Here is a 288,358-nt window from a genome sequence, read left to right as displayed (position 1 = left end):
GCCGGATGCATGTCTTTTCGCCGATGTTCATTTCCTTCCGCTTTCTCTGTGTCAGCGTTCTAAACTCTGGTGGTTTTATGAGGACTATGGTTAACTGCTCCTCAGATCTCTGCAGAGTAAATCCAGACAGCTAGCTAGACTATCTGTCCAATCTGAGTTTTCTCTTGCAGAACTATTTTGCAGTGGCTCCTTTCGGAGCTTAGTACCGCCCAAGAGGATTGTGATTGGTTTAAAGAAATGCCAATAAACCAGAGTACGTTTTTTTTCTCCCATCCCGGAATGCTGTGTGGACTAGCCAGACCTTCGGGTCCGGCAAAGCGAGACTATCCTTGTAAGGAAATAATGCGCAAAGATATTGAATTTAAAAATACCTGGATTATGTTTTTTTGTTGTTGAAGGAACATAGACTGATGACATCATTTTACCATCATTCAAGACACACAAATGACCTCACTAATTTCCTGAAAAGAAAAAAATGCATCAATGCATGGATTTATCTTTTTAATCTAACAATATTTTCTTATTTAAATGTTAAATGTTAAATGTTACCCCTTGCAGTGACTTTGAATTAACCAGACAGTGAGGTGGCTTTAACATAGACTAAAAGCATATTTGGCATAATGATTAAATGGCTATGACTTTCCTTAACATACGAGTAGATCAATATGATGATATAGGCCTTCCACTCTAATGACTTTAAACCTGGTGGTCATAGGAATGCCCAACCATCTGGCCACAGTAATGGACTACACTGATATATCACACATGCTGCAAATACATATACAGTACAGTGTTTCCAATGGGATCCAATGTGTATAGAATGGGATTTAATTGGATAGTGAGTTAACCTGAGTTTAGACACTCATCTCACTAATCAGATTCAGATTTTGTATGAAAAGACAGTGACAAGCTATTCTTTTCTACAATTCTTTTTTTATTCTGACTTGGCAGAACAAGGCTCCCCTTTCCTGATTAGACTTTGGGTGTTGTAATGCAACCTTTCCTGAAGAATGTAATGACCTCACACATCATACAGATGTTCTCAATCAATATTTGTTGATGTCAAAGCCCATTGGTTTGCTAATTACATTTGCATAAACATTTCACCATTTTATATTTACTATGCTAAATTGGTTTTCATACAGTTTACGTACGGTGGCCCTCAAGTGCTCACACATGTTTGGTGTAAATACTGTTTGGCCTAAGTAACAATGCATACACATACATCCACAGCCAATCACATGCTGTAAGAGTGCTTATCATGACCACACACGCATATGCAAACAAAATATCAGAGCCCGCACTAAACAGCTTGCATTCCCCACCAATGACTTGCTCAGAGAAACAAACATTTATGTGCCTTCATAGCAGGCCAACCCTGTTTGTTTGGTGGACACCCTGGCCTGATGTAAACAAGCTATTACACTTTGTTTAATGAAAGGTATGATTTGGACATTTTAAGAGGGTTGTTCTGCTTGTAGTCCTGTGTAGCCGCAATTTAGTACTTCTAAATGGCTGTGGTTTGGCTGGCTGTCACCGGGAGAGCCACATAATTAAGTAATTGTTGAACCTGGCAGGAAAGGACTTGATGCAATGAATGCGCTCTCTGGCGGCCAGTACATTCAGACTTTCTTTTTATAAAGCCTTTATGAATGTCTCAAGCTGTTTGGTTTTGGGTCAACATTTGTAGAGATAATTGATATGTTTTATAAGGGAATTATTAGTTAAATTTCAACAGATCTCAAAGATTTGATATAAAGCGGGGTGTCCGACAAGGTTGCCCCATTTGCCTTTTTTATTTATTGTTGTCCATGAATATTGATAAGATTCACATTGTATCTCAACATACCAATATACTTTCATCTTAACAGAGATGAAGACCAGCAAGCATGAGACAGTATGGATGGTTATTATTAATACCATGTCAATTCATTTTATTATAAATACGGTAGTTAACTAGTCTCACATTGCCAGACCTAATTCCTAACTCCACAGCGCTGCAGGGGAGGGTCTGGCTAGTCCACACAGCATTCCTAGATGGGAAAAAAATGTGCTCTGAATTACTGGCATTTCTTTAAACCAATCACAATCGTCTTGGGCGGTGCTAAGCGCGGGACGCAGCCACGTTGCCTCTGCTAAATAGTCTCAGGAAGGAACTGTTTTGGTGGAACATGTGTACGTTCAAAGGTTGTTTTAGTCGTTTAACAGAAAACTCAGATTGGACAGATAGTCTAGCTAGCTGTCTGGATTTACCCTGCAGACATCTGAGGAGCAGTTAACCATAGTCCTCAGAAATCCACCGTAGTTTAGAACGCCAACACAAAGAAAGAGGAAGGTTTAAAAATTCTATTAAAATTAAAAATCAATTCCATAATATTTACAATGCTAACCATATTAGTTTAGGGTGTTTAGCTGGCTAGGAATTGCTGATTATTAATGAAAAGAAAGAGATGTAATTGCAATATGTCCAATAGTTGGAGAAGCTAAAAATTAAATAATAATAATAAAAAAATCTAGTTGAGTTAATTTATACAAATTCAAAACCACAAGTTAGTGTCAGAGGTCTTTCAGATTCTCACAGCACGGCTTCTATTTTGAGACCTTCAATTTAGATAAATTGAAAAAACTGTTCTAAATTGAGAGCCAGAGGCATTCCAGCTGCATTAATTAATGATGGCTGCATTTCTCTCAGGTGTGTTGCTTCCAGGGCCCTAATGTTGTCCATGCTGTAGTCTTCCTGGGATTCTTACATGGAAGAGAGCCATTACTACATTAATATTGGCAGAACATTAACATTCATATTGTTGTGCTATTCCTGCTGTAACATGTTTTGCAGTCTTTCTGAATGTATTCAGTACAGGCCCGGATTGAGAATTCCTGGATTGAGTTTATTGGTTGCTTGGTTTTTTGTTGTTGTGTTCAGTCATGGCACTGGGTTGAAATCATAGTTGAATATCATGGATGGTGTCCCTAGGCTGTCTGCACTTGCAGCTCACTCTTTTTGTGTATTTATTTTTTTCCTGCAGTCCACCGTTAATTTTTTAATTGACAAAATGCATAATACAAAGAATCAGGTAAACAATAGCACGTAAACATCAAGACTAATTCTTAAAAATATGTATAAAAACGAAATAATACAAATATATAAAATATAAAAGAAAAAAAAGAGGTACAAGTAAACATAAAATCACATTTAGTCAGAGGTTTCAGGGGGAAAAAAAGCTCTACTGTTTCCACAAGTTGAATACTTATGTTTTTTTTTTTTCATGCATGCCACTACAGCTTGCAGTCTGGGTAATAATGACGTATTTACAGTTCGGCACCTTACTAAAAAACAAGAAACATGCGTCACCTCGTACACTTCAGTCAGCGGTGCTTCTAGAAAGTGACAGGGCCAGGTGTGCTAAACTGAGCAACTTTTTCATTTAAACCAGCTCGCAGTTTGAGAGTGAAACTCCAAATGAAGACGATGAGACGGGTAAGCTAAGCTAGTTAAGAGCAGTGCAGGATGCTAGAAACATAATACAACGCTGCGAACAACTGTTCATGTTTATGAATCAAACTTGATCTTGTAGCTCTGCAGCAGTCAGCAGCAGCTACTAGTCCAGTTTGCTGCTAACAGTGACAATGAAAAACCAGTACCAAGCAGCAGCTATGAGCTCAGAACTCCAGAGTGGGCAGGTAGTATTGCTCATTGATTAAATATTATAAGAATATATATATATATATATATATATATATATATATATATATATATATAAAGAGTATAGTGTAGATCTGCTCTATATGAAAAATGCCCTGAGATAATTAATGATGCCAGATAATTCTGGAACTGACTTGACTTGATCAGAAAGCTTTGTAAAAAGGGGAGATCTGTGCTGTGAATTATGACATTTTATAAAATGTGATTTAGTGTCAGAGGCAGAGCCAGTAGTGTGCATTGTGTGTGAACAAGCAAACATGATCGGATTAGTTACAATATAATCACTTTCTATCCCCAAATGTTACTAGACCCATTATGCCTTTTATTCTCGAAAGTAGGATAGTAAATATACAAAGCTCATGACTGAAAGGGAATAGAAAGTTATAATAGATTATTCAATTCAATTTTATTTTCATTGACACACTGTGCAGGCACATATGTAATTGTGTCATTGCTTTCCAACAAGCAGTGCACACCCACAGTAGAGTAAACGGAAGCACATTATTAACATTATCAACATTATTTACAGGCTCAGAATTATTGTGAATGATATTATAAACATATGCATATTCTGTAAATGTACCTGTGCAAATGGCATAGTATATATTGAAGTGCAGTAACAGGAGGAGGAAGGAGCAGAGGGGCGGGATCTAAGTAAAAGGTGTTAAGGTGTCATCAGAAAGTGCAGTACATTTTATTGTATTCTTTGTTTCGTTTTATATTTATATGATTTTTTTAAATTTCATTTCAAGATCTGAGCTAGGGCTGAACGATTTTGGAGAAACATGTAATTGTGATTTTTCTGCCAGATATTGCGATCATGATTCGATTTGCGATTTATTTATTTTTTTAAAGTTTAGCTAAAGTTCAATATTTCCTGTGTAACAGATAACATGTCATAGAGCATTATAACATGAGACACCATCAAAACTGCTCTACAATCTTATGCAGGGTTGAGAAAATGAACTTTTAATATGCATGGAACATTAAACAGTCAAACACAAAAGCTAAAGTTATAATAATAATAATAAAAACTATTCCAATAAAAAGTATCAGTACTTTCCTCTAAACTGAAATGTCTGATTTGACTCAGTTCAACAGCAGCATCTACATATTACACCTTTTACGTCATGTTAAATAAAGTCATTAAAAAATCCACTGAAAATAGAGCATTTCTATTAACAATCTGTGATATGCAACATTATTCCAGCATTTATCTTGTAAAAACAGTAAATATAATAATAAAAAGAGGAATACAACATTTTGTGAACTAACTAATTATTCATATTTGATCTTCACGATTAGCTATGCATCCTTTTAAATCTTGACTTCCATTTGAAAACGATTCATCGTTCAGCCTTACCATGAACACTTATTTGCACAGAAAATAGGTTTTGATACTGTTGAACATCATTGTGTTGTAAAGAATACTGTTGATAACTGTTCTAATACATATACATTAGGAAGCAACACTTACTGTGTTTGCACTGAATTGGAAATTATATTTCACAAAATATTCACTGAATTACAAGGCTGTAGAGAACAGTGCGCTATACCAGATATACAAAGATTTTAATTATTTAATTATAATATAATTATTCTAATATAGTCAATTGTGATGTAAAGTGGACCGGTCTAAGGCATGAAACTCCGGGGCTGTAAATGAGTCCCACTCCGGCCTTGGCTCAGTATGTGCTTATGTGCTTTTTATATACAGTAACAGAAACAACAGTTGTGTTCTGTAACGTACAGCTGAATCAGATGCATGCTGCACTATCTTTACATGCTGTCATAACTGACCAAGGTTATTACCTCGTGATGTTCAGGCATTGCATACGGTTACTGTACGTTACAAGTGTTGTGATGTCAAGATAACATGCCTAAAATAACATGTCGCTCAAACACAACGTCCTCTGCTTATTATACTATATTAAGACATTATTTGCGCAGGTGACCTGTGATGACAGGACACGTGGCTCCCAGGAGATTTGTGACACGAGTGGTGTTCGTGTGGTATGAGTCTCCTACAAGTCTGCTTTCATTTGTGTATACTCTTCATTTTTATACGTGTAAGCCTTTGTCATTCATCATCTTACACATACCTTTACTAAGCTTGCAACATCTCATGCTCTCGTCTCGTAACTGCTTTGTATTCTTTGGGTCTTAATATGACAACAGTTCAGGGTCTGTTTAAAGTAATAAAAGTGAATTTAATCAATTCCAGGTCGTGGCAAGGTTGTTAGTCTGGAAAAGTATGAATAGTTTGTTGCTTGTTTAAACTTTACCAGACCTTATGCATAGTTTATGTAGTTTATGTAGTTTTAAGTCTGCTCTGTTTTGGCACATGTTGGAAGACCTAGAGAAATAGATGATCGATTGGTCTGTTTGCCGTAGCAGTGCTCCTGCTTGGTCTTTGGCCCTGTGAGCCCTCTCACCCTTGGCGGAGGCTTTGGAAGCTGCACTAGCCCTCCGTGTGCTCACCACTCGGATTAATGGCTGTTTTGGCAACATATGAGCTCATGGGTAATTGGCCGAGGTGATGTTTCCTGTTGAATGCTACCTGGATCTTTTGTGGTCGTCTTCATGGTTGGTCGCTTCCCCTGCCACTAACACTGGTAATTGAGCAGCACTTTTGTGACACTGCTTGTGAACCGTGAGGAGGAAGTTACATGTTTCCTCAAAGTGTCATTGGAGAGAATGACGTGACATGGAGAATAGTTTTTTCCCCGAGGCATGTTGGATATTTTTTATGTTAGCTACTGTGTTTGTTTGCCTTTGATGACGACCTTGCTTTTGAACCTTTGTCTTTCAGTTAAACTGTAAAGGCCATGGACCAACCTATTGTAATTGCTCAGCCCTAGCACAGCAGTATGATTCACGTGTCATCAGTGTGGCACCCTTTCCCAGGGCTGTAGTAGCCTACTGACTCCGGACGCTTTTCTGTTGTCTCGGACTCGTGTATATTCCAAATATTCTTGTTGGTCTCGACCGAGTTCAACACTATATGCTTCTTTTCTAAAGTAACTTCCCCCTTCAAATCAAAACCAATGATGAAGCGTGCTCGTTCAGAAAACAGGTACTAGTTTATCCAAAATCCATCTAGAACGAACATTGAGGTTGGTCACATGGTATACGCCTGGCTGCATCATATACAGTAGGCTACCTCAATCATCAGGTATCAATCTGTTTCATTTTGGCCACAGACACAATGTCAGAGAGCACTTTGTTCTATGAATTCTTCAGGACAAGTAATAAGTTCAGGAATGGGAACATTTCCATTTCGTAATTTAAGTAAATAATCTGGCCTAATTTAATCCTGTAGTGTTGTAACTCTGCACTTGCTATTTGATTATTACAAATAATAAAGTACAAGAAAGCATTCATGGTTCTTCACTGATGCGAAACAGTAAAAACAGCTGATCCAGTGATCTTAAAATAGCAGATATATCGTCTCTCACATCACATAAATTATGAACAGGTAAGTGAGTGGTCTGGAAGGGGATTCTATATTTTCTGTCTCGATATTGACCGTCTCTCATTTGGAGTTGTTCTTGAATTGAAACTCTTTGGACTCGGTCTTGACTCGGTCTCCACTAGTCCTGGTCTTGGACTCGACAAAGGTGGACTTGACTACAGCCCTGCCCTTTCCTCCCCTTCAGCCTCACTAGCCCTCTGTTTCCCAAGCCCCTACATTTTCACGACAATCTCCAGGCATTGTCATTCCTCAGCTGTCCAGCAGATGCCCTTAGAGTTTCCTGCCCTCACCTGCTCCTCCCTGCACACCTGACCCTCACTCCATCATTAAGTCCTAAAGTAGGAAAATGTATAAAATTGAAATGAAAGCACAAATTGCTTGAAATGAAAATGTCTTGTGAAAAAAGTCACATTTTAGTTTTATAAAACTTATCGAAATTATCGTCATGGGAAAAATACATCGATAACACCTTCAGAATTTCGATGTCGATACATTTTCAATTACTCGTCCAGCCCTACCTTAAAGCATAAAATGCAGCCGGGAAGGCAGGATTTCTTTGACTGTTTGATCTGCCTTGTAGTTGCCAAAATGTAACCTTAACTGAACCTTGACCATAGCAAAGTCCACCTGCTCTGCTTTCAGTGTCTGCATCTGCTGATGAAGACTAGATGCATTTTAAAGCCGTGTAAAAAGCTAGTAAGTGGACCTTAAGTTAATTGTTTTTTCGTTGTTGTCTAAAACTAGTGTTTTGAAGATCCAGAATGAATTTTAGTGGACCACTATGGAAATTAGCCTTGGGACATTGATGCGTTTTTATGCTCTGTGATTTTTAATCCGAGCTATGTAATGACTTCTGTGCAGTGTTATATGTGTTTTTTTTAAATCAAACAAACACAGGACTTTCACCCAGGAGGCCGGGCTCAGGTTACCTTCCCCCCAAACACGCCCCTAAACAAGGACACGCATACATACATACAGATTCGTCTCGCTTTATTAGATAGATGTTTAAAACCACGAGGGTTGACCCGAAATGAGGACAGAAAATGCTCCTGTAGGTCGCATTAGAAGTTAGGAATAAACGGCGATATGGTCGTATGGTTTGGTCTCATTGCCCAACATAGATCACACATTTGCCTATATGAGTCATTCTTTGCCAAATGAGTATTAGTGCTATAACTATATAAATTACATCTGCTGTTGGAAAGAATCATAAATCAGACCATTTTATGAAACCATTTTTGTTTTGCAAACAAACAAAACCTGTGGAAGTGGCCCTTTGTTGAACCTAACTACTGACCAGGGGTCAGGTACAAAATGATCTGTGACCCTCATTAAGAGCTCGGCCCACTTTACACAGGTTTGACCGTCTTTCTCAGGCTCTCTTATTTCATTCCTTATGCAACTGTCTGTATCACTTTTCTATAATGTATATAAAAATAAAACACCATGAATTCCTTTGTGGATAGATTGTCAGAAAGCGTGCATCTTTATCACTCAAGTCTTTGCAAAAGCTCCATGAAAAAGTTGATAATACATCCACTAGGACTAAAGACAATCAGCACACTGAAAGGAAGAGGAATAGTGAAATGAGTGCATACACAACACACATCAGCGTATGCATAATAGAAACTAACAGAACCCACAAAGCCCTGGGCAAAAGTAGCAGAATAAGATTGTTCAGTTGTAATGGGAGGCTTGTGATGTTTGGGTACACGGTGTGCCTGTAATAACAGTCCAAGTGGGAAGAGGTCTTGGGTTCTCCTGGTTTGAATCCTCCCAGTGTAACTCTGCCTTAAGAGCCTGCATACGTAGATCAAAATAACAGGGCTAAAAAGGAGAAAGAATGGGCACTGGTCTGGATCAATGGACATGGACGAGGCTGGGAATTCATCCACTGGCTTACAGCCGTGGTGTTTGTATCCTGAAGCAGATGTAGATGTAAGGGGTAAGGGTGTGTGTCATATCAAAAACACTCAATCAGTCTTGTTCAAATAGATTCACTGCTCTTTCCTGCGAGTGTTAGAATAATTTTGTTTTCATGCTTATGGTTACAAAAGATGCTCTCAATACTTCAGTCTAAAGAGATAATGAAAATTGAGGTTATTGCTGTTGTTGTTGGCTGTTACAGAGAACTTGATGCTGTCATTAGAGTAGCTGAGAGGAATGGCATGACTTCACGTCAGCGTAATTTCCTTGGAAAGGTTTTGTAGTCCTCTTATCACATGGGAAAGTATTATGTTTATAGGATCTATTAAACCATGCAGGCCGGCCGTGTTTCTTCAGTAATTCAGCAACTTAATTAAGTACTATACATCATGAAATACAGATTATTATTGTGCCATCCAATCAGGGTGGTTGGATATGAAACCAGAATACAGATGATCTTAATTCATCTCTGTCTCAGATTTATATCTGCTGACCTCTTTGTTCATTCTTCCAAGATACATAAAGGAATATGCATGCTGAGAGTGTGTGAGTGTCTTAAGTCCATGTTTTTGTGTTTGCTTGTGCAAGATAGTAAAATCAGATGGTCTGCAAAGCCCTCAAGCAATGAAGTGCACGCCTCTGCAAGCAAGCTGGATTGGAGCTAGCAGGCCCTTTGTTTCCTCTCTTTAATTGTGTGATATCACTCTGCACCAGCTTCAAAAACTGGATCCACATGGTTGCGTAATAAGCTCAGGCGTTTGGCTCTAAGGTTTAGAAATCAAGTCTTCTTCAATTAACTGGAACATGGCCATTTCCCTGTTGTACCCTCTTCCAGATCCCACTGGGATTGGCAGAGCTGTTGGCGCTCTGTGGGATCCATATTAACTGTGTGAACATTTTTGTCGTGCTCTGCTGTTTGTATTGGCTGCCTGATTACATGTGTGTTTACTTGGCAGTTTGTTGCCCCGCCAAGCATCATGATCGGCAGGGATATTTGGAGCTATTTAGGGGTTGTGCTTCATCGCTTTGATGCGCTGTCAATCAAAGGCAGAAACTAAACACATAAAGCTGTTCCACCACTCCTGATGCACAACAGTGGTGATGATGATGATGATGATGATGATGATGATGATGATGATGATGATGATGATGATGATGATGATGATGATGGTGGTGGTGGTTATAGGTCAATCAGCATTTTGTACATAAACAAATATATTTTATGTTTATCATTAAATACACTCAGTGGTCCATCAACTGCTCTAGCATCAATTCCACCTTTACCAAGTTTATAAAGGTCAGTTTTTGTTTCCGTTGTTGGAAATGTGTAGACGTGTTTATCATTCAGGTCAGAGTTAAAGTTATATGAGAGGTGTTTCCTGTAAGTCCTTCCTAATTAACATACACGAAGGGGACAAAATATCAGAAACACCTCTCAGTATAATGCAGTCCAGTACAGCACCACCACCACCTACAATGTGACCTCAATGCCAAACATGTAAATATTAATAACACCTCACAGACATTATGATAAAAGTCGACTTCGTGGCTCAACAGTTATATGGGTTGTATTAGACAGTTTACCTAATAAAGTTGATCTTGTTTAGCATTATCATTCTATCTCTCTGTGCCAGGGGGCGGTGTCCAGGCTGGGGCTGGGAACAGAACGGCCAGGTGAAACCAGTCAACAGGTAGGACTTCTATCAGCTCACATTTGTTTAAAGGAATACTTCAACCCAAAGGATCATGTGTGTACCAGTTAGTCACCCTGGGTTACCTTGACTTCTTGAAGAAAATGGACAGATTGTGTCAACTTTCAATGTGTACAAACACTCTTTGATGGTACATCACTTTTTAACATGAAAGCCATATTTCCACTGTTTACCTCTGGACTAGTTAACAGCATTCCATAATTTATTTACAAAATAAAGGTAACTATTACAGTTACTGGGTAAACATGTGTAATTAATGAGTTACCTATGAAAATGTTCATTACATTGGGGGTTACATTTGAATATTTTTTTTGTTTCCTTTGCCGTTTAAAGCCGTTTAAAGTTTGATGCAACTGTGATGCTTTTGATTGGTTCTCCTGTTTGAATTTACTGACAGTTAAATTGCCTCTCAATCTATCTGAGAGTTGTCACTATGGCTACGGATAAAAATGCATTCCAGTGCTGGTAATATTAAAAACATTTAAAACAAAAATCTGAGAAGGGTTTGAACATAACCGTGCAATGCAAAGAATGTTTGCCAGGAGTCAAAATGCTACCGACGTCGAAAATGTCGATGTCCAACCTCAGGAAACATCTGCAGGTATGTGACTTAAGTTAGCTTACAGTAACTGCTAGCAGTTCACGTTAGATAAAGTAGGGAAGACAGTGTTTCCCACAGATTAGAAAGCAATTTGGCGTAGGGCAGCACTGGTTGAAGCCTGAAAATATTATAAATAAATTAATAACATAACTAATTACACTGGTCGGACTGTTCAGCTCTGTTTCAGACTGATACCTCTGTTTCAAGCCGGTCCTCATCCTCAACACGTGCCTTTTTCAGTCGCGGAAAATACTTTTTAATACTCATCTGGATTGAAGCAGCAAACATTTAGTGTAAGAGTAAAAAACATTATTCATAATACGTTTATTTGATTCACAGCTGCTACATATAGTGTTTTGACCTCGACAACCCAACTGCATTTTATTGCAAACTTGCTAGTTAACTTTCTAATGCAGGCGCAATCACTTCTTTGCTAAGAGTCAGGTCAGGACTCCAACATTAACACACTGACAACATTGTATTCAGAATATAAAATATTTTTATAGCACTTTTTAATGTGTGATTGTGTAAAGGTGTTCACGAGATACCAACCTTTCGGGAACTTGTGAATTTCGCCAGCCGTCTTCTCTCATTTTCATGGAGACAAACGCTGTGTGCACGGGGGGGAGGGGCTGTGTGTGTGTAGCCTATGTGAGAGAGACGCGAGTGACAGAGAGATGGAGGAGAGCAGGGAAAGGAAATGCAGCTGAACGAATACGCTGCGTTTTCTAAATAGCGTTAAAAAAATGTTTTTAATGAAACGCAATATGCGGCGGCTGGTGTTGCTTGTGTGGCGCACCGCCACAAATTAGTCTATGTTTGGGAAACACTGGAAGACATGCCTACCTTCCATGTGACATCCCGGGCTTCTAATGTGTGTTGCCATTCATGAAAAAGAAAAGTAATTAAAAAGTAATTCAATCTATTAAGTTACATTACTTTGATAAAGTAATTGTAATAGTTACACTACTATTACATTTTAAATAGGGTAACTTGTAATCCGTAACCTATTACCTTTCCAAAGTAACCTTCCCAACACTGGCGACTGGTGAGACGGAGGATTTCCACAGAAATCGCTTCACAGACTGTTTCTATAATAAGCTGTATTGCTCAAACTGGATCTCCCCGATCATATCCTATTGTCTCACCCCATACCAACGCCGCCCCTAAAATTGTATGTTTTTTATTTTTCAATACGATAGGCCAGGAACCAGCTCGGTGCATCTCCCCACTGCTTTCAATGACTTGCAAGATGTTGTGAAGTATCCTGGCATCCAGGCCATCAAACAAGTTTTGCTTTGCTCATTATTGTCCGACAGGGGCAAGAATTAGTAGATGATTTATAATTCTCCTCTTTGTTCAGACATCAACCTGACGCTTTACAATTGTTGTGGAAAATGTATTGTTAACCTCCAAAATGAGTTGATAAAAACACAATGATTTGAAGGTGTTTGCAACACCTTGTTTTATTAGGTGTTAGCAGGATCATGTCATCAGCGTAATGTTTGCTGAGTCATCCAAGATGTATCAGATGGAGCTGAATCCATTGCTTTCCATGCATGAATGTCACTGTAAAACTGGGAGACATGACTACTTGTATAGTTTATTTATTTCAACAAAACATGTCTTTTAAAAGCTCGACATACACATTACATAATAAACACATAAAACAATGTCTTACATACCGTTAAACTTCATTAAAAGACCATAGACCTCTCTCCATCTCTCTCTGTAGAGCGTGCAAGAGGCAGGACATGACGCAGATTACACCGCGTCACGGAGCTGTTCCCAATCTGTTCATAAACAACCGAGTCTCTCGCCGTTCCCTGAATCTGTCTGAAGATCTCGGCGCCAGCCTTACCGACAGAAATTCCTAAATCTCTGCGTCTTTCCAGTTAGACATTTTTGTTGCCATCTTCGTATAAATCCCCCTTCTTCTTCTTCCCCCTTGGTTGTTTGCTTTCTTCTGGTTTGGAGCCAGCCGCATGATAGAAATGTCATCAACACGCCCACTTGCTCGCTGTGAACTCTCCTGCTCAAGTTTAATTTATACTCGCGTGAGACACCGTGGTGCGGTCCTCTGTAGATGTCGCCAGAGCTACGAGCAGTCACACGGACGTTTATGCTCAACGCATTGTTCGTTGCGATATTATCCAAAACACCAGGGGAAAAGTAGAGAAGAAGTAGAGAGTGGAAGTAGAGGAAAGCAGTCTGCCTGGCAACAGCAGTAAACACATTCATGGTAAACACGATGTACCACCAAACATTACATTTATCTACTCTAATTATTAACGACTGTCGTTTATCTCCAAGTGGAAATGACTCTTCCCATGAGACATTTTTTAGCTTTTGACAGACGATCTTTCATGTTTTCTACACTCTTGTAGAGGCGAAGCTGCTCCGCCAGTCTTCCCAGTTGACCATGTTGAACTGAAAGTGCAGTGCGCCCTGAGTTACAAAAATTCAGAGGTGCAAGACCGTGCGCGGCAAAAACTTGCGGAGCCTTCGCACTGAACATGAAAGACATAATGAGGTCATTTTCTTGCTTGCATACCTCGCGCCGGGAACACCACGGCGACTATAAACCAACCTTGAATCAGACATTACACAGACTTCGTACAGAGGAGTTGAACGTCTAGAGTCATTGAGGGAGCAGTGGTCCACAGACAGCCCCTGTTGTGATGCTTGTTTTTATTTTCACAATCGAACATCTTTTTTTTTTTACACTTCGGATACATATTTGAATTAAAAATATTTGTTGACAGCCCTAGTCAAATGTACATGAGCTGAGACTAATAACGATCAGCTTTCAGTTTTTACAATGCTCTTATTTTACACTTAGATCTTTTTAAAAGACCCGACTCTCACTGGAAACAACTTTATTACCCAGAGATGATCTTGCATTCCCACAGTGACCACTGACGATACCAGAGCTGATAGTTTTTACATTCTGTCCCATGTGAAATATAATATAGACACGTATAACATCTCAGAATAGTGATTTTATTTTTAGTCTGCAGGGATTTCAACATTAATGAAATACTCATGAAAGTACATATTCACCCACTAAAAGTTTCCTCCCAAAATACCATGGTACATCTCTCTGTAGCAATTTTGGAGGCCTACTGTGTGCGTTACCTGCACAATGTCGTGCCTCTTGTCTGTGTGAGAAGAGGAGTTCATGTCTGTAACATTAATTACAGTTTCCAAATGGCCTTGTGTGTCAGGAGACCTGTAGTCAATATCCTTGACGTTCCACATCAGGGATTGCTCCTGTGCCACAGGAAATTCCGCCAGATGCATTTATTTTTGCCGATTTCCATTTCCTTCTGCTTTCTTTTTTTTGTTGGAATTTTATTTAACAATTTGTTGGTTTAAAGAAATGCCAATAAACCAAAGCACATTTTTTTCCCAACCCGGAAAGCTATGTGGACTAGCCAGACCTTCCTCCGCTCCGCAGCGTGTGGATGATCTGGCAAAGCGAGACTAGGAAACCTGCAACATTGAATTTCCCTCTGGTTTCTGTCTATGTATTTTATGTTAGTGTTTGTTCAATTCATATTCCTGGAAAGAAGCCTCATAGATCAGCAGTATGTACATGGTACATTGATGCTTTCAGTTTAGAGGCAGCTCAGATATCATGGCAGCATCGTTTCATGACCTCAGAACAGTTAATGCATTTTACTGACAGCAGACGACTCCGTTTACAACTTCCTGTGGGTCAAAGGTGACCACAGAGGTCCAACAGGGCTATGTATCGAACCATACAGCTAGATCGGGAGAGATTCTTTCAAATAACACATTTTGAAAAACGGCCAGTGCATTTCATGAGATCACAGGGGATTATCATATCTCTGCTTTCTTTAATTCCCGTGATTGGGTGAATTGCTTGACCTATGATGGAGGGATGACGGTGCTGTCAGTGTGCACAGCGGGAGCAGAGAGTGGTAGCTGATGGCTTCACACTGTGATTTAGGAATCATTTCAGGTAAAATGTGCCTATATAACTCCATATATAAAAGGGTTTCTTTCACATACAGATTACATGATGTCCATACAGTAGCAACATTCTTTTCTATTTCTTATTTATTAATACTCAAAACGAAAACCATCTCTGTCCAACTATCTTTCCATAGCATGGCAAAGTGTGCACAGCCTTACATTGCTGTAGAGATTGAAGAAACGTTTTATGTGTTTCATTGAGCTGTATCATTTTGGATGAGAGGAATATAATAAATGGGAGTGATTGGGGATTTCTCTATATTTAACAGTTAACACACAGCCCATTCCAAAATATAGCTGTGGAACATTCTTGTTCAGTGAAACATACATACACAAGACTTTGTGTCGGATTAGTTTAACAGAACAAGCTGAGTGCCAGTCAAGATCTCAAGTGAGTCACAGGGTCAAGCCTGACTTTGTGACCCATGCATTATGTCAAAGAAAAAGACAAGATACAAGACGTAGCTAGTCATAAACGAGCTGAGTAATGAAGTTCAGATGGGAGGATAAATCCCCGCTTCTCGTACCGCCTCTAGGCTGTGGGAGAAAACCGAGACGGGAGGCTGAGGGTAGAACAAAGTGTTTCGTTTGATGCCCGTAAATTCCCTGCTGAAAGAAAAAGTCATGCAGAAGAGCGAGGCTGTGCGGGAAGATAAGACGCTGTACTGGCAGCTGATCCCCTCAGCATGCAATGTGTTAATGTTGTTGTTTTATCCAGTAAAAGTAAAACTGTTTTCAGGCAATGTAACCTGAGCCCCAGAAACATCAATAATACAGTTAGTTAAATCATTAAATGCTGAGTTAAAAGAAGTGTGACACCACAAATAACTTAAAAACGTTGACAGCAATTTGAGTTAACTACTTAACTTATGTTGTCTGATCATCTTTTACTGCTTTCACTTTTGTTTCGGGGCTCCACAGTTAGCAGTTACAGACACAGGAGGAACTAGCTGAACACAGGTATTAGCTGTGGGCTCACTGCAGGCTACGTTTTACCCATTCACTCTTTACCCATAAATCCTTGCATTGGGGTGCTGCTCCTGGTGGCTGATTGGGATTACTTTCTCACTCTCAGGTGACTCAGGGTTCCATGGCCACTCGGAAAACACAACCCAAAAAAAGTTGTGCATCACACTGGAAGGCCAACCTGTGACAGTTTCTCCATGTTATCTGCCTGCAGAAGCTTTCTCACTTGTAACACACTCTCCAGCGTGTGTTTTTGATTACTTTAAGCCAAGATAGCTGAGAGCAGTACAGGATCTGAGGTCCTGTCCCGGGACTCCACCTCTGACCTCTGGTCTCTTGGTGTTGACCTGCAGCCTAAAGTTCCCCGACACTGCACAGAACATTTTAAAGGGGATTCCCTGTGTCAGCGACCTCCTGCTGCTATTTTGGGGATAATCTATGTTCATTTGTCAACTTTCCTCTTTAAAGTGACAGGCTCTAAAGTCCAGATAATGCAGCTGAGAGTGGGGCTGTGTCATAAAATGGACTATTTGGCACAAAATCTGTCAATTCCTCTGAGAGTTTTTTTCTTCTTGTGTGTCTCGGGGATGATCTTGGAGCATCAGCGGGTGAACCACTGCCCACCCACGGAGGCCTTTCTTGTGGGGAGAAGCCGGAGCGTTGTCTCCTCTCTGGATCTCTGAGCTGTCCCCCTGTAAACAGCCTCCCTGTAGCCGGGCCAGGCAGACCAGCAAACTGGATTACTCCAGCTGACAAAGCCATTCACTTCTGAAGAATGCAAATTTAGATTGTGAACGCTCCCTTTGCTTTATCACATTGGACAAACAGTGTTGAGTTATTGGGAGGATTATGAATAACTTTTTTCTTCAGTGGAAAAAGGGAGATGTGGCCAAGACGGAGTCATCAGAGGTCCCTAAAATAGAGTGCAGTCTGAGAAGAAGGCAGAGAAAGGTGAACGCCGCTGGCTGCTGTGCTTCAGTTAAGCCCATTCTGCTTCAGTGCCCCAAAAACCTGATTCATTTCAGTGGAATCCTCCCTGTTCTCTGGTGGATACAGCCTGTTTGGGTTTTCAGAGATGCTTCAGCTTTGTAAGTTGTGAAGCATTATTGTTTTCTTTTAATAAATGGCCTTTTATGTGGTGTTTAATGTAAATGTTTTTGTTGAAGCGTGCCCGTGTGCGTGTGATTACTTTGCCGATAATGGCTAGCATGGCCTCTTTTTGTTTACAGCTCTCATTGGCTCCTCACTCCCACACTGTTCATGTGATTTGCTTATTCCTCTTCTCTCTCATGCCGTCTGAGTCAGCAAGGCATCTCCACGTGCACGAGCACATGTCAGGGCTGCGTCAAAGCACTGGACACATAGTAGTAGCCTCCGTTCCCTTGTGTATTTATTATTTGCTAAAGATAGCTGAGCATTTGCATTGGCGATGTAAATAAAGATACTCAGGGCTGTTTCATTTATTCTGCCCAAATCTCCACAGACAGTTCAGCATGGTTCCCATGACAGGGTCACAACAGTGCGCTTGGTGGCTCAGCCAGCCCCTTTTATTTTATTTTAGGCCAGAGGCTCATGGGAAAGCTATTTGGAGACCTTTTCCTGTCGGCCTCAGAAAACAGTGCCAGTGGTGTTAACAGGTGAATGTGAGCAGAAGGCCTACAGCTGCGTATACGCTCTGGTTTGGTTGGTTTCTGTGTCGGCGCATATGGCTCTCTGTAGGGATGCTCAAACTTACGTTACACACAGTCTCCATCAGCAGCACACACTGATCTCACTACCAGTCTCTAATGAAGGCTTTGTACACTGTAGTGTAATAGTGTAATAATGGTCAATAAATTATTTACTGATGCCTCTTAGAGCAGTTATAAGCCCTTCATCCTTGTTCGTTTTCAAAGTTTTTCAGAAATATGTGCTGCCATTCAAAATAATAAAATTGTTTCAAAACAGTGTAGTGACTAAACATTGGCATATACCAGTCTGTGATAATCCATCAACATATATTCATCTGATCTTCACTATAGGGAAAATAATTCATAATCTCTTTTTATTTTACTCCAACATGAGGTATAATTTCATGTACAGTAAATTAGGTTATTATTGATCATATATTCCAATAAATAAGTGTAGAACTAGTGGTAATGAGTTGGAATGAAGTTGGCTAGAAGGTGTAAAATAGAATTGAGTGCTAGTTCAATTTATTAACATTTAAAGTGCAGACTAGAGGGATTATGAAACATTCAGTAATGGATTATTGGTACTAAATAGAAAGAATGAACATGAACTTGCAAAAACTGTTTGATGAAAAAGAGAAGAAAAAGTGATTCCCCCAACACCCTGCTTTTTTTAAACTTAATTTCCAAAAATAGTTTACAGATATTCAGTCATTGCAATAAGTAAACAAATAAGATACAAAAATATATACAAATAATATAATATTAAAGTAAAAATAAAAGTAATAGTCAAAACAGAGGGAAATAAAAGATACAAAAGAGACAGACTTTCAAAAATCGTTAATAATATAGACAGCAGGAGCACTTAAACAAAGAAATTTGAGTAGACATCAGATATTAAGATAGCTTTCTGATACCAGCTTAAGAGACTCAAAGTACATGTCAAATTCAACCTCCAACACCTGCTTTTCGATGATGTTCACGTCGCGTAATTACGTCACTTCATAATGTTCCCATGGCAACAGGGGAAAATGGCTGCTCTTGTGTGAAGTAAACGCAACATTTTTTCAACTTTCTGCTAAGATATATGTGACTTTTTTGCAACAAAAATGCGGGGATTATGAAATCATGCAAGCACCTCATATTTTGCACGGAAATCTGCAATTTATGCGGCGAAAATGCGGCATATTTGAAAAAATGCAGCCTGAAAAAATGCGGGTCTGCGGAGCTCCTACTCCTACTATGGCTCCTAGCTCCAGCTAGCTGCAGCCAGAGCCATATCACTCTGGCTGCAGCTAGCCGACCAGCTAGCTGCAGCTAGCTTTGGACTGCTTGCTAGCTGCTGCCCATCGCATCGAAATATCCACCGGTCAACAGCGAATATAATCACAGATAAGAAGATGGCTAGATGTTACATTATGTGTGGTTACTACTGATCATATACACTCCGTGATTTACTGCATGGATTAACGTGTGATGAACGTGAATGACTGCACTTCCCAGAGCTGGGATGTGTTCAGGCATCCATTAGAAAGTTGCATTGGCTCAGCCAGTGAACAACGGTACGTGGGTAGCCACAACCGACCATGTCCTCTAAAACCATAGACTACGTGTTATATAAATCTTTACTTAAGTAAGGAATAGATGTTAATACAAAATAAACCCTAGATTGATGTCTTATCTTTGCCATTATGAGGTCCTCCCCCCGCCGTTAGCGTTGCATCGCGTCCCTGTAACCCAGCCAGCTACAAAGAACTGGTAAGCATCCAGACTTTTAAAAGGTTTGAGATCAGCACCAGTGTATGGGAATACCCCGTTTACCACATAGTGGTACAGATTGTGTGGACTGAAGTCGGACAGACTCGGCGATTTAATGAGGTCCGTGAAAACGGAGGGAGGAAGAAAGTAAGGGTGGGTAAGGGTACTTCTCCAAATACCGCTCTTTGTGAGCACCTACAGTAGATGCCCTACCTTGACCAATAACGGCACGACAACTTGTTCAATAGAAGAAGCCATAAAGAAGAAGATAGTAGTAGTATTATTACACTTTATTTTGTGTTATTTATTTGAAACTAATGAAACTTTCCGCTCGTCTACTACACTGTTTAGCTTGTGCTTCCAGTGATTCTGCCGTCCGTCATGGCGTCGTCACATGGTCGTGGTCACGTGTTTGCAAAGGGTGAATACTATCAATTAATCAATGAATCAAACTTTATTTATATATAGCACTTTTCATACATAAAAATGTAGCACAAAGTGCTTCATACAACTTCATACAGATACATAAGATAACTAGAATAAAAACAACTATTAAAATTAATTATAAAACTAACTAAAACAAACTACATATAAAATAGACAAGTAGATCAAACTTGTTCAATAAAAGGCATGGCTAAAAAGCTAAGTTTTAAGTTTGCCCTTAAAATATCAACACTCTCGGCAACCATCGTATGGACTTTTGGGACTATTAAAAGACCACTGCCACAAGACCCAAGGGCTCGAGGGGGTTCATAAGGTAAAAGAAAATCTGATAAATGGCTAAGACCGTTAAGAGCTTTTTTTAAACCAATAAAAGGACCTTAAAATCAATTCTGAAACGCACAGGTAGCCAGTGCAGAACCTTTAAAATCGGTGTAATGTGTGCCCTCTTTCTGGTCTTCGTCAGCACCCGTGCAGTTGAGTTTTGTAATAATTGTAATTGAGCAATACTTTTCTTCAGAAGACCAGAAAGTCAGGCATTACAATAGTAACATAGTACTATGTGACATACATTATGTTTAAAACCAAGACAATAATAATACTGTGGGTACATAAGAATTATCCATTAATAAAGTATTAAAACAACACCACACTGTCAAAATACTTCATTGCAAACATAAACCCTGCATTTCAAATACAAAGTATGTAAGTATAATCAGGACAATATACTTAAAGTATTAAACGTTCTCATGCAGTAAAAATTATACTCAGTTTTGTATTGCAACTATTGATTATCATGGATTCATCTGCTGATTATTTTCTCCTCTAATCAATTGGTTGTTTAGTAGTCACAGTTTCCCAGAGTGCACATTAAACATGAAAAATTATTACTTTAGAAAGGAAAAGCACCATCTGTGAAGCTGGACCAGGAAATGTTTTTACATGAAAAACAACTTAAACCATCAAAATAGTTAATTTTCTGTCAATCGCCTAATTGATTGACCTACGAATTGTCTCAGTGGTAGAAAGCTCTATATGGTATATGCAATTTATAACAAATAATATTCTATAAGCACACATTTGATTTATAAATGAACTAGTAACTAAAGCTGTCAGACGAATGAATGAGCAGAATATGTCTGTACTGTCAGAGAGAGAAGGCAGAGACAGATCCTAACCAGGTACAGGCTCAGAGAGCACAAACTGGCAACCCAAACAGGAAGACAACCAAGAGAAAACCCAACACTTTCTCCTACAATGTAAAACATTCAATGAAACAAGGAACATTTATTATAAGTTCAACGCTGTTAAATACTCCTGGGAGAAGCAGACACAAACTTTCATGGTAATAAAGCCCTGAGAGAGAGAGAGAGAGAGAGAGAGAGAGAGAGAGAGAGAGAGAGAGAGAGAGAGAGAGAGAGAGTTTCCCACAGTGCTCCCTGAGCAACATTTTTGTTGTGATCTGTGGTCAGTGAAGGCCACACTGTGAGCAGCTCTCCCTCCTCTTCCTCACATAGCCTCGAGGAACTGATGCTGTTGATATTTGTCACTTTCTCAGGATGATGGAGTCATTTCATTTCATTATGTTTTCGGGTTATAAACATGCTGTCCATTTTGCCATGTTCATGTTCTATATATGCCGTCTGCAGCCTTTGGTTCTGTGGGAATTATCAGATAACGCACTCATATTATGAATAAGTACCTATTCTAGATGTGGTTGCCATGGGAACAGGTGCACTTGGCATGCATGTTGAGTTTGTATACCGCACAGCCCCATGATGGATGCAGTTAGACATTAAATCAAGCCTGTTTGTTTTTTATTATCTGAGGGAACTAAATGTCACTGCTGCAGTACTGTTGTATTATGCCAGTGTTCACACACTCCCTTCTTCAATTTAAAAGATAAAAAGAATACACCATAAAGTCGTTTATATAGGGCAGCAGCACACATAATGTCTAAATGTCCATGTGTTCTGGTTTATGTTGGACAAACTAAAAGAGCTTTCAAGATTCAGATATGTCACACAAAACATGGATTATGGTATTAGCCTCATTAAAGGCAGGGTTGCTAATGTTGAAAATCTAGTAAGATTTTAAAAGTAGCATCTCCTCGAGACTCTGTCTAACCCCTCCCCCTGCCCTCATGGCTCCGCCCACACACAGACATGCACGAGCACTGCGCGTCAGAGCAGATCGGAGAAAGGAGTTTTACCTCCTGTCTCATTCAGCGGTTAGCAAACAGATATTTCTACTGTGCAATGCAGGGACGACACATTGACCTCAGGCTCGTACACCGGAGGGGTTGAGTACGTGCATCGGGGCAAGGAGGCATTTTATTGGCTCTTTCCAAGTGGACCGCGAGGCCGTGATTGGTGGGTGTTTTTACAGGATTACAGCAGCTACAGATGACGGATCTTTTTCACTCCTTTTTCAGAGCCCATAAGTTATTTATAGCTGTCGGGGTGAAAAGACCATTTCAAACAACATATAAAAAAGTTGGTATTGGAAATAGATACCAACAATGCCTTTAAAGCTCTGGGGAATATGAAAGTCCACCCTCTCCGAAAGGTGGAGACCTGATCAACTCACTGCTCTGCAGAAAGCCATATTGCGTTCATGCTTTAACACAGCTGAGCCCTTTGGCCTAAATGAAGAACTGGATTTGTCCTGTTTCCTTGTATAACCTGTGATCAGAGGTGTGTAAAATGAGTTACAGTACATTTACTCTGTTACTTGTACTCACGTAACTTTTTTGAAAAAATGTAACTTCTCAGAGTTGGGAGGAGGCCTCGGGGAAGACCCAGGACTAGGTGGAGGGATTATATCTCCAACCTGGCCTGGGAACGCCTCGGGATCCCCCAGTCGGAGCTGGTTAATGTGGCTCGGGAAAGGGAAGTTTGGGGTCCCCTGCTGGAGCTGCTGCCCCTGCGACCCGACCCCAGATAAACGTACGAAGATGGATGGATGTTAAATTGTCAGAGTAGTCTTAATGCAGCCTACTTTTTACTCCTGAGTAGATTTTTTGAGAAAAATTCTCACATCTACTTTGTTACATTTGGGTGCATTCATTGTGCTTATGCATTTATGATCCGTTAAGAGGCAGGCAGTCAGTTGGTCCCTGCCGCAGCCTCGCCTCCATACGATGCATGGCTGACCTTCAGCAGTAGTGGCGTTAACGTTTTAGCGCAGCTTAAATTCACAGATGAATTAAAAGCGGCAGGCTCCGTTTGTGAACGCTGATCTGAAGTCAGTAGCATGCTGACACTGAGCTGACAGAGAGCAGTGGGTGTGTCTGTTGTGGTCATGCTAAAAGGTTTAATAACATATAAACCCAGGTTAATATCATGCTTCTAAACTACCACTACTCCTAATGTAAATACTGAAGCTAACAGGGAGCGTTTAACTGATCCTCCTCACTGGTGGAGTCTTATGGAGAGAAACAGAAAAACAGAGAAACTGCTTTTATTTCATGTGGAAGGACTGATCTAATGTCTCAGCCACAGACAGACATCCTCGAGTCAGAGTGAAGAAGTGAACACACCTGTATTTAACGATGAAACATCACAGCATTATCTCCTGATCGGCCATCTGATATGAGACATGTTGAGAGAGACCAGCGACTGAGTGAGCCACTCTGATCTGATTGTCTTCATGTGATTGATTAAGAGATTTCACAGTTGATCTGTGTCTGTCTGTGACTCAGGACATCTACACTGGAATGAATGAAAGTTTAATAAGGACAATGTTACATGCTGACACTCTTTCTATATACTTTTTGACATAACCAACACAGTCGATCATTTAAATGCACACGATTTGCTGATTTATTTGCCAAATTATAATATAATGTAGGAGACATCAAGCTATGTTGTGCTTGACGCATTGGTGTACTTAATAGAGTATAATATTAATGTAATAGTGTGATCACACTGGAGAGATACAGACTGGCAGTCTGGTAGCTTATCTAATCAGCTAAGTAAATACAGGTATATGCTCGCTGCTGTACCTTTACCTGAGGAAAACCACCTGCGCTTTAATGATTCCAGTCAAATCAAATTAAAGACAGTAGTGCGTTTTTTATAAATTTTTTATTTATTAAATTACTCGCTACCCAGGTCAGTAAATAGTTTTGTACTCAAGTAGTTGTTTTGATGACTGCTTTTACTTCTACTTGAGTACTTGTTGTTGCAAAGTAATTTCTTTTTTTGCTCCATCATCTTGGTGTGAGCTACAAAGTCACCTTAGTCTAGAATATTTTATTAGCATGGAAGATTTTAAAAATAGGATAAAGGACTTCCTGACCACTGAATCAGATTTTCTTAATGTTTAATGTAATTTTTCTGTTTTGTATGAAGTCTGGTGTTTGCTGTTTGTTACTGTATGTTGAGACTTTGATGCTGCTGCCTTGGCCAGGACGATGTATTCTGTACCCTCGTCTCTGCTGGAGCAGTTAAAGCTTCAATAAAGAAGCAAGGTAAATGGGTTTAAGTGTGCAGGGGAGCATTATGCAAGACTATATATTTTCATATTTTTTTCAATGTTCATTGACTTGCTTAAAATGCGCCATCAGGTCAATAGTGTGATGAGGGGTCACTTTGTGTTTACTGTGACCTTATGTAACTATGTGAGCTATGCCTCTGATGTCAAAATGTTGCCTTTCATTAACCTCTGTTTGAGACACAGTCTGTCGCGCTGAGCAGAACTAGCGTGGCATGGGTTGCATGTCATTTCTGCCGTCATGCCAGGCCGACATGGCATTTTGGCCGAATCTCCTCCCTCTGGTCCTCCACTCCCCCAGGACCTCTCGAGAACATTGGCCCAGCTTGTTTCCCATCTGCTGGGCCACAAACAGAACCAAACAAAATATGTTGTATAGTGCTGCCAAAGTCCCATCACGTAACGTCAGTCCTACTACAGCTGTGTGTCCATCAGGCAGGCCTGTGGTCACTGTCCCAGAATCTACAGGGGCTTTCCCTGCAGTCTGGACAGCTATTTCTATCCACTGTCCTCCACCCCCACACCAGCAGCCCCTGGGAGCCCCTTATTTTGGCATCAGCCCAGAAGCATTTTGTTTAGCTTTTTTTATATAATCAATTCTGGCCTTCACATAAGCAAGATAATTGGATGAGCCCGAGACTTCAAGAGCCAAGTAAACAGACAGTGTGAAAGTTGACGAGGAGCTGCTGGACATCATGTTGGATTTCGAGGGCCGATACTCACAGAAGAGATTTGTGGGTCCCCGGCCTGTCAGCCTCTCAGACCTCATGACACAATCACTGTCTGTTGAGGCAGAAAGCATGGGATTTCCCATACATACATCAGCAGCAGATCTGATAAGGGAATAGTAATGTCCCTTATCAACTGTAGAGTGTCTCAATATGTTTCCCTCCTTTCCAGATTTGTGTGAAATGTCTCAGTGAAGCCTGTGATCTATGAAATATTTTTTCTCTTATGCAATTATTTTAGAAGTCTTTGTTGCTATTTTAGGTCTTGGCTCAGCTGAATGTTGCAGTCTACCGACACCAGAACCTCAGATTGTGACATATATCCAAATTAAAGTCACTATGGGGAACATTATTGCCATTCAACAATTCGTAGCACAAATCATAGTATTATGTCATTACGCTTTGCAAATCAGTGAATCAGTTTCTGACCACAGGCCAGACCACAGCTGCTGCTTCCAGTCCACACCCCCCCACACACACACACACACACACACACACAGAGGACAAGAAAAAAATGGACAAAGTGTCACAGCCAGGGAAGGGAGTGAGGAAAAGGCAGAAATAAGAAGTGAAGTCAGAGTGAAAGTCCAAGGCAATGACCAGGAGACAGAGCCAGAGGGTCAGATTTGGATGGAGAAGAAGACATAAAATCCAGCAGCAGTGGAGGTATTTTGAGTGTAGGAACACAGTGTGAATCTCCCCTCTGTCTCTCGCCCTCCCAGGGGTTTGACGAAGGGAGAGGAATCTGGGATACTGTGTTCCCAGCCCAGGATCCGGGGCAGGAAACCTCCCCTGCATTTCCTGGCGTCCTGGCTGCTCAGTCCGTCTGGTGTTGGCCCACCTCAAACCTTGCCCCTGCAGACCTCAGGCCTAAAGACCTCAGCATGGCTTGTCTTTGACCTCGAGCCATATTGTTGCTCTACAAATGTGAGGGTGAGATGAGGAGGAGAATAAATGAGGCCGGTTAGATGTCGTTAAAGCTGCGAGAGGAAGAATGCAAACAAACACCAGAATTTGAAGTAGAGTGAGACCTCCTCCTGCAGCTCTCTCCACGGTTGCCACGTTGCCGGTTTGAATTTTCTGCCCTGCATAGCAGTAGACTATTATGGAGGACAACAGAGTTAAAGGCAGGGTTGATAACTTTTTCCAATATACACTTTTTTAAATATATTATTTGAAATGGTTTTTACAACCCAACATCAATAAATAACTTTTGGGGTCTGAAAAAGGAGCGAAAAGGATCCGTCATGTGTAGCTGCTGTAATCGTCCCGTGGACGAGCCTGAGCTCAGTGTACGTTGTTGCAGCCAGAGTTACTGCGAGTCTACTGGAGAATGGAGGAGAAAGCTCAGCAAAAGATGCCACTGCTGCGGTTACTTGCAACCGCCTGCTCTGCTAAAAATACAAAAAGGGCTGCAGATACAGAGAGGACAAACTAGAGTAACTATTGGCATTCTGAGCTTTTCAGCGATGGCGACAGCTGAGGTAGTTGAAAGACATGAAAAGTGACGCCATGGTTGCCATCTTTCTGTTGGATTTAAGATTTGGAATTTCAGTTTTAGAAATGAACATTTGCTAAGGCCTGTCTCCTTAGCAACTGTTGCTATACTGGTCATACTTTCCGTCCTACAAATGTTTGATCAGCTGTAGATAGTGAGCGCTAACTCCCAGAGCTAGTTAGTGTCCCTGGCTGACTTTTTGTTTCATACAGGAGATGTGCTTACTAAACATGCTTGACCAAGCAACAGAAACATGTGAGATTTATGCTTTATTAATAGTATTTTCAAATAATATTTTTTACTTTTACAATAGGGTGACCAGACGTCCCCAGTTTCCTGGGACAGTCCCCGGTTTCAGTGACCTGTCCCCGGCTGGAGCTGTCCCCGGAAATGTCCCTGATTTTCACTGTGACTGACAGACCCGAAATTGGAATGAAAGAAAGAAAACATTGACCAAACGTATAGACGCGCACCCTTCACACGCATGCTCAAGACAGCCAGAGCAAGCCAGAGCAAGCTCAACTTCGGTAACGTTAGAAAGATATTCACAGATTCGAACTTCCGGGATCAATTACTCTACAGCGAAATGTTATTAAATCATAAACGACACATCTTTCCTACCGTAGCAAGGTAAACAACGAGCTACAAACTCATTTTCATCAAAACAAGCCGTCCTCCAACCTGGAGAAATAACATTGGTCTCTACGAGCAGCTGCCGGTGAGACGGCAGACGTCTACAAACAAGGCTACAATACCGAAAAAAGATACAACAATATTTATTAATTTAATGATTAAATAAGGTAGTGTCTCCAAATTTACCTCAATTATAACGTGTCTCCTGCTAGTTGTACTACAGCACGTACTTTAAAAAAATAAGCATATTCCTAATTTTGGGGAATATCTTTTGCCAAAAACATTTAATATTTTAATAATTAAATGGAGTCATGTCTCTAAACTTACCTCACATATAATTAGTCTTCTGCTGGTTATACTACAGCACTTACTTTTCAAAAATAGGCATATGCCTAATTTGGGGGAATATGTTTTGCCAAACAAAATGTAATATACGTATGTCATAGTTACAGAGAGTCCAGTCTCCAAAACTACTCCACACATAGAACCGCCCCTGCTGGTTGTCTGAATTTCTTTTCAAAGTGCACCAGATTGATGTATTTAAACGTTAAAATAGAAAACATTTTCTTACAGGGGAGCATGCCCATGGACACCCCTAGGGGGGCTTGTGCCCCAGTGCAGCTCTAGATCTAGTGACGCCCCTGGGGCAGTGTCCCCGTTTTTAGTTTACAAAGATAAAAACATTACCTGTTTTGTAGGTATTTACGCTTCTGAGCTGAAAATGTCCCCGGACTTTGTCTCAGAAATCTGGTCACCTTATTTTACAAGATGAAGGCTAACTGATGAGTCTGGAAAATGTGTCTTAGGTGAACTTAGCTAAATCTTACAAGAGCACCAAAGAGCCAACAACATGAACCTAAACTCGGATATAGTGAATATAGGTAGTTAACTAATAATATGCTACCTCTTGGCCTTGGAAGTAAAGGTACACTTCTTTGCCCTATGGTGTACCTTTACTGCTGTATAGGATATTAAGCTTGTTAACCAGGCAACATTTGCAGCTGACAATAGAGCAGACAAACAGACTGACATTGTGATCCTGACATTTTTGCTCTTGTTTTTGTAAAGAAAAAACACAACCGTGCCCCATACACACTGTTTTGTGTGGGGGTGGAGTTTAGTCAACCCCAGATGTCTCTATGGTCCTGACCTATTCTCCACTTTGGCTTTACAAAGTGTAGGCCTACCTCATGAATTTTTAATCATGCCTAGTTTTGTGTTTTAATAGTATTAACATATGTGTTCTGACTGCCTCAATTGGAGTCTGTTAAAATTTAACTCAGTGGCTAATAGATGTCAACTGGTGAAGTATCAGTTCAAAACATTCCCTCTGTCCCACTGTCAGTCTGTAAAGGATGTTAGGAATGCGTAGTGACCAAAATATGTCAAAGGTTGTGGATAATGGGGACTGGGGGTGTAATATGTGATTTCACACCCCCACTTTCACTTGTAGTGGCCTTCTTCTCAGACCGATACGCAGATAGAGCAGATGGGTGGGAGGGGGAGACTGGAAATTTAGGTCAGTACATATATAGTATAGAGTGGTTATAGTCCTGATACAGTGTACACAAAATAAAAATATCCTACTTTTTTAAAGGCCCTGGACACCCACACAGGTGTTTTCAGTTATTGTGGCTGATTAGACCTCTTCCCAGGACTGTGTTGGTGTGGTTAGTCTAATTGATTGACATCTTCTAGAGTCTCTTGTTAGCTTTGTTTCTCCTGTTAGGGCAGGACAAATGAAAACTTTATCATTTTTATTGGTAGATGAAATTTGTGACCTAAGAAAATTCCCATCAAAGCTCTGGCCCACCTTCAACCCGAGCAGAGGTCTAATCAGCCAGAATAACTGAAATCACCTGTGTGTGTGTGTGTGTGTGTGTGTGTGTGTGTGTGTGGGTTCAGAGGCTTTAAATCAGCCAATGTTACATAATTTTACTGAAGACCTATAGACTTACATTTCCTTCTCAGGCTGCTGTTCAGTGCAGCAGTTTTAGCTTCATCCGAAGAGAGTGCTTGCTTACTCATGATTAAGAGTAGAGATGCACTGATTACAATTTTCTAGGCTGATTCCGATTTCAGATTTTTCATTGGGTTTGACCTGCCGATTTACCGATTTTAGCCGATTCCGATAAAAAAAATTTCTAACCACTTTACAGCACACACAAATATTTATTTTCTATCTTTTCTTTAATAGAACATTTTACATTTTGCATAGAACATAGACATTTTTTTTTTTTGCTCCTGGTGTGGGAAATTCACACACATCTAAAGTGCAATGTTTTGGCAATGAACCATTTCCTTCTTTTAACATCCAATATCCAACAAAAAAAATGTGATATATTTAGCAAACTAAACTTCTGTATGAAAACAGGGAAAACAGGTAATGGCAATAAAATAATATATAAATAACAAATACAAATAAAATAAATATAGCCTTGCAGTATAAAGATATTTCTCAAAACACACACACAGGCCTATTGCAATCACTTGTACATCAATGGCAAGTTTTTCTTCGCAAACACAAGCATTTCTGCTTTGTCACCAGATAGTCTGTTTCTTCTCTCATCTGCCACATGTGCAGCCAGGCTAAACAAGTGCTCACTGTTTGAACGTCAACAGTAACGTTACCTGAAAACAGTGTGTAGTTCCTTTTTTAGCAAGTTTTCTTTATTTGTCATTGTGCATTGGGCTTTACTGCTAACGTTAGCTTCCAACAGTTATCTCTGAATAATCCAGGAAATAGACGGTACCCTGGGTGCCGTTACCTGAAACAGATGATTTAATGTCACCGCTCATTTTACACACAGTTTAGCAACAAAACTAAACGCTGATGGAAGATTACTACGTTTTTAGTGTTGGTTTTGAGCAGTATGCATCCCTACTAACCTGGAAAGCATTTTAAACAGTAACATTAATACAGAGTGTCGGGGGAATACAACGTCTCCTGCAGCGGGGCGTCAGAGGCAGAGGGACCGCAACGTTGACTAACGTTAGCTTCTTGTCTCATCTGGGGTCTGATAAACAGTAAATTTATCACATTCAGTGTGCCCAATGCTATTTCCCAATAAACTGTAGCTGTCAGCCTCAGAGGGGAGAGAGAGCGGCTGACCGTTCGCCTGAGATCAGTAGAGCAGACAGCTCTGCAGAGCCGTGTATAATTACAACTTTATGACATTTCATAAACAGCTGATGGAGCGGCGGTGCGCCGCTGCTACATGCATATAGCGGAAACCCTGCATGTGCACGTGTGATGCTGATGTTGCGCGATGTTAATCATGCGCCGCCCGAGTGCATTTGACCGGCGCCGAAAATCAGCCAATTCCGGTCACCAGCCGGCCAATCAGTGCATCTCTACACCTCTATCTCTATCATTACACCAAAAAGATACCCTTAATTTAATTTGGGCTACAATTGTGCTGGGTTTCTGTGTGTGCATGGTATTCATGGGAATATTTATCTTTGATCTAAGGCCAGAACAAAAAGTGTAATGACATTTATTGTCATGGTATAGATGCTTTCACTGTAGCTTTGGAGCTCCTTATCAGACCTGTTTGTAGCTACTATATGTGCAGCAAATGAGTGCTCCAAACTAAATGACTACATTTTGTCAGGGCCTTCCAAAACTATTACACCGCTACAAAAGGGATCTATCGACCTGTTTCCTGATCTGTCACCATCTTCAGATTTGGTCAGGTTTAGGCACATCTTGTTAGGAAAATGGCAATGTGAGCAAGAGGGATGTACTAGCACTGGGTCAGGGAAGGTAGAATATGCAGCAGAGCAGGGTGGCAGCCTCCAAAGTTCGAAGCAGGCCACCGCAAGAAAGAAAATACCCGATGTACATGGCATGCAACTTGGAGGAGAGGTCCAGCTGAAGGAGGTAGAGAATCTTTGAGGGCAAACGAGGGATTAAAGTGGACAGCTCTGGACGGGGCTGCGGAGCGTGTGCGCCATAATTGAATTTCACGCATGCTGCCTTCTTCTGAAGTTGTGTAGCAAAGCAATCATTTGAAAAGAAAGCTATTAGTCAAGCCCTTTGCTAATCTCAGAGCTGTGCCATAGGAAATCTGGGATTACCCAGGCAGCAGACTTCGGTGTACTCCGTCAAAACACAAGTGTCACGATGAGCCGCAGGAATGGAGGGACGGCAACAGTCTATTATGGGCTTATCACTGTGGATCTTTGAACTCCATTTTCTCCTCTTTCATACCTCTCCTGCTTTTGGTTAGGGTTCATTTTAAACATTATCAGTCTTACTGGTCACTTTTTTTTTGACTGGCATTGGAAAAAAAGGAGAGAAAAAAACTTTTCCATAAAACGAATGTTACGAATGTAACTATGGTTCTATGAATCCTGGATGACCACCAAAGGCAGTGCTTAACTTTGAATATTTTCAGTCTTGCGCATGGGCAGGTCGGGTATTTATATCATGTGACCTCGGGATGAGACCGGCTAATGTATTAAGGTCTGGTGTCATCCACAAGCTCATTCCTACAGAATGAACGCGGTTCGCGAGATTCCGAGTGACTAAGAACTCTGGCGGTCTCAACGATTTACAGAACCTTTAGTTGCATTTGTAGCTTTCATTCTGTTTCATCCTTACTGACCGCCAGAGGCAGTGCTTAACACTAGATGACTTATATCAAGTTGAGTCACGAGGAATCCTGAGTACCCAGCTCATAAGGATGTGGCAGAGGACCTCTGGCGAAGAACCACGCCTAATGGATGGGGGGTAGAAACATTCACGCTGTAATATCTTGAGAATGTGCTCAGGGACTCGCATTAGGCCACGGCACATGTCCTCCAAGGGCACCCCTCTCTATAACATGGAGACACTCCTGGTAGAGTGGCATTTCACCCCAGATATCAGATCGCCTCATATGTGGCAATGATATTCATTGTTACTTAATGTAACTGATTTTTAAACATGTAATGTAAGTAACTGGCAAACAATGCTACTACTAATACTACTACTACTACTTTTTAAAGAGCACATGTTAATAACAAATTTGCACATACTGCCTATTTATGCCGCTTTTATGCTGTTACTGTCATTCTCTACAGTATGATGTCTTTTTGTTGTCACTGTCTGTCTGTTCGACTGTCCGTGTTTCTCTCTGTTGACACTGTACATATTGTCTGTCTGGTTCTCCATCTAGTCATCTGTTTTAACTCTAACTCTGATTTAAATATGTTTTTATGGCTGTCTGTGATTATACGTCAGGGTTTTTCCTTGCTCAGAATTGGCTTTCGGGGGAACACATAAAGCAGGGAGGGGGTCCCCCAGTAAATTTTGTGGGTAAAAGACTTACTTCTTACATTCTGATACATTTTTAGGCACCAATTTATGGTAAAAACGGCTATATTTATGGCAAGGAAATCACAAAATTCTGGTGGCAGGTAACAATTCAAAATACAAAATATAATGGAATATTATTATATTCAGTAGTTCAGTAGTCCGGCTTTCACATCTGGGACATGGGCCGGATACAACAACTCTTGAACCCAAAGTCCAGTTGTTAAATTAGCATGAACAGGGCTTTATGGTAACTTTTTTTTCGCCAAGGGGCACATTTTGCTCCCAAGTTGAAAAATGTAGGATTGACTTAAATAGGCTAATGCTTTTACTAATACATTTTACAATAAAACAATCATGTTATGGATACAAAACGTTGTGAAGTGTAATGTTTTCTACATTCTATTGATCAGAAATGATCAGTGATGTTGAATATAGCCTACAGTGTAATGGACCACCACAGTTCAGGGATACATGTGAACCGCGGATTAATTGCAGAGTTTAACCTACATAGTGTAAAACTAAACACTACGTTCTACCTACTTAGAGCGGTCACCTGACAATCGGAAGGTTGGTAGTTCAATCCCTGGCCCTGCAGTTCCATGTCGAAGTGTCCTTGGGAAAGACACTGAACCCAGAGTTGCCCCCGATTGTGTAAATGTGTGTGAGTGTTTATCTGATGAGCAGGTGGCACCTTGTAGTGTGTGAATGTGTGTGAATGGTGAATGGTTCCTGTACTATGTAAAAGGGCTTTGAGTAGTCGTTAAGACTAGAAAAGTGCTATATAAAAACAGCCCATTTATATTTACGTGAATGGGGCACAACAGAAAGACGGAGCAGAGCGAAGCTGCTTGTTCAGGGTTTTTTTCATGTGTAAAGGCCTACACTTCGCATCAGGCGTTAAAACCAACTGTACCAAAACACTGAATTAGACTAGTATTTAACGCGACAACGTGATGTTTTTAACCGGTATTGAAACTGTCTCTATTTAATACTGATGCCGTCAGACAGCCGCGTGGACAGACAGCAGTTGGAGCTCCAGCGAAGCTTTACGCCCGTCAGCAGTGGCTTCTCGCTGCGCAGCCGGTCCCCCAGAGCAGCATGATCACCGGGAGGATTCACTAACATTTGTTTTAACTCCCAGCTGGACAGCCCAGCATTGTAGGTAAGGTCACTTGCCCGAGTCTTGTAGTAGAAACTCACAAGTAAACTAGTGTTGTTTCATATATGATACGGACTTTGAGATCTTTCTGTTGCCTTAGTTTGTGTTCTTATGTGACATTCCTCCAACAAAAGTAAGAGCCTTCAGCGTTGACTAACCTATATAATATTGGTTGGAAGCTTGAAACTTGTCTCATGATTTCATGTGTTTCATGAGTCAGTTGAACGAATACTCATCTTATGTCTTTGTTTTTAACGTCCAGGAACCTGAGGCCATTTTTACGATTCCTTTTCCGTCAAACATCAACCCTGTTGTCTATAGTCAATCAATGTACATCATTTTTTTCAGGAAAAACTGGGCTATTAGAATATTTGAGCTGTAGTGAGGTCAATTGAAAGTAAAAAAAGGTTGTATGACCTTAAAAACAAATAAATAAATAAAACGGAAAATGAATCTCACAGATATTTATTGATATCACACACAGAACAATAAAAGCTAAGGCAATCTCCTGTCTAAATCAGCTTGGGTGTCAAACTGTGAAGAAATAAACATTATAACTTATATAGCTGACAAAATATATAAAATTTTTCAAAAAAAGTCCAGACACTTTTGCCAATAATCAAAATAATAATGTTCAAATGTATTGATATCACACACACAGCAAGCATTTGTGTTGTCTAAAACAGTTATCCTATATATTTGGAGTCATCCAGTGCAAAAATAAACATAATGAACATTATAACTCATATAAATGACAAACTATTTACATTTCTTCAAAAAAAGGCCCAAATGTATCCCAAATATCTAAACAGTGACGCCATTCTTCTCTGTAGAACGGTCATAGACCGTAGTTATCTCTCTTTTTCACTTTACTCTTTGTTCTCGCTCCTATTTCCTGGAGTGAACTCTCTTTTCGACTATATACTCTTTGTGTGATAGACCTGCCTTCCCATTGGTTGAAAAACGTCAAAACAGTCTTGCAAAGCATCATGGGAGATTTATACTAGACTGTTGCAGCCGGTAGCACATAGCTAGCTAGCGGCAGAAATTACGGAAAATTGATAAATTACGGACATCGAGTGGATAAATCTTGGATGTAAGCGTTTGGATTTATTGCTGAACAACTCCGAAAAGAGGCACAAGTTCCAGGCTTGTTAGCTTCTAGCTGGAAAAAACGGTAAGAAGATCGATAAAAGTTTCATTAAATAATCTAAATATTAATCGGAGGTGCCGTGTAACGTCGTGGACGATGCCGTAGGGCTCTGAGGGTCGCTCAGCTAATCTGGACTTCATGAAACAGCTTCATCAAAGTAAGCAGTAGTTATATTTCCTTTCTGTAGAAGTAAAAAAAACTGATTGTTGTTGGACGGCTATATATATTACCATGTCACGAAAAATGATGTAGCAGATCTGGGTTGGGAAATACAACCAAAGTGTGTCTGATCACATGTTCTAGATGAAGTAGATAGTGGGAATTGATATTGACTTTTAATCTTGTGCTGAGAACTTAATGGTTGCTCCAGAGCAAACAGCCACAAAGCTCAGTAATCTTTAACATTATTGTTGGTATCAATGTAATCATTTGTTTATCAGGGTTTGTTTTTGAAGTTCGTTTCTAAAACAATAACTTTTTTTATTGGTTTCTAAAACCAGAAAAGTTGATTGACAGGTATATGGGAGCAGGAAAGAAAGACCAGGACGGAGCAATTATTCAGCTATTTACAGATGTTCTTTCATCAGGCAACTTCTTCAGTTTTCTTTCTGATTTCCAAACAGTATGCGCTCACTGCGTACTGACTGACATGTGCACTGAACCAGCCTCTCTGTTAGGATTGTACATTTATTTGGAGCTCTCATGAAGTGGAGCTATGCTGTTTATTTGTTGATGCAGAATGAGAGAAAACAAACGTTGTAGCGGCACATTAATCAAAGACACAACTGTTGCTTTTCACTTCCATTGTCCCAGAACCCGCAGCAGCACACATCACATTGTTCCATGGCAGCTTTGGACATGGTTTTATTTTAACATACTTACTGGCATTTTTGGATCAGCTGAGGACCTACAGTACAGTAGGGGAATGGTAGACATTTGAACCTCGATGTATGTTATAGATCATTCTCACCGTGACTGTGAAAATAGAAAGGGTGAGAACAGTCAAAATGTCTAGTTTAAAAAACTATAAAGTTTTGCTTTTGAGTTTGCCCAAATTAGAATTTTCACTTTTATTAACTCACGTCAAGTTGTGGTTGGGGTAGTCTCGCTTTGCCAGGCCCTCCTCCATAGCACGCTGAAGGAGGGTCTGGCTACTTCACATAGCATTCGGGGATGGGAGGAATACGTGCTCTGGTTTAATGGCATTTCTTCAATCCAATCAGAATTGTCGTAAGTCGGTGCCAAACTCCACACGGAGCCGCTGCAAAATAGTTGTGCGAGAGAAAACTCTAATTGGACAGATAGTCTAGCTAGCTGTCTGGATTTACCCTGCAGAGATCTGAGGAGCAGTTAACCATAGTCCTCAGAAATCCACCAGAGTTTAGAATTCTAACATAAAGAAAGAGGAAGGAAAGAGACAATACATGCATCCGGCTTTTAGTTAATGTTACTAAAATCTATTCTTTGTACAAATTTTTAAATTTACAGTTTTAATGTAGGCTAGGTTCCAGTCATGCTTTTTCTAATCATGATGCCAAATTACATTTATATACTACTATTTGTTTTGTTGTGTTTTCTTTGACACTGGAGATGGGGTTGGCCTCTGGAGTCCTGCGTGGTTAGGGTTAGGCAACATAACACTTTGGTTAATGTTGTTGTTTTAGTCAATAAAGTGAACACAGAATATCTTAATGTGCTCATTCCTCAGTATTTAACCAAGACCACCATCTTGCCGGAACCCTTACCAAGGGTGCCTAAACATAACCATGACACATGTTAACCATGGTTTAATGATACTACATGTGGATACTGTAGAAAATCTAATGAAATTATTTGTCAGTGAAAATATGAATTCATTACAAATGTTTCCTCATTGTGGTGACAAAACACTGAATTCAGGTGGCATGACATCTTTTTGTTTAAAAAAAATATATCAAATCAAGTTCATTAATATAGCACATTTAAAAAGTTTTGAAAGTCACATTGAGATGAAGGTAAAAGAAGGGTTGACTTTTGAGATTTGAAAGTGTAATGTCTGCTATAAACAACTTAAAGGGATACTTCATTGGTTAGCATTAAGCTTTGTATCAGTAGAAACCCAGTAGTATTTTCGAATGACCGTGCTTCCCTCCCTCATGTCCCCCTGAGATGATAGAGCTCTGTATTGTGTGTCTTGAAAAAAGCATCTGATGACGCAAAAATTGTCATTTAGTGTCATCGGAGGCATTTTTGGCCCGAGGCTATGGACTACAGCCATAGTACAGCCAGCTAGTTCCGCATGTTTTCAACCCGCCCATAGGGGGTGGGACATCACTCCCAGAATTTCAAAATAGTGTCAGCCATGTTAAAGCTAAGCTAACAGGCTATTGCTCTATGGAGAAAGCTGAGTAATTAATTCATACTTTAGTAGGCTAACCACGATGGCGGAAGGTAGTTTTGAAGATGATATGGCCGAAGTGGATTTTGAAGATCTGGTGCGCCTATCCGATGCTCGTGGCTACCTGTACGAGCCGCAATACAGCGAGGAACAGTTGCGGATGATGAAGGAACAAGAGGCGGACGGAGCAGCTGCTGCAGTAGAATGTAAAATGTTTGTCTGGCAAAGACTTTTTCAGCAGCAACCTTGCAATTATGTACATTCAAACTACCGCACGTGTGGACACTTTATTACAGACGGAATACTCGACACACTACGCGAGCTTCGCCTGCTAGCAGACCGCTAGGGGACATCGAAAGCGCCGTGCGAGAAAGCAGAAACGCGGAACGAGGGCAGGAGTTCGAGCTAGGTGGAAAGCTAATGCTAGCCGGCCACCTGTCCCATCCAACCTGCTTGCAAGTGTCCACTCATTAGACAACAGACTGGACTACATCCAACTTCAACGAAACTCGCAACACAAGTTCAGAGACTGCTGTGTTTTTGTTTTTGTGGAAACATGGCTGAACAACAGTGTACCAGACTCCGCTATCCAGCTACCAGGCCAGCTAGCCTTCCGAGCAGATAGAGATGCTGCTCTGTAGGGTAAGACTAGTGGAGGTGGGCTGATGCAGAAATGCGGTGCTTGTATCCAACTACTGCTCACCGCTGGTGGAGTTTGTGACTGTTGAATGCTGACCATTCTATATTCCACGCAAATTCACAGCTGTGTTTATACTCGGTGTTTACATCCCACCAAGCGCTAATGCTACCAATGCGTTACCTGAACTTTACGGAGCTATCAGTGAACTATTTATTGTTGCTGGTGATTTCAACCACACAAATCTCAAGAAAGTTCTTATATTCTACCTTCACCTTACGGTGAATAGTAATTGCACTTTATGTATAGTCTATAATGTGTGTGCACTAAATGTAGCCTGTCTCATATGTCGTTTTTATATAATGTCGTCTTTTATAAATTGTCATTTTTATATTTTTTTAAAAACAAGCCGAATTTATTGAGTTAGAACTAGTTTATTCTTTTCATCTTTTATTTCGCTTGTCTGACGGCTCCAACATTAGCTTAGCCCACCACAGATCCTGCAGGTAACTGGTTCCAACCAGCCTACTGCTCAGTAGATAAAGTATAAAAGTAATATTAACGGTAACATGTTCTTCTTCTATCCGTAAACAAACGGACTTGTTCTTGCGCGAAGCATATCACTCCACCCAAGTACTATATTCTTCCACCTGAGAATATAGTTCCGGGTTTGTTTACGGTTAGAAGATGGCTGTGTCTCTGTTACGTTTTTTTGTACACGCTGGACTCTGCAAATCACAACATGTAAATAGGAACATGTTGGCGTTATTTTGTCACTTATTCGGAGCAGTAGGATTACTGGAACCATTCACCTGCCTGTTCTGTGATGGGCTGATGCCGCTGGAGCCGTCAGACAGCTTTACAGCACGCACTGAGATGAGAAGGGTATGTATCGACTTGTCTAACTCTGGGGGTTACGGTGAATAAGCTAAATTCCCAATAAGTCGGCGTGTTCCTTTAAATGTGTAACAGTGTATATGGTTGAAATGAAAAAAATAAAACCCACTTGACTTGACTTGACTGCACTCTGTAACCAGTAGGCGTGGCTTGGGAGTGGCTTCGTAGGGAAGCGAAGCAAGTGCATTCTGGGAGTTGTTGTCTTTCATCCACATGAGCCAAAAACACATTTTCTGTCATTTCTCGTTCTAGAAGGCACCAATTTCTAAAGAAATTTCACATTTCTACTACATAAATGATCCAATTTAAATGCATATTCATCTTTCCAGCAGTGAAATATCCCTTTAAGTAGAGACGTTAACAGAACTACACAGATAAATATTCTTACTCACTTTTGTGGAATCAAAACATGACCTTACAGTAGGTTGTTGTTACGTCATTATTCCCTTTCAATGCTAATAATTTATGTTTCTTACAGGTCAAGGAAGCTCAGAAACTTTCTAGCCAAATGTATTCAAAAAGGGATCTTTTAAAACTGCAGAGATCAAAGAGGCGAACACTAAAGTTTTGGATGATGACTTGAATGTGTTTTATAAGTGCTGCCGAGACATTTAGTACTTTACTCAGCCCCATCAGACCTTTTTCTTTGGAGAAAAGAGCTCTCTGTGAAAAATAAGGTGACAACGGGCTGTTTGTGTTGAGCGCTGTGAAGATGGATGAGCGAGTCTTCAAACATCACAGACACAAATATCTCCTTTGATTTCAACGTGTTGTTGACTGATTTTGTTGTCTCTGTGTTTACCTTTCTGAATTCATGTGAACACTTTGAGACCCGTGACATTTCTTCTCTCTGGCTGGCCCGCATCGGACGACTCTCAACACTAGTTCTCATCACAACATTCCTCCATGTACATCTATGTCCATGTTGTTCTTTATAATTTTGGCTTCAGACGGGGACAGCAGAGCCAGATACTCCAGCTTTACTTAGAGTAATGAAGTTGTTGAAACGCTGTGTTCCAGGCGGGGGCTTTGAAATATTGTGCAGCCTTACATGCACATCTGTAGGCTACATAATTTTTTTTGTCTATTTATGTTGCTGTAAAAGTGTAGTATAACAGTATTTGTAGTATTCATTCTGAGACTTCATAGACAGTTTGAAGTGGTGTGGCTATGAAAATGTGTCAGCCCTCTTTGACAGGACTCTCCCAGCAGATCAAGAAGCAGCAGGTCAGACCTGTTTGCTAATTAGCAGCCAATTAGAAAGCTGAGGTTTCAGCGTGACACCCCAGTGTTTGTTTCCTGCTGGTGGGGGTGCAGCACCGATATGACCCCGCAACATGAATCCACGGTTATGCTACGGATCACTGCTCACTGGCCCTGCAAACACAGAGGGCCTTCACATGACACACACACACACACACACACACACACACACACACACACACACACACACACACACACACACACACACACAAACAGAAGTACTTAGTGTGGCTTCAATGAGATAAATCCCGGAGGAATGCTTAGATTTAAATAAGACTGGTGTCCTATGATCTCCAGGCAATATTTTAATAAGTTTTTCTTTTGTCATATTTGTAAGTAACAGCGATTATAACATAATCAGATTATAATATAATCGTCAAAGTCATAACCTCTTTTTAACCCTTCATTTTTCATACTTCTGAACTTCAACAGAATTACAGAGTGCATAAGTATTAAAGGACGTGAGTAATACAAAATCTATAAAGATTAAAAACTGATTCTCAGCATGGTGTTCAGATTACAAGCAGCAAGACTTCTGAAGGCACACTGAACAGGCCACAGCTGTTCACAGCAGTAGTATCAGGAGGTAGAGTGGCTCATCCTTTAAACACAAGGTTGGTCGTTCGATCCCTGGCTCCTCATGTCTCCATGTCCAAGTGTCCTTGAGCAAGACACTCAACCCCGAGTTGATTGGCAGGCAGCGCCTTGCATGGCAGCTCCGCCACTATTGGTGTGTGAATGAGTGAATGTGAGGCAAACTGTAAAGCGCTTTGTAAGGTAGAAAGGTGCTATAGATGCATTTTATTAAATATGCATACACATGAATGTATATCACAACACATCTGGTTGGGTTTAGTGACTTTACAGTGAGCTTTACATACTTTGAATGTATCCACATTCAATTTAACATTACATAAAAATATTACTACTTTTTTCTCATATGATATAATATCAGGACCATCAGTGGGAGAGTATATCTAGTATATCACAACATATACTGTACAGTGTGGCTGTCAAACTACAGCTTATTAACTTTAGCTATTATATAGGTTTAAAGTGGGTCTCCACCATGGGTGTATAACCAGAGCTGGATCCAGCGTTGGAGGCGGAGCCCCGTTCATTCTGAGAGTTGCTCAGCGTACATGAAGCCTTCATGGAGCCAAAGATGACCCAGATGATCTGGATACTTCCTGTTTAGCACTCTGCTAACTTGAATGGGGATTAAATTATGTAGTCGTGCAGTTCTCCTAGACTTTCCAAATGTTATTGGACTGAATGGATCAAACTCTGACAGTGAAACGAGTCATTTAGCAAAAGAAATTATTCACTGATTTACATTTGTCTCTTTCTCCATGTAAGTCTTTGGGAAAAAAGTATTTTTGGGCGAGGGGGCATCACGTGATGGGCCGGAAGTTGTAGTTCCACTGTTTTGCCGCTATGATTAATTTGCTTCAAAGCCTGAGGGCCTGGTCTCCACCCACATCAGTTTATGAGTGTTGGGGAGTATAACTGCATGTGAAAAAGGTGTATGTAAATATTGTAGACCTTCAGTGTCTCCACAGCTAGCTGTGTGACGTTTGATGAATGTCCTCAAGTGATGTCACTTGAGTCAACGTCGGTTGAAGACTACAAGTTTGAAATTTAAAGAAATGTGAAGTGAATTTATCAGACCCCTGCAGCCCGCTGCTCATCTCTGCTGCCTTCATTAGCCGCTACTAGCATAGCATGCCAGAATCTCTGACTGAACTGTTTGTGGTTGAGTTGCATTGTGGGTAATGTAGGTACCAGGTTTAGGGAAAACAATGTGTGGATCCTTACTTCCTGTGTATTACTGTGATGTGTCCCTGGAGACCAAGTCCATCTTATGTGTTATAGCTCGTTATATGATGATTTAAGCGCTGTATGTTTCAGTCAAATGAGTGCTGGTTGGCTTTTATTATCATAATAAGATTGAGTAAAGTTTTAGGGAGGTTACCTTTTGTGGCAGATTTTAGAACGCCACATCTCATCCCAATTCCGTACGCCCAGATAACAGCTTTTCACAGCTTCATCTGATCGCTCTTGTCTCGTATTTTCTCCCTCCCTTTCTTCTCATCTTCTCCCTTGTCTTACTCCCCTTCCATCCCAGGCCAAACTCCTACCACCTCGGGGATACGAGGGCTTATTTGGGTGCTGCTTCCCAAGCGGGCCCATCAAATTCCGCTGGCGCTGGCTTTGCTTTTCTTGGAAATACAACAGAAATCACAAAGGAGAATAGGGAAGGAGATAAGATGTTACACGCGTCAGAAACCTTCTTTTATTTTCCAAATAGCAGGAGCTCATTAAACATGTGACCGCGCGTCAGGCCCTCCTTGGTTTTTATGGCATTCTTTGATGAAATCAGGTCTTTCTTCACACTCTGCAACTCCAGTGATCAGAAATGTCTAATTTCTCCTATGTTCTGTGACGCTGTCCTCATCAGGACGGTATCTCTGATCTCAGCTATCTGCAGCCTTTTGGCCAGATAGTGGGACTCCGCGTAAAACTAAAGAGGAAAGAAGCACATATTTTTCAGTTTGCGAATCTTTAAGCCTTGCCAATTAGACACAACACAATCACCATATTAGTCCTCACATATTTGCACTCATCACAAATAGATATTTTTCAAGCTCTCTGTCCAAAGTACAGCTATTCATTATATTATACAATTGAAACAGCATGCTTTAATTTAGATGACATCATTAATTCCTACTGCACTTATCAGCATTAGATCTCTCTAAACACTCAGAGATGCAGAATTATTTCCTCTTGAATAAATATAACAAAGTGATGCCGTCTTTGAGCTTTGTGTTTTCTACTATTTGGATATGTGAAGGCATGCACTAAATACTCAACTCATACACACCAAACACCACGTCGCTGACTGAAGACATTGTCTCCATGGGTCTCCTACAGTCCGTGCTTTTATAAAACAGTGAAAGTGCACAGGCTACATTGATCTGGAGCCACAGGAATGGAAAAATCCCTCTTGGCTGTCTGTTTCCAGTGTTTTGAAGCTGATGTGACACCTATTAAACAAGAACAGCATTTAGCGTGTGTGTGTGTGTGTGTGTGTGTGTGTGTGTGTGTGTGTGTGTGTGTGTGTGTGTGTGTGTGTGTGTGTGTGTGTGTGTGTGTGTGTGTGTGTGACAAGGCCAGCACAGGCTCAGATCTCAGAGAAGCAGACCAATCAATTCTGTTTTTTAACCATTTGGAGATATACATCTATTCATAACTAGCTACTACTGTAACTGGTTATACTCACATGAATTGAACCCTGGATGCTGCTTGAGGAAAACGACAGGGAGGAAGAAGTATTTTGAAGCCAAAAAAGCCCAAGCCTTTGTAATGTTTTTCCTGCCTTTATCCATTCTGCACTTACTGAGCATATTTAATCTGGTTTCTTTTCTGCATTGAATGGCTGAACTCCTTTTTATTTTAGCTGTCAAATATCACAGTCCTACTGCTGGGTTGCCCAGCGATCACATCAGTAGTATTTGCACTAGCTCTTGAAATTAAAGGATCTGTTTTATTACAACTTATTTTCATAGCTTGTCCGTCATTTCATTGCTGAGCTCTGGGAACTCGAAATAATACGAGTTGTCAGAAGAAACTCCAGTTTAGCCAAACTGTGGAAGAGAGAAAACAAATGTGAGCGATTATCCAAACTGTCCAATGTGAACTATTAACTTTCCTGGTTCGATCTTTGACCTTTTAAACTTTTAAACTTAAGAATCATAACAAAAAACTGCAAAAATAGAACCCAAGTTTCACATAACTAGAATCTTTGAAATGAAATCTGTGTCTGTGTGTCTTTCAGTACCCTAATGAGGGAACGTGTCCTTCTATTTGATATCGTAAAGCAAACTTTTGTGCTGTAGTCTCACACATTTCCAAACCTCAAGCCAACACAAGAGGAATACTTGTACTTGTAATACTGGGGTCTCAATCTTCTTGTATCAATGCTAAAGTTTTGGCGATACATTAGCATGAAGCTATTAAGAGACATCGTAACCGTGATCTCTGTCCTCGTTGTAAGCATGACATATGTCAGAGTTTACCATCTGGGAGTAAAACAACCATTGAATGAACAGTTTGCAGGAAATGAGATTGTGTTCTGAGAGTCTTGTAACAGCAGTGAGGTAATGATGAGGCACTGAAGCAGGCGGCAAATATGTTGGCTGCCACTCATAATTACTGTCGCCCCGGCGCTACACTTTCCTCCACCACTTTTTTCTCAGTGCATTTCTCGACTAAATGTATTTCAGAGGAGCGTTACATCATCGGCCAGTGCCTCGAGGAATGTGCACGACACGCGCTTCATGTTGTACAAGTGATTGAATGAAAGCTCCAAGGTCACAGTGACGTTTCATATTAGTGCAGCTAAATGGATTCTGAAATGGTCTCGAAAGAGAGAAACCCATTCTCATAAAACATGGTTGTCATACGGGTGTCACTAAGAAATTCACATTTAGTGAAGTGTCTAAGACTACAGACTACAGTTGACATGATGTTTACATTCTGTCTGGGATTTCAAGGCTTTCCTCTCGTTCCATGCTCAGAGCTAGTGTATGAGTTATCGGACAGAATCCGCAAAAACAAGCGGAGGTGTAGGAGGACATCTTTAATGTTAAGCTCTAGTGTGTGTGTGTGTGTGTGTGTGTGTGTGTGTGTGTGTGTGTGTGTCGCTCATACAGTACACTCCTGGGTTGTGTAATCAAAAACTCACTCATGAAACACCTGAAATATGAAGTCAGATGCTATTTTCATTTCTCCATTTTCCTTCAACAACAAAGCTGCTGCGATCGTTACCTAGAATGCTTTGTGACTCCCAAGCACCTAGTGTAATGTAAATATTGCTCCTGAGGAATGTGGCTTCCTAGAAGTGACATCATGGAGACACATTGTTATAACTGTAGCTATATGTGCGATGAGTGAAGAGAACAGATCGATGGTGTGCTATCTCCTCTCTAATCAGACCGAGCATCACTTCGTGCGTGCCTGTGTTCGGTCACAGAGTGCATGTGGAGCATTTTCGTCTATTTCACCCCCAAACACAAACAAAACATCCATCTCGTTTACTTCAAATGAAGTCTCATGAACACATGAACACAAACACTTTATTTGAATACCAAAATTATCATTTATTATCATTCCTGGGGGAATACAAATGTTGACATGTTTTGGCTAGTCGTGCACTCTCTTAAAATCCCAGTTGAAAGAAACAAAAAGTGAAGCTGGAAGGTGGAGGTTAACTCAGGTCTTTCAAGTCACTCTTTATATATGCTGGGACAAATAACTCAATGCTGTATGTCAATTTTAAATGGATATTGTAGTCATAATCAAGTCTTTACATGAGGCATGTCCTTTGTCATTAAGTGTCATGTCATCATTGCTACCAAACACAGACACTGAAAACAGTATATTAATAGGGAGTGACATTATATTTGTGTTTCACGTGTTCAGCCTATTTATTTAAAATCTAAAGTGCTGTAAATTTTACATGAAAGAGTCACATAAAAATATATATTTCCTCTCACTTAGCTTTAGTTGTATGTGGTCGGGCAGATAGTTTTGAGATTCCTGCAGTGTAACATTCAACACAATGCAGCTGGCTGGAGCTTCTGCTTGTGATGCTCCAACCCTAACCCCGAGTGATGGAGAGGTTTTCTGGAAGGAGATGTTTCTAATTCATTTGTAATGTTTGAAATTTAAAATAAAATAAAATAAAATCTGAACTGTCAGGAAACCAATACATTTGGAAGCCACTGTTACCTGGAGGGAGAGAAGAAACAAGGCAGTAGGGGTCTGCAAAAAAATCGATTCACATTCATGAATCGATTCAAGCTCTACAGATTCAAAATAGATTCATAGAATTTCAAAAATCGATTCATAGAATTTCAAAAATCGATTCATAGAATTTCAAAAATCAATTCATATTCTTTCTTTTGTTTTGTAATGGCGTGTATACTATTGTCCTGAAATGAGTTTAGCTCGCCATTCCAATAGATTATGCTGCGTCGAGTTCACACTGATGCCTGGGCACTCTCTTGTAGTTTAGTCGGTGCAAACAATGGCAAACCTCACAGAAAGAATTATCTTTTTTATTTAAGTTTTATTTTATACTAAAATGTATTTGAAAGCTGGCCAAAGCTCGGCACTTCGCAGTTTTTAGTTGCAGACATTTTTTTATTTTTGTATGAAGACATATAAAGTAATATCAAATTACATTTAATTTGTATGTCTACCGTAATCACATGGGAAAAGTAACTACATTTGCATACTGTGAATTGTTTTTTTTAATCGAAAATCGTTTTTGAATCAAAAATTGATTTTTGAATCTAGTCTTGAGCCTAAAAACTTATATTGAATCCAATCGTGACATTTTCTGAATCGTGCACCGCTACAAGGCTTCTTCTAGTGATAGATGAATTATGAGATGTCTTCAGATTGCTTGCATACTCACTTTCTGTCATATAAATGTGAGATGCTGAAACCAGCAAATTTTGTTGGCTTGGTAATTGTATAAAACACTGAATCAATCATCAATATTGTTGGCAATTCATTACCTTAGTTTGAGAGTGATAAAAGTTCATGTGTGTTGGCAGTGTGGGTCAGTTCACCAGCATAATCACTACAGCTGGGAGCGTTTCAAATGAATATTGCTGTGTACAAAGTGAAGGCCTTTATCAACTCAGTTTTTAGTTTCAGAAAAAAAGGTGCTGTACTTGCTAAAACTAAACTTCCAGGGGAAAGACTGGATCCTACATTATCTTCTCATCGGCTGGTTTTCATCCGTTTAGTTCTATTCATAACGGATACACAGCGATGTCACTGCGGCACTCTGTCATTCAGCTAGAAGACAATGTGAATGAGATCAGAGCTTTTTCTTTTATAACACAGACCTGACAGAAATTGCATCTTGTTTCCCAGCTGGGATAAGGCCCACTCTACACGGCGAGGTAACAAAGGCGAGGTAAACACGCAGTAGCCTCTTAGCTTGCAGCCTGACAAACAGCGGGAGTATTAATGGTCAACACAGGTTTTTTGAGACGGGACACTGAAGGAAGCTGGAGAATGCATGGAAATGCTTGAATGGAAAGTGGCAGAGTGGATTCCAGGGAGGTCTGCGGCTGTTTTGCTGCTGATGGGTATGGTGCGTTAAAGCTTGTCACACAAAGCCCAGCAGAAGTACACTCTCTGTAAACTTTCCGGGAGCTTTTTAAACACAGAGAGTGCCAGCCTACCTAACCAGAAACGGAGCGGGAGGCACAGCCAAAATGTCACAGTCTCACACACACACACACACACACACACACACACACACACACACACACACACACACACGCTCCACACACACTCCTAGTACGCTTCCTTTGTATTTATATTACCTTATGTATTTAGATTACATGGCTGCTTTGTATTGAGCAAGTTAAACACACAGGCCATCCTTCACCATGCCAGCAGGGAGCCTGGAGCAGCAGAGGCTCAGTGATGTCACAGAGGTTATTGCAGGAGCTCCGTGAACGTCACTAACTCACTAACAAGCATCGTCACATGGCAAATCAAAAGATAAATCCATCATCAAAGCTGCTTGTTGCAGTTTTGGTTCTATAGATACGTGCACCACTTCTCCATCCGTCCTTCTCTACAGCCACACGGAACAGGAAAGGACCAAACTAGAGCTGTAACAATTCCAAATGTTACAATACAATTGTCTCAGAAATAATTGCGATTAACAATATAATTGTCTCTTTAAGTCAAATTATAAAAGATTTATTAATGTATTTCTTTTATAAACAAATTAAAGTTTTGAATGACTTCCAGGATACATCTTTTGGTTACATCACTGTCATGTGACCTAGATAATGTAGTAACACAGGTACACAGCCTATGAAGTAAACAACACGTCTTTATTATCATAAAACATTGTTTCTAACTGCATCTCCCTCCTTGTCATTTGTGTTGCTATGACAACTAAAATAATGATACAAATATATAGTCCGACAGATATATAATTACAATTTGGCATATGTAAACAAAATCAACAACTACCAGTCATACGCCTTAAGATCTCAGCTAATGTTAGCGATTAATATTGGTTAAACAAAGAAACCGCGATTATGTAAAATAAATTGACAATTAGACAATTATGTAAACTGTTACAGGCCTAGACCAACATGCTCAGTTCAGTCTACATGCTTTCATCTACATAGATCCAATCACTGGGTGATAAAACTTCACTAAGGCAGTCAACACATTGATGTGATGAACATGAACAACCATAAATAAACAATATATCAATAAATAGGGGATAATGCCATCACAATTCCCCCAAGCCCAAAGAGACGTCTTCATATTGCTCGTTTTATCTGACCAACAGTCCAACATCCAAAGACATTTTATTATTTTATTATGATACATGACATAAAAAAATAAAAACATGTGAGGAGCTGGGACCAGCCAATATAATTACTGAAATGGTTATTGAAATAGTTTTTCTTTGATCGACTAATGGTTGCAGCTCTGATGCATGATGGTCCCCTCAGCCTCTCTCGTCCCGCTGCGCGCCTCCAGTAGTTCTGAATAGTTTTATATCACAGGCAATAATGGTGTGATGCTTCACTTTAGTGTTCTGTTGCCCCCCGCCCCCCATACACCAGTGTCAGGTGAAAATGAAATAAGGTCCAGACAGCAGACCACCAGATAAACATTTTATTGAGTTTCCGGGTGATAACTCTGTTACCTTGAAAATTATCACAGTTTGGCCAAGAAACGTAAATTCTTCTTCCTGCAAAAGCCCCAAAGCTCTTTAATTTGGAGCTCGGTGTTCCTGTGAGTTGGATCAGTTTGGGCTCAGTTCAGACCAGGTCATGGTCACATCTCCTCCTTGCTTCTATTTTTCATCTTTTTATCTTTCATTGTCTCTCAGTTTGAGAAAGACAAAGTTCAGGATTCATTTTAAGGTTTTCGTTCTGACTTCTAGAGCCCTGCATGATCCGCCTCCTGTGTCCATCTCTGTCCTGCTCCGTCCTCATGTCCCCAGGAGGACACTCAGGTCTTCTGAGCAGGATAACGGTTGTCCCTCGCGCTCAACTAAAGTCGCCACTTTAAACCTTTTGTTGTTTAAAGTGGCGGTTTTCCGCCTCTGTGGAACACACTTCCTGTTGTTCTACGATCGGTGGTCTCTGACGTTTATAAAAAGCAGCTGAAGTCTTAAACTGGCCTCTGTCTCATGTTTTTAATTCTGTTTGTTTTTTAGTTTTATTTTACAGTTTTTTTTTATTCTTTATGTAGTTTTTTATGTTTTTGGGTCTTATTTTTATTGGACGTCCAGAATGAGGCCGGCTGTGCGCAGGGCCGTGCACTTCACTGTGACATTGCAAACACAGACCCGTGCATGTCTGCCCTGGTGTCTTGCTGTGTGTACGTGTGGACGTTCCAATATTGATATTGGGTATATTTAGACCTTTGACCTCCTGTGCAGCTCCGCTGGGTGCTGTGACCTAATGCTGAAGTCGTATTTCCAAGTCCACCACGTGCCGCTCGCTGCCTTTGAAGTATTTGGTGAGTTCTGAGGACCGGGCCAGATTGGAAGATGATGGATTCATAGAAAGCATGTTTATCATAACACTATGGACACATCTGGTGAACTGTAAAATATTAACGGATCCTCTTCTCTGGAATATCTTAATCTCTCTTGGCATGTGCAAGCAGACAAGACAGGACACACGCCTCTGCTGCTGCTGCTGCACACATTCCAGTTCATTTTTGTTGTATGTGTGCGTAAGTGGGTCTGAGACATCTTCCACTGTTTTCACTGTGAAACGTGTTGATGAAACGCCCGTGGCTCAATTCCTCATGTGATTGATGTGGATAAAGGCCGTCAAGCTAAACAGTTTGAAGGAGGGGAATACTAGAAGCCCAGCTGCACTGACCAGAGTAGAAACATGTCGGCGTGACTGCCGCTCCTCACTTACCCTCTCATACTAATCACTCAGTTCACACACTACTGCAGCAGCAGCCGCTTGACAGAAGTTTGGAATTTTGGAAGAGACACACTACGCTAGATTTCTTAAGTAAAAATAAACACAAATTATCAGTCTGAATCTTAAAGTAGTTCTGCAACAAAGACAGACATATACATCACCAAAGTGAGCCCCTGCAGATATGCTGTATTTGCACAAATGTGTTTCTGGAATCTGATTTGGACAATTCTCCCCATAAAGAGACAACATGAAGAAATCAAACAAACTTTAAAGATAAATGCAAAAACTTCCATCCAAGCAATAGACAACATTCAGCCCAAATCCAAAGCACTAAGGCTTGAAGAGTGGACTCACTGATGCTGGGACTCTGCTTTATGTTTCGGTCATTATACCAATAGTTAGTAGTAGTTACATACTACTGTCTGACAGTTGGAGTTACCAGAGTTCAAAGCTGAACAGAACTATCTCTGTTTTTGCTTATTTGTCTGTTTTTGTTTTCCTCGAGACCGCAGAGGGTGGGGGTTGGGAGAGGGGTTTTGTTCTTGTTCACTTGTGTTTGTCTGTTCTGTATGTTCAAAATGAGAAGTTGTTCTCAATTGACTTACCTGGATAAATAAAAGTTAAATAAAATAAAAAAAATATAAAAATAATAAAAACATTCATCTAAAAAAAAAAAAGAAGCTGAACAGAACTGCTGTAAGCATCAGAATGTAAAATGGTATTGTTAGTTAACCCTGCAGAGTCTTTTCTACAACGATCTGTCACATTTGTTGTCTTTAAATATCAGACTGAGTCCAATCAGCTGTAAATGGTGTTCAATGAACAGTTGACTTAATAATGCGCTGTTATTCTGAGTCTTAGTCCGAGCCTTCCTGACACAGGCCACACACTCAGCTGACTACTGTAAGTCTCAGTTTAAGGTGCGTTTGTCAGACAACTCATGATACTTTGGATTTTCATATTTGACTGTGAAGACAAACAGATAGCAACATATAAACAGGAATGGCATTTCTAAGCATTTATTTTATCTCTAAATGTCCTTTTGTACTACTATTGTATTAACTGTTACTCTGTTTGGTGAAGGCACATAAAGATTTAAGACCTACTGTTTTCAATTGTCCTAAATGTATGTAACTAAACTGGTATAGCAATAAAGCACTGTAGTTCTTGCCTAAGACTCATCATGTTTTGTTTTAGTGATTTTCACCAATAGAAAGCAGCAGTTGAATATGATTATCAGCTGGATTGTCTGATTCCACTGTAAGAAGGTACACGTTACGTCCTGCTCAGATACAACCCAACAATACTAATTACTTTACAGACTTTCAGTGTATTAAAAAAAATATTAATTCTTTACCTGTTTTAAACATTCCAATTAAACAGATACATTTGCTGATAAAAACAAAAGAGAAACAATGAGCCCTATATGTGCCCCATACATATATAAAAGGAGCTGTGACATCACACCAAACTACCAATATTGTTTTATGTTGCGTGTCTTTCACAATGTGTGGCAGAAACAGTTATTGTAGCCTGTCCTTGTTTATTTGAAACACCTGACCTTTGAACTTTCTCCAACGCTCTCTCTGCCATAAGTTACAGCGCTCTGTGTATGCATCAACTGTCACCCGCTGCTTTTAGGGGCCTTCTAGACTAAACCACGTTGGTCATAAAATAGGTAAAAGTAACTAAAAATGTTGGGCTTGTTTAATGCAGTTTCAAATGAATAAACGTAATAATCCCATGTCCTACAATAAATCCAAGAATGAGCTGGGGCTGAAAAGGTGCAGTGATAGCGTGCACCATTTATCTTCATGCCTTATTATTTTGTTTATATTCTTGCTGATTTAGATTTTTTTTTTTTCTTCCTTGTTTTTTGTGTACTTTTCCTGATTATTCCTTCAGTTATTACCTACTTGAACTTTTAAGTCTGCACAGCACTATAACACTGTCATTGTTTATAAATCCCATAAATGGGGGTGAAAAAAGGCCACTGGGCTTTTTTGGATAGATCTTCAAAAGCCAGCAGGCTGTGTGTTTACAGGCTGGGACAGGGCTGGGCTCAGGGATGTGGAGCCTGCAGTCTTTTACAACGTTGTCTTGTCTGTCACTTGACAGTTGACTGCCGAACAGCTTTCCCCCCGCTTAGCAAACAGTCCTGTTATATTTTCCATTCGAAGAATCCTCGAGGTCACCAGTGCGCCTGACTGTTGGCTGAAGCCAGATGGGGGTTTTCCTATAAACAAGTGTACAGGCTGTATTTATACAGACTGTGGCACCTGACGCCATAACACTCATGACACTCTGTTTAGTGGCCAAAGTTGCCATAAGTCACTTTAGAGAATTAAGTAAATATTTTCATTATGGCCGTGCCATTGTTTATTATAGAATGGCAAAAGTTCTAAATCTCGCCAAATCCTCTGTTAAAAAATCATTTAATAACAACTTGTCTAAAGTGAAGCGCCATGTACATAGAGCTGATTCCATTTCATTATTCGCAAGTCGATTTAGTTTCAAACAAATCCAGAAACACCAGCTGTTTGAGCAGCAGTGTGAGGAAAGGCTCAGGTTGGAGCACAGCATTACACAAACCATAGACTGCATTCACACAAGGATAAAAGCATACCTCTGGCCTGTTGAGCGGCACATTGTCTCATTCAAATACAGTATGTCACCCATCACAGATACATTCCACTCTTCTAAGTATTATCATGCTGCTGGATTAAAGCAGCATGAGACAAGAGGATGCACTGCACAGTATTGGATGCTGAAATCATTGGAGATTACCATTTGGCCTGATGATAGTGTGAGGAAGAGTTCAGTCTTGGAGAAAAGCCTTTACGATAAAAGCATTCCAGTAAAGAGTGTTGGTCAGTTTGGTGGAAGTCATAAACAAGTGGACCTGTAGCTAAGCTGGAAACAGCCAATTATGGTGCTCCCATCAACATGTACAAAACACAGAAGGAAGGATCATAATGAGCTCAGCCGGAGGATCCCCCATATTGATTGCAACATAAATTCACAATCATCAGTTGGAAATCCTGGACTTACCCCAACGTAAATATCACAGGCCATGAAAGCCTCCCGTAAGTTTGGCTGGGCTTCAGCTCGGCTGGTGGTCGCCAACAAGCACCGGAGAGTGTAAGACAAGCATGGAAGAGACAAAAGGAGAGAAAACATACCAGATGTGACCGCTCAAATGAATAATTCATCAATGAAAGATGAACAGGACTGATCAAGAGATTCAGTTAAGGCTAAATGTGTGAATCTCTGGCTTGAAATAGAAAAACCTCAAAATAGAAAGCATTATAATTCATCATGACATACTGCAATCTGTATTTTTTCGTCCAAGTTAAATTAAACAAATGCTCAATTACTGTAAAGCTGCTAATGAATGCCTCAAGAAATTTGTTGGTGCATAAGTATACTATAGTAGGAAGGAGACTAGTAGTTAACAACAACCCACCTTTGGTGCTTATATAATGTGAAAGTAGTTCCTGCATATTTTTCCTTAATATGTCATTGTCAAATGAATGCAATGAGAAAACATTGGTGCTTTATGGCGCCAAAATTCCTTTTTGTCTTGTTTTAGACTCAGCAGCACTTACAGTCCAGCTGAACTTCTGTGGTGCACTGGAGCACTATAGCCACTGATACTCATACTGTTTGTTCCCCACTTTTCATAAAGACCCCATACTGTTGGTATCATTAGAAATTTAAGACATCTGTCCCTTTACAATAATAAACTTTGGGGATTCACTGTCCTGTTAAGTTTGCATTTCATGTGCCACTTCACAAACATTTGATGGTGGAGCACCCAGAGGAAACCCATGCAAACTCCACACAGAACGACCTGGATTCGAACCCAGAATTTTTCTGCTGTGAGGCCACAGTGCTAACCATTGGGCCACCGTGCTGTGAGGAGTAAGTTATTGAGTTCTCAAATCAGAGATGGGACTACATAATAGTTGACAATGCCCAAAGTTGGCCGCCCACACTGATAAAGTTGGAAGGTAGAAGTGGCTCTAAATACTATAATACCTATGAGCGTTGACCACCAAAACACTTCACCATGTGTGCTAAATTCTTCCCAAATTGCCTCAAAATCCAAAAGTGAATTCATTTAAGCTGCAGATTCTGTTTTCAGGTTTCTCCACAGCTTAGTCTTTAGCTTCAGCTTGCCGTTATCACGGAACAGAATTTGATTTATTTTTTTTTTTTCATTTTAAAGAACAATAGAACAGACAAACACACTTGAACAAGAACAACCATCCTATCCAACCCCCACCCTCCGTGGTCTCGAGGAAAAGAAAGCAAAAACAAACAAACAAACAAACAATTAAACAAAAACAGAAATCACACCTTGCCTAGTCGCCCTCCGCTACTTCTTGTGATCCTGAGGTTATTAGGACTGATACTGTGCTGCTGCACCTTTCCATAGGTCTATAGTAGATGATTTGGCTTTGGTAATCCTTGCTGTAGAAAGCTCAAGCATAACTATGTCCAGAAAATACGCCAACCACTGTTTTATACAAAGCGAGTGGGGGGGGGCAGCGTTGAGCTATCACTTTCTTTTGTCTCCCAAGCAGAAGTAATTTAGAGTCGTCATTAAGTAACAAAACAATCGGGTCAGTAGGAATTCAACATCCTATCACATCAGATATTATTGATGTTGTTTTATTCCAAAACTCATGCACCTGTTCACACTCCCAGACCATGTGCAGGAAAGTTCCAGTTTGTTCAGGTTGACAGAACATGCAATAGGGAGTAGGAATGGCTTTAGAGACGTATCTCTTCTGAGGTGTCCAATATGTCCTATGACATATGTTGAAGTGGATCTGCTGGTGATTTGGGTTCTTGGAACAGTGGGAAATGTTGTCCCAAACTGTCTCCCAATTAATTACGTTCCCCTCCAGGCTCAGCTCTCGCTCCCATTTGTTTACTATTGGGAGTTCTCCTACGAATGCTTGCATCAATTTAGCATAAATCCTGGACACTAAACCTCTCGCAGGAAAATCAGCAAGCCATTTAATGATTGGGTGGGTCTCAAGACTGTTCCCCCATGGTACTCCATAACATTTTAGGGCTGACCTTAAGCAAAGATAAAGGAAAAAGGATGGATCTCAAAGCTAGTTTTCAGGTCCTCAAAACTCAACATACCTTCCCCATTAAATAACTTGTCTAGAGTATAAATACCTCTGTCACTCCACTGGTTACAAATAAAAAGGTTTGTTACCAGACATTAAGTGCATGTTGTTCCAAATTGGGGTGCTCAGATGCCACTTATTGGTGTAGTGTAATTGCTCCTCCACCGGTTTAAAGTTGGTCAATGTGTTGGTGATAATAGGGCCATAGGCTAGCATACACTTTTTTGGACACACACCTGCAAAGCTGAGGTCTTGCAGTCTTTGTCTTCCAGTGAGGTTTTGCTCTATTTCTCTATTTCTCTTACGTTGCAAGGTAGAGTATTTTAGCCTAGGTTGTTTACTATTCCAAATATACTGCCGGATTACGGTGTCAAGTTTCTTCCAGAAATTTATTGGCGGTGGTAAGGGGATCATTGTACTTAAGAAGTTTACACAAGGGACTATGTTCATTTTAACAACAGCAATCCTGGACCGTAGCAATGCCGGCAGTGCAGACCAATTAGTCAGATCCCTTTGAACACTACTTAATATAGTGTCATAATTGTCCTGGACAACTCGCTGTAGCAATGTGTAAATGGTGATGCCCAAATATGTAATTTTGCTTTGGGTTGGTATTGTATCACTAATAGCTGATGTCACAAGTTTGTTGTTCAACAGGAGCAGATTGGATTTATTCCAATTGATTTTATAGCCGGAGATTGAGTCAAATTCATTAAAGATCTTAAGGATTTTTGGAATAGAGTCCTCACGGTCAGATATGTACAGTAAAATATCATCTGCAAATAACAATATTTAGTTGTTATTGGATTTAATCTGGACATTACATATTTTATTTTGCCTTATGGCTTGGGCTAACGGTTCAAGAGGGATTGCAAATAGCATGGGAGAGAGCAGGCATCCCTGTCACGAGCCCTGCGCGATGGGGAATGGCTGTGAATGCAGGCCATTGGTTGAGATTATGGCCGTGGGATTCGCATATAAAGTACGTACCATGTCCGTGAATTTGGCTCCCAAACCAAGCCTCTCCATTACTTGCCACAAGTAGTTCCATTCTAGGCGGTCAAAAGCCTTTTCCGCTTCCAGTGATAAAATCGCTGCCGTTGTTGGGAGGTTTTTGGCTTCTTCTATTACATGGAGTCATCTGCGTATATTGTCTGCAGCTTGACGCTTTGGTATAAACCCTGATTGGTCAGGGTGGACTAGCATTGCTATGAAGCGTTCTAGGCATAGTGCCAAGACTTTGGAATAAAGCTTAATATCAGTCTCAATGAGGCTGATGGGCCTGTAATTCGAGCACTCCGTCGGATCTTTGCCCTTTTTGTGTATGACCGAAATTAGTGCAGTGTTGGTTTGTTGATGAAAGGTGCCCCTCTCTATGGCCGAGGTTAAAGTTTGCAAAATGATAGGTCCTAGTGTGTCAAAGTACTGTAGTAAGAGTTCTGATGGAATTCCATCCAACCCCGGTGTTTTCCCTTTCTTAGCTGTTTTTAATGCTGATTTGAGTTATAGGTTGACCCAGTTCTTCTGCCTCCTCTGGGTCAAGAAGAGGCAGGTTTATTAGGAACTCTATTAGGAACTTTTGGCACTGCGCCGGATCTGGATTGCAGGAGGATTCATACAGCTTTGAATAAAAGGATTGGAAAGTGGCAGTGATAAACTTTAGGATTCGTTGAGATACCTCGGTCCGTGCGGATGCTGTTGATAGTGGCTCTGGACTCGCTTTGTTTTAATTTCAGAGCTAGCAATTTGCTTGGTTTACAACCATTAAAATAGTAATTTTGCCTCACTGTGTGCAATATGAATTCAGCTCTCCTTTTTAGCTCTGCTCGATTTGTGACTAAAAGAGTATATGTAGATTTAGAAGAACAAGTCTTAAGAGATTGCTCTAACGATTTACTGATCACGATCAGTGCATTGTGGTCAGACAGGATTGCTGGTTCCATTGCTATTGTGTGGAACATTGCCTTAAGTTCATTAGAGCACAAAAAATAAGTGGGTGAGATGACGTGTGGAAAAAAAGGTATAATCCTTGCTAGCATTCTCCATATATCTGTAAAATCGTGGGATTCCACAACTGCATTAAACATGTCTGATATGTGTTTTTGGGCTTTCGTGTGGTTGACCCCTGAATTCTAGTACCGCATTCATGTCTCCCTCTATAATTAATGAGTATTCATTGAGAGAAAGCAATTCATTGGTCAGGTGCGGGAAAAAGCCTTCATCATATGTAGCCAGTGCATATACTGAGACAAAGGGTATTTTCCTACTCCTTATCGTAGTACATATATATGATATCCTGCCTGAAGAGTCTTTACTACTTTTGTAAGTGTGCATCTCCATGACGGCAAAACAATGAAGCCCTTGGTTTTGGTGTTGCACTAGATGCAGCAGCAACTCTGAAATATTTATTTTGTAGACGATTTACATCTCTTTTACGTAAATGTGATTTTTGAATAAGCGCCACGTCTATGTTCTTCCTTCTTAAATAGTCCAGGAATTTAGCTCGTTTGATCGGCCCATTTAGCCCCCTGATGTTAACAGAAAGGATTAAAAGTACAGCCATTTTCAAAATGTACGCGTATATATGTCTCAAGTAACCTATTCATTGATAAATTTGTAGCAAAGGGTGAGCTGTTAGATCTAAGCACAGTGTGGTGAAAACACATAAAATAAAATAAATCCCTTAGCCCTCCGAGACCGCAGACCCAGGGTGCGATCTACGGGGGAGCTAGGGGGAGCTCGGCTCCCCTTAATAAGACATGGGCTCCCCTGAAAACGTGATTTGTGAAATTTTGGGGGGTCTATAAAAATATTGACAATTTGTCATTTTGACGTGCAATTTCAGTTTTGTGTAATGTGATCATCGTGGATTATTATGTGTAAAACTGCAAAAATATCATTCATGCATGTCGGCAATTTGAACCTAATTCACTTCAATAAAGATAACTATACATGCTTTCTTGTTAGAGCATCAGCCAAGTGCGCGGGCGTGCGGCGCAAATTCAACTCATGTTTACTAGTACATGTTAACTCAAAGATTCGCAGAAAAAATATAAACGTTGGAGGCCATTAATCGGCGCGCAAAATCCTTGAAATCCATTCTGCAGTAAGCATATGGCAAAAGAAAACAAGGCAGTTTAATTAATTTTGGTTTTACTAAGAAATTGTGTAGCGATGACGTTAATGGCACGACTAATTCACCTGCTGCAAGCCCTGTTAGCACACCTCCCCCCGGGGTGACAACGCAAGAAGCTGAAGAAATAATGTCCTCTCTGGCTGAAGATGATCCTAACCCCTCTTGCTCCTCTCTCTCCCGTTAAATTGGAACAGGCAGCAGTGGAACAGCAGCTTGGGGTGCGTCGCTAAGGTCTAATTGAACGAAGGAATTATGGTAGGCTATTCTTCGGTAGCCTGAGTAACTTTAACCGTTGTTCATGTGAAATCTCAAAAACTGCCTGATGCTTTGTTTATAGACTATTTGTGGCTGGTTGTTTGCTATTTCACCTATCTACTCCTGTCAATAAAGTATGAAGGGTAAAATTTAAATCATGTAGTGCATACACTAGCTGTTATGTATCTTTGTAAGTCATTTCCCCCCCCCCGCGAGGAAAAAAAAGTGGGCTCCCCCGAAGGCCACGGTATAGTTCGAACACTGCGCAGACCCCCTTCCCTCTCTGTAGGATACGTGGCCGCATCAAACGCAGCTCAAACAAAAACTCCAGCTCACAACTGCCCCTCCTGTCTAAAGTCACAGGTCAACTGAAACAGGTCTAATGCTTTCCTATGTTAAACATGAATAATGTTACAAAAACCTTTGAAACTAATTCCCAACCATCTATTAAGTTCTGAAATAAACTGTATGAAATCAAATCAGCCATGTAGGAGTAATAGACATAGATTATAAAATGTAGTCAGATGCTCCTTATAACTCTGCTCCCAAGCTCATACATTATAATTTTGAGCAGCTAGTACGCTCTGAAATAGACTATGTGGGAAACAAACCATGTAAGAGTAGATTATAGATTATAAGATAAGTGTTTATCGTGTTCTTAGGCTGTGTAAAGTAAGCAGTCCATGTCCGTCATGCTTTCAGCCTCATCAACTATCCCTCCAAAGTCACTTTACTAAACTTACACGCAGTGTCCTCGGTTAAACTTGCACAGTTTTCCAGGTACGCTAATCCACAGTCCTCGGGTCCGTCCGCTCAGCTTCCCGCACCAGAGGCAGCACGCCGCCCTCCGGGCCCGATAACAGCTCCCGGTCTGGTCGCAAAGCGCTCAGCGTGAGCGTCACGTCTCCTTCCTTCATCTCCAAATCTCGACAGAACTTGTCCGCCTCCTTGGGTGCAGTGAATGCGAGTGTTCTCCCTCCGTGGTTTACTCTCAAAGTTACCGGATAAATAAGAAAGTGCTTATTCTGCACTTCTGGCGCCGTTGTACGGTGAAAGCGCTGTAGTCAGGCTTAAAGTGCAGCATTGCGTTGGAATCACAAATCGGACCTTCCTGTTGTACTTTCCTCGCCCCCTAAATAATTGCTTGGCGGTCCTGATATCTTAGACACCTGAGAATCAGCGTGCGTGTTGCTGTCCCCTTGCCGTAGATTCTATGTGCTCTGTCAATTTCGATGGTAGCCCTGTTCTGTAGGGATGGAATCCACTTTGGCAACTGTTTTTGCAAAAATCCAATTGGGACATCTTTTTCGCTACCTTCTTTCAGCCCAATGACTCGGATGTTATTTCTTCTCGACCTATCTTCCAGTTCAGCCGACTTCAACTCAAATTTCCTCTGGTCATCAATGCAGGCTTTCTCATCTGTCCGCTGTCTTTCTGCGCCTCGTCTAGTCGCTGAAATAGATATCTTAGTTCCCGGCCTCTTCAGCTCTGTCCTGATGTGTTGAAGCGAGGTGTCAATTTCTGCCAACGCTTCCTTCACCGCGATGCGCACCACTGATTGAAGCCTGCTTTGTTGCTTTTCCAGGACCCTGGCCATGGCCTCCTCCATACGTACTATGTCTGCGTTAGCATCCGAAACCTCGCTAGCCGACGCCATATTAGCAGAGTTGGCAGAATTCTCTGCTCGGGTAAACGGCAGCAGGGTCTGCGTTTTCGCTCCTCCAGGCATTCCACTAAGTTACCGTGGTAACAAATCAAAGGATTGGTGTTGAATGAAAAAGAATAGACCTGGTTTTTAATAAAAATACAGAGATGGGGCGGAGAGCTCAGCCTCGAGCAGCCATGCAGTTCGTCGGTCACGTGATCTCCCCACGGAACAGAATTTGAAGCTTAGTGATTAGATGTTTCCCTTGCACTTTTTGTATACAGAGGCTTGTACCTTCAGCTTTTAATTAAAGTACCAAATATTTTTTTACACACACATTAGTTATTAAAGATTAATTTTAATTTAACTTTAACTTTAAGGGTTTTAACACTAAATCATGTATTAGGCCTCTAGCCCTGTCAAACTTTGGTTTTGGTTTCGAGGCCACAATTCAAAGTCAAAAGGGTTTTTAAAGGGGATAGTGTAAGCCCTGGCATTCTGCACCATTGTAACGAAAATCAGACTTATCTTTGATTAGGATTTATCCTTTAATGCCCACATAAATTAAATCTCAAGAACTGCCTTTTTTCACCTGCGTAACATCGCAAAAATTGGGCACATCCTGTCTCAAAACGATGCAAAAAAACTAGTCCATGCATCTGTTACTTTGAGGCTGGACTATTGTAATTTCTTATTATCATGTTACTCCAATAAGTCCCTTAAGACTCTCCAGTTGATCCAGAATGCTGCAGCGCGTGTACTTACAAGAAAAGAGATTATATTTCTCCTGTATTAGCTTCTCTGTAAAATACAGAATACATTTTAAGTCCTTCTCTTGACCTACAAAGGTCTTAATGGTCAGACACCATCATATCTTAAAGAGCTCATTGTACCTTATTGCCCCACTAGAGCACTGCACTCCCAGAATGCACGTTACTTGTGGTTCCTACAGTTTGTAAAAGTAGAATGGGAGCCAGAGCCTTTAGCTCTCAGGCTCCTCTCCTGTGGAACGAGCTCCCAGTCTGGGTTCGGGGGGGCAGACACCATCACCACATTTAAGAACTCTCCTCTTTGATAAAGATTATAGTTAGGGCTGGCTCAGGTTTGCCTCGGACCAGCCCTTAGTTATGCTGCCATAGTTTTAGACTGCCAGGGGACTTCCTATGACACACTGAGCTCTTCACTCCTCCTGTCTCTCTCCATCTTTGTGCATTCATGTCCTATTAATGCATGTTACTAACTTAGCTTGTTCCCAGGAGTTCTTGTGTGTCGCCTCGCAAATTTCCTTGGATTGTGGTGGCACTTGGATGGTGGATGCGCCTTCTGTCGTATTCCTTCTTGATGTTCACTGCTACTATAATTATTAGTCATAGTTCTTCTATCATTACTGCTATTATTGCTACTCTTTGTCATTATATTCCATTATGCCCACTGCTATAATTAGTATAGTCATATTTCTATTATTATTATTATTATTATTATTATTATTATTATTATAGGTTATTATTATTAGTTATTATTGTGGTTGCTGTGCATCCCTTTTCTGTCTGAGGTTTCTGCCTTTTAAAAGGTTGTTATTCCTTGCCGCTGTCCCACCAAATGCTTGATCTTGGGGAGTGTAGTCTAGACTTGCTCCATCTGGAAAGTGTCCTGAAATAACTTCTGTTATGATTTGACACTAGAAATAAAATTGAATTGAATAGAAACATTACATATGATACATATTTTGCTACATCACTGACACAATCTACAACATGGCGTCTTTAAGTGTGACATCACACAAGCACGTTCAGTGAGCAATAACTTAAACAGTGCCAGGTAATAAAGATTAACATCCCAGCATTCAGAGGATATAGGAGGGGTAGTAAACATCCCGAGGCGAGTGGCTGTCTACCTTTCCAGTCACTCCTTAATCTGGGAGTCATTAGGGAGAAGGGCAGATAACACAACAAGCATTCGGCCCGGCCGAGGCAATCAATAAGAGGACAACTGTTAAGTGGAACTTCCTATCAGCTCATCTCGATGGAGCTCCAAGTGCCACGTGTCTTGGCTCTTATTATGTTGACACAGAGATAAAGGCCACCATTTGTTCACCACTGGCTCAGATAGCATCAGACTATAACCTGGTTCTTTTGAAGACAGCCATGTTTTCTTTTTCTCTTTCTTTCATCCACACTTCCACACATCCCTTCAAGCCTTTCAGTAAATGGGCATTTTTCTTCAGCGAATCTTGTGTCGTAAAACCAGCAGATTCACTGATAGCTTATCATAGTTCATGAGCTAATATGAAACATAATCATTGATGTCCTCTCTTTGTCTTTGAGGCAGGGTTTCTAACCTAACCCCAGTGGGGGTTGTCACTGTTGTATAAATTGCCAGCGAAGGCCCTATCTGTGTCTGGGTGGGCTTTTAAGCCAGGCCCATCAGTTAAGGCTTCATTAAAGTGGTTCCTCCTGATGCTCTACAGTGGAGTCCCCTCTATCCTTTTAACAGACCAGGGTTTACTGTAACTGTTGTCTTGTTTCTGAGGTAAATGCACGGCTTTGTTATTGTTTGCCCCGGCTGAAGTTTATGTACAGTAGAGCGTGCAACCCTTCTTTATTCCCTCAACCACACTACATGTAATCTGTGTGTCAAGATATGGTCTGAGCAGATGTTGTTTCCTGGAAGAGGCAACAGGAATCCCAGAAAACTGAGAGGGCATCCTTATCTGACTATTTTTATTAATTGTTTTACAACATTCCACATAAATAAGTGACTTCAAATTCATGTCGTGACGACTCTCACGACATGAAGCAGGTGGACAGAATACTGGCCTATGGGAAGGAAAACTTTGTCCTAAACACCGATAAGACCAAGGAACTCATTCTGGATTTCCGGAAGAAAGCTCCCCCCTTACAAACCCTGGAAATTAAAGGTGCTGTGGTGGAGCGTGTTCACAACTTCAAGTTCCTGGGCCTGCACATCACCAACACTCTCAGCTGGTCAGAGAACACCATGGCCAATGTGAAAAAGGCTCAGCAGAGGCTGTACTTTATCAGGTCCCTGAAAAAAGCCGGCCTGAGTCAGCTGCTCACCCAGGCCTACAGGAGGCTGGTAGAAAGTGTAAGGGCATTACTGTGTGGTATGGTAACACCAGAGTGAAGGAGAAGAAGGCCCTCCAGAGGATTATTAAAACAGCAATGAGGATCATAGGGACACAGCTCCCCTCCATAGACACCCTGTACACATATCGCTGCAGGAACAAAATCAAATCCATTCTCCAGGATCCACATCACCCCAGTCACTCTCTGTTTAGGTGGAGAAGCTCTGGTTTTGTGCTGAGACACCATCGACCAGAGAGCATAAGAGCGAATAGAAAGCACTTTCAAAACAGTTTCTACCCAGCAGCCATCAGACTGCTGGCTAAGGACATTCTATCTGGTTTGAAGTACCCTGTCCCACCTTAGACTCAGACTCTGACACATTGAGACCACACGTGCACACACACGTGCGCGCACACACGCACACCTACCTCATCTTTCTGTGCAATCATCATGGGCAAAAGTTTGCACTTTGCACTTCTGTATTTATTGTACTTATTGTTATTTTTTAGTATGTGGACTTTTTTATCTGCTGTGTCTTTTTTTTAATTATGAGTGTTTTTTTACTGACTGAGTGATCCGCACAATTATTCCAATGCGCCTGTACGTTGTACTTGAGCAAATGGCAAAAATAAACACTTTGAATTGAACAGACATAGCAAGGGGAGGTGGGGGGTGGGGGTCTGGTTTTAGGATGTGGGAATGATTGAGCCCACGATAATTTTATTGATGCAACTTTGCACATTTGTATTATTGTAAATTAGGTGTGAAAACAGGCGAAAAATAGCACTTGTGCCACAACCTGATGCAATGCATCTCTCCTTGTTCTTATACAAGGTTAATGTTTAATTGTGCATTGTTCCTGTTTACATAAAACTACATTCCATATTACATTACATTCTATTAAAATTGACTTAGTTATTTGTTTTTGTGCTTAAAGGCAATTCCCCAATTGCTCCCTCAAACACAAAACCAGGACCAAAGGACCCTCTGACCCCCTCATATATGTTATGTGTATATATGTTGAAATGGATCTTGGTGGCTTTCAAAATATACCGGACTGAAAGGTTCAGGGTGTGATCATTCCATTTCATTTACTTTGCATCCGGAGTGTCCTGGGATCAGCTCGTTTCTATCTTCTAAATACACATTAAGTATAAATCTATGCTGTTTCATCCCAACATGCTATTTTTCTTGTTCCTGTAGTAAAACTGTAGCCTTGACAATAACCCAACCCACTGAAGGCGCTTTTTTAAAAACTTGCTATTTTTAATAAACCGTTCCATACATTTATGAGCGTTTTATTGTCCTGTAAGTATATGAGCGGTTCTCCAAACAGATCTTATTAAAGAAAACAGTAATGTATGTTTGCGGTGCCCTATGGTACAGGCCTCAGGAGATGATGTAGTGTAGGGAGCGTAGACAGGCTGCACAGAAGACTTGGCTTGTCTGGGATCTGAGTTAGAGGCTCATTTTTCACATCGACACCTTGTGGGGGCTCTCTAAGCTACTGAATCCACAGAGTAGATGTGTTTAATATTTGCTCAGGAGCTAGGAAGGTCTGCTCTTTGTAAATTGTGTAAATTGATATGTTGGCAGCAGCGGCTGATGGAGGGATGCATCTGTGTGGCTGAAAGTGGGCTTAAAGCGCTGTAAACAAACAGACACGCACTCTGCCGTCTGCCTGGGCTCATATGGACCTCTGGAAAGAAACAATACAAAATCTGTATTCTGCAAACACTAACATGGCTGCACTCCAGCTCCCTGCACCACCGAGGATTGCTCAAATGCAAACATTCAAATAGCTGTTTGCTGTGTCTTTCATGCTTTTTCAAACTCAGTTAATGTTGGCTCTCAAACAGCTGACTGCGGTAGTAGTCAGAGTCAAGTGCTCCAATTATGCGCTCTCATTGGCTCTTGTTCTCTTTCACAGGTGGTTGAGTGACCGAAAGATATCTCTGCGGGAGTGGGTTGTGCTGGCTGGGCTACACAGGGCCAGTGGACGAAGAGAAGGAACCACGCACTGAAGAAGCAGCAGCTGTCGACAGAGGGCCAGAGCGGTAGGCTTCTCTTTTTAGATCCAAGCCCGATCAAATGATCCTGTTCACTCTCACAGGGTCCATATGATTATCCTGGAGACCAGCCCTGCAATTCTTAGAGCAAAGTAAGACAACCCCACCATTAGCTCTCATATGATTGACTAAGTGTTGATCATATGAATGCAGGGTTTTTCCTGACTCAGAATGGGCCTTTGGAGTGTGAACGCACAACAGCGAGCATGAGCTGTTCTCGTACAGTAAAGGCAATAAGTCTGTTACCTTATTTGAGAGAAATCTATGCATGTGCCTGTTATTTCTGACAATTTGATAATGCACATTATGCTTGAGTAAAGGAAACCCCAAATAATAAAACTGCTTAAAAAAATAATAATCATAATCTAAATACCACCATTAAAATCACAGAAAGAGTCCGGTACAGCCAGACTCTGGACAGTAAAACTGAGATCAGCGCTGCTATTAAAGTTTATGTTCTGTTTCTTCAACTGTTGTTTGGAAAATTGCTCTTTGGGGGGGACCCTGGATGATATTGACAGTTTGAACCCCAGTAGTTCATTTAAAGATCATTAGGCTTCTTCCTGTGAGCGAGCACAGTCTAGGGTCTGTAATGGTGTGACACTTTAAACAGTATAACAATGTTCCAAACACAATCTGATGTTAGCTGTGGGCTTCATGTTTCCAGACACTGTCAATCAAATCTGATTAAACCACACCCACACTACCCTGAGTTTTGGGCTGACATTCTTCTAAAAATACAGATGTTTTTTTCTGAGCTGTAACTTTGATTGCAGCTTATTTAATGGTGAATATTTAAACGACCCATATTTACTTGTATTGTTTGGCGTGGCCTTCTAGTGGCAGTAGTAATTATGACTGAGGAGCAAAGCAGGAAGTCATGTAACTTTACTGTATTAGGACCCAGAAAGTCCGTTAAGGTGAGGGTGGGAGGGTTCAAACAAGCACAGGACTTTTTATGTCCTGTTTGAAAAGAAAAAGGAATTGGTGCGTTTTTTTTCTGTTCTGTGTCACATGCGTAACCTGAGGAGAAGTAACCTAACAAATATACTGATTTTAACCCAAACCAGTATCTTTTTTTAAACCTAAGTAGTTTTGGTGTCTAAACCTATCCAAACTGGGACCGTTTCACAACTTTACCACGACCGTTACCTTCTCTGGTTTAGATAGGAGGACAGAAAACTCTCTGGGCCGTATTTCCTGCCACCCCTACTACTTTACTTCATGAAACGTTCTTGTGGGTTGTATTAGAGGGAAGGAATAAACCACCTACATGGTCATTTGGAGGACTGGTTGGTATTTAATGTTACGGAATAGATAGGATTTTTAAAAAAGTTTTCAGGGGCATTAAAGCATTTTAAAAATGCAAGAAGACTCAGAAACAATCTGTCATAAAGCAGAATAAAGTGTAAAGATTACAATTTTCATTTTAATCTAAAACTTTTATAGTTTACCTATAATTTATGAAATGGACTTAAGCAATTTTTTTTCAAGCCAACTTGATACAATTGTGCCAAAGTTGTCTTTTCTGTTTCCAATACTCACAACAATTTGAAACTTTTGTTGCAGTCTGTTTTTTTTTGTACTATCTCAAACAACGTTTGGATTGGCTCTTTAACGAAAGAACTGAATGTGCTGCTGCGCAGTGCCATGAACAGTGTTCAGGAAGATCCCCTTAGTGTGGAGCCACTGCTGAACAGAGACATAAAGCAACAGTTGATCCTGTAGTCAACACAATGTGCAATGTGTCTTTGGACATTTTACCCTTTTTTGGATGAGTATGCCATCCGACTGTGATGATGTCTCAGTCTGACTTTGCCTCTCAGGACTCATTTAGGTGTAGAAAAGAGTTTAACAGTCATGATCCTGCTGACTGTGAATAAGCTTTAGGCAGAAGGATTGTTGTTGTCTTGGACATTCGGTTTCAGGGACACTAATGGTAGCCTTCCAATGATTAAGGAAGTTGTCTATATCTATTCAAAAAGCTGGGAGTAACACACAGACAAGCTCACCTCAATTTTATCAGCATCATTGTTGTTTCAAAACTTCAGAAAGCAAAATCACTTGTAGCATATTATTTCAGCCCACATACAAGCAGCAGGTAAAGAAGTGTGCACGTCACACATCTGTGCCAAGGAAGTCCCCGGGCCAGATAAAACACGGTTGTTTGAACATTTTATTGAATCCATCTGATGACTAATCCATTCTGAAATATCTCAGCCCAAATCAACCTAGCTTAAATGCCACTGGCCTAACAGGGCTGAAGGTGAAAGTATCCGAGGAATCCTGTGATTTAAATCGCTATTTTAAGACTGATGTATCCCTGCAGACGCGCAGGATAGCCAGAGCAGCACAACATTTCCCTCTGCGCTCCTAGACCCTACAGAGTTTTCCATGATGTCATGTGTGGCGCGGGAGTGAGAGTAATTGCAGAGGCAGATGAACATAAACTGGAATCTCCTCAGATTCAGCCATTGATTCAATCACCTTATTCTTCAAATCAGCCAAAAACAAAACGAGTGCGGAGGCCAGACTGTGGCTCCTCATGTTCCTGCCAAAGACTCCAAACACAAATGAAAGATAAGAATGTTACTGACATCATTTACTGCTGATGGATACAGCCGAAATGCACTGAGGACAGCTCATTAAGTCAGCAGACTGACTGGCTGTTACTGGATATAAGGTCAATATTAATATTAAGGTTTAGGTAGTCTATATCCACGACTAGGGTTGAGTACCGTTCACACTTTTATCTGTACCAATGCCGGTACCTCAAATTTGGTTCTGGTACCCAACGGTATCTTTTTTTGGTACTTTCCCTCTGTAATAAGAAAAAAATAATTTCAGTTGTAAATATAATTACAAACCTATTCATGCAATTAACATTTAGTTATTTCTTTAGAACATTTTACACTGAAAACTAAATAAACAAAAATAAAACCCTTCCCTCTCCGGTCCCATACCTGTCCCTACAACGTATTAAATCAAATAAATATTCATTATTCTTGTATTTGTATATTATTCTATTTTTCTTTATTCTTTATTCTATGTTTTATTTTCATGACCGTTTTTAATTGCTCTTATGTTTTATGTAAAGCACTGTGAATTGCCTTGTTGCTGAAATGTGCTGTAGAAATAAAGTTACCTTACAACCTCAGCCTGTCAGTCAGTCACCAGGGCATAGAAACCACTGCTGTGCCTGCTTGTCTCAGAGGAAGTGTAACCGCACCGCGACCGCTTTCACCTTTCCATTAATATCATAACGCTGTCTGTGTAATGTTTTGAAAAGTGTAACCACACTTGCACCTGCTTTACCGGCATTGCCGTGACTCACTGTGACTTCAACAAAACTGCTGAGCCGACCTAGTTTGCTCCATCCACGTGTGTGTGCGTATGTGTCGGAGCTCCATTCTCTGTCAACATGCAGAGAGGACAGATAAGTTTGCTCTCAGGTGCCAAAATTTGGCACCGTTTGATTTAGCGTGAATCGGTCCACGGTAGAACCAATGTAATTCGGTCGGTACCCAAAAAACTACAGAGTTCGGTACCCAACCTTATCCACAACGTTCTAATTCTAGGATTGCTCCGGTGCTGCTGAAAATTCCGCCAGATGTCCTTCTTTTCGGATGGATGTCCGTCCCCTTCCTCTTTCTTTTTTTGTTGGAATTTTAAACGTACACATGTTCCACCAAAACAAGTTCCTTCCCGAGACTATTTTGCAGAGGCACCGTTGCTCCGTCCAGCGCTTAGCACCGACCAAGACGATTGTGATTGGTTTAAAGAAATGCCAATAAACCAGAGCATGTTTTTCTCCCATACAGGAATGCTGTGTGGACTAGCCAGACCATGCTCCGCAATGTTGTTGAGGAAGGTCTGACAATGTGAGACTAAGGTGTAGGTTTGAAATGAAAAACCTGATTCATAAATGATATATATCGTACACCTTTAGCTTTTAAAAATATAAACACAAGCAACTGTAAGATAAGATAAGATATTTTTTATTGTCCCTGAAGGGATATTTGTTTTGGACTACAGAAAATACAGAAAATAAGCATCTCTCAACACATACTCTCATGCAACACAAAACATGCTCTCATATACATTAGACAGGTACCTATATAGTATTGACTGGGTAAACCCAGCCCCATCTGCTGGTGATTTGATTTCGCCCTGCAGCTCAGGCTGGAAACCTGTAAATTTTTCTATTCTGCTTCCGTTACAAATTTGCGGGGACTAATCACAAACTGGCTTATCCACCTATTATATCCGCTATTGGCGGGTTTAACACGATAACGATAGAAAAGCGACGGCAAGCAGCTTTTTGTTTACATTCAACATGGCGAAGCGCAGCAACCTGTTGATGCCGCTGTCGCTGCTGTTTTAAAATGTCACCCGGATCGCTGGTCTGATTGGTTGAAGGACTATCCAATTGCGTACAGAGTCATTTCAACTATGCCCATTTCTCACGCCTCTTGTGCAGTAGAAAATACAGAGCAGACTCCCCAGACTAATGTTCAACGTTAAAAGATTGAGCTTGGTCTGGTGATAGCCAGACTATATATAGTAAGCACATTAACTCCTCCTTTCAGTGGCAGTTTTTAATTGAGCAACCCCGTCGGCTGTTGTAGCACAGCCTTTGCACAACTAACATATTGCCCAACCCCAATAGCCTATGTATTGCACAAATGACAATGGACAACCCAAATAGCCTACGTATTGCACAAATTTCCACATAACCTATGCAGTACACAATGACATATTGAACAATCCAACAGCCCATGAATTGCACCACTAACATATTGCATAACCCCAATAACCTACTTATTGCATGATGACATAGTGCACAACCCAGCCGGCCTACATGTTAGTGTTGATAAGCTTAATGGACATAGGCACAAATCAGTGTTTATATCGGTTTAGAAAGTTATTGGGGTTTGGGGCCTGCTTAAATCTAATGTTTCACTTATTTTAAAAAGCAAAGCCCTCCCCAGTGTTATTAATATTTCCTTTGTCCCCTGCCCTTGGGGGGCTCCAAAGAGTTTCAGGCTCGGCTCTTTGTCAGGAGTAAATTTTGAGAGCTGGTATCTTATCACAGGGAGGTTTTCTCTCGGTCAATTGTCCTTAGTTCAGGTGTTGTGTTTCTGTAGTGTTGATATACTTTTGTAAGACGTATAAATGGCAATACATCTCCTGGCTATATTCCTAGAGCAGGAGTGTCAAACTCAGTTTCACTACGGGCCACACTGGAAAACGAAAATCACACCAAGAGCCATATATGTTTAGTTTATTGACATAAAATATCTTTGACTGTTATTGCATGTCTCATATAGTCTTCTCACTTACAGTTTGGTTGACATAAAACCCTAAAAAAGTGAACAAAAATGTTTCAACAGGTCGGAAAAGGTGACAGAAACGTCTGAAAAAGTGACAGAAGTGTCTGAAAAAGTGACCAAAACTTCGGGAAAAGCAACAAAAACTTAGGTGGGCCAAAATTGATTGTGAACCTAAATTGATATGCAGGCCGGATCAAAATCTGCGAGGGGCCTTGAGTTTGAAACATGTGTCCTAGAGCTTTATAAGAGTCCAAATGATGGCATCAGTAACTCTCCTCATAGGAACTAACTCTAACTCATAGGAATATTTGTCTTCAGAGCTTGTCATACAAAAAGGCAACCCTATCTATTTTGTCTTCCATTAACTTATTAATTTCATTCCTTCTTTTATTTAATAGCACATAAAGAAAGAACTACCGGAGCAATATTAATAATTACAGAATATGCAAAGGAGGCCAGAAGCCTAAAAGGCTTTTTAAGGGTCTCCCCACGTTTTTGCACTCTTTAGATCGTCCAGATGAAATGATTATGATGGGTGACTTTAACAGCAAATGGCTATGTGGTTCATCTCTCAAACCTATTCAGCAGTACAACCGTACTTGTACGTTGATAACTGTATAATCAAAAAATCCACCAAAACTCCTACTACTCCTATGATGGTTAAGGGTGTCTGTCTTGTAGCTGAGTCAGCAGCTGTGTCTGTGTCTGTTTGAATGTTTTGCTTCATCTACTGTGTTTTCTGTATATTTGTGTTAGGCTCACCTTGAAAACAAGGCTGTTTTTTCTCCAGAGGTTCATGCTTTTAATAAATGTCTCTATTTCGCATTCAAGGCGTTACTAGTGTAACAGCCTGCTCCCTTTTGGAAAAGGCAGTATTCCTCAAAATCTTGTTTTTCATCTTTGCTTTCATACATCAGTGATCATGTAAATGAAAATTATTCTTTTGTTTGCCATCATAAGACCAGGCAGGAATGGAGAGGCAAGGAAAGAAATGAAACATATTTATTCTTTTATCCTTCATTTAAAATCATCCTAAGGTTCACTGATTGATCACTTTGTCCCTGAACTAGGTCTGTGAATGCCGAACAAGTCGCAGTAAACATGCAATCAGACTTCACTGGCCTCACATCACACACATGTTGATTGGGTAGCTGAAGGTGTCCCAGCACCACTGTAACTCTCCACTGGGTTTAACATCAAAACAGAGGTTTACCTGATACAGATCTGGGCAACGCTCTTTTCATTTAGTAAAATAAGAGTGGAGGAGAGGTCCGAGTGGGTAAGAACGTTGTTTGGCAGCTCAGGACTCTCTAACACCTGCAGTAAAACAACTCTCATTGCTCCAGTCTGGCTTTTCGTGCAGCACCTCGTGGATTCCACACTGATTTGATGGTGGCCGGCGTTGTGGAGATTACTCTCATCTGGAGGAGATTAGCCAGTGATGCTGATAGACATGATCAGCCCAGCACTCGATCATCTCATGCAGTTTAACATCGGCTCTGCACAACTTGCTTGTTGATGTAGCGCTGTGCCCGTAAACTGGCTGATTTTCATCAGAGGAAATGAACTTAGCTCTTTGATTATGGACAATTATCCATTGCACTATGCATTGCACAACAGCTTTAACCCCATGCCTGTGGTTACAATATGAACTTGGTTCAGGAGAAAAAAAAGATTTTAAATGAATGTAATGAACAGATATTACTGTAGACATGATAAGAGTGGCTTGCTCTGTGAACACAGAGAGACACACATGTTTACCTAAGGCTTTTCTGCAGACCGGCCAGGCCTTCTATCTTAGCCACCATCAGCATAAAACCTCACCGCCATAACAAAAACCAGCGTTTTAGTTTTTTAGCAACAGGTGGAATGTGTGCCGACCTTTCCTGCTGTTGTTTTTAGCTCCTAATTCATCCGTGAAATTACTCACATGTTCATTCATCATCCGAGCGAAGCCGAGAGCAACAGGCCCCGAGACCAGAATCAGTTGATGGATAGAACATTATTACCTCAGTCCACACGCGCAGTAAACACATTTATTATTTATCAAACCAGTCTGTGTGACGTGATGAAAAACCAAATGGGAGAGCATGAAGTAAATACTTGTATTCAATATGAAGGTTAAAAATAAATACAAACCCAGGGTCTGTTTGTAGTGCCGACCCAAGTTTGTAATTGGTTTCATATTTAGTTATGCTACAGTAAAACTTATTGAAAGGTATACCAGGGTTCTGTGAGCTCAGACACATAAATAAATCTGTTACCTTTGTTGCAAAATGCTGCGTTCCTCCTCATGCCAAGTGCTCTGTTGACTGGACATTGATCGCTGATTCTTTTTTTTTTTTGTTGGTTGTAAGCTTTGAAATATTCGCCTGCCTGGGCCAAGTGCTGTTCAACTATCTGGAATGTACAGTTAAAATTGCTTTGCAGCTAATATAAATACAGGCCACGGCTGTTGTAGTGCAGAGAGATGGCAGGCCCTTGTGTGGAGTGCAGGCAACTCTTAGTCATAGGCTCTTCCAGTGAAGTAAAAGGTGGCCATGTTAGCGTTTATGTTGATGAACGTGTAAGTGAGCGTGTGTGTTCTGCTGCTGCCCTCAGCCACTGACAACTCATTTAGAAGATGAGGTCACCATGGAGAAGACATTGCTGTGTCTCAGTGATCCTCCAAGACACTCATACCCCTCTGAGAGTATTTTTCAGAGAGGTCCATGTAAAAAGATAATTATTAAATAAATAATCAGACGAATAAATAGTGTAAAATTTAGAAATAGAACCAACAATTCAGTTCTATTCATACACTTGAAAAAATAAATTAATAAAACTTGACACATTATTTAGAAACACCCTTTTTCAAAAGTCTGTTTTATTTCATAATGTCACTTTCCATAACAGCAGTGTTGTTTTTTGGTTGTTATTTTTTTTTGTGTTTATTTGTATAGGGACCAGTATGTAGAATGGACTTATGCCACCCACCACAGCATTTATAGCCTAAGCTAATTTGTAATGCACGTCCCTAGATGGACCCCTTTTAAATATAATAACTCAACCCTTGCAAAAAGACAGTAAAGAACACAAGTTCATCAATAGATACATACCTTAAAATGCAAAAACTCACAAGGAAATACAGACAAAACAATACACAACACAAGCTGAAGAAGAAGTTTAAAATTATTCCAGTCAGGATCATTTTTAGGTTCAATAGGAAACAAATTCCACATATTGATCCCCCGAACAGAAAAGGCTGTTTGTCCTAATGATGATTTACGTAAGGACATCTTACAGTTCCCGTTGGATGTTCCACGCGATACAGAACCCAAAGCTCTGTGAGGAACCACTAGGTCACAGAGCACCTGGGGAGCCTGGCTATGTATGCACAAGTTTAAGATTTGCACATTTAATAAAATTATAAAAATGTAACATATTTAATTTCTTGTTAGTAGTCACATGCCACCCTCCCTGGCTTTAAGCAGCTATAATCTGTACCTTTATATTAACATTGGGTCACATTAATTGCACACAGGAACTGTAGGGGGCGGAGTTTCCTCCTAAATTGTGAAACTCTTGGTTGCAGCTTTAATTAATTAAAAAGTTATATTGGTTCTGCAACAGCTCTGTAAGCAGTCTGCAACACTTGCAAACAAACCGTAATAATTGCTTAAAGCATTTAAACAAACTTTGGTGTCGGAGTTTGTAACATTCCAAAATGTAATTTTGACTAAAAGATTTTTTTGTACCGTAAATGCATATCGTGTTCCAAATATCAGCTATCTGTTTCATGAACTACGGTATTGGTATCGTCCCTGAAAACCCAGTATGGGTCAATCCCTGCACTCCTCCGGATGAAAAGCTTTCTCTTTCTGCGGTTGGTTTTCTGAGATGTTGCTGTGTGTTCGAACCCTCAAGAGCCGTAGTTTTCACTCTGAAGATTTTGAAAAGTCAGATGGTCTCTGTGCTCGCTCTAAACAACAGGACCTAGCTGACAACGCTGACTTTGATGCTGACAAGTAATCCAAGCTAACAACCCAGGCTAGCTAGTTAGCAGGCTTTAGCATTTGTAGCCTTGTTCAGATGGAAAAGCGGTCTGTGTACTGTACAATAAAAAACATGTATGAAAATCAGAATGATGAAGTGACAGTTCATAATAATGATAATGAGTTGAACTTTAATAAGATGATGAATTATTTCACAAATTACTGGTGCAGTTGTATATTGCAGGCGATTGATGAAACCCATCGGGGCTCCATATTTAGGCAGCAGGATAAAGGGCATTGTATAATCTCATTGGTTGACTCACATTTGGACAGTTTTTGGGAGGGGAAATAGATGTTATTATGATTTCTTAGCTTTTATTATTATGAAAAGGATTTTCAGATTTGAAACTACTGTCTACTGGAAAGAAAAACTCAGCTGGGCGGCTATTAAACTTTCCATGATTGTCGCTAATATGCTCAGTGGATATGAGCAAGGACAAATGCAATATAGAGGGAATTAAAGGGCTTACTTCAGAAGCTTCCATTCAAAGTTTTCATTATTCGTTAGAGTCTTCACGAAGGCACGCAATTAAAGGAGTGCCCTGTTTCATCCGTCACCACAGATACCAGCCATATTTATTATAAAAGCTTTAAAAGCCTCCCTGGAGTTAATGTGGATACAGAAACACACACACACACACACACACACACACACACATACACACCAACGGGGACAGGAAAAAGAAAGCCTATACAGTTTATCATATGCACTATATATTTTCAGACGTATCAGTAATCAGTGCTCTACCACATGATATAGGACTCTTAAGTTAAGAACAACACTGACTGTGATCTAATCTATGGTCCTCTGTAATAATTCATTCATCAGCTGTTAGTCAGAGAGATTGAGACTGTCTAGTAATCTCTATCTCTCCAAACTCCGGAAAAGATTAGGTCATTGCATCCACCGTGCTATTTTTAGAGCCCTTTAACAGTGGCATATTAAACAAAACGCTTAGAAATTCAATTAAGAAACCACTCGCCCACAATGACCTGAAAATAACCCAGAGTTATTCTAAAACAAAGGCTCTGCCGACCAGCCGCTGTGCCGCCTCACATGTGGTTTGGAAACAGGAGTGCTTAAAACCACAGATTCTTAGGGGCTGCGGAGATTAATGAAGAGTTTCTTTTTCCAGGTGTTGTATTGTGGATACAAGAGCTTTGGGCGGTGAATTTTTACCAAGGGGAGAAATCCTCACAGTAGAAATGAAAACAGTAACACAATATACAGCTCTGATCCAGCTCATGGCTCAGATGCGAGGGCAGAAGCGCATTCCAGACCTGAGAGAAAAGAAGCGAGAACAGACGGCTCTGGATCATTCTCTGATATCGATCACATGTATAGCATTTATGTGAATGGGGGCTCTGCTACTTTTTTGTTGTATGTTTTATGGGTTTTCACAGCCCCCTTTCCCCCCTCAAACCTTTTAATAACACTGTCTGACACCCTGACATAAATATCAATAAAAGAGACATCTTAGTCCATGCTAACTTTTTTTTAGATATTGTCCTGTCATCATGAGCACTTCCCTAGGCTGTTAGTTATTTACTGTTGCTTTTATTGGCACGGCTTAAAGCTGCCACATGGGCTGTTGATTTTTATGTAAAATGATTCTTAGTGACAAAGTGGAGCTGCAACAGTGAAAAGTCCCTACAAATCAATTTGTTGTATTGGCATCAGTTTGATTAGACTAATAATTAAAAGACTGAAATACAATCTAAACACATTTGAGTTACTGCTGCATCATGCCAAGATGGTCTTAGTTTGCCAATATCTTTTGTAGAAAGTAGAGGTGTGGACTAGTCTAAAGTGAGTCAAAACCAAGTCATGTGACTTGAGTTGATAAAAGCAAAAAAAAAAAGACTTGCAACTCGACTTTGACCTTAAAGTGATGGTTCGGAGTAATTTCACCCTAGGGTCCTTTGCACCATGACCTCGAGCCAAACAACCCCCCCAGAAGCTTTTTTCAGCTGGGTCTAACATTGGACAAGTTAGCGTGAATAGCTTAGTGCAGGCGCTAATGGATCCACGTTTGTATCTCGTAAATGACCCCACTAATAATGCCCGAAATGATACCAAACTTCTACACTAGTACAAATAGGTTATGCATTCATAAAACGATGGATTGGAAAGTTTGTAAGTACACCAGAAGTTTATGTAAATAACACCTGTTGGCTTCTGCTCTCTGCTGCTGCTGCTACTGGCAGTAAGAGTGCTTACGTCTACAAATTACAACACCGAAAAGAGATACAACAAAAATATTTATTAATTTAATGATTAAATAAGGTAATGTCTCCAAACTTACCTCAATTATAACTTGTCTCCTGCTAGTTATACTGCAGCACTTACTTAAAAAAAAAAATAATTAAAAAATATTTTGTTGTATCTCTTTTCGGTGTTGTAATTTGTAGAAGTCCCTAAGCACTCTTACTGCCCGGTAGCAGTAGCAGCAGCAGCAGAGAGCAGAAGCCAACAGGCAAGTGTTATTTACATAAACTTCTGGTGTACTCACAAACTTTTCAATCCATCGTTTTATGAATGCATAACCTATTTGTACTACTGTAGAAGTTTGGAATCATTTCGGGCATTATTAGTGGGGTCATTTACGAGATACAAATGTGGATCCATTAGCGCCTGCACTAAGCTATTCAGCTGATAAAGCTAACTCTCCCAATGTTCGACCCAGGTGAAAAAAGCTTCTGGGGGGTTGTTTGGCTCGAGGTCATGGTGCAAAGGACCCTATGGTGAAATTACTGCGAACCATCACTTTAACTACACTTAGACTTTAGCCTTTTGACTTAGAATGACTCCATCCCAAAGATTAATGTTTAAGTTATAAACAAGTGGGAAGCAAATCAACTTTAAAAAAAAGGGGGGGAAATATCAAAGGATATACAGTACATTGAATAAATCAGAATATCATATCAATCAATCAATCAATCAATCATAGTATGATATTAATGAATAAAATACATTGATTTAATAGTTGTGAATCAGGATCTCGAGTGTTGTGATAAAATAGCTTATTAAAAATAAAGTGTATGTTAGAAGGCTAAAAGTTGTTGGTCTAATCTTTCTTAGTCTGGCTTACCAGATGTACAGTGCAGGTATAAAGCCTGACATCGGGCAAGTAAGGCATTATTATGAGGGGCCATCAGGGACATTATTCACAATTACCTCACACACATACAAGTGAAATGCTCTCACACACTACTGAAACACTCCCATTTCCGCTACTGACATGTTCTCATTTACATTACTGAAATGCTAGGATTTCACTTTCAATAGTGTGTATGAGAGTGTTTCAATAGTGTGTGTGAGAGCATTTCAATAGTGTGTGAGATCATTTCAGTAGTGTATATGAGAGTGTTTAAAATGATATAAAAAAATGCTTAACGCTCATAAAATAATTATATAGCTTTACTCAAAATAAAAGCCAGAATACCAGAAGATAGGTCTTTAAAGCTACATTGTGAAAGAATTACTCCCATCTAGCGTTGAGATCATTTATCGCAATCAACTCTCTCTCGCCACACAGTATTGCAACTACGGTAGCCTTCACGCTTCAAAAAGCAAAGGTGTACAAAAGGCCGTCTATCAGCCGTCATTGTTGGAGTTCATGCGTTCTCTTAATACATCCATGAGTTCATGTCGGAGAGTGGCGCGGACACCACAAGCGGGCACACGCGCCACCCGACAGAAAAGAGAGAGAAAGAAAAGGAGACTGCAGCGGTCCGGAGGATAATTAACTAGTTGGGATTTGGTGTGTGCCTCCAAAGCAGCTCCAATGTTCACTCTTTTTCCAGTCTCTTGCTCTTTTCAATATCCGTTTTCTTTTTCTGGGCGAAGAAGAAAAAAAATGTGATTTTGAATACCTGTGGTCCTCCAGGTTTCCTTCTTCAAACTTGCCGGGCCGGGAAGCGACGATACCCGTTAGCTGTGGGTCAAAAACGCAAAAGGCGGAGCAGTATAGCCTGTATGTCCCTTACTGTCTAACGTATTTCAAGATGGCGCATCATTATGGAGCGCCTACCCCAGTTCATGCAAGCGCAAATGTAAAATTCCAAGCTAATAGGAATACTTGAAATTGATGGTGGTCAATATTCACGAAAAAGGACAAGTTTGTGAAGGGCAATACAGATTTTGATAATGAACAACTACAAACGTTACACACTGGGGCTTTAATTTCTTTTTAAAAATACAGAGAGAGCTTACCATTCTAATATACAAATGCAGTGAGTTCCACAGTTTAGAGGCATAAAAACAAAAGGCACTCACAGCTATGATTTTATTGGAAGATATCTTGTCACTTACAAAACAATAACATTGTCCTATCCCTTTCATAAAGGAACAGTAGAACACTGTGTGCAGTGCACTGATGCCACATCTGTGTTGACATCCAAACGTTCACCTCTCAGTACCATTTGCAGCTGCTTAAGTGCAAAAATGCAATTACAGATCATGAGAATATCCCTTTAAGCTTGTGTGCGCTTTTCAAATACAAACATAACCCAAATAACACACAAGAATTTGGATCAGCCCAGTGCAATAGGTCCTGCTTGTAATAACTGTGTTCCTATCAAGGTACACAATAGCAGCAGAGGAGGTTTGCATGCAAGGTGAAATCATTCTCAGCTCTGTTCCACCTTGCTCTCTCAACCATCCTTATGTGTTGTGAATAATAAAAAAGAAGAATTCATTTTACGGTTTTACTAGTCAGCAACCCAGGTATGCATTAGTCAAAATAAGGGGAAAGTTAGAACCATATGTTAATTTGAATGGGAGGCACCTGGTTGTGATTAGGGCCATGCTGCAGATGAGAGAAACACACAATGGGCTTTAGTCAGGACAGGACAACACTGGCTCAAATCAGAATAAAAAGATTTCTAAAATCTAAAGCATTGTTTTTTTTAGGCTGCTGGACCGGCTTACTGAGGACACATAGCTGTGTTTATGAGCAGATCAGTATGGTGATGGACAGGGCAGAATCTCCAAAGACCAAATCATCCATAAATTATAATGTAATTTTGTTTAACTAGGTCCCTCTCAGTATGCGGGCTTGTTTGAGCACACAGTTCTTTTCTTCTCTCATAGAGGCCTCGGCAGAGCTTACGAGACAGCGTTTTTGAGGTGTTATTCATTTCACATCGGAGGTCTTTGTAAAAGCCAAACCTTGAACAGGTGTTGGAAATAAAATACAAAACATCAGCTTTTTGTTAAGATTTTTGTTTTGCAGATCTAGAGAAGTGGTTCTCCCAATAGCACTGGGACATTTAACTCATAACATCCCGATGCATACACATAAAATGCTCATAAACGTTCTATACCTCCTTTGTCACTATCAAAATAATTTTTTTTAGCTCCACACATACCGGTAGACACACTGCATGCTATCAAGTGGATTAATATTTTTTGGTGTCTAAATATATTTAGCATCTGATTACTGTAAGCCTCACAGCTAAGCAAGTGGGCATTTCTGCGTGTGTAGGTGCGACGCTGTCCGTAGCACTGAAACAGAGCGATTGACAGACAGACAGACAGACAGACAAAGAGAGAGGGAGACAGACAGACAGACAGAATACTTCACGGTTTCTTGGTTTTTGATAAGTAATGAGAACAGCAAAATCCTCCACAGGCTTCAGTGCATACAGCAGCTGTCAACCCAAATGTGATGGAAAACATGTAGAAACCAGTGCGACCTGTGAGAAACTCTGAAGTCACATAGACTGTGTGTGTGTGTGTGTGTGTGTGTGTGTGTGTGTGTGTGTGTGTGTGTGTGTGTGTGTGTGTGTGTGTGTGTGTGTGTGTGTGTGTGCGTGTGTGTGTGCGTGTGTGTGATGAAATAAAGTGTGTTTTACAGTGAATGGTTGGCACTGTAGATCTCACTGATATCATTATTGGTCATCTTGTCTTGGTGGTTCTGATTGTGGTCACTTGTGTCTTGACTTAGCTAGTCATAGCTTTGGAGCATGTGGAAAGTTTTAGCAACAGTAGGATAACATAACATATAGATTGACATTGTAACTACACTGTCTGCCAGTATACGATTCATTGGTTTTCATATTGCTTTGGCAGTACCGGCAAAAGTTACCACCAGGTGGCTTACTCCACCAGCCACCAATGATATAACTGTAGTGATGGAAACACATTGGACCAAAAGATAATTCCAGCTCACCATGAGATAGTGTGCTTTATTTCACAGTGTTGTGATTGATAAGCCTCTTTGTTCTAGATATGCTCTATATTAAAGTGTGGAACAGAGAAAGTGTTACCTCCAAATGTCTCCTAAATGCTGCCTATCCCAAAGGCCAAGTATAACATGGCGTCGAGGGTCTTCAGCGGACATCCCAGAAGCTACGGGAATCAGCTTTAGCAAAAACAACAGAATACCAACTTTTATATTGAAATCACGCTAGCTGCCAATTGTATGGAGATGCTATCAGGATCAAAGTATGTGTTCATTACAGATGCACTTCAATTAATGCTCAGGACAGCCATCTAGTCTGATCATTCTCTGTTTATGTACATTGTCCATTTTCAATACACCTTGGAAATTTCATTAAAATGAAGAAGAGCTACACCAGATATCTAGCTTTTGATCTACTGTTTGCTTTGGTTTGATGTAGACGGCTGTCGAATGATACGAAGCATTGTGCTAGTTGGCTTTACAGTGAAAGTAGGAAGAAGGGGAGAGTGGGGTGAAATGAGTCAATTTTATTTTAAATCAGTTCAATTAATATTATGATTATTATTACGAATAAGTTAATTCAGAAAAATAAATATGTACTTTTATCAAACTATATCTACTTTGTCTATTTATAGAATCTTGAGGACATTTTCAAATGTTAGTCTTTTTAAGTAGAGCCTTGGTCTTATTTCCATCAACAATGTTGTCCACTCATTTGTCAGATGTTTGTGTCTTCTGTCTGTCTATATTATATATTTTTACACCTTTTTGACAAATTGGTTGTGTGCACTCAACCCTATCGCCCGACAACAACATTGATGTCGATGACGATTTTGCTAAACCTCACATTTTGTTCAATGACTATGACATTTTTTTTATTATTAAATGATGCTCCTTTTCAGATCCATACTCTTATTTTGGGTTTCTACTAAAAAATTATTACATGCTTTAATAAAAAAAAAACATAATGCACAGATAACCAAGGCAAAGGCTGGGTGTGTCGGCTGAGCAGGAGACAGGCAGGGGGAATATGGTGGTTAACCAGGTATTTAAATGAAGAGTGGAAGATCCAGGTAAGAAAAAACAGATCCAGAGTGTGAAGAAAGAACAAAAAATGAGGTTAGACTGAAGACAAGCAAGATGTAACGTTAACCCAGGAGACTAGAAGACACTAAGGGCCTAATTTACTAACACTAGCGCAGTTTGCGCTGCGTCTGTTTATGCGAGTTCGGTAATATCGCACGCTATGCTTCCACATTTTGCGTAGTATTTATCAACCCTGACACCCATCAGGCAATCAGCGTCTTTCTCCACCCACTATACCGTAAATTGCGCCGAAGCAAAGCGGTACTTGTGCTATGATATGGCTGAGTGCAGACTGCGATATTCCCACTGCTGATGCTATGACTGTTTGAAATTATCCTGATGCCAATATTTGTAATGTAGCGAGGAGTTTAACAGCTGCTGGAATGGGATGTGAACGCTGAGTGGGAGATTCAATTTCATCTTTGATTTCTTCCAGTAACTCTAATATTGCATGGCTGCTTGATCTGTAACGCTAAATGATGTTGTGTTCACTGACAAAGTGTGATTCTTGTGTTAAAAATATTTTCAGCCTTGCCTATGTCTTCGTCTTGCTCAAATTACTGTTGCCATTTCACCAGCGGCATAAAGGTCTACGAGGAAACTCGTTTCCGGCTGGTTTAGACCTGCTTTTAAGAGGCGGAGAATTTCCCCCGCAGAATAGAGGCGCGCTCTTACTGACAGTCTTTGTAAATACCACGGAATATATAATTAGGTGCACTTTGCGCTTATCCTCCAACCTTTTGGGTGGAACTCCCACTTTCCCCACGACCCTCCCACGAACGCATATTGAAAGCGCAACTTGTCTCTTCTCGCTCATTTGGCAGACAATCTGCGATTTTACCCAAGTGCGCCCTGTTTGTAAATAGCCCGCATCGGTTACGTCCGTCTTTGCGACCAATTAGCGCCTGGAAACAGGCGCAAACGGCTTGATAAATCTAGCCCTGAGTTTGTTGGCCTGAGGTATCATTCCTATGCTGGTAAGCAATAACCAGTTGTCGAGTCTCTGAAAGCCTGGGGCCTCATTTATCAACAGTGCGTAGAAAATGTTCTAAATTCTGTCTTACGAATGAAATTTAGTATGTGCTTCTGTATTAAATAAATCTGTATTTATCAAACGTGCGCAAGCCAATCGTACGCACATCAGAAAGTAAGCAATCTTGAATCTTGAATCCCACCTGTGATATAATATATATATATATATATATATATATATATATATATATATATATATATATATATGATCTGATCTGCTTGGCGAGTAGGGGTGTGCAAAAAAATCGATTCACATTTGTATCGCGATTCAAGCTCTACCGATTCAAAATTGGAATTCTATGAATCGATTTTGAATTCCAAAAATCGATTCATATATATATATATATATATATATATATATATATACATAATATACACTACTGGTCAAAAGTTTTAGAACACCCCAATTTTTCTAGTTTTCTATTGTAATTTTAGCAGTTCAACACTGTAAGAAAAAATACACCATATCTACTCAATAAAAATGAGTCAACAGATTACAAGCAATATTATTAATTAAATTTCACATGATTTGGTATTGAGTAAATATTAATTAAATGAGACCCTTAATAGTTATCCACTTAATATGAGTAGATTCAAATAGAAAACATTACAGAATTAATTATAACCTAAACAAAAATATTCAGTGTCTAAATAGTACTAAAAAACATATCATATCATATCATATCATATTATATATCATATATAATGATATATAATTGAGTAATAATCATCTACATTAATCTGCACATCAATTTGAATTTAATCAATGCAATGAATTAAATCTTCTTTCTTAGGAATAACTAGTCTATTTTATTAACAATTCACTTTTGTGCTTTCGACCAATTGTAGTAGTGCTGGGCTATACATTTCCCATTTGATAGGAATTTTTCACATACCGTAACACTGGTGCATTGCCGCAGAGAACACTACGGAATTAATCTGCAAGTGTCTTCAGAACGGGAGCCCTGTTAACTTCGTACCCTTCTCACTCATGGTTGTAACTCTATATATATATATATTGATATATATATATATATATAGGCCTATATATACACATATATATTTTTTTATATATATATTAAATTAATAACCCACAACTAACTCTCTTTAACAGGATAAAACACCATAGCACACAACTATTTGTGACTTTAACAATTTCTAACACTAATAATTTTACATTTACAAATTTACACAGCCGAACGGCATGCTGGGTAACATTATAGCTGCTAGCAAGCTAGGTTGACAGGAAGTGCTTTTCAATTAAAATTTGCCTGATTACATTAATTTGAATTAACTCAATATTCTCTCTATTTGGGATTAGATAAATATAATGCTTATGTTTTATTTAACTACAATGGGTAGATTTTATTCCAAACATTTTTATTTGAAATTTAATTAAATATTTGCCTCAAAATCAAAAACACAATCATATTGAATATATTTTACCTAATAATAATAATTCAAATCTACATGACCACAGAATCATTTCTTACAGTGAAGTCCAATGAATGGTACAAAGGTAAGTGGTGAACTGCCTGAGGTTAAAAAAAAAAAAAATGTAAGGTTACCCAAAACTGTATTTTACAAAAAGGCCTTTTTCAGGGAACAAGAAATGTGTTAACAACGTAAAGCTGTTCTGCAGCAATGGAGGTTGATCAAGCTTTGAAAGTTGGTGCTACCAATTCCCACAGGTGTTCCAACTTGTCTGGATTACTTACAACCCCCTCTGTTTACTCTCCAAGTATTGTTGGAACACACTGTGGTACCATACCCTCGTGAGCATTATTTGAACAGTATTGTACTGCAGAAAGTAGTGTGTTGCTATAAAAATGGCGGGGAAAAGGCAATTAACAATGAAACAGAGACAGACCATCATAACACTTAAGAATGTTTGTCTTTCCTACAGAGAAATTGAGAAGAAAGTCAAGGTGTCAGTGAGTACAGTATTCTTCAACATCAAAAGGCACTTAGAAACTGGGTGAACTCTGACAGGAAGAGGTCTGGCAGACCCAAAGCCACAACAGAATCAGAAGACAAGTTTCTGAGAGTCAACAGCTTGCGTGATAGGCGGCTCACAGGACAACAGTAAGTTGTCTCAGTTTCAACTGTAAAGAGAAGACTTCGAGCTGCAGGTTTGATAGGTCGAGTTGCAGCAAGAAAGCCATTGCTAAGACGTCAGAATAAAAAAAAGAGGCTTGCCTTGGCCAATAAACATCGTCAATGGACTACTGAAGACTGCAAGAAGGTGTTATGGACTGATAAATCACAATTTGAAATCTTCGGGTTCATCACGCAGGATTTTTGTACGCCGTTGAGTAGGCGAAAGGATGGTTCCTCAGTGTGTGACATCAACTGTCAAACATGGAGGAGGAAGCATGATGGTCTGGGGCTGTTCTGCTGGATCTACGGTCTGTGATTTGTACAGAGTAAAAGGCACCCTGAACCAAAACGGCTACCACAGCATTTTGCAGTGCCATGCAGTACCCTCTGGTATGCACCTAGTTGGTAAGGGGTTCATCCTACAGCAAGATAATGACCCAAAACATAAGTCCAAGCTATGCCAGAACTACCTTAGGAAAAAAGAACAAGATGGTAAGCTTAAAAACATGGAGTGGCCAGCACAGTCACCAGACTTAAACCCCATTGAGCTAGTTTGGGATGAACTGGACAGAAAAGTGAAAGCAAAGCAACCTACAAGTGCCACACATTTATGGGAACTTCTGCAACAGAGTTGGGAAGAACTTTCTGAAGAATATTTGATTTCCATTGTAGAAAGAATGCCACGAATGTGTTCAGCTGTTATATCTGCCAAAGGGGGCTAAAACATTTTGAATACATTTTGGTTTGATTCCATGATTTCTTTTTTAACTTAAATTGTTCATTTGTTCTATTCTCTCATTTCAGAGTACAATAAGACATTGAACTGCATGAATTTCAATAAAAACCTGGAAAAATTGGTGTTCTAAAACTTTTGACCAGTAGTTGAAAAAATTCAAATGGATTCATATATATATACACATATATATATATGAATCGATTTTGAATCGGTAGAGCTTGAATCGCGATACGAATGTGAATCGATTTTTTTGCACACCTAGGACTGGGCGATAAATCGATTTTATCGATTAACTCGAATGTGTAGTCAACGTGGATTTGTTTAAATGAAAAATCGATTTTCTCCTTAACATCCGCCGACGCTCCCCTCTGGGCTCCCGTAGCTCCGAACGGGCTCATCCCTCCCCCTGCGTGTTTGCCATAGAGATACACAAACAACATGGCAGCGACAGGGACTAACATTAATTATTTTCTTAACCAGTCGTTTCTTTACTTACTTATCCGTAATCTCCGCCGAAATGACCGGCCGCTCGCGGTGCACTGTCCCCGGCTGAGAGTCACCTATTCTCGGTAACTGAACCACCAGCTACAGCTGACCTGAAGGAGCACCATACGGGGCACCAGAGGCGGTGTTGAGGAATTCTTTTGCGGCTCAACACATCTACTAAATGCTGCTGATACAACCGAGCTGTGACCAAGGGGGTAAGCTTCGCTTCAGAACTCGAGCCATCATGGCGCCATTTTGTTGCTAACTGGCCATCACCTCCTGTTAGCATTCCGCTGACCGCCATTTTTTTTTTACGTCACTTGACTGGGAATAACTTTACATCCGAAGCGTTTAAAGACTCTATTCGTCCGTTGTTTATTTCTAAAGAAACACGACAACGTATAAAAGGCTCCATTACCTTGTATCTCACGTTATGGCTCCGTAGCAGACGTTTTTGTAAAAATAGGCTAACGATTGTGTCATAACCAAGTGACTTACTGTCCCAAAAAAGAATTACCGTATAGTACAGGAGAAGCTCGCAGGCAGTTTCGACTTACATTAGCTGTTTAGGTTTAATTACTAATGTTAACTAGCATGTTAGTTAGCAATAATTAGCCTGTGCTTATGTTATCTCCTTACATATACCTACACTCTCCTTCTCTGTAAGATTGGGAATGATTGAGATTTCTCTTGGCACAGCTACCAGAACACTTACAACTTTCAGACACGTTGCTCACGTCACATTTACGCTGTCTCTCTCAGTTGGAGGCTGCGCAGTAAAGCTGGCCATCACCGGAAAAGTGCTTCTAATAGCCTTCACTGGTCTCCGTCCAGAGCAACGGGCTCTGTTGGTCCATTATATATATGTCAATGGCTGTGACTGAGGTCTGTAGCGGCTTCAACAACTTGCAATCGCCGCTGTGTAGCACGGAGCTCCGCTTCGACGTTTGTTTTTATCGCTACGAAGGAGCTTGGTACAGGTATGCTACATTCAAGAGACCATGGGATGTTAACGTACGTTACTCAGCAACAGGTGAAAATAGGGGCAAGGTTGCGCAATAACGTTAAAATGATTTGAACTTTTTGCGAGGAACGAGAAGTGAATTACCACCTGTATGCATGAAAACAGCTTTATCTCACGCATCCGTTTTGTTGTTGAATATATAGCCCCCCCCCCCTTTTGAACAATTTCTTTGTCATCTGCAGATTGATTTTAAGTAGAGTAAATCTTAAATCGGATTTATTTTTTTTTAATCTGGGATTTTATTTTTAGGCCATAGCCTATCGCCCAGCCCTATGCACACCCCTACTTTCCAAGCAGATCAGCACGATCTTTGAGCGCATTGTTTGCCAAGTCTTCCAATAACACAAGATAAGCCATTGCACTATATTTCAAACATTTGTCACAGCTGTCTTTAAAGGGTTTGACACCAATTTGGAAACTTTAAACTTTAAAACTACACAAATTACTTATTGAGTAATAAAAGGAAACACAGGACATATGTGGATGTTGATACTGTTATGCATACTGTGAGAATCTTAAATGCTTTTAATTTGTAGTATTGCTATTCTACCACTAGATTCTGTTCGTAAGCATGGCCAGAGTTGTGCATAAATTTACACACATTCCGTAGTGTAAGTACAAGCCACTCAGAAAAAGTGCCATTCAAAAATGTACAATCTCCTAGTAAAAACAGACAACAATCTCCAGTGACCGGTCCAAGACTGGGAAAAAGATCTTGCTGTCACATGCACATCTACATTAACATCTTATCAATGACCCATATCTCCAGATAAACTGTATTAAATGGGACTCGCATACAACGACACCTGTACACACTGAGTCAAGTTCTGTACTCCACCTTGTTTTCTCTGTCTGTTTTTCTTTTGCACCTACACACCCCTCCATCTGGCAAATGACTGCATAGTGTGAGCAAAATTGTTGAATTGTTCGTTTTAGAAAATTGCAACATTGTTTGATGTGGGTAGTCAGACGCAGATCCACCAAGCACTTTGTTTGAATTTGAGCTGTGCTGATAGATAGTCACGCCCTGAAGTTCATATCTAATTAGTTCTAAATGTATGTCAATGTAAATCATACTTATTTTCCTGGCTCTCATACAACTTTCTCCACATGCTATACTATTTCTTTTTCAAGATTATGATTCACATGCTTGTGTCTTGCTACCTTGTCTTTGTGCCGGCCACATTCACTCTTCATCAGGGTATTCTATCACCTGTCCAGTCACATAAGTACTGTTATTCTCTGTAAATGGAACACCTACAGAAGCCAGGTAGTACCTCCACAGCCTCTACCATCCTTTCTCCTGTCTTCCTGGTATGTGGCCAGTGGCCGATGTGATCTCTGAGCCAAGAGCAGACCTCTCCAGAGAATTTCAGGCAGCCATCCCCACAGGCCATGAGTGTTCCCGTCTCTGACAGACAGGAATGATAAGAGTCGCCAGGCAGCACGTTCCCAATCACCATGCAGCCAAATCCTGCAGTACAATACAAGGTCACACTTGAAAAAGGCTCCCTCACCACATTCAGTCTGCTTATTTTTCCCAGTAGACTCTTTGACATCCCACATACAGTTTGTCCGGCATTCCCTGCAGGTTAACTTTGAAGCTTTTACAACATGGTGACATCAGGAATAATGTTTTTTGTTTTGTTTTTTCACTAAAAAAGGATTTTCCCATGCGAGTGAAAATGTGAAAAAACTCAGAAGCCGAGAAAGAAAGAAAGCAAGATTCCTGTTATCTGCTTCACTAATGGCCTGATTAGTGAAAAGGACACACTGACAGAGATAACACCGGTGACCTGTCTGTATGCTTTCACTTTTGCCAATTTGCTGTCTTTCCTCCTTGTCTGACAAGCCGGTAGCTGTCTGCTTCTGAGAGTTGTTTATCTGACAAATTGCGCCCTCGGACAAGTCGAGAAGCCCAAACATTTTTGAGCTGTCTATCATGCTGATGAACAGTTGAGGGGAGCGCTGGACAGTTTGCAGGCTTGTGTGAAGTATGCAGAGAGGGAAAGTGTCAGCACAGTGCTCAGGTGTCTCCCATCACACGCAAATACGGCAGACAGAGCTCTGCGTTTGTATACATATGTGAAGGTGTGTGGGTTTAATCTCGGCGTCTGTTTCTACCAAACGGCTCTGCAGACAGCTGTCACCTACAGTGTTGTCGTCACAGGACTGCTTTCTATTCCCTCTATGTGTTTATGTATGTATTATCATGACACAACTGACGATGAGTCTGTTGTAAGATTTAGTCCATTTACAAAATGACTTTACATTACCATTGACCATTTTCTAAAACACATACATTTGTCCATGTTTGCTTATATTTGATTATTATGGTCAGCAGTGATGTAGTCCTGCATTGCCAGACCTTCCTCCACAGCGCTGCAGAGGAAGTTCTTACTAGTCTACACAGCATTCTGGGATGGGACAAAAACGTGCTCTGGTTTATTGGCATTTCTTTAAATCAATAACAATCATCTTGGGCGGCACTAAGTGCCACTGGAGTTTAGAACGGCAACACAAAGATAAAGGACATGTGGCTGAAAAGAGTGACATTCCAGCAGCACCGGAGCAATTCCGGAAATGAAACGTCGTTGATATAGACTAGCAGTGATGAAATGTTCACATGTAAGTGAACTCCTAGTTATCAGGCTAAACATGGTATCACATCTGATGGATGCATGATAGCACTCTCTGATTCCATTATCATTCCTCTGCAGTCGAGAACATTGCGGAGTTGTCTCTAGCTGTCTTTCCTGCCATTTATTCTCCCAGCCTCCCCCTTGTGCTGCCGCTCGTGTGGAGCCTGGGAGTCGTTCAGCCTGTGATCATGGCCCTGGTCCACGACTCAGCGGACAGGCAGTTAATGACATCATACTGTGTGTGTGTGTGTGAGTGTGTGTGTGTGTGTGTGTGTGTGTGTGTGTGTGTGTGGTGGGTGGGGGTGGAGGGGGAGAGGGGGCAGAAAATGACACCTCTGGTCACTGTGACACACTATCTGTCTCACCCACCAAGTTCCAACTCTGAGTCAGATCTAATTGTGGTTATGCGTGTGTGTTGTCCTGGTAATCCAAAGATCTCTGCCCTTCATCTGCAAGAACTTTGTCTTTTCTTCTTAGTTGTTATCATACTTAAGTCCTACACTCACTCTGCTGAGGACAGAAAGAAGATAATTATAACGGTATTGAATGCAGCATGGAGACTATTGACAATTTAGTAAAAAAAAAAAAAGCCTGCTGCTTTGAAGGAAAAAGACGGCCTAAAAGCAGACTATTCGTAAACAAATTCTTGTCATTTGGAGCATTTGATTCTCCACCAGAGCATACATAATCAAAGCAAATAACAAACGAGCCAACCGTCTCATCTCTAATCTGTGTGACATTTAAAGTCATTTGTAATAGAACTACTGTCATTACATCCATAGACGGTGATCTGAGCAAACACTGTGGACACTGTGACCGTACACAGGGTGATTATCATAGGATGTAGGAGCATTTTGTCTTTCAAAGCTGTCTTCACTGCGATGAAATATAGCTCAGTTGGGTGTAAAAGCTCAAACAAACTTCTACTAAACTACTTATTTGGAGTATAGATTCAGTGCTTGTTTGTGTCGGTGTGTTTCTTTCTAAATGTTGGCTCTTGACCTTGTTAACCGTAGTTTGACAAAATAAATCTTAGCTCAAGGCCTACTCAATAACTTTCAACTGCATCTTGAGGTCTTCACCAGTGGAAGGAGTTTTTTTCAATTGTCATCACATGGGAGTTCAGTCACAATATAGGGAAGCATTGATCTGATCCTCCAGATTGCTATGGGCTCCAACGCTGATCTTTTGAAGGGATCAGGTGGTGGCCAGAAGTGAGCTATCCTCATTAAAGTTTCGTTATCAATCATTATAAGATTCAAGGTTTCTGGCCTTGGGGTTAGGGCACCAACCCATGAGGCAGTGTTTTATCAATTTGGCATTTCAAATGTCAGTATTGATGGATATCCGTACTTCGTCACGTGATAACTAAGCTGTCTCAGTTACAACTGAGCCAACTTCCTCCATGCTCTGGAAAAAAGCTAGTAAGTGGACTATGAGTTTCTCCATCAAATTTTTGTTTGGTTTGTCTTTTCCATGTAGTCCATGGCCCTCAGTGAAGACCGCCCACCCCACTCCGAACCCAGGCTGCCTCCAGGGCATGAAAATAGCCATAACCAATGAGGTAAAGGCAATAGTTTTCCACAGTTCACAATCCTGTTAGTTGAGTCAACAGCATCAGCTTCCTATTACTCTCAATCACGACAGTTCTACAAGTTTCCAGTTTTCACGAGCCTGGGAAGGTGTGCTGAGGTTAACACACACCCATAGACCACAAAAGATGGGAAAAAAAGACATATACACATGCAGCCCCTTTCAGAACCCTAGAACAACATTCGATCATGACCCACTGAGCGTCCCTGGGGTGGTAAAAGCAAGCAGGACCATGTAGCTGTTGGTGCCCGTTTGTTGTTTCAGCTTTCAGAATTGGGCAAGGAAGAAAGAATGGTTTGTCTGACCAAATTACCTATCACAGGAAAAATAATAAGAAAGGCAACGTACCGAATCAATGGGTCGGTGTGACGATAGCGTTAGTTCTTACTGACAAGTCGCATAAGTCAGGCCTCTCAACATCCCGCAGAGTGGAGATAGCACATGTAGCTATGTGTTTGGTTTGGCAGAAAATGTCACCCCTGATGAATGCTCCATGGTGCTGATAAGACGTACTCCCCTCTGGGCAAGCGTGCAAACACATAGGACACACGTGCACACGTAGGCAGATAAACACACATAGACACAGAGAGACATAGTCCTATAAATAGATCTTTGGTCCTGTGGGGTCAAGTGGAGTCCAACCAAGCAGATAGCAGCTCTGTACCCACGGATCAGTCTGTGGCCCGTGGCAACCCCAGTGTCTGGTCTCTGTCTGTCAACCGCCCCAAATGCTGTACCCTGATCAGATTACACAGCCGTGAAACCTTGGCGAAACAAACAAAATCTGACCCGGTATCAGCGTCTGGCATGGCATGTTTTACTCTGTCGAATAGACGTCAGTGGGGGAAGGAGGGGTGACTGGGGTGGGGTCATACCAACAAAAACATGGCTCCGGTCAGTCCTCATTGAGAGAAAGAATGTGCTGGCTGACAGGCCATTTCAGCCAGGCTATTTGGAAGTGCTAGACCAGCTCGGGAGATCCAGATAGCTAAATATTTGTACTATTGGGTCTTTTCTTTATGGTCTCTATGAGGTCTTTAATGATACTGTGGTGGGCCTGCATCACTGTGACTCCCTGTTAAACTCACGTGATGGAGATGCAGATCTAGTGTGCCATTGTTTAAATAGTTTGAACCCTTCACTCGCCACTCCCTTTATTTACAGGCTACATGCATGTTATTTTCAGAAAATGAGAGATTTATCAGAAAGGCCATCATTTGGTATGTCAGTGGCACTATACATGTTCAAAGATAGTTTTTATGAGAAATAAAGCTTCATCATGTTTTAGGAGAGGTAAACAGGAAGTGTGACGCTGCCATGGAGCTAGTGACTTAGCTGTGGGTTATACCTGAGCCCTGTTTTCTAGTTATATAAGCAGTTCCTGTTGGCACTGCAGTGGTGGAAAGTAACTAGCTACATTTACTCAAGTACTTGTATGTTACTTGAGTATTTCCATTATAAGAAACTTTTGACTTTCCACTACATTTTAGAGGGAAACACTTTGTACTTTTCACTTAATTACATTATTTTGACAGCTATAATTACTAGTTTCACATACAGATTGTAGAACACTTTGATGGATAAACCCTTAACTGCCTGCATGCATATGCATGTAACTCCTGATCAACTTATAACCCTACCGCATCCATTTCTTTACAATAAATTCTTTCACATTTAAAAATCAGTGCAAAAATACGTTAATCCAAACAATACAAATTAAAAATACACATTTGGGATGGCACATTCCCATAACTGACAGTTACTTTGAGTCCCACTAAACATATAAAATACCTGCAATTTGTGCAGTTTATCTTGCGTCTGTGTGAGTTCTGACTGAGGAGAAGAGCTGTGAATCGGATTGAGTTTCCTTGCTAGAAAGTTTACGTAGACACGGCTGATCATTGCTCAACCAGCCGGCGTAACAAAACCAGGCTGCTGGCATGCCATAGTTTAATTCATACTGTTTGCCCTGGAATTATGTCAGCTGATAGCAGTCACTCTATTTTATTTCACTAATTTTGACTTAATTGGTTTCTCTTTATAAGTCCGTCAAGCATGATGAAAGACATTTGTCTGGCATGGATGGTTGTTCCTCTTGATGTGCCTTTCATCTTAGTCACGGACACACACATTAACAACAACAAAATAGACTTTGAGTTATTAAATTTCTGATAGTAAAGTTTCGGGAATACCACACAAAGCCAGCCCATAGCCCTTGGTAATAGGCAGGAGTTAGAGTTAAGCTGTGCTGATGCATGCCCATCTCTGCGCTGAATCCTCACAGCCAGGCTGCTGTGGACCCCCGCCAGCGCCTGCAGACTGCAGCCCAGGCAATCTAAACAACCACAAAAACACAAAACAGTGTCTCCCTCCGTGTTTTGGGCTTGTTCATGATGTGGAGACAGGCTATGTCTCTCATGCTCTTCCACTGGATACATTGCAGCACCGCTTTCTCTCAGACACACTGACATTTCCAGCCTGATGTGCACCGCTCGGACCCCTGAAGGCCCGAGCCACAGATGAAGATGGAGAGCGAGCAGAAAGGAGGGAAGCGGAGACAGGAGGGGAGGTTGTTGGCTTGGCCCAATCTTTCTGTCACTTCTGGTTTGGATTGGGTTAGTTCCCCCTGGAACTTCTTCATTATAAACCACGGTTCAGAGGTAGAGGGTAAATGCTGAACCTGACTCCACATCTCTTTCCCACCCTCCACCTCTTCTTCTCCTCTCACAGTATATGTCTGGATCCTCCACCCTCGATCATACACCATGCCCTCTTTCCCTCTTTGTCCTCATATATTCTTCATGTTTCACTCGCTTTGTTTGCGTTCCATCATCTCCGTCTTTTTGTTTTCAGCCAGCCGGCTGTGTCGTGAGAAAAACCCTCAGTTTCCTGATAAGACTGATAGATTCCTGATAAAGGACTGAATCAAGTCTCTCTGTTGACTAATTCAACTTCCATCATCTAACCTCGTATCACCCTATTGACTTCCTACATTTTTTACAGTGCAGCTAAATGATAAATGATAGCTTACAAAAACATAGCTTTGATATGATTTGTGGCTAACTAGCTAATTAGGCTCACATTGGCTCCCTGAGTTGGTTGAAATCGCTGTCTCCATTGACTATAATGTTTCCATCTGAATCGTTTTAAAAGAAAACTTTAGTAAAAGGGATCTTTAAGTATGCTACATATCGTGATATCGCTCTAAAAGAAAAAATAGCATCCTCACCACACGTGGAAATAAAGAAACAGCATTGTTCTCGTATTGCATCTTAGAGCTAGTTGGTCCTAACATAAATAAGATAAGAAAACATTGAACTCACACCTATTTCATTCATCAAAACCCAGTTTGGCTGATTGGCTTAGAAACATTTTCATATACTCAAACAGTTTTCACTTTTAACGTTACGAGGGAAGACGATTTTAGGATGAGGCCTAACAGATAAAAGGCAAAAGTAACACTATCTTAGGTAGTGTGTGTTGCTGTTGCTGTGTAAACTTCTCCAAATCCAATAAAGCAGGACAGCTAATGCTAACCTAAACCCTGATATAGCAGCATCCAAGACCAGCTTCCACAGAGTGAGGAAATACTGGATGTGCCACATGAACTGGGCTTTTGTTTAATGTAGTCCACACAGCGGTGCTAAGCGCCAGACGGAGCCACGGTGCCGCTGCAAAATAGTCTCGGGAAGAAACTTGTTTTGGTGGAACGTGTGTACTTTCAAAAGTAGTTTTAGTCGTGCAACAGAAAACTCAGATTGGGCAGATAGTCTAGCTAGCTGTCTGGTTTTACCCTGCAGAGATCTGAGGAGCAGTTGACCATAGTCCTCATAAATCCACCGGAAGTTAGAACGGCAACACAAAGAAAGAGGAAGGGATGGACATCCGGCCGAATTTCCAGCAGCTCCGGAGCAATCCCGGAAGTGGAACGTCGTGGATAAAGACTAAGTTTAATGTAATGTTAACCTGTAATGGCACAAAATAACGCACTTAGCTAATGATGTGCGCCTTTGCCTTGGAAGTAACGCTTGGTTAGTTAGTTAGCTGAACATGCTAACAACTGCATATTTTGCTAGAGCAGATGAATACACTGTTTAATCCATTGTTCACAGTTTTGCTGTTATGGTTTTATTTTTTCGGTTAGGTTTTGGTTGCGATGGAAAGTCGGTTTAATGTTCGGGGAAAGTTAGTTTTTGGTTAGATCGAACGTTCCCCTACCGTTGCAACCTTTAGGGAACGTTCCCATAACGTTCTCCTACCGTTGCAACCTTTAAAGCATAGATATATACACTAGATGTCGCCTTGACCACGGCAGTTCATTGGAACGAATGCGTCAACAGAGCCGCCATCTTGGAACAGGGGAGTCACTCCTCTTTAATGCATCAGCGTCAATGTAGGCAAAGGTCTAACGGAAATAAAATCACCATAAATCGTCATGAATGCAATTTTCTAGTTTTTGTGGTTCGTTCCAAAGGTCAGACATGTATTTATGATCAAGTCCAGAGAAAAATTAAGCTTTTGATATTAATATAATCTACTTTGTTCAAAATGTAATGCCTAGTGCCTGTAAGCCTAGGTTTATAGTCTCATTCTTCCACTTGATACTGCTTCCGCTTAAGTAAACTTAAGATGAACTAAGAAGAGACACTGCGGCCGGCCACGGAGCTCTCCACCTCCCGCTGCCGCCGGAGCTCAGATTGCTGGTTGAAGGCGGCATATATATATATTATAAAACACATTGTCACATGTTAAATGTTATCCCTTGCCGTTTGTTCTTTTCATTTCCTCTATCGAACATCAATAAGCAGCACACAAGTCCGGCATCTGAATGCGGGAAAACTTCGGACCCCTGTTCCAAGATGGCGGCGGTTTTGATGTATGCTTAGAACCTCAAGGCGACATCTAGTGTATATATCTATGCCTTTAAAGAACGTTCCCGTAACGTTCCCCTACTGTTGCAACCTTTAGAGAACGTTCCTGTAACGTTCCCCTACCATTGCAACCTGTAGAACGTTCCCCTAACGTTCTTTTTTTACATTCCCTAACCTTTAAAAAACTATCAACCATGGTGCAAAAAAATAACAAATATATATAAGAATCAGAATCAGTTTTATTGGCCATATAGACACATACTATACAATGGAGACAACATACATATAGGCACAATATACAAAAGATACAACTATACAAATAAGACATAATATCAATACAAGCACACAGTGGGATGTAGAGTGCAAAGTAATAGTGCAAATGTAGTGTACAAGATGCATATTGGAATGATAAAGTATGTGTAGGTGAATGGCCAAGGTGGGGATGACCCCACTTAGCAGCAGTTCAGGAGAGTGATGGCAGTGGGAAAGAAGCTGTTCTTGTGTCTGGTTGTTTTTGTGTGCAGAGATCTGTAGTGCCTGCCAGAGGGGAGGAGGCAGGAGGATGGCAGCAGTATAGAAGATGGCCAATAGCTCTTGTGGTAGGCCATGCAGTTGCCGTAGGAAGTACATCTTCTGCTGAGCCTTTTTAAGGATGTTGGACTCCCACGTCAGGTCCTAGGAAATGACAGAGCCCAAAAACTTGAATGACTCCACCTTTGACACTGGGCACAATAAAATAACACCTGCCTGTTATAACCCTGCAGATTGTCAGGTCCTGGAAGGCCTTCTTTGTCTTTCTGCCCTGCAGGCTATACGGTTTTAGAACGTCATTGGTTGCCACTCGCCGTAGCATGCGACGCATGGCAGTACCTCCGGTCGAACCTCCAAGGGTTGTCAGGAAAAGTTGCTGTAAAACATATAGAAATACGAATTACACATGTAGAACAAAGGGGAGAGCTTGTACAATCTCATTTTGTAAGAGAAGTCAGTTCAGTTATAGTGATATTTGAATTTATGCAATTATATAGTGTTATCTTAATTACCATTTTGTTCCTCCTCTACTGTTGACCGAGACTCCTGTCGAACTCCTGCAGCTTGGTGACTGTCGAGCAGGGCAACAGCAACGCATCATCAACTGGAGCAGAGGGAGGTGACTGGGAGCTCCTTAAGAGCAGCTCATCCATCTTTTCCTCAAATGTGTCCATCCGCTGTGCCATGCGGGTAATGGATGTCCTCATAATTAATGGTTTTAGTTGTTACATTATATACTTGCATATGTGAACAACTTAAATGAGTGTTCTTACCTCTCTGTGTGATGAGTCACCTCCCTCTGTTTGATGAGTTCTGCGTTTACAACAACAAAAAAGTCATGAAATTGTATTGAATTGGAAATGGAAATTCAAAGCCACTGTACCTTCAGCTGGGTCCCAGGCAGAGCTTGCGTTACAATAGACCCATCCAGCTCTGGGCGACCGGCTGGTTTCCTGTGTGGTGTTGACTCATCTAAAAAGAAAGTAGATATGAATATTGGTCAGTTCATTTATGGTAGGTTTCTTGCACATGCCATTGCAAAAGATGAACCTATGCTATTACATTAGACAATCACAAAAAAAAAAAAAAAAAGCCCGCTGTTTCGAGAATAGAGCTTCTCTTAATACATCCATGGCTTTATCTCTCATCCACATTACAGGCTTTACAGCATACAGCCCTCGGATGTATCGTAAGATAAGTGTTAAACCCTAAACCCACATCGGCTCTTAGGGACACATAAGATATTACGTTAACGTTAGCTAGCTACCTAGCTAACTAGTTCCATTGTTTAGGTTGAGCCGATAGCCCCGGCAGTTTTGGGAAACGCTAATGACGTTATATTTATGTAACAGGCTTTACAGCATACATGCATACATCCATACATTCCTCGGATGTATCATAAGATAATACCATGGATGTATTAATAGAACACATGTTGAATTACAGCCTCCAATTTGGACGTGCATTCAGTGAGTCCGATTGAGTTCAGCTCGACTCGCTGTGGCGCTAATGCTGGCAACCATGTCGGAGCTTTCTTTAAGTTCTTTACCAAAATCTCTCACCTTGTTGTCCAGGTTCCTTATGGCGGCTAAAACATCACCGAGGGAAGGATCAGTCTCTGTCGCCAACTTTGATGTACATACATAGGGCTAGCAGCACGCGCAGCAAAGCTAACTTGTTTCCTGCGTTAGCATACGGGCTAGCAGTCTTGAGCAGAGAAAAGTCTTTACTGTTGACAGCCGACAATGTCTTTCTTGGTATCTTCGTCCTACCTTGCGTTATAACACCGTCGATGAAGTGTAGTCAGCATATGTTTTAGTCAATGGCAGTATTTCAATTTGAATTTGGGACCAAACGAATGGATCTTTTGTCTGCCCTGTTCGCCAGGTGTCTATACCGGTGTTGTATACGGAAGTCAGGACAGGACTTGAATCGGTCACCTGAGAGCAGAGGCACTGTCTTCCCCTACTGGCGTGGGGGTGTAACGGTTGGATTTTTACACTGAACTGAGCCACTTGTTAGAAGTGAAATGAAAGAAGTGAATTTTCTTAGTTGTGAAAATCGTTCTATTGATAGATTCTTGTTTTAAGTATTTTCACCTAATACAGTTAAAAAAACGAAATCAAACACAAAAGTATTGTTTTTAACAAAATTGTTATCAGCCTAAAAATAAATATATTCTCTTGCTATGTTGTTTATCACTTCAATTTTATAAGACCAATCATTTTTGAGTGAAAAGTGACTGCAAACCTTTTATATGCTACTTCAAAAACTTAAATGGAGCTGGTATAAATAAACCATAACTAAAACCGCACTCAGAACAACCAAAAACAACCGAACCGGAACGTTGTGTGGAGGTAAAGTGCAACCACAGGAGAACGTTTCAGTTGGTTGGTTCCCTTAACGTTTAGGGAACGTTCCCTAAATAATGTCTAACTGTAAAGTCTGTAATGTCCAACTGTAATGTCTGTAATGTCTAACGTAAACATACACGCCACTTTCCTATAGCCAAATGGCGTGTTATCTGTACGCATTTTGAGCTATCTACGTGTATGTCTACGCTGTATACAGCAGATGTAAACGTACCCACCACGTGGTGTCGCCACGTTGCGTGTTATCGCGAGAAGGTGACGTACTATCGCGAGAACTTCACACGCATGTAAAAAAAAAAAAAAAAAGGCTTTAGTAACACAAAAAAACGACAAAAACATGACGGTGAAAAATGTCACACGCTTAGGAAAACAATAAACGGTTGGGTTTGGGAAAGAAACATTCCTCCCCCGAAAAACACCCCCACAAGATGGTTTGTTAAAGCAGCAATTAGGACTCATATTTACGTAAAGCACATGTAGTGCGCCTTCTAGTGGCCATAGTAATTATAACAGGAGCAAAACAGGACAAAGTATAAGAGCGAGGCAGGTTTGGGAGGTGGATGGGTCAAACAAACAGGACCGGGGTTCATGTTCCGTTTTTCCAAGTTTTTTGTTTTTTTTTACTTTATGGAACAAACTGAACTACGTCACGTTCTGCGTCACATGTGTAACCGGAAGTGTAGTAATGTAACAGATTTTACTCCAAACCACGATCATTTTCTAAACTTAAATAAGTAGTTTTGTTGCCCAAACCTAACCAAGTAGGTTTTGTGCCTAAACGTAACTAAGCTGCAACTATTTCACAACGTCAACGGCATGTTTCAAACCGCGAGCGCAGGAATAAACGACCTACATGGTATGGAGGACTTGTTGATTTGGTTCAATTGATTCTGTTTTGAGTTGTTAGCAGCATAAAACCTAAAAGGCGTGAAAAGCTGAAACACATTATCAATTTCAGCATTTTTTATTTGGCAAGTAAACTAAATGGTAAATATTATCATGGTGCAAATGAACGACTAAAGTCCCCTCAACATTTCTATTTGTCTCTCAGCTGTCCCGTGCTCAGTTCAGTCAACAGTCAACACACAACCTGCCATGTGATCACCACATCCACACCAACCTATAAAAACAATACAGTTTAGAAATAATAGTGTGTTGTTTAAATGAGTGACATCAATAGCATTCCTGATATTATTATTACTTATAGCGCACATGCAGGACTCCCATGTCGGGAGGCAACTTTTATAGTGTGATTAGTTTCACTTTCATTTCTGATATTTTACACATGTTGACGATGAATGCTCTGGGCTTACAGACCTTAGTGTGATTATAAGGCACTGCTGTATTGCCTTCATGCAAATGAGTTTTTATGCCCCATTCATTGTCTCAAAGAGCTGTATGAAAATGCGTCCATTAGGGTGCAGAGGAGAGTACCAACGTTAATCGCCGCTGCTCCTGGCGGCTTAAAAACCAGCGATTTGGCTTTCTAAACCTTATTCTATCATTATGACAATATAAGCATGTGCAGAAAACGTATTTAGTAAAAGTCAGGGCAGGAGGGAAACCTAGCTATAACAATGACAGAATAATTAAGAACGTTAAATGGCGTGGGCTATGGCGTATAGTGTCAGATGTGTTCACCTGAGAGCCACCCAGCACAGGGACAGACACACACTCACACTGACAGAACACACACACACACACTGACATCACACAGCTGCTGCTGGAGGCCGCTATGTCTGCCTCTTTACAAACACACACGCACCCACGCACGCACACACACACACACACATGTACACACATAGTGCCCTCCAAGACCCCCCATCCATATCCTGTGCACTCCTGACAACCTCACCTCTTCATAGTCTGACAAAGTCTTAACCCCCGCTCTATCAACCCTCTATCTCCCATCCTCCTCCTCTAATGTACACACACACACACACACACACACACACACACACACACACACACACACACACACACACATACTCTCTCTTCACTAACAGCTCTCCAGTCCATCCTGTCCTTCCTATTGATTACATATAGAGCACCACACTAAATGAGCAGAAACCAGTTGACATACAGTTACCCAGGGGGTTTGGGGGTATCTGGTGCCCTAAGGTATTTTCCCACTTTGCCCAGCTGATTGTCTAGCCTTGCCCCCGCTTGGTCCGATCTGGTTTGAAGCAGGCACGAAGGATGGAGGCCTGAAGACAGAGAGGTGAAGTGAAAAAAAACATGCTCTGCAGGGCAACTCCATGCAACTCCCATGCTCCAATCATACTACATTGGACAGTGCATTCTTGTACACTTCCTCCTGTGACACTCTCTCAAGCAGATGGCCGAGGGACAGCTGTACTCCATGGATGGCATATGAGCAGAGATATTTAAAACATTTCAAGAACGTGACTGCTCCTATCAGCAGCTGGGGAGCTAAATACCACTGATTCCTCTTTTATTGGAACGGCAAGACAATGTGACAACCATCTTGTTAAACATTCCAGACACATCTTAAGTAACAAGTGTTTGTAATTCGCTCGCTGAATTTGGACTTCATTTTTATGATATTTTGTGCAGTTTGGGCATTTCAACTAGTCACATCTGCGATATCTAAAACACCAGAAATCACACAAAACCCTAACAGTCATTTTGTGATCTAGATGTCTGTGCAGTCGGCCAATAAACACATTGTGCTCACTTGTTGCATTATGGAAAGTCTGTTTTTAACATGCTCTATGCAGAGGCGTATGACTTATTGCATTTGCATTAGGCATCACACAGCTGAGCGAAAAGAGCCACACTGCAACACCCTTCTGCACGCTTGGTGTATATAATGTACAAAATGTACACTTGAATCTGTCGAACTGGTATATGAGCTGATCTCATTCAGTCCTTTTCTTTTCATCAGACACTCTCACACACGCACGCACAAACACACACACACAAACACACACACACACGCACGCACGCACACACACTCAAACACACACATACGCACGAACACATACACACACACACACACACGCACAGCTCCAGACAGTCCGTTGACATAGGGCCCAATTAAAGGGGAGGATTAAGCCAGGGCTGGGTGACCTCTTGAGGAATCTCTCTGAGACGCTGTGTGTACACTGTCAAACCCTCTGACAGACCTTCCCTTTAAGCACTTTCACCTGCTAATTAAGAAGCAGTGTGTGTGCATGTGTGTGTGTGTGTGTGTGTGTGTGTGTGTGCGTGTGTGTGTGTGTGTGTGCGCGCGTGTGCATGTTCATTCACCGCATATACAGGCCAGCGTACCCTTGGGTGTCAGCGATAGATTTGCAGCCTGAGAAGCCTCTGTGTAAATATTTGACTGGAGCATTGTATGGGTTTTTGGAGCTTGCTCCAGCACACGTCAGCGCACGGGCTACAGCAAACAGAGCTGCTGTGTCATTTATTAGCCTACATTAAATTATTTCATGTTTTGGTGTGTGCATCGCGCTGCTGTGTGTCGAGGCTCCTCGCTGTGTTTATGGTGTGAAGAGATTAAAATGGATAGCGGCGAGGCAGAAGCAGTGAGCTGTTGCTGGGAAAAGCTCTCAATGACTGATTAGTGCTGTGTCACTGCAGCTTTTACACAATGTAGAGGAAAGACCTGTAGTAATCACACACTTCTTTGGTACTCTTTTTATTTACTGTAGCAAACTTATAGTGGCAGGGTGGAAACTGGTGCATATTTTTAGGGAATAATAACTTCGGGACAAAGTCAAGCCGGAGATGGGTTCTATGGGATAAACAAGGTAGATAGAAAAAGTTAAAAAGGGAAAGAAGAAGGCATTAAGATGAAATGGAGGGGAGAATGACGTGAGGACAGAGACGAGCACCATTCTATGAACAAGCTAAATATATTGTGTAAGAAATCTGCCAGTGGGGAAAATAAAAATGAAATTTTTTGCACTGGCATAGAAATCAGGCCACTTTGAAACACTATCTGACCTCAAAACTAATATAAGCTAAGAAACTTCAGAAATTCATAGGAAAGGGTCCCGAAATTAAAACATGAATTGTTCTTCTTCTTCATAGCTGATAGCTGAGGAGCTTCAGCAGTCAGATATTAGTCCTCAGTGTAGCCAGGAAGTGAAGCCTGGACTCTGGAGTCACATCTGAAAACATCTCTGTCTTCAACAGAGCCTCTAAAGAAAAAATGTATTCAAGAATTTTATAGAAAAATTGTAATTTTTCCTCAACACCAGTCTGCGATCTGCCTTCCGTCCAACTACAGTTTAAAGATGCTGAAACGGCGGCAGCCAACACTGCTAGCTGCGAGCTAACAATTGGAGTAGTGCTCTTACTGCCTAATTGCTGTCGGGTTGGGCTTCTGCAGGAGATCAGTGCTCATCAGCGGACAGTAAAAGAATGGACACAGCGACGCCATATACTTTATTCTTTATTTCAGGCCCAAGGGGATCCATATCACAATAAAAAACACACAGAGTAAAACATAAATAGAAAAAAAAAATACAAAGCCTTCCACAATGTTCAGTGTCTAACATACAGACGTGTTCGCCAGTGGTTCCACATTCTGGAAGAAAATCTGACAGAACTGCGTACAGGGTTAGCCAAAACAGCGATTAAGTCATTTTCTGACTCAGATACCCTACACATAAATCTATACATCAGGTTACTTAAAACAGCAGAGCAGGTAGGTACCCCAACACTGACAAACATATGGCTTGCACTGGAGCTTCTTGGAGCTCTCTGCATCAGCCTCATGCTGTCATTATAAGCCACTATGAGTTTTCTAATGCTGCCTTGCTTATAACGACACCACAGGTAGGCAGTATACAAAGGTGTACAATACGCTCTAAAGAGTGAGATCTTCGACGGAGACATGTGAAGTCACTTTTCCGGTGATGGCTGAGCGTTACTGCGCAGCCTCAAACTGAGCTTGACAACGTAGATGTGATGTGATCTGTGCCAAGAGAAATCTCAATCATTCCCAATCTTGCAGAGACGGAGAGCGTAGGTATATGTAAGGAGATAACATAGGCACAGGCTAATTATTGCTAACTAAAATGCTAGTTAACATTAGTAACTATACGGTAATTCCTCTACTGTGCGACAGTAAGTCGCGTGGTTATGACACAATCGTTAGCCTATTTTTACAAAAACGTCTGCTACGGGGCCATAACGTGAGATAAAAGGTAATGGAGCCTTTTATACATTGCTGTGTTTTTTTAGAAATAAACAATGGACAAATAGAGTCTTCAGATGTAAAGTTATTCGCTGTCAAAGTGACGCCAAAATTAATAGGAGTCAATGGAATGCTAACGGAAGGTGATGGCTAGTTAGCCTACAATCTCCCCATAGGAGGTACGCTTTCCGGATGCTCGCTTACCCCCTTGGGCGTTACCAGCGGCTAACCTCCATATAAGCACCGTTCTCTGGCAGAAGGCCAGCCCAGGCAGCATGCTCTGAACCTTTTAAGCTCTTATTGTTTCTTGTTTGTTTGAGTTGTGAAAAAGCAGAAATGTGAAAATAGCAAGCTTTACAAATTAGCGAGCTTTACAGGTGTTGTTGTTGGTAGATGTGTTTTTGAACTGGATGGAACCAGACTGCTTCATGTCTTTATGCTAAGCTAAGCTAATGGTATCCTGGCTCTAACCCTAGACATGACAGCAGTGTCAGTCTAATCATCTCACATAAGCAAATAAGCTTATTTCCCCAAATGTTGAACTATTACTTTAACAGATATTTGGGATATCAGTGTGTCAACAATGCAGTCCACATTTCAGACCCTTATCAGCTATATAATATATATATATATATATATATATATATATATATATATATATATATATATATAGAGAGAGAGAGAGAGAGAGAGAGAGAGAGAGAGAGAGAGAAAAAATAAAGACCAGTTACCTTGAAAAAAGTGAAATAATGTAATTAAAAAAGGAGCAAATGTAATCTTGTGACTGACTTTGGACAGAGAATGTAGTGACTGGAAGCCAGACTAGTAGAGGGACACGTACTGCATTTCACATTCTCAGCTGTAACCACAGAACCCTTTAATCTGGGTGTAGGGAGACAGTAGCCTCGGGAACAACGACTTTGACACCTGCTGTGCAACAAAAACAAGGACACATAAATGACGTTCCCACAACTTTCTTCCTGCGTTGGATTTTGAGATTCTTTCTCATGTTTTGGTGGGTTTCTAGTGTGCCTCGTCTCAAGCAATGCATCACGTTCCATAATATCTTCAAATCAAGCCTGAATGACCAGCGCAGAGAAAGCCTTGACGTGTCCAGCTGACGTCCTGTGTTGACGGAGGTTTAGGAGGCTCTGCAGCGGGCTAATGCCGCCCCCTGAGCAGAACGCCTAACTCTGACGAATGTCCGCCTGGTATGTGGGAGCTGGAGGAAGGGATGGCTTGTTGAATACAGGCTGGAGGAGATAGATAAATATATAGCTCCTGCTTCTCCGCTGCTGGGCGACAGACTGCTCTCAACCCATACCTTCATTCATCGATAAATCAAAGTATAAAAAGAGCAGTCTGATGCTGAAAGGGCCTCCATACACACTTAAAGAAGCACACTTTGTAACTTGGTGTACACACGCCTTTTAATCTTTTATAATAAGTATACAGGGTTTCCCCTAGAAAAGTTGTTTAGCCCGGTGGCAAGTGGGCCCAGCTAGGGCCAGACACAGACTGATGGCAGCATTAATGTAGAGCCCAATAGTTTCTGTGATAACAGAATCATGGACAGAATTGCGAAATTGAGAAGTTCAAAAAGCTATAAGACAGATTCCACATGGCCCTACATTATTGAGTCAGTGCAAAAGGCTAAAGACTGGAGATTTGAAAATATGACTATGTCTAAGTTTCCGAACCGAGCTGCCCCACTCTAACTGTAATTTAAAAAATAAAAAAACGTCTTAAATATCCATTCAAATTTTTGGCTTAGGCCTGGTGGGGGGCAACTTAGGCCCGGTGGGCCACCAGGCTTGCATTACATTGGGGAAAAACCTGAGTATGTTTTGTGAATCTTACTTATATTGCATTTTATGAAAGCTGGGACTTCAAATCAGATTTTAAACTCTCATGGTGACCAATAAGTCATATTTGTGTTGCCAAAGCATATCGAGAAGGAAAACTGTTGCTAAAGGAGGCAGAAAGCAATGTTGGTTATTTTCACAAACGGTTATGTAAGACATGAAAGAAAATCATACCATTTCTTATACCCAATCTGAGAAAATCTCTCTCTTTAGCTGCTAAATGCTCCACCATAACTGTGTCTGTGTGCTGCTCAGCAGGTAGTGCACAGTGGGTTTATACAGGGGTTCAAGTAGGATCTGAACCGTAAGATCTGGATAACACCACACCAAATTCCATTCTCAAATTTAACACTTTAAAGTTTCTATCCACTTTAAAGTCTCTATCCACTATACATAGTGTTGTAATATAACTAAGTACAAATACTTAGTTACTGTACTTAAGTAGAATTTCCATGTATCTGTACTTTACTACGTTGTTTATATTATTGGAAACTTTCACTTTTATTCCACTACTTTTCCTAAATAAAATGTATACTTTTACTTTTTTGTTTTAAGAAGGTGTGGAAACCGTGAGTTTAGAATGCCAACACAAAGAAAGAGAAAGGGGACGGACATCTGGACGAAAATGAGGGCCATCCGGCCGAATTTCCGGCGGCAACGGAGCAATCCCGGAAGTGGAACGCCGTGATATAGACAAAGGAAACACTGTATGGATATTTGGCGTTATTTTAAATAAAGGGAAAACACTGATGTTTGAAACTGCCAATTAGATTAATTTACTTATTAATCAAAGGTGGCCCACTTTAACCCCTGGGTTTATACTTTCACCACTTTTTGTTCGTTAACGATTTGCATGAAACTTGGTGTAAGGGTGTAGCACGGGCCAAGGAAGAACCCTTTATATTTTGGCGTGGCGGGACTGTCCCACGAGATGGGGCTACGGCTTTATAGTAGCTCTGTGTGTTTTGGTCATCTCTGTTATGCTAACGCTTGCAGCTGCAACCCGGGACACCGCAGACAGACACTCAGCGCCGATGTCCAGATGATGAGTTGCAGATGAAGATTGTTATTGACTTAAAGTGGACTCTTACTTTCTTTTTCTTTGTGTGATTAATAATTACGTTCTATTTATAGTATTAGCGTTACACAGCGTCACCCTCCTCCTCATGCAGCATAGGCTGAACAGTGTCCTGACTGCTGACCTGCGGCTGTTTGAGGATTTAACTCCAGCTGTGCAGTAGTTGATGATCTGGAGGTCATGTTCACGATGTTATTTCAGTCGAAGCATTTGATATTTGTGCATACCTACATGACATTAAAGTATTTTCTGTATAAGCATAATAAATGCACAGCAGAGATGATGATTCTAATAGTTTTGGAAATATATCCAGACATGTTTAGTGGTTGCGGTTGCAGATTTGCATATCATAGAAGTGTGGACTGTTGCCCTTGGCCGAGATCTGCGCTCTCCGGCGGCCCTATCAGTGAAGCACAACATCAAAGTTGAGCTGGAAGAAGCTGAAATGATCCATAGAGCTGATGGGACTCAGAGTTGTATACAGATCCTCTGCACGAGCGACGCCTCTCACATGTACTGTTAATACAAGGAGATAGACCAGGAATATATCCAATGATCATAAGTTAAACTAGAATCTAACCAACCTTTTTATCTATGATTATTATTATTATTATTATTATATAAAGCAGTTAGATGTAGGCTGACATGTTGTAAGAAATTAAACCTCCTGGCTGTACTGCTGCTCCACTATCAGCATCTGTCTCTGTCTGGATCTCTCTCTCCCTCCCTCTCTAATGACAGGCAGCAGGCTGATAGGCAGATATATTTACACTGGTGGCAAGGGAGGAGGAAGTCATCAGCCAAGCCCTGTCCAGCCTCCAGGCGGGGCTTAGAGAAAACCCTGGCCGGGTAGCACCTCCCCGAGCAGGGCATATCTCTGTGCTGTCCTGGCCCTGCTCACAGTTCTCAGCTAGATGGGACCAAAGCTTGACGGTCCCGCAGACCCACACTCCCACATCAGCCCCGGGGGAGAGAGAAGAGCAGAGAGCAGGAAGCTGCTGTAGTGTGCTGACTGGCTGAGAGACGCCAGAAGGAAACCAATGTGTTGATGAGGCAGGCTGAGTCACTCCATCTCCCCTCAGTCTGGTGTCCAGAGGTGGCCGGGGGTCCAAGTGTGCACCGCTTCTCGAGTGTGTGTGACTTTACTTTGCATCTTTTGATCACTGGAACTGGACTGTAAGCATTATGACTCTTCTGGGCTCTGAACACTCCATATTGATACGAAGCAAGTTTAGATCAGGTAAGTCAAAAGAGGATTGACCTGTGTCTGTCTGTCCGTCAGGGGACAGTTGGTGTGCAGCTGTGTTTATTTGTGCAACCTGTTCGTCTGTCAACACTTGGCATTTACAGGCCATCCTGTGTTCATTATGTCATTCATCTGTCTTGGGTGAGCTGTGTTGACACTCACAATGTGCTCTGCAGTGACACCAGCAAAGTGACAGGTGTGTGTTATAAACATGTGACGGTACGAGGAATGCCAGAGGGAGGCCAGCATAAGTCAGATATCCTCCCGCGCTCTGAGCCCTGTCACACTGTGATCAATTCACGGCCGGACGGTTTCTTTGATCTTCATCCGCCTCCTCATAAACGCAGGACATGTCTCTGGTGATGTCTCGGGCAGGTTAGTGCACTTGTTTCATGCCAGTGGCTAACCCGCTGCTGACGGAAGCCAGTTCTCACTGTGGCTCGGGGAGATTAGACACCGGAGAGGGGTCAGAGGTTATCTTTATATGGCTGAATTAGAAGCTTGTGTGTGTGTGTGTGTGTGTGTGTGTGTGTGTGTACACCTGTGTATATCAAAAGGGGAGGAAGGGTAAGGACTACAGTGCTGATTTAAACTCCACTTAACACGCAGCAGCTGCTGGGGCTTTGTATCCATTTATCTCCATCACACACACACACACACACACTCACACACTGCCTCCATCTTTAATTCCATCACTCTCCCTGTCACCCACACACTCTCTTAGTGTTTGAACATAGTGTCTGTGAGGCTGAGCGCATGTGTGTGTGTGTGTGTGTGTGTGTGTGTGTGTGTGTGTGTGTGTGTGTGTGTGTGTGTGTGTTGAGTGTGTGTAGTCTGAGCAACAGTGCCCCCTCCCTGAGGAGAGCATAACGGCAGCAGAGCACAGATCAGCTCTCTGCTCTGTAAAGTTCATACACACCATGGCCTCTGAATCGTACAAAGCGTGGCTGGAGTGCTTCAGTCCTGACTGACAGCCACTTTGCCTGTGAGCTGTAATTGGTGTCCACAAATGGCATGGTAAATGACGCTTTTCCTTTGAGTTGTTTAGAGCAGAACTGGAAATGAGCCCCATTGCTCCGGGGAGCAGGACAGGCTGGCTCAGGGTCTGCGTGGCTCTAACCCACATGCTCTCGCTGCTTAATGTGGCGCAGATGTGGAGATTACTGCCATAAAGGTCATCTTCCTACAAGTCTGCTTGACGTTACAGTCGGAGGGATTAAAGCTGGCTGATACAAGGTACAGCCAGCATGATTGGTCGGGGAAATTTAGGAGTGCACGAGTGAAATGTTGTGCGTAAGAGAAGTAAACTTACCGTCTGTAAATCTCTCTGAGATAACCGCTGATGACAGGGCGAGTCTCAGTTGATCTGCGTGTCCAGGATTTACTGTTTCCTTTAAGCTGCAGCAGTTGGAGTTCCAGTCAGCGCCCATGCTCCTCCTGCCCCACGCTTTAGGCCCATTATCAAAGCCATGGGAACTGCTGCTGCTTGGGTGAAGCTAAAGGGGAAGATAAAGATCTCAGTCAAGTGCTCCCTGCGGACCGCCAAATGTTTTGTGTGTGTATGAGGAGATATTAGATTGTGTGTGTGTGTGTGTGTGCGTGTTACTGACTCGTTCTCATGCCGGTTTGATTAACAGCTGACAGCTGACATGATAGTATGACCGAGGCGTCACATATAAGTTAAATCAATACTACAAGGTGTCGAGCACATGTTGGACAGTAAGTCAGCACCAAACAGCTTGTTTACATCAGCGCAGCCGAGCCACGACCTGTTCACGTCTCACCTGAGGAGAAAGGAAAACGCACACATGTTATTGGTAGTTCAGCTGTCACTCTTTATTCAAATTAGAACAGAGATCTTCAACAGGGGGTCCGGGACCCCTGGGGGGTCCTCAGAGTTACTGCAGGGGGGCCACCAAATTATTAAGTTTTTGAAAGTTTTTTTCAAAAATTAAAATGTCCTAACATGAATCCAATCCAATTTGTGATTTTTTTTTTTTATTTATTTTTTTTTTATGATAGACTTACTGTCCTATAGGTAAGGTAGTCACTAAGATCCACAGATACAGTTCATCCAGAGGATTCATTGTGCTACATTTATGTTTAACATCAAAACATGATTTATTAAATCATGCCAACAATTATTCTTTTAATAGCTTAGGGACTGTTTGTTATTTATTCAAGGGGCCACCGTAGGAGTTTTGGGACCTTTAGTCAAAATAGACATGACCCTCCCCTCGCCAGTAATCATTTTTCTATAACCCTCCAAAACAATTTGGAAAAAAGGAATGACCCCCCCCAACAATTTATCAATACCTTCAGAACTGGTTTGCCCTTGGCAAAGATATACAGATTACCATTGTTTTTTAGAGTAATGACATACATGACTAAACCTCTGCTTTCTCATCTGACGTATCACACTCCTCTGTTATGGTGTGGTGGCCATTTCAGTAGATTTACTCACTAAAATAGTTGTGGAAACACAATAAGCATGGAATCTAAATGCACACTTCCGGCATTACTGCATTACTTCAAATACTAAGTTACTCCTCTAGTAAACTAGTATTCACATGAAATAAAACAATAAAACATTGACACCATTCAGCAAGGCACTCTGGGTAACATTCAACACACAAACTGGTTGCTATGGACTCGTCACTATTTTAACTGTCACCCCTCAAATTTATAATTCATTTTAGAGAATTTAGGAAACCTTTATTGCAACCTTGGCACGGTAAGATGTCCCGACTAGCAACATTAATTTTCGTTTTCGCGTCCTGCTGCTCCCATCGTCAGCAAGGAAATATTATTTTTTACTAAAGCAGTATATGAAATCAGATGTATTACCTACCACCATTTAGTTGTTTTGTGTTATTTAAGATATTTATAAAATATCTGGTCATGCCAGACGTATTTATTCCACTAATTTTTTTAAACAATGCAATTACCCGTTTCAGCCACCAGAGGGACAGTGCTCCCCCTGCCCCACAGCAAACTCATGGGTCAGACCCATCTGGTAGCGGGGGCCGAGACTAAGAGCTACATGAAAAAATATGCCCCAAACAAGCCACTTTGAAATTTAGCTGTTTCTATGAATACAAAACTTGGGTGACCCCCCCCCCCTCTGCACTAAAAAATGTTGGATGACCCTCCCCTCAACAAAGAATAAAAAGACATGACCCTCCCCTATTTTCATCCGGTGGTCCATTTCATAAATACCAAACGGTCCCTTTAGTATTCTATGCAAAAAAGGTATCTATAAAGGCGCTAGGCCGCCCTACACCTTATTGTAGGCCCAGTTTAATATGCAACTTCACAATATGTAGTACTGTCTCTCTTTCAGTTAAGGGGTCCTTGGCTTAAAAACGTTTAAAACCCCTGAATTAGAACACAAAATAGTCAAACTGTAATTTACTGTCTGGGAATTCTTAATTCATAAGCACACCAAGCCTGGTACTCCCAGGGTCATCTGTCTGACCCACAGTGTTTGCTCTCAGTAAACTAAGCTGGTGTTGTGTGCATCCTGCTAATTGAGCCTTTAATGGATGAAATAGCTTGTGAGACCAAAGGAATGTTACTCTAGTGCTGCTGGCAGATTCTATATCCTTGATCATATTTCTGACTAAACTGATAATAAGTAATAATATGAGAGGCAAACCCTCCGCTGACAATGATTGGCACTCTGGCAACAGATAAAAAAGCACGTACCTGTGGTATGGGTTGGCTTTTTTTTCTTCTTCAAATGCGCAGCACCCTTCTATCCCTCTGCTTACCATAAGTCACTGTCCGTGGAGCCGCTCCACAATCTGCATCTTAACGCTGGAGCGTTGGCTCTCCTGCATCTGGCTACAGCTCACGTTCACAAATCTGCATCTAACTGTCCAAGACCAGATGCCCGTTCTGTTTTAAGCAGAGGTATTAGACTAAAATAAACCTAATACTTCATTGAGGAATACCTGTTTATTAGATGTTATACAGTCGTGCTCGTTCCTCGCAGACACATTCCTGCTTGTGCTGAGGGAACACTCACGTAACAAATGCAAACCAATCTCTTTAGCTAAGCTGTTGAAGTAAAAGTGTGGTTTTATTTTTAATAATGTTTCTTTCTTGTGTGTGGGGCTGTGAATGTGTTCGTCACAATAAATCCAAATATCGCCATGCAGGCTTGTGTGATTATTACTTCGCCAGTGCCGAGCAGGCCAAATGAGCATTTATTTACACCATCAATCTGAAAATGTGTAAATGTTGCTGTGGATTTGTATGTCCTTTGTTGTCAAGAGAGCCCAAGGTAAAACAAATGTCTTCAGTTTCAAAGTGAGACAGGCAGAGTGGGAATGCTTCAGTAATCTGGCTCGCCTCCTACTTCTATAACATGCACACTCTACAATCAGTCCAGACTAGCGAGAGACAGCAGATTCTATGGCAGACACTTTTATTGATAACCTTTAAGTAAACACAGAGCAGCCAAGAGGTTTGGATAAAATGAGGACTTTCAGCTGACTTAAAATCCCGCTGCTTTACCGTTGTTTTAGCTCAAAACAAAAATGGAACAAACTATGTGTTAGCATCACGTGTCAGCACGGACAACAAAGCTGTAACAATCAAACTGAGAAGTTTTTAAAGAAATAGCATCAGATTATATAGCAGCTGATGAGCTTTTTCATACATAATTATTGATAACCTCATAGCATAGTTACATAGTTCCATGGCAGATGGACCTGGATGGAAGCTCACTATCGGAGGGGAAAAAACAGAGGATGTATCAGATACACACTTTCATCTTTCACCCTGCGTTTGCTCTCTGTGATGTTGCGACCAGCGGGTCACCACCCCGTCACTGTAAACCAAAGCAGATGTCAGATGACGGGAAGGGCCTGGTGGGACGATGTGGCACCTGAGCTCGCTGAGATTCAGTCAAACTGTTAAAAAAAAGTAATTACATCAAAGCCCAGAAGGTTTGAGGGAATTCAGAAAATGCTTGAATGTGATATGAACCACCTGAGGGAGAGTTAACAATTGGGAAGGACAATCAGAAAGCGATTACGGCCTTGCAGAAAAGGAGGAACATATCATACTGTAGTGTGTGTGTGTGTGTGTGTGTGTGTGTGTGTGTGTGTGTGTGTGTGTGTGTGTGTGTGTGTGTGTGTGTGTGTGTGTGTGTGTGTGTGTGTGTGTCCGGTCCAGGATCTCAGCAAGAGACTTTCAGATAACAGCAAGGAGGAAAAACAAGAAAGCAAAAGAGCCACAGCCACGAGCAGATTAACAGACACGGGGGAGGCTCTGTGTTTATGACCCCTCACTCCCAACTACCCACATACACACACACACACACACACACACACCCTGCGGACCACACACTGGCGAGCAGATCTGTTTAAAAGCCAGGAGCTGTGTTTATCATTGGCTACATCCTGCTCACAGAAATATTTGTGAGCGAGCAGCGTTGTTCCCCGCATCATCTCTGTGCATATGGAAACATACACACATGTGCATGTAGGTGAAGTGAAATTATTCCTATGAAACAGCATTTAAAATGGGTTGAATTCTCAGTCTCTTCCTGCTTTTTGTCTGTCCCTTACCTGTCTTTCCACATCTCTTTCTCTTCTTTTACTCTACCCCTCCTCCTCCTCCTCCTGCTCCTCCTCCTCCTCCTCCACCTTCAGTCCTGCAGTTAAGACTTCAGCAGAGGAGGACACGAGAGCAGCTGGCAGACCAAGGCATCATGCCTCGTGAGTCACACACACACACACACACACAAACACACTCACACACACACACTTAGTTTTAGAAATTGTGCCGAACATCCCATGTCGGTTAAAGTGGTAATTATATTTTTTGGCCACTTGGTGGCAGCATAACAAGCTGTAAACACAACACTGACATATTCTCACTTTATAAAGTTGATATGGTTAATATGCTAGCAAACAGTTGAGGGTTAACACATCCAGCAGACACAGAGCAGAGGAGGTGTGTTGGTGTCCAATACTGACTCTCCTTTCAGCTCTGTCTAAATGCTCCGCTCCGTTCCCCAGCCAGTTGCTAACTGTGTCTGTCTGTCAGGTGCTGGCCGAGAGAGGACACTCGGTCCATCAGAGTTTTTCTCTGGGAACAGCTGCCTGTTGTGTCTGGAAATATCGCAGATGAGAGCGGTGAGAGTGAACCAAAACAGTTGTAGGCCGTAAAACCATGAGCTGAAAGATGCTAAAATACTCTGAGGGGAAGTCTTTTGATATTTGTTAATATATAAATAACGAAATTTAGCTAAGAAGAACACAAATGAAGTAACATAGTCGAGTGAGAAATCTAATACCATGTACTGTATGTGTTGACAGTTTTGGAGAGCATCATGGATGTAAAGGTTCAAAGATCCAGCCCAGTGTGGGAAATATGAGTGCTTATTGTTTTTTTTTTTATTTGCCCTTTAACTGTAGGTCTCCTTGGCTCAATCAGTATTATTTTGAAAATCTTGGAACACAGTTGTGAGAAGCATCATTTCACATGAATCATATCATTGAGTCTGACATGTTGCGTGGAAAAGATACAAGTTCTTTGTGATTAGCCATTGCTGTTGAAATGAAAACAATAAAATCAGATGCTTGTAAAAGAAAGGAAGACATAAAGAAGGATGGAGACAGAGGATTTCACTGATGGACTGATGAAACCAATCAGTGGAATCAGCAGAAGCCGAAAGGTTGTAGATGAGCTCGACCAAACAAGACTTTATCACCATATTATTGACCAAATACCTCGATATTAAAGTGATGGTTCGGAGTAATTTCACCCTAGGGTCCTTTGCACCATGACCTCGAGCCAAACACCCCCCTAGAAGCTTTTTTCTGCTGGGTCGAACATTGGTCGGCAAGTGTAATTTACATAAACTTCTGGTGTACTTACAAACTTTCCAATCCATCGTTTTATGAGAGCATAACCTATTTGTACTAGTGTAGACGTTTGGTATCCTTTCGGGCATTACTAGTGGGGTCATTTAAGAGATACAAACGTGGGTCCATTAGCCCCTGCGCTAAGCTATTCAGCTGATAACGCTACTCTACGCTAACTCCCAATGTTCAACCCAGCTGAAAAAAGCTTCTGGGGGGGTGTTTGGCTCGACGTCATGGTGCAAAGGACCCTAGGGTGAAATTACTCCAAACCATCACTTTAATATTGCGACGATATTGTAGGCTTGACAAATTTTAGATAAATAATCATCAGTAATGTGGATACAATGACTAAGTGGGTAAAGGCAAATAATAGAACAGATAGACAGCAGGCAGGCAGACAGACAGACAGCAAGCAGGCGGACAGTGAGCAGGCAGAAAGTGAGCAGGCAGACAGTGAGCAGGCAGACAGCAAGCAGGAAGACAGGCGGACAGCGGGCAGGCAGACAGCAAGCAGGCACACAGGCAGACCACTAGTAGGCAGACAGGCAGACAGTGGGCAGGCAGACAGCGGGCAGGCAGACAGAAAGACAGTGAGCAGGCAGACAACGGACAGGCAGACAGACAGGCAGCGGGCAGGCAGACAAACAGCAGGCAGACAGACAGACAGCAAGCAGGCAGACAGCAAGCAGGCAGACAGTGGGCGGGCAGACAGGTAGACAGCGAGCAGGCAGACAGCGGGCAGACAGGCAGACAGGCAGCGGGCAGGCAGACAAACAGCAGGCAGACAGACAGACAGCAAGCAGGCAGACAGCAAGCAGGCAGACAGTGGGCGGGCAGACAGGTAGACAGCGAGCAGGCAGACAGCGGGCAGACAGGCAGCGAGCAGGCAGGCAGCGAGCTGAGTGACCGCCGAGGAATGCTCTCTGCTGGAGGAGGCTCTTTGCCTCAGAGAAACAGATTTACAGAGACACCACCTGTTTACAGCACAGCACCGCAAACACAACAATATGAAGCATGGGAAGGACACTGACTCTGTCTGTCTGTTCCCATCAGGCACTGTGACTCTGTCTGTCCCATCAGACCCAGTGAGGACATGGGACAGACACTGTGACTCTGTCTGTCTGTCCCATCAGACACTGTGACTATGTCTGTCCCATCAGACAGTGAGGACATGGGATAGACACTGTGACCCTGTCTGTCTGTCCCATCAGACACTGTGGCTCACACACTGTTGCTACGGGCCTGTACTCATTTTCTTTTGCTCATCGTAGCACTGTAATGTTCCAACACACTTCATGCCACCATGGGGCATACGGAGATGATACGTTTGCTTAGCATGAGCCGTTTCACAGCAGACAGCCACTCATAAACTACCATGGTATCCATTCCTCGTACTTTACAGCAGCACTGTGTCATCTGGGCAGACAGCAGCAGTGAGCAATACCAGGCTGCAGTTTTTTGGGTTACTCGGGAACAACAGCGGACTGCAGGCCAGGGATTTGTTGAATGATATCTCTGGCACCGTTTGCCATCTCGCAGAGGCTCCAGCCTCCAGATAAAGGGCTGGTAAGTGTGCGGGGGAACAGAATCCAGAGGCCCGGTGAGGCCCTATCAGCTGCTGGGAGTCTGTCACAGATAAGGCAGCATGGCGAAACGCAATTGGCCAGCGGGGCTGCAAGCGCTTTTTAAAAAAGAAATTTCAATTGGCTGTTTATCTCTTGATTGCACATGGAAGGGGGTGGCTTAGGCTTGTATTTGTTAGTACACACTTTCTCACACCACACACTGGATGTCTTATCGCTCTCTGAGGCTGCAGCGTCATTTGTCCTCCCAGCAAAATAAGACAGACCTCAGGAGTGGCAGCATTTTCCTCTCTGCTGCTGTCCATGAGCTCCTTCCTGCTGGGGAGATGGACACGGCGCAGGGTCTGTGTATATATTACCCAGGGAACATCTGGTGTTTATTAGGCTGCTGGAGAATCCACCCAGCCTCTCAGCCTGCATAGGAGCCCACTGTCTGCCACACACACACATACACACACACAATCTAATATTTCCTCATAAAGATAATAGGGCTGTATCTGCAGGTTTACGGGGCTTCTTCCTGCATTAAAACACACATTTCCATTTGCCGAGCAGCAGTGCTTTAATCCTGCTTAATGCTCCTCTTAGTGTCTTGTTTACATCTGACTGATACGCTCAGCATGTATATGTATGGCAATAGGTTTAAAGTGCGCCGTATGTTTTCATACTGCTGCAGAATGTTTAAAAGTCTGCGCTTCAGACTCCCCGGATCCTGTTACATGACGTCGGACGGCAGTTTGGTTACACAGTTTGAACACACTCAGAGCTCTGTGATGTCACCCAGGCAAGAGAGTGTTAGGCTATGTTTAGACGGAAACGATCTGAAGAGAAAACGCAAAAGTGGCGTTGCGTTCTCACTTTTTATTCCGCGTTTAGACAAGAGTTTTGGGGGGGCAATCTGCGTGCAAAAGTGTGTGAAATTCTATGTAGTATGCACGCAGACGGCTAGGTGGCACTGCCACACAACACCACCAAGTCAGCGCGCCTGCGTAGAACCTTCCTTCTACTTCTCTACTTAGTAGCGCAAAACCAAAACATGTCGAAGCGAACAACAAAAGCTTGTCTGGAAAGACGAGGAGGTGGAGTTGCCTGGAGTTGTTTGTCTGATGATGCACAGTTGACCGTGATAAGCCACAGCACAGCACCCACGGGAGCACTACCAATACCCTGAGCCTCGCGGCCCTTCAGCCGCTGCTTGAGAGCGAGAGGCATCGGCCAGAGGAGGCTGAAGCAGACCCTCCTCTGCCCGCTGGCTGCTGCCTCTCGCTCTCTCTCTCTCTCTCTATCTTCATCCGCAACGTTGTCGCCTACTCTGGCTCAAATGAATAGCCTATACATATCATCATCGAACTATAACAACCTTATCCACATTGTGGAAATCATTTAAATATTGAGCTATTACATTGAAATTATTTTAGATAACAGAAGCCTATAATTTCTGTAGCCTACTCTGTAACAACAGACTACCTGGACGCCTTTTTCTCGTCTCTCTCCACACCTCTGTCTTCAGACCTTTGTGTTTTTACCCTTTAGACGGTAACGCGACGGTGGAGCGTTTTTAAGATTTCCACTCTGGAGGGTGGTTTCACTTTTTTGCGTTTTTAAGCCCCAAAAACGGCGTCGCCGTATAAACGAAAGGCACATCCGATAAAATATTTTTTCGTTTTCACCCGCGAGCGTCATCGTGTAAACAGGGCAGGCCGCTGACTTCTAAACAGATGATGATGTCATTTCGCCAACATGACCACGGACCATCAGATGGTCCCTCCACCCTGGCGTACTGGATCACCTGCACTCCATCCATCCATCCCTCCCATAGACAGTATACAATAGACCAACAGATCCCGTTGCTCTGGATGGCGACCAGTGAAGGATATTAGAAGCACTTTTCGGTTACTGCGCAGTAGGGTTGGGTACCGAAACTCGGTGCCAATAGGGAACCGGTGCCGACGTAAACGGTAGTAACGAGACCGAATAAGAACGAAAGTTTCGGTGCCTCATTTCGGTGCTTGACTTTACACTACACTTGACAGCATGTAACGTTAGCCTACCTTTAGCTAGCAGCTGGATTAAACACTGGTAAAATGCTGACAGCTAACGTTAAACAGTGTAAAGTGTGACTGTATTTCACTGTGGAGGACTTCAACAGCGGGATGTAACAGTCTGCACTGCAGCGCAGCAGCTGCCGTTGTCGGAATTCATAGATATACAGTATGTTTATATGGTCGGAATTAAACAACACAGACGGTGCATTCACTTAAAACAGGTAGCCTCGTGGTGCATTCACAGTAATTGTTAAATACCCTTTTCCCATCTGGGGTTCAACAGCAATATACTGGTGAAATAAGTTATTGTTATAGTTATTACATTATTATTTTATTATTATTTTGACCATGGCCTTAGCAATAAACAAGTCACTGACTGTTGTTTACTACCCTTATTTTTTTTCTTCTTCTTTTTTTTTTTTACTTTATTGAAAAGTACCGGTTCAGGCACCGTTTAGGCACCGGCACCGTTTTAAAAGTATCGATTTACCACCGAAATCGAAAAAAAAAAAAAACGATACCCAACCCTACTGCGCCAACTGAGAGAGACGATGTAAATGTGATGTGAGCAACGTGTCTGAAAGTTGTAAGTCTTCTGGTAGCTGTGCCAAGAGAAATCTCAATCATTCCGAATCTTACAGAGACGGAGAGCGTAGGTATATGTAAGGAGATAACATAGGCACAGGCTAATTATTGCTAACTAAAATGCTAGTCAACATTAGTAATTAAACTTACAGCTAATGTAATTCGAAACTGCCTGCGAGCTTCTCCTGTACTATACGGTAATTCCTCTACTATGCGACAGTAAGTCGCTTGGTTACAACACAATTTTTACAAAAACGTCTGCTACAGAGCCATAACGTGAGATACAAGGTAATGGAGCCTTTTACACATTGTTGTGTTTCTTTGGAAATAAACAATGGACAAATAAAATCTTTAAACACTTCAGATGTAAAGTCATTCGCTGTCAAAGTGACGTCAAAATGAATGGCAGTCAATGGGATGCTAACATCGGGTGATCGTTTGGTAGCATCAAAATGGCGCCATAGGACCTACGGGTTGTTGACAGACGCTTGATCCCTCCTCATCATTCCCTTGAAGCCCTGGCCTCACTTCCCTCCGCTACAGTTGACCTGTGGTACTTTAAGAGCACCTTGCAGTTTACAACTTCACGATCCTGCTATTTTTCTTTTTGCTTCTGGGAATATTATATATAATATTATATAAAATATTATTCTGCCTTTCTACCATTCTTTCAACATGAAAATCTCTTTCTGTCTCCCTCCATTCTTATATCAACCTTCATTTACACGTTCCCTGGTTTCCGCAGGCTCTTAAAAAGTCTAAAAAAAAGTCTAAATTTTTAAATAAAAATGTTAGGCCTTAAAAAGTCTTAAATTCGCTGTATTGTGTTTTAGGTCTGAAATCATTTTAAACAGGTCTTAACTTGGTGAAACCTGCAGAAACCCTGCGTTCATTCTTTATTTTCATTTGATTTCAACTTTTGATTTCAGTTTTTCTTTCTTACTTAGTTTCTGTCTTTCTTCAACATTTTGAATTCAATGTACATTTTCTCCTTGTCTGTCTGTCTGTCTGTCTGTCTGTCTTCCTGATTACTGTACGTAGCTCATTTTCTGTATTGCAAACAAATTCACACTCACAAGTCATTTTGAATTTTGATGCTGTCCTATCCTCATGTCATCTTTCAACCCGTTCTTTCTTTCTTTTTTCTTTCTTGACTTTCTTCATAGGTCTATTTTTTTTTCCATACAACTATTCCTCCTTCCTTCAGTATTTCATACCCTACCACCTCCACATCCTATTTTTATGTTGGAATTATTTAAGTTTAAGTTTTTTATGAAACATTACATTTGAAATCCACTCCTACAAATGCAATCATCATTGAATTTGGTACAGAAGATCTCTGGACCAAGTCGGAAAAAGTTACCTTTTCGGATTTTTTATGCTCCATACAGTTTTATTACAGCTGGCCCTCATAATTTACTCCAATGTTGTGTGCAGAGCTTATATTACAAAACAAATCATATTTCCTGAAGGCTTTGTGCTATTGCAACCACATTTGGTGGATATGTGTAGATATAATATCTGGGTGGCCATGACACATTTGGTGACATTTGGCCGATAGGTGGCGCTTTTTAAGCTGCATAATCTCACTGTGTGTGTGTGTGTGTGTGTGTGTATGTGTGTGTGTGTGTGTGTGTGTGTGTGTGTGTGTGTGTGTGTGTGCGCACTGCATTATTATCTCATAAATCACAATCTGTATGCAGCTTCCATGTTGAAATGTTACTGCTTTACTAACAAGCACAGCTTCTTTGTCGTTGAAAGGTTATGTTCACAAAATCTAAGTAAATCTATCGTGTGCCTATTTGAAAGTTGAATTACAGTTTGAGTGTGGGAAAGTGAAATATTGAATCTGTTATCATTTATTCAAACTGTAAATTCTCAGTATATAATTGTCAGTGTTTATTGCAGCAGCTACCTCTTAACGTGGGCTTGTCTGTAAGACGGCCGGGTGAAGGGAACACAACCACACAGGCCAACTTTATTCGATGCTGAGACAAAAAGCAGGCAGGGCTAGGAGCATGAGCTGCAGCTAGCTCAGCATAACAACAGCAGTCCACAAGTTGAAAATTACAGCACACTTTGTAAGTTTGGTTCATAGTGTGACCACAGCCATGTTGTATTTTAAGATAAGGCTTCAGTTTTTGGATTCATTTGAATTACAGTAATGATTTTTTTTTTTTTAATTGGTAACAGCCCTAAAAGTATTAGAAATAAAAACGTACTCATGCCACAGAGTGGTCAGTGTTATGTTATTATGTTATATACAGTTTTTTTTTTTTATTGCTAAACGACAGTGAGCACAACTGGAGTCACGTGTAAAACTCTAACTCCAGACTGCACAGCAGCAGTTCATGCGGACCAAACTCTAGTTCGTTTTTCATTGCTTGAACACAGTTTTCAAAACTCTACATACTTATCCCATGACTTTAACCACAACCAGCACAACAGTGTGGATCTACAGCACTTTGTTCAAATGCTAACACACTGCTGTCAAAACTGTTCAAAACAGAATAGATTTCAGCCTGGTGCATTTCAAACACTGTGAATTGCAATTTTAGCTGAAAGCCTACGTAGGTGTCTTGTTTTAGACTAGTTAGTGAACACATACTGTACAATACATACACAGTTATACATTGTACCGTTTGAGAGAAACAGTGAACAGGTAAAAGAGCGAAGATACAAATATGTCCAGGTAAGATGTCTGACGTTACATACAGTTATAAAAAATGTGAAAAACACTTCCTTTACTATAGTAAAACTGCACACTTACTGTTTTTTACAAAGTAATGGAGGTGTAAGCAAAGTGAACACCAAAGTAAGTAGTATTTATAGATAATGTAGGTTCATGGCAAGAGAAGACATACAATGTGCTGATAAAAAACTTGTAAAATATCTGAACTATTACGTACCTTTAGCTCGTAACATTTCCAGTAATTACGTAAATTACTTCAGACGAAATGAAAAAATATCTATTTACTGAGGATGTTCATGCATTATTGTTTACCTAAAAACTGGTATAAAATAAAAAAGAAAAGAAAAGACTTTCACTCTTTTCTTATAGAAAATATTGATTAGTGTAAAGTCACTTACAGTTTTTTTTCGATTGCTAAACGACAGTGGGCACAACTGGAGTCACATGTGCAAAACTAACTCCAGTCTGCACAGCAGCAGTTCATGCGGACCAAACTCTAGTTCGTTTTTCATTGCTTGAACACAGTTTTCAAAACTCTACACACTCATCACATGACTTTAACCACAACGTGCACAACACTGTGGATTTACAGCACTTTGTTCAAATGCTAACACACTGCTGTCTCAACTGTTAACCACACATTCAAAACAGATTAGATTTCAGTCTGGTGCATTTCAAACACTGCTGATTGGAATTTTAGCTGAAAGCCTTGTCTTGTTTTAGACTAGTTAGTGAACATATACAGATTTATACAGAGAAAGCTTTTTTTTGTATACAAACACCAAATAAGAATGAAACAATTATACACTGTACCGTTTGAGAGAAACAGGTAAAAGAGCAAAGATACCAATATGTCCAGGTAAGATGTCTGAGGTTATGTCCACAGCTATAAAAAAAAAAGTGAAAAACTGCGTTCTTGCTGTTTTTCAGAAAGTAATGGAGGTGAAAGAAATATTCATTTGTATTTAGAGATGATGCAGACATCCAATGTGATGAAGAAAACTTGCCACATGATGCTGGAGAGAGGCAGGATTAGTCACACTATTCTTTGTTACTGTTATGTACCTTTAGTTTTTTTTCCCCAGTAATTCCATAAATTACTAGAGACAAAATACTATATTGAAGCAAACTGCTGATTTTCATTCCTTCTTGTTTACCTTACGTAAAAATTGGTATATTATAAAATCTATATCTTTTCCTTAAAGAAACTATTGAGTAGTGTGAAGTCACTGAAATTGTTCAAACGATGAATAAAGATGAGAAAGTTAGTAATTTCTGTATTGGTGTTTGATGCTAGTGTTTGTACTCTCAGTGTGTTCTGAGTGACAGTGTGTGTTATCTCAGTGAGGCTTGTTCTGATTGTTAGGCTTCACTGAGCCTGTTTTGAGATGTTTGTTAAGAGTTGTGTTGCAGGTGATGTGAACTGTTTAGCTCAGGTGACTGTTGGTAACGCAGACTGTAGTTAGAGTTTTGCACATGTGGCTTCAGTTGTGCCCAGTGTCGTTCAGAAATCGGGGGAAAAAAACTGTAATAGTAGCAGATTATGATCATTGATGCATTCATGTGTAAGCATCTGGTTGAAGTGGTCATCATTTGAACCATTTGAACTACTTAAATTGTTTGTCAGTTGACTTGACTGTATACCAATGTTTTATATTTGATATGGTCAGAATATGTTTTATAATTTAATGTAACCACAGCTGTCAGATAAATTTTGTGGCTCAAAATTAACTCAAGTTAAAGACGTTAAACAATCAAAAGAAAATTATCTGGAGGTTTGCAGCTTGCAGTGTGTGTGTGTGTGTGTGTGTGTGTGTGTGTGTGTGTGTGTGTGTGTGTGTGTGTGTGTGTGGGTGTGTGTGTGTGTGTGTGTGTGTGTGTGTGTGTGTGTGTGTGTGTGTGTGTGTGTGTGTGTGTGTGTGTGTGTGTGTGTTCAATGATTTTAACTATTCATTTACTTATGAACCCTTAGCAAAAGCTGACTTGTTAGACCTCCTCACCTTAACATTCTACTGGACTCTTCAGGACCGGTTTCCTGTTGTTCCTCCTTAATGTGATCCGCATTTCTTGGCAGGGAAAAGAATTTATTTGTATTTCTTGCACAGAGAATGTTATTTACATTTTTAGAAGATGGTTCGTATTTCAGAAAATGTTCTTATCCAGTGTGGATCTGCAAATGCTGTTATGGTGGTGCTGAAGGAACTCTTCTTCTTTTTTTAAGAGGTGCTTTGGCATCTTTACAACTGTATATTGTTACCTGGAGTGTTCTGTTGGATTGAAACGTGCACATGCTTAGATGCTGCATGGACTTAGCTTCAGGCCTAAGCCATCCACTGCGCTCAGATCTCACTCTGTTTGTCTTCTAATGCTTAACATTTTACTCACTCTCTCTATATCATTCTTGGCAGTGTGACTGTGGTGTTTTAGAAGTTTTATGTTTGCCCCCTTGAGCTTCCAGTAAACATGTTATGTAAAGGACAGGGCAGCCTGCAGTCAGCTGGTTTACACTACCTCTGCAGGCCCTTTATTGAGATGAACAGCAGCTGTATTTGAGTCCAGCCTTTTTTGTGTGTGTGTGTGTGTGTGTGTGTGTGTGTGAGTGTGTGTGTGTGTGTGTGTGTGTGTGTGTGTGTGTGTGTGTGTGTGTGTGTGTGTGTGTGTGTGTGTGTGTGTGTGTGTGTGTGTGTTTGAGTGCATACTTGTGTGGGTGTACCTGTGTGTATGTTTGTACCTCCTCCCTGCTTTTGTCTCTGCTTTAACTGGCCTGTGTGGCTACACTCAGCCACCTACAGAGCTCTGTGACAGGACCAGGCTGTTGCGCTCCCCTCGCCTGCAGCATTAACCCCGCACCTTAACGCTCTGCATCCCCTCACACAACACTCCCAAACATTCTTTCAACCTCTGTCCAGTCATTGTAGAAACTATGTGACCCGCCGTAACTTCTGAACAGCCACTTGAGAAGCGGAAGTGTACACAGTTCGCTGATTTCCTGCAATTTTGTCATCTCAATCTCCCGGTGACATGAGATTGACTTAAATACTTAAATACTCATGGAAGCAGCATGTAGCCGAGAGGACACGCAGCAGACTCACACGAGCCATCCACAGTGTGTGTGTGTTGTGTGTGTGTTGTGTGTGTGTGTGTGTGTGTGTGTGTGTGTGTGTGTGTGTGTGTGTGTGTGTGTGTGTGTGTGTGTGTTTGTGTGTGTGTGTGGTGTAAGGAAACTGAGTTGCACAGAATGGGCCTGATGCTGTGACTGACCAAGGTCTGTTCCTGCTGTCACATGTTGGGCTACTATACAGAGAAGAGAGAATCTTGTACCTCTGCACGCACACACACACACACACATACACACCTCCGCTGGCACTCTTATCTTGTCCAATCAAAGCCGTGTTGACTATCAGGCCAGCCAATCAGGAGCGTGGTGGATGTAAAGTGGTGGTGTCAGTCACACACACACACACACACACACACATACACACACACACACACACACACATACAGCGTAACACCTCCAGGCTGAGTGTGGTACCAGGTGTCAGTGACAGACCAGCAGTGTGTAATCTGCTCCTGTTCATCACAGCCTATTCTCTGTGTTTTAGTTTGAATTCACGTGATTAAGCACACATTGATTTGGTAAGATGCACCATATAAGCACAGTATAAACATATATCATACAATCTGAGATTTTAAAGCCCTGAAAACTTGGTTTCAAATCAAAAAGGTATTTCACTAAAACATCAAATATCCATGACTCAATAAGCAACATTCAAAGTTCAAGTTTATAAATGTGATCTTTAGTTTATTTAAGTAAGGGTTAATGCCAGACAAGGTGTCCACTGACGTGAACCGTCCGATGAAGTTTATTACAGTAATACCAGACAATACACACCTCGAAGGGCATTAACCCGCTTATACCATGGTCACTTGCCAAATAGCATGTTTTTAAAACATTAGTTTGTATTTTAATTCGTTTTACAATCGAAATCTAAAGATTTTCCAAACAATAACTCAGTTTCCCTAGTTACGCCTGAGGGTTTTACTAATACCTAGAACAATCATTCCCATCCCATAAGGTGCTTATGCAACGCAAACGTTGTTCACTCCTTCAGAAAATAGGAATGACCTTAGCTATGACTTGCCACCCTTAGTAACCGGAGATGTTTATAGTCCGCTCAGCTGTAGCTCAGCTCAGCTCCGAGCCATAAAGCTAACACTTTGCTAGCAAGATTCAAAGTCAATAACATTGTGTACATTGGCAATCAGTAACAATTATTTGACGGTGTGTTTAACATCAAGACAAGCTAGCTATCAGTCATTGTCCCCCAAAACAGTATAACGGTTTTTACGAACAATTTGATCCATGATGTGTAACGTTACTGTCGGCCGCAGCCTGAAGTAGCGACCTGAACAGTGAACGGGATGTGAGATAACGTTATTCGCTGTGAAACAAAGTCAGTCCAGAGGGGCAGTGCAACATACTTCCTGCAGCTTGTGTGTTTAGCGCCATCCTGTGGTGTTCAGAGGACGAGGCACTGAAGCACAACTCAGTGTTGGAAATCACACATTCATGTTTATTTTTTCTTTTAATGTAGCGCATTTAGAATGGTAAACAGTCACTTTCACCGGAACTCCTTTAGTAGGTGTCCTATAACACTTTTTTGTGGACACCCTGCATCAGAATCGAGTATTCACCCAGACCATGGTATAAGACATACTATACTATAGACTTTTTTCGACATAATACACAATGACTTTTTATCACTTTTTTCGACATGCTATACTTTGACTTTTTCAGACATGTTACGTATACTATGACTTCTTTTACATATTGCAGTATACAAGTTTTTTTTTCAACGTACTATACGATGACTTTTTTCAATGTACTTTATTTGATGGCATGGAGGCTCACTGGTTAGCACTGCTCCACCCAGGGGCGTCGGACTGGGGGGAAAAACGGGACTGAGTATCCAGGGCCCTCATGTGAGGAGGGCCCAAAATGAGGCTATAATGAATAGCTGTGGATGCGGGGAGGGGCCCATAGAAAATGCCCAGAATTTTGTGCTACGCCCCTGGCTCCACCAGCATATATACCCTGCAGACTCTAACCCTCGGTTCAAGCCCCATTCAGGCTGGGGATTTTGCATGTTCTTTCAGAATTTCTTTGATATTCTATAATATGACTTTTTTCGACATAATATACTATGACTTTTTTTGACATAATATACTATGACTTTTTTCAACATACTATACCATTACTTTTTTATCACTTTGACATATTATACTATGACTTTTTTCTTTCTAAGATTTTTTTGGGGCATTTCAGGCCTTTATTTGATAGGACAGCTTAGACGTGAAAGGGGAGAGAGGGGGGGAATGACATGCAGAAAGGGCCGCAGTTCGGAATTAAACCGGCAGCCGTTGCGGCAATTGCTGAGGTGGCGCACACCAGGTGAGCTTCTTTTTTTATAATTTTTTCGATATTCTATACTATCGTTAAACTATACTATCACTTTTTTGACATACTATATTACGAATTTTGTCAACATTATACTACACAATACTGTGACTTTTTATCACTTTTTTCAACATACTATACCATGACTTTTTAATGGCTTTTTTCGACATGCTGTGCTATTACTGTTTTCAACCATATTATTTGGTTGCAGTGGTCAGCACTGCTTCAGATAGACACTGCATTGGGAACCTTTGTTCGATCCCCAGTCCTTTTTTATCACTTTTTCAACATACTATACCATTACTTTGTTATCACTTTGACATATTATACTATGACTTTTTCCAACACACTTGACTTTTTATCTCTTTTTTTCGACATACTATACTGTGGCTATTTTCGAAATACTAAACCATGACTTTTTAATGGCTTTTTTTGACGTACTGTGCTATTAATGTTTTCAACCAAATTATTTGGTTGCACGGTGGATCAGTGGTCAGCACTGTTGCAAATCGACACTGCTGTGTGGGCCTTGGTTGAATCCCCAGTCTGGCATAGGCCTTTTTGTGTGTAGTTTGCATGTTCGATGTTGGATGACACATGGGTGAAAATCAGACCAAAGAAATCAGTCCCTTCACAGACCATATAAATTCAGTGGACAACCACATCAAGTTCACAAAAGAGGAGCTGAGGGAAGATAAACTCCCCTTCCTGGATTGTGGGATAAGTTTGCGGGAAGGTGGAGAGCTCCAGGTGGAAGTTTATCGGAAGCCAACCCACATTGACCAGTACCTAATGTTTGACTCTAACCACCCTGTAGAGCATAAACTGGGAGTTATCCACACGTTGCAATATCGGGCGGAGACTGTGCCTACAAATTGATAACAAACAAAAACATGTAAAACACGCATTAAAACAGTGTCACTATCCTGAGTGGGCGTTTGTTAAAACACACAAGAACCCCCGAAAAGTTTCTAAACCTCGGGACAAGGCACATCAGTCTATACTCAAAAAGAACAACAGTTTTCAAGATCCAGATAGAGAGGATAGGTGGTTTGAAGGAGGCGTCAAGGAGGCCATATTTGTTAAAGTGGAGCGACCCTCTTTAAATAGGAGAGGTGGGTTGAGACATCATTTGTCTTCAGCCTACAACATGGTTCTGAAAACCATTCCCAGGCGCTTCACAGATACACCATCCTGCTCCACCTCTTAAGCAGGGAGAGGGGCATCACATTGACATATATAAAATGGAACAATAGACCCCGTTGCTCTGGACGGAGACCAGTGAAGGCTATTAGAAGCACTTTTCCGGTGATGGCCAGCTTTACTGCGCAGCCTCCAACTGACAGAGACAACGTAAATGTGACATGAGCAACGTGTCTGAAAGTTGGAAGTCTTCTGGTAGCTGTGCCAAGAGAAATCTCAATCATTCCCAATCTTGCAGAGATGGAGAATGCAGGTATATGTAAGGAGATAACATAGGCACAGGCTAATTATTGCTAACTATCATGCTAGTTAACATTAGTAATTAAACCCAACGTAAGTCGAAACTGCCTGCGAGCTTCTCCTGTACTATACGGTAATTCCTCTACTGTGCGACAGTAAGTCTCGTGGTTATGACACAATTAGCCTATTTTTACAAAAATGTCTGCTACGGAGCCATAACGTGAGGTACAAGGTAATGGAGCCTTTTATACATTGTCGTGTTTCTTTAGAAATAAACAACGGACAAATAGAGTCTTTAAACGCTTCAGACGTAAAGTTATTCTCTGTCAAGTGACGTAAAAAAATAATGGCGGTCAGCGGAATGCTAACGGGAGGTGATGGCCAGGTAGCCACAAAATGGCGCCATAGATGGCTCGAGTTCTGAAGCGACGCTTATCCCCTTGGGGCATCATCTGAAGCTGCTGGGACACCATCTTCTCTGGCAAATACAAATGGACTACATCTTAGCAGTCATGTGACTTCATGCCATGAGATTATGTGACTGCCTTGTGTATTAAGGCCAGAGTGATGAAGGTGTTTGGATGAACACTGAAACGTCTTGTATTTTATATTTTTTAATCCAGTGTTTTTAAATTAAAGCTTCGTTGAAACATACTTTATTATTACTTTTTTCAGTTTTTTTTCAACATACCATACAATGACTTTTTAATGACTTTTTTGACATGCTATGACTTTTTTATGACTTTTTTCGACATACTATACATTTACTTTTTTGTTACTTTTTTGACATACGATGTTATGACATTTTTTGACATACTATACTGTGACTTTTTTGGTAATTTTTTTCGACATACTATACTATACCTTTTTATCACCTTTCTCGACATGCTATACTAGACACACTACCCTTTTTTCTTCATAATAAACTATGACTACTACTAGAGGTAAGCCCCACCAGATCTAATTGGTAGCGCTCCACCTCCCGCATAAGTTCCAGCTCCTTTCCCCACAGAGAGGTGACATTCCACGTCCTCAGAGCCAGCCTCTGCTGCCCAGGTCTGGTCCGTCGAGACCCCTGACCTTCACTGCCACCCGTGTGGCAGCGCACCCGACCCCAGCGGTTCCTCCCACAGGTGGTGGGCCCATGGGATGGAGAGGGAGGTGCCACGTTGCTTCTTCGGGCTGTGCCCGGCCGGGCTCCGTGGCACCAGAAGCTAGCTGACGAGCCCTCCATCTGGGCCTGGCTCCAGACGGGGGCCCTGGGCTTTGAACCATTCTTTGTCTGGCCCTTCACCTGAGACCACTTTGCCATGGGAGACCCGACCAGGAGCACCAAGCTCCAGACAACACAGCCATCAGGTTCATAGGGACACACAAACTTCTCCACCACGATGAGGTGATGGTTCCCGGAGAGGCAAAAAAGGAGTTCAAATACCTTGGGGTCTTGTTCGCGAGGGGACAATGGAGCGGGAGATTGGTCGGAGAATCGGCGCAGCGGGGGCAGTATTACATTAAATTTATTGCACCGTTGTGACAAAAAGGGAGCTGAGCCAGAAGGCAAAGCTCTCGATCAACCAGTCAGTTTTCATTGCTACCCTTACCTATGGCCATGACCTATGGCCATGACCGAAAGAACGAGATCCAGGGTACAAGCGGCCAAAATGGGTTTCCTCAGGAGGGTGGCTGGCGTCTCCCTTAGAGATAGGGTGAGAAGCTCAGTCATCCGTGAGGAGCCAGTTGAGGTGGTTCAGGCATCTGGTGAGGATGCCCCCTGGGTGCCTCCCTAGGGAGGTGTTCCAGGCACGTCCAGCTGAGAAGAGGCCTGGGGGAAGACCCAGGACTAGGTGGTGGGATTATATCGCCAAACTGGCCTGGGAACGCCTCGGGATCCCCCAGTCAGAGCTGGTTAATGTGGCTCGGGAAAGGGAAGTTTGGGGGCCCCTGCTGGAGCTGCTGCCTGACCCCGGATAAGCGGACAAAGATGGATGGATGGATGGATATCACTTTTTTGGACATACTACTATGACTTTTTTCCACATACTATAGCATGCCTTTTTTTAACACTTTTTTCGACATACTATACTGTGACTTTTCACCCCTTTTTTAACATGCTATTCTATGACCTTTTTTGGCATAATATACTATGACTTTTTATCACTTTTTTGGACATACTATACCAGGACATTTTTTGACATAATATGACTTATTTATCACTTTTTTCGACACACTAAAAAATTATTTCTTTGGACATACTACACTGTGACTTTTTTGTGACTTTTTTCAACATACTATACCATGACTTTTGGATCACTTTTTTCAACTTACTATACTATGACTTTGTTCGACATAAAGTAATTCAATTCAATTTTATTTATAGTATCAAATCATAACAAGAGTTATCTCAAGACACTTTACAGATAAAGTAGATCTAGACCACATAACATATGTCTATAATTTACAAAGACCCAACAATTCCAATAATTCCCCCAAGAGCAAGCATTTAGTGCAACAGTGGCAAGGAAACCTTGAGTGGTGAGGAAAACTTCCTTCTAGGCAAAAACCTCGAGTTGTGAGGAAAAACTTCATTTTAGGCAGAAACCTCGGACAGAACCAGGCTCTTGGTGGGAAGTCTTCTGCTGGTGCCGGTTTGGGGGTATAATGAACAGTGGCAATTATAGTAACAATAAAGCAACTACTAATGCATCTAACTTAATGCAACTACTGTATGACTATAAATGTTAGTTGTAGTAGCTAGGGAATAAGCTCCCCGGAGATAAGAGAGATAAGTTAGTAACAAGCATTTCTGGGACATGAATGCACACAGATGGAAAGAGAGAGGAGCTCAGTGTGTCAAAGGAAGTCCCCCGGTAGTCATTAGTATACTATGACTTTTTTCTCACTTTAGTCAACATACTGCTGAATCAGCATTCACACAATAACACAAGATTACAAACATATATTGTGTGTATTTGTGTATTTATAATAACAACAATAATACATTGATAACTTTTTTAGCTACGTGTACTGCTTCAGCTGCTTTCGATGCTATATCAAGTCATATTTTACAGATCCATACTCAATTCAAGCACCCTCAATGATTTACACATCCAGCCTTTATTATCATAACCCTTCACCTGGCTGCTAATCCAGCCTTGAGCATGGTCTGACTTTCATAGTTTTGGCCACTCTGGTTTATGGGAGTGTTATGGTAGTTGTGAGCTCATTTAGGGATCATTAGGGACATGTTGGATGTGCTCACTTAAAGTCTGACCTCCACATCAAGTGGTTTAGACCATGTGGAGAGACTTCTGGCCCGTTTCTAACCTGCTGCTCTGGTTCCTGCTCCATCACACTGTCGCTACTGTGTTCACAGCTCTCAGCAGTAAATTTGTCGCGGACAGTGTCATCATAATCAATAGAAATGATGGTTGAACCCCTAAAATAAGACCTTAGTTGTAAGAACCTAGACTTATAATTTAAAAGCATGCTCTGTTGGCACTGTCATGTTGAGGTAAAGCGTTTTGACTGACCTTCTGCTCTTCTCACAGTAAACCAGGGCAAGTTCCCCAAGCAGGAGGACTCGTATGCATTTGAGGAGGACAGCAGCAGTGAGAGTCTGTCTCCAGAGCAGCACCACAGTGACGAGTCGCAGGGCTCGGCCTGCCCTTCATCGGAGGCTGTCGGCAGTACGCCCTCCTCTTCCTCCTCACCTGCCCTCATCAGCCCAGGACAGGTAACCCTCCTCTCCCTCTCGCTCTCTCTCTCTCTCTTTCTCTCTCTCTCTCTCCCTCCTTCCCTCCCTCACTCCCTCCGTCCCTCCATCCCTCTCTATCTCTCCCCACCTCCCTCCTTCCCTCCCTCCTCTTCCTCCTCACCTGCCCTCACCAGACCACGACAGGCAACACTCCTCGCCCTCCCCACCTCCCTCCATCCCTCCCTCCCTCTCTCTCCCTCTCCCTCCCTTTCTTTTCCTCCATCTGAGTCTTGCCCTGTGACAGAGCGGTCCCTCTGGCAGCTGTTGCCCCTGCTTTGCCTTTTCTGCCCTCTGTTGGTGGCTGAGTGAACTGCACCTCCACTCACTGTTGGACTGAGTTGAACTGGGCAGGTGTCACATTCCTGTGAGCACAGCTGCCATTACTTCTTGACTGCTTACCTTTCACTCATGATGACCTCATTCCAACACTCACCATCAGCAACGGTCACTTGATAGAAACTCATGCCAGAACAGTTTTATTTTTTTTAACAGGTTTTCTCTCTGTCAGACTTCTGACTCTGAAACTGAATCATCAGCTCTGAGTCAAAACCTGGAAATTGCTGTTTTGGCCTTTTTGGAACCCTTTTTGCAATTTGGGGTCTAATTATTCCATTTGGGTTACACGCACTCCCCACGCCTTCTCAGTTTAACTTCATAGCGCTGACGGAGAAAATAGGATTGCGGGCAGGTGAAGATTTAGACTGAAATCATCAATCTAAGGCAACAATGTCACCAGAGTAAAGCACAACTACTATACTTTAATACTTGTATTCACTTTAATGACATAGGTCTACTGTGTTTAGTATTGTTGGTCAGTAAAACACACCCGTTTACCAAATGAAGCATGCAGAGGAAAACTAAATGCATTCCCACCATTTTGTGTGTTTAGTGCTGATTAGCAAATGTTACCATTCTAACACCAAGACTCTCTTGGTGTTAGAATGGTAACAGCATCAGCATGTTAGCATGATGATGTTTAAAGCATCGCTGTGACCATGTGGAACCACACAGAGCTGCTAGCATGGCTACCGACTTTCCAATGAGCTAATCAAATGCAACTAAAGTGAAACCTGGCGTCACAGAACATCTCCAAAAGGCCCGTCGTGTCCACTCAGAACTCCAGTACTCAAAGGTGTAGATCTCGAAGCTAGTCTGTTGACGTTGACACTGTGTTGTTGTGATCTGTGAACAGGGAGGTGTGACCCGAGAACCCTCGGACCAAAGCCAGGATGAAGGGCTGTCTGGTGCCAACAACAGCCAGGCCACTCCCCCAATACCTGTTCCTGCTATTGTCAAGGTCAGCCACACTTAATGAATTGACTTTGTGAAAAAGTTTCTCTCCTTGACTTACCTAGGGAAGATCCTCATACTCATTCTCACCCTCCATCCTCTCAACAGTCAAAGACTTCAGACAAGAACCGACACAAGAAACCCAAAGATGTGAAGCCAAAGGTGAAGAAGCTCAAGTACCACCAGTACATTCCTCCGGACCAAAAGGCAGAGAAGTCCCCTCCGCCCATGGACTCGGCCTACGCCCGCCTCCTGCAGCAACAGCAGCTCTTCCTGCAGCTGCAGATCCTCAGCCAGCAGAAACATGCTCACACACATCCACAGTCGCTGCAGTCACAGCAGCACACACACACTGCCCAGACCCAGCAGCGGCAGCCCTCTTTCAGCTACCAGCCTCACCCACCCACCCAAGCCCAGAAGTGAGTCCCTTTGCAACTAATGCGACATAGATCAATATTAGGCATAGTCATTTTTAGTTTATTACACATTATACCCGTTACCCTTTATTAATGCCTTCTAATATAACTAATAATAAATATTTAAACTGTGAACATGGTGGCCTATTAGAAAATGAAAAACCTTCTGTTGTTAGTAAGTCATTAATAAGGGTCATGACACAATCAGCAAAACTTAACAACCAGTAAGTTACCTTCCAGTTTGAGGCTAGCTAAGCTATAAAGCATTACTAAGAAGACACATTCACCATTAACAAAGCCATTTGTTACAACATATTTATAAAGTGTGCCTTATTAGAAAGTTTCTACTATTTTGACTTTTCCATGTGACTCATCCACATTGTAGAGGAGCCAGTGAGCAGCTGTCAGTTTGTAGCTCCAGCACTCCATCAGGCCGAGCCAACAGCAGCTCACCCTCCCCAGTCAAGAACACTTATGCCAACCAAAGCAGCGTCTCGCCGGTCAAACCTGGGCCCCTGCCAGCTAATCTGGACGACCTAAAAGTAGGTGTTACAATGTCAGCTGAAACTGGACCATGTCCTGGAGAGACTGTAGCAGAGATGTAACCGTGTCTTCTTTTGCTCTGTCAGGTCTCAGAGCTGCGGCAGCACCTGCGGATCCGCGGCATGCCCGTCTCCGGCACCAAGACGGCCCTCGTCGAGCGACTCGGACCCTTCAGGGACTCCAATGCCGGCTCCTCGCCCTCGGGCTCCTCTGACATCACCACAGTGATCTTCCCTGTCACCCCCACAGGATCCCTGTCCTCCTACCAGTCCCCGTCCTCCTCCAGCGCTCTGTCCCAGGGCGGCTACTACCCTTACCCCAGCACCTCCTCCACCCCCCCCATCTCTCCGGCCTCCTCGGAGCTGTCCCTCAGCGGCTCCCTCCCCGACAGCTTCAGCGACGTGCCCATGTCCTCGCCAACGCAGTTCGCCCTGCAGCCATCTCCGGCCCAGCTCAGCATGGAGGATGGCCCGGGTGGGGGAAGGCCCAGGGCGGGGGAGGGTGGAGGTTTGGATGGCGTGGAAGCCGAAAAAGATAAGATGCTGGTGGAAAAGCAGAAGGTGATTGAGGAGCTAACGTGGAAGCTGCACCAGGAGCAGAGACAGGTGAGTGGTTAGCAGAGACTGCAGAAATATGAAAATATCACCAGGTGTTGTAGGAATGTCTTTACAGGAACACACATTTTCTTCTGCTTGTTAGGTTGAGGAGCTGAGGATGCAGCTTCACAAGAGGAAACGCTGCTATGGAGCAACACAGGACCCCGCCCCCCCTCCATCACACCCCGCCATGCTCCACCAGTCGCCCCCAGCCATGATGGGCCAGCATTTCTTTGGGGTGACTATCAAGCAGGAGCCCATGTCCTTGTCCTCCAGCTGCCCTCTGTCCTCTCCCAAACAGCTGAAGAGCTCTCCTGGCAGTTGCATGGAGGATATGGGACACTGCAACAACCCCCTCTCCAACATGGGGGGCCCCGGTGGGCCTCACTGTATGGACAGGTCCTCTGGCAGCCCCTCCAATATCTCTGCTTTCCTCAGTCCCCAGTGCTCCCCTCGAGACTCCCCCATCGGGAAGCCTTCTGGTAGCCCCCAGCCTTCATCTCCTAATAACCCCTACCTGCTGTCACCTCCGCTGGGAAGAGACGGCTGCAGTCACCTCCACCCCCACACCCACCCCCCGGGCAACAACAGAGCACGCAACATGCAGGTATGATGTGCTGATGAACAGAAGGATCATTCCCAAATGTTCTGTTGTTCTGGTAATGTGGGTTGTTCTTTCTGACTAAAGTGAGGGAGGATGAAGGTTCTCCAGCCATGCTAGTGGCTCTATGAGGCTACAGCAGGTCATGTTGTGTACACCAAAGAGCCCGTTTACTAAGCATGTATATATAACACAAGTATTTTCCAAATGCAGGGTTTTGCGAGGTCTTAAAGTCTAAAATTTCAAAATCTAAATTTTAGGCCTTCAAAAGTCTTAAATTCTTTCTAGGTCTGAAATCATTTTAAACAGGTCTTAACTTTCCTACGTCCATGTAACACTACATCTAATGCTCATTGAAATGTTCCCGCAGCGCTTTAGAATGTTTTTATTTTAATTCTGTGGTGTTGTAGTTCTTTCTGTGGCTAGTCCAAATATAATTTGTTGTATTATGACTACAAATAAGACCAACATTCATCTTATACAGCAGCCAATCTAGACACTAGTCCTATAATGCCAATGAGGAAATCAGGGAACTGTTTCAGACAATGTTTCCTGACTCTAACATCTGACTTTGTTTTTAATGTCCTGATAGAAGTCTTACATTTCATTGATAATGGTCTTAAGAAGGTCTTAAAAAGTCTTAAATTTGACTTGGTGAAACCTGCAGAAACCCTGAAATATCCCTGCATATGCCATTGTTAACATACATATGACAGAGATGGGGACTCAAGTCGTACTTAAGTCGCACAAACAGCTGACTTAAGACTTGACTTGCGACTCGACCCAAAAGACTTCAGACTTGTCTCGGACTCAAGTTTCGAGACTCTTCAACAACCTGTTTTCATGCAATTATTGCTTTTTAAATCTAAATTTATTCATGTATTTCTATTTTCTTTTATTGGCGCATATACGTTGGGGAAATGAATGACGAGCTGCATGTCCCCTGCCCTTTGCCATAATGTGCAACGTAACACATGCGTTATGCCTTATGTGCGCGCACTCACATATCAAAAAATGCATTGACGATGGCGACACCAAGTCCTCCCGGAGTTGTGCCTTTAGGCATTAGTTTTGCTTTCAATTTTGTAAACAATGGCAGTAAGCGAACAGCTACATGCAAGGTGTGTGGCACCAAGATAAATTATCCCAGATCAACAACTTCATCAGGCATCTCAAAACGCACCCAGATAGGTCAGTCACTTTCTAATGTGAAAGAGACGTTACATTTAGCATATATCGTCACAGGTAACAAGCTAACCATCGCAAAGTGTTGTGCTAATGCTGGGAACAAGCAAATTGTATCTTTATAGTTGTATCCATATGATGTGACAGACTTAGGTTAATATTTCACCATGTCCGAGGGCTAGAGGGATGTGTTAAGTAGACCCCATAAAGTTATCCTACAACTGATTTTGATACTGTACTGTATGGATGGTAGCTACAGCCAGGACATGCTTTGAATTCATAAGATTTAACAATATAGTGTTAGGGACAGATCAGATGGCCAGAGACTTGAGACTTGACTTGGACTCGTGGCAAAAGACTTGAGACTTGACTTGAACTTGCCCCTCAAAGACTTGAGAGTTGACTTGGACTCAAGCTCAAAGACTTGAGACTTGATTTGGACTTCCAAAAAATCTCTGACATACAGTGCCTTGCGAAAGTATTCGGCCCCCTTGAACGTTTCGACCTTTTGCCACATTTCAGGCCTCAAACATAAAGATATAAAACTGTAATTTTTTGTGAAGAATCAACAACAAGTGGGTCCCAATTATGAAGTGGAACGAAATTCATTGGCTATTTCAAACTTTTTTAACAAATAAAAAACTGAAAAAGTGGGCGTGCAAAATTATTCAGCCCCTTTACTTTCAGTGCAGCAAACTCTCTCCAGAAGTTCGGGTGAGGATCTTTGAATGATCCAATGTTGACCTAAATGACTAATGATGATAAATAGAATCCAGCTGTGTGTAATCAAGTCTCCGTATAAATGCACCTGCTCTGTGATAGTCTCAGAGGTCCGTTTTAAAGCGCAGAGAGAGCATCATGAAGAACAAGGAACACACCAGGAAGGTCCGAGATACTGGTGTGGAGAAGTTTAAAGCCGGATTTGGATACAAAAAGATTTCCCAAGCTTTAAACATCCCAAGGAGCACTGTGCAAGCGATAATATTGAAATGGAAGGAGTATCAGACCACTACAAATCTACGAAGACCCGGCCATCCCTCTAAACTTTCAGCTCATACAATGAGAAGACTGATCAGAGATGCAGTCAAGAGGCCCATGATCACTCTGGATGAACTGCAGAGATCTACAGCTGAGGTGGGAGACTCTGTCCATAGGACAACAATCAGTCGTATACTGCACAAATCTGGCCTTTATGGAAGAGTGGCAAGAAGAAAGCCATTTCTTAAAGATATCCATAAAAGTTCGTTTAAAGTTTGCCAAAAGCCACCTGGGAGACACACCAAACATGTGGAAGAAGGTGCTGTGGTCAGATGAAACCAAAATCGAACTTTTTGCAACAATGCAAAACGTTATGTTTGGCGTAAAAGCAACACAGCTCATCACCCTGAACGCACCATCCCCACTGTCAAACATGGTGGTGGCAGCATCATGGTTTGGGCCTGCTTTTCTTCAGCAGGGACAGGGAAGATGGTTAAAATTGATGGGAAGATGGATGGAGCCAAATACAGGACCATTCTGGAAGAAAACCTGATGGAGTCTGCAAAAGACCTGAGACTGGGACGGAGATTTGTCTTCCAACAAGACAATGATCCAAAACATAAAGCAAAATCTACAATGGAATGGTTCACAAATAAACATATCTAGGTGTTAGAATGGCCAAGTCAAAGTCCAGACCTGAATCCAATCGAGAATCTGTGGAAAGAACTGAAAACTGCTGTTCACAAACGCTCTCCATCCAACCTCACTGAGCTTGAGCTGTTTTGCAAGGAGGAATGGGCAAAAATGTCAGTCTCTCGATGTGCAAAACTGATAGAGACATACCCCAAGCGACTTACGCAGTTGTAATCGCAGCAAAAGGTGGCGCTACAAAGTATTAACTTAAGGGGGCTGAATAATTTTGCACCCAATATTTCAGTTTTTTATTTGTTTAAAAGGTTTGAAATATCCAATGAATTTCGTTCCACTTCATGATTGTGTCCCACTTGTTGTTGATTCTTCACAAAAAATTACAGTTTTATATCTTTATGTTTGAGGCCTGAAATGTGGCAAAAGGTCGAAAAGTTCAAGGGGGCCGAATACTTTCGCAAGGCACTGTATGAGTATGACCATTGGTGCTGGGAAGCAGCCTCCCTGTTACTCACTGTCTTCTGTTTCATCAGTATAATAAGGCAAACCATGTTTGCCACATTCCCATCAGCCTCAGCTCTACTTTGTGTTTGGGGCTAATTAGTAAAAATGTAGCTAGCACGCTAACCTTTTTCTGGCATTTGAAGAAGAGGACATACTTTATTAATCCCGCAAGGGGAAAATACATTTTTACACTCTGTTGGTGTTACACAGGCCCGAAATACACACACTTGCACAAACAAGACCTATACATGCACTAAAGGAGAGATGTCAGAGTTAAGCATGATTTATGCTTCTGCGTATAATCTACGCCGTGGCTACGTACGTAGGTACGTGGAGACACAGACCTACACCAGACCCTACACCGTAGCCTGACGTGCACCTCTCAAAAAATTTAACTACGCATGTCGCTTGGCCGTGGCTCGGTAGCGTTGCATTTCCCCTGACTCATTTCCTGGTTCTCCTTCTCCATAAACAACATGAAATCAAGGACAGGGTTAACTTTTACTGCTACAGATTTCCCACCGTGGTCAGAAAGAACAGGGGAGACACTTTGTTTCTCTCACTATGACTCCAGAGTCACTACTCGCTCTGAAGATAATCACCGTCACTCTCTCACTCGCTCTACCACACACTCCCCACACACACACATTCACTCTTAAAGAGATCGACGCACACACCAATGCACAAGTATAAACATCAGGCCACTTACGTAGGCTATGGCGAAAGATCTGTGTGGAGCCTCCGCAGAACCATAAATCAGGCTTTAGGGGGCTGCCCATGAAAGACGCCCTGAGCAATCGGGGTTCTTGGTCCACACTGGGACTTGAACCGGCGACCCTCCGGTCCCTACGGACGGAGCCACTGGCAGCCCATTTGGTCGTATTGGATAAATGAACATTTTGACCAGACGATGGTGCTAGAGGAATCTGTATCTCTGATGTTGCCTTCATGTCTATGTTCTCTCGTGAATGAAGTTTTCTAACAGACGTGTTTCCATGACTACAGATGCAGCAGAAGAATGGCGGCCAAGCGGTGAACTGTTCTTATCCTGCTGAGCAGAGAGGCCTTCAGGGAGTCTTTCCCAACCCGACTGACTGTGGCCACAGCGGCTCAGCCAAGCCTGAGCACCACAACGTGCAACCAAAGGTAAACATTGTGTCAACATGAGGAGCATTTGCAGTATTACTTCATCTGAACCACCTCACACTCACGTAACCATTTGTCTCTTTTCTATTCATGTGTGATCTGTCTCTATGTAATTGTCTTTGTTTTGAGGTGTTGTCACTCTTGTCATATCTGTTTCCATCACATATTCCTTCACGTGTAATGTGATGAGATTATTCGATCACAAGGGCCTGAATTATAGTTATTTTTGGTGCAACACACTCACATTTGGTAAGCTCCCCGTTTCTAATGGGTGGGCTATTGTCACTTTTCACCTATGTTTCATATAGATGTCAGTAGTGCCCTCTCCTCGGCATGTTGGCCAAAAGTGCCAGGTCCCTCCCCCTGCCTTCAGTAGCTCAGATTCAGATGCATCAGACTTAAGACAGCCCCCATGCTATGAGGATGCAGTGAAGCAGGTAAACTGAAATTCATGCTAAAGTTCAGTAGATAATGGCTGGCCAGAGATTTATTTGACCTATCGGCGTTGCTCTAATTCCACTTTCCCGCTTGTCTCCTCCTTTTTGTCTCTTTCAGTCCATCGCCTGTGTTGTTCCTCATTTATTCATCCATTGCTTTGTTCACTCACTCACTTTCCACCCTTTACCAAGTCTGAAGCAGATAGCTTTTTGAGTTGTACAAACGTTTTTTGAAGGCAGTGAGTTGAAGCTGCTACAGCGGATAAATCAGCGGCAGGACAGAAGGGTCATATAAGTGTGACGCCATTTAGAAACAGTGTCTCTATGATGTAGTTTGTCCAACAGAGAGTACAGAGTATTTTCATACTTTAAACGTCCTCAGTATGTATCTCCGTCACAATTAATTAAAAAAGGAAAGGAATCCTTATCAAAAATGTTTTAAGAGTTTATTTAAAACATAATGGCCAATGTATTCTTATTGGATTGAAAAAACTAAGGCTACTAGCTTGATAGCTAATCTAGAAATGCTAACATTGAGCAGAAAGAAAGTGGTATAGTGGTATCTAGGTTTATGCTACTTTTGGTAGATAGGAAGCTGGTTTTGGTTTAATCCAAACGGGTATTGAGATACAATGGATGGAAATGTATTTTGTTTGTAGAGAAAGTTTGTCTCTTTGGCCTTAAGCGGTTTCATCTTGACCAATAAACTGATCTGTCTCCAAGAAAAGTTTGTCTCACCAAAACTCTATCCTGCAAGTCTTTGTAGACTGCTTAAAGCTTGCATATTTTTCATGTAGAATACTTTAATAGAACTGGATTACATTTTTTCTTGCTGAAACGTTGTTCAATCGATTAAAAGAATCACTTTCTTTTTACTGTTACAGCAACTGACCAGAAGTCAGCAGATGGACGAACTTCTGGATGTGCTCATAGAGAGTGGAGGTAAGGTGACATATAAAGTTAGCTTAGGTAGCGTTGCAGCTGCAGGATGGTTTGACATCCCACTGGTATGGTCCAGGACCTGCTCAGCTAGACACTTTCTTTTCTTTTTTTTCTCAAAAAAAAAAGAAACCAACAAAGAAAAAAGGGAGAGCCTCCTCTTCTCTTCCCCCCCCCAAAAAGAGAAACCTCTGTAACCAAAGTTGTGCCTCACATTACTGTGTCCCCAGGGTGTCCCGGCCTCCTCGTCCCCAGGTTCCACAGACACTACGAACACCTGTCCCCCACCCAGTTCCCTTACGACCACTCGGCTAATCACATCACTGAGAGCCACCTGGAGAATCTGCTGGGAGGTCCGATTGGCCGGGGAGCGGAGGTAGCTCTTCTTAAAATGGCCAGCGAGGACGGGGGCCAGGAAGAGGACGGGAACAGAGACGGCGAGGGGTACCACCACCACCACCCTCACCATCCCCAACAGGACAAACTTCTGACCAACAGAGATCTGATGGACACGCCTCTATCGCCCATCAGCACCAAGGGGTCCGGCGTGTCCGAGGTGCAGGGGATGGTCAGCATGGCGTTCAGCGAGACGCCGTGGGAGACCATGGAGTGGCTGGACCTGACGCCCCCCAGCTCGGCCACGGCCTTTAGTATGGCTCCGCCCAGTGGGCCCAGCATCTTCAACACAGAGTTCCTGGATGTCACAGACATTAACTTGAACTCTGCCATGGACCTTCACCTGGAGCACTGGTGAAAGCTCCAGCGCAGTGCTCGCCATCCGCCGTCAAACACAAGACACCAGCTACAAGTAGCTGTACGGACCGCTGCCACATGCCAAAGAACTAGTGACTTCTACCCTGAACAGCTTCAGTCCAAGTGCCAGCATGTGCCTTTTGTTATAAGTGGGATGTGACATTAAGTAGACCATTATTCAAAGATTGATGGCTACAGAATTATATTTTAAGGTCATCACCCCCAGAATTCAAAGACTAAGGGCTTTTTGACATAATCTGTGTCCTTTTTGGACAACGATGCGCACAGCTGCCAAATAAGTGTGACAGTGGACACATGAAGGCTTCCCTAGGTAATGGTGACATGAGTACAGTGCTTTATACCAACACCGTATGCAACTATCAGTGTTACGCCCCCCTAGACTTGAAGACACATTTGGACAATCATTGTATATTTTCTGAGTCTGTGTTTGTTCTACTGGAAAAAAAAAACTAAAGGAATTACAAGGTGAATTGGATTGCTTAGTACGGCCATTTTGTAAATATCCTAACTATCTGTACTGGCAGAGACAAGAGGACGTCGGGGGTGTGGGAGAAGATGCAAACCACAAATCAAGTGCATTATGTAATCAGTTAATCAGGTGATGGAACTATCCCACTGTGCACAGCGCTGAAAACACACGGTCACGTTTGCTTGAGCTTAGGATACGTGTGTAGAAATGGTTGTCATTCCGTTTTTGTACAAGTTTCTTTTCACTATTTGGCTTATTTATCCACACAATGACATTTTGGAGAATCTTTGGTCTTATTGGTTTAATCAGCAGACAAACTGCCTTTTTTGCAACAGCTTTGTATTACTATTTGTTTATACCAGTTCCCCCTTCACATTGTATTATGAATTTGCTATTTCCTGGAAGCTGTTAACAGATATTAATATAGAAAGCTCCAACATAGGTCAACATCACTTTTTCAGACAAGTGTTAATAGAAAATACAACTTCATCTCTATTTTTTTCCCCACTAAGTAGTTCTTTGTCCTTACAAATTTCACCCTTTCTATTCGCAGCCCACCGTTATTTATAGTGTTTTTATATTTATGCTGTATTTATACTGACATTCCTTTCTAATAGACTGGCACTGTGATTTAACAGGTAAACTCCAGTGCTGCCATTTGGACCACGGACATTTCTTAGTAAATCAATTATCTTAAAAATGTGATACAAAGTGAAGGAGCCACTTGGAAAAGCCATGCTTTCTTTTTTTCAGATTATTTTTTGGGGCTTTTCCCTTTATTACATTGAGACAGTGGATAGGCATGAAAGGGGGAGAGATATGGGGGATGACAGGCAGCAAAGGGCAACAGGCCAGATTCGAATCCGTGCCGCTGCAGGACTCAGCCAACATGGGGCAAATGCTCTTACTGGGTGAGATAGAGGCCGCCCCAAAGCCATGCTTTCTTAAATCACTTCTTTAAAGAACCCTATGAAGTGGCCATTATTAGCACTTGTGAATAGGAAAATGTAATAAATTCAGATCTTAACTGTGAATACTGCATGTTAACACAGAGCCAGCATACACACACTTATGAGACAAGTTCACACTCCCAACCCCGTAAGGCTTTTAGTTTTGGTCGGCAATTGTTTTTTTCACACAAGAAGATGGGTACCATTAGCCACCTTCTCATCTATTGGCAAGAAAGCAAATAGACTTCCCAAAATGTCAAACCTTTGCTTCAAGTGCCTTGGCCAATACATTTCTTCACTGTGTTCTGTTTAAACAAAGTATTGCTTTGTTCCTGTTACTTATGAAGTGTTGCACTTGTTAATGGGTTCTATGGTTACATGTAGGCTATGTCCATCTTGAATATATGACAAAGCTGGTATTCTTCACTTTCTGTCTTCTGTTGTAAGAATATCTACTGGCGTTTATATCTGGTGGGGTTCATTTTGCAATCTTTTCCCTAATCAGGAAAGCACACACATCTGACAGAAGCTTCTATGGTGCTTGGCCACTGACTTGCCTTACTATTCTACTGCTTGATCCTGTATACGACAGAAAGAAGAGCAATAAACTTATCACAGCCAAATCGTTTGTGCCGTTACTGTTTTATTCATGTCCAATTCACAAGAAGCACACAATCCAGGTTTTAAACGGGAACTTTATTTGTAACCCTTCAATAAAGATACAATATAATATCCATTGCCCTTAATATCTTATAATCTAATATGAACATTCTAGTAAATTGCAATTTATACAACATGTACCCTGGAGGTTGATATTCACCAGTGGTAAGGTAGCTTCCTGGAAATGTATCCCATGAGAGACTGTTTCTTAGGGCTTTGCACCATTTCACATTACAGATAGAAACCAACAGAGAGAAGAATGGCTTGCTGGTAATGTTTGACCCTCCAGATTAAGCCACAAGCATTCAACACATCCTGATGACGGTGGACAATTTCCAACACAGCTGACATCTGTAGAGGCTTATGTCATATCATTTTAAATGAAAAGGGGAACTCCAGCACATTCTATACATGTCAATGTACTGGTCATCAGGAGTACTATTCAGTAGGGCTGGGTATCTTTTAAAAAATGAGCCTAAGTGATACCACTACCAACAGAGTACTTCCTTTGAAAGCTTTTTGTTTATTTCATTTGATACCCATCAGTCAGTTGCACCACACCACAGACTGTATGGGTTGTAGCTGCTGTGGTAGTGGGCCAATCACATGTTGCATTAAATTAACACACGTCTGGTGATTGGCCGCGAGCAAAACCAAACAAATAGGCTTTTAATTCTAGATCTGGGCCCAAACCATTTACTGATACCCAGCCCTACTATTCACCCTTGTTTTTGGTCTTCTGTGGCTTTGGAGGAGCTTGTCGAGTCTGAGAAAATAACCCTGATGATGTCATCAGGGTCATTGTTTTTTTAAGCTTATCCCATATGAATGACTAAAATCAGGACATTTGAGCCTTTGCTGCATTGCTTTTTAAAATCTGTCTCTTACAAGACTCAACTTTATGAAAGTACTATGGACCTTTTTCACGGCCATCGTTAAGGTTATCAATTTCAGCTGTGCTTTTCCTACTATGAAAAGTCAAAATGTTTGCTGTGAAAAAGGTCCATACTAAAATGGCTGGAGTGGCCCTTTAAGTACGGCCATTCCTTTAATGTAATGAAACTAAATGTAATAAAGCCAAACAGCAAAGGTGATCAACAACTCAAAAAAAAACTCAGAAATGTCCTCCAACTGATTTTGAGAAAGTCAAAATCTGACTTAAGTCTCTGTATACCTCTTTGCTCATTATAGGCTATGTTGCATGAAATGAACTTTACTTACATTATTAGTTTGCGCGGTTAACAGATAAGGCTGGCAATATTCAGTGTTACATTAAAATATAAATATTGTCATCCTTACCACTAAATTCATTTATGACATTACAAGTCTCTACATTGCCCAGTGTGGAAGGACCACCGTTCAGACATTGGTTAAGTAGCTAACTGTGTGATGGAGGGAGCGGCGGCGGCGGCTGCATCTCGGTAGTCTGAGTTGCGGTGTCGCCTGGTGAAGGAAGACAGGTGAGGGAGAGGCTGTTAGACTATGAGATGCATCCCGAGTTTGGTATATGGTTTGGCGTGGGACACATTCCATCATCATCAGTGCGAGCCAGAGAGACGTGGCGAGTCCCGGAGGAACATGCTGGGACCATGTGAGGACAGATCCTCGTCCTCTCCTGGCAGAGGTGTGGTTGGTACAAAAGTGGACATTATGTCATTTAGCAGCATTTGTGGGTTGTCGACAGGAAACCCTTGCCAGGATTTTTAACGATGTCCCATTGGCCTGTCTGTGGTCAGAGTGCTGTGGCGGGCTGCTGAGGAGCAGCAGGACTCATTGTGCACCAAGAGATCTGATCCTCCGCTGCCAAGCAGAGCCTGCCAGGGACAGCACAGCAGATGGACTATACACACACACATTTACATCAGTGAAGAACTTCACATCAGGCAATGAAGCATTGAACCAGCCCAGTTTGTGCACCTCATTCAGTTTAAGAGACAGCTAAACATCTGAAACCACACTCTGTGCAACACTAATGCTTTTCCAGATGCTACAATATACTCATGGATTTATTTTACTGTCTGCCAATTTGACTTGTTAAATGATCTTCTGGCTTTAGAAAGCCAGACACTCAGCTCTGCGACTGGAACCTAACGATGAGACATGGGCCGTGGCTAACACTGGATGTAAGAAATGTAAATGTCCCCGTCACGTGTCAGGACACACAAACAGAAGTAATGCCACGCTACCGAATCTACGAGCTCTCAAGAGACAAACACTTCACCATGTGATGAACGTGCACACAACAAAACTGCACGTGCGCGCGTGTTTAGACAGTCGGCCAATCAGCATACATCTTACACCTCAACAAAATCTATTAGGTGGCTAGTTTTGTTCATAATTTTTTTTTGGTAGATTCAACTGTACGTATACACACACACACACACATATACACGTGCATGTATGTATACTCCCCACATAAAAAGATGCATTGCATTTGTCTTCTGGCTGACGATATTTTAAAATTGACTGTAAATGAGGTTTTCTTAACAATATTCATGTCATTGCACCGGGCAACCTTTGTTCTTTGGAACGTGTGAATAAACAGCTGATACTACGTAACACTCACACTCTCACTTACACACGCACACGAACACGCACACAACCTAACTCCATCAGTCCACGTACATAGGCGAGATGGGCGAGGCGGGGATCTGATCCAGGATGCGACATACGTAACTGGCGACATCCACGAAACGCTCTTCATACATCAGAATGAAGGGATGTTTCTGGAAGAGAGACACAATGAGCTTCAGGCTGAGGGGATGAAAACTCCTGAGATAAACACTTAGATAAAATGCAAATATTTCAGAATATATTGACCCTTACTTCATTTTGCATTGATGTTGTGGGCTTGGCTGATAAAACAACACTAATATATAATAGCACATAGATTATGGCCAATGTGTTAGTCAGACATTTACACATGCAGCACACACGGTGACAGTAATAATCATTTAAAGCAGCTGACAAAGTAAACTGTTCTTTAGCTCTGGTCAGTTCAACTATGAGCTAAGAGGCTGAAGGCTCCGGAGAACAACAGTGACAAAAATGTAATTTCCCCCTTGCAGGATCAATAAAGTGTCTTCTTCTTCTGGAGGTCAGGGGAACTACACTATGAGCGACCCATTGATCTAAAATATTATAAAATATTCAGTTACCTGTTATAGTTACGCTGTTATAGTTCTAGACTGCCGGGGGACTTCCTTCCTTTGACACACTGAGCTGCTCTCTCCTCTCCCTTTCTATTACTGTTACTATTACTATTACTATTACTATTTGTGTGCAGCCCGTCCCAGAAATTACTAAGTTACTAAAGTTACTAATCCTAGCTTCTGGGGAGTTTACTCCCCGGAGTCCTTATGCTTTTTTCCCCCAGCGTATTTCCTTGGAGAACGTTGGCACCAAGATCCTGGTCGCAGCTGTCGCCGTGGTCCTGCTGCACTCCCTGCTGAACTCAGCGATGCCCTGCAATGTCATGCTGCGTCCTGCTGAACCCTGTAGCTTCCCGCTACATCCAGTCACTGTTCCATTATTAATGTGACTACTATCGCCACTGTTCATCACACCCCCAACCGGCTCGTCAGACACCGCCTACCAAGAGCCTGGGTCTGTCCGAGGTTTCTTCCCAAGAGGGAGTTTTTCCTCGCCACTGTCGCACTGCTTGCTCTTGAGGGAATTACTGGAACTGTTGGAATTGTTGGGGCTTTGTAAATTATAGAGTGTGGTCTGGACCTACTCTATCTGTAAAGTGTCTCGAGATAACTTATGTTATGATTTGATACTATAAATAAAATGTAATTGAATTGAAAAGGTAGGGCAGCTCTAACGGTTCAAACGTCTCATGAGTGCATTTGCATTCGCACTGGCCAAGTGGCCATAGGGACTGGTAGGAGGGGTAAGGGAGTGATGCAATCACGGCAACGTTCTTTATAGCGTTAAAATCAGAAAGCAAATACACCTAAAAAAGTATGAACTAAATACTAAATCTAAAGTATAGCATATTTGTCATAATTTAAACAAGTCACCCAAAGAGAAACGGGTATCTTGTGGAGTTTAACTCCGGAAAGATAGTTAACCACAGGTTCCCATTAATCTTATGATGGACGTGTTGTGATATTTAAACAAACGAACCGTCAACGGCGAAATAAAAGCCTCTTATTTACGAGACCGGTCTGAGAGACCTCCAGCTTACAGCGGGGTCTCTGAGCAGGACTGTCCGAGCGACGAGCTAGTGGCCAGGGGCAGGCGCCTGCTGGCTGTCGCCTCACTTCATGGAGCTTCTCAACTCCGAAAAATTGTCAATTCGGCATCAATTTTCGCAAGACTGCCTATATTCAAAATCTAAACCGTTCATTTCTTGCCTAAAACGTTGTCAGAAGTGAATTTAGTGATGAATAAGATGGCGAAAACAGTTAAAATGTTCCCGTTGTTGGTCTGTATGTACCGGAAACCTGACCCTCGTTGACCTAGGTCCCTATGCTGAAAAGGGAACAGCGAAAAGACCCTGCCCTGAAGTAGGAGCAGAAAGAGTTACAGGAACTGCGGCCAGAGGAACTTAAAAATCCCCAAATTGGTCCAGTCAGAACACGAGAAAAAAAGGGTTCTAGGAATTTTATGTTCTAGGAACTGCGGCTAAACACACGTGTCATTGAAGTGTCCCTTTCTTTAACTGGTGACTATATGTGAAGTATAACATGCAGCAAACTGTGATACACCTCCACATGTGCAGCAGACAATAACACTCAGTACATGTGCTCATGCTCTTGATGGGAGTGTAAAAGCTAAAGAACTTACCAGAAGCTCCTTGTACTTTGGCCGTTTGGATTCATCCTTGGTAAGGCTGCACAGAAAGACAGAGACAAACAATGTCCATCAGCACTGGGAACAGGTGTTCACTCTGCTCCACAAAGAGAGTGTGTGTGTGTGTGTGTGTGTGTGTGTGTGTGTGTGTGTGTGTGTGTGTGTGTGTGTGTGCGCACCAAAGGTTGACACAGCTGATGAACTTGGGGGAGAACTGGCGTTCCTCGGAGCTGCTGAGCTGCGGAGGCTCACCTTTCACCACCTGAGTCAGCTGATCAAACACGCTGTTCCACTTTGGGTACGGGAACTTTCCTGTGGCCAGCTCATACTAAAAGCAACACACACCCACACACATTTTAACAATTTATTTATGTCCACTTGAAGGGAACAATTTACAGGGACATATATATTATAGATGCATTTAAAAAACATATACAAAAATCATGGTCTATTAGCATACTATTCATACTATTAAGCATATCCCTCTGTTCTTATGGGTAGAAGTAACAGCGTCTTCACCATATATGGCGGCTGCCTATGAGAGCAGACCGAGCACAGTGCTCTGCTAGCCGTTTAGCTCTCTTTTTGGGCATCCCAAGCTGATGAAGCCCTCTTAAAACAAGCCTGTGTGTGCCGCCCTAAACTGCCAAATATGAAAACAAATAGTGGGCACCTATAGCCTAGCTCTGAGATGGTGTTGGTTGAGTGGTTGGTATTTAATGACCAAAAAAGCTTCCTCCATGCTAGAATCAAAGGTGCATGCAGCCTCTAAAATGAACACCTCACTGATCACAACAACATCTGGTGTATCAGCATCAGCGGTGAGAAGATATCAGAGGTACTATTGCAATGCTGAAACACACACACGTTTTTGTACATTCTTACTGACACACACACAACACACACACACACACACAGCGTGTTAAAGCTGAGCATCCTCCCTGTCTTACTAGAGTGATTCCCAGGCTCCAGACATCAGAGCGCACGTCGTAGCCTTGTCTGGACGCGCTGGGGTCGATCCTCTCAGGCTGAAACACACACAATCATTTCATCATTTAATACAGAACCACAGAGATATTGCTGTTGCCATGGGGCAGGTCAAAGGTCAGAGCCTTGGATCTGCTGAAGCTTGAGTGTTTATCAGACTGGCAGAATTCAGCAGTGTTGTAGTTGAGACCACCTAAGACCAGTGAGCTTGTTCCTTTTCATGTGTATATCTGTCTACCTGGCCTTGTGATTTAAATAAACCATTAATACACTATGACGTGCAGAAAGAGATACATTTATTTCCCTGAATGGGTTTCATTCCCTTTCAGAGCAGCGTTGTCCTCACCGCCATGTACGGCCGGCAGCCGGCATCCCGGGTCTTAGCGATGGAGTCCACCAGCTGACCGCTGATGCCAAAGTCACACAGCTTGATGTTCCCCGCTCGGTCCATGAGAATGTTGGAAGGTTTGATGTCTGAAATGACAGAAAGAGAAACAAACTGCATTGATCCAAGGTTTGGAATGTAGAAATCTTGTGATTTGGACATTAAATACCTATATTAAAAAGGTAGCTTAGAAAAATGACCATCATGTCATTTTTGTAAAAAGGGTGCTACCTTTTAATTCAACAACATGACTAACTCAATGTTCCATAAAGATTGGATCTTAATGTTAACTATTCATAAAGGACCACGTGACGTCACAGTGCTTTGTCGCTGCAACAGCGTGTTGGTAGGCAGATGCCCTGCTCCGCCCTGCTCTGCTACCCCTGCTACGCCCTGCTACCCCTGCTACGCCCTGCTTCGTCCTACTACACTCTGCTACGCCCTGCTACCCCTGCTACGCCCTGCTACCCCTGCTACGCCCTGCTTCGTCCTACTACACTCTGCTATGTCCTGCTACACCCTGCTATGCCCTGCAGGGCATAGCAGTATTGTCAATATTTTTCAACTATTGACGTCTTTTTGCCTCATTTAGATGCACGGTTACCATGATTGTAGTGTATCTGTAGCCTAGCTCTATGCTGCGTGGGACACAAATATGGCGGAAGAGACGTCTTTGGTACCCATGAAGAGAGGAATAAGACTTACCTCTGTGAATTATTTTCAAGTTTTCTTTTAAGTGGTTCAGTGCTTTAACGGTCTGTTGGAGACAAAATAAAACACATCACTTCTGTTTCCAATGCGATCAAAATGTAGGAAGACAAAGTGAATCGCCAACTCACCGCTAATGTTATTTTGCCTAGTATTTCCTCCGGAATGACGTCATCCATTGCACAATAAACATATTTGTAGAATTTGTCTAATGAGGTAGCCATGAGCTCCATACAGATCCAGCAGTCGCCCTGAAACAAAGAGCCAGAGGATGAGGAGATGTGCGCGGGATCATTCCCTGCCTATCAGCGAGCTGCTGCTGCATGATCTCACACCTCTCTGAAGAGAGCGCCGTAGAACTGAACGATGTAGGGACAGTCACTGCTCCTCATGACCACGTCCAGATCCATCAGCAGCTGCTTCTGCTCCTTCTCATCCACAGTGGAGCGAATCCTCTGAGAGACACAGCACACACACACACATGTTCTTAGTGCCAGACGTCAATTTGCACTGAGGGAAATAGCAGGGCTGTTGCTCTGGATGAGAGGGGTGTGTGTACCTTGACAGCCATGATCTGGCCCGTGGGTTTGTGGACCATCTTGTTGACGGAGCCATACGCCCCGCGACCGATCTCCCCGAGGTCTCTCAGATCCTCCGCCGTGAAGTCACAATGCTGCTCCGGCGAGATCTTCAGCTTCCCCGACGACTCGATACTGTGTGTCCGCAGACGCTCTCTGGAGGAGCACAAGTCAAGTCCATTTGATTTATCTAGCATCAAATCATGTTGCAGTTATCTGAGGACTCTTGTCATACGGAGCAGGTCTAGAACACACTATCATTTACAGAAATGCAACATTCTCCCATGAGCAACGGGGGGAACCCGTCCCAGAGCACAGAGGAAGGGATGAGGGAACGTACAGTTTCTCTGTTTACACAAACAAAGATATCTATATAATAGAAATATCTAATATCATCCTGTTAACACATTGTTAGAACCCTTTTAACACAGTTGTGCTGCTGCATTGGGAGCCAGCTCTAACTTTAGAATAATAAAGAATCCCCATGACTTTCAGCAATGTGAGAAACCTAGGACTTGCTGATGTATGATCCATACATGTATGATCTCACACAGTACTGACCCGTCAACAGCTGTCTCTACTCACATGTGAGGGTTCTGGAAAGAGGGAGGCGGTGGATGGAGCGGGAGCCTGGAGGCTGGTTTCACTGGAGGGTTGGCGAAATTCAGCTTCAGAGCTTTACGTTTACCTGGCAGGACGAAGAGAGAAATCCATCCATGCACAGCACACTGTGGGTTTGGATCTGACCTGAGATAACAAGCCTTTACATGTGTGCAATAAACAATATTAACAAATTCATGCCACAGAACTTTCATATGACCCAGGACACGATTGGCTAACAGGTCAGTGGGGGAATGGTGAGGAGAAAACTGTTGAGGATTTTGGGATCCAATCTCTGACCTTTGGGTTATCTCACATTCTTCTCGAGATCAGAGGAAGCACAAAATGCATTTTGAGCACAAGCAAAGTGCCCAGATGAACAGAGGTTCCCAACACTAGATACTGCAGCAGTCCCTTTAGCTGTCTAGGATACATCATCATCCAAATTATTTATTTATTTATTTATTTATAAGTTATTGGAGTGGATATTTCTGCAATACTGCAGGATACTGATATTGGAACCCCCTGTCCAAAACCTCAACAGTTCCCTCAAGATGTCAAAGTGACCAACACTTACACTAAGATAGCACTTGATTCCAATTCAATACCAGTCAACAGTGTCTGTCACCTGTAAAGCCGCCTACACATGATCCGCGAGGTAGAGCGCAGAGCACAGAGCATGCAGCGCAGCTATACGTCATTCTTGCTTCTGCAATGTGTGGCAGCTTATTCAAAGTTGAAATAATTTGAAGTTTGACATGCTTTAATTTTTGTTTTATTTTCTCTCCTTTGTTAAAGAAAAGAGTGAGAAGCAGTTAACCTTAAAATGTTCTGATCAAGTGTCAGAAAGTCAGGATGAAGCTTTTTTCGTCTTGAATCCTCTTCTGTAGTTTTCCTAACGGAGGCCGTCGGGGGGGACCCGAGCCGTCCCTCTAGACCCGCCCCTGGTTGGGAGGCACCGCTCTCCCCATAGGAAAACAATGGAACGGTGCAGAACGGTGCAGAACGGTTTTACGCAGATCATGTGTAGGTGGCTTAAGAGCATATTAGGATGCATCTCCAGAATATAACCTCTATGCAAACTGTTGGGTCGTCTTTGCCATGCCCTGTTCAACCAGCTCCTGAGTGCAAACAGATGCCTTACTATGCAAATTCATCTTTCCGGGCCATAACTGCATTTGGACAGACTCCCCAACCACCAGAGCACCACACAGGCTCTTTCAATAATATACAGTGGTTTCCTTTCACCTGTCTTATCCACTTAAATATGAGGAACACAATAACAACGCTGACCAATCATTAGGCAGCACCATGCCCAGTCCTCAGCCAATGAGTGAACAGAAACATGGCTCAATGAAAGTCAGTGAGGAAAGGAAACCACGTTAGACTACTGAGGTGGAGCCACAAAGAGCAGAGGGCGGAGTGCTTTTTGTGCAATTATATTGCTTACGTTGGGACACTCCAGACAGGCTTATCTGAAACCCTGAAGTAAAGAAAAAAACATTTTACTACATTTCCTTCAGGCTCATTATTCTATAGTGCCAATGCTGGAGGTGGAATACAGGGCAGGTTCCTCTGAATGGAGAAAGAAGCACCATGTTTTGCTGGGTCTGGTTCAGTGCACTGTCATGCAACTGTACCTGCAACTGGATGTGGAATGAGGTTTAGTCAACACTAGCCCAATAGCAGAATGTATTAAAATGTGTGTTTGATTGCTCTTCTGCCTCCCCCCTGCAGTTATCACTTTTATTATTTCACATTAAAGAGCAAATGAGTGACGCCGAGATCAAAAAAGTGGCTGAGGGTTTTCTGCTCTTGTTTTAGTGGCATATGCCAATTCTAACTGCTATATAAATATGTTACTCGTGTTCCACCAGCACCTCTAACTCTCCACACACATTTCCACTGCTGGCTGTGCTAACGCTATGCTTCTTTCCTACTATCAATTGATATAATGCCTACTGCCAATAGTCAAAGTGAAATACCGCTAACAATGGGCATAGGGCAATAAAGTAAGAGTGGCACACCACCGGTACATGCCGGCGGAGAGTGGCATCTACCTGTGGAACACCAGATGTTTTGAAGTGGCACTAGCAGTAACATACCATAATCAGCAGTGGCATATGCCAGTGAAAATTGGTATATGCCAACAGGAAGTGGTGTTGCGAGTGTAACATGACATGGCATTCTGTTTAAGCCATAAGCCAGGAGAGGAGGAGCAGCGGCACACCACTAACAATTGATGAGGAAATCATGGGGTCTGTCTACAACAGGTCATCCTAATGTGATAACGTCAGTAGAAACATGCAGATAACTGGATTAAAAAAAAATATATATATATATATATATATAAATTTTGAAAAAAAACTGAATAAAAAGATAAACAGAGGAATCCCTTTGCCAAGAAATATCCTGATCAAACACAATGTGCACACATATAACCCCAACAGTAAAAGAAGAGTGAATACCTGTTTCATTCTGACATCTCCAGCAGGTGTTGGTTTCTGTAAGGTTTAGATCAAACATTTGACACTAGACATCTGCCACAGAGTAAGAAATACAAAGCATGTGTTGACCACTGGAAACATGACTGCTTATTAGGACATGGGTGCTAAAGGTCAACCAATCAATGGAAATGCCATCCGTTATCCAGCAGCTAACCTCAACACATGACATGATCCAATATGGGACACAGCCCTGGCTGACTACAAGACAGACCATCACACAAACACATAGCCCACTGTATGTACAGTACAGCGGGTTTACCACTATACTGCCTGTGATTGCATCATAGACTGTAAAAATAATGGATGTAGCATCAGTGATGTCACATATTGGTTTGTTAAATTTGTAGTTTAAAGTGAAGCCAAAGCTGAAGCTTCTTAAAGCTGCATTCTCTCTAACTTCCAGCAGGGTGCGACGCCACTGGCTCCTGTTTCTATAGAAGTCTATGAGAAAATGAGTCTACTTCTCTCTTGATTTATTACCTCAGTAAACATTTTCATAAGAGTTTATGGTCTCAATAGCTAGTTTTAAGTCTTCTTCAATACAGCGGTTGTTATGATGCGCAAATAATTGTCTCCACTGATATAAGGTCACTCTTTCACCATGTAAGTCCATGGGAAAAGTGTCTTTTGGTCTGAGGGCATGTATGCACATCATTATGTGATGAGCCTGGAGTTGTAATTCCACTGTTACACTGTCCGCTATATTCAATTCGCTTCAAAGCCCGGTGCACTTCCTGAGGGCTTGCTTCTGGCTCCGAAAAACAAGATGGCAACGGCCAAAATGTGCCAAACTCGAGGCTTCAAAACGGAAGTGCACAAACCAATGGGTGACGTGACGTCACTGCTGCTACGTCCATTTTTGTTTATGACGGAGCCAGAACTAACAACATCACTTACTAAAAGAGGAGGACCTCCGTCATGTCAGGCGACTGTAATGAACTCATCACCGATGTTTAAAACTAACTTTAACTGTAATATGTGTGTCACTGATGTGCTTTTAAACAGTGTCTTGGCTTCTCAGGAGAGAGAAACACTTCAGGCCTTGGTGGTAACTGTAACGTTAGCAACCTGGTGCTAATAATATCGGTAGACAAACATTCATTGAATGTATCTTTACGTTGCCACGCACGTGTGATTTATGTTTAGTCTCTTATGAGAATCATGTGAAACACTTGTTCGCTGTGTCACTGCAGCAGATAAACTACTGAACTGCTGCTAACTGGTAGCAGCAGCAGCCGTGTAGCAAAAGGAGAACATACTTGAGCTACTGCGAGCCAAACAAAGCTACGACGTTCATCCTTCAAAATAAAGCGTATTGTTTGAAAACAAGCTAACGACATCACACTGTCGTATTGCATTTAATGCAAGTTTAAGAGAAACGATAAGTGACCTATATATATATATATATATATATATATATATATATATATATATATATATATATACCTATATATATATATATATATATATATATATATATATATATATATATATATATATACCTATATATATATATATAGCTTGATAGCACCAATCCAAAATCTGCATTTTACATTTACAGTACAGGCCAGAAGTTTGGACACACCTTCTCATTCAATGAGTTTCCTTTTATTTCCATGACTATTTGCATTGTAGATTCTCACTGAAGGCATCAAAACTATGAATGAACACATATGGAATTATGTACTTAACAAAAAAGTGTGAAATAACTGAAAACATGTCTTATATTTTAGATTCTTCAAAGTAGCCACCCTTTGCTTTTTTATTAATAAGGGAAAAAATTCCATTAATTCACCTTGACAAAGCACACCTGTGAAGGTAAAACCATTTCAGGTGACTACCTATGCTATGAAGCTCATTGAGAGAACACCAAGGGTTTGCAGCGCTATCCAAAAAAGCAAAGGGTGGCTACTTTGAGGAATCTAAAATATAAGACATGTTTTCAGTTATTTCACACTTTTTACGTAGTACATAATTCCATATGTGTTCATTCATAGTACTGTACATGAGCAGAACATAGCAAACATTTAACTTCACGTTGAAGTTTCTAAACATAAACAACGAAATATATATAGTAAAACAAATATATATATATATATATATATATATATATATATATATATATATATATATATATATATATATATATATATATATATATATATAAAGTATGCGCTATGGACAACAACGTGGATTTTCTTTTGAAAGTTCTGACCGGAAGATTTTAATTATGCTGTCTCTCTTGACTATGGCTTTTCTGCTTCTGGGAAGCTGCTAGCTACCTTGTCCTACCAGCTCCAGAGTGTTAGTTGAGTGAATAGGTGCAGGCCGCCGCCGCCTACCTTGCATGCTGCTGCTCTGTGTGTGCTGCTGCTGGTGGAAACTGTGCGACGTGGAGCCTACGCTGCCGGAGCTGCTGTAGCTGCCGAAGCTGCTGTCGGGACTGGGAGTCGCCATTGTTGTGTGTGATTCCGGCAGCAGCGCCGCTCAGGCTGCAATGCAGAGTGAAAGTTCGCCCTCTCTGCCGAGTCCACACGGGACACTGCGCCACTTGAACGCAGCAGCTGCACCACGGCCACGTCTGTGCTGCTGCTGCCTTCAAGACTTGTCGGAAATTCAGATATCACGACTTCACAACGTTTGACATAATTCACAAATGCAAATCAAGACTCTCTGTACATATTATACCTCCGTCTTTATCTCGTCATATCCCCACGTCCTATACTGTCTGTAATGTAGTAACTCAATTCCCCACTTGTATAATTAGTGTGTATGCTCCTTTAATCTACGTTTTTGGTGTTGCTGTAGCACTTTGTCCCTCCTGATCTTATTTTACAGTCTGTGCTCGTGATACTGATGTTTGAATCGCACATTTTCACATTTTAGTCTTTTATATTTAATTTACATCTCACTGTTGCCTTCTTGTCACTGTTCCCCCCATTTTACACAGAGATATATTCACCATCACTGTTTTGAATGCTTGAAGTGAAGGAACTGACCGATTACATTTCACTGAAATTGTATTTTTAATTAATATGATTTCATATGACAAATAAAACATGGGCTTGATTTAGCATGGAAGTCCATTCTTGACCTTTGAAATAGTAGTTTGACAAAATAACCTTAATTCAAGTTCCACTTACTGGCTAAATCAAAGCTTTCAACCACATCTCACGATCTTTGTCAGTAGATGGAGTTTGCTCAGTTGTCATGGAGACGTCACCTTCCTAAAATAATGGCCTAAGTCAATTTTTAACAAAAATGATTTCTTTGCCTAAATCATCTCCTCATGGTGCTGGCCACCTCTGGTAAAATTGCCTACATCCTCAGTTGAACAGGTCATGTGATTCTACACCTTTAGTATAATTGCCTATGTCAAGCAGTTGACTTAGGCCATTTAGTTTTTTGTGTTTTCTGAAAAACCTGAAAAAATGACATAGGCAATTATTTTAGGAAGGTGACCAACTCCCTGCATGCCCAGAGGTAACTCCAACAGCTGATCAGAAGACTGTGAGATGCAGTTCAGAGCTCCAGAGAAAGATTGTAAAATAAATGAATAATTTTACTACTTTAGTCCTTGTTTTCATGCCCTACAGCAGTTCTACCTTATGGTACTCCTTATCTAGTGTTTCTGTCTCGTCTGTCTGTGCTCAGTGTTTTCATTCTGACCGACTAATGATTTATTAGCAGATGCTACAGAGAGCTAATGCGCTAGCACGGTGTTTAGGGGGATGTCAAAGATAGGCTTCATAATTCAACCTCAAGTGAAAAACACAAGTGATAAAAAGCTTGTATCCACCACTTTCCCATGTAACCTGAATGCAGCATAAGATGCCAGAGATGACACAGAAGTGCACTTTCTGCTGCTGCGGTTTTATTATTCCTTGTATTGTTTGACATTGTAAATCATACAGACTTCTGCTGATCTTCTCACTGAAGACTGGTTAATGTATCAGTTACAGTTAGCAACACACTGCAACATCCCATTTCTCACTACATTGCACATTTCATTTTTCAGCAAATAACAGAAAAAGACAATCAGTTAGTATATGTGCAAAAAAGGCAGCAATTGCAATAGAGAATCAATTCTTTCATAAAACGCATGTATAAATATGCAAATTCTGTCACATAACCTCCAAATGAAAACCCGTGTATGAGATACATTTCACACTTTGTCAGGATCATAAATAATACAACTTTATTTGAGGTACTGTATTTGCTCCAGTTATCAGTGCTTTACATTAGAAAGTATTCCCACCTCGGCCTCTAAAAGAACTAAAATAATGAGAAGTTATAGTGCTCCTTAAACTAAAGTGTGAACCTGTGTTAGCACTATGCTATGGGCTGCCTGGGAGATTTTCTTTCTTGTAAAATGACGCGTGTGAAACCTCTGGACTTCTAAATATCCCAGTCCAGAATATAGCTCTCCGAATCCAGAGATATTCTAAAACCATGTGTCATATTTCCCTATGACCTTAGGCATGGGAACAGAAGCACTCGGTCGGCGATCCTCCCTCTCCCTTTCAGCTCCATCCTGTCCTTGTACACCGAGACGGTGGCGAAGGCGTTGCTGTCAGGCGGAGTCTCGATCACGCCCTCAAATGTCACGTGGTGCACTCCCGTGTCTGTGTCCTGGTGGTAGCCCCCTTCGTGGTCGTGTCCGGCCATGAAGCACACCACGCTGCCATGGGATTGGACGACGGCCAGCAGCTGCTCGTAGTTCCAGGCCAGGCAGTAAGGGTCGGTGGAGCGGGGATGCACGGGGAGGTGGCCTGCACAGGAACACACACGTTTACAGGGATTTAACAGCTGCACTGTATTATAATACACTATATATTCCAAAGACTGAAACTCATTCGTTCATTTTCAATTGATCCATAAACTGTTCCATTCATGGTTTGGTTCCCACGTTACTCCTTTTGTCCAACCAACGTTCTAAAGCTCAATGCCTCAAGTGATGTCACTGGAGTCAACGTCGTTTAGAGCTACAGCTAAACGATGAATCATTTTCAAATTGAAATCAAGATTTTAAAGAATGCAATTAGTTAATTGTGAAGACAGCGATTAATCAAATGTGAATATTTAGTTCAATGTTTGGATTAACATTTTTTTATTCCTCTTTTTATCACTATATTTACTGTTTTTTCATAAGATAAATGCTGGAATAATGTTACATATCACATTATAAGACTTTATTTAACATGACGTAGAAGGTGTAATATGTAAATGCTGCTGTTGAACTGAGTGATATCAGACATTTCCGTTTACAGAAAAGTACTGATACTTTTTATTGGAATAGTTTTTATTATTATTATAACTTTAGCTTCTGTGTTTGACTGTTTAATGTATATTAAAAGAAATATCCATGTTCTCATCCCTGCATAAGATTATAGAGCAGTTTTGATGGTTTTGATGTTATAACATAATATTTCCATCTGCGGGCAAATGTTTGTTACAAACCTAACTCTGGGGAGCTTGAGAGCCCTTATGTTTTCTCGCCCCGCAGTTTTCCCTGGATTAGGGTGGTACCTAAATCATGGTTGCAGCTATCCCCGTGGTCCTGCTAGGCACCCTGCTACACCCTTCTATGCCCTGCAGTGCCCTGCTATGCCCTGCTACACCGTGCAGTGCCCTACTACGCCCGGCTACGCCTTGCTAAGTCATGCTATGTCCTGCTACACCTTGCTACGCCCTGCGTATTTATTGTGACTATAATTGCCACTGTTCATCATCCCCCCAACCGGCACCGGCAGACAACCGCCCACCAAGAGCCTGGGTCTGTCTGAGGTTTCTACCTGAAAGGAAGTTTTCCTCACCACACATGGTTTCTGCCTAAAAGGGAGTTTTTCCTCACCACTGTCGCACTAAATGCTTGCTCTTATGGGAATTACCGGAATTGTTGGGTCTTTGTAAATTATAGTGTGGTCTAGATCTACTTTATCTGTAAAGTGTCTCGAGATAACTCTTGTTATGATTTGATACTATAAATAAAATTGAATTAAATAATGCTCCATGACATGTTTTATCTGTTACACAGGGAATATTGAACTTTAGCTAAACTTTTTTTTTTTAAATCGCAAATCAAATCATAATTGCAATATCTGGCAAAATAATCACAATTAGTCTTTTTTCCCCAAATAGTTCAGCCCTATGTAACACATTTAAAAAGGAAAGAAGTGTGAGAACCCTTAATAAATTGACATTGATATAAAAAACCATAATAATCATAATCATATTTGAGACTAATTGGGGTCCTGTTCCCCGCTGAGGGGAAATAGCAGTACTCTAATGGCTGATTTATAGTCAGCAGGCAGAGCACGCTGGAGCCTGTGTGTGTGTGTGTGTGTGTGTGTGTGTGTGTGTGTGTGTGTGTTTGTGTGTGTGTGTGTGTGTGTGTGTGTGTGTTACTGATTCCACTTAAAAGATGCCAGGAATAAAAAATAAACGCTAAATGGACTGCACTGATATACAGTAGATAGCCCCAATCAAACAAACTGATACTTTGTATAAGGGACAGATTTTACTTACTGACGATTGTGACTCTTTCCTGTTTCTCATCGGCCGAGGACAGAACCGAATCCAGCCAGTCCAGCTGCTCCTTACTGAAGCCCCCGTTGAACATTGTAAACCTCTGCAGGCCCTCGATCACTGAAACAGGAACACTAAATATGAAAATCATAATCTACTTGCTCTTCACTATCAGTCACCTTGGTGTCTGTTAAATGGCTTAAGTGTAATAAAACATTGCCTACATTAATTCAAAAGTCTAAATCCACAAACTACATGGGGAGATCGAGTAGTCTCCTATCTACAACCACTGCCAGCTGACAAAGCCCTTAAGCAAGGCACTTGACATTAAACTGCCCCGATTGGGCTGCTCAGGGACTGGCAGTGAAAGACCATGACGAGTGTCCTTTTAAAGAATAACATACATGCTTACTACATACATGCTTACTACTACTGACTGAGGTAATACACTGAGTGAGAAGTAGGCTCATTTTCTCATAGACTTCTATAGAAACAGACTTGTTTCTGGAGCCAACCTCCCGCATTGGCTTTACTTTTCAGACCGGGAAGTTTGAGTTCCGTCCATTATTTTTGACTGCGTAAAAAATAAAAGTGTGACTAGTTAGCAGGCCAGCATACCTGGTGGACAGTTGAGGTCCTCGTTGGTGTTGTACAGTTTGATCAAATCCATAGCCTGGCTGTACTGTTCACTGGACTCCTGTCTGCCCAACAGGCTCACATCATAGGCATCCAGCACCACAAAGGTGAAGCCGGGGCACGGGCTGAAGGAGTAGGCATAGATATCACTGCCAGGAGCCTGGGCTCCAAGTCCCCGGCTGCTGCTGCTGCCAGGGTGGAGGCTGTATGGGTGGAGGTTGCAAGGGTGGAGGCTGTCAGGGTGGAGGCTACCATGGTGGAGGCTGCTGTTGAGCTGTGAACGCAGCAGCGCGCTCCTGCTGAAGTTATAAAACTCGTGGTTGCCCCACACATGGTGGAGCTTTGTGGGGCGGGAGCTGAACTCCCTCAGCACGGTGTGCAGCGCTCGGTCAGAGGCGTCCTGGCTCTTGTTGAAGCCGTCGATAATGTCCCCCAGCTGAAGGATAAACTCTGGTTTGACAGCCGACTCCGACCAATTTTCCCAGGCGTTTCTGAGCAGCTTCAGACTGCTCCGGTAGTACCGCCTCCTCGTCCGGGTGAAATTGTACCCGTCGTCGATATCTGCGTACTGAATGTCCGCTATCACGCCGAATGTAAACAGCGGCGTTTGTTGAGGACAGTCGTCCATCCTCGATGTTGTCAAAGAACTTCTAATATACCGTAGACCGGCTTTGATGTTGTCTTCGGAGGAACTGATGTCTGAGTGCGTGTGTCGACCGAGCGAAGTATACAGGAGACACTAACCGGGGACCGGAATTTACGAATCCTACTATGGCCACGCCAAGCCAAGACCCGCCCTTCAATAGCATTTATTGGCCAGGAGTAAGTAAGTAACGTAACCCCATTTGTACAGGTCCTATTCCCTGACCACTCGAGGTCAAAATGCCTAACCCCAACCAATCGAGCTGCTTCGTAGGGCGGGTCTTGGCGTGACCATAGTAAGATTCGTAAATTTGCGACCGGGACCCTGTCAACCCTATGTGTCAACCGCCGCACATGAAACACAGCCGGGCAGGCCGTTTGCTCCAGTAACAAAACAACGTAGTCTGTAGTACTCTGTACTGCTCCTGACAAGTAACGAACAATAAAAGCAATGACTTCCGGCTGTATCCTTCAAAATAATGCTGTTAGAAAGACCGGATATTCAAAAACTCCCCCAGTGTGGAATACCTGAGCACTGAGACTGATGTAGAGCTCAGGAAGTTGTTGACCATAGATATTGTTCTATATCTATGTTGTTGACTCTGTCCAGACTCAGAGGAGCACTGCACTGTACGGGCACTGCACACTGTATACATTCATGAGAAGCATTATATCTCTATGGCTCTGGAACTGACCATTCGCATTCATAAGAAAACAGTGAAGAATCAGATTTATTTTCATATTGAGGAACACATGTTATTTTGCTCTGTAAACAGGTTGAGAGACGCAGGATTGTGGATTGGTCACACAGCTCAGTTCTCTGCTACAGCCGCTTCCTTTTCCCCAACTGACAAAAGAAAACACACGTTCAGGACTCCAGGACTCTGTACCTCTGCGTTTGAAGCAACACTTCACACTACAGTCACCAACACAGCCATCAAGTTGAATTTATGCCTCCGAAACAACAACAACAAAGACTTACAGCAGATTATGGTATATTGGATGATAAGGTATGTCTGCTATTTGTATCAGTAGTTTTCATCAAGTGCACCTGAAGTGTCTTTGCCTGGAGTCCACAGCGTCAGGCCGGTGACACACTTGGGAATCCACTTGAGGACAACGGTGGAGGCCAACTCGCCCCACTCGCCCTCAGCTCGCTCCTGCAAACAATGAGTACACAATGAGTTTGTGTACGGAATGAAATGCTCTAAAATACTGTGTATCACTGTGATACATGATTCTGGTTTATTTTGCAAGGAAAACACACACACATTTCCGTCTTTATGTTTTCACAAATGCCTGAGGGCCTCAATGTGATCAGTAAGCAGTGGTGAAATGTAACTAAGTACATTTACTCCAGTACTGTATTTCAGTCCAAATGTTGAGGTACTTTACTTGAGTCTTTTCTTTTCATGCCACATTCTACTTCTACTCCGCTACATTTCAGAGAGAAATATTGTACTTTTAACTCCACTACATTAATCTGACAGCTTTAGTTACTAGTTACTTTACACATTAAGATTTCTTAGTTTATAAAATCTGATGTTTTATTATAAATGAAACTAGCCGACAATATAACGACCTACAAGTCCAGCTGAAATGATTAGACCATTACACACTTAGTTGAATGACAGAACTTTTGGATTGTTTCCAGTTTCTAAAATGTGAGGGTTTTTCTGCATTGAGTACTTTTACCTATATTTTCCTGATGAAACTTACATACTAAACTTAAGTAATATTTGAATGCAGGACTTTTACTTGTAACAGAGTATTTTTTATAGTGTGGTGTTGGTACTGTTACTTAAGTAAAGGACGCTGAATACAGCGCTGTAAGTATGTGTTACAGTGCCGCAGTCTGACTGTGTGGAGAGAACTCCAGGATCTCTAAAGATGACACAAACTGCAGCCTGCAACATACTTATCAACATGCATCCTGAGGTCTGTATGGAGTCCATCACATCATGCATACAAAGTCAAACATGCACTTAGAACAGGCACGTGTGCATACTGACAAAGAAGAAGCAGGATATGCCACAGCAATGCATTCATGTGCATGAAAAGATGAAGACTAAGATCGTCATGCAAGAAGCTGAAGAGCACCTCCTCTGCTCCCCCCTCTCTGGAGCCCAGGTAGGGCCACTTCTGTCTCTCTAAATGTTTACCGCTCTCCTCGTCCGTTGCTGGCTGCACATTCAGTTAAGAGAGTTGCCATAGTTACATTGTGTCTAAATTCCCTGGGTGTCATATCATGGCTAATTAACATATCATGGCTGCTGTTCCTTCAGTGTGCTCTAACAAAGAGTATGGTGTTGATGTTGAACTACCTGCTCTGCCTGCTGGTATTCTCCATGCTGCTCACAGCCGATGTCGAACACATACTTCCCTGGGCCGCATGGCTGCAACAGAACAGAAGGATAACAGAGACAGCTCCAACACTGGAGAAACAATCTGCTTTCATAATGACAATGTCACTAGGCCTGTAACAATTATGACATAATTGTCTAATTGTCAGTGGTTTTAAATAATGGCCGTTTCTTTGTATAACCGCAATTAATTGCTAACATTAGCTAAGGTCTTAAGGCGTATGACTGGTAATTGTTGGTTTTGTTCAGATATGCCAAATTGTAATTATATAAGTGATTATTGGTCGGACTATATATTTTTATTATTATTTCAATTGTTAGTTGTTGGCACCTGGCCCTATAGACGTTCATAACAACACAAATGACAAGGGGGTGATACAGTTAGAAACAATGTTTTATGATAATAAAATGTTGTTTACTTCATAGGCTGTGTACCTGTGTTACTACATTATCTGGGTCACATAACAGATATAACCAAAAGATGTATCCTGGAATTCATTCAAAACTTTAATTTATCTAAAAAGTAATAAATAAAAAAATCTTTTTGAATTTGACTGAAAGAAACAATTTTATTGTTAATCGCAATTATTTCTGAGACAATTAATAGTACAGCAACATTTGGAATTGTTACAGCTCCAAATGTGACAGATCACAATGATACTAAGACAGCCATCATATCAAGTAAAACTACGGTTTATTACAACTTGGATTTGTTCTAGCCGTTGTTTCCGTTGTCATTGTATCCGTGTGGGAACAAGGCAACAGTGCTAACAATGAGTCCATCAGAGCAGGGAACAGCAGCAGGCGGCAGCAGTCATTAGGAGGTCAAATGGAAAGGGAGTGTACGTGTAATATGGCTAATAATGATTGTTTGTCTAACCTGAGGGTTTACAACCGCTCTAATCATCAGAATGACGGCCGCAGCTGCAAACGGCAAGCCCAAGGCGTACTAAACTTTAGCTTTCTATGAACAATCATTACAGCTTCATTCTGATGCAGGCAGCATGTAGAAGAACTGAAATTACAGATTTTACAAGCAAATATTTACTTTAAAAGGTACACTGTGTAGGAATTTCTCCCATCTAGCGGTGAAACTGTATTTTGCATTCAAACGAATAGTGCTCTCTAGCGCCTCGCTTTTTCAAATGCGTGTTGCAACTACACAGTAGCCGTTATGTAAAGCTATGACAACATGTCTTCCAATGTTCGCTTTTGCAACGAGGATTTCTTCTCCTGTGGCTCGGCATAAGTATGATCCTCCATTATGAACTAAAGTGCAGGACAGGCTTTCAAATTTGCCGGGGCAGTGACAAGCGCCTCTCACTGATCTCCTTCTACGTTTCAGCTAGTTTCAGTCACGTGACGCTGGCTCTGAACGAAAATGCATTGTGGATTAGCTAGACAGGTAGGCTAGTGCTTTATGTCCCTCTCAGTGATTATAATTTTTCAAAATGGTGGAACGACATGGAATCCTCCTTGGACTTGCCCGTCCAATGTAAATACAGATAAGAAATTCTTCGCTTACGAGGATAGGTCAGATAATTGGCAGAGGTAATTTTACGCCAATGAGGACATATTTATGAATGAAGACATTGATTTTAGCTAATAAAAGACTTAAAACACTACACAGTGTACCTTTAAGTAAAGGCTGAGGAGTACTTTTATTCTGTATTATTCCAACCCATCTACACTGTTTCTTCCCTGACAGAGATGGATCCTGCCGAGCATTAGTGAACCAAACTATTAATGTCCCCTGACACCCCTCTCCCACAGGGAAGCATATCACATGTCGTCAGTAATCAGCAGCTGAGAATTTTGTGAAGGAGTCATCAAAGTAGAACTCACATTATTGTTGACAAAGTTGCCTTTGTATCTAGCGTTAGAGTGGATGTACTCTCCAGCTGCCTCCATCTTGCCGTTCAGCCAGGAGCCCCGGTACTGGGAGCCTGTGTTCTGGTAATGGTAAATGCCCTGGCCGTGCCTGCAATCACATAACACCAAGGATGCCAGCCAGTTTAAAATGTCCATTTTCTGTATCAAATTAGAATGGATTTGGGAATGTGCAGGTAAAAAGATGTTGATGTTGAAACTAGGCTCAACATATATAACTTTTAATATGTAAATAGGTCCTGCTGTATATTGAAATAATGACATTTATTGCTCCTATATATCTAAAATAACATATTTCTATTTTCACCAGCATTGATTTCCAGCAGAAATCACATTTTCATGCATTTATCTGTATCATTGTATCACCACTGTTGCTAGTGGGAAATTTAAATTGTTGGGTCTTTGTAAATTACAGAGTGTGGTCTAGACCTACTCTATCTCTTAAGTGTCCTGAGATAACTCCTGTTGTGATTTGACACTTTGACAATTTGTTGAATTGAAATTGAATTGAATCACTGAGTTTAGTTTAAGGAACTCTAGCAGGCTTTGAATGGAGAAGGCACAGCAACGTGTGCTTTCAGAACTGAAAACACATCAGTGACATGCATTTGGACTTTTCAAACTATAGATATAGTGTACCTGATGTGATGCAGCCAATCTCCGTCATACATGTCTCCGTTGGGGTAGGTGTAGACCCCGTGGCCCTGTCTCAGGTCCTCCACCCACGACCCTGACACACCCAGAGAGACAGCAATGAGAGTTAGTTCCTGAAGCTTCAGCTGGACCCTTGTCAGCTGAAAACCTCACACACTGATGAACTCATATTACACCTTCATATTTAGAGCCATCTGGATAGTAGAAGGTGCCCTGTCCATGTTTCATGTTGTTGTGATAGTCTCCCACATATCTCGCCCCATTCTTGAAGCGATATGTCCCCTTTAGACAAAACAGTCAAAGATACATATAGATTAGTCAAACAGACAATTATTTTCCAGTTAACGTAACGGAAACATGGATGGGCAATGATAGAACAACTGTTTCATCACAGACTGAATATGGATCTAGAAACATTAAAAACATTTCTTTAATTCAAAGTGCACATACTGTATGTGTTATTATTACTGCCATTATAGTACTACTATTAGCATGCATGTGAGGGTCTATCTACTGTAGACCTTCACTCATCCCCTGTCGGACAGGTGTTTTGGTTTAACAAGCGACCCTGTTACCTGGAGACTTTCAGCTAAATGCGTCTGTGGTTCTCGTAGTGATGACAGCTGTTGAAAACGGGAAGAGAACATGCAGCTGTCCTTGTGAATGCCTCTTTGTTAAGTTTTTCATTCAAATGTTAGAACATAACGTTACCTATCTGGTCTATGGAGTCTTGTTTGAGGAAACTTGTCAGTCGCGATTAATCAATGTGATGTAATGGTGCACTGGGTTAGTCTACTGTCTTTCATTTATTGTACCCATAGACAGTGAAATTAATGGACAAAGCTACGCCGTAGATTTCCACAGAGACCAGTGAAGTCAATTAGAAGCACTTTTCCAGTGATGGCTGAGCGTTACTGCGCAGCCTCAAACTGAGCTTGACGACGTAGATGTGACGTGAGCAACCTGTCTGAAAGTTTTAAGTCTTCTGGTAGCTGTGCCAAGAGAAATCTCAATCATTCCCAATCTTGCAGAGACAGAGAGCGTAGGTATATGTAAGGAGATAACATAGGCACAGGCTAATTATTGCTAACTAAAATGCTAGTAAACATTAGTAATTAAACTTACACAGCTAATGTAAGTCAAAACTGCCTGTAGAGGCCAAAGTACAATTCACAGTAATGTGAATAAGAATTAATGTTAAAAAAGTAAGTAATTTCATTTAGAAGTTCATGTAATGGTTAAAATGTTAAATAATACATAAAAGGTTAAAAGCATACTAGATTTCATGTTTTTATAGGATTTTGGTAAAATAATGTACTGCTTCTTTAAGAACCGGCCAACTCTGGCTACGTTAAGTTGATTCTCATTTTGTGATTCAGATCTTGAGAGCTGTGGAAGCGAATGGTTTTCTTACCTGTTAACTGCTAAATTCTAGCTATTTCTATTAAGAATTTCTTTTTATGTCATTAGCAACTATAATAATTATTATAGTTGCGTAAGTGTATTAGTCAGCTCACATTCTCTCTTGTAAATCGGAAACCAAGGAATAAAAACCGGCTGCTTGGAACAATGTTAGATAGTTATTAGCGTAAGCCATTTCATATCTCAAGATTTCAAACCTCTACACTGCCTGCAAGCTTCTCCTGACTATATGGTAATTTGTCTACTATGCGACAGAAAGTCGCGTGGTTATGACACAATCGTTAGCCTATTTTTACAAAAACGTCTGCTATGGGGCCATAACGTGAGATAAAAGGTAATGGAGCCTTTTATACATTGTTGTGTTTCTTTAGAAATAAACAATGGACAAATACAGTCTTTAAATGCTTCAGATGTAAAGTTATTCGCTGTCAAAGTGACGCCAAAATGAATGGCAGTCAATGGGATGCTAACGGCAGGTGATGGTTTATTACCAACAAAATGGCTCCATAGGAGGTATGCTTTGCAGAGGCTCACTTACCCCCTTGATTTTACCACAGTGGCATGAGTTTAAATCCAACAAATGCATGTTTATTTATTTATTTTAACTTTAGGGCTAAATATAGCTCTTCTACGGGATACAGGTGTACTCAAACAGGCTCTAAAGACGAATAGGTGTAGTCTTTTAAATAAAATGTAGTCTATAGTTTCATTTCTGGGATTGTTCAGTAGAAACGTTCAATCTCAATCTGTGCACCGTTTTGCTACGGTTTCCATGGTTGAACGACATGTTCCCTCGGAACGGTGTGATAGGGTGTTCGACGGTGGGTGTGTCTCTTGTTTATTGGCTGTGTCACAGGTGATACTCAATCAGCAGAGATCTCTCTGTAAACTCGTAGTAATAATAAGGCACAGCGCATGCGCACACAACGGGGTGTTCAACGCATCCCGTTTCAGTTTTACAAAACTTTCTACGTTTCGTCCGGGCTAAACCTTCCTCTTTCTTTGTGTTGGCATTCTAAACTCTGGTGGATTTATGAGGACTATGGTTAACTTCTCCTCAGATCTCTGCAGGGTAAATCCAGACAGCTAGCTAGACTATCTGCTCAACATTTTTAATGTACACATGTTCCACCAAAACAAGCTCCTTCCCGAGGCTATTTTGCAGAGGCATCATGGGTGTGGCGCTTAGCACCGCCCAAGACGATTGTGATTGGTTTAAAAAGCATGTTTTCTCCCATCCCAGAATGCTGTTTGGACAAGCCAGACCCAGACCCTCCTCCGCAGCGCTGTAACCATATAAGTATAATATATGTAACGTTAAAGAGATAACGTTAGACTGTCGCAGGAAGAGCAACTTTCTCTCCTCCGCTTTTCCCTAGCAGCAAGCAAGTTTCCTCAAACAAGACTCCAAAGACCAGATAGGTAGCTAACGTTATGTTTTAACATTTGAATGAAAAACTTAAAGGGGTGATAGAATGATTATATAGGGTATTTCACACTGTTCCTTATGGTCTCCTAATGGGGTATGTAACATTGGTTGGGCTGAAAATGGCCTGGTTGATATTTTATGGGCCCTTATGCATCCCTGTGTTTTGGCCCTATTTGTAACAAGAGCTTTTCTTCCAAATATGGTATGGTCATGAATATTTAGATGAGCTGCGCGGTGATTGGTTGAGCGACTTGCCATACGCAGACATTAGAGACGCGCGCTGATTGGTTGAGCGAATCCCCAATACACATACATTAGAGAAGCGACAGAATCTCATATTCCAGACACTGCAATGTTTCATTACCAAATTCACTTCTGAGACTTTTTTAAGCGAGAAATCAACTATTTAAAGCTCAAATATGGGCCGTTTTACAAAAATTGATGGCTAATTGCAAATTTGGTAAGACGTGCGGATTTTAGGAGCTCCACACAGTCTGACGAGAAGCGACAGCCGCGGGCTCCATACCCAGGGCAAAGTCACCCTTTGTGGATACTGCATACGGGGCTCCGCGGCCAGCTGCCGGCATAACTATATCTATAAATAATACATTTACGGTTTTGAATGTCCGAATGTCTTATAAAGCTAACCGTTGTGTCCGATTTGATTTTAAGGCATTTTTATGAACGCGAGGCGTCTTTGTAGGACAAGCAGCTGCTTGCTATATGTCCCATTCATTACAATGGGGAAATACCGCAGCTAGCTAGCTACACTTTCGCCATAACTAAATTATATTTACTGTTTGAATTTCGTCACGCCTTTTATACAACATCATTCCCCAATGTCTTATAAAGCTAACCGTTGCGTCCGATTTGATTTTAAGGCATTTTTATGAACGCAAGGCGTCTTTGTAGGACGAACAGCTGCTTGCTATATGTCCCATTCATTACAATGGGGAAATACCGCAGCTAGCTAGCTACACTGTCGCCATAACTAAATTATATTTACTGTTTGAATTTCGTCACGCCACTTATACAACTCATTCCCCAATGTCTTATAAAGCTAACCGTTGTGTCCGATTTGATTTTAAGGCATTTTTATGAATGCAAGGCGTCTTTGTAGGACGAACAGCTGCTTGCTATATGTCCCATTCATTACAATGGGGAAATACCGCAGCTTGCTCACTTTCGCATAACTAAAGTATTGAATTTCGTCACGGCATGAATATTACAGGTTCCTCAAGGTCTTACAAAGCTTAGCTAACACTTGTCCGATTTCGGATTTCAATTGAATGTATTTTTGTGAATGTCAGAGTTAGGAGGAGGCTAGCTAGCTCTCATTGATGGACTCCATCTCACCGCGGATCTATCAATGAGACTCGCGGACAAGAGGCGTTTATTTTCCCGATTGTTTGTTTAAATAACTCAACACACATACCCATTATAAGATTAACTGGAACCTGCGGGCTGCGGTAAAAGATTGCGGGCGTAACAAGCTCGCTGACACTGCGGTCAGGGCAGCGATGTAGCAACCCAGGCAGCACCAACACCAGCACTAAACTCCGACACACAGTCGGAGAAAATTTGCAATTAGCCATCCTTTTTCGTAAAGCGGCCCATATTTGAGCTTTATATGGTTGATTTCTCGCATAAAAAAGTTTCAGAAGTGAATTTTGTAATGGAATAGCAGAGATCTGCGTGACCTAGCTAGATTCAGAAGACTACCTGATCTCAGGTCAGTTGTGTAGCCTATGTAAATGTTGGGGCGTGACTGTTCTCTTAAGGTTCCGGATTTTGAGACGCTTGCGTAAGCAACTCAGCTTTGTTGGGATTCGCCCGTTTTCAGAGGCAGTTTCAAAATATGAGATTTTCATAGTAAAGGGGTGTCAGTGGGATTTTGAGCTTCTATGTATGTCCTATTTACCCACCAAACTGTCGTTATTCAACTATGACAGGGTAAAATCGGTTTTGCATTCTATCACCCCTTTAACAAAGAGGCATTCACAGGACAGCTGCTTATTCTCTTCCCGTTTTCAACAGCTGTCGTCACTACGACAACCACAGACGCATTTGGCTGAAAGTCTCCAGGTAACAGGGTCGCTCTTTAAACCGAACCACATGCACTGCTCTGGGCCTGTCCTGGGGGACTTTAACGGTACTAACGTTACCTGTCCGTGCCTCGTGCCGTGCTCGTACTGTCCCTGATAAACGTCTCCGTTGGGCAGGACAGCTTTCCCGACTCCTTGTCTCTCTCCTGCTTCATTTCTGTCTCCTTCATATTCCTGCTCCACTCAAACAAACACAACAGGTCAGCACAAGCTACCGCTAGCAGCTAACGCTAGCTTCACAACACATGCTATTCTCTCACCCCGACTTTACTGCGCTCATCATCAAACTCATCCGACCCTACGTCCGACATCATTCTCTTTCGTCTCAACTTTTACACTGCAGACTGACTGTGCGCTCTCTGGTAGTTTACGGTTACCGTGACAACGGTCAGTCCCACGTGACTGAGAGTCGCCATATGGTTAGTTGAATTCTTATATATATGTCAATGGTTGGATTCCGGCCAGCTGAGCAGTATCAATCATACACACCTATGCATAAATATACATAAATACTTTTACACATTACCGTTGGAGATTCTCCGCTGAGTTTCTGTCATCTTGAACCTGGCTGAAAACCCGGTGGAGGTATAAACATAGCTACTGTTCTCAGTCTGTTCTTTTTACACATTTTACACAAGATCCGCTCTAGCAAACACAAATCAGCCCGTAATATCAGTCACGTTTATATTTCAACATCAACAAAATATTTTATGATGCTTATATAAAACTTAAATATAATATCTGTTTCCAATCAGGCTAATTGGCTCTGAATGTGCACGTTCACAGACCGACAGAGAGACAGACAGACACACAGAGAAATATATTTCTAACATTTAAACAATTATATTTCATTAATTTAAAATAAACATTTGAATTTGTTAGTAACAAGCTCATTATCACAATTTATTATATTTCAATTCACCAGTCACATTTTCAAATGTAGCTTAGCGCTACATGTCAGACCTGTGACTCAAACACACCAAAATATGGCAATAGTATAGTCTAAGAAATGTGGTATTACAATTAGTACCACACTGAAAATACTCTTAATTCCTTTTTTTAATAAAGTTGAAACTTTATTTAAAAAAAAAGGAATTAAGAGTATTTTCTAAATATGCATCCTATTAGGATAAATAGATGTAATATTTTACTCGAACATAAAGTCCTGTGGGATAGAACGTGTTGTTTGGCCCTGAAGCCCAAGTAGTTGCGTGAAGTCACTACTTTAATAAGTTAAAAAGCAAAAGGCTATGAATCTGAACAAATTTAGGTATTGCCCTTCTCCAGCTGACCATCCCAAAAATGCACAAGAATACAGGAAATCTCATCTACCAAATTAAAAAATGTTCTGGTGCTCCCCCAGACCCTCCCTCACGGTTTGCACCCACTTTTCCACAAATAGAGTAGGGGGGGGGAGGATCCTTATGCATCTGTGCCCAGGGGGACAGTAGTTCATAATCCGTCACTGTATTAATACATAACCTCACTGTATTCATTTATAATGTAACATTATAGCGTGACATTTGTGTCAATAATCGTCAAGCACAGGTGACTCCGCATGGTGGGAGGGGGCCCCCAAATGAAATTCTGCTTAGGGCCCCCAAAAGGCTTGTTTCAACAACAACATCAAACAAGCAATTGTGTATGTGGTATTTAAATCTTTAAGGAAGAAAACACAGAGCTTGAGGTTTGTCAGCAGTGACACTGGAGGGCGCTGTGGTCTGCCTTTCATTGTAACGCTCCATTCATGCCCCACACAGACTGTAAATATTAAAAATTTTATTCAGGAATTCAGCTGTCTGTCATGGAAACACGAAAATACAAATAAAAAATCATTAAAATCATGAATTAAAGTGCCATTATGAAACAAATAAAACAAACACAATGACTGCTTTAACATCAGCAACATCCAATCCAATCACTTCTTCTCGTGCCCCACTCTGGAGATAAAACTGAGATTTGTTCTTGTATTCAAGTTTATGTTCTGCTTGTTGTTTGATAAATTGCTCTTAAACACATTGTGTTACCTTGGTACGTGTGATGTCCTGTTGGCTTGGTGCATGTGATGTCCTGTTACCTTGGTGCGTGTGATGTCCTGTTACCTTGGTGCGTGTGGTGCGTGTGATGTCCTGTTACCTTGGTGCGTGTGATGTCCTGTTACCTTGGTGCGTGTGATGTCCTGTTACCTTGGTGCGTGTGATGTCCTGTTACCTTGGTGCATGAGATGTCCTGTTACCATGGTGCATGAGATGTCCTGTTACCTTGGTGCGTGAGATGTTGGGCTGCTGTCTGCACATAGACAAATCATTCCAGATCTAGTTAGAGCGTCTTGTTGTGGAATATGCTCAGAGTGAGATCAGAGGATGGATAGCATTCTCATGAGACAAAGCCGTGATGTGGTTAGCTTAGCATAAAGACTGGAAGGAATGGAAATGGCGACTTTGGCTCTCACCAAAGTTTAAACATAGGCCGATCATCACCTCTACAGTTCACTAATGAATCCCCCTGAAACACAGATTGTTATTTTACAGTTTGGGTTAAGATTCAGAGGAGTTTATATCTTTTTAACTGAGAAACACAGAAAGGCATGATGCTTCTTCTATTCCTCCCCTCTTTATGCTAAGCTAAGCGAAGCACCTCCTGGCTCCAGTTATTACCTCCGCCAAGGAGGGTAAGGGTTAAACATCTTTTCACCTCTGTTTGTCAGTTGTTTGTCTGTTGTTTTTCTGTGTGCAGGATTACAGAAACACTTCTGGTCTGATTTCCATACCCCTTGGTTGATGGGTGTAGCAGGGCCAAGGAATAACCCATTCCATTTTAGAGCGGAAGCGGACACACAAGTTATTTCTCACTTTCGTTATGATCTCATCATTGCGAGATGAGATGTTTGTGCTGCATTCATGTGGTGTGGGAAAATTCCCGACTGGGAAATTTCACACTGCATTAACATTGTGAGGTCTGCGCTCTCTGAGTGCCCTTCTAGTTTCAAATAATAATTCTATTTTTATTATTCTCCTTATCTAACTCTTGTTTGCATTCTTCAGTGATTTAATACGGTGAGGGAAAAAGTATTTGATCCCCTGCTGATTTTGTATGTTGGCCACTGACAAAGAAATGATCAGTCTATAATTTTAATGGTAGGTTCATTTGAACAGTGAAAAACAGATTAACAACAAAAAAATCCAAAACGCATGTCAAACACGTAATAAATTGATTTGCATTTTAATGAAAGAAATAAGTATTTGACCCCTCTCAATCAGAAAGATTCCTGGCTCCCAGGTGTCTTTTCTACAGATAACGAGCTAAGATTAGGAGCACACTCGTAAAGGGAGTGCTTTCTGTAGCAGCTTTCTGTAGCAGAATCAGCGCCACCTATAGGCCTGGAATATGAAGTAGCGTGTTGAGTCATTTACAAATGGATTCGTTTGGACGCAAACATTCTTGAAACGAATCCAGGGAAGACGGGTAAAAAAAAGATTGTTTTGGTACGTGTGGATGTGGCTTGGTGAGAAGGTGACAACAGTTGGTGTGATTATTCGCAGATGGAAGAAACACAAAAGAACTGTCAGTCTCCCTCGGTCTGGGGCTCCATGCAAGATCTCACCTCGTGGAGTTGTAATGATCATGAGAACGGTGAGGAATCAGCCCAGAACTACACGGGAGGATCTTGTCAATGATCTCAAAGGCAGCTGGGACCATAGTCACCAAGAAAACAATTGGTAACACACTACGCCGTGAAGGGCTAAAATCCTGCAGCGCACACAAGGTCCCCCTGCTCAAGAAAGCACATGTACATGCCCGTCTGAAGTTTGCCAATGAACATATGAATGATTCAGAGTAGAACTGGGGGAAAGTGTTGTGGTCAGATGAGACCAAAATCAAGCTCTTTGGTATCAACTCAACTCGCCGTGTTTGGAGGAGGAGGAATGCTGCCTGTGACCCCAAAAACACCATCCCCACCGTCAAACATGGAGGTGGAAACATTATGCTTTGGGGGTGTTTTTATCCTAAGGGGACAGGACAACTTCACCACATTAAAAGGGACAATGGACGGGGCCATGTACCATCAAATCTTGGGTGAGAACCTCCTTCCCTCAGAAAGGGCATTGAAAATGGGTCGTGGATTGGTATTCCAGCATGACAATGACCCAAAACACACAGCCAAGGCAACAAAGGAGTGGCTCAAAAAGAAGCACATTAATGTCCTGGAGTGTCCTAGCCAGTCTCCAGACCTTAATCTCATAGAAAATCTGTGGAGAGAGCTGAAGGTTCGAGTTGCCAAACGTCAGCCTCGAAACCTTAATGACTTAGAGAACATCTGCAAAGAGGAGTGGGACAAAATCCCTCCTGAGATGTGTGCAAACCTGATGGCCAAATACAAGAAACAACTGACCTCTGTGATTGCCAACAAGGGTTTTGCCACCAAGTACTAAGTCATGTTTTGCAGAGGGGTCAAATACTTATTTCCTTCATTAAAATGCAAATCAATTTATAATGTGCTTGACATGCGTTTGTCTGGATTTTTTTGTTGTTATTCTGTTTGTCACTGTTCAAATGAACCTACCAATAAAATTATAGACTGATCATTTCTTTGTCAGTGGGCAAATGAACAAGATCAGCATGGGATCAAATACTTTTTTCCCTAACTGTACAATTTAAGGAAAAGTGTTTTATCTTGCAATATTCTTACTGTCCTGTTTCAAATGCTCTGCTAGTCTTGTGTTGTCCTCGCTGCCCTCCAGTCCCTCTTTGGGCGATGATGGCAGAGGAAAAGACGACCATAAATCCACTGTAATCTCTACAGCCATCCATCCAAGGCTATGTCTTTATTTATTAGCCTGTCATAGCAATTATGAGAGTCACAGATGCATTTTATGTAATACTTCAAAACAGTAAGTAAACCTCAGAGACAGTGCTATTGCATACTTCCACACTGAAATGTATACACAACAAAATAACTTATCCATATAAAATGCATGGTTAGCCTAAGCATAAAGATTGAAAATGTGGGGAAACAGTGGGAAGGAAAAGCTCACTATATTTAACTGGTTTAATCCATACAGAAACCCGAACGTCCATCCATCCATCCATCCATCCATCCATCCATCCATCCATCCAACCATCCATCCATCCATCCATCCATCCATCCATCCATCCATCCAACCATCCATCCATCCATCCATCCATCCATCCATCCATCCATCCATCCATCGTCATCCGCTTATTCGGGGTTGGGTAGCAGGGGCAGCAGCTCCAGTAGGGGACCCCAAACTTCCCTTTCCCGAGCCACATTAACCAGCTCTGAATGGGGGATCCCGAGGCGTTCTCAGGCCCAGATGGAGATTTAATCCCTCCATCTAGTCCTCGTTCTTCCCTGAGGCCTCCTCCCAGCTGAAACTGAAACATAAAAATGGCAATTTGAGGTTCAAGGGGAAATTATGTTTGAAGGATTTCTTGGTGAGTTACAACAAAATAATTAGTGAGCTTTTAGGGTTGAGGGTTCAGGCAGGCTATTTGTTCTTCGTGCTACAGTAAGCTAGGCCAGTCCCATCCTGACCCCAGCTCTGGACTTATATTATTATCTGGACTTATTATATTAACCTTCAGAAAGACAGCAAATGTATTCCCCCGAAAACATTCTTATTCAGATTACTTTAAACAGATAGTCATGGAGAGTTTATAGACTGAAGAGCTAGGGCAGTTTTGTTTTATTTTGTTGATGAGAAATGTGTTTGTATTGTCTTTAAATGTCTAATGTTTTTTGTTTTTTTCTGTGGAGGTTCTGTGTTGGTTTATGTACTTCTGCTGCTATTTTGGCTAACACTTAAACAAAGACAGACCGTGCTGATCAAATAAAGTGAAAATAAAATGAAAATACATTGTCTGATCCACAGAACCTTTTGTTACTGTGCCTGTTAAGCTGTGCCATAGACCAGTGGAAGCACATACTGTATGAAGAATGACTTTCTGTGCTAGATATGTCAGCTTCAAATCCTAAAATAGCTGCTAGTCGCAGAGATGCATACAGTTTAGTTTGTATCTTCTAAAAACAGCAGTGAAGATGCTGAACAAACACTGTGTCGGTGTCTGCAAGCTTGGGACATTTCAGCATCTCCGTGAGCGCTGGATCTCTGTAAGATGTCACCTTCCTTTGGCATTCCTTTGTTTCTTGAGCTGCAGTTGCTCCCTGCCACAGATTTATAACAAGAGCTCGGTGACATCTCCATGATATCACATGCCAAACTAATCACTTCTCTCCACCCACATTCATTAGATCAGTGGTTCCCAACCTTTTTTCCTTGGCGCCCCCCCTACTTATGTCTAAGAAAAGCTGAGCCCCCCCTGAAACCGAAGTTGAGGTAACTCTCGAGATAGAGCCTTACTTTCTTTTTTGATACAGAGCAGTTATCAGCACTTTTACGTTTCTCTGCCATGTTTCATTCATAAAATAGTGATGCCGTGGCGGCAGGAAAGACGAGGATGATAGCAGCTACCAGCTGACCTGATGACAGCAAGGGTCCCAGGTTAAGAGGTCCCGGAGGTTTGGCCTACTAAGTAGCCTGCCTACAATTTTAAGCGAGAACAAAAATATATAGTTTTCATACCGACTTTTGTATACATTATATATTCTAGTGTATTATCATAATTTGTTTAACGTGCAAATATATATTTTTTCAGCTCAACCTCAAACCAGATAAAGACTTGCGCACCCACTGTGATCTTTGCCGCCGTGATCTTTGAGTCCTGCAACATACTCACTGCCACACAATGCTCAACGCACACCGTGTACGCCAACATTAGAAATAATTTGTCTGCCCTGACACAGGCAGGAAGTAAACGCTGCTTTTTATTAAGGGGCAACGATCATCACAGAGGTTATAGTAGGTTGTAGTAGAAGTATTAACCTGAGAATGAGCATGATATGAGCCCTTAAAGAGGGGCTATGTGGCTTTGAGATAATGCAGAGAATACTGGGCTGCACAGATGACAAATGAAAAGAAACATCTGAATAAAGGAGAGGAGAAAGTGAACTAAAGATGCTTCCATACAGGCGGCACCTCCTTGACATGGAATGGGCCCTTTTGTCTTCCCTGAAGAAATCATTTCTGAAAACACATTTTTGTCTGATTTTAACTTGAGATTCTAAACATCTTTTGACGTGCAATTCACCAAATTCATGCTTACTCAAAGGAATGTTTTATTTGATCTGTTTCAGACCTACTCTGGGCTGTTCTGCGTCACAGTGAACCCTTACAAGCGGCTCCCAGTGTACAGCCAACAGGTGGTGGGGGCCTACAGGGGCAGAAAGTGCCGGAAGGCTCCACCACACATCATCTCCATCTCCGACAATGCCTATCATGCTAACTGGTAAACTGAAAATGGTTTGCAAGGTTAAGGTTGTGACACCATGCATTCTGATGTGACTGTGGTGTTATTTGTTGTAGATAGAGACAACCAGTCCATCCTTATCACGTAAGCTTCATGTCCATGCAAATACATCCAAACCTATTTTTGAAGCTTTTTGTCAGAAGAAATAAAAACATTCTGTTGTGTTTCTCTTGTTGTGTAGTGCAGAATCTGGTGCAGGAAGTCTTCCAGTACTTTGCCACAATCGCAGGGCCTGGGGACAGGAAGAAAGATGCTGCTGCCTCTGGAAAATTACATGTAATATTATAATGATTTTATAGTAGTTGAATAGTAATAGTGTTGTAAGCAGTCTATGAATACCCTTCCATTGCACTTATTTGTGAGCACACGGTGTTGTTTCTGTTGCTGTAGGGGAATCTGGAGGACCAAATCATCTCTGCTAACCCACTGCTCAAGGCTTTTGGAAATGCCAAAACTCTCAGAAACGATAATTCCTTCCATTTCGTGAGTGAAAAGATGGAAAGTTTGTTAATACACGTTTCTGATTTGTCACCTTGTTTCCTACATTCATTATTATGTTTTTTGTCCTTTTTCAGGGCAAATTCATAAGAATCCACTTTGGAACCACAGGGAAACTGGCTTCTGCAGATATTGAAACTTGTGAGTTAGAATGAGATCCCCCCCGCCACCCCCCCAAACAAAATCACAACAACAACAACCTCATAGGTCATTTTAACAAGCAGCTTAATATGACTATTTACAATTATTGTGGCTGTGCCCTCTAGTGGCCTTAGTCATTATGACAGGAGCAAAGGAAGAAGTGAGGGGACGGTACTATAAAGAGCGAAAAATTCTGCGTCTGGATGATTCAGGGAGTCAACATTGACCTATTTTAACATACGGAAGTTAACTTGTAAATTAAGTGCGGCAACTACATTCCATACTTAACTGCAGTTACGTAACACACATACTAATTTTAACCCAAATCCTACTATTTTCCTAAACCTAACCAAACTGCGAGCGTTACGTTTAGGTATGCCACTGCTAGAGGAGCTTATTTAGGAAAAGGCTCCTGTGGGTGGTATTAGAGGGGAGGAACTAGGGCTGGGCAATATATCATTATTATATCAACATTGATATATGAGGCTAGATATCACATTCAATTTTGCATATTGTAATATCATGATATGACACACATTGTTTTTTCCTGGTTTTAAAGGCTGCATTACAGTAAAGTGATGTCATTTCTTTTATTTTTTTTATTTACCAGACTGTTCTAGCTGTTTAATGATTGGCCTTTACCCACTTTGTCATTATATCCACATTATTGATGATTATTTATCTCATTGTGTAAATATTTCGAGAAAGCACCATTAGTCAACCCTACAGTATCGCCACAATATCCACATTGATGTATTTGGTCAAAAATATTGTGATATTTGATTTTTCTAAATACCGCCCTGCTCCAGGAAGAACAATCGACAATGTGGTTGTATCTGTTGGAGGACTGGTTGGTTAGAATACAATAAAGACATGTCATATTTTGTAGTGAGAGTCTTTAGTTTAAGTCTGTCTTGTTTCTTTTGATAGATTTGTTGGAAAAGTCCAGAGTAACGTTTCAGCTGTCCGCAGAGAGGAGTTACCATATTTTCTACCAGGTCATGTCCACCAAGAAGCCTGAGTTGATAGGTAACATATCAGACCACAGAGTTACACTTTGGGCACATCTTGTTTATTGTTGGGCTTGGATTTGACTTGCACATTAATTTTTCCATCCAGAGACTCTCCTCATCTCCACCAACCCCTACGAACGAATACGTGACCAAAGGACAGACTGTTCAGCAGGTACCTGGGGGTTGGAATGAAGTTTCTTACAAAAATGGAAAATGCCCTCTTTCCTTTAATATCTAGGCTACGATGTGTTTAGCACCACCACACCTAATTCTGTTCTCAATTGTACGTTTCTTTAAAGTGAGATGATTGTCTTTAGATGTGAGATGGTGTCAGACTTTTTCAGAGTCTTTTCAAAGTAGAGTCTTCTATTGTCTGGTAGACATTAGTTGCACATCAACAGTGGACCCTGGTGCGCCATGCCAAGCACTGCCACCCACTTACCGACCGCCGTAAATGCAACACAAATCTTTTCAAACTAATATGGCTGCCAGAAACAAGCTGAGCTCAGTAATATCCTGCCAATCCTTTTATAATACGAGACCCTAGCAGGTAAATAAAATGTGGTAACATCAGGTAACATCCAAAGAGTATAAAAATAACATTTCCAAGTATTGATTTGACATTGTGAGGAAGTTACAATGTAATGTAGTAGGACATCATGCATCACTGCCTGTATTTCAACAAAAATTCATACTATTACTGCTGAAGATACTTCATCGGCAGTAACTTTTTCATCAATGTTATTAGAATGTAACTTGCAGTTTTTGTAATGAAAACAATATTTTGTGCACAATAGATGCATAATGGAAGTCTTTCTGTTTAGTGCCATGTTTGATAGTGGAGTCGGTGAGGATGGATAGCTGCAGCCAATGCTCGCAGTGGGACAGTGGATCTGAGGATGCTGAGGCATTAGAATATGTTGAACTATGTGAATATTATGGAAATTAGTTCAACAGCATTGATAATATATATTATTTTATAGTTTTCATAAAATGTGTCATTCCATTCATTGGTTTGTTAAATACATATTTCTTCAGTTGAAAACTCATAATGCATGCTGTCCACTGACTCCAAAAGAATGATAATGTTGCTCTATGTCTGCTGGACCTGTATAATATTTTTTGCTAGCATGTTCAAAACAATAACTTTATGATGTAATAATATAGTATCAGTTATAGAATTCTGCTCCATAAAAGATTGACAGTGTATAACAGTAATGCCCTTCGATATTTTTACATCCCTTTGAATGCCTTTTGTTTGTGTGATGTGTTGGCATTGTGCAGGTCTACAACTCTATTGGTGCTTTGGCCAAATCGGTGTATGAGAAGATGTTTCTGTGGATGGTCCTCCGCATTAATCAGATACTGGACACCAAGCAGCAGGTTTGAAATATTTGATGTAAGTTTGCATTAAGCAGTGTATATACTCTTTATGATAAAGCATTCGGTCGTGCTCTGCTGTAAACTGTTTGTTTTGCAGTATAATAGTCTGGAACAGCTGTGTATCAGTTTCACCAATGAGAAACTGCAACAGCATTTCAACCATCACTTGTTTGTGCTGGAGCAAGAGGAGTATAAGAAGGAAGGCATCGCGTGGGACTTCATTGACTTTGGAATGGACTTGGCCGCTTGTATAGAGCTTATTGAAAAGGTTGGATTATTCAAATATCATATTACACAAACGTATAGGGACAAATGCCTAATGTACATGTGGTGTATACATATAGTATATCAAAAAATAGTGATTAAAAAAAGTCATAGTATAGTATGTCTAAAAAGCCATAGTATAGTATGTCTAAAAAATTATGAATAAGTCATAGTATAGTATGTTGAAAAAAGTGATAAAGTTGGGTGTATATAGGTGTATATGTGTTTTTGTGAAAAGTATGTTTTTTACTGTCCTCAACAGCCAATGGGCATCTTTTCCATCCTTGAAGAGGAGTGTATGTTCCCCAAGGCGTCAGACTCCACCTTGAAAAACAAGCTGTATGACAAAGACCTTGGGAAGTCAAACAACTTCCAGAAGCCCAAGCCTGTCAAAGGCAAGGTCACTTCTCCCTGGTGCACTACGCTGGCTCTCCTCTATTCTAGCTATTCTTTATCTGATGGTAAGAACTGTTGAGATTCTACACATTTCTTCCATTTAAAAGCCCTGCTGCTGAGCCACATAATGTAAATAAAACCATTTGATCTTGTAGAGATCCCTGTTGGAGGAATTGTAAAGAAAGCAGCAAAGAAGAAGGCCTCATCCTTCCAGACTGTGTCAGCCCTCTTTAGGGTAACCGCATACTAAAATCATATTGAATGTTCATGATTTTGAAAATAATAATTTATAATAATAGTTTGACACTTATAATCTCAAACAGGAGAACCTGGGGAAGCTGAGGACAAATCTCAAGTGCACCCATCCTCACTTTGTCCGCTGTCTGATTCCCAATGAAACTAAAACTCCAGGTATCTCAGTTCATGTTACTAACACTCTTTATTACACCATAGTGTCTCAAGCAGCTCAATTATAATGTGGCGGGGGGAAAAAAAACTCTCTTTTTGTTTAAATTTTCCTTTAGTTATTTAGTTATCTTTATTATTATCACTGGCTGGATTGCATAAATATGTACATATAAAATATAAATAAATTGCAATGATATGAGAATTGTACTGTACTGTAATGGATTGTTAATTAAGTGAATGAGTTGCAATAAAAGTATAAAAAAAATTATAATGTGCTTTGGCTGACTTGTAGGGATTATGGAACACCATTTGGTTATCCATCAGCTGCAATGTAACGGTGTGCTGGAAGGAATCCGGATCTGCAGGAAGGGCTACCCTAGCAGGATCTTGTATGGGGATTTCAAGCAAAGGTATAAAGCAGTAGAGTAGGTATGTGAGAAATTAACAAAAAACTAACTTTTCTGAATTTCTTCTTGTAGGTACAAAGTACTGAATGCTAGTGTTCACAACAAGAAAGCTGCTGAGAAGCTCTTGGGGTGTAGCGATGTGGATCGCACACACTATAAGTTTGGGCATACCAAGGTAAGGAATTTTCAATTTGCGGGCCATAAGACACACTGAAGCCACAGAGTTCTTGGAGAGTTTGTGTGTGTGGGGGGGTCCCGCACTCTCAAACTCAAGGCCCGCGGGCCAAATGCGGGGCCACGCACAATTTGATTCGGCCCCCATATTAATTTAGGTTTACAATAGATTTTGGCCTGCGACACTCCAAACTAGTGCTGTCAAACAATAAAAATATTGAATCACTATTAATCGCACTAATGTCATAGTTAACTTGCAATTAATTGCACATTTTTATCTATTCTAAATGTCCCTTGATTTCTTTTAGTCCCATTAATTTTTCTCATTTTAATGTTCTTATCAACATGGAAAAGTGGATCGGCTTGTTTTGTGCAAATGTTTTTTTATTGAAAACAACATTGGCATATACTGTAATGTTCAATTTCACACTAACATTCTCACTTGGAGCAGTCATTCACAGTAAGTTTGTTCTTAGTTGTGGTATCCATGTGCTTCTGTCTGAAGTCATCCATTGTCGCCTGGCGTTGACGAGGGGGCGGAGAATTCGCATCAGCTGTGTGCTTGGCTGGACGTGCTGCGATGATAGCTCATTCACAATGACAAAACACACAGATCACTTTGGTCTTGTCAATGGAACCATTTGGCAACTTTTAAAAAGTAAACTTTACATTCCGAATCTTATTGGCATCCCTTTCGGCGTCTCACTCTCACCATCCACTCAAAACGTAACGTTAGCCTACTACTCTTTGGCCGGTTCGCAAGCCCAAACAAGTGTGTGCCTGTTGTTTTGTTTCCGGTCTATCTATATCCGGTGTGGTGTTGTAGTTTTTCTAACGTTACTAGTTGTTGCCTTATATACTGTCTATGGTTGTTACAACAGCATGTGAAAAAAACTAAAAAGTTTGCTAGGCCAAAAAGAACGTTAATCTCGCGCTAAAAAAATGTACACTGTTAAAATGGGTTTGCGTTAACACCATTAATAACGCGTTTAACTGACAGCACTACTCCAAACAGAATTCGGAGATTTGCCAACTTTGAGACTCAGAAATTCCCCCAGAAGCACAGAGTTTGCATATTTAGGCATATGATTACATTTTAAAAATGTAATTAGAATGATTGTTTGCCTGATTTGCTAAATTATATGATGGCTAAGGAACTTTTTTGCTGACTTTTTTTAGGGCTTTATGTCGACCAAATAGGCTATATGAGACATGCAGTAATACGGTCAAAGATATTTGACTTTTTCGATTAAATAAAAGCATGTCAATAAACTCTACATGTCTGGCCCTTGATGTGATTCTCATTTTCCAGTGTGGCCCTTAGTGAAGTTGAGTTTGACACGCCTGCTTTATACTTTCAAATTGATTGATGAAAACTAGTTAATTGATGTAGTATCCAAGAGCATCTCAACATATGCCCAAATGTTCTTTTACCTGTAGGTATTCTTTAAGGCAGGGCTCTTGGGTCTCCTGGAGGAGATAAGGGATGAAAAACGGGCCTCTCTCATCACCATTACTCAAGCCTTGTGTCATGGCTTTCTCAGAAGGAAGGAGTTTCAGAAAATGACGGAGAGGAGGTAATCAGGGTTATAATAGATTGTGGTCACAGATCTTCAGTCACATGTACAGCAAAGACAAGACAACATTGTGTGTTTGCTGCTACGAACTAAGAACAAGCTGCCTCTTTTCAGATAATCTATTTACATTGTCCAGTACAACATTCGCTCCTTCATGAATGTTAAACACTGGCCATGGATGAAGCTCTACTTCAAGATCAAGCCCCTCCTGAGGAGTGCTGAAACTGAGAAGGAGATGGCCATCATGAAAGTGGAGTTTGCCAAGTGTAGGGAGGATTTAGCCAAAGCTGAGTCTAAGTGGAAGGAACTGGAAGCCAAAAGGGTTTCCCTGCTGCAGGACAAGAATGCCAAACAAACAAGCTAAAAGAACTCAGCATGAGAACTCAGCATGAGACTGGAGGATGAGGAGGAGGTGAATGTCGAACTGACCGCCAAGAAGAGGAAGCTGGAAGATGAGTGCTCTGAACTGAATAAAGACATTGATGACTTGGAGCTAACTCTGGCTAAAGTAGAGTAGGAAAAATATGCCACAGAGAACAAAGTCTGCTTGGTGGTCATCTGAACACCAAACCCAGCAACCCAAGCCTTTAATAACACATTTACTTCTTTTTACACATTCAGGTAAAGAATATGACTGACCAAATGTCATGTCTTGATTATACCATCGGCAAATTATCCAAGGAGAAGCTGGCCCCTGCAGGAGGCCCCACTGGATGACCTGCAAGCAGAGGAAGACAAAGTCAACTGTCTGACCAAAGCCAAGCTCAATCTGGAGCAGCAAGTTGATGATGTAAGCTATGGACATCACCTCTTGGCATCATTGCATGTATGACTTACTAATTTAATTGTCCATGTGATAGCTCGAGGGCTCTCTGGAACAAGAGAAGAAGATCCGGATGGAAGGCGAGAGGGCCAGAAGAAAGCTTGAAGGAGATCTCAAACTAAGTCAAGGATCCATAATGGTTTTAGAAAATGACAAGCAATGGCCTGAGGAGCGCCTTAAAAGGTATGTACTGGTGCAGTGTCTGAGCATATTGATAATGAATTAACGCATGCTCTTATCATATGATATAGTTTTGCATGACAGGACGGAATTTGAATTCAGCCAGCTTGTATCCAAAGTTGAGGATGAGCGGATCGTGGCTGTCCAATCTTAGAAGAGGATCAAGGAGCTTCAGGTACTTCGAAACCTCAAGGGTTAGTTGAAGATTTGCTGCGAGCAAGTGAAAGCTCTCAGGTTTTTGTTGTTTTACTCAGGCCCGCATTGAAGAGTTGGAAGAGGAGATTGAAGTGGAGCGTGTTGCCAGGGCTAAGATAGAAAAACAAAAGTGTGATCTCTGCAGGGAGCTGGAGGAGATGAGTGAGAGGCTGGAGGAGGCTGGAGGAGGCTGGAGGAGGCTGGAGGAGCCAGCGCCGCTCACATAGACATCAACAAGAAGCGAGAGGTCGAGTTTCAGAAGCTGAGACGAGACATGGAAGAGTGGACCCTCCGCCATGAGGCCACCGCTGCAGTTTTAAGAAAGAAACACGCTGACTGTGTGGCTGAGCTGGGAGAGCAGATCAACCACCTACAGATAATCAAAGAGAAGCTGGAGAAGGAGAAGAATGAGTACAAGATGGCAGATGACCTGTCCAGGAACCGAGAGGTCACGGTCAAGGCTAGAATGTGATCAATAAACATGGTATATAAAGTTTTCATTAAATAATGCTATCAATATTACAGATTCATTATGAGAAGCTGTGTCACTCTCTGGAAGACCAACTGAGTAAATACAAGACGAAAAACGGTGAGAACACCCATTTCATCACTGAAATAAATGCTCAAAGGGACTTCAGAATGAAAATGGTATGGAGTCCGATCATTTTAAACCAACCCGGTAACAGACATCTGGAGCCCTCTTACCTTGTTTTCTAAAACCCCTTGAACAGGGGAGTTCTCTCGTCTTCTCCAGGAGAAAGAAGTGATACTTTCTCAGATATCGAGGGCTAAGCTTGCCTTCACTCAGCAAGTTGAGGAACTGAAAAGGCACGTTGAGGAAGAAACGAAGGTTTGTTGAATTGCTGCATGTTGCACAATCAATCAATGCCTGTGACATGAACTAGGCTAACTCAGTAGCTTACCTAGGTTGCCAGAGGCTAATATGTTCTGTGAACTTGGAAGCTCTGCTAAGCTAACAGATTTGGCTTTCATTCTACTTAGAGAGAAACAAATGTCCTGTTACTGTGGCCACCAAGGAGGTTTAAAGGAATAGTTAGGCATTTAGGGAAATGCGCTAATTCATCAGTAGACGATTATTGATTTCAACAAATGTTTCTTCAACTAAAAGTCCATTCTGCCTCTATGATAGGCTAAGAATGTCCTGGCCCACGCTCTCCAATCTGCCCGTCATGACTGCCATCTGCTGAGGGAGCAGTTGGAGGAGCAGGAGGCCAAGGCTTAGCTCCAGAGAGCTTTGTCCAAGAGCAACAGCAAGGTGGCCTGGTGGAGGAGCAAATATGAGATGGATGCCATCCAGCGCAATGATGAACTGGAGGAGTTCTTCTACACATAACAAATACATATATATGTATGGATATGTGCAATGTCAGAAAATGACAATCATGGCTACTACTTAATTTGGTTTTGCTCAGGAAAAAGCTTGCCAAACGCTTGCAGGAGGCTGAGGAGGCCATTGAGGTTGTGAATGCCAAGTGCTGGTCTCTGGAGAAGACAAAGCAGCGGCTGCACGGAGAGGCGGAGGACCTCATGGCTGATGTGGAGAGGGCAAACGCTCATGCAGCTGGCCTGGATAAAAAGCAAAGAAGCTTTGATAAGGTAACGGAGACACCCTGCAAGTGAATTATGCTGATAAATCAGAACAAGCTACAAATGCAGTCTGTAACATTGTCATTCGGAATGTTTTGCTTGTCGCGATTGTTGATTTGTATAGGCTACATACCAGTGACTCTACCCATAGCCAGTTAATAAACACCTTTACATTTGGTGCTGTAAACACCTATGTGGTAAGTCATAAACATATTTGACATGGGTCAATAAAAAACTCTTATGAAGAAGCTTTCGAGCACCTCGAGGTCCTCAAACGAGAGAATAAAAACCTGCAACGTAAGCATATTACTGTCAAATAATACTGCTTTCTTAAAAGGAAGTTTCATCTGGAACACATTTGACAGTGAATCAGATGATTTTGAACATGCATTAATGCACTTATAGACAAGGACGTTTTTATATGACTGTTGTGTTTACATAGTAATTTATTTGGCTTTCTTATGAGGCCAGAAGGAAAGACTAGACAGCGGTGCATTCTCCCAATAGTGGACATGATTGGGATAATTATTGTTTGTTTCTGTGGGGTTGTTAATTGAAGAAATGTGTTACATTTTTAGAGGAAATCTTTGATTTGACTGAACAACTTGGAGAGAATGGCAAAGCCATCAGTGAGCTGGAGAAGACTAAGAAACAAAGTGAGACGGGGAAGACTGCTGAAGATCCAGGCTGCTTTGGGAGGAGATGAGGTAACTTCACGTAATAAAAATCACTTCATGGGCACATTCTTATGTTTATCAATGTATTCTTATTTTATATCTGTATTCAAGGTTGCACTGGAACATAAGGAATCCAAAAGTCTGCGTATCCAGCTGGAGCTCGCTCAAGTCAAAGGAGAGGTTGATCGCAGGCTGGCAGAGAAGGATGAGGAGGTCGAGCAGATGAAACCCAATCACCAGCGCATTGTGGAAACCATGCAGTCGGCCTTAGACGATGAGACACGCAGCAGGAGCGATGCCATGAGAATCAGAAAGAACATGGAGACTGACCTGAATGAAATGGAGGTCCAGCTGAGCCACGTCAATCAACAGGCAGCTGAAGCCCAGAAGCAGCTGAGGAACATGCAAGCCCACCTTAAAGTAAGATATAACTCACAAGCATATAAGCTTTTAAAAGCCATTTTGGTTAAATCCACTTTAACCTGCGGGTCTCTCTGCAGAAGCAAACCCTTCAGCTGGATGAGGTGCTTTGGAGCCAGGAGGACCTGAAGGAGCAGGCGGCCGTTGTGGAGCGCAGGAGCAGCCTGATGCAGGCAGAGGTGGAGCAGCTCACAGCTGCTCTGGAACATTCGGAAAGAAGCTGTAAATTAGCTGAACAGGAAGTAGCTGATGCCTGTGAGAGAGCAGGGCTGCTGCACTCCCAGGTGAGCAGCATTTTAACAATGTATCAGTGAGGGCCAATGGAAAGTGAAAAGAGAGTGAATATTAGAATTTGAAATGTGAATTTGTTAGGTCGGCAGAAACACCAAACTCCAGGTGAATGCTAATGTTGCAGGAAGTTACCTCACTTGACCCAGATATGTATACGGTTGAAGTGATGTGGGACTGGTTACCTTATTATTTAGTTTTTTAACCTGGGTTACAATAACTTTGGGAAGTACAAAGACCTTTGATTGTCCTTTGGCTACAGAACACCAGTCTCCTCAACTCCAAGACGAAGCTGGATGCAGATGTCAGCCAGCTGCAGGTCCAGGTGGAGGATGCAATCCAAGAGGCTCGCTCTGCAGAGGAAAAAGCCAAGAAGGCAATCACTGATGTAAATATCATGCACTTGATCTTTTATCATATCTAGAACATACAGCTTTATATGGTGTGATTAATAACTGTAAGAAACAGTGATGCCTGCTTGTCTATGGATACTGTTGTCAGGTCCAGCTTTTATTTGGTATTTGTCATGAATTATAAATCAAACACCAGTTGAACTGGCTGTGTTCTGGTAGGCAGCTGTGATGGCAGAGGAGCTGAAGAAAGAGCAGGACAGCAGCAGCCACCTGGAGAGGATGAAGAAGAAGCTGGAGGTCTCTGTGAAGGAACTGCAGCACCGTCTGGATGAGGCGGAGAACCTGGCTCTGAAGGGGGGCAAGAAACAGCTCTACAAACTGGAAGCTCGGGTATCACGCCTGTCCAGATGAGAGTTATGTCGCATTACTGAGAGGAGGAATGACTGCTGATGTTGGGTTTGGACTTTCTCTTATTCATAATCAATTCATAATCAAAGTTGTGTGACCTGGAGGCGCAAGTGGAGAGTGAACAGAGAAGAGCTGTTGATAGCATCAAGGGGATCCGCAAATATGAGAGGCGAGTGAAGGAGCTCACGTACCAGACTGAAGAGGACAAGAAGACGGTTTTGAGACTGCAGGACCTGGTAGACAAGCTGCAAGTCAAAGTCAAGTTATACAAACGGCAGAATGAAGAGGCTGTAAGATCTTTTTTGGCTGCCAGGAAAAAGAACAAGAACAAGAACCATTGTTGTTTTTTCCCATTATGATTATAGCTTACTATGTTTTCTTGCTTCAGGAGGAGAAGACCAATGCTCATCTTGCTAAGCTGAGGAAGGTGCAGCATGAGCTGGAGGAGGCACAGGAGCGGGCAAACATCTCTGAGTCCCAGGTCAACAAGATGAGAGCCAAGAGCAGAGAGTTTGGAAAGGTAACATTTGATACTTTTATAGTTGAGTTTGAAACCTTATTGGCTTCCTGGTTCTAAAATATTGGTCGTTAATCAAAAATAAAACAAAAAATGCATCACATAGGTAAAAAGAAATGTCAATCAATTATTAAAACAAAGAACACATCAACAGTGTTGTAATGTAACAAAGTACAAATACTTCACTACTGTACTTAAGTAGAATTTTATACGTATCTGTACTTTACTTCGTTATTTATATTTCTGGAAAGTTTTACTTTTACTCCACTACATTTCCTAAATAAAATGTATACTTTTACTCCACTACATTTCCCCTAAGCATCTAAGTTACTCGTTACTACAAAATAAAATCAGAAGAAATTTATTACACTGAAAAAAAGGAAGTTTGGCGAATCATTGCTCCTAAATTGCCAGGATAATGTACGCTCCATTCCAGTTGGTGATGATGCCTGTTTGTGGCCAAGCGGCAAAAAAAATAAAAAAAATAAAAAAATACATAGGCAAAAACTAAAGAAGAAGAGGAGGAAGCATAATTACTGATAGTGTCATGGAAGCACCTGGTGCAGGCTCTGCCGCCATGGTAACAGATGATGACCACCCTGACGACAGTGGTGATGAAGATAACGTTACACACCTTTGGCCATAAAGTTCATAATCAAAGTTACTTTTACTTCTAATACTTAAGTACATTTAATATCAGAAAATTGCTATGGATACTTAAGTACTGTTAATATCAGATACTTTAAGACTTTTACTCAATTAATATTCTAAAAGGAGACTTCAACTTCTACCAAAGTCATTTTCTGGTAAGATACTTGTACTCAAGTATTGCTTTCGAGTACTTTATACAAGATTGCACATCAACAACAACACCCTTTCCTGTCAAAGTACCTTTGACATCCTATTCAACAGTCCCTCTCCTTATGACATCACTCTGTAACACTTTACTTGAAGCAGTGTGCCTAAGAATTCTTCTCCTTTGCTTTTTTCCTTACCTTTTCTTGCCTTTCCTTGGCACCATACCTTCCCTGTCTCAGGCTGCTGAATCTGAGTAGATCTTGCAGCGATGACAAAGAATACATCGTCTCTGCAAGCTCTTAGTACAACTCCAGACTCACCACAGTTGTTTTGCAGATTGTAGCAGAATAAAGTGTGTGAAGCAAAAGCCTTCTCTCATTATTGTCTTTCATTAGATATACTGTACAGCAAAACATAACCTTGTTTCTGAATATCAACACACATGAATGGATTCTGGTATTTAATCATAGTTCTTGGTGTATGAGCAGTGCTAATGGGGCAGTCAGAGAAGTCCCTGTAGCAGATAATCAGTTTGGTAGAAGGAGTGTGTGCAGTTTAAGTCTCATTTGAGCGTCTGTTTCCAGGGATCAGGGCAGATGCCAGCAGAATGCCTGCTGACATTAACATTCTGAGTTAAAATAGCATTGTCACTCATCTACATACAATACCAGCTGCTGCTTTGATTTAAAACAAGTACTACATTTCTAGCCCTTCAATTAGTAGTGTTGTCCATGGATGCCTCACTATATCCTTTAACTTATTCCTACATGTTACTCTGGTTATTATCTGTAACGATGTGTGTCTGTCCGTGGACCGATGGTGCAGGAAGGATGGACTGGCTCTCTCTTTAATCCTCAGCACACAGTCTTCATCCACAGTGTGTTATGTAACTGCAAGCGTTCACATCTCCTTTGTTTGAGAACCTTTGTTTAACCAGGTTAGTCGATTGAGAACAAATTCTCATTTGCAAAGATGACCGGGACAAGATAGGGCATAAAACGTGCGAGACCACATAAAGTTACACGTTAAATACGCAAAATATAAACATAAAAAATACAGTAAAAAGTCTACAAAAAATATGGATCAAATATAAATACTGAGTGTAGTACAGAATCTGCATACAGTATGTGAAAATGGAATAGTGCAAAAAGCATTGAACAGATATTAAACAAATATAACAGCAGTGCAGGTGAGATTGTGCCAATATGCATTGGAACATAAGAGACAATAAAGTGAGCGTGTGTAGCTTATACATTCTGTTTCTATCCAGCGGGTATTTTTAGTGCTTTCATTGTCTGTTTGACTACTGTGAACAGTGCATGTCCATGTCTCCCAGACAGAAAACAGACGACATTTTCATTAAACATGGTGTAAGACGATAGCTCCACCTTGTGGTTCAGGATGTAAAACCGCAATGTTTATGCTTTTTCGTTTATTTCAGGATGTATTCATTCCAGGTCAAAAGAAAGAACATATAGAATCAGTATTTATGAGCTTAGTTACAGCCACATTAATAAACCGTTCCTGATGTGTGTTTGTTGCTGTCATATCGAAAGGCCAAAAATAAACTTGGATGTGTCGTAATACCAAGCAACAGGGCAAAATGAGGAACTCACAAGCTTTTTGCCTTTTTGTCAAATTCGTGTTGATGTTCAAGTCATCTCTGGCTCAAAGCTGCTTCTTTGAAAGTAAATGTTTCAAGTTAATATATGATACCATCAAAAAGTCTTTTTTGTCAGTTGTTAAATACAATCACAAGAGAAGCTTTAAAGATGTCTGATAATTCATTATATTCAATGCTCTCTGCTGCTTTACTACAATCACTCTAATCATCATCATCATCATCATCATCAGCATCACTGTTGTCCTACTGTAATCCACTTTATGCAGTCAAACAGTCTCTCATAAAAGAGTAAAAACAGATATAATAACAAATAAAACTAAGGAAATAAATACAGATGAAATCACCAGAATGATGAATTAAGTATCACAATGAATCATGAATTATAAAATGGACAAATGTTTCTGCTTTAAATTACCAGGATCATATTAAATGAGTGTGTGAGAAGTAAACAAGAGCTGGAGGAGAGTTCCCCTCAATCACAGACCGGATGTCTGCTAAAACCTTTCAAAATAAAACTTAAAACCCACTGTTGCATAAACAGCAAATGCCAAGCAAAATCCAGATGTTTCTACATACACCATTATAAAAAGTTTGTACATAGGCAGGGTATTGGATGGGAGCTGTCAGTTTTCGTCCTTCCAGATTATTTTACTACTCTAGCTGTGTAGCCTACCGCTCAGCACATTGATGCTGCGTAACTGCGTCATTGGAAAGAGTTTGGCTAAAAACAAACTACTTAACTCATACCTGCCAACATTTGGTTTTCAAAACCCGGGAGATTTGTGCGGGGGCATGGCGGCGCGACCTGGGGGTGGGGCTAAATAACGGGAGAAACCCGGGAAAAACTGGAATGTTGGCAGGTATGACTTAACTAAAGGCCCACTTACTCATTTTCCAAGCTTTCAACCGCATTTCCCCGGCAGATTGAGTTTATCATGGAGATAGCTTACAAGATAGCTTGTCACTTGTTTACTAACTTTGAAACACGTTGTGCTTTAATTTTGAAGTCGGATTTGGTCAACTTCCGGTGCTCACGTCTCGCTCTGTGCAGCTTGACACTGTACAGAGTATAGAGTGTATGGAGGCTGGTCTGTAGCCTCTTAGACAGAGCGTGCCGTGCAGTGCCGAGCTGAGCCAAGTCAAGCAGGCTGGAGCAGCGGAGCGGGGGGAGGACACCGAGCAGCACACACATTCAATCTGTCCCCGAGCAGCGGGAGATGTTCAGCGGCACTCAGGTCGCCATGTCGGGGTCGTTCTGTAAAAGTTTGTACCCGTTCAGCGGGGAGCAGCACCGACAGGGACTGAGCTTCCAGGCCGGGGACATTATCAGGGTGGTCCAGGCTCTGCCCGGAGGCTGGTGGGAGGGAGAGAGGGATGGAGTCCGAGGATGGTTCCCCTCCAGCTACGTGCACGTCCTGGAGGTAAGAACAGAGTCCGACTTCGTCTTCTTATTTGAACTTAACACAAGTCTCAATGGATCTGGCTGTCAGTCAGACTTTGACTTTTTATCACTTTTTTATTTTCTATTCTCTCTCTCTCTCTCTCTCTCTCTCTCTCTCTTTTTCTCACTCTCTCTCTGTCTCACACACACACTTGAGCATAAAGACAGCATTGACAGTATTAATAAATGGTTTTCCCGTGCTGTGCTCATCACATTAACTGGAACCTTGACTGGCTGCACACTTCCTCATTCCACACATTCCTCAGTGAAATCCTCAGGTCACCTCTCTCTCTCTCTCTCTCTCTCTTCTCTCTCTCTCTCTCTCTCTCTCTCATTGTCAGCCCCTCCCTCCTGCCCTCTCTCAGAGACTTTAGACTCTGCTGTTGCAACTTAGAAAAGATCTCCCACTTTTATTTATTTATTTTTTATTTATTTTTACTTGTGTGACTCTGTGATTAAACTGATTGAGTTTGTGGTTGAGTGGGTGACCCCCCAGAGCTCTGAGCTATGGCACCAGCCATTTTCATCATGTCTTCACTCTGAATGTGAGAATATAGAAAGAAAGTAAAAGGGATTGTGGGCATGTGCTGATTCAGATAGGACCACATTCACCTGCAGAAGTTCAGCACAACATGGAGGTGATGGGTGGGGCCGCAGGGCGGTGTGGGCCACCGATGGTGCGGGCCGCAGACCGATCCTCTACCCTGCAGTGTTCAACTCTGAGAGGAGAAAGGAGAACTGAACCAAACCTTCACTGGTTGCAGTCTTCCTCATTAAAAATAAAATATATGGGATCATTATAAAAACTAATTGTAGAGAAAAAAAAAGGTATTAGCCAAAATATCATCATTGGATATTTGTAACTTCCATTATTGTGCATAAAACCCAGCACTGGTCAGCTTAGATTAGCTCAAACAGCAGAAAGTTCATCAATAACCATTTTCATAATTCATTTTCAAACCAAACATTTGCTGGCTCCATCTTGTCATTTGTGAGAATGTGCAGCTTTTCTCTGATTTAATTAAGCTGGGAATTAAATATCATTTAACATTTAAAGAAGAGGTCAAGCCATTTGCCAGTGTTAGAAGGATATTGACGGGTATGTGGGCCAATAATAAGACATTGCTGTACAAATGTGTTTTGGGTCATTTTTATTTTTCCAGTGAAGAATGTTCTGCTCAGTAAGTCTTAAATCTTAAAAACAAACTTGAAGAAAAGGAAAGAATCGATATTGATATCACCGTCAAATCCATAATCAGTTGGCCTGGTGCTCTGGTGTTTGTTGCAGCCTTGAAAAGATGAACTCAGACTGTGACGTAGCTTTATAGAACTGATGCCCAACTAGATAAAGGCTCAGCCTTTAAGCTAGGATGAATGAAGCAACAACAACATACTAATCTGATGTTGGCGGACTTATCTCAGGTAGATTCTTCTCTGTTTTCTGGGGAGAATGTGCTCTGCAAATGGTGCAGTTTCACCTCCTCCACATCTGAGGAAGAATTCAGTCCTGGACCGACTGTCCCGTCAGTGAGCCGTTTTCCACTCTTTGTGTTAAGCTAAGCTGATTGGCTGCTGGCTGGAGCCTTAGATTTAACTGACAAATATCGGCCGTTACTTGATTTTTATGGCAAGATATTAATACTTGAAAATCTAAAGCAATCAACCAACATTCATTCACTTAACCTAAAAGAACATTTTGTGACTTTATTCCCAAAGATGCTGCAGAAATATGTATTATTCCATATAATAATGCATGTACCAAAACTCTTTTAAATGTGACTGAAAATACTAGTTTGAGAAAATAATCTTAACTCAAGGTCCTCTTTACTGGCTTTGTTTGACTGTGTCCTAATAAGCAAAGTGAAAGCTCCGGAAATAGCTAGTAAGACGGCCTTGAGTTAAGATTATTTCCTCAAACTACTTTCTTAGACTTGAATTCAGAAAAACAATTAATTTAAAGCTTAAGAAAATACTTGCCAATACAGAAATTACAGTTTCAAAGAAAAATAGATCCAAGGCACTCTTCTTGTGAAAATTATTAGAAAAAAAAAAAGCCTTTATTTAGATGGCTATTTCATATCGAAATCTTACATTAAGTAGAGCTGGGAAGCAACCCACGCGTATCGGCACAAAGCAGCCTTCTTATGGTTATGGTTTTAGGCTTACAGAAATTACTGTGATTTGTGTTGATAATATCTGGGCTTCAGCGTCAGTGTTACGTTCAACTTCCAGGATTGCTCCGGTGTCGCCGGAAATCCAGCCATATGTCCCTCTTTTTCGGCCTGATGTCCGTCTCCTTCTGTGGGACTATGGTTAACTGCTCCTCAGAACTCTGCATTGTAAATCCAGAAAGCTAGCTAGACTATCTGTCCAATCTTTTTGGACAGATAGATAGTTTTCTGTTGCATGACTAAAACGTACACACTTTTCACCAAAACAAGTTTCCTTTCCGAGGCTGTTTTGCAGAAGCACCGTGGCACCATCTGGTGCCAGAGCACATTTTTTTCTCCCATCCCAGAATGCTGTGTGGACTAGCCAGTCCCTCATCCAAAGCGCTGTGGAGGAAGGTCTGGCAAAGCGAGACTAGTGTAACGTCTGCAGAGCGTGCTCCAGCGCTGCGCCTCCACTATAATCAGGGAAACTGGCTACAGCTTGCATGAGAGCAGCACATAATTGGTGTGTATGCACGGCAGAGATCCGCTTACAAGCAATAAAACTGGACAGTGTGTGCGGCCCTTTCACACAGAAATGGATCATAAAGTGTCTATATTTCTTTTAAATAAAACAGGAAATGACTTAATGACTGTTAGTGAGCGTGTTGGCAGTTTGGTTTGGAGAGTTTCTATTTGTATTACTGTTTCCTGTCACCTGCGTCCTCTGATAACAGCTGACAATAGCAGCGCTGTGCTGGCTCCAAAAACTGAAGAAACAACAACAATCCCAAAGGAAAAGCTGACCGCCTCGCCTGTGACCCTAACCCTAACCCTGGCAGGTGTACCCAGGTAGAAGATACATTCCGTGGCTCATCCGCTCCACGAACGGTCCATACACGTTATACGTGCAATGTAGCCAAAGCAATACAGTAGTTAATCTGGAACAAAGAGATTTATCAACTACATTAGGTAAGCTGAACTCCACATAATGAAACTGGAGATTTCCCCCAGTTTTCCTCCAATGTGTCATCTGTATGCATGATGATGAAATGACTGATGGTGACACCGAAACACTTCTCTATTTTATCATTCTGGAACTTTATTGAAACACAGAGGAGCTTTGTAAGGAAATAACTGCCGCTGCTAAATGATCAGAAACTGAGGCGGATGTGTGTTATCACCCAGACAGGGATTGTTGCTAACACTTTATTTGAAGGGGTGTGCATAGATTGCCACTGGTCATGCACTGGTCATGGAATCTTTATGAATGTTTATGATTGTTTCAGTCCTAACCTGCTCTATGTGTCAGAGAACAGGCTAAGCGATGGGTGGCCTGTTTGAAAAATCGCTCACTCTGGCTCTTTTTTTGTGGACATTTCACACACTTCCTCCACCTCATTGGTCAAAATTAACACTGATCCTGCCCTCCAACTATATAGAAACAAGGCGGACAAAATATAACTTACCTTGGCTGCTTGTTAGCTACTTGTTAGCCAAACCATAGCAAAGTGCAGACCTAGCTGTGTTTCATAGGAACGCACAGCAGTGAAGGGCGATGTTGACAGGCTTTCTCTGTGACTGTAGTTGACTGAAAAAGAGCAGTGTTGTTGGCTAAAGGGCTCTGGGTTGGAACTGTAAGAGCAAACGTTAGGTTATACTGTACCTTCACAAATTAGGCTACTGTGAGTCTCTCCGTGGCTGTAGCTGACTGAAGTGGTGCAGAGCAGTGTTGGCTAAAGATCACAATGGGGAAAAAAATCTCATCCCCTTTGTGGTAGGACACAATTGCTCATAGTATATCTGGAGGAAAAGAAACTGCGTTCCATTTGCCATAGTACACTCGCTCGCTGTATGCCAGGAAGAGGTGTTATGCTCACCCCTTGTGCTACTGGGATTTGAATTCGGGATCGAGCGATACTGGTTTTTCAGGGCCGCTACCGATACTGATTATTAGTAGTTAATGAAACCGATAACAGATATTTGTAACCGAAATCTTTAAGTCTAAATTAAGATTTTGGAATGTTAGAAACACCAACACAAAACTTTGTTTAAATGCAATTATTTAATGAATTAGAAACTTTGAACATAACACCCAGTAAAAGAGAGTCAGATAGTGATGTGGGGGGGACATTAAGTCAGACTCAATGGTGAGTGACACCGAAGCAGAGGGACAGACTCAGAGCTTTAGCTGAGCCAAAGTAGAACACTTTTTAATAATACATTTTACCAGTTATTAGGCAAATAAAACGCTGCCACAGATAATCTGCAAAATGACAACAACAAAAAAGGCCCAATAATCGGTCTATCTCTAGTTTGTATAGCTGGCCCAGTGCAGCTTGGCTCTGGAACTGTTGTCATCTTCAGTATTGTGTCTTTGTTTTACAACCCTCACTTCATTTACTATATAACTTTAATGTGGCATAAAGTAATACACAATACATTCTTCATCTAGCAAACTTAAAGGTCAATTCTTAGCAATACTACTTCTTTGCTGAGTTCCGTAGATTTAGTTTTATTTAATCTGGATTATCTAATGATGGATAATGTTAATGATAACTGTCATTACTGGGCCCTTTCTTTGTGACAGCACAATGACGCTCTGACACTTATATATAAGTATATGATGCTTTCCTGACCTGGTCTGTGTGCTAGCCTAGCTCAGAGGGCACAGGTGGAAGGTTCATTCAAATGACACGGCACTAAGAGAGCTGAAAGAGTGTTGACTTGGTAAGTCCACTTCACTATTCGTATATTCATTTTAAACACGTGTACCATTAACCTTTCTCACCTTTTTATTTCTGATGAAAGAGCTGGGAAAAAGTCTTCCATTAAAGCTGAAATGATTTATTGATCAGACGATTGGAAAACAAGCACTCTGACTATGTCAGGTTGGGATATGGTAATGAGCATTTTTCTTCATTTTTCTGAAAAAGAAGGATTTACTCATAATAAAAACACCAGTTGCAGACCTGGTTACCATACAAACAGATACTGTAGAGCTTCTCATAAGACTTTGCGTCAGCTGCTGGTGCCATGTTGGTGGCCCATAGTAAAACCAGTGGAATTCATTGGTGACTCGCACTGCGTTATAGCCTTCAACGACCTGTCGGAGGCAGTTACACACTCTGGTTACTCTAAGGCTGACATTTCCATAACAAATCAGGACTCCCCCACAAGTAGCGGTGCAGCTGGGCCTGCCAGGGGCCATCTGGAGGGGCCTCCCCCTGACGCCTTCATGTGGAAGACTCATGTTATATATTTCTGTTTGAGGAAGCTGGAGAAGTTCGAGGTTGACAGGTCCATGATGACTTTGTTTTATAGATCTTTCATTGAGTCGTTTTTTACCTTTTTCTTTTATCTGCTGGTATGCATTCTCAATCTAAAACAAAAAAATGCATTGACAAAGGTAATCAAGGTCTGTAGCAGTATCACGGGTACTCAACAGAAAACTCTCTGATTTGTATAGCAAACAGTTGTTAAAGAAAGCAGAATCAATTCCGTCTGACAGCACCCACCCCCTGCACCTAGCGTTTCAGACCCTGCCTTCTGGTTCCCGCTTCAAATACCGCTAGTCAAAACCAACAGATCCAAACACTCATTCATACCCTCAGCCATCTCACTGCTAAACTCAAATAGGATCAGGTAATATCAGCTTGACCACAACCACGCATGATAAATATGTTGTTTTTTTGTTCTCACATTTTTGCTATTTATTGTGTACTTGTCACTGCTGTGAAACCAATTGCCCCTTTGGGGACACATAAAGTTCTACTTGACTTGATGTTGAGTGCAGGTTGCCACGCACTATACAGTAACGTGTGACTTTGAAGAGGTCAGTAATTTGAAGTCAATTCCTCTCATTTTAATGTTAGGCTCATATTATTATTATTATTATTATTATTATTATTATTATTATTATTATTATTATTATTATTATGTATTGTTTCTCTTGGGTGTGAATTGCCATGTACCATAATGTCTCTATGTAGCCAGGGGAACCACTGTAAGCAACTAGCTGTACATAAGGAGAACCTAATGCTGTCAGCTGTGTTTCTGATGAAACTGTAGAGCTGAGAGCTTTGGATGGTAATTTAGCCTGGCGTAACCCCTGTAGAGGAATGGCTGGGGTCATAGCACACAGCCAGGTGCTTCCCCTGCACACCAGCCCTACTGGGCTGACGTCACACCAAAACAGTAATTTCTTCTTCTTGTCTTAGAAAGTACGTGTGCATACTAGAGCTGTGAAATATCAGCGGAATAACTGGGAAGCACCTCTGGTAAGCCCAATGTGTTAGTTTCGACACTGAAGAATAGGTTTGAGGTTTTTACACATCCAACAGCCAAGCTGTCATAGAGGGCTGTTGGAAACATCAGCTCAGTAGGTGTAATGCCCCAGTACATAGCAACAGGCAAAGGAAAGGAGAAATGCTTTAAAAAGACTGGCGGTATGTGGCAGCAAGGAACCTTTTAAAGTCAGTATGATGAATATAATAAGGGACATTTGTTACCAAATAATTCAGGTTATGGTGGCAGAGAGAACTATTTGAAACCTTAATCTATTTGGTCGTAGTCTACACCGGTGAAGCTATTTTGAGTTATAGCTTGAAAAACATTAGTTCAGTTTAAGAGTAATAACAGTTATTTTCAACTTGGGTCTCATTTACCGAGTTTTTTTCCCTCATACCAATGGACGTTGGCCAAAATCTAGTGAAATACTCCTCCATAGTGCTCTGTAAATCTTTACTTGCTGGGATCACTGGACTGAAATATGGTTCAGAGGGGCAAAATTGATGGATCAGTTCTTGCCCTTAGTCTGGGTCACCCATGTATGCTGAGAACCTCCTGTGAATTCAAGAACTTTGCACTAGGGCTGCAACTAGCTATTATTTCCTTGGTGGATTCATGTGTTGATTATTTTCTAGATGAAAATGGATTAGTTGTTTGGTCTCTAAAATGTCAGAAAATGGTAAAAAATGTAGATCAGTGTTTCCCAAAGCCCAAGATGACGTCCTCAAATGTCTTGTTTTATCCACAACTCAAAGATATTCAGTTTACTGTCACAGAGAAGAGAAGAAACTAGAAAATATCCACATTTAACAAACTGACATCAGAGAAGTTTGACTGTTTTCTTTCATAATAAAGTCGACTCAAACTGATTTATCGATTATCAAAATAGTTGCCGATTAACTTAGTAGTTGACAGCTAATCCAGTAATCGATTGATCTTTGCAGCTCTACCTACCAGTACACAGGATCTGAGCTAATGATCACGCCTGCCAATTTAGGAAGATGGCCACATGGCTTGGGTGCTGTTGGTGTTAGTGCTTTTATCAAGTGTTTGTCTTCAATCTTTGATGTGTGGTTTGATGTTTAAGTTAAGGGCACGTCAAGAAGTCATGTGGTCATGTCAGAATAGAAGGCAGGTGCTGAAGTTTAGGACGCACATTAGCATCAGCCCTTCCTATACGTTTAGATTTTCCTCCAGCTGTTAAAACAAGCACTTGGATTTATACAATTGGGGCACATTTAGAGGGTCTTTTGCAATTTGTGATTGCCACATCTGGAACACATGTCCACCCATCCATCTGTTATCTGCCGCTTAGTTTGCTGGGTCATGGTGGTCTCACCTCAACACTGCAATGGCTGTGTGAAGTGGGTGTGCTTGTTGGATTGTTGGTTTTGAACATTATAGAAATTACAGCCCCTCTTTCCCAATTCCAATGTTTGCGAGGTGTGGAAAGAGGGAGTTGAGACACTGGTTGACAATCTGACAAGCGCTTCTTTTTAAAGCATGACAACTTAAGGGTAAGCTCAGACATCCATTGATACAAGAAGCCCACTGCATTTCTTGTATCAAAGATTTAATTCTGTCTCTAAGACCACAGTTAAGGGTCGGAGTGTATAACAGCTGATAAATGAAGAACTTTGCCTGCGTGATTAGCTCCCGTGTCCACCATGATAGTCCAGTAGAAGTCCTGCACTAATGCCGACCTTATTGAACCCATCTGCCTTTCAGTCTGATGCTCCATCTTAACATAACTGGAACAAGACCAACTTAGTTCCTAATGTGAAGGGAGCAATGCACCATTCCTGGCAGAGCCCCCTGGCCTCAGACTCATTCCAGCTGCTTCACACCCAGCTGTGAACTGTTTCAGTGCGCCTTGGAGGTCACACGTTGGTGAAACAAGCAGAGCTACATCGCCTGGATACTCATGTGTGAGATCTTAAGGTGTAGACACATATAGCAGACGACTGACCGTTGACAGAAAACCCAGACGATATGACCGAGGTCCAAAAAACTGCCACAGAATAGACCAAAAAGACGAGAGGAGACGAGACGTAATACATCTCTATAACAGCAGGCGGCGCCAATCTGTAATGTTGCCCAAGAAATGAAAACCGGCAGCTGATTGGACGAACGCATCACATGGGTTTGTTTTCTCCGGAAATTCAAAGCCTGACTGTCATGGCGACCGTTCAGAATACAATCTCATATTGTACTAAAATAGTTCACCGAAATGTGTTTCTGAAAACATTTTAAGTAGGGCTGGGCGATATGGCCTAAAAATAAAATCCCTGATTTTTTCAAAAAAAATCCGATTTAAGATTTAAATCGATTTTTTTCTCCCTCTACTTAAAATCAATCTGCAGATGACAAAGAAATTGTTCAAAACAAGTTTTATTTAGTTTTGACTCATACACACACATGGGGCATGTACCATTATGATTATTCATGCCAATTTTGTGGAAATATAAATTGGTTTAAGGTAGTTTTTTTTGGGGGGGGGGGGGGGGGCTATATATTCAACAACAAAACGGATGCGTGAGATAAAGCTGTTTTTACACATACAGGTGGTAATTCACTTCTCGTTCCTCGCTAAAAGTTCAAATCATTTTAACGCGTATTGCGCAACCTTGCCCTATTTTCACCTGTTGCTGAGTAACGCATGTGTTAACATCCCATGGTCTCTTGAATGTAGCATACCTGTAGCAAGCTCCTTCGGTGCGCAAAAACAAACGTGCGCGAGCTCCGTGCTACAGAGCGGCGATTGCAAGTTGTTTAAGCCGCTACAGGCCTCCGTCACAGCTCGGTTGTATCAGCGGCATTTAGTAGATGTGTTGAGCCGCAAAAGAATTCCTCAACACCGCCTCTGGTGCCCCGCATGATGCTCCTTCAGGTCAACTGTAGCTTGTGGTTCAGTTACCCAGAATAGGTGACTCTCAGCCAGGGACAGTGCTCCGCGAGCTGCCGGTCATTTTGGCGGAGATTACGGATAAGTAAGTAATGAAACGACTGGTTAAGAAAATAATTAATGTTAGTCCCTGTCGCTGCCATGTTGTTTGTATATCTCTATGGCAAACGCGCGGGGGGAGGGATGAGCCCGTTCGGAGCTACGGGAGCCCAGAGGGGAGCGTCGGCGGATGTTAAGGAGAAAATCGATTTTTCATTTAAACAAATCTACGTTGACTACACAGTCGAGTTAATCGATAAAATCGATTTATCACCCAGCCCTAATTTTAAGCGAGAAATATGCCATGCAGTTGCTGAATCTGTCTTCATTTCAGCTCAACAAAGGTCAGTTTAAAAGATTTTGAGAGACTCTAGTCACCTCATTCCGCTCGCCATTTCCGGGTGAGTCCCGACTGCCCTGCCGCCGACCGAACATGTCAGGTTGGCCAAAATGAACGGCGACAGCCCCTCAGACGGACGACGGCACGGGACACACCGAACAGATTTGAGTCACTGACCTCGCTAGACTGTCTCACGGCCGATAATCGGCCTGGTGTGTCAGCGCCCTTAGTTCACTTTCATTAAATTGCCTGAAAAGGACACCAGGCTGCTACAGTAGCCAATTAGAGGTCTACACACATCAGACTGCTCGGTTAGAACTCCACTTAGCCAGACATTTCTCCGATGGAGAAGGGGATAGACGGGATAGCACTGCAGCGTTTAATATGTATTTCCACTGTACTGCTTTGCCTACCAGTGTTATATATATATATATATATATATATTAATTATTATTAATCGCTGAATTTCTATAGTTAATCGCGATTAATCGCATATTTTATCACACGATTAATATTCTATTATTTTGCATTTCAGAACTGTTTTTAAGTACATATTAACAATGGAAAGCAATTCAATCAGGAGAGACTTCGTTGCAGATATGCAAGATTTATTTGTAAGTTACATATGCAAAATATGAATTGTACTTTGTCTTTGGAGATTAGACTCCATCGTATAAAATGTAGATATATTTTAAAGGGTTTAGGAAAACCCACACATATCCCTGATGGAGTCTAGACACTGGTGGTGGTGGTGAAAGGGGCACGGAGACCAGAACTAAGGAGTCGAAGGGAGCAGTCAGCCGGAAAAAAACCGAGGGTGCCGGGTGACGATGCCTGGAGGTGGAAGGGGAGGAGGAGGGTCGCACTCTTGCCTGAAATGACAACTGACAGCCGCAGAGGACAGAACAGATTTAAAACATGGATGTCATGCTGTGATTGGCTTGTGAAATACGAGGCTGAATTGGATTGGTTTAACTGAAAATCGACTCTCGAAAACAGCTGATCAGTTTAGGAGAAAAGTGATAAAGTTATTGAAGCCTCCCTGAAAGAATTTACGCTGAGCTACATTTCTTACCAGTGTATCTTGATTGGGAATTGAATGCAAAGAAAGTTACTTTATGAATTTGACTTTAAGATTTGTTTTTGTTTATTATTTATTTATTTATTGTAAACAAAAGAAAAATGTGTGAATCTGTCATTATTGCACCATTCCTCCAAGTACCTAACTAAAAAACTAAAAATCCCTATCCTTACCAGAGTCAATATAATGTTTAGTAACTCCTAAATAATTTTGATTACTCACTGACGTCCAGTGATCACCGGTTAATGAGACAGTGTTTGCAGCACCTTGCAGCAGGGCTGCTTTTTCCGTGTCATACAGGCTGTGTATGCGTGAAACAACTGTCCCCTTCGACGGCAATAAGATGGGTCAGAACATGCCAACTGTAGTATGTCTTGAGACCCGAGTCTTCTATGATGCTGACAGGTCTGCACGTTAGTTGCCACCCATTTTGGAAGAGCTGTAGTAATTTTTTGGGTTTTTGGTTTCATCCACAGGTCGGCAAGTAGCACTCGTAGCACTCTCCAAAATACTGCTTTGCCTGAGTGGGTAGTATGCTAGTGGGTAGCATCCAGAGGTGTCAAAAGTATTCACATTCATTACTCTAGTAGAAGTATAGATACTAGGGTTTGAAAATACTTCTGTAGAAGTTGAAGTATCAACTCAAGCTTTTTACTCAAGTAAAAGTATAAGAGTAAAAGTTTTTGTGTGTGAGTGTTTTTTTGAACGATGACAAGCCGGAATGAAAACAAGCCAAACTGAAATAGGAGTATAGTATAGGCTATTTTTAAAATGTAAGGAGTAGAAAGTACAGATAATTGCGTGAAAATGTAAGGAGTAGAAGTAAAAAGTCTGCTGTAAAATAATTACTCCAGTAAAGTATAGATACCCAAAATTTCTACTTAAGTAAGGTAACAAAGTATTTGTACTTCGTTACTTGACACCTCTGGTAGCATCAACCTGAGTCACGTTTATTAGCTCGTAGGTGGTAGCTCAAGCTTGACGTGCTTCGGTGATATTTTAATTCGGCTTTACACAATGTGCATATAGCTTTTGACTTATCTACGAGCCATCCGGAACTTTTGGAAAATTAAAAGCGCCATTCAGAATCGTGTTGCTGCTGTCTTTCTCCATCATGCCTGCAGCCTGCAGCAGGAGGAAGTATCGCAGCTTGATGATAAGTAACGGTGCGGCAAAGGGTCAAAATAGTAGCCTGTTAGGCACAACGCGAAGCCGAGTGAAGTGTAAAATAACTTAATAAATGCCGGCACGCAATAAAAAAAAATTTGCGCGCGATGCTCGGCCCTTAATCGCATCGCGATTAACGCGTTAATGCTGACAGCCCTAATTATTTTTTTTAAAGATTATTTTTTGGGCTTTAATTGATAGCTATAGACAGGAAAGGAGGGATAGAGAGTGGGGAAGGCATGCAGCAATGGGCTGCAGGCTGGAATCGAGCCCGGGGCATGCGGTAAGAACTGAGTCTTAATACATGGGGTGCACGCTCAACCAGGTGAGCTACCAGGGTGCCCCGCATACCAGTGTTTTAACCCTTCACAAGCATTGTTATTGAATTTTAGGAAAAACATATATATGGGGATATATACCATTTCCATCTTTGCTTCAAATTATACCGTGATATACATTTTAGGCCACGCCCCCAAGCCCTACAATGAACACTTATCCAAATATTTAATACATTAAAGCATTACATTATAATGTGATTCATAACTTACAACAAGATTTATGTTTACAGATGAATGGGGACCACGTGGGCCGTTTGGAGGGGAAACCCAGATAAATGTAAGCACAGAAGTCTTAATCACTGGCCCGCACACTCAAGAATTAGACTGCATCTGTTTAAAAGAGGGGTAACATGTTTTGGGTTGGACAGTGTGCACTAGGGTTAACACTGAACTGACTCAGGTGGATACAGCCAGGACGTACGGAGCTGAAACACTTTGCCTTAGCAGCGGAGCGAAGCAGTCGGGCTGTGAAAAGCCTTTACATTCTGCTTTGCTGTCCTGCAGTGGCTGTTGACTGCTCTCTTTGAGAGTGCCCGGCTCAGTGAGTTTAGTACTCGTGTGGAAAGCAGAACAGTGGATTGACATGCTGCCATATCTGATCCTGAGAACAGAAGCAGGCGTATACAGATAGGATGTGCCCACTGTAAAGGCTGCGCGTTCACAGCAGTGCACAGTGTGCGTAATGGTGCTCCTGTCACAGACAGGGCGTGTGCACGGCTCAAGTCCAAGCTTGGAGGAGAGGCAGTGAGACCAACAAAGACTGAGAAATGCACATAAACTGGATGGGGGGGTGTTACAAAACAGGCTTTGTTAGCTGTAGTGAACAAGACACACTCACATGCCCGGTGCTGAGGCATTGAGCACACAATCATTACAGTTTGTGTCAGCGTACAGTACAGGGGCCGGACTTTCAAATAAAGAAAATAAAATGAATTTATACCTAATACGCCTATTCTTGTTCGAAATTTTCACTTTCTTACTGAATTAATGCTATTTGTTTTTTACATGTATTGGTGTGAGCAAACTCCTAAAAAATATGGAAACTCCATAATGATAACTGGCTCTTTAACTAGAAAATGATCTCAGACTAGGAGGCAGTGTGAGGAGTGATGGTTAAAGTCTGTGATTATGGAAACATTATTGTAGTATGCAGTGTCCTGATTGGTGGAAAATGCTTGCAGAAAGAGGCTGTTGTCAGGTAAACATGTCACTGTCAAAGAGGCTGAAGCAAAAAGTTGACTGGAAAAGCCCAGCTTTAACACTAGAAGTGCTGGAATTCCATAACTACTAGAACTGCTGTGAGCGGTCATTTTGACCGCCGGATTCCAAAATCTATAATCTCTCATGATAAATACCTAATTGCGATATTGTATTATTTACTGTGTTAGGATATCTTTCGAAAAACGTAATAACACCGAAATGTACATTTTAATGAGTTTAATTATACATTTGAGTAGTAATATGCGTTTCAATAATTCATATCATGGCATAGTAAACCGTAATTATTTCACACATTCATATCCCGAAAAATATGGTGTGGAAATTCATTCAACTTAACTCATAACAGCCAAATAACAATTAAAAGTATCTTATTTGAACATTTAGCTATAACCTAAAGCCTCTGCCGCCGCTGCCCTTTTTCCTCTATAAACTCCGCTCTCAGCTCCTCTGCCAGTTGCTGCATGAACTTCCTCCGGGACATTTTACAGCTGGTGCACTCCTTGGAGAGGATGTGTGCAATGATTCCAGCCAGCTCAAGGATGTATAAAGTTATATGAACACGTAGACAGCCACCGGCCATCTATCTGTACCGCGCCTTTCACAGAGTGAGCGCCCGGTGTTTGCATTCTGATTCAGAACTGAGTCCATCCACGCCGTAGTAGCCTACGTTACCGACTCTGGCTTTGCCTTCAATGATGCCCACACTTGTTACTCGAGACCGCTAGTTACGTTTCTCTGATAAAGACTATGGTAGTTACTAAGCAACCAAGATGCATCTTCAACTGCGCGAAAGATTAAAAACAATACCGCGAAAATCCGAGCGGTCAATATGACCGTCTCTGGCTGAAATAGGTAAAATTATTGTATTTTCTTTGCCTTTTGTGTAATGTACGTAAAAACAAATTTCAATTAAAATACAGACTCTTTTAGGAAAAGTCAGGCAGCAGCAGGATTGTATTTTTTTATTCAGCAAAGTTATTACACATATAAATTTCAAAACGGTCAAAATGACCGTCATGGCCGTTCTAGTGTTAATGATGAAAGGACTGATAAGCAGGCTATGCACTCGTCATGTATGCCTCATTTGCAATGATGCTGTTGCAAAATAATACAACCAGCATCATCATCATCAAGAATGAAGAACTCGAACATAACGATCGCGTCATTCACGTGCATATTAAGTAGCCAGATGCATGTCTTTTGGTCTTATAATACCTCCATAGATTTACCGCTATAGCGGAGAGTTTGGTTTGTTCAGCCAGCAGTGAGGTTTACAATAATTTGTCAAAATTTCCAGATTCCCGGCAAACTAAGATAAACAGTTAGACTACAAACCGACAGCTTTTGTTTTAGCTTGTTTGTAAAGTAGTGGGTGGACTGAGCAGACAGAGCAGATTGAAATATTGCTTTCTACATGTTTATGCCGGTCTACACAGGTGAGTGCATTGATAAGTATTGACTTTTTACTCACGAAGGTTTAATTGTACACACTAAAAACTCCTGGGTTATTTCTTCAACCTAATTAAAATTATGGGTTATTTTTTCAGAGAGAGATTTTCTGGGTTATAGGGCTAATATTTTGACCCAATTCCTGGGTTGTTTGGGTTTCTGGGTTATTTTCAAAGAGTAACCCATGTTCTGGGTTATAGGATTGTCCCTCTCTCTCTCTCTCTCTCTCTCTTTCTTTCTCTATGTATGTATGTATACAGTACAGGCCAAAAGTTTGGACACACCTTCTCATTCAATGTGTTTCTTTATTTTCATGACTATTTACATTGTAGATTCTCACTGAAGGCATCACAACTATGAATGAACACATATGGAATTATGTACTTAACAAAAAAGTGTGAAATAACTGAAAACATGTTTTATATTTTAGATTCCTCAAAGTAGCCACCCTTTGCTTTTTTTGATAACTCTGCAAACCCTTGGTGTTCTCTCAATGAGCTTCATGAGGTAGTCACCTGAAATGGTTTTCACTTCACAGGTATGCTTTGTCAGGGTTAATTAGTGGAATTTTGGCCCTTATTAATAAAAAAGCAAAGGGTGGCTACTTTGAAGAATCTAAAATATAAGACATGTTTTCAGTTATTTCACACTTTTTTGTTAAGTACATAATTCCATATGTGTTCATTCATAGTTTTGATGCCTTCAGTGAGAATCTACAATGTAAATAGTCATGAAAAATAAAAAGGAAACGCATTGAATGAGAAAGTGTGTCCAAACTTTTGGCCTGTACTGTGGTATATTATATATATATATATATATATATATATATATATATATATATATATATATATATATATATATATATATATATATATATATATATATATATATATAGTGGCATATACAAGGGGACGTGTGGTAGAGGGACGCTATTTTCCAGTTCTAGTCCCAGAATGCACTGCACAGGGAGGTGCAAATGCCTCAGCCTGTTGATTACTGCAGGTGCTCATGCACTGGAAGAAGACAAAGAGAGCAGAGGCAGAGAGAAGAAAAGCAGAGTTCATGGGGCAAGAATCTAAGTTACCAGGACTTACTAGGCTAAACCTAGTAGTTTTACTCCCAGTATGTTTTTGAGTTTGAGTTACTGTTTTCGTTGGACTATTTTCTGAAAAGACTGCTTAAAATAAAACCTCTGTTTGCCTGCAACCACTTTTTGGCTTGTCTCTGCCCTACACCCCACCTGCTACAAAGGAACACCTCTCATGACATCACAATATATAATGTATTTTTTGTTGGAGGGGTGTATTTTATGGAGTTATTATATTATCATGTCAACATAGTTTATAATATGAACAATCACACTGGTGTGTTTTGTACATTATGATAAAACAGTATCACCAGTATTTGTAGGAGAAATAAAATGACACACCCTCTAAACATGGATATATGTCCCGCCCCTCCTCTGAGAGACCACACCATAACAGAGGAGTGTGATGCGTCAGATGAGAATGCAAAGGTTTATTTTATGGCTGTAAAAAAACAAAAAAAAACAACGTCCCTCTGTATGTCTTTGCTAAACGCAAACCAGTACAATACATTGTTGGGGAGAGTCATCCTTTTTCTCCCATTCATTTTGGCGGGTCATCCAAAATGTATTGCTGGTGAGGTCTATTTTGACTAAAGGTCATAAAACTTCTCCGGTGGCCACTTAAATAAATAACGAACAGTCCCTAAAACAAAGTTTTATTTTCTGAAATAAGGCATACTGGCATAGTAACCAACTACGATGTTGAATTATTTTAACCCAACATTTGGGTCAAGTATTTGACCCAGAAGTTGGGTCAAAAAGAATAACCCAATTTTCTGGTTTGAAATAACCCAGAAATTAGTTGGTCCCTTTTTAACCCAGGAGTTGGGTCAAAAATAACCCATAATGGGTTACAGGAGTTTTTAGTGTGTAGCCTATTTACAGAAAAGAGACTAGCGTGAGTTCATCTACCCCAGCGGCTGTTAGTAATCCTCTCTGTATCGTCAGATACTGCATGTTTTAACGCACACACATCTCGGCTCATGTGTGGAGCTTGGGCATCGCTATACAGAATTCCGGCATGTGAATAGAAATGCAAATACAGGGGCTGGGTTTTTGCTCTAAATGCTTGAAATGATAAATAACAGAATGCATTTTTTCCTCTTTACATTTTATGAATTCATGATTATTCTGCGGGCCAGACTAAAAGCTTTGGCGGGCCGGATGTGGCCTGCGGGCCGCCAGTTGACGTTGGCTGATGTACATTACATACAGTATGGGCATCCCTTGTCCTCTCCCAGTGTCTGAAGCGTCTCTACTTCTGAGAATGTGGCTGCGCTTCAGGCTGCACATCTGCCCAACCCAAACAATGTCTCTCAAATAAAGACCAATCCACAGCCCCCACATCTGTCTCTCCCTCTCCACTAACTGTGTCCCTCCTCTTTCAGTCTTTCACTCCTCCTACCTTCACTCAGTCTTGTCTTATTTACTTTACTTATGTCTTACACATTCTTCTCTCTAGGTCGTGTAGTCAGCACCCAAGGATACATGTGAGAAACTTCTCCCCGGCTGTATTTTTTCTCACATGAGGCCTAAATGCCCGCTGAGTGATCCCAGAGGGCTCCGCCTTTAGACCTCTCAGTGTCCACTGGGCCTGTTGATGACATTTAGTTTAGGCTGCTCTCAAGACTTTCTGGGCCAGATGTACGTACATTTGCGAATGCAGCGTTACCAGCGCCATGGCCAACCCGCAGAAAGCGCACGCTGTGATACTTACTTACGTCGTATTTACCAAACCTGCAGTTCATCGGGTAATCAGCACTTTTCTCCGCCCACTATACCGTAAATTGCGCTGTAGCAAAGCGTTAAGTACTTGTGCTATGATACGGCTGAGTACAGACTGTGATATTGCCACTGCTGATGCTATGACTGTTTGAAAATATACTGATGCCAATATTTGTAATGTAGCGAGGAGTTTAACAACTGCTGGAATGGAATGTGAACGCTGAGTTGGAGATTCAGTGTCATCTTTGATTTCTTCCAGTAACTGTAATATTGCATGGCTGCTTAATCTGTAAGTGTGATCCTTGTGGCAAAAATCCTTTCAGCTCGTCTCCTTGGCCTATGTCTTCGTCTTCCTCCGATTACTGCTGCTATTTCACCAGGAGGCATATGTGAGGAAACCACCTTGCGGCCTGCTTTTAAGAGGTGGAGAATTGTCACTGCAAAATAGAGGCAAGCTGTCACGGGCAGTTTTTGTACATACCGCGGAATACATAATTAGGCGCACTTTACGCTTCCCCTCCCATCTCTTTATGGGAAACTCCCACTAGCTAAATCCCGGGCTGCACGCTCCCACGCAGCAAAGTAAAAAGCACCCGCTCTTTCGAGAATTGTGTTGGGTCCCACGGGATTTCAATGAGACCTCCACTTACTCCACGTAAGACTGAAGCAGCAGAGTCCCTGATTGTACATAGTCTCACTTTAAAGCAGGGGTGTCAAACTCATTTTCACTAAGGGCCACACTGGAAAAAGAGAATCACACCAAGGGCCAGACATGTAGAGTTTATTGACGTGCTTTTGTTACTGCATGTCACTTTTTTAAAACATTTTGGTAGCTTTTTTCCTCATTTTTGTTGTTTTTGTTCCAACGTTTTTGTGGCTTTCTCAGACATTTGTCACCTCTTTGTACATTTTTGTTGAGAGGAAGCCATACAAAAGTAATCAAAAGAGTTCCTTAGCCATCATAGAATTTAGCAAATCAAGAAAAACAATTATAATTTTTTTTTTAACAACAACTTGTTTCACAGCCTGAATATGAAAACTGTCTCAGAGTCGGCAAATCTGCCATATTCTGCTTTGAATGGCAGGCAATTGCAGTTTAAAAAACACTTTCCTGTGTTTTTGGTTTGGCGCACAACTAGGTGGGCCAAAATGTATTGTGAACCTAAATTGATATACGGGCCGGATCTAAATCTGCGCGGGCCTTGAGTTTGACACATGTGCTTTAAAGAAAAATGTTACAATTTGGAACTATCCAAAACGGAGTTGACTGTGCATGGGAAACCTAGTCAGGGTCACCAATGAGGTTGTCTCTGGAAATGTCTTCTTTCATGTATTCCGAATAAAATAGTTTTGAAATATATAAAATCCTAATTTCAGGGTAATCCATGTGGAGCTCCATGCTTCCCTGATAACTGGAGGTTCAACAGGCCTTAGATCTGTATCCGCAGCAACAGCAGATGGTTGAGTCCAGTGTTGATGGGGAAGATGTGTCTCTTCTTCAGCAGCATCAGCATTTGGTCTGTCGTGATAGTCAATATATGAATTTATCGCACGATATATACAAGATATATTGCAATTGCTAATTTTTATAATTGAAAATAAAGAGTATATTCATTTTGGTTGTGTTACCAACATTTTAGTCGATCTCTGTCATCTTGTCTGCTTTCTGTGTCTGAGGCAGAGGTGGGGCTCAGACAGTGTCTCCCCACACACACACACACACACACACACACACACCGATTGGATAGCGACAGGTCAAGAGAAGACGTGAACCCACTGCCTTATGATCCCTATAGTGTTTTGTTACATCTACAGCCAGTTAGGAAGAATAAGTCCCAATGGACTTTGTTACAAAGCCTCAATCTTCCGGTGTGGGAACATTTTGGCTTTAAGCCGAATGAGAGAGGATAGCCAATTAACGTGGACGAGCCAAGAACAGTGGCAGTGAAAAGAGGCAACACAACTAACCTAAAATCTCACCTAAAACATAACCATCCCACCCAGTTTTCAACCTGGGAACAACAACCGCAGCTGGAGGTGGAGAGGGGTCTTCCACACAGTTACATGTTACAAATGCTTTTTCCCGGCAGTGCAAATATAAACGTGACGCACGCAAATGGCGCACGCTCACAGATTGCATAACTCGCCATATCGCCAAAGAGATGCAGCCATTAAACGAGGTCGAAAAACCAGCATTTAAAAATATGCTGCAAACTTTTGACAAACAGTACGAATTGCCAAAGAAAAATCTCCCAAACTGCCATTCCATCTTTGTACAAAAAAGTAAAAGACGACATTCTGAAGGAGATAAAAGACATCTCTTTTTACTCTGCCACTATAGCACTTTCTGTTAACAAAGGTGTATTTATTATTTATTTATGTTTTATTTATTTAGGATATATTTTTTGACATTCCGATTCCAATGTATAAATATTCTTAAAGTGCTCATATTATGCTCATTTTCAGGTTCATAATTGTATTTAGAGGTTGTACCAGAATAGGTTTATGTGGTTTAATTTTCAGAAAACACCATATATTTGTTGTACTGCACATTGCTGCAGCTCCTCTTTTCACCCTGTGTGTTGAGCTCTCTGTTTTAGCTACAGAGTGAGACATCTTACTTCTGTACCATCTTGTTGGGAGTCGCACATGCGCAGTAAGTACTGCTAGCTTGTCAGTTGCAGAGTATGAGGGAGTGCCATGCTAGCAGCTAGGCGAGCATTATAACGTGTGTTACAAAGTGACGCATGGAAGTAAATGCTGGACTACAATAGAGCTGTTTGGAGCAGTTTGTGAACAGTGTTTTCTGTTGGAGATGGTAACTCCCTTGGGGTGGACTTTGGGCTTTTTTCACTTATATATACCTATAATGTGGACAAAAAGATAAATAACACAATAAAGGAAAGGGGAAAAGCCAAAAAGCATAATATGAGCACTTTAAGAATGAAACGTTCATTGATCTTGGAAAGAGTGTGCTTGCATTATTTTGCTTTAATATTGTCATATTGTCATTATGTAATCAGTGGCATAAAATGGTCTTAAAATGACAATAATAAAAATTTATCGCAATTCATTTTGGGACAATATATTGCACAACAAAAAGGAGTTATCGTGACAGCCCCAATCAGCATTTGTGTGTCCACTTCCCCATAGTTCACATATTATAACTTTGCCCCAGAAAGGAGTGGATAATAGGAAACAGACACTTCCCCTCCGCGTCACACCTCTGTTCCCGAGCTCCGCTGATATGGCAAGGGAGGAGAGGCAGGGAATACATCTCAGCATACACTGTGTACCTCACTACTATTCTAACAGAAACTTCAGACTGGAGATTGCCCACGCTCTCCGTCTGCATCCCATCATGAAAGGCTTTTTTGCTCTTCAAGACGTGCATGCCTGTACAGTATACAGGAGGAAACAGTCAAGTTTTCATTAATTTCATTGGATTACTTTATCAGTTAAAACTGCTAAGAACTAACATTCAAAATCTTATTGAAATTTTATGTCGGGATTATACTGCCTCTTATTTTTGTCTTTGGAGTTTTATCTGAAATTAAAACTAGCGCTCAAAGAAGATTGCATCTTACTGTGTAAGCACTAACCCCCCTAAGAAGTAATGTAGAGGCATTTTGGATTCAACATCATATTTGTTGGCTAAAGGTAAAGCTGTTTACTCCCTTTCCGTAATGCTAGCTCAGCAAGTCTTCAACATAGTTTTTTCAAGGCTTTGTGGGCTGAATTCAGATTGATTTAAAGGAATGACAGTTAAGTTTTAATTTGTTCAAGTATGAAAGATGGCTAGCTCTTTGAAGAATGGCAGCTGCAGTCTGCTTGGCTTCATGTTGCATTACAGTGGAAACCAATGGCAAAATAGTTACCGCAAAACACTTTTCAAAGCAATCCTGTACCATAATCCACTTCATGCCAAAACTTGCCGATAAATTGCAAGATATATTTATTACCCCGAGCAGAGCTTCAGAGCTCTTAAAGGGATAGAGTGGCACTGAACAAGTGCATTTAGAGATTTATTGGCAATGTTTCTGCAGATGTTTTGAAATTTTTCTTTCTGTGATCTTTAAACGTGCAATATGTAACTTTCTGCCACTAGGGGTCTCTCAACCAAAACAATGGATGGTAAACACAGACTTTTGATGACATTGGGAAGTTGCGTGGAATTATGGGAGTTGTAGTTTTTAGTGTTAAACAACTTTGGTGGTTAGAATTCATATGTATGTTCATGGACGAGTTTACCCATTAGCCAGCAGCTAAAACACAAAATATTTCACAATTCAATGTCACCTTTTGGATGGTTTCAATACCAGGGCGGATGGTGTTTGTTGTAACGCTAGCTAGCTACTCAACGAGGCTGAGAGACGGTTGTGGATGTGGATGTGGGTAGGGATTGTCGGGGGAATCTCCGCGACGGCGAGGACTTTCGATGCCTGTTGTGCATCAGCAGAACATCTCCCAGCTGCCCGGAATGATCTCTCCTTCACTTTTCTGTAATCTTAACTTTTCGTTTTGGTGCTTAACCCACCTTTTGTCAGGTTAATTTAGCTAACCGTAAAGACAGCTAAAGGCGAAGGGGGAAGAAATTCGTCAGGGAGGAGATTTTTGGCAAGGACACCGGTAGCACTAACAGAGACTAGCTAGCTAGCTAACGTTTGGATGGCCGCTGTTGTGACTCGGGTGCTGGGTCTGATATGGTCTTTTCCCGACGCTTCATTAAAGGGGTGATAGAATGATTATATAGGGTATTTCACACTGTTCCTTATGGTCTCCTAATGGGGTATGTAACATTGGTTGGGCCGAAAATGGCCTGGTTGATATTTGATTGGCCCTTATGCATCCCTGTGTTTTGGCCCTATTTGTAACAAGAGCTTTTCATCCAAATATGGTATGCTCATGAATATTTAGATGAGCTGCGCGCTGATTTGTTGAGCGAATTCCCATACACACACATTAAAGACGAGACAGCAGGTCTCATATTCCAGACACTGAAATGTTTCGTTACCAAATTCACTTCTGAGACTTTTTTATGCGAGAAATCAACTATATAAAGCTCAAATATGGGCCGTTTTACGAAAATTGATGGCTAATTGCAAATTTGGTAAGATGTGTCGGACTTTAGGAGGTCCACACAGTCTGACGAGAAAGCAGCTGGGCTCCATACCCATGGCAAAGTCACCCTTTGTGGATTACTGCACTACCGGGGCTCCGCGGCCGGCTGCCGGCATAACTATAATATATTTACAGTTTGAATTTCGTCACGGCACTTATATATCACAGCTACCCCAAGGTCTTACAAAGCTAACCGCTGTGTCCGATTTCAATTTAAGGCATTTTTATGAACGTGAGGGGTCTTGTTAGGAGGAGCAGCTAGCTAGCTATATGTCCCATTCAATACAATGGGAAAAGATTGCGGCTAGCTAGCTACACTTTCGGGATAACTATAGTATATTTACAGTTTGAATTTCGTCACGGCACTTATATTACAGGTTCCCCAAGGTCTTATAAAGCTAACAGTTGTGTCCGATTTCAATTTAAGGGATTTTTGTGAACGTCAGGGGTCTTGTTAGGAGGAGCAGCTAGCTAGCTATGTGTCCCATTCAATACAATGGGGAAACGATCGCGGCTAGCTAGCTACACTTTCGGCATAACTATAGTATATTTGCAGTTTGAATTTCGTCACGGCATGTATATTACAGGTTACCCAAGGTCTTACAAAGCTTAGCTAACACTTGTCCGATTTCGGATTTCAATTTAATGCATTTTTGTGAATTTCAGAGGTCTCGGTAGGAGGAGGCTAGCTAGCTCTCATTGATGGACTCCAGCTCACCGCGGGCTCTATCAATGAGACTCGCGGACAAGAGGCGTTTATTTCCCCGATCGTTTGTTTAAATAACTCAACACACATATTCATTATAAGATTAACTGGAACCTGTGGTAAGAGATTGCGGGCGTAACAAGCTCGCTGACCGCGCTCTCAGTCACACACCGGTCATTTAGCAGGAAGAGGGTAGGGAGAACAGCGAGCTGCAGGCCCTGGAGCTCTGTCAGGGCAGCGGCGTTTGGTAGTCCAGTCACCCAGAAAGGGTGAGTTTGCGCAGGTGTTGAGCACCGTGGACTGCCGGCCGTGACGGATCTCAATCTAGCTCGCAGCAGGCCGGGGTCTGTGAAGGAGGACAGGCAGGGCAGCGATGTAGAAACTCAGGCAGCACTGGCCGCTGAACTCTGACACACAGTCGGAAAAAATTTGCAATTAGCCATCAATTTTCGTAAAACGGCCCATATTTGAGCTTTACATAGTTGATTTCTCGCATAAAAAAGTTTCAGAAGTGAATTTTGTAATGGAATAGCAGAGATCTGCGCGACCTAGATTCAGAAGACTACCTGATCTCAGGTCAGTGACCATGTAAATGTTGGGGTGTGACAAAGACTAGAGACTAGAGCCAAATGAGGAGGAGCCGCCGAGTTGACGTCAACTAGGCGGCTCGTTGAGATTTGCCCGTTTTCAGAGGCAGTTTCAAATTCTGAGATTTGGTTCTATGTATGTCCTATTTACCCACCAAACTGTCATTTTTCAACTATGACAAGGTAAAATCGGTTTTGCATTCTATCACCCCTTTAAACTTACAACTTACTAACAGTATTTTTTTCTGTGACATTGTATGATTTACAATTACTCCTGTACATATAATCTGGGTGCCGTGTTTTGACGGAAGTTACGAGTAACTAGAGGGTGAGAGATTATATTCCACTGACGGGCGACTAAAGGAAACGCTCTGTGTCTGAAAATAAAATAACCGATTTCTCTGAGTTTGACATTTGGGATAGTGTAAGAACACAACTCATAAAAATAGCCTATATAACATAGGTATGGTCATATTTAGACATTTTAATGCTGAAATGTTACATATTGTATCTTTAAAGCCTGCATGAAGCCATTATTTGATATTTTACCTGGAGTATAAAACTACAGTCCTTCTCAGCCACCAAAACAGTATAAAGACCTTTTTTTCTTCTTTTTTTTACATGGATCCTGGTTTCCACATCCTCAGGGTCATGTTCAGGAACCTCTGGAAACCGGAGCGCTGCTCTGACAGACCCTAACCCTACAGACTCTCCTCTTCCCAAATCCAATTGTTTCCACAGAGTCACCAGAGGTCATCTTCAGCTTCAGCATACACGCATGCACGCACACACACACGCCCTGTCAGAGTCAGGGGGTGCTGAGTCACTCAGGCTTGTGTGAGGACAGCTGCAGTTGGTGGTGTCCAGTAATCCAGCATGTTGAAACTCCAGCCCAGTCACTCCACACAGCTCTCACCAATCAAGGGATTTCAGACAGAGATAGTTGCATCTTATGACTCACCTTTTCTGGACCATCAGTGTGTGTGTGTGTGTGTGTGTGTGTGTGTGTGTGTGTGTGTGTGTGTGTGTGTGTGTGTGTGTGTGTGTGTGTGTGTGTGTGTGTGTGTGTGTGTGTGTGTGTGTGTGTGTGTGTGTGTGTGTGTGTGTGTGTGTGTGTGTGTGTGTGTGTGTGTGTGTGTGTGTGTGTGTGTGTGTTTTAACGCTGCTAACCTGCTGAAAGCTGATGGAGCGATTGTGAGTCAGTTGTTGCTCAATGGTGGAAACCGCTCCCAATCTTTACAGCTAGAAACGTTCAGGGGAGGAATGAACTTAATGAGGTTATTTCTGTGTTACAGTGAGTCGCGTTGGCATTTCTTCAAATAACATGATAGTTACTCACAAGTTATGTTAATGTAGGGACCCTTTTACTCCTTTACAGAGTCATTTTCCCACCCTTTCCGACCTTTAGCTGACGTCAATTTTTAAAGTGAGCTTCTCTCTTCTGTTTCCTTTTATAAAGTATATTATCTGATTTATGCCCAAATTTTCCCTAGAAGTTAGATAATGCCCTGGGTTTGAACTGCCTGTAATGTCTGCAAAGAGGAAACAGGCAGAATCCTTCCTGAGGATGCTGTTCAGATCCAGGTGAAGGTGACCTCAACGCAAGACTGACTATTTATTTACTGTAGAGGCATTTTCCAAGGAAAGCTAACAAATGATCCTGGGCTTCCAGGCAGGGAGCCAGTGTCTACTAAAATTTTCCATTATGATATGCTGTGTATGTTTGGGTGGGGGGGGGGCAACCACCATTGCACACAGTCTACCATAGCACCTTTAACGCTTTAAATTTCTGTCAGTGATTTTTATAACTTTCTATAACTCTTTACATTTCTGTGAGTGACTTTTATGTATGTGAGATATATGTGTGTATGTGTGTTTGTTGTGTTATGGTTGTCTAAGCTGCTGGATGCCTAAAATTTCCCTCAGGATGAATAAAGTATCTAAAAGTATTTTATCTTTGAAACATATCAATTTATATTTTAGGTGTATTAAAGTGCTCATATTATGCTCATTTTCAGGTAAAATCTTTCATAAAACACCATATTTTTGTTGTACTGCACATTGCTGCAGCTCCTCTTTTCACCCTGTGTGTTGAGCTCTCTGTTTTAGCTACAGAGTGAGGCATCACACTTCGGTTCCATCTTTGTTGGGAGTCGCACATGCGCAGTACCTCGGTAAGGACTACTAGCCAGTCAGAATGAGTATGAGGGCATGCCATGTGAGCAGCTAGGCGAGCATTATAACATATGTTATAAGTGACGCGCGTTTATCACGGAAGAAAAGGCTGGACTACAATAGAGCTGTTTGGAGCAGTTTGTGAACATTGTTTTCTGTTGGAGATGTTAAGTCCCTTTGGGGTGGACTTTGGGCTTTTTCACTTTGTAAACCTATAACGTGCACAAAAATATAACACTATAAAGGAAAGGGGAAAAGCCAAAAAGCATAATATGAGCACTTTAAGAATGAAACGTTCTTTGATCTTGGAAAGAGTGTGCTTGCATTATTTTGCTTTAATATTGTCAATTTAGTAAGCATTTTTTGAATTTTATTTTAAAGTTATAATCCTTAAAATTGCTGTAACATTTTTCTTCTTTTGGTAAACACAACATTGGCATATTATCACCTTAAATAGCTTGTTAGCCAGCAGTTCCCTGTTTCCACATCTAGCAGAGCAGACTATCATTGGTCTGGAGTCGTGTTTCTGACCGTCCAGTACTCACTCTCCTTTCAGCTCGGCTTTGGTTTATTGGTTATCCGGCTCTTTAGCTAGCTGCTAAAGCAACTCCATTCTGTCCACTAAAAATGTTTTTTTTTTGCCTTTTGTCTGTTGTCTGCTGTGTTCAGACTCTGAACTAACTAGACAGCTAACAGACATTCTGAGAGCACCTGCAGAGCTCACAGACATGCTGAGAGCATCTGCAGTGTCTGCAGAGCTCATAGACAATTCTGAGAACGTTTGCAGAGCTCACAGAAATGCTGAGAGCGTCTGCAGAGCGCACAGACATGTTGAAAGCATCTGCAGAGCTCACATACATCTTGAGAGCCTCTGCAGAGCTCAGAGACATGTTGTGAGCATCTGCAGAGCTAACAGACATGCTGAGTGTCTGCAGAGCTCACAGACATGTTGAGAACGTCTGCAGAACTCACAGACATGCTGAAAGCGTCTGCAGAGCTCACAGACATGTTGAGAGCGTCTGCAGAGCTCACAGACATGCTGAGAGCGTCTGCAGAGCTCACAGACATGCTGAGAGTGTTATGTTGATGCTCCTCAGTCCTAGATGGTCCTTGTGTTCTCTCTCAGGGGCTTTTCTGGCATGCTGTCAATGTGCAGCCAAAGGCAGTCTGGGCTTTAGAAGGTTAACCATCTGGAATGGTTCATTATTTAACGTTGCATATGCCTATTCATGCTGGCTCTGAGATTCGTCAGACTTGCCACCACCAAGGTTGACAATAATAACCAAACTGTAGCTGATATGGAGTTTCATTTGGTTCTCTCAAGTCTCCAAATAGCATCTCCCCAATGTGTAACAGTGGTCTCAGTCTGTTGTTTTCCTGCTAATCAGTAGCAGATGTGTGCACTCTCTTGTGTTGCTCAGCTGTATGCTGTGTGCGCATACTCTGCCTCTGGAGCTCAGGCGCTCAGAGGCAGTTTGTTGTTCTTTGTGTGGCAGCAGTGGTAGCACAGCCTGCTCCGCTATGATGTCATTGGTTGCCGGTTGTGAAATACTTGAGGAAATGAGAACCTCATTGAACTCAAGCTAAATGCTGCACATGTAGTCTTCATGTCATGTGAAGCATGATCTTCAGTGGTTTTGTTTGATCTTTTTTATCTGTTTATCTACAGCAATTATTCCAACTATGACAGACCCTTGAGAAATAAATCTGTCTTGGATCTACAGTAATGGAGTTTCAATTCACGTCCAATGTGCGCTGAGCCTGTCTCTGTCTAACCACTAGTGACACCAACTTGCTTTGTGTGTTTTGACAGAGGACATCATCTCTGAGTCAGCTCCCTGTCGAGGACCTCCGAGACCCCCTGCCTCCTCAATGGAGATGCTACATGTCTCCACAAGGGCGGCAATACTACGTCAACACCACAAGCAACGGTAAGAGCCAGTGAAATGAAAAGTCCACAACACATTTTGAAGAAATTGTTCCAGAACATAACTCTCCCTAAAACCACAATCTGCAGTTTCTACATTTATTTTATGTACGGGTTAAGTAAAAAAGATACGTGTTAATTATTATTCCTCTGCTTCCAGTCTATATGCTAAGCTAGGCTTATCGCCTCTTGACTCCAGCTCCGTACTTAATCTACGGACATGAGGTTGACCTTCTTATCTCAGAAAGAAAACACCAGCAAATAATTTCCCATAATCATGAATTTGTCCTTTAATGTTTATTTTAATGAAAAGTTATGTATATGTGCAACATATATAATGTAAGAAGCAGTAAATGATCTAAGCCTAAGCTCTAGGCTTCAGAAATAGGTTTTCAGCTTTGCCCACATTCAGAAGGCATCAGGCCTGTGGGGCTCCTGTTTGACAAAATTGAGACAACTTGAACATTTTCAAACCGGTTTGATATCAAGCCAAACACCAGACCGGACCGGTGTACCGAAATTTAACCACTAGGTGTCAAACTTGAGTCAGCCGTTCGCAAGTGAGACTGATGAGGGAGCGTAACATAATGAGTGCAGCGACTCCAGTCCACAGGGTGGCCATGACTTTTTGTTCCTGCTGCAGTGAGGTTATACCAATAACATTTACACTTTGCCTCATCTCCTTTTAGCTCACTTCTTTCCTCATCTTGTAATCAAAAATGTTTCCATTGCTAATAGTAGGCTACTTTTTAATTTACCAGAAGGTGTATCATCATAATGACTAGTCAATATCAACAACGTTTCCCTTCCGGCATTGCTCCGTTGCTGCCGGAAATTCCACCGGATGTCCGTCTTTTCCTTCCTCTTTCTTTGTGTTGCCGTTCTATACTCCGGTGGATTTGTGAGGACTATGGTTAACTGCTCCTCAGATCTCTGCAGGATAAAACCAGACAGCTAGCTAGACTATCTGTCCAATCTGAGTTTTCTGTTGCACGACTAAAAACTACTTTTGAACGTACACGTGTTTCACCAAAACAAGTTCCTTCCCAAGACTATTTTGCAGAGGCACCGTGGCTCTGCCCGTGACGATTGTGATTGGTTTAAAGAAATGGCAATAAACCATTTTTTTTTTTCCAAAACCCAGAATGCTGGGTGGACTAGCCAGACCTTCCTACGCCATGCTGGGGAGGAGGGTCTTTTTCACCTTTGTTTCACGTCTCTCCCCCTGCACATTTGGTTTGTGCTCTAAATTAAGTGGTTGATATTACTGATAGGATAACTAAAGATTAATAGAGATGATGACCCAAACAACTAAAATAAGACTTAAACTAATGTTTCTGTGAGATGACTCCTGAGGTGACACGTGATGTAATTCCTCCCATCTGTCACTTTGCGCAAAAAACATTCCCTGCCTTGCACCCCAACTACACTTTAAATTGAAAAATGAAACAATATTTTTCATTAAAAATGTTCCACCCAGGAGCTTGTATTTATCATAAAAATGATACGCGAGCGATTTCATCTGTCAGTAGTCGAGTTAAACTGTGTCTCTGTGGCAGTGATGGACCCAGTGAGAGACACGGGGCGTAGAAGAACTAATATTGCTGATAGGGCCTTGTTTCTGTCATCACAATCACCACTCAGTGTCTCCCTGAACACACACACTGGCATAGAGTAAGCTTATTACCCTCCTCTGTTCCACAGACACAGCAACATAGCCTGCTTTTACTATCCCTGAGTGAACTCACTGTAAAACCTGACTGATGTTACTAATATCTTGTCTTAACAGTTCTTGCTTTGAGTTCAGGAAGTTAGGAAGATAAGAAGGTGCAGGTTTGTCAGACAGCAGGTGTTTTTGTATCCCTGGCCTGGTCACACCACAACATGGCATGTCAACATTTTGATAAGCTGAACAACGTGATGCTGTTTGAGTTGTAGGCAGCGTATAAACCTAAAAGGCATGAAACTAATTCTGAAGCACTGTAAACAATGTCAGCAATTTCTTTTGGCAAGTAAACTAAATGATGACATTATCACACTAATGAATGAACGACAATAAGTCCCCCTCTGCATTTCTTTTTGTCTCAACATCTCATCCATGTCGTTCAATTCAACAGTCTACACACAACTTGCCATTATTTCATATATTTTATACATATGAAAGGATGAATACTGTGGGCCTACGTACATTTTATTTTTAGAAGTGATTATATGTACATGTGAGTGAATATTGAATGAGTTTCTATGTTCCATTCATTTTCTCAAAGAGCTGTACGGTCACCATGCAGGTGCGTCACTTCAGCTGCGGGGGAGAGTACCAATGTAAATGGCCGCAGCTCCTGGCGACTAAAGGGGGGAGTTTCTGGGAACAACAACACCAAACACCATCTTTTTGGTTTTCTAGAAATGGGCACTTGCATAATAAGTATTTGTTCATCTGTTCATTTCCCCTTGGATATTTGTTCTAGCGCCGCCACTGTATCCTACTTACTTACGATGTACTTGTACTTGAGTACTGAGGAAACTACAGCAGTAACCGGCTGCTGACAACCTGCTTGACTCTGCATAGCCCTGACGCCCACTGCCTCATAGAGGGCTGTTTGCTTGTTTATTTAATGTTTATTAATATTGAACGTGTCCAAATTGCACCGAATGCGACACAACACATTCTTTGCACCGGCAAGTGTGAAGTAGATGGGATGAACAGTTCTCTATATGCGAAGGACACACAAACACACACAGCACTCAGCAGCAAGTAGCAGGATAAAAATATTAAAATCAGTACCCAGATCTGCAGCATGCACACATACATCAATAAACACTGCAGCAGCATCAAAAGGTCTCCCAGTGTTTCCTCTATGTTGATTGTCAAGTGGCGGTCCGCCACGGTTAGATTTCTCCCGCCACGGTATCAGAAAAAGCCGTCTATCAGCAGTGATTGTTAGAGAGTCGCAGAATAGCGCTTCACAACGCGAGTGGGCACGCGTGCCACTCAGAGAAAAGGGAGAAAGAAAAAAGAGACAGGCGGAGGACCCGGTTGAGATGGCATGTGTGCATCCTTGAGAACTGTAAGTCGTATAGCCTAACTTATATTGTCAGTTCATTTAAGCCTGTATTAGTCTATAGGCTAGTGCTTGCACATTTTTAATTTCACCTTCACCTGCTAGCTAAATTGCACGTGGCTGTTGATTCAATACAATGCCCTTGATATCATATCATGGCATAGTAGGCTAAACCGTGATTATTTCATACATTCATGTCCCAAAACATATTGAGTGAAATTCATTCAACATAATTCCAGCCAAATAACAATTAAAAGTAGGCTATGTTATTTGAACATTTATAACCTAACCTAACTGGTACTTCCTCCGTTTTGGTGTCCGCTGCGGTGCAGTTACAATCAAATTTTTTTCCTCATACTAATGACACATGTAGGCTACGTTTGTTTGTGTGGAAAGCCCTTTGTTATTAAGCAACTGTAGGAAGGCATTCGGAAATGTCAACAGATGAGCGCATCAGTGCATGGGCAAACAAGCGCACGTTAATAAGCTGTTAAAATGTTCAATAGGTTAACCTCTCCTGATCGCTTCGTTTCCGACTGTGATCAGAAAACCAGGGGAGACTCGTTACCTCCAGGGCCGACGTTATAAAATGAATAACCACTAACTCTGCTCCGGTTGCATCTACAACACGTCTGCTTCCTCTTTCTCTATCTCTCTTCTGTCCACTTAGGCTACCACCTTAATGCCCTTAATGCCCACACTTATTACTCAAGACCGCTAGTTACGTTTCTCTGACAGAGACTATGATTATTACTAAGCAACCAAGATGCATCTTCAACCACGCAAAAGATTAAAAACAAAACCGCGAAAATGGCCAAAATAGGTAAAAGTGATTGTATTTTCTTTGCCTTTTGTGTAATGTATATAGCCTAAAAACAATTTTAAATGAAAATACAGACTATTTTAGGAAAAGTCAGGTACCAGCAGGATTGTATTTTTTTTATTTAGCAAAGTTATTACACATATAAATTTCAAAACGGTCAAAATGACCGTCCAGGCCATAGGGGTACCATCTAGCAGCATGTATGCTACTCAGCATTAATGGGCCACCTCTTTCTGAATTCCCCTATAACCGAGCCTTGGAGTTATTTTTCCAGAAGCCAAGAAAAATCAAATGCACACAGCAAGGCGTGGGCACACTGCTAAAAAAAATCCTAGAGGAAACACTGGGTCTCCCTTCTCTTCTATTCTATTCTGTTCTGTTTTCTACTTCAGTGGTGGATATTTACATTTTTAAGACTAAAACTCTGAACTCAGTATTTTACCTTGAGTGCACTCTCTTCCATGCGGTGCCTAGGTCTGTGAGGTTGTGTGATGTGAAAATGAGTCATTTTTAATAACTTTCTGCGTGTAAAAAAAGCCATCAGCAGCATGTGTATCCTGGCTCGTTGTTGCTGTGGCATTGTGAATCTGGCCTCTGATGGCGCAGAAAACCTCCACCACTTCTTTTCTGTGTCTTGGCTGCACGGTGACTAAATGTAAGAGTGCGCTCAGCCCCATCACACACTCACTGTGCTACAGGCCTGTGCTTCTTTTCAATCCTCCCCTAACAAACCCATCTGATAACTGTTTTCCTCAAACTATTGCTATTTATACCATCTCTGCTATTTTTTGCTGAACCCTTTTGTTACGCTAAAGTTCAGCGAGATTAGATGCAGTCCTGTGTGTGTGTTTATGTGTGTGTTTGTGTTTCTGCATCACCATAGTAACAGAGCAATATGCGTGGGTAAAGGCTGCATGTCCTTGTGTCAGGGCTGTTTTTTTTTTTTTTCTCCAGCTTTTACTTCCTGTGTGCAGCGACACACACTGCTGCGGTTTGTACAAGCCGTCGCCCCGCCTGGCCACTGGGCTGCTTAACATATACAGTATACTGTAGATCCACAGCACACAGACCAGCCCTTTGGTTTACAGGTAATTTTGAATGAAGTTGGATTCCTAATAAACTATAAAAACCGCCCTGTAGATTACACTATTCAGAAGAGACTCATATTTGGTATACTCTGGTTGAATAAGTTATTCAAAAATCATTTAATTTCCACCTATGTTTGCATGAAGCAACAAGTTACTTCCTAGCCCAGCCAAATAGCCCCACAACTGAAAAAGAGCCTCAGACTTTGAACAGCAGCTTTGTAGCTTACATGGCTTTGTTCTCCACCTTTTTTTTGTAATTTGCTTCACCAATTTACATTGACAAATGTAAAATGTGGCTTTCTTTCTCCTGGAACAGAATCTGGACGTTCTGGTTTACTTTCAGCTATCTTTCCTGCAAAGTTTAGACACTAAATGGTGGTCCTTATTCTTAAATTACACTGATAACAAAATGCCGTCTGTTCTTGGCTGGTGAACGAGTGTTTACGTTGTGTCTCAATGCCAATGTCTGCTAATCTGTCATTCAAACTCAGAGGCTTATCATAGTCTTAGGCAGCTGGAAACGTCTTTCTACGACAGCTACAGTGTATCTTCTGCTTTTTCCTTGTGTGTTTGATTGCCATGAGAGGAGATCCCGCTGAGCACTGTCTTTGCTCTTTGTGAGTGTGAATGGCCTGTTTTGACTGATAAAACCCAGAGACAGGAGGTAGCTAATGCTTCAAGGCCTTATGGTGTCATATGGCTATGAATAAAACATAGCAGTGTCAAAGCTAACTAGGCCATTTCTTCTTCTCCCAGCTCACAATCAGGGAAGTCTCGCATCACTGGTGGCATGGCTGGCGAACAGTCAGCTGATACCTTTTATACCTGCTGTTGACTGTTTTCATTCATACATTGACTTTTGATTACACATCTGCTACACTGCAACAGTGTTGTCTGCTGTCAGCCACTGAGATGCTGCGACTTCCGGGGACTCTGAACCAGTGATGTATGCAGAATAGAAATGTGGTTAGGGATTTATCTTGCAACCTGTGTTCTGAACACTTTTGATGGACTACGTGGAGCAGAAAGACACAGAAGCGACTGCGCCTTCAGTTGTTGACTGATATTACACAAGATGGTTCAGAGCCGATATGAAGGGGAAACCGTGTGAGGACCACTGCATCCTGTAGCATTCAAACAGACTATGCGTTGTCATGTTAGCAGAGACTCACCCGATTCTTCAGAATGGACGGGCAATCAAAAGCATCAACTACCAGATCAGTAACTGCTGCCGTCGGCTGAACAAGAAAGTGTCTGGAAAGTCCAAGCGGGGCGGTCAGTTTGTTACTGATTTCGCACCTGTGTGTAGGATAACATGCACGGATGAAACTGAATACACAATCTAAAGCTGCATCCGAGGTCGTCTTCTTGAGATCAATGAGAGTATTTTAGAAACACCTACTCTCTTGCTGGAAAAGCCATTCACTGAAGACTACATCGCTGTCATCCTGCCAAAGTTTGAGGAGAGCAAGAGCATAACAGAGAATCTTCTGAGCAGAGAGGAGTTCGAGAGTGTCGTCTCCAAACGTACTGTTGCCCAATCTCAACCATCATGACGAGAGCTCCCTGTTTATGCCTGAAGTCAATACTGTTCTGCCACTCCCACCAGGTTGGGTGAAGACTGAGGACCTTATCCTGGAAAGTGACACTTAACGTGTAGTCACTTTAAAGGGACTATTGCATATAATGCAAGGGGTGCACTGTGACTCTGTGATTATACATTGTTTTTCATTGTTTCAGAATTTGACAAAAGTTTCAAGAAGCACTCGTGTTCAAGTTCTTTGTTTTTTTTCTAATTTGAAAAATTAGAAAATAGGGGAAAGCATGCCAAATTACTTAGAAGTCTTTTTAATCCCCCCAACTAATATTCAGTTTTAATTATTTTTAACAGTGAAAAAAAGAAATGTGGTTAGGACTGACTTTGGTGAATCAGAGAAGCATGAATTGATGTTTTTCTATGTTCCATAAAAGACCCTCATCGTCATTGGATGCTACACTCTATCACTGACTACGTTTACATGCAGCCAATAACCCGTTCAAAACCGGAATATTAGCAATAACCCGGTCGCGCACGGCTCATATTCCGGTTTTTAAAAACCCGAATATGCTACCTGGGTTACCCCTTTTCTAACCCGAAAGTTTGGTCATGTAAATGCGTATTGGCATATCCCCATCAAAAGGAACATTGATTTGTGTTCTGCGCATGTTCTATTCGCAAGGAATCTTGGTCTTTTGAGTAGAGGAACGTCTTGTATGCGCCAGAAAACATAGTTATAATAATAATTATATACTATAATAATATAGTTATATATATGTCAATGCAGAAAACCTGCGCGCAGTATACCGGAAGTAAACAAGAAGTAGACGTAAACATGGCGAGACGCAGCACAGCACCACACTTTTGGAGCGAGGAGGAAACCAATTCCTTTATTAGTGTGGTGAAAACCATGAATATAATGTCTTTTTAATGTCTTTTGTTGACGGCAGAAAGTACCGAGATAGTGAGATTTATAAGAAGGTGACCGAAAAGTTATTGCGTCTTAAGGTTGTCCATAGGCTACGTCCAGACGCTAACCGTGCGTCGCCGTTTACGTCGGGATATTGCCAATTGATTACAAATTCCATGTAGGAGTAACTCTCTCTGCTCACGCATGTAAACGGGTTATTCCGAATGTTTCAGAAACCCGAATAGTGACCTTAACCCGACCATAACCCGAAAATTGACAGCTTGTAAACGTAGTCACTGATCTCATGAATTGACATCATGAGGATCCATCACAGCCCTGAAAAGCGATGCTGTACTATTCCGCCAATGGCAAAGAGAGTCAATTGAGCTGACTTGGGTTTTGATTCCACAATCAAGACTATGAAGTAGAGCTTCGTTCGGGCCCAAAAAATCAAGCCCGACCCTGCCCGAGCCCGTGCACGTTGTGTCCGAGCCCAGCCCGGCCCGACACATTAACTGGAATTATGAGCCCGAGCCCGATTTCAACCCAACACTTTCTTTAATCCGTGGGCCGTTATAACTGACGTTCTCAACTACAATTCAGAGTTGTTTGAAATGCAGAAATCTGTTTAAAATGATCTTAATGAATAATGCAACAGGAGCGAAGCATGTAAACTGCGCTGTTTGTTTATTCAGAATGGAACGGATCGCAAATGGATCTGAATGAAGAAACGTAAAAACTCAATGTATTTCTCTGTGAGGGCTTGCCCGCTTGCCTAGCCTTCAGGGGTAGTCTATGCTTGGAGAACCCCAAAAAACAAAAAAAGAAAGGACGGCGTTCAAGGCTGACTATCATCTTTTCTGCCACGGGGAGCCTGCTTCATGTGTCTCTTCATCATCCACTTCTCCGTTTTATCAGCTGTCATAGGCGAACAGCGTGCCGCACTTAATGCACTCAACAAAGCCGACACATATGTTGTCACTGCCCACGACTTGTGTGATGTGTGCAAGAGGAGGAGACTCCGCGCATGACACATGTTGCATTTTGTAACTGTAGTCCAACTTGTGTAACTTTTTGGACACATTTGTTACGTTGGCCTAAATAGATAATAGTTCTGATTATGGCATAGCTTTCTCCCACCCAATTAGGCTAAAGTAATGATAAAAAAAACACAAATGCTTGATCAAGGGTCCGGCCCGGCCCGGCCCGGCCCGAGGATAGTGGCGGAAAATAACGGCCCGGCCCGAAGTCGGGCCGGGCTCGCGTCGTGCTCGGGCAGAGAATCGAAACTCTACTATGAAGGCAATTTAGAGTGATTGACAATTTCTTAGACTCCAGCTGGTCTAAGAAATTTCCTGGCTTTCAATCTGGCAAATTGGGTATTATGCACATGTCTAATGTAATATAAATCATTTGTTTTTTAAAGGCAGCCAGTCACAAAAACAATGTCCTCGAGGTAAGCAGATTATGCTGTATTTTTCTGCATTAATATCCTATATTTCTCCCAGTATTGATTTGTGTATGACAAGCTAACAGAGTAATTGAGGCATTTAGGGCCAGTGAGTAAAGGCTGTGGGCTGATGTTGAACATCAGACGTGAAGGCCCAGCCTCTGTCCATAAGCCTGCTGCTGGGTAGCCCCTCCATGTGTGTCATTTGAGCCGATGGGCTTGGCACACTTGTCTCCGCTGCTAAGCAGCGCCAAACGGAGCAGAGCCAGCCAAAAAGACCCAAATGAAATAAGAGTTCTTTACATATCCGTGCCTTTTTTTCTATGCTGACAGGAAAGGGCTAATGTAGCTCAGTGTTGTGCTGAGAATGGACAGTAAAAAAGAGAGCCCTTCTATATTAGGGTCTGTGTCGGTCGTTCTTGTGTTCTCAGCATCTGTACCAGCAGAATGATGATGGAGGAGTATCAATGCATCTATGGAGCTCAGTTAAACTTCACAAACCTGTCAAGGGATAACTGTGAAAAGTTTGTACCTGTCATATTCAGTTGGCATTACCCTGAAAGATGATTGATAAAAGAAGCTGAGTTCATCCAGAGTCACTTAAAATGACTGAGGGGAAGAGGGGCATGTGGACAGGCTCTCCAACCATGACTAGTGTTTCAAAGCTTTCCACCATGGAATAACTGTCATTTCGGATCATGATGTGACAAAAGTAGTGAATACCCATTTGAAGGGAGTATGAGCAGGTAGTTACTATATAATTACTTTTGTATTGTCCTTATTATGATGAGTTAAGAACACTCATCTTACATGAAATGTCTGTTCAAAATCCTGAAATTCTCTGGTGTATTGATGAAATTGAGTGGTTGTTTAGATTTAAAATATACAAGTTAGTGACTTTTGTTTCTAAAGCATGGAAAAGAAGACAAGAAGGTTTATTTATTTAATTTATGTTGCTATTCTGGTATCTGGTCCCTACTTGTCTTGTAAGCCCATTTGGGCTGGACATACTTTTCGTGTGTATGGCACAATAATAAAATGATTCATTCAGTCACTATGAACGATAGAAATAAAAATAATTTGGTGATCTTATTGCTGTAATAATTTTAAATGTACTTTGGCTCTGTAACTTCTAATTAATGTTACACAGAAGCAGTACTATGATGATCCTTGCTTGGTAACTGGACTTCACCTTCATATAAAAGCACAATAGTGAGCAGTGTTTCCTCTATGTTGATTGGCAAGTGGCGGTCCGCCATGGTTAGATTTCTTCCGCCACGTTATCAGAAAAAAGCCGTCTATCAGCAGTGATTGTTAGAGAGTCGCAGAATAGCGCGGACACGCGCTTCACAACGTGAGTGGGCAGGCGTATGGAGTTATATTACTATCATAAGTCAAGAGCGCATTATTTCAATTTGAGAGCATTTCTCACTGATATTACGTTCAGATTTCTTGCTCTCACACTGAAATAGTCACTGCTCGTGCTTGGATTTGCTCTGCTTGCACTCAAATTTTCTGCCTGACTGTAACCAAGTTTATATATCCCGCGCCGTTTATAGCTTTATTATAAGTATATGTCAACAATGTGTACAGAATGGTCGACGCACTTTCACCTGCACCCATCAGGAAACGGGAGAAAGCTTTGAAGTGGGACGTATGAAGTTATGTCTACAACTACGAGGGTGAGTAACATAACTTAAGCACCTAGCTAGCTAGCTAGCATATGGCCTAGCTTGATGTCCAGAAACAAATAGATGTTCTTTATTGTAGAAAATGTCGCTCAGGAAGTTATAGACTACAGTTTCCCTCAACTGCAGCTGGGACATTCTAACGCTTAACGTGAAAAAGCTTAACGTGGTTTAATGTACCTAAACAATGATCAATGATTACCAAATTTCTCTCTCATATTGCTCCTCATAACCACTGAAAACTGTCAAAAAAATCGAACCCAAAGTCCAATTATTATGGACGTTATGTGACTGATAACTGATTGATATCTGATTGATCATTGTTTAGGTACATTAAGTTACCACGTTAAGCTTTTTCATGTTAAGTGTTAGAATGTCCCGGCTGCTGTTGAGGGAAACTGTAGTCTATAACTTCCTGAGCGACTGATCGTCCGTTTTTGCCCCCTTTACATAATAAATATGGCTATGAAATAGAACATGAAATACATAAATGAGGCAATACATATATAGGCATTAGTCATTATAGTTCAATAGCCTAAATACATATGTTTTACTTATATTTATTTCCGGGGACTTTTATTTATTCCGTCTATTTATATGCACGTTATATTCAAAGGAAGTTTAGTTATCTCACAGGCTCAGACTAAAAGCAGCAGCAGCAAGCCTGCCTGACATCAGTGCATAGCATATCACTGCAAAGAAAATAAAATATGAATAAATCACGAGCGCGGTAGATTCCCAGGTCAGCTAGAGTGGGTAACGCAGCTCTGCAGACGGACCAGAGTTAGTCAGCACCGGGAGCGAACCGCGGGGACCAAGCTCACAGGGCTGGTAGCTAGCTGCTAGCTAGCTGCAGCAGCTAATATTAGAATATTAGACCTAGCACCGGAGGTCTGATCCCCATGATTTAAAACGAAAATCAAATAACCATTTGTTTTTTAATACCTGTTTATGAAATGAAAATCGAATGAACGAAAAAGTACACGGACCCAGTCTGTTAAGTACAATTTCACCACTAATAAAACAGATCTAGAGATGATATGCTTTATTTGCAACTTAAATGTTATTTTTTTAATTAATACAAAGCAAACTGAGCAGAAAGAACAAGTATTTTGTTTGTTTGTTTCTCTTCTTCTAGGTGTGACTGAAGTACCCCTGTTGAGCTGCATCACAGCTGCACTATGTGCATGGACCTGTGCCAGTCAGCACATTACTCACCTGTGTGCAGAGGACAGGTAGCAGTAGCACAAACCAAGAAGGTTGGCAAGTCTGATAATAATGTAATTGTAAAAAAATAAATAATAATATAATAGTAAAATCATGTTACATACACTTATCGTTTATGTTTCTTGCTTAAATTCACAGGGTGCACAACCAGGCCTGGGAGAGAAAATTACTGATGTCCACAAAACCAAGTCAGAGAAGGTAAGGTAAGATAGTAATGATGTTAAAGCAAGCTATGTACACCTAATATATTACGTGTTGATGTCTATGAATCTGTCTTTAATAGGAGCATACTATACAAAGACAACCGTGGAGAGTTCCTGGATCGGTCTGTCCTCAAAGTGCCAGAGATCTACAAGGACTTCACCCTTTTCTGCAACATCAGCGTATAATCAAAGTGATAAAAGAGAGAACAAATTATTGTTTTCTCTGTTGACATGAATAGGTGCCTGTAATGTCTGCCCATATATTCAATCAATTCAATAAATGTTGATAAGTATCACTGATATTTCTTAAATCATTGTAGTTTTTCAGAGCAATAAGATACAGATTATTAAAACCATGTTCACATTTGCAACAAATTAAAACCCTGATCAAGGCAAATTGTTTTTTCATGTTCCATAAAATTTATAAAAAAAAACGGTACAATTAAATTTACCAGAGCTGACACTTGGTAAATAGCTTTAATTTACCTTGTCAAAACAATGAGTAATTCATAACAAATTGCACAATATTTGACACAAAACCTTAAAAGTGTATGGTTCATACTACGGTGAAGCAGTACAATGTGCCTATAGGATTTACTGTAGCAGGAACATTGATATTGGCAAACAGATGACCCAGGTTCAGGTGAGTTTGTGAGCAGGGTTATGAATAAAGATAAGATAAGCCTAGTGTTCACAAGAGGGATGATTCAGGTATGCAACACAAATTAAGAATAATTCAATTAAATAGGAGGTATGTACAACTAGTAGAAGATAAATTAACTATACAAGAGCAATTAAGGTAAAGTTATGAGGTGGCAAGCTAAAGTATAGTCAATAGCATGGAGTCAAGTCAACAGTGTACACCAGAATAATATATACTGTGATTAAGTAATGATACTTACTGTTGTCTGTACTAATATAACAACACAAAAAAATAATATAATGTTTGATGCATTATGGAGAACAACCAAGTCCCATATGAACCCAAGAGACTTTAAGTGCAGCTGTTGATGATGTTCACTACAAACAAAACTTGCAGATGGTTGTAGTCTGTAGTCAGCCATACAGGGGTCTATTGGCCATTAATATATATGTCAATGGTTATAACATAGACAGTATATAATACACCAATAGACCCCGTTGCTCTGGACAGAGACCAGTGAAGGCTATTAGAAGCACTTTTCCGGTGATGGCCAGCTTTACTGCGCAGCCTCCAACTGAGAGAATGTGACGTGAGCAACGTGTCTGAAAGTTGTAAGTCTTCTAGTGGCTGCGCTAAGAGAAATCTCAATCATTCCCAATCTTACAGATACGGAGAGTGTAGGTGTATGTAAGGAGATAACATGGGCACAGGCTAATTATTGCTAACTAACATGCTAGTTAACATTAGTAATTAAACCTAAACAGGTCATGTAAGTCGAAACTGCCTGAGAGCTTCTCCTGTACTATACGGTAATTCCTCTACTGTGCGACAGTAAGTCACTTGGTTATGACACAATCGTTAGCCTATTTTTACAAAAACGTCTGCTACGGAGCCATAACGTGAGGTACAAGGTAATGAAGCCTTTTATACATTGTCGTGTTTCTTTGGAACTAAACAACGGACAAATAGAGTCTTCAAACATTTCTGATGTAAAGTTATTCGCAGTCAAGTGACGTAAAAAAACAATGGCGGTCAGTGGAATGCTAACAATGCTAACAATTCGTTTCCGACCGTGATCAGAAAACCAGGGGAGACTCGTTACCTCCAGGGCCGACGTTATAAAATGAATAACCACTAACTCTGCTCCGGTTGCATCTACAACACGTCTGCTTCCTCTTTCTCTATCTCTCTTCTGTCCACTTAGGCTACCACCTTAATGCCCTTAATGCCCACACTTGTTACTCGAGACTGCTAGTTACGTTTCTCTGACAGAGACTATGATTATTACTAATTCAATCAATTCAATTAACCAATAATTATTATTAAAAACAAAACCGCGAAAATGGCCAAAATAGGTAAAAGTGATATTTTCTTTGCCTTTTGTGTAATGTATATAGCCTAAAAACAATTTTAAATGAAAATACAGACTATTTTAGGAAAAGTCAGGTACCAGCAGGATTGTATTTTTTTTATTTAGCAAAGTTATTACACATATACATTTCAAAACAGTCAAAATGACTGTCCAGGCCACAGGGGTACCATCTAGCAGCATGTATGCTACTCAGCATTAATGGGCCACCTCTTTCTGAATTCCCCTATAACCGAGCCTTGGAGTTATTTTTCCAAAAGCCAAGAAAAATCAAATGCACACAGCAAGGCTGCCAACTTTGCCACTGAGGCAAATATGCAATTAGTTTCATTATGAATGGTTTCATACTATAGCCTATTTTGGGTTTTGGTTTCCCCCATTTTGTAGACCTACAGTTCCTCAAAAATACAGTTCAATCAAAACAAAATCAAATAAATAATATATTTGTTTGTGTTGCAGCGAAGTGTCCGTTCCGTTTAATACATAAAAGATTTGGCGGCGGGGCAGGGCGCGGGACTGGGGTTCCGACAGATCTGCCCCCACAGCTAAAAAAAATCCTAGAGGAAACACTGAGTGAGTTATACCCGAGCAGTCTGTGTTTAGAGCAGAGTAGAGCTGAAGATCTTTGCCCGAACCCGACGGGACTCATCTTTTACAAAAGACAAAGGAGCTGTGTGCGTGCGGCGCAGTCTCTTTTTTCTTTCTCTCCCTTTTCCGCCGAGTGGTGCGTGTGCCCGCTCGCGATGTGAAGCGTGTGTCCGCGCCATTCTCCGACACTCTAATGACTGCTGATAGACGGCCTTTTGTACAGTCAGGCTGTAAACGGGTTCGGGCTTTTAAAAAGCTGTCAATCAAAATGTACTTGTCGGGCTCGGGCGAACTCTGTCAGGCTCGGGCCTTTTCGGGCAGTACTTTTAAGGCCCGATTACAGCTCTAGAGCAGAGATCTTCAACAGGGGTTCTGGGACCCCTAGGGGGTGCTCAGAATCAATGCAGGGGGGCCTCCAAAAAAGTTTTTTCAAAAATTAAAAAGTCCTATGTTATGGTTGGGGTCGGCTGGCTCTGAGTCTTTGTTTTTGTTTCCTAGTTCTATTTGACTTCCACTGTCAGTTTCCTCTGTTTGCCTGCCTTGTTCTGTTTCCTGTGTTTTTCCCCTCCTCCCGCTTTCTCCTGCCAGCTGACTGCACACACCTGCTCGTCGTTCCGCAATCACCTCTCCCTGCCAGCCATCTACAATCAAGCCCAGTATATAAACCCCGGATTCACTCATCATCTCTGCTTGATCGTTGCTTCAGCCACCCAGTTATCTCCTCCATTTCGCTCCGCTACCTCCAGTCAGCTGGCTTCACCATACGGTCCCCTCCTCATGGCTCCCTGTTCCGCCCTGCCTCCGCTCCTGTGTTCAGCCACTCCTCTCTTGACTCCCCGGACTCCAGTGCCTCCTCCTCGGCTCCCCTGGCCCCGGTTTCCCCGTGCTCCCCCAGCTCCTTCACCATCCTACCTCCAGCCCCAGAAAACCCTCACTGCTGCCCTCGGCATCCGCCGCCCCACTCCCATCCAGTTTCTATTGCCCAATAAATCTGTTTTGTCGAGCCTTGCTTTTGGGTCCGTTCTGTCTCATCATAACATCCTAAAATGATAAAACATATTATTAGCAAATATAAATCCCCACTGATGATAGGCTAACTGGCCTATAGGTAAGGTAGTCACTAAGATCCACAGATCCAGTTCATCCAGAGGATTCACATTTATAAAATCCTGCCATGTGAATACACAACGTTATTTTATACAATATATATAGTAGGGGGTCCCTGCTCCGTCTCTTTTTCAGTTAAGGGGTCCTTGGCTTAACAAAACATTGAAGAACCCTGGTGTAAAGGTCTGTATGGTTAAACTGTAGCAGCCTGGCGTCATTTCCAGGTGACTTAATAAAGGTTTAACTGAGTGAATGGCCATGTGTAACGGCACTGAGCTAGGGCACAGCACTTCTCGCAGCCTGCAGATTTATCAACACATCAGTCCTGCTCATAGAACAGGTCCTGCTGCCTTCAGATGCTGCATGCATAGTGGAATTGACACAGGCATATCATTTGGAAGTGTTGGGCTAGTCATCCAGGCAGCCGTGCTGTAAGACACTGTAAGCTAGTTTAACTGCTGACTGCAACAAGTGCCAAGTTTGCACCCGCAGATGGAATCACTTCTTCTCCTTGTTGCCCAAATGGAACTAAAACATGACACAACATGACAGCTGGTAGTGCTCTCCTAATGTCATTTGCCCCCCTTTCACCAGAGACTACATGGGAGAGGCCGTCCAGTGCACCTGGGACCCCCAAGACCTCTCTTCGACACAAGAACTCCCTGCCAACAGGTACTACAAATCTATCTCACTCCATCTGAACTCTCTATCACTTCAACGAAGCACCCGCTCATGCACACCATTTCCTGTGACTCATTTTATCTTTAGCCTCAACTGCAGAACTAAGGCTCTCTGTCTTTGTTTTGGCCCATCTCTAAAGGCAGAGGAACAGTCAGGAACAGTTCCACTCAATAAAGTTGGTTAGTTTGCATAACTGGACAATTCCCACTCACTCTAACTCATAGTAGCTAATACATTCATTGAGTTTTAATGGTGCAAGACAATTTTGTAAGTTTGAAACTAGCAGTTACTAAGATTTTAGGAAGGACTTTGCAGACAAAGTTACTCATGGATTTACATATATTGTAACCCAACCCTAGATCTCTGTTTTTGCCCTTTTAGGACAGTTAAGCATTGGCTTGGTTTGACTCTGACTGATAAAGATACGTGAATTGGATCAGTACAGGTTTACAGCCTTATCTACAGACACCAAAAAACTAATTAAATTTATTTCTGTCTCTGTCTTGACATCTCCCTCTTTCTCTTATTTCTCTCCAGTGAATGGATTTCACTCAGGTGGTAGTCCCTTGCATCATGTGGAACATTCACACAGCAGTCTGGTTAGGAAGAGCAGTACAGAGCCACAGGTAAAGCTGTCTGACTATTGTTATTCCTATTCCTGTACAACATGTTGCACACCCACCGCAGTCTAAGACTCTGGCTGAAAAAAGGGGTAAAGTTTCCATTAAACCATATCAGCGTCATACTACTTCCTTTTTTATATCAATGTCATTTCTCAAGCACAGTACACCTTATTTGCATTTGAACTAAAACAGATGATGTCATCAAACTAACAGGATAATCCTGAGAGAGAGAGAGAGAGAGCAAGAGAGAGAGAGAGAGAGAGAGACGTTTTTCTGACAATGTCAAACCAGGTCTGGACATTGTACGGGGTTTCCCTTCCTCACATGAAGCACACAACAGGAGATTGTCCGTGTCAAACATGTTCTCACTCCCTGGAAATCCTCCATTTGGTTAGGCGAGGGGTTGCTCCTGGGTAGAGCGTGCAGGAGGCAAGGCATGACGTCGATTACAGCGTGGTTACAGAGCGGCTTCCTAATTTGGTCAATAACAACCGAGTCTCTTTCCATTCCTTGTCTGAGGATTTCAGCATCAGCCCTTATCAGTCCCTCCAGAAAAACGCGATTATGCGATCGCATAATTCAATGCATAATCAGCCAAAGTCCGCATATTCATGCGGGGGCTGCATTTTTTCAAATATGCTGCACTTTCGCTGCATAAATTGCCGATTTCCGCGCAAAATATGCAGCGCTTGCATGATTTCATAATCCCCGCATTTTCGTTGCAAAAAAGTCACATATATCTTAGCAGAAAGTTGAAAAAATGTTGCGTTTACTTCACACAAGAGCAGCCATTTTCCCCTGTTGCCATGGGAACGTTATGAAGTGACGTAATTATGCGACATGAATATCATCGAAAAGCAGGTGTTGGAGGTTGAATTCAAGGGGGTAAGCTTCGCTTCAGAACTCGAGCCATCTATGGCGCCATTTTGTTGGCATCACCTCCTGTTAGCATTCCGCTGACCGCCATTTTTTTTTTTACGTCACTTGACTGCGAATGTCCGTGCCTTCGTTGGACATCGGTAAAACGTTTTTCCGAGTGAAAACGTCACCATTCACGTAACGTCCTGTGGGAATCAGAGGTGGGAAACTCGGGCTGGATTTTGATACCCGAGTTTCCCAGTTGGTGACGCGTTGTTGACAACTGACGTTTGATGGAGGCGACTTTGGTTCACTGAACATATTTTAATGACAATAAACTGTTTATTGTGGACAAATGCCTCTGCCAAGAAACATACACAGACATAACATGTTTCAAATTATTCATAAATAGGCCTATGTATAAAAAAAACAAACACATTATCCGTGTCTTTTCCCGTTCGTTGTCCTTCAGATAACACAAACACACACCTGGCGATGTGCTGTTTGGATGCTCGCATAAGAAAACAGCAGAAAATCTTTTGTTATTGTGGCCTCCTTTTTTTCACACACCTGATGCTCTCGGCTACGGCCAACAGTTGGTGGCAGTCATGCAAAAAGTTGTTATGCCAAACGCCAATATAACAGAAGAAGAAGAACACGCATCCCGACCAAGGGGGTAAGCTTCGCTTCAGAACTCGAGCCATCTATGGCGCCATTTTGTGGCTACCTGGCCATCACCTCCCGTTAGCATTCCGCTGACCGCCATTTTTTTTTTACGTCACTTGACAGTGAAAAACTTTACATCTGAAGCGTTTAAAGACTCTATTTGTCCGTTGTTTATTTCTAAAGAAACACGGCAATGTATAAAAGGCTCCATTACCTTGTACCTCACGTTATGGCTCCGTAGCAGACGTTTTTGTAAAAATAGGCTAACGATTGTGTCATAACCACGAGACTTACTGTCGCACAGTAGAGGAATTACCGTATAGTACAGGAGAAGCTCGCAGGCAGATTGGACTTACGTTAGCTGTTTAGGTTTAATTACTAATGTTAACTAGCATGTTAGTTAGCAATAATTAGCCTGTGCTTATGTTATCTCCTTACATATACCTACACTCTCCATCTCTGTAAGATTGGGAATGATTGAGATTTCTCTTGGCACAGCTACCAGAAGACTTACAACTTTCAGACACATTGCACACGTAGTAAAGCTGGCCATCACCGGAAAAGTGCTTCTAATAGCCGTCACTGGTCTCCGTCCAGAGCAACGGGGTCTATTGGTCCATTTTATATATGTCAATGGTTGAATTTGACATGTACTTTTGCTGCGTTCATGCCACCTCGGAATAACAGGCCCTGGTTACGTTGTGTTTCCGACTGGCAGCGTTCACATGGTCGGGATGCGTGTTCTTCTTCTGTTATATTGGCGTTTGGCATAACAACTTTTTGCATGACTGCCACCAACGGTTGGCCGTAGCCGAGAGCATCAGGTGTGTGAAAACATGGAGGCCACAATAACAAAAGATTTGCTGCTGTTTTCTTATACGAGCATCCAAACAGCACATCGCCAGGTGTTTGTTTGTGTTATCTGGTGGACAACGAACGGCAAAAGACACGGATAATGTGTTTTTTTTTTTATACATAGGCCTATTTATGAATAATTTGAAACATATTATGTCTGTGTATGTTTCTTGGCAGAGGCATTTGACCACAATAAACAGTTTATTGTCATTAAAATATGTTCAGTGAACCAAACGTCAGTTGTCAACAACGCGTCACCAACTGGGGAACTCGGTTATCAAAATCCAGCCTGAGTTTCCCACCTCTGATTCCCACAGGACCTTACGTGAATGGTGACGTTTTCACTCGGAAAAACGTTTTTCCGATGTCCATGAACGCACGGTTTGAGTCTCTTAAGTTGGTATCAGAAAGCTATCTTAATATCTGATATCTACTCAAATTTCTTTGTTTAAAGGTTCCATGACATGGTGCTCTTTGGATGCTTTTATATAGACCTTAGTGGTCCCCTAATACTGTATCTGAAGTCTCTTTCCCGAAATTCAGCATTGGTGCAGAACTACAGCCACTAGAGCCAGTCCTACAATGAGCTTTCCTTAGTATGTACCATTTCTGTGTCTGAAGCTATTGAGGAGGAGAGTGGGAGTGGCAAGGTGGATGGTGGGGGTGTGGCCTTGACCAACTGCCACTTTTCTCGTTTGAAAGCCATGATGTCTCTCTCTCATGGGTTGGCCAAATTCTCTGGGTGGGCAAAGCAGAGAAAGGGGAGGTAACCTTGCTTGTTATGACCTCATAACAAGCAGATTCCAAAACGGCTCATCTGAGCTTTCATTTTCTCAAAGGCAGAGCAGGATACCCAGGGCTCGGTTTACACCTATCACCATTTCTAGCCACTGGGGGACCATAGACAGGCTGGGGGAACTCATATTAATGTTAAAAAACCTCATAAAGTGAAATTTTCATGCCATGGGACCTTTAAGTGCTCCTGCTGTCTATATTATTAACGATTTTTGAAAGTCTATCTCTTTTGTAGCTTTTATTTCCCTCTGTTTAGGCTATTACTTTTATTTTTACTTTAATATTATATTATTTGTATATATTTTTGTATCTTATTTGTTTACTTATTGCAATGACTGAATATCTGTAAACTATTTTTGGAAATTAAGTTTAAAAAAAGCAGGGTGTTGGGGGAATCACTTTTTCTTCTCTTTTTCATCAAACCGCAGTTTTTGCAAGTTCCCGCATTTTTTGCAAGTTCCCGCATTTTTTGCAAGTTCCCGCATTTTTTGCAAGTTCCCGCATTTTTTGCAAGTTCCCGCAATTTTTGCAAGTTCCCGCAATTTCATCGCATAAAATTGCATAAATATCCCGCATATTCCATCGCATTTTTTAAGAAAACGTGCCGCATAATCAAGGATTTTTGCCCGCAACAATCACAAAAAAACTCTGCGTTTTTCTGGAAGGACTGCCTTATGGTACATGCGTTGTTTTCACGGCAGGGATCGTCCCGCTTCCCAGCATTGCACGCTAGTGGGCTTGCCACCAGTTTCTCTTCACTGACCAATGACAAACAAAGAAAACAGGCTACACCCTCCTACAAATGTGATGGCTGCAGCTGATTGGACGAACGTGTCACGTGAGGCTGGCTGCTCCCAGATTTCAAAACCTACTAACATGGCAGCTTGTTTGGAATACAATCTCTTTTTTAAAAATAGTTCACAATTTTAAGCAAAAATAGGCCATGCAGTTGCAGTCAGCTTTTGAGAGGTGTCAAGCCGAGCCGGCCGCTCCTCATTTGCATGAAGTTGCCTGGATTCAACTTTATGCAAATGAGGAGCGTGCTACTCAACGGCCGTTTTACCTGCGCAGTACCAGAATGCATTACACGGCTGCTCCAAATAGAAATGATTGTGAAGTGTGGAAATCACGCTGACGTGGACACGCACCATTCCTGCGACAGAAGCTCCTGAATCTCGATGTCTAGTTAGACATTTTTGTTGGCGTCTTCCTGTAAACCACTCTTATTTACCCTTGGATGTTCGGTTTTTTACAGGTTTTTGTTGTCCGGTCCAACTGATTTATCATATTTGTACTCTTGGGGTCTCCTAGAATAGGTTTACATGCTTTGATGTTCAAAATCATATTATGTTTCTCATATTGCCCATTGCTGCAGCTCCTCCACCTGAAACACTGTGTCTGAGCTCTTGGCCCGCCTTCCTAAAAAAAAAAACAGTCGGCTTTGATTGGTCAGCTGGCCCACTCTGTTGTGATTGGAGAACCAAATTCTAGTCTCGCATTGCCAGAGAAAAACATACTCTGGTTTATTGGCATTTCTATAGACCAATCACAATCATCTTGGGCGGTGCTAAGCGCCGGACGGAGCCACAGTGCCTCTACAAAATAAGGAAGGAACTTGTTTTGGTGGAACATGTGTACGTTCAAAAGTAGTTTTAGTCGTGCAACAGAAAACTCTGATTGGACAGATAGTCTAGCTAGCTGTCTGGATTTACCCTGCAGAGATTTGAGGAGCAGTTAACCATAGTCCTCATAAATCCACCAGAGTTTAGAATGCCAACACATAGAAAGAGGAAGGGGACAGACATCTGGCTGAAAATGAGGGAAATCCGGCTGAACAATCCCCTAAATGAATCGTTAGACTAACCAAATTTAAACAAGCTGCTGCATCACCAATTGAGGAATTTCAAACTGGAATATGGGCTAACCGTTTTTAGGCAAGAGAGAAAGCTCCATTTTGGGTCAAATGTTGTTTTTTACTAACACAAAAAATTATGTCACACACTAAAAAATGGGAAAAATCCAAAAAGCATTAATTGGGGCTTTTTAAAGTTTTAGTTGATGGAAAGTCATTACATTTTACTCAACTTGTCAAAATTCTCTCTTAATTTTGTCAGCTATTGTTTCATTTTGTCTTAGTATTAGGGCCCTATTTTAACGATCTGAAACACAAGTATCAAACGCCAAACGCAAGTAGCTTTGTGGGCGGATCTCGGGCACTGTTGCTATTATACCGGCGGGATAAATGACTCTTGCGTCCAACGCAAATCTAAAATGGGTTGGTCTGAAGTAGCTACATTACTCATAGGTGTGGTTTGGGCGTAACGTGCAATAAACCACTCAGAGTGTTATCCCACATTCCCTTTAAAAGCATGCGCGCTTGTTCCATGGCAGATTGCTATTATAATGGCGGATTTTCTAGGTGCATGCAGCTCTTCTGTCTCTCCTCTCCCGTGCTGCTGCTGGGGCATTTGGGTTAAGTGGCATCGGCACTTGCAGTTCAACATCACATTTCACAAGTCCTCTAATATTTCCTCATTTATGTCATCAACACATCCATGATTCAAGGAAATGTTGTGTAAAACAAGGTCATATTTTTTCGTTGTATTTACAGTATGTATGGTTTGCAAAAATGGGAACTGCTGGGTCCGTGAGATGAGAGAAGCAAAATCTGTTCCCGGTGTGCACACTCTATATTACGGCCAACCTTAAAACAGCAACTGAATAACGCGTGCTATTTTGCGTGCTATTTTGCAGTTTCAGAAAACAATTCCGCCACTGACCAGGAAAAACCTAGTCTAAAGTCTGGCGGAATAGTTTTCTGAAACTGCAAAATAGCACTAGGGAACGTTTGCGCCAGAACACGCCTCCTCTTTTTGCTGAACTGCCCCTGGGAGTGCAAGTTCATTCCCTAATTTACCGACGTGAGACTGTGGAGGGAAAAGTCCGCCGTGCGTCGGGTGCAAAATAGGAATGATACATGCGTCAGTGTACAAAGTAAATTGCGCTGGGTGCAAGATCGGGCCCAGAGTGTCAGATGTCCTTTATTAGTCATCCCATTATATTGAACATTTTAATTAATATAATCTCGCCAACCAAACCACAAACAGGATTGGGGACAAAGCACAGCCCTGGCAGAGGCCAACCCCCACCTTTAAGTCCGACTCACTGCCGAGAACCCAGACACAGCTCTAGCTTTGGATGTGCAGGGATTAGATATCCCCAAGAAGGGACCCCTGGTCTCCATTCAGGGTCTCCAAGAACTCTGAGGTGGTGTCAAAGTATTCTACCCCCCCCAACCACAACCCGTAACCGTAGGGAGGCGACTAGGGATAGACCAATTATCGGCAGTTTTAGGTAGTTTGCAGATTATCTGTGTCAGTGTTTTATTTGCCTGATAACCAATAAAGTTAATAATTAAAAAGTGTTCTACTTTGGCTCGGCTAGCTCTGAGTCTGTCCATCTGCTTTGGTTTCACTCACCACTGTATCTGACTTCACTAGCAAGAACCACACCACAACAATATATAACTTAAAGATTTAATGAATGCTTGATTATAGAATGTTAAGAACATAGGAACAGATTTGGATGGTGGGTGAGATTGAAAAGAGATGTCGTGTGGTTGGTTGGTCCGGGAGGATGTACTGGAGACCGGGTGGAGTGACACAGTTTGGGGGTTCCGTCTAAGGTGCCATCACCCGAGCTGATTGCAAACCACCTCTGACTGTCTTTTACTGGGTATTATGTTCTCATAGTTTCTCATTTATTAATTAATAGCATTTAAACAAAGTTTTGTGTTGGAGTTTTTAACATTCCAAAATTTATAAATAATAATACATTTTTACTTAAAGATTTTCATTTTCACTGTAAATGAATATCGGTTCCAAATATCAGTATTAGGCTTCATTAACTACTAATAATTGGTATCGGCCCTGAAAAAACAGTATCGCTCGATAACCTAGAGGCGACGCTCTCGTCCACCGGGGTAAACTCTGATGTAGCGTTGCTCAGCCGGGGACTTGTGAGTATCCCCACACCCGCCTCACAGCCTGGGCAACTCCAGAGAAGAAAGGAGTCCAACAGCTATCCAGGAGTATGGTTACACAACCAAGACTGTGAGTAGAAGTGAGCCCCACTAGTGCTAACTGGTAGAGCGCCACCTCCAGCATAAGTTTCAACTCCTTTCCCCACAGAGTGGTGACGTTCCACGTCCTCAGAGCCAGCATCTGCTGCCCAGGTCTGGGCTGTCGAGGCCCCTGACCTTCAGGGGCAACACAGCAGCGCACCCGACCCGGTGTTACAGGCTGGGCTCCTTGACAAGCCCGGCCCCACCGGGTTGCTGATTTACTAAAATGCCAGGAAAATGCAATTCAGGGTTATACGCAAGCTTCAAATTACTCCGGTGAAATGTACTGTGCTTTCAAAGTACTGTAGTAAGGGTAAAATTACTGAAGGGTCATATTTCCACTGTATTTTTTAATGAGCTATTATTAATGACTTCTGGGTCAACGTGTGTAAAGAAATTGACACTGTATTCAAGAAAAAAAGAAGAAAAAGAATGTCGCTCAAAGCTATTTTTTGCATTCTTGAAATACAATCAATAGCAACAGCTGGCCATAAGACTAAAAACAAGGCATGTAGTAATTTAATCCATTGTAAAACAAATAGGGAGTAGTGCAGCTTTAGCATCTTAACACAGCCTGTCTTTGATAATAATGATGTATGACGTAGTCTTCCACATTTCACATCTCTCTCTTTAGGTCTCTCATCATTAAGGGAGAGGCTGATGGCAGTTAGAGCAGATTAATCCCTCCTACACTATCTGCTCCCTTGGTCATAATTAACCAGGCAGTCAGGGTGCAGTTATACAGGATCCACCCACAACATATCCACTCTGTCTCCTCATTTCTCTCCTTTGCTGCCTCTTACACTTGTGCACACACACACATTATTCGAAAAAAAATAAACTGTATATATATTATACATGTACATTTACATGTACATATACATTTGTTTTTCTCATTTTTTTTTTTATCTCTGTCCCCTCCATTCACTCTGTTGGTTTACTATGACTCTATTCTAAGCTTAAGAGTTAAAACTCACACATGCATACATCCACTCTCGCACACAAAGAGAAAGCCATGCTTTGCTCTGCAAAACTATCCTCCCTACTCACACACACACACACACACACACATACACACCAGCAGCAGCAGCAGCAGAGAGAGAACCAGACAGACGTAACAGCACTCACCAGAAAACAACTGTGTTTGTGTGCGTGTGAGTGACAGTGTGTGTATGTGGAGCAGTCATGTCTGACACGGAGGATGGAGATTTTGATGGAGCGTCCTTCTTCTCTCCGCAGAGCCCGGGATCAACGTCACCCAGGAAACACAACAAGGAGACCACGGTCACGGTGAGTGGGACAACTAACGGGAACTCTTACCTAACCGGCTCTCTACCGGTTTGAAAGGGAAAATGCTGTTTCGTCAAGTCAGATTGGCCATGGGACTAATTTAGTTTGATGTTTGCTGCATCAGTTGTTTGTATAACATAAATGAATACACATATTTAACACACTGGGACAATAACTATAGCTTGACCTGGAAATGAAATTTTCCTCTTCAGAGTTTACTATCCATTTGAAGTGTTTTCATTTGCTAGCCTTAAATAATCTTTATAGATTTAAAAAATAAATAAAAATACATCCTATAAGACTGAGGCTTAAGTTACAGGACACGTCCCAGGCAAAAAGTCATGGAGAAGTATTTGTGTGATGCAGTTTAGCTAGGTAGGGTGTTGGGTGTAAATCACAGAGTGTGGTCTAGACTTGCTCTTAGCAGTGTACTGTTGTGATTGGACACTGCCATGCCTTGTTACAAGTGTTAATCTAAGATTGGACATTCACCGTTTGGGGGAGGGGTTTAATGGATGGTGAACTGGTCGAGGTTACGGAAGGTCAGAAAGAAAGTGCCAGTGTGTGCGTGTGAATGCAAACAAACTAAGCCCTTCATTGGAGGCTGTTGGAAGTAGCCTTGCCCTCATCTCCACCAAAGGAAGCGGTGTAAGTTAAAGCCCTTCTAGCAGGACCTCAGCAGTGATAAAATAAAAAGCTTTCCCTCAAACTAATTATAAGATTCTTAAGCCAAGATAAAGTTGAATTACAGGCCTTTTAATTCTTCTTCCTGTAATTCAATCTGAATATTAGCTCTGGAAAAGTCGTCAGCAGAATCATACATATTTGTTGATTTTCTGTGGCTTTACCGTTAGACAAGGGTGCTCTCTGGTGCCACAAAAGTTTTTGAACTAAAAGCTATTGAATAAAAAGTGCATCCTCGCTGCAGGCTGTTTACCTTCTGAGGTTAATTGGAATGAATGTGAGAGAAGACAAAGCTCACTTTGTTTGTCTTGGAGTCTTCACTAAAACTGGTGTCAGTATCATTATTGTGAAAATATAGCTTTTGATTCTTTTCTTTCCTTTTTTTGTTTCTTCCTTTCCTTTCTTCCTTTCCTTGTCATGACCAATTGAATTGGCAGCTGAAGAATCTGAGCACCAAGATAATTAAAGGCAATCTTTTGGGAATCCATTTTGCTGATTGCTGTGAACCAAAGTAGAAGTTCAGAGTGGTGTGGTAGAGAGCTGAACCATAAACCCCAAAAAGCTGAGAATCAGTGAACCAAGTGTCCCCAAGGACTGGCCAGATAGAGAGAAGTGAATCGACGATTCTGGGTCGATTGGAAATGTCTTCCTTACTTGAATGTGTTGTCGGAGCTGCCGAGATGAGAGTGTTGCCAAAGCAACAACTGCAGAATACCTTGAATACCAAAGCTGAAGTGTCTGTTTGTGTGTGTGTGTGTTTGTGTGTGTGTGTGTGTGTGTGTGTGTGTGTGTGCTGTATCAAAGCAAAGTTGTCATGATACTTTAAAGTGCCCCATTAAATCTCTCTCTCTCTTCTCTGCCCCTCTCTCTTTCTCTCTCTCCCTTCCTCTCCTCTCCCCTTCTCTATCTATCTATTCTCTCTCTCAGATTAACTGTGTGACGTTCCCGACTCCTGCATGCATGCCGGAGCAACAGCTGCTGAAACCAAACGAATGGAGCTACTGTGACTTCTTCTGGGTAAATTCACCTCAGCATTTACGAGGCTGTAAATTTGATGTGAAACTGGTTGTGGTTTTTCTGAGGGTTAGATCAAGACCAGCAATTGTAACACTTCTCAGGGAACTCGTTGTCTAGTCTGTCTTAACGGATGTACATTGCTGGGGTAAAGCCTGACGCACCGCATGTTCCTCCCATTCCGCTATCTCTGCTATCTATTTTGTGGGGGCTAAGCTCCGCCCAGGATGGTTTGGATTGGTTTAAAGAAATACAAACAAACAAGAGCGCTTTTACCTGTCCCAGCAAAGATTAGCCGTGTACAGTAGACCATCTACTCCAGCACTGTGTCAGTACTGAAATTCAATTCAATCTTATTTATGTCTATATTGTTTGCATAGATGCAAACAATATAAGCTAGAAATACTTCCTAGCTTCCTTTAAACACAGGAATTTAAGGAGTGGACACCAGAGCCAGGAGAGTCACTCACTCTCAAACCTCCTGCTTTGGGACTCAGATGATGCGAGTTTCTGTCTGTTCACATTCTCTTAAATAACCAGTGTGCTGTTCCCTTTCTGCTTTAAATCAGATCAGATTGTTTTAACATCATGGAAACAAGAAACCCATTTTTGGGATTAGAGAAATTTGGTAAGCAAAGCTTGAATTGTGAGGATAATTTCAGGATAAACCTGATTTCCTGGCCTGCATAACCCGGTTTCTAATGGGTGCATGAACATGGAAGATTTCAGACAGAAAAAGTGCTGGGACAGCAGTGAACAGAGCTGAAATGAAAGATTATTACTTAAAGGTGCTCTAAGCGATGTTGGGTGACGTTACTTCTTGTTGACGTTCAAAGTATTTTCAAACAAAACGAAGACTAGCTCGCTCCTCCCTCCTCCTCATCCCGTTCCCTCCCTTCTGTGCTTCAGTGCACTAACACCCCCCCCCCCTGAACACTGTGTATGTTTGCATGGTGCACTTTGTTTTTGTTTATGTGTGTGGACCCTAGGCTGTCTACAGAGACCGTGTTTTTTTACGGTGTGTTTAGGGGACCGGCAGCTCGCGGATAGTGAGGAGATGTTTGCCGTTTGCTGTATGTGACCAAAAATGTTGTTGCCTAAAAAACGCGTGACAACGCTTAGAGTACCTTTAATAATAATAATAATAATAATAATAATACATTTATTTGTAGAGCAACTTTCATTGTTAAAATCAATCCGTGGATGCACTGATGAGTAGTGGCGAGTAGAGAGATTTTGTAATCAATCCTGTATGAGACAGGAAGCCAGTGGAGGGAGTGAAGGATGAGTGTGGTGTGGTCATATTTACCTGCCTTTATAAGGATCAGGGCTGCCCTGTTTTGGATGTTTCGTGATTTTTGAAGGCTCTTGCTAGGAGTCCAACCAACTAACACTTGTAGTGTTTCCTCCTTGCATTCCAAATGATTTAATTCAAACTTTAACCGGTCCTGACACAAAGTTGATTCTAGGATTCTACATGGGTTGTTGTTGTTCACAGGTAAACAGTACAATTTAGGTATACAGTATATGCGCTGAATGAGTTCATATTTCAGTCTACTTGGGGCATTGGAGCAAATTCAAAACATAAAAATGACTGTGAAAGTTGTTATGGCTAACGTTAGAAAAGAATTTCCAGACACTGAGTATTAATAATTCATTTATGTCGCATTTCTGTCACCACCAACTTCTGGTCTCTTTAGCTACTAAAAGGTCTTGGCCTGGGAAGGGTTATCGAAGGGGTTAGGGTAAGGGGTTAGGGTTAGTAGTGTACAGTGTTGTATTAGCAGGCCTGCTGCTGCTGGACCACCTTCATTTAGTTTGAAGCCAAAACTACAAGCTGAAAGAAGCTAAAACCCTGCAGACCTCTCATATTACACAAATTCATTTATCCACTGTTGACATAAAATAATGATTGGTGCAGCTTTAAAAAATAAGGTCAGATGTAGGGTAAATCTGATTACTGACTTGTTGTATGTAGTTGGATGGATTTGGTTTAGAATCTGGTTTATAATCAGCAAAATGTCTGTTTAAGGCTGTGTTCAGACTGCCTGCGTCGAACGTCTGAATATTCGTTTGATTGACCTTCTCCCCGCCGCATCACCCTGTGGAAATTCACTGGATCACTTTTTTTTGGTGTGAATGCCCACTAACTGCATGACTTCTCTCCCAGAATGCAACAGGCGGTTGATTTGGTCAAGGTGTGATGTTCTCTTGTTCGTTGCTAAGTGTTTGTTTGTTCAATGTGTTTCTCATGTGCTTGCTGTGTTTAACTCATAGACCGATAAGAAGGATCCCCAGGGCAACGGCTGCGTCACAGGATTTGAGGTTTTGCTGCAGAAACAGCTGAAGGGGAAACAAATGCAGAAAGAGATGGCAGAGTTCATACGAGAAAGGTATTAGCAGTCATCTCCCCTTTTCCTTTTTTCACACTTCAGCCTCAGGTTGCCATGAAAACCGTACAGTTGTCATTAAAACAAACAGTTTCCCCTTTCTGTGCTCATTCATGCTCATCACTGTGTTGCACAACACAGGAAACACACATGGAAGCAGTCAGATTGCGTAAAGGCTTTGTGGTAATGAAACTCTCTGCTTCCCTTTCAGGATAAAGATAGAAGAGGAGTACGCCAAGAACCTCTCCAAGCTCTCCCAGAACCCTCTGGCGAACCAGGAAGAAGGGTGAGTGAAGGAGAAGGACAGTAGCCTCTCACACACATGGTCGGATTGACAGATGTGTCAATCAGATGTGAAAAAAATTTAAAAAACTACACATCAACTATGCAGCTGTTTGGAGATGAGGAGGCTGTAAATTCTGCGTTTTAAGGCTTCTTCCTTCACAGTATAGTGTGTAATATGAACGTGATACTTTATTGCACCGTAAAGGGCATATTTCAGCCGTGAGGCTGTGGAGGATCAGTATCAGATGATTGACAATCTGGAAAAATATATAAATGGCTGAAAAGAAACAAATTTATCAAGAACAAATTTCAAACATCCACTGGTTCCAGAGTTCTGCCATTCTATGTTTTATATCATTGCATGTTGAATGTTTTGACTGTTGTTTGGTCAAATATGACATTTTGAGCTGTGGGAAGCTTGAGATGTCTATTTTTCTTTTCTTTTTTTGACATTTTATCAACGAAACACTTCATCTGGAAATACAGTGAAAGATTGATCAGTCCTAGAAAGCAGCAGACGTTTCAGCAGATGTAGCTGCTACTTTCCATTTAAAGGGGCCGTGTGCAGCCTGTGCACGTGACAGTTACAGGATCATGATGAAACATAGTCATAAAGAGTCATAAAGTTAGCAAACTGCCAAATAATGTCAGACAGACACAGCGCTCAAAGTGAAAAATTGATTTACTGATGTTCCCAACATAAATGTATTCAAAATTATAATATAATATTTAAAGAAAAGTCTTCAGCAATTCCAGCTGTGGCAGTAGCTCAGTCTGTATGGGACTTTGCTTGGGAACCAGAGCGTTGCTGGTTCAAGTCCCCCTACTGACCAACTACCCACTGCAAAATAGCCTGTGAGTGTGTTGAACTGAGCAAGAGTGCCATGTAGTGCTCATGTATTCAACTTTTCCTTTATAAGAGGAAGAATTTCTTATTTCCTCTATTAGAAGTTTCATAATCAAGCTCTAAGGTCTGTTCTGAGGGATTTTGGTTGGTGGAAATAGAGGCTTATGTTGCATATTTGGTCAGGAAGACAGCTCTTCGGTGAGCTATCCAGTCAACTAGCCAACCAGGAGGGGCAGTGGTGGCCTAAAGGTTAAAGAAGCGAGCTTGTGAGGAGGTCGCCGGTTCAATCCCCAGACCAACAGGATAAAATCTGGGTGGGGAAAGTGAAAAGAGCAGCGCTTGTCCCTCCCTCATTACCACCACTGAGTTGCTCTTGAGCAAGGCCCTTAACCCCAACCGCTCCAGTGGAGCTACTCAGTGGAGCTGCTCAGTGGCCAGCTCTGTGGTTGTACTGGGCAGCTTCCAGGTATGAATGTGAACTGTGTGAATGTGACACGTCGTTGTTGCAAATGAGAATTTGTTCTCAATCGACTTACCTGGATAAATAAAGGTTAAATAAAAAATAAAAAACATGGTGGTGTGAGTCTGGGTCAGTGATACTGGGAAACAGTACAGCTTCCTGTAAATCACTGATGCTTTGATCTCTGTCCTGCAGCATTCTTCACATATTCACAGAGAGCACAGAAGCTGAGGCTGGGCAATGAGATTTGAGTTGAGGAATCAGACATTGAGTTGTGTGTGTTGAGGCTTTTAGGGGAACCTTGCAGCGAGACAGAATTTGCTACTACTCCTGTTTCCTGCAGTGTGACAGCAGAGGGGACATCATGCTGAGGACAAGTCTTTGTCTGATTCTCCGAGGGGATGCAGGAACGTGGACAGTAAGCTAACAGGCAGCTGAGAAGGGGCCCGGCCAACTGAAGACACCCACTAAGAGAAGAAGCTGTGATTCGGCATCGTCATTTAACTTGTCTTTATTAAGAGATTCCACAAGGACGCAGGGAGAGTGTGTAGCAACGAGACAGAATCACTGCAGCGTCACAAGCTGCAACATAACCTTCAAAAAGAACAAGAGGCCAAGTGATATATTCAAGTTATCTGCGATGCATACATGGATGAATATGTGTTTCAGAATAGATATAATAGTTTAGGGTGAGTGGGAAAATTCTAATGACACTACCTTATCAAACAGACCTTATGCCTGCGTATGGTGGCTGGTTAGCTAATGTTAGCTAACAGAAAGTTAGTTTGCTAACTTTAGCTGACTCTTCTGAACTTGGGCTACTGTGGTGCTAGTTACTGATTTCAGAAAAAGTTGCATAGGCTCACTTTGACCTTATAGAAATGATTAGTTGATACACTTTATTTCCCTTTCTAAACATTTATATCAGACCAAAACGTGGTGCAAGCCATGGTGCAAGCCATGTTTAGCTGCCCCCCCCCCCAGCACTGTTTACATATATATACAATAAGCCCTCTTGGTTTTAGCATGGTGATAGAGACTCAAGTGGGATGGAGTTATCCCATATAGAATCCAGATTATGCCACCCAGCTCAGTCTGCCCACACCCAGAAAAGTGCGACACAATCCTTCCATTCTTCTCTGTTGTCAGACAGGACAATCACTGTTTTGTTGCTCAGTTCCTAGCATCCGACCGGCCTAGCCCAGAACCAGCCGTCTATTTATTCCTGAATTTACCATTTGTTTGGTAGAGATGTGGCCGTGAGGCATGTGACCACTTTTAATGCTACCAGTCATGCTCTGTGTCACTTCTGTTGGATGGAGGGACTGCATGGTGGGAGTTACAGTATTTTGTAGTCAAGCGATTGTCTGTCCCTTGGGACTGTGAGACTGTAGCGACATGACGGATGTCATTTACTCTGTTAATAGCAGTTAGAGTGGTGCAAGATCTTGGAGTCATGGGAAGTGAACGAAGGCTTAAATTTCCTCTAGCTCCTATGTTTTAAGTTCCTGTACCTGTATGAGCTGTCTCGAGTTAACCACATAATAGTTATAATAATTCACGTGATTCAAAGAATCTAATTGAAAATGTTTTATAAGGAAGATCCATTCACCATGTGTTAGACCCCAGGGATACACACAGTGTTTTGGTGAGTAACACTGACTGTAAACAGAAAACTCCACTTTAAGTTTCTGTAGGCGCACTCTTGTGTTTGTTTCTGCTCAGGCTTACAACTCTCTTCATTCCAACCAAACCACTGTCTCCTGCGTAAAACATACACCACAACTTCCAGGCTTTCATTCTTATATGAATGCATATGCAGGTCTCTCATCTGGCTGTCCCATGACTAAATCTGACTATACAAGTAGAACCATATTGGCCTGGATAACCGGCCCGGTTTGATGTATTGTAAAATAAAAGGTAATCATCAACCATAGGATGTTTAAAAACTTGTTAAAATCTTTTAGACCTATTTGGATGTCGTAGCGTTGCAGGTGACTTTACTCCGACAGTGTCAGGAATGTTTCGGTATGTCTCCATTCAGTCTTGGACCTGAACCCTGGTGACTAAACCCTGTCTGCAGTCTTTTCTTCTCTCAGCTAATTATGAATCATTCAATTTCTCCAAATCAAAACACACGTGTGACCTATTTAAAAGACAAGTTATGTTAAATTATTATGCAATGTGCTTCTGCTAACTTCATTTTAACGCTTATCTACAAAACAATACAAGCCTTCTCAGTGTTACTGCCCCCATCTGTGTTCAAAGCTGAAAGCCATATCTCATGTCCCATACATCCTAATCATCTGCTGGACTGCTCTCCAGATTTATTGGCTACTTTAGTATCCGTAAACCTTTGCACCAGCTCTGCTGCTGAACCCTGTGTGTGTGTGTGTGTGTGTGTGTGTGTGTGTGTGTGTGTGTGTGTGTGTGTGTGTGTGTGTGTGTGTGTGTGTGTGTGTGTGTATTAAACAGCCTGTGTCCTATCTGTCCTCAGGACTCTGGGGGAGGCCTGGGCCCAGTTGAAGAAGAGTCTGGCAGACGAAGCTGAGGTTCACCTAAAGTTCTCCTCAAAGGTAATTCCTCCAACTCTTCTCCACCTTTAATCAGCTGCTTGATGCCCAAACCCAGGGTCTGGTGCTGCTGGAGCTTTCTTCTCGTTAAAGCAGAGTTTCCCCTGTTGCTCCTGGGACTCTCTGTGACTTATAGAGTTTGGTCTGTTTGTTGTATTCTGGCTGTCGTCACATGACTGTTCAACTGAATGTGATCAGCTGAGGAGCCTTCTTTATTTCAGCATCAGGGGGTCAGACCAATAAGCTCATACTGGTGCTGTTTTTGCCAAAGAATGCAAAGTTTTGGTCTACAATTGCCAAAACAGTACAAAAGCAGACCTGTCTGTTGGGGACACTCAGCCCGCGAGCCAATGGGAAGAGCGTAGCATCTCTGTCTCCAGAGTGAAGTGTGGATGTATTTATTTTGTTATTATTTAAAACTAGATAAGTATAACACTGACAAGATTTGATATTAGAGAGCAAAGCATGCATGATTTTGATAAAGACCTGGACCCTGATAGCCATGGGTTGAATGAAACAGGTGACACCTCTAAATATTATACTGACTATGAATTTAATTTAAATGTTAATTTAAGGGACAGTCTGTCGCTTGTTCATTTCAACATCAGAAGTCTTTATGCAAATTTCAACAAAATGAAGGACTATATCACTACATTTACAAGTCGATTCAATATAATAGCACTTTCTGAAACATGGATTAGTAATGAAAAGGGAGTAGACTTTGAACTAGACGGATACAAGTTATATTACGTAAATAGATCAGAAAAAAGAGGAGGAGGTGTGGCTTTGTATGTTGACAGTCATTTGAAATGCAAACTTGTTGAAAAAATGTCTATTGCAATCGAGGGAATCTTTGAATGTGTAGCTGTTGAAATTGATATGGGAAAAAACAGGAATGTGATTGTTGCTTGCATTTATAGAGCTCAAGGATCCAAAATAGATGTTTTTCAGGACAAATTTGAGCAATTACTTGATACACAGAATAACCAGAAAACACTTTTAATAAGTGGTGATTTCAATATTGATTTTCTTAATCAATCTAAATGTAAGTTTACTTCAGATTTCTTAGATGCATTGCATACAAGATCTCTTTTTTCTTTAATTAGACAGCCTAGCAGAATTACTAGCTCGTGTGCCACATTAATTGATAATATTGTCACCTATGATGTTCAAAAAATTGCTCAAAGTGGATTATTGATAAATGACTTAAGCGATCATTTGCCTGTTTTTACCATATGTGATATGCAACCTGAGACATACAAGAGCTCACATCAGCCTTCATATTTTAGAGTAAGAACCGAGAAAACAATAAATGACTTCAGGAGTGAGCTTTCACAACAGAACTGGTCAGGTGTTTATGTGACCGATGTGAATATAGCATATGAAACTTTTTTAAATATGTATATATCTAGTTATGGTAAATGTTGCCCACTAAAGCTGTCAAAGAAATCCCATAAAAATGATAAACCTTGGATGACATTAGGATTAATTAAAGCATGTAAAAAGAAAAACAGATTGTATAAAGACTTTGTAAAAAGTGGGACACCTAATTGTGAAGCCAAATATAAAGCATACAAAAATAAATTGACGACAATTTTAAGAAAAACCAAAAGGGATTATTACAATAAACAATTGAAAGATAAAAAAGGTAATATGAAAACAACATGGAAAATATTAAATAATATAATAAAACCAAACTCACAACATATTAAGTTTCCTGAATATTTTGTGTACAATGAAACTGTTATGAACAATAGCATAGATGTGGCCAATGAATTTAACTCATTTTTTATTAATATTGGGGAGAACATTGCCAAATCAATTGATATATCTAACCAAAGGCAAAATACTACCTGTAGAATGGAAAGTAGAATAATGCAGTCCATGTTCCTGGGTGAGGTTAAGGAAAATGAAATTGTGTCTATTGTTAGCAAATGTGAAAATAAAACATCTACTGATAGTGATGGACTGGACATGACCATTGTAAAAAGGACCATTGACTGCATTATTAATCCTCTGACTTTTATACTTAATTTGTCTATACATTCGGGTGTTTTTCCTGAGAAAATGAAGGTCACCAAAGTTTTTCCACTTTTCAAAAAGGGAGATGTACATCACTTTAATAATTATAGACCAGTGTCATTGCTCTCTCAGTTTTCTAAAATCCTCGAAAAGTGGTTTTCTCAAAAACTAAATATTTTTTTAGAAAAACATAAATTAATTACTGAAAAACAATATGGCTTTAGAGCAAAAAGATCAACAGCTTTGGCATTAATTGAACTCACAGAAAAAATTACATCTGCAACTGAGAATAAGCAACACACAGTGGGGGTCTTCATCGACTTAAGCAAAGCATTTGACACCATAAATCATAGTCTGTTATTGTCAAAATCATACAATTATGGCATTAGGGGTCTAGCTCATAAATGGCTCAAAAGTTATCTCAGCAATCGACAACAGTTTGTTCAAATTAATGGTCAAAAATCTGAGTTAAAAGAAATAATATGTGGAGTACCACAAGGGTCTGTTTTAGGCCCATTACTTTTTATTTTGTTCATTAATGACCTCTGCGAAGTGTCTAAGGTAGTACAGTTTTTGATGTTTGCCGATGATACCAACATTTTTTATTCTGGAAATAATCTGTCAGAAATTATAGAAAAGATAAATTCAGAAATGGGAAAAATTCAGAAATGGTTTGACAAAAATAAATTATGTTTAAATTGGGAAAAAACAAAATACATGATTTTTGGTAATTGTAAAAAGAATGAAAATGTAAGAATAGCAATTGAAGGAATTGATATTGAAAGAGTTAATGAGATAAAGTTTTTAGGTGTTATTTTGGACGATAAATTGAATTGGAAAGAACACATAGTTTATATTAAGAGTAAAGTTTGTAAAAGCATTGGGGTTTTGTATAAAGTTAAAGATGTTTTAGATTATTCAACGTTGCTTATGTTGTACAATTCCCTAATACTCCCATATTTTGGATACTGCATAGAAGTTTGGGGTAATACATACCCTACTAACACAAAACCTCTGTTTTTGTTACAGAAAAAAACATTAAGGATTATCAATAAAACAGGCTACAGAGAACACACTAATAGTTTATTTATAAAATCTGGACTTCTAAAATTCAAAGACTTGGTTGATTTGAAGATTTTGATTTTTATGTGGAAAGCTAAGCAAAGAGTTTTGCCTATGGTTTTACAAAATGTATTTACTCCTGTATCAGAGGAAGATGGCCATAGAAGGCAATATCATTTTAAAACTCTTTTCGCACGTACTACACAAAAACAGAGGTGTTTGTCCATATATGGAGTTAAACTGTGGAACACATTGGACTATGAACTGAAGTGCTGCGATACTGTTTGTAAATTTAAGAATTTGTATAAGAAAAAAATACAGGAATGTTACAAGAAAAAAGATGACTAATATGCTTAAAATGATGATAATTACATGTAAAGATAGGTAGTACTGATAATTTTTGGTGTTTGGGGTGAGGATTGGGGTTGATCCACTCTTGAAGTAGCTGTTTTGTTTTTTTTGTTTTTGTTTTGTTTTTTGTTTTTTTGTTTTGTTTTGTTTTTTTGATGTGCACAAATAAGTGACAGGTACCATAAGATTTTTTCTTCTTCCTGTTCCTTTTTTTTTCATTCATGCATGTTATGAATGAATGAATGAATAAAGTTAGTTTATTTAGAGAATTGGATATTGTGTTTCAACATGCCGCCACATTTATTCCAATAAAAGCTGCTCCCCAGAGACAATTGGGTAAAAGTTTTTAAGGCTTTCACATTATTGGGCCTTTTTGGCAATTGTATTGGACCTATGGTTCAAATTGTGTTTGTGACACAAACAGATATTCATTGTTTTACAGAATTTTTGACAGCAGAAAAAAGTGTGCAATGTCACGTGACATGCAATTTCAACTGTGGCCACTACTTTACAATAGCCTCACATCATTGCCTTAGTCCGGGCCTTGGAGGCAAGCGTCCCTTCCTTTGCTGTTTTTTTTATTAACCTTCTTTAGCTTAACCTTCTCAGTGGCTCCTATGCCACTCAGCACCCAGCGAGCCCACTTAGAGCTCACCCCCCTCACTCAGTGCCTCCTACGCCACTCAGTGCCCAGCCCCCCCACTCGGCGCCCTGCCCGCCCACTCAGTGCCCCCCTTCACTCAGCGCTTTCTCCGCCCACTCAGCGCCTCTTCCGCCCACCCAGTGCCGAGCCCGCCCACTCAGCGCTAGGGTTGGTTATCGTTTGGATTTTAACGATTCTGATTCTTCTTTTCAATTCCGATTCTTATCGATTCTCGATTCCGATTCTTTGGGGGGTGGAGTTGAAACCGGTCACATGCCTATTTTCACAAATAAGAGGAAAGTTTTATTTTGATCCAATGGTGGTTTGCAGTTTTACATGGCTTTTTCAATGTAAAATAAAGCCACACTAGCACGCTGCTTACTGTGCTCCAAGGCTGCAACACAACAAGCGCCTGGCCGCGTCGGAAGCCAAAACTTGTGCCAATGAAATTGGGAAGCGATGATCGGATTTGAAACCAAATCCTCTAAACAATTCCAATAAAGAAACGATTCTACTGGAATCGGTTCTCGATGCCCAACCCTACTCAGCGCCCAGCCCCCCCACTCAACGTCCTGCCCGCCCAGTTAGCGCCCACTTAGCGCCCACACACACACACACACACACACACACACACACACACACTCAGCGCCTCCTCTGCCCACTCAGCGCCTCTTCCACCCACCCAGCGCCCGCCCCCCTCACTCAGCACCTCCTCCGCCCACTCAGCACCTCCTTGGCCCACCCAGCGCCCAGCCTTTCCAGCTAATTTTTCCTTAAAGTGCCCATATTATGAAAAAAACACTTTTTCTGGTATTTGGGGTGTTCTTTTGTGTCTCTGGTGCTTCCACACACATACAAACTTTGAAAAAAATCCATCCATGCTGTTTTGAGTGAGATACGGTTTCTGAATGTGTCCTGCCTTCAGTCTCCTGGTGAGCTGTTCAAAATCGGCTCGGACTGTGACGTCACAGTCCGAAATGAGCAGCTAACCCGACCGTTAAGCTCGTAGCGTTAGCATGCTAACACTAATGCTAACACTAGCATGGTACCTCGTTCTCAATAGCAAAGCACTGCTACAACACACACAAGTTCACCATAATCTACAAAAGAACTACTTACATGTGCGCCCTCATTTAGAAGTCTCCCAGCTAATCCTGCCTTGTAACTGACTGAAGTTGGAGAAACAGGCTTTCTTTTACTTCTATGGAGCTAGCTAGCTGACATGATCTACATCTGAGCTACTGAGCATGTGCAAGTGCAATCAAAGATAGTACAGAAGAAGAAGAAGAAAAGAGGTCTCACTCTGTAGCTAAAACAGAAACCAGGTGAAAAGAGGATCTACAGCAGTGAGAGAGAGCTGTGCAGTACAACTAAAATATGGTGTTTTTTGAAAATTAAACCATGTAAACCTATTCTGGTACAACCTTAAAATACAATTATGAACCTGAAAATTAGTATAATATGGGCGCTTTAACACCTAGTTAACTAACAAACTAGAAGAAGCTAAAAAGCTAGCTCACGAGTGTTAACGCTACTTTAAGTCATTTACACCTTGTGGGTATTGTTCAAGCTTGTTAAATAAAGGTCTTGGGAGGAAAATGTCTGCTGAGGTGAGTGACGCCTCTCCCTTGTTGCTCCTGTGCTTCACTCAGTCCTCAGGAGGGAGGTGTTGAATGATTGCTTGTGTTTGTGTTGAGCAGCTCCAGAGTGAAGTAGAAAAGCCTTTCCTGGCCTTCAGGGAGAACTTTAAGAAGGACATGAAGAGGTTCGACCATCACATCGCTGACCTGAGGAAGCAGCTGGTTGGTCGCTATGCAGCGGTGGAGAAGGTACACAAACTCTGACACAGAAGTGTGCTACTTCTGTCCATGTAGGATTTCAGGAATTATCTCACTGGTGATTAAAATTCCACATCTCTTCCATAAGCAGATGCCTATTTTTCTGCTTTTTGTACAATGAAAAGCAATTGGCTGAAGCCTGAAGGCAACTGGAAATCTGTCTCCCACCATCTGTCAAATCTGGGACAAAACAGTTTCTCACTGATAAACTCATCTGACGGATGAAAAGAGCATTTAAAGCAGGACAGGAAATAAGATACTGGCTATGTTGGCTGTCATAAGTCACTGGATGATGGATGATACGGAGACAGTGTGTGGCAGAACACATTATCACTGTGATTAGTGGAAGCAGACTGTAACATTCTAAAAGCTTGTATCACTTGAACTAGAATGATGTTTGTTCCCAGAACACTACATACATGTTTTTAGAAAAGATTTGCTGCCTGAAACTCTGCTGGAAATGTAAAAGCATTTACATAAAAAAGGGGCTTTAGCATAAATATAAATTCCTATCAGTGTAGCTGTGAGATCTGAGCGTGGCTCTGACTCCTGATCCTTGTCTTCATCAGGCCCGTAAAGCTCTGGCTGACAGACAGAAAGAGCTGGAGGTCAAGACTCAGCAGCTGGAGATCAAACTCAGCAACAAGATCGAAGAAGACATCAAGAAGGCCCGCCGAAAATCCACACAAGCAGGTCAGAGCCAGGGGTCAAAGGTCACACTCCAGGGTTACTACAGTCTCACTGCCCAGCGAGCTCTTATATGTCTTTTGACTGCTGATACTGATCAAACACAGCTTACAGTTTGTTATTATGTTAAGTGCTTTTGAATTTCCATATTTTAAATTGTCAAGGCAAAAGATTTCAAGCGTTCAAGTGTTTCCCCAGATTTACTACAGAAGGGAAAGGCTCTTAAAAGTAAACTGTCACTAAAATTCTTCTTGTAGGCCAAAGTACTTTGTACTTCCCTGAGCTGGTGATGGATAGCAAACCATTTGACAGTTATCATTTTATTCAGTGAATGCATCAAAGGACAGGAGGGTTTCAGAAAGATGTACAGATTGAGACTCTGAGGCAAATATATGATTTCTGTCTCTGTAAATTACAGTGTTGTCTAGACCTACTCTTTAAAGTGTCCTGAGATAACTTATGTTAAAATTTAACACTATAAATAAAATTGAATTAAAAATAGAATTGAATTGCCGAGGTGCACAGTGTAGCATCTGCTGCATCTCCCAGCTAGGTTGGGTTGGGCCGGGCTTCAGTTTTAGTACGCTCAGTTGGATGTGTAGTTCTTTGGCAGATTTTTGTGTTTTTTAGTACAAACTGCAGCAGTCGACCTCTCTCTCCTCCTCCTGCAATTGTTAAGGTTGTATATATGACCCAGCACACAGAGATACCTCACAGGACACATATAAATAGTTCAAGTATTTATTAGGTGAAAATACTCAGTGGAGATGAACAATCGAGGCAGAGCTAGTTGTTTTCTGGGAGTGGACTGAAACCAGGCAGTGGCAGATCTGAAGGAGTTCCACAGTTGAATCCAGGCAAAACAGGTGGTTATGTCTGAGTTGGCGTGAGGCAGGCAGCACGGCAGGTGGGAAGCAGGTTACGGTGGGATCTGCACAGAGGAATTGCAGTTAGAAAAAGTAAACACAAAATCAAGAGAGTTGCTAGGAGCAGGGATACTGAGCCAAGTTACCACATCAGTATATGTAACAATCTGGCGCTGAAGAGGTGAACAGCCCGGGTTTAAATACTGCAGGTGTGAATCATGGAATGAGCATCAGCTGTGCCGGCAACAGAGCAGGGATGAATGGCCACGCCTCTTGACCTAGTTCCTCTTGACACGCCCCCTGCCACTTCCAGGTAGAGACAGACACGGAGGGGAAAAAGGGAGACACAAACATACAGGAAGGGGGAACAAGGCAGCTGACTCACAACAGCAATGAAACAACATACATGAAAGAAAGGATACTGTTTTAATTTCATGTGAGCAATATCCTGTGTGTGTTGCTTCCGATAAAGACTAAATTGTAAGCTGTCTCTACATTGAAAATGTTTTAGAAAAAGATTTTAAAAGTTGTTATAATCAAGCAGACACGCTATTCGCCTTCTGTTTTAGCGAGACTACCAGTTTGAAACCGTCAAAGGCAAACAAAATTACTTCGACCCATAAAAAATTAAAATCCTGGCGCTGTGCATGGAATGTTGCTAAAACCATTGGAATCATCCTATGGGGAAATTAATTTCATGACAGTCTGCTCAGGAGTTATATGATATGTCGCGCTTGACCAGAGTTAGCTTTAAATCATGTTGCACAAACAGGCAATAGTCCTCTGAATATGGGGATCTGGATTTCATCATTCGCCCTATAAAAGTCGCTCCCCACCAGGATTCTCCCTTATCAGAGATGATCTGAGGATGATCAGCAGTGGTTTGTGTCAGCGCTGCTTTAAATCCAGCCAGAAGTCAGACGTCACCAGATAGCAGAACTCATACACTTTAGTAAATGGTTACCTTAATGGACATAATTCAGCAGTTTCTTCAGCCCTTCATTGAAGCGGTCGCTTGAGATCGGCTTTGAAGTGAGATGCTGTGTTTGTCTTTTTGTATGAGTCGTGAGCTCTTTCAGCAGTTGAAGCCAGACTGGGAGTTTTTTAATAGAGGGATGGGAGAGGAGGGGAAGGGGGGTCAGAAACATTCTGCATGGGCATGGACACACATACATGCACATTAATAATCTGCCTGCAGATATATCCATCATACTAAAATTTTCAATTTTTTATAGAGATATTTTGATGAGACTTCTACCCCTTTCACACCAATGGCTCTGTTCACTGCACATACACATACACATACATACATTATATATTATTATATACTGTATTAAACTAGGATGTTCACAGGCAGCTTCAACAACAGCAGGGAGGAGCGGTTCAATTAATTTCAGTCTGCCGGCAGTGGGTTCACTAGTCTTCCTTTTGCAAAGCAGTAGGAGGTACGAGTTTAACATAACATGCTTTTAAATACGACACAAGGATTAAAAACCCAGCGTTAACCTATGCAAATAGGTTTTGTTTAATTCTCTCACTCAAGTCAGACACCTGTCTGCAGACTGCAGTTCTGTGCGGCTGCAGGGTAGCGTGAATCTCTCTCTTTTTTTTAAATTGAGTCATGAAGCCAACAGCAAAGCCCAACTTTACTTTAAATGAAATCAAACAAAGAGAAATGTTCTCCCCTCGCCTTAAAATTATCAAAAGTCGCTACTATAGTAACCTATCTCCTTTTCCAGCTGCTGTAATAAATATGCAGAGGAGGAGGAATCACTCTGGACAAAATCATCTGAGAAGCTGGACTGGAGTATGTGATGTAAAGCATCATTTATGCTTCTGTGTGAAATCTACGTACTTAGGTATGTGGAGATACCAACTACGCCGTAGCCTGACAAAAACCTCTCAAAAAATGTAACTACACGTCGTGGCGAGCAATATTACGAATCCCACTATGGCTAAGCAGTCATGGAGCTCGGATCTTGAGTTGACTGGCCCATGACGTCACGATGGACATGCGCACTAGCAACAGTTTGTTTCTGTTGTTGTAGCAACCGGTAGCAACATGCTCGTTCATGAGCTTCTCTCTCGTGTCTCTTACAAGTATAGTTTGTTCTCTTAATACATCCATGGTATTCGTGGCGAACTCATGAACTCGCCGTTTCATTGTCTAAAATATTCACTAACGATAAACATTGTGTTTTCGTTGTTCCTGATCGTTTACATGCTTATCTAAATAAACGATGGAAGTATTTAGACAACCAAGGAGATGCAATCATTATGTCGTGCTACTAGCTAGCTACTAGCTAGCGCTAGCTACTATGGTTACGTGAACAGAGCTTCTTCTCTTAATACATCCATGGCTTCATCTCTCATCCACGTTACAGGCTTTACAGCATACATACATAAATCCATTACCATTACCATCCAATACCATGGATGTATTAATAGAACACATAGTGAATTACAACCATTAGCTATTTCCATTATTACAGCTACAGGACCTTGGGAGAACGGTCATATGAGCAGGGCAACATGGGCGGGCGCAGTCCCGCGGGTCTGCTGCATAATGGACGCCCATTATCCTCTTCATCATGCCTAGTTTAATAACTTTGGATTCGGCTACTAGTAAATGTTAAAAATGTGACGTTTTAAACAAGGACCCTTTAAGTGTTAGGGCTGGTAAGTTAATGTACCCCCAAAAAAATGATCCGCTGAAATATAGAAGTTTCTTTCGCCATGCAAAGTCTATGGGAAAAGTCTTTCTGGGCCAGAGGGGTGCAGTTCCACCGTTGGCCGCTAAGCCCATGGTTGCTTTAAGACATGGCGCTGTTCCTGTTCCTCAAACCTGTGGCCGCCTTGATCTTGTGAAGTTATCGTTGTCCACGTGTGCATGACGTCAGAGCAAGTCGGGATCAATGGCGTGTTCATGCAACCTGGGAATAACAGGGACCGCCACCGTGATTACGTTGTTTTTCCGACTGTCAGCGTTCACATGGTCGGGATGTGTGTTGTTCTTCTTCTGTTATATTGGCGTTTGGCATAACAACTTGTTGCATGACTTCCACGAACTGTTGGGCATAGCCTAGAGCATCAGGTGTGTGAAAACATGGAGGCCACAATAACAAAAGATTTGCTGCTGTTTTCTTATGCGAGCATACAAACAGCACATTGACAGGTGTTTGTGTTATCTGCAGGACAACCAACGTGAAAGGACACGGATAAGGTGTTGTTTTTTTATACATAGGCCTATTTATGAATAATTTGAAACATGTTATGTCTGTATATGTTTCTTGGCAGAGGCGTTTGTCCACAATAAACAGTTATTGTCATTGAAATATTTTCAGTGAAATCTACATCAAATGTCAGTTGTCAACAACGCGTCACCAACTGGGAAACTCTGTTAGCAAAATCTAGCCCCAGTTTCCCACCTCTGATTCCCACGGGAAGTGACGTTAATGGTGACGTTTTCACTGGGAAAAATGTTTTTTCCGATGTCCATGAACGCACGGCAAGTCAGACACAAATCTAACTGGCATGCATTTGGCGGTAATCGCTGGTGATCGATTCTGCGGAGACCTGGCTCAACGAGCCTAATGACTACAGAGTGAGGGAAGCTGAAGCACGGAGTCTATCGCATTTCAAACCCCTCCCAACGTGGTTAGATCCGAATTTCTTTCTGTCCAGAGTTTCTAAAATGAATGCACTAGTATTCATTTAGTTTTTTAAGGGTTGGAGGGTTGTTATGATGTGTGCGGCTGTGAGCGGCTGTGGCTCAGTGGTAGAGCGGTTGCCTGCCAATCGGAAGGTTGGTGGTTCGATCTCTGGCCCTGCAGTTCCATGTCGAAGTGTCCTTGGGCAAGACACTGAAGCCTGAGTTGCCCCCGATGCTGCACATCGGAGTGTAAATGTGTGTGATTGATTATCTGATGAGCAGGTGGCACCTTGTACGGCAGCCTCAGCCACAGTGTATGAATGTGTGTGAATGGTGAATGGTTCCTGTACTATGAAAAAGCGCTTTGAGTAGTCGTTAAGACTAGAAAAGCGCTATATAAAAACAGCTCATTTGCATTTCTTCCTGTTTTTTTCACTATCTATTCATAAAAGCATATTCTGAGCTGTATTGAAGACCCTGTTTATTATAAACTGTGAAAAAAGTGATAAAAAGTCATAGAATAGAATGTAAAAAAAAAGTGAAAAAAGTCATAGTATAGTATGTCACAGTGCCCAAGAGGTAAACTAGCAACTCCAGCTTTCAGTCCACAATTGCGTCAAGGACTTGAAGCGCCAACCCTCTGGTTCCCAACCCAACTCCCTACACACTGAGCTACTTCCAGGCCAGTAGTATAGATTATCGAAAAAAGTTATAAAAGAAGTAGGCTAAGTGTAGTATGTCGAAAAAAAGCCATAGTATAGTATGTCGAAAAAAGTGACTAAAAAGTCATAGTATAGTATGTAAAAAAAAAAAAAATCATATTATGCTGTAACCTATAGTAACTTATTAAATGTGAAATATGAAATAACAGTATAAAAATACAAAAATATGACAAATACGTACATGTTACAACTACCAAATAAAAGTAAATTATATAATTATAAATAAAAGCTATGTCAGTATAGGGGTGCCTGGTTAAGCGTGCACCCCATGCACTAGAGGCTCAGTCCTTGGCCATTTGCTGCATGTCATTCCCCCTTTCTCTCCTAATTTCCTATCCTATTAAAGGTACTCTAAGCGATGTCACGCAATTTTTAGGCTACAACATTTTTTGTCACATACAGCAAACATCTCCTCACTATCCGCGAGCTGCCGGTCCCCTAAACACACTGTAAAAAAAACGCGGTCTCTGTAGACAGCCTAGGGTCCACACACACGCCAACAAAAACAAAGTGGTCCAACCTGGACCATGTAAACATACACAAACCGTGTTCCAGTGTTCAGCCAATAACGGACAAGAAGGATTTGCTTAGAGCACCTTTTAATAAAGGCAACAAAAGCCAAAAATAAATTTAAAAAAAGTCATAGTATGGTAAATCAAAAATAGTCAAAGTATGTTGAAAAAAGGCATAAAAAAGTCATAGTATAGAATGTGGAAAATATTCAAAGTGACAAACATTCATGGTATTGTAAGTTGAAAAAAGTCATAAAAATTCAAACTCCACACCAAAAGTCTACGTCACGCCATGTATACCCATTAAAATGCAGAAAAAGCCTGATAGCACTAAACTTATACAGTTACAACACAAAAACTATCAAAAAGCTGATCATTTTCTAATAGCTAAAGGTTTTGGGAATAGTTCAAAGTTTGCAGCATTCACACAATAAAAAAGCAGATGTTTACTGCAGAAGATTGAGAGTCATCTGCTGGAAACATGAATCTACATCATTTCCTCACTGATCTAATCTCACAGATGATTGGTGTTTGTTTTCTTGTCAGCAGGATACAGGCAGTAACATTAATGAATTAGCCTTTCTGTTTATCATTGCTTATGCTATCATAATAGATAATCTATTATCTGTCCGGATTGTCTGCACTGTTAAGGATAATAGCATCAGCTGAGTGAGCTGGAACAAATATGGTGCATGAGCATTGTGGTAACGTATCAGCTGTTAGAGAATAGTTGGCCTGTAGCACCACCTAGTGGAAAAATTGTGCAATACACATTTTAATGTACAGATACCTAGAGAAACCCTGTTGGCAGAGGCATTCTGTCAGGTCTCATGTAATCCTGAGTGAACATGTATTCTTGTGATTCTCTCTAACAGGAGACGAGCTGATGCGCTGTGTCGACCTTTATAACCAGTCTCAGTCCAAATGGTTTGAGGAGATGGTCACTACGAGTCTGGTAAGAAAGCATGTGTCACATGTGTGTGACTGGAAGCGGTGCTGCTGTGGTACATGTCATTCTTTAGTCTTGCTTTAGCTCATTTTCAATGTGCAAATGTAAATATCAAACGGACTCCTCATTTTGTGTGCTAGTGTAAGATTAGAGTCACTCTTACAAAGACTAATTAATTAACAAACAACAAATATAAGAAATAAGAAACAAGTCTTGTAAAAAATCTATTCACTCTTTGTCCACATGTAGTGTCTATGATTTCTCAGGTCAAATAATAAAAAAAAGGATTTCATATTTTCTTTCAAGCTCTGTTTAGGCAATTTATGGACTTTTTATCCACATACAAAATACACCTACAGAGTGCGATAGAAATGGGAAACTCCTCTCTAATACCCATTATGTATGTTTAGGGGCCTGGCTGTACATTCCCAGAAGCAATGCATTAGGGTTCCCTCTGAATTTTTACATGTATTTAAAAGAGTTAATTTCCATTTGGTCACTTTAGAGTCATACGTTTGATCCCCTGAACAGTGTTTGCCAAACAGGGAATTTATAAATCATTCTTTTTAAGTCATTGAAAGTCCCCTGTTAGCATTGTAGAGCATGCCTTCTGTACGGTGTAGACAGATGGAAATGACTCAATTCTCTCCTCAGGAGCTGGAGCGGCTGGAGGTGGAGCGGGTGGAGATGATCAGACAGCATCTGTGTCAGTACACCACCCTCCGACATGAGACAGACATGTTCAACCAAAGTGTAAGTAAACCTTAACTATTAAAAAACTACTCCACACTCTTTGTTGAGTGCTAAGGGTTAGTAGCCTGGTTGACACCAGACCCTTCTCAGTTGTAACTGAGAGTTGGTCTGGGGAAGGTTAATTCACAGTTAATTTCCAAAGGGCCGTCACCAACGAACGCTCAAATGCCTCTAGGCGCAATTGGATAGTCCTTCAACTAATCAGACCAACTATCCAGGTGACGTAGCAGCGACGGCGGCATCAACGGGTTGCTGTGCTTCGGTGGCCATCATGTTGAATGTAAACAAAAAGCTGCTTGCCATCGCTGCGCTATCGTCATCGTGTTGTGATTGGTGCCTCGATTTGGAAAAATTGGAAAAGGGCTTGAATGGGCTCTTGGCGAGACTGACTTGCAGAGCAAATCTCAAATTTGCCAGAAGCTTGTCAGGGTTTTCCCACGCTAAAAGGTTAGGGCTGAACTTTTTTTTTTTTTTCCTCTCCAACTTTTTTTATTCCCTTCAATTCCCCTACCCACCCACAAACCAACCCAGTTCAGGTCCAAAACAGATGGGGACACATAACACAGACCCATGCACACTGACAAACACACACTAGTAAGGGCACACAACAGCAAAAGATAAAAGTGAAAAAGTTAGACAAATTAAAAGAGATACAGGAAGAGAGGAGATGAAACAAAAAAGCTGGCGTCAAGTAGAGCAGTCCAGGAGGAGCTCTGTCCTCCAAGTCAGCAGATAAGCTGAGGGAGTCAATGAGTTCTAGGAAAGGGTTCCATGTCTCTAGGAATGCCGCAATAGAGCCTTTCAGAGAATATCTGAGCTTCTCAAGCTTCAAATTGTCGAGCACCTCTTTAATCCAACGATCATGTGAAGGGGGGCGGGAGAGCCTCCAGTTGAGCAAGATCAGTCTCCGCCTTAGTGCAACAGGGAGGTCAGCATTCGGAAATACCGAAAATGGCTGACAAAGGGTTAGGGGGGATAGTGCGATCGTAGGCTCTGCTCAAGATGTCAAAAATACTCATCCAAAAAGTGGTTAATTTAGGGCAAGACCAGAACATATGAGTATGGTTGGAAGGACACTGCAACTGTTACAGGCATCCCGGAGTGTGGAGTATATTTTGGACAATCTCGCGTTTGTATAGTAGACTTTATGAAGGACCTTGCATTGGATTAAGCCATGATGAGCACATATGGAGGAAGAGTGAACCATAGCCAGAGCAAGGTCCCATTGTTGGTCCGTAATAGCCTTATTCAAATCGCTCTCCCATACGGCCTTTGTCAAAGTACGAGGGCTCGCCGATGTCGAGCATAATGAAGATTCAACGATAAGTACAGGGATGTGCTGGAAAAGATAAAGGAATTTGGGAGGACAACCATCTTAGTCAAATTTATCCGGTCCACGAGGGAGAGTGGTAAGACCGACCAGCGGTCAAAGTTACTTTCAGTTTTTTCGACCAGAGGTAATAAGTTTTTGCGGAACATGTCTGATACGGATAAAAAAAACAAGTAGCGAAACCCATTCTCTGCCCACTTAAATGACCCCCAGTCCCCCCCAGTCCCGCGCCCCGCCCCGCCGCCAAATGTTTTATGTATTAAATGGAACGGACACTTCGCTGCAACACGAACAAATATATTCATTCACCTCTATTCACACACAATGAGGCATATTTTGATTTTGTTTTGATTGAACTGTATTTTTGAGGAACTGTAGGTCTACAAAATGAATTTTACAAGAAATTCTTCATAGGGAAACCAAAACCCAAAGTAGGCTATAGTATGAAACCATTCATAATGAAACTAATTGCATATTTGCCTCAGTGGCAAAGTTGGCAGCCTTGCTGTGTGCATTTGATTTTTCTTGGCTATTGGAAAAATAACTCCAAGGCTCGGTTATAGGGGAATTCAGAAAGAGGTGGCCCATTAATGCTATAGTAGCATACATGCTGCTAGATGGTACCCCTATGCCCTGGACGGTCATTTTGACCGTTTTGAAATTTATATGTGTAATAACTTTGCTAAATAAAAAAAATACAATCCTGACTTTTCCTAAAATAGTCTGTATTTTCATTTAAAATTGTTTTTAGGCTATATACATTACACAAAAGGCAAAGAAAATACAATCACTTTTGGCCATTTTCGTGGTTTTGTTTTTAATCTTTTGCGTGTTTGAAGATGCATCTTGGTTGCTTAGTAATAATCATAGTCTCTGTCAGAGAAACGTAACTAGCGATCTTGAGTAATAAGTGTGGGCATTAAGGGCATTAAGGTGGTAGCCTAAGTGGACAGAAGAGAGATAGAGAAAGAGGAAGCAGACGTGTTGTAGATGCAACCGGAGCAGAGTTAGTGGTTATTCATTTTATAACGTCGGCCCTGGAGGTAACGAGTCTCCCCTGGTTTTCTGATCACAGTCGGAAACGAAGCGATCAGGAGAGGTTAACCTATTGAACATTTTAACAGCTTATTAACGTGCGCTTGTTTGCCCATGCGCTGATGCGCTCATCTGTTGACATTTCCGAATGCCTTCCTACAGTTGCTTTATAAAAAAGGGCTTTCCACACAAACAAACGTAGCCTACATGTGTCATTAGTATGAGGAAAAAAATTAGATTTTAACTGCACCGCAGCAGACACCAAAACGGAGGCAGTACCAGTTAGGTTAGGTTATAAATGTTCAAATAACATAGCCTACTTTTAATTGTTATTTGGCTTGAATTATGTTGAATGAATTTCACCCAATATGTTTCGGGACATGAATGTATGAAATAATCACGGTTTAGCCTACTATGCCATGATATGATATCAAGGGCATTGTATTGAATCAACAGCCACGTGCAATTTAGCTAGCAGGTGAAGGTGAAACAAAAAATGTGCAAGCACTAGCCTATAGACTAATACAGGCTTAAATGAACTGACAATATAAGTTAGGCTATACGACTTACAGTTCTCAAGGATGCACACATGCCATCTCAACCGGGTCCTCCGCCTGTCTCTTTTTTCTTTCTCCCTTTTCTCTGAGTGGCACGCGTGCCCACTCGCGTTGTGAAGCGCTATTCTGCGACTCTCTAACAATCACTGCTGATAGACGGCTTTTTCTGATACCGTGGCGGGAGAAATCTAATGGTGGCGGACCGCCACTTGCCAATCAACATAGAGGAAACACTGTTAGGAGCTCGCTTTTCTGGTAGTTGAGCTTGTAGCCGGAATATGCATGTTTAAAATCACAGTGAGACTTTATGCCAGATTGTGTGATGCCTTCGAAACCTTCCTCCGAGCGAAGCCAAACAGACAGATTTTCTATCACAATGGCAAACAGAAGTGGCGACAGAGGGTAGCCCTGCCTGGTACCTCTCCGGAGTGAGAAAAGGGGTGACAACGTGTCGTTAGTTTGAACTGAAGCCATCTGGGATGAATATAATAATCTTACCCAGAGGATAACATTTTCGCCCAGGCCGAACCTGTCCATGTCCTTATATAGTGTAGGTACCCCGACTTGACCATGTCGAAGGCCTTTTCGGCGTCGAGGGACACCAGGATTTCCGGGGTATCATTACTTGATGAGTGGATGATGTTAAGTAGGCGTCTAGTATTTTGGGAGGACTGTCGGCCAGGCATCACCCATTGAAGACGGAGTGCAAGAACCTTTGAGAGGATTTTGAGGTTCATATTGAGAAGTGAGATTGGTCTATAGCTGCAGCAAAGCAGGGGATCTTATATATATATATATATATATATATGTGTGTGTGTATTTTATTTTTTACATGTTCAAATAAACTACTACTACTACTAATTATAAAACAGTACAGAGTATTACTGACAACAATTTCAGGGATAAAGTAGGCTACTTGCTGTACCTGAACATGGGGATTCGATATTCTGTAGGCCTATACCAAAACTACACTGTCATCTTTTGTGCTGCAACTATCTTCAACTTGAATAAACAAATAATTTTAAAGATAGGTTATTAGCTATTATTGATGATATAATATGTGTTGCTTTATGTTAAAGAATTAGCATTGAATAACCTATTTCATATTTTGTCAATGTCATTTACACTGTTGATTCATATTAAAGCTGTGAAATAATGAAAAGGACTAGGCCCTATCAATTTTGTCATAAACAACCACCAGGTCCTTGCCCGTTCCAACAATAGTAAACACAAATATGAAAGACAAGGAAAAACTGCACTCTGATGGAAGACAGACAGAAAGTGCAAGCTAGGATTGTTTAACTTTTGGTTAAATTTGGTGAATTATTTAGCCCCCTTCCCTGTTTGTTAGCACGTTTAGAGTGGTACCAATGCATGCCTGATGTTTTCCCATTTAATTCAATACCATAGTCTTCATTCTAGCAGCAAATGTGAGCTCACTACAACCTCTCATATACAATGGGTGTGTGAAAGTGAAATTGCGGTCAACCCGCGATTCATTTCTAACGCGTTAAGTGTTTCAAATTAACCTAACAGAAATTATTAAACACATTAAGTTTGACCGCACTAAATGGCATAATCATTTTCATAATCAATTCAATTCATTTTCAATTAAATTTTATTTATAGTATCAAATCATAACAAGAGTTATCTCGAGACACTTTACAGATAGAGAAGGTCTAGACCACACTCTATAATTTACAAAGCACCAACAATTCCAGCAATTACAGTAATTCCCTCAAGAGCAAGCAGTGTGACAGTGGCGAGGAAAAACTCCCTCTTGGGAAGAAACCTCGGACAGACCCAGGCTCTTGGTAGGCGGTGTCTGACGGGCCGGTTGGGGATATGATGAACAGTGGCGATAATAGTCAAATTAATAATGGAACAGTGACTTCAAATGGTAGTCGTAGTAGTTCATGTCATATCAGGGCGTTACAGGATGTAGCGTGGCCCCAGCAGAGCATGGATGGACGTAGCAGGAAGCTGCCGGGTTCAGCAGGACGCAGCATGACATTGCAGGGCACCGCTGAGCTCAGCAGGGAGTGCAGCAGGACCACGGCGACAGCTGCAACCAAGATCTTGGTGCCAACGTTCTCCAAGGAAATACGCTGGGTGAAAAAACATAAGGACTCCGGGGAGTAAATTCTCCAGAAGCTAGGATTAGTAACAAGCATTTCTGGGACGGGATGCACACAAATGGTAATAGAAAGGGAGAGGAGAGAGCAGCTCAGTGTGTCAAAGGAAGGAAGTCCCCCAGCAGTCTAGAACTATAACAGCGTAACTAAGAGAGACAGGTCATAATCAAGATGCACACCCATGTTGATAGCTGACTTTGCAATTCGCCAAGATAGGGATAAAGGCAGCCTATTCTGGCACTTACCAGTACCTCTTGCTGATGTGAAATTACATAACTCTGTGAGCTTTTTGCATTTTGCTGCATCAGTCTTGAGAGACTTGGCTTTCTTTTCTTTTAATTCTTCCCATCTACCTTTCTCCTTACGTTTTCTACTAGCCATTGTCACGTCTAATGATGTAGGCCTATAGACTGGATAAACCCAGCCTGATCTGCCAGCGATTTGATTTTGCCCTGTAATGTTCAATCTTAAAAGATTGAGCTTCAGAGCTTGGTCAATCTGGTGATAGGCCTACTCTTCTTCCTCAGTTTTTTTTACACGTAGCATATAAGCAGTGCTCCAGACTAACTTTTTGCCTTGGTTGCACTGGTGCGCCTAACTTTTTTATTTAGGTGCACCAGCACAAAATTTAGGTGCACCCAAATTTTTCCTTGCGTCGCTGTTAACGCTGAATGGCGATACACGATATATAGCTCGGTATTTTTTTTACAAAGTGGGCTTAATGTTCAGTTTTAAGTCAAAGCAACTTTTCACAAGCTCTTTTATTAAAACAGATTGTGATTAAAATAAATTGCAAAGTCAGGGTTTCCTTTACCAGTTTGAAAATATACAGCTGCAACACAGGTAAATGAAAGTTATCTGAAATAAATAGACTAGGGTATATTAAAAACATATATATCTCTGAGAAAGGTCCTTCACTTGTTTTCAACAACAATAACAGACTGGTTAAAAGAGAACGAGGACGCCTGGATAGCTCAGTTGGTATATATAGAGGTTCGGCTCCAACCTGCAGCCCTTTCGTGCATGTCATACCCCCTCTCTCTCCCCTTTCATGTCTTCAGCTGTCCTATAAAAATAAAGGCAAACAAAAAACAGACAGAAAGACATAGGGAGACGGAGGGAGTGCGATGGACTGAAGCGTATGCTACTCAAAGAGTGACAGCTGACTCATTATGAATGACCCCCAGCACGGGTCAAATGCACTTTGGCGGGTCAGCGGCGTTACACACGTCTTGTCTAAGCTATGAAATGTCTGTATCGTCACTGCGCTGCATTTTTATGAACATTTTTATGATATTCTGGCCATGGGTCACATCTCTCACCCAGGTCCAGCAGGCTCCGTCTTACACTCTATTACTCAACGAACTGAAGTTGGTTGCATTCAATAACTTCTAATGTGTTTTTTGCCGTAGCGGCCGCAATAACAGAGAGTTACCAGCGGAAACACTGGTACCAATACAGGTTTCCCTCTCATACTTAAGAATATACAGCTGTGTTAATAACAATTAAAACTGTAGACAAATGTCAGCAGTTTGGACCGGCGGCACTGTCTCTCTCCATGTTGCAGGGGAGCCGTGTGTGAGTGAATGGGAGCGGGGCTGGGCGGAGGAGAGAGCCAAACACAGGCACGGCTTTACAGAAGGAATGGGTCATGTAACGCAACATTAAACCATATCGATATAAACGACATTGCTTCGTTCGTGGAGAGGCAGCGGATGTGAGGACGTTGGGTGCACCGGTGCAACCTAGGAAAAATCTTAGTTGCACCCTTACAAATTTTGGTCGACCAAATTGGTTGCACTATAGAGCCCTGATAAGTGATCATATTAGCGCTCCCTGCTGTTGGCTGTTAATATCGTCGTTTGGACGGCCGTTATGGACTGTTCCCGACCACACACAGATTGTCAGTCTGTCTCTGCCTGATGTCAGGAATTAACCGTGAGGTTGCCTCGGCTCTAGCCTGATGAGCCAGAAGCTTCCCAGCTTCATCCCCTAACTCAAAAAAGGTCAAAGTCTGTTTGCAGCCTAAGACGTTCTCTGTAAAGGATAGGGTCTGGGCCGGCCGCGTTTTTGTCATCAATGTCCTTCATTTTCCGTAGCAAGTCCACCGTTCGGGACATTTCGACTCTTTTTAAATTAGAAACAAAGGAGATAAACTGTCCTCTGATATAGGCTTTAGAAGCCTCCCATAGTACGCCTCTATTTGTGTCTGGCAGGTCATTCAGTTTAAAGAATAGAGATCCTCTGCTAGTAGGGAGGAATTAAACCTCCAATGCTTGAAGGGGCTAAAGTGAGCGCGAAAGTAGAGATTAAGGGAGGTGCATGGTCTGATATTAAGATACTGTGGTAGTCGCTGGATTTAATCTTGGAGAGCAGCCTATCGTCTAGAAGGAAGAAGTCTATACGAGTGTAGGTGTGATGCACATGAGAAAAAAAAGAGAATGATTTTGCCATGGGAGACGTGTGCCGCTGTGCAATGTGGGTGCCATCCACACATCCACATGGGTTCCAAGTGTTCCCAAACTCCCAGAACAACAGATCAGTCCAGCACCAGAACAATAACAGTACAAACAAGCCATCAGATTGGCAGCATAATGTGCGTAAGGAACAGCATTCTGGGTCTCAACATCGTCAAAGAAAGGAAAGGGGGGAAAAAAAGGAAAAAAGAAAAAAAAACAGAGGTACTGTTATATGGGCAGTTATAACCATAACCAGGGGTTAAATTGGGATTTGTTATGTAGGGGGGGGGGGGGCTCTCCCTTGGGGGATGCAGGGGTATGCCCATTAAATGGCACTTTCTGGAGAGTTCAAGTCTTACATGATATGTGCAAAACTGCAAGGTTAAGAGCCTATACTTTGCATTGTTGTAGTATCAACAGGTATTAGGGCATTTAGCATTTACATTACTGTTAATCAGTTATCACTTGATTACACATTGTATTACCTTGTTATGATATAAGAAGTGACCCATACAATGTGCCAAACATAATATGCCACATGAAGAGACAGAGTGCAGCATATGACACTAGCAACAGCTGAGAATATTTGGGTCTGTGGTGACCAGGTCCACCTCACACAAACTTCCTTCTCCCATTCTCTCTCTTTACTACTACAACACACACACACAGACACCCATGCTCAGAGGCGAGCCAGGGCTGGCTCGGAGCCCTGCCACTGGAGGAGATGCGACGGCGAGGACCGGTTTAATGGCTTCAGCGACATGAACTCGTAGCGGCCGTTGGAGCTTACGAGCTGCAAAGGGGGTTTTTAGCTTTAGGAGAAGGCATTTTATCTGTTAATCCTATCGATGTAGACACTTAGGCGTTATGTAGTTGACCCACAGTGCTGCGCTGGTTGTTGCCATGTTCTGATCTCATCTCAGCTCCGCCGAGACAAAATAGACATGCCATTTCAAAAATCTTTCATTTATTGTCAGAAATATATTTTCAAAATCATCACTTTCATCAAATTTTATGTGACATATTTCCAGTAGGCAACTGACTGCAAGCAGGCACATCCAGACACAAACGAGCAGGCTTATGTGCCGGGGCTGAGCCCCGGAGAGCCCCGGGCCAATTTAATCACTGGTTAAAAAGCTGAAGGACAAGATCGCAGTACTGACAAGGCCTAACATGAGTCAGCAGGGCCTAAAAAAAGAAAAATTTTAGTGTGGGAGTGTTTACTGACATATCCCCTGCGACTTGAGAGTGCAGATTCACAAAAAAGGATTATTATGTTGCTGCTACAACTTTGAACAGGAGAAGCATAGTTAAACTCTAGTCAAACAGAAACATTGCAGAAATATCTTGTCACACCGCAGCCTCGAGTTTGGAGAACGCTGTGCTGAATTTAGCTTGGAAAAAGGTCTTGAATTCAGTCAAGAGTGATGCTAGCATAGCCGATAGCGGGGCTATCGCGGCACCCAACATTGATTCACCTCTTTTCTGGTCTTCTTTCTTCTACTTGTTGGACATCCTCTCGACGTGGTGAAATGCTGCTGCATATAGTTAAGTATAAGTGGCTAGTAGCAGTGCTTTGGCTGGACTGTAATGAAGGTTAGAGATGAAAAAGGTGGGAGCGAGGGAAAACGCGCCTACTCAATTGCGCTGATCACCGGAAGTCGGTTAGGGCTGAACTTTGAGAATTTAATTTGATTTATAGCGTCAAATCATGCTCTATGGTGTTTTAAGCCCCCAACGTCTCCTTCCAGCCAGCCCTGCGGCCTGGAGAGCAGCAGAGCCTGGACCACGGCTCAGCGTCGGGCGGCGGAGAGGAAGTGGATCCATCTTTTAAAAACCATAGACCCTACGGGTCTAAATGAAAAATACTAAAATGGATCCACTTCTCTTTTTAATCTAAGTTTTACAGGGTATTTTTTTTAAATACTTCCTCCCACTGCTCTGGTCTCCTCTCTCCTTAGGTTTTATCTGGACTTCCTCTGCAGCACATTATACCCAACTTTTTAACCCCCCTACATGCTTTCTTTTCTTTTCCTTGTTTTTCCTTTGTTTTCTATTTTAAATGACCTTTTTTATGGTTTTAATCCATATTTATGATTAATAATAACTATTTCTTGTAATATTTCCATATATTTGTCTTTTATAGCATGCTTCCTAGATTTTATTATTCTTTCCTTTCGGGGGTTAATTTCTATCTGCAGAGGAGGTCCTACCTAATATTTTTATGTTTTTTTAATAAATATTTTAAAGATACCTTGGTTGTCCTTTATAACTTTTATTCTGCCTTACCTATATTTTAATAATTTGATTGTGCTTCTGTTTTTATTGCTAATATTTATTATTATTATTATTATTATTATTATTATTATGATGATGATTATTATTATTATTACAAATTGAATTACTTGCCTTAAAACTTTAAAGGAACACGCCGACTTTTTGGGAATTTAGCTTATTCACCGTAACCCCCAGATACATACCCTTCTCATCGCCGTGCGTGCTGTAAGGCTGTCTGATGGCTCCAGCGGCATCAGGCCAGCACATAACATGCAGGTGAATGGTTCCAGCAATCCTACTGCTCCGAATAAGTGACAAAATAACGCCAACATGTTCCTATTTACATGTTGTGATTTGTAGAATCACAGCGTGTACAAAAAACAATGTAACATGAGACACAGCCATCTTCTAAGCGTAAACAAACCGGGAACTATATTCTCAGGCGGAAGAATATAGTACTTGGGCGGAATGATTTGCTTTGCAGCAAGCCTGTCTGAGAGTATAGTGTCTTATGCCTGGCTGGCTGGAGAAAAGTTTTTTTGCACATTCAACTGGATTTTTCTGTTGCACACTATTGTGCCTTTCATAATGGCTGTTCCATTCACGTGCTGGCTTGGCTTGGCTCGGTTTCACTCGGCACGGCCAAAAGTGCCAACGGTAAAACACCACAACGCTGGAGTTGAAACCATCCCATGGTTACCCCAGCTATCCCAGCAGAGGGAACCAAAGATCCACTGACCACTGTCAGCATTAACATCTGCTGTCCTTTGTTTGTCCAGACGATGGAGCCGGTGGACCAGCTGCTGCAAGGGGTGGACCCGGCCAGAGACAGAGAGCTGTGGGTGCGGGAGAATCAGACCGGAGAGATCAGGCCAGTGGACATAGAGATCTGACCTCAGTGCTGTGCTTATGCTCACACTCAGGAACACTGAGACCGAGGCTGCATGGCTCAGGACTGACTTCTAACAGACTGAGGGAGGATCAGTCAGCGCTCATTGGCTCTTCACCCCCCGACAACAGCCTGCTGAGGATGTTGTCAGTATTTGGGGAATATTGTGAGAAACCTAAGCGATGAATGAAGATGTCAGAAAGTGACAGGTCGTAGTTTTCTGTTATGCAAGCTGATGGCCAGCTGAGACGGCACAGGGAAATGGGATCAAAGAGTGTGAATGGTAAGGCAAAAGGTGAGACGAATGATCAAGAAGCGCCAACATGAACATTTAACACCTGTCAATGTTTATTAGCTTTGTGTCAAGCAGCAGTGTAATGCGGCAGTTTGCTTGTGCTTTTGCTCTGTGAGGTAATTCTCTGATTCACTTCTACAAGTTGTTGGCAAAAATGATTGAACAGATGTTGCTAAGCAAAATGCATTCTGACCTAAGAGTGATATAACCGTGTCCCAGAATAAGAATAAGGTATTTAAATACTACTATCCCTATATATAGTGTGCAGGTATTGATGGTTTGCTAAGCCTCGCCCACCCTTGTTATGGCGTGTTCACACAGAGGCGGCGCAAATATTCACACCGCTTTATTCGCCGGAGTTTGGTCGTATTGATCATTGATCATTTGTGAGAGCTGCAGGCACCAACAATGTTTTTTCTGTCATTAATATGGCCGAATAACCCCTGTGGCTGCTTTTTTCCTGCTGTGGAATTCCCAGGTTCGTCAGAAATTCAAACGCCGTCATGTCTGGATAACAAATTTCATCTGGAAGAGCAAAAAGCACAGTCATTTTTCAAGGAAGTAAATGTTTGGTCTGGATGACTGCCAATTCCAGCGCTACCTGAGGTTCAGATTTAGCGGTTTTTTAAGTTAATTTAACAGATAAACAGTATATATATATATATATATGAACTTTTAAAATGCTTGTTTTCTGAGTGAAGTTTGGATTTATCAGCGCTATGCTAACATTAAAGCTGCTCCATCAACACAACACCAGACAGACATAAATCTAGGGAGTCCTTAAAGTCACTGCATGGGGGCCTCCAAATTATTGTTAATGTGTATTGTAAAATGTAAGTCTTAACATGAATCCAACATATTATTAGCAAATATAAATCCCCACTGATGATAGACTTACTGGCCTAAAGGTAAGGTAGCCATCCACAGATCCAGTTCGTCCAGAGGATTCACTGTGCCACGTGTATGTTTAACATCAAAACACGATTTATAAAATCATACCAACAATTATCATTTTAATAGCTTAGTATTCTATACAAAAAAAGGTATTTATAAAGGCTTTAGGGCGCCCTACACCTTATTGTAGGCCCAGATTAATATGCAACTTCATTTTATACAATATATGTAGTAGGGGGTCCCTGATCTGTTTCTCTTTCAGTTCAGGGGTCCTTGGTTTGAAAAACGTTGAAGACCTCTGTTCTAGACCTTACCAGGTAGTATTGTTACTTTGATTTTGATTTAATTATTTATGTTGTTGAATTTAATTTGTATCTGTAATAATTTTGCGTGATGCTTTGGCAATATTTTTTTTGATACATGCATGCCAATAAAGCTAATTGAATTGAATTGGTAGTCCAACTTCCTCTCTTACTTTTTGTAAGAAATTGTATTTCCGGCCGCTCTCTGTAGGTAATGAGTAGCTGCAGAGCTACAATTGTCTATTCCTCCATTTCTGATTCAATGTCAGGACCTCAGGACGATCTAAACACTGATTGGCTTTCACATCACATCAATTTCTCGCTTGAGTTCAAATATTTAAACTCATGCAAATTTGCGGCGTTGGCGCTAATTCTGCGTCATTTTCGCAGCGCCAATCGTGTCATGTCCATTTGCGTCTTTGCATTGACTTTTTTGGCGTTTTTCCATTACATGGTACCTGCTCGACTCGCCTCGACTCTACTCGCCTCGACACGCTGTGCGTCCGTTTTCCATTGCAGATTTTAGTACCGCCTCAGCGTGGCTGGTCGTCATAGCGACTGCCGTGGGCGTGGCTTAGTAGCGTTGGCTTTTCCCCGACTCATTTCCTGGTTCTCCGTCTCCGTAAACAACATGATATCAAAGAGATAGTTAACTTTTACTGCTCCAGATTTCCCACAGTGGTCAGAAAGAACAGGGGAGACACTTTGTTTCTCTCACATATATATGACTCTAGAGTCGCTACTCGCTGCGGAGATAATCGCCGTCACTCTCTCACTTCTCCCTTGCTCACCAGCTCCCCACACACACACATCACACATGCACACACCAGCGCACAAGTATAAACATCAGGCCACTTGTATGCTATGGAGAAAGCTCTGCGTGGAGCCTCCGGCAGCAAAAAAACACCGCTGGCTAAACTATTTAAAAATGCCGTCTCTCGCTAGCAATGCAGTGATCAGTGACGATTCTTTCCGACCAGTCAGCAGCCTGCAGGTTTTCACGTCACCGTTTCGGCTCGCCTCAGCTCGCTTGGAACCTCGACTGAGGTGGTACTAAAAAAAGTATCTGTTAGCAGGTACCAGGTACTTTTTTTCATAATGGAAAACCAAAAAAGGCGAGTAGAGTCGAGGCGAGTCGAGCCGGTACCATGTAATGGAAAAGCGCCATTTGTGTACTCACACCGCCGAATTATGGCACACCCCCTTGATGTGAACACACCATTATTGTTGCTACACCTGTCAAGCGTACCATGCTGCCATTTACAAAAAAAACTATTATGTTTTTGAAACTATAGGTCTTTGATTTCACAGAGAAGTAAACATCAGCTTTTCATTTCTGGATTTTGTTGGCTGAAATGATATCTGTTGCTAGCAGAATTAGGGCTTTAATTAGCTTGTGTACGTTAATGCTAATGCTAAATCAGCTGACTTTTAAAAGTTTCCAATTTGTTTTAAAACGAGAATCCTGTAAAAGAGACTTAAATATGCACATACATGATGCTCAAAGACTAGCTAACAAGTCCCACCAAAAGTTAGCATCCTCCCTAGCTGATGATTCAGAAGACATGGAAATAAAGAAACAACATTGTTCTTATTTTAGGGTAGAGCTAGTTAACCCTAGTATAATAATTCAAAATGCAATTCAAATGGTATTTGATCTAATATAACTTTGGTTTGGATGCTTACTATAGAAATTCTTTTAACAATATGCTTCACTTTCATGAGAGAAAAGGATGTACGAATGACAAATAATCTGAGTTCAGCAAACTTAACACTATCGAACACAGGTTTCGCTGGACTTTCGCTACCTTTCTAAAACATATAAAGAGCAGGACATGGCCACAAACGTTCCCTTTAAACTCTGATATGGCACCATCGGCCCCCAACCCAGTCGAAGTCCTGAGCGGGTTTCTTTCTCATGTAACCTGTAAAATCAAATAATATAATTATCTAATGACATGCCCATTGTCTTTTGTAATTTTGCCAAGTTACTATTGAAGGTCATAAAGCAAACATTAGCTAGTACAGGCTAACATTTGCAGCCTACTTTAGAGCACATAAACCATTCATTACAATTTTGCTCTTTTGGGTTTTTGGTTCTTGAAAAAAGACTCCACCCTCCAAGCGGTTTTGATACTATTGTATTTGGTAGTATTGTTTTTTTTAGTATATGCGTGTTTGCGAAATCCGAAGCTTAGCAGGCCTGCCCCACGTAGCTACGGTTGCTAAGCTATCGTTGTTCTCCGCCGAAGTTTAGCAAACGTTTCTTTCTCTTGGGGGAGGGACACGTGTAACGTTTTGATACTTGATTTCCACTTGTTTTACTTTATTCCTAATAAGAATTAGGAATCAGCCAATTGCACTTTATACCCAAATGATTTTTAGAAGATATACTGTAAGTTGTTCATATGAAAAGTATTCTAAAGAGAACTTACCCATTTTATTACTAAAGTGTAAATACATGGGATGTGGGATTTGATTTGCAATGAAAGGAGGCTCTATTGCCTGGGAAGGATGTAAAATACAGTATGAGACTTTTGGTACTGAAAATATATGGAACATACAAAGTGTTTTTATGCAATACAACAGCCCTCTTATTATGTTTTGAAAATATAAGTAAATTGCTTCAGTTGGATTCAGTGTCAGTGCTGCTGCCGAAGCTAAATGTTGAACAAAATGTTCTTTTACACCCATGTCTTGTCCAGTATTAGTGCTTAGTATTACTTGACTATTGAGAGAAGAGTACTAAGATTCTTTTGTACATTAACAGCTAAAGGTTGACATTTTTCATCAATAAAAGCAAAATATGTATCTTATGTCATAACATGCTTCTTTCTGTGTTGGTTTTTGCTTTGTATGTGATGTTTTTGTATGATTACAAAATTGGAAAAGGCATATATAATTGAAAAAAATGAATTTTATTTCCTTAAAAAACACATTTTCATATTCAACAATAAAATAAACCATTTTATTGTTGAATATGAAAATGTGTTTTTTGACCAAGCCATGTTACAGATTTAGGCAGCAATAATAAAGATGTGGTTACAAATTCAGACAA

The 288,358-nt window shown here is 41.5% G+C and overlaps 5 protein-coding genes and 2 pseudogenes across 12 annotated transcripts; 4 read left to right on the top strand and 3 right to left on the bottom strand.

The window, feature by feature from the left end:
- The first annotated feature begins 65,651 nt into the window (after positions 1-65,651).
- myocd (myocardin) lies at positions 65,652-145,670 on the top strand. 4 transcript variants are annotated; one of them, XM_039787831.1, is made up of 12 exons: positions 65,652-65,731; positions 114,794-114,859; positions 133,366-133,550; positions 134,764-134,868; positions 134,970-135,280; positions 135,663-135,819; positions 135,907-136,425; positions 136,520-137,023; positions 141,338-141,478; positions 141,787-141,915; positions 142,800-142,857; positions 143,085-145,670. In XM_039787831.1, exons 2-12 carry the CDS (start codon positions 114,853-114,855, stop codon positions 143,606-143,608), a joined length of 2,640 nt encoding a protein of 879 aa, XP_039643765.1. In that variant the 5' UTR covers positions 65,652-65,731; positions 114,794-114,852; the 3' UTR covers positions 143,609-145,670. The 4 variants fall into 4 exon arrangements, with proteins under 4 accessions (XP_039643765.1, XP_039643763.1, XP_039643764.1 ...); XM_039787829.1 differs by lacking the exon at positions 65,652-65,731 and adding an exon at positions 108,739-109,124; XM_039787830.1 differs by lacking the exons at positions 65,652-65,731; positions 114,794-114,859 and adding an exon at positions 108,739-109,124.
- A 54-nt stretch (positions 145,671-145,724) lies between these two features.
- On the bottom strand, positions 145,725-158,841 carry map2k4b (mitogen-activated protein kinase kinase 4b). 4 transcript variants are annotated; one of them, XM_039787837.1, is made up of 14 exons: positions 158,615-158,841; positions 156,234-156,269; positions 155,216-155,248; positions 153,751-153,853; positions 153,147-153,321; positions 152,923-153,042; positions 152,719-152,838; positions 152,585-152,636; positions 151,841-151,968; positions 151,458-151,535; positions 150,687-150,835; positions 150,502-150,547; positions 148,333-148,433; positions 145,725-147,521 (listed from the first exon to the last, which is right to left on the bottom strand). In XM_039787837.1, the coding sequence occupies exons 1-14, from the start codon at positions 158,727-158,729 to the stop codon at positions 147,440-147,442; spliced, it is 1,338 nt and encodes a 445-aa protein (XP_039643771.1). In that variant the 5' UTR covers positions 158,730-158,841; the 3' UTR covers positions 145,725-147,439. The 4 variants fall into 4 exon arrangements, with proteins under 4 accessions (XP_039643771.1, XP_039643774.1, XP_039643772.1 ...); XM_039787840.1 differs by having other exon boundaries at positions 145,725-148,433; positions 158,615-158,840; XM_039787838.1 differs by lacking the exon at positions 155,216-155,248 and having other exon boundaries at positions 158,615-158,839.
- A 1,285-nt stretch (positions 158,842-160,126) lies between these two features.
- On the bottom strand, positions 160,127-164,290 carry adprm (ADP-ribose/CDP-alcohol diphosphatase, manganese-dependent). Its single transcript, XM_039787842.1, has 3 exons — positions 163,419-164,290; positions 162,801-162,920; positions 160,127-161,044 (listed from the first exon to the last, which is right to left on the bottom strand). Exons 1-3 carry the CDS (start codon positions 164,062-164,064, stop codon positions 160,740-160,742), a joined length of 1,071 nt encoding a protein of 356 aa, XP_039643776.1. The 5' UTR covers positions 164,065-164,290; the 3' UTR covers positions 160,127-160,739.
- Positions 164,291-164,791: 501 nt separating this feature from the next.
- Positions 164,792-174,372, bottom strand: rsph1 (radial spoke head component 1). Of its 2 annotated transcripts, XM_039787843.1 has the most exons (9): positions 174,202-174,372; positions 174,002-174,115; positions 169,162-169,267; positions 168,971-169,061; positions 168,287-168,422; positions 166,403-166,474; positions 166,179-166,262; positions 165,130-165,238; positions 164,792-164,925 (listed from the first exon to the last, which is right to left on the bottom strand). In XM_039787843.1, the coding sequence occupies exons 1-9, from the start codon at positions 174,253-174,255 to the stop codon at positions 164,891-164,893; spliced, it is 801 nt and encodes a 266-aa protein (XP_039643777.1). In that variant the 5' UTR covers positions 174,256-174,372; the 3' UTR covers positions 164,792-164,890. The 2 variants fall into 2 exon arrangements, with proteins under 2 accessions (XP_039643777.1, XP_039643778.1); XM_039787844.1 differs by lacking the exon at positions 166,179-166,262 and having other exon boundaries at positions 174,202-174,364.
- A 5,630-nt stretch (positions 174,373-180,002) lies between these two features.
- Positions 180,003-194,225, top strand: LOC120550781 (annotated as a pseudogene).
- Positions 194,226-196,699: 2,474 nt separating this feature from the next.
- gas7b (growth arrest-specific 7b) lies at positions 196,700-285,000 on the top strand. The gene is made up of 14 exons (XM_039787836.1): positions 196,700-196,903; positions 225,118-225,235; positions 241,521-241,598; positions 242,145-242,233; positions 250,767-250,817; positions 252,429-252,518; positions 254,793-254,908; positions 255,117-255,191; positions 258,995-259,073; positions 264,849-264,977; positions 265,556-265,679; positions 272,301-272,380; positions 273,029-273,127; positions 283,700-285,000. Exons 1-14 carry the CDS (start codon positions 196,700-196,702, stop codon positions 283,811-283,813), a joined length of 1,446 nt encoding a protein of 481 aa, XP_039643770.1. The 3' UTR covers positions 283,814-285,000.
- On the top strand, positions 231,090-231,891 carry LOC120550899 (annotated as a pseudogene).
- Positions 285,001-288,358: the final 3,358 nt, after the last annotated feature.

Source organism: Perca fluviatilis, chromosome 21, assembly GCF_010015445.1.
Source record: "Perca fluviatilis chromosome 21, GENO_Pfluv_1.0, whole genome shotgun sequence".
NCBI classification, from domain to species: Eukaryota; Metazoa; Chordata; class Actinopteri; order Perciformes; family Percidae; genus Perca; species Perca fluviatilis.
The sequence above is the reverse complement of the archived record's forward strand: the minus strand, read 5'-3'. Positions and strand labels throughout refer to the sequence as shown.

Bases quoted from the DNA above. Each gene is read 5' to 3' on its own strand.
- gas7b (XM_039787836.1), top strand. From the start codon at position 196,700: ATGTTCAGCGGCACTCAGGTCGCCATGTCGGGGTCGTTCTGTAAAAGT. The intron at 254,909-255,116 runs GTATTAGCAGTC...CTTCCCTTTCAG, and splicing joins GCAGAGTTCATACGAGAAAG to GATAAAGATAGAAGAGGAGT. The intron at 259,074-264,848 runs GTAATTCCTCCA...TGTGTTGAGCAG, and splicing joins ACCTAAAGTTCTCCTCAAAG to CTCCAGAGTGAAGTAGAAAA.
- rsph1 (XM_039787843.1), bottom strand. From the start codon at position 174,255: ATGATGTCGGACGTAGGGTCGGATGAGTTTGATGATGAGCGCAGTAAA. The intron at 169,062-169,161 runs GTGTAATATGAG...TGGGTGTGTCAG, and splicing joins AGATGGCTCTAAATATGAAG to GGTCGTGGGTGGAGGACCTG. The intron at 166,263-166,402 runs GTAGTTCAACAT...CTGAATGTGCAG, and splicing joins AATACCAGCAGGCAGAGCAG to CCAGCAACGGACGAGGAGAG.
- adprm (XM_039787842.1), bottom strand. From the start codon at position 164,064: ATGGACGACTGTCCTCAACAAACGCCGCTGTTTACATTCGGCGTGATA. The intron at 162,921-163,418 runs GTATGCTGGCCT...TTCCTGTTTCAG, and splicing joins GGACCTCAACTGTCCACCAG to TGATCGAGGGCCTGCAGAGG. The intron at 161,045-162,800 runs GTAAGTAAAATC...GTTCCTGTGCAG, and splicing joins GGAAAGAGTCACAATCGTCA to GCCACCTCCCCGTGCATCCC.
- myocd (XM_039787829.1), top strand. From the start codon at position 109,070: ATGACTCTTCTGGGCTCTGAACACTCCATATTGATACGAAGCAAGTTT. The intron at 133,551-134,763 runs GTAACCCTCCTC...ATCTGTGAACAG, and splicing joins CCCTCATCAGCCCAGGACAG to GGAGGTGTGACCCGAGAACC. The intron at 142,858-143,084 runs GTAAGGTGACAT...CTGTGTCCCCAG, and splicing joins TGTGCTCATAGAGAGTGGAG to GGTGTCCCGGCCTCCTCGTC.
- map2k4b (XM_039787837.1), bottom strand. From the start codon at position 158,729: ATGGCGACTCCCAGTCCCGACAGCAGCTTCGGCAGCTACAGCAGCTCC. The intron at 152,839-152,922 runs GTGTGAGATCAT...TCTTTGTTTCAG, and splicing joins ACGGCGCTCTCTTCAGAGAG to GGCGACTGCTGGATCTGTAT. The intron at 148,434-150,501 runs GTAAGTTCTTTA...TCTCTCTTCCAG, and splicing joins CAAAGTACAAGGAGCTTCTG to AAACATCCCTTCATTCTGAT.